At 44.0% G+C, this 288,358-nt stretch overlaps 1 protein-coding gene and 7 long non-coding RNA genes across 11 annotated transcripts; 2 read left to right on the top strand and 6 right to left on the bottom strand.

Moving 5' to 3' along the window:
* The first annotated feature begins 11,060 nt into the window (after positions 1–11,060).
* Positions 11,061–61,445, top strand: LOC137855484 (uncharacterized). Its single transcript, XR_011095754.1, has 3 exons — positions 11,061–11,800; positions 16,535–16,822; positions 59,761–61,445. It is a non-coding gene; the product is annotated as an uncharacterized lncRNA (long non-coding RNA).
* LOC137855485 (uncharacterized) lies at positions 28,947–33,824 on the bottom strand. Its single transcript, XR_011095755.1, has 2 exons — positions 32,748–33,824; positions 28,947–30,609 (listed from the first exon to the last, which is right to left on the bottom strand). It is a non-coding gene; the product is annotated as an uncharacterized lncRNA (long non-coding RNA).
* On the bottom strand, positions 36,012–54,131 carry LOC137855482 (uncharacterized). The gene is made up of 2 exons (XR_011095751.1): positions 51,869–54,131; positions 36,012–36,668 (listed from the first exon to the last, which is right to left on the bottom strand). It is a non-coding gene; the product is annotated as an uncharacterized lncRNA (long non-coding RNA).
* Positions 37,681–40,350, top strand: LOC137855483 (uncharacterized). 2 transcript variants are annotated; one of them, XR_011095753.1, is made up of 4 exons: positions 37,690–37,770; positions 38,233–38,411; positions 38,508–38,664; positions 40,082–40,350. It is a non-coding gene; the product is annotated as an uncharacterized lncRNA (long non-coding RNA). The 2 variants fall into 2 exon arrangements; XR_011095752.1 differs by lacking the exon at positions 38,233–38,411 and having other exon boundaries at positions 37,681–37,770.
* A 14,167-nt stretch (positions 61,446–75,612) lies between the features above and the next one.
* Positions 75,613–77,526, bottom strand: LOC137855481 (uncharacterized). Its single transcript, XR_011095750.1, has 3 exons — positions 77,164–77,526; positions 76,991–77,018; positions 75,613–76,583 (listed from the first exon to the last, which is right to left on the bottom strand). It is a non-coding gene; the product is annotated as an uncharacterized lncRNA (long non-coding RNA).
* Positions 77,527–93,093: 15,567 nt separating this feature from the next.
* On the bottom strand, positions 93,094–261,335 carry FGFRL1 (fibroblast growth factor receptor like 1). Of its 2 annotated transcripts, none has more exons than XM_068679639.1 (7): positions 260,800–261,335; positions 259,651–259,760; positions 183,239–183,511; positions 109,501–109,581; positions 103,969–104,253; positions 100,304–100,657; positions 93,094–97,326 (listed from the first exon to the last, which is right to left on the bottom strand). In XM_068679639.1, exons 2-7 carry the CDS (start codon positions 259,709–259,711, stop codon positions 96,917–96,919), a joined length of 1,464 nt encoding a protein of 487 aa, XP_068535740.1. In that variant the 5' UTR covers positions 259,712–259,760; positions 260,800–261,335; the 3' UTR covers positions 93,094–96,916. The 2 variants fall into 2 exon arrangements, with proteins under 2 accessions (XP_068535740.1, XP_068535739.1); XM_068679638.1 differs by lacking the exon at positions 260,800–261,335 and adding an exon at positions 259,898–260,226.
* LOC137855479 (uncharacterized) lies at positions 215,633–225,117 on the bottom strand. Its single transcript, XR_011095749.1, has 3 exons — positions 224,796–225,117; positions 224,145–224,309; positions 215,633–222,327 (listed from the first exon to the last, which is right to left on the bottom strand). It is a non-coding gene; the product is annotated as an uncharacterized lncRNA (long non-coding RNA).
* A 7,142-nt stretch (positions 261,336–268,477) lies between the features above and the next one.
* On the bottom strand, positions 268,478–273,564 carry LOC137855478 (uncharacterized). Of its 2 annotated transcripts, none has more exons than XR_011095748.1 (3): positions 272,716–273,564; positions 272,399–272,542; positions 268,478–272,088 (listed from the first exon to the last, which is right to left on the bottom strand). It is a non-coding gene; the product is annotated as an uncharacterized lncRNA (long non-coding RNA). The 2 variants fall into 2 exon arrangements; XR_011095747.1 differs by having other exon boundaries at positions 272,399–272,552; positions 272,716–273,561.
* Positions 273,565–288,358: the final 14,794 nt, after the last annotated feature.

Raw genomic sequence — 288,358 nt, 5'->3', positions numbered from 1 at the left:
CCAGACTAGAACTAGAAAGAATAGAAACAAAATTCCCTGTGTCATGCAAATCATGTCCATGTACAAGATGCAACAGAGGAACGGAGTGCAACATGAGCCTGAACTATCTCATTCTAGATAACAGGTTTTATGTACATATTATGGGGAAAAACTAATGAATAAGCACCGGTGAGACTTCATCTTATTTCAGCTCTTGAGAAAATAACTCCAAGACTCAAACTGAAGGGAAAGCAGACACCGGTAGTTCTGTTGCTCACGGTTACTTTAAGTAAGATTTGAAACAAATTAATATGTTTTTTTGCCTATTTGTGCTTCACTGAGTGCACTATCCACTGTTGCCAACAAACCTTTACAGTTTATCTGTTTGCTTGCTTTTTAAATGACAGCTTCAGAATAGACTGGGAAGTCTCTAAAAGCCAAAGGGCAGGGAAAACAGATTAAATCTCCATGTTATAAATCCATGAGATCTAGGTTGGAGGTCTGCATAGATTAATGTGGATGTGTTCCCCCCTTGGAAGCAGGAAACTAATAAGTACACCCTTGAGACCTTTCTCTCTGGAAAAAAAATGATACAATTTTAGTAAGCTAATTTATTAATAGTAAGTGCATATCCCACTGCTAAGGATCTCAAACATCTCTTTATCAAGTATGTTTCCACATCCAATGAAGGGAACCTTTGAGGTTTTTCCTTTTTGGAAGAATGGAAACATATGTATAAATATCTGAATAAAATATTGCCTTTCTAGACATGAAAAAAAAAAAAATCCCAACAAAACCCAAGTATGTCTTTGATAGTCGTGTTTACACAGAGCCTGAACACTAGTAGTTTTGTAAGAGAGATTTTCTTTTTCTGGACTTTTTCTGGCTTGCACATTTTCCCCTTTTATGAAGTGTGTTTCTTTTAGACATCCTGGCCTCGTAAAAGTGGCTTATTTAGAACAGACCTGGCCGTCTGGGACCACTTTTCTATAGGCTAAGCTTAACTTATTAAGTATTGTTGTCCAAAGACAAACAAAGAGGCTCCTAATGTGTTTTTGGCCTATTTGGTGTATTTCCTATTCTGTGAGCAATAAAGAGAGAGGGAGAGAGGAGGAAATAAAAATGGAATGAGTTGTCTGGAATTCTCCTGCTTTAAGATGAGCTAAGTTGAGTCTGTGGAGGCGTTCAGCTTCATTTGCCCACTGAGGGGGAAGAAAAGAAAGGGGAAGCAGCATATTTTCACGTGTCTGCCCAAAAACATCTTGCTTGTGTATACAGAAAGGGTGAGATTTCCACAGGTGCTGTGGCACATTTACCTTAAGAACTATTTCCCAGCATCCGGAGCAGTAATAGCTGTTTGAAAGAGAGTGCTGAAACCGGGATGTCACTCATCCTCTCAGCAACAAAACAAATTTCCTTCTTGGCTGCAGTAACGCTCGGAGGGCACAGAAAGGTAATTGCCACCGGAGCTTAAATTACGGTTACCTGGTATTTTTTTATTTTTATTTTTTAAAGGGAAAAGTCATTTCTCACTGCTACGTGTTGCTTTTGATCACCTTGTGCTCTCTACAAAATTAACTGCAGAGATTTCAGCCCAAATAGCCAAGAGAGCTCTGACGTGTGTTTTCTGGCAATATCTGGTGGCTGCTGCTAAGGCCACAAGCAGGGCTCAGGACCAATCACATCAGCTCACCTCATTCTCTCCATCTTTGCAAGGCAATATTTTATTGATCTTTCTCAATGAACAGACACTGTTTCAGACATTGTTATCATCTGGAAACACAGATATTGGTATTAGAAAGTATCCTGCATCTGATACAGGCTCTAGGAGAAGTTACTAGAGGTGACTCGATATGCACAGGTAATCTGCCTCTTGTGAAAATTTTCTTCTCTCCTGAAATAGTCAGAAGTCACTTAGCTAGGAACAGGAAGCTTTTACAGCTTTTTTGGATATTGTTGCTAAAAAAAAAGAGCCTGGGTATTTTTTTTTCAGTACACCTTCCAGCTTTTTCATCTCCTAACTTTATACTATGGACTACTGGTCTTAGAGGTGCTGAAGTCAATTACAATACACACTAGTGACATGTGGGACACTGCAGAAGTGTAAAGTCGTATATATTTACGAGGCTACCTGGGTTCAGGCACTGTGTAGTTACTCAAGTGTCAGAATCCTGTTCAGATCTGGTCTGAATTGTATTTCTGCCTGGATCTTATCTAGCTATCAGACATAAAACTCCTTCATTTTTGCTGAGACCTCTGTGCTTCTTGCTGCTCTCCCACATTCCCTGGGAGCATTTCCCAGCTGTTCAGAAACAAGGTACCACTTCCTGCTAAACTGACCTTGGTAAAAAATATCTTCTGAGAAAAATGAGCTGCTCAGCCCCAACGAGCCCCCTTGTCTGAATCTTTATTGCACTTAGGAAGTGGCAGGATTTTGGAAGGAAAGGGTCTTTTGCCGGTGTGTGGTTGCAGCTTAATGTGCTACGTCTGAAATAAAACACCGAGGGAAGATTTCTTTCCACTGTCTCATTGTGGAGGATGGGCATTTGAAAAAGCTAAAGACAATACTGAGATTAGGCTGCTGTTGTTTCAGCTCAGTGGCAGACGTTGAAGCTTTGGCTGGAAGCCCATCGACAGGACCAGATGTTTTAGTCTTGCGCTTCCTTTGCAATGGGAAATAATGAAAACTGAGCCCTGCAAATGAAACGGGACTTTGCTGATTTAATTTGTTTGTTGTGTCATTGTGATTCATATCATCGGAAAATCTCTCTTCCGTGGGTTGAGACCAGCACAGCAGAAGCTTGTAAGGGAGCTGTTAATGGGGTTTCACAGGGTGCTCTCCCATCTTATTTTCACTTCTCATGTGTCATCTTTAGTAGCTCCTACCTTGAGAGACCTGCAGGAATTCATCAATTTTCCAAAGGCAGGTGCTTTCTGAGAATGCATTTGTCATGCTGAGTGAGATATGACCCTTTCCCTTTTTACAAACCTGTCCACAGGAGCTCATGGAGAACTTGAATTCAAACTCAAGCACATTGCTGAGAGAAGCTGATCACCTTCCCAGAGTGCTGCCCCATGTCTGACATGGAGCATCACTGGGCACCTGGATCTTGCTTCACACATTTTAGCTCGGATTTATCCTACCTGGCTTTCCAGAGGCACCTTGTCCTTGCCTTGGGCGTCTTCTCTACACCATGCAGAGACACGTGCCTTCAGGAGTGATTCAAAACTTTTGAGGGGGTGATATTCTTTTGGAAGTGTCCATCTCCATGTTGGCTATGAAAGGGGGTGGGCAGCTTCTGAGCATCTCCATGAAGACAGTTCTCAACAAAATAGGGCTGATCCTTTTTTTTTTTTTTTCTTTTTTTTTTTTTTTCCCCCTGCATCTGGATGTAAATAGCTTGTTTTATTCTGCAGACTGTGCTCTAGTACACTGGGTATTTCCATAAAGTGACTAACAGACTTCTCAGTAGGATGAGAAGCTACAAGCAGTAGGCTTAATGTCTTTCTCTTCAAATGCTGACAAACATAAAGGTGCTAAAGGTAGTTGAAAATAGCGTTGGCTGTACAAAAATGTCAAAGTAAAATCCCCACATTTTCCCTCAGAAAAGCATTTATAGGTTGTTGTGACATACTGAGCATTGCTGAAATTAAACTTGGAAGGACCCATCATGACCACCTTGTTTGATATGTCTAAACTACTTTTTTTCCAGAGGCTTCAGCACTGGAATAGACCCACAGTGAGAGCATCAATGATGACACTTCCAGACCCTCCGTCCCATCAGCCTGAGGCAGTCTGTGACCCACAAAAGTCCTCTACAAACTCAGAAATTCATCACAAAGTTCTCATGCATCCTGGAGTAACAATGGCAAATGAAAGATTTGGGGCCATCATAAATAAATGAAAAGTAAGATAAAACAAACAAACAAACAAACAAAAACTGATGACACAGGACAAGAGAAAAAATTGTATTAAAACTTCATTTTTAGTGTCAGTCAAGGGAATTTCCTTTAAAAATCATCATTGGAAACAAGACATAATAATATATATATGGTTTTCTCACTGAGAAAGGCAACTTATCATTTCTTTCTTTCTTTCTTTCTTTCTTTCTTTCTTTCTTTCTTTCTTTCTTTCTTTCTTTCTGCTTTGTTTATTTTAATGACACATATGTAGTTTTACTTTTATTTCACTATGTGTTAAAAAAGTTTTAAATGAAGCATATTGCTTAGAAAGCCAAACCGTTATAGATTGTACTATCAGAACAGAATAAAAAAATGCAGCACTTCACTGTTAAACATAGTTGGAAACATGTATCTACTTAACAGAGTTGAATAATATCCTAAAAATATGCTTCAGAATATCCAAAATACTAAAATCTCAAAATAGAGGCAATAAAAGGTAACAGATTTGAAAGAGGGAAAAAGCTGAAAATGAAAACCAGAAATGAAAGTCTACAATAACAATATATGACTATCCACAAAGCCAAGCTCTGGCAAATATTAACCAGTTTGCTGTAGCAGGCTGCCACTTCTGATCCTAAGCTCGGTAGCTTAGACAAGTTATTGGAAGGTATGCTCCGATTAGGGTCTGTTTTATGGTAGATGTGAATAACAGGATTTTTAGCTCAGTTCCTGTAAAACTTCTGCTGACTTCAGTAGCCGCAGAGTTCAGAACAGAGGCTTCTGAAAATCCCACACAAAGGGTTTTGTGCCTGCGCCTCCTAGGTTACAACTGATATTTTGAAGCAGACAATGCTGAAAACAAACAGAATCAGAGAGGGTTTGGAGTTCCCCTGTTCTTCATGCGGCAGGGAAGCGAGTTCCATTAAATTACAGCAAATAGTCCTTAGGGTTAAAGAACACAGGATGCAAATTCTTCCATTAACTGTGTTAATGGAAGTGTATTATAAGAGTGTAAATGTGCATGATGATTATACTCCTCTTTCTGTTTGCTTGCTTTCCTAAACACTCATGCCTGCCTGGATTTTGCTTCTCAGAGATCCTGAATCTCTGTGAAGTCCCATTATGTCCAATGAGAAATACCACGGTTGAAGGGGTTTTTGCTCCAGGGTGTCAACACAAGGGCCCTTAGCTGGAAGCAATTTGTGGCCAACGGCATAATAAAAATAAATTAATAATAGATATCAGCACAGAGGGCGGTAAACAGCATCGTTCATTTCATGGGGCATTTGGGGAAAGCTGTGAAAGGAGGCTAGAGAGGAGAGACTGATTAATCAGCCTTGCTGTTGCATATTTTAAGGCAAGAAGTTATTGTTCCTCCTCTGCACTTTGATATGACTGAGCCACTAACTTCTACACACAGCCAAATGCTGTGTGTAGAATTGTTTGTATGAGGCCATCAGCATCTGACAGACACTTCAGGAGATGGGAACCCACCGTTTCCTTTGGCAATTTTTTTCCTCAAACTCTCCCACTCTGCTAGACAGTCATGCCATATTTCTCGTTAGGATGTCTTTAATTCAGTCTTTTTTGTGCTATTTTAAGAAATCTTTTGATATCTGATATATACCATCTTTGAAGAAACAGTATAGTCTTTTTGACACTGAAATCATATCTCCGCTTGATGTTTTTGAGCACTTTAGAAGAGCAAATGCCTGAAATTTCTCTGTAAGGCACATTTTTGCAGTTCTCCAACCATCAAGAACTGTTTGTAGCTCTGTGCTCTGAATTTCTGTGAATCTAATACTGAAAATGTGCCTAAAATGTGGCGGTATACCTCATATAATATTGCTCTTTTATATATACAGACACATACATGAACTAATCGAAAAATAGCAAACTAAGTCACAGCATGTGGTAAGGACATAAAGAAAAAAGGTACAGCTTTGTACCTATAAAAGCTTACAAATTAACTCTCTAGCCATAGAAGACATTTTTTCTTCCATCTAAATCTAGTAGAACTGGAAAAAAAGCATGGAACACTGTTCTTTGTTACAGAAATGAAAAAAAAAAAAAAGAAGATTGTCACATTCTTTTCCTTCAACAGTTTAGGTACGTTTATGACTTGCATCTTTCCACTCTTCTTCTCCCCAAGCAATTTATTTAAATGACATTTTGGCAGCTTGTGGTATAATCAAACGTTTTATTCAAATGTCTGACAAACAGTTGGGAGAAAATGTGCCATTGTTAAATATTTTGTATGCTAATGTTTTCCTGAAGAGCTGGGCACCTGCCTGCTGGAGTCCTCTGTGATTCCCAGGAGATGTGCACAAACACAGAAGTCAGACTGCTGATCAAGCAACATTTAAATAACAGAAATAAAATCCTCATTCTTTCTCATCACATTTCAAAGAAATAAAGAAGGCCATAAAACTGTCCTCATCACAGTATGCTAACCCCATGTGTGGGAACATTATGCTTCTTCTTACACTCAGTATGGGTTAGAACATTACTGAAAATTGCAAAGCCATTTACATCCTGTCTGGCAAACAAAATGCTGCATTTTTCTTCTTAATGTAATCTGAAACATTCCGAAACACAGACAAATATAATGGAAACACTGACAAGCCTTTACTCACAGTGTCACTGAGACATCACCAATGATTTAACTACAACTACAAGCTATTAAGAATGCTGCTTCTAATAATTTCTCATGGCATGGTATCTCTATAACACTACACATGGAGACAGACTGTCCTGTGTAAAATTTTATCCCTACTAAGTGCATGTCAAGATGAAAGGCATTTCTTCTGTGCACCACTGTAAGAGGGGTGTAAACTCCAAGGTTCTTCTGGGCAATCAGAGGAGCAGTGCGATTGAATGACTTTACCTCCATAAAAAGCTTTAATAAGGCAGATATTGGAATACTCTGTCTGTTTCTGGCATCTGAACTTTAGTAAAGAAGTTATCAGACAGGACAGAGGTCGGGGAAAAAAAAAAAAAGATTTCATTGCATCAAAATTTACTTCATGGCCAAATAAAATAATGTGTAATGAGAGATTTATGAAGCAAGTTCTTAGGAAGAAGTCTGAATAAAAAGGTCAAGAGATGACTCAGTTTCAGTCCATATGTAATAATAGAGAGAGAACACAGAGAAAGAACTGAGACCAATGGTCCCTCCATTCTTATGGACAGAGGCATAGTCAAATTGCAGCCAGACACATTTTTAGGGAAGAAAAATTAAACTAAGCCTAGATAAGGACAAGCCATGTTGTCACCATGGAGAGATTTCCCAGAATACTGCTACCTTAGAGGGGTTGCTCTGTGCTCTAGACACAGCCTATGTTTGCTCTGATGTATTGCACGTGAGGGAGAACACTTAGAGGGGACTAAGACCTCAGCCATCCTAAAAGTCCTCTTGTTGCCATTGGATATATTTATGTGGAATCAGGACCCATGCTTTCAACACTGACAACCAAATATCACGCACCAAATATAGTGCATATCCATCTTTTTCATGCCTATCAATTATGTAATTGAAATGAACACTTGCAGAAATATATTAGTTTTATAAATCTGATCCATGCTTCAGTCCACAGAAAAAGGCGCTGTCTGTTAGAGACTGCTTTATGAAAATGTGGACACGTGTGTGTAACTTGGCTGCAAGATCACTAAGGCGTTGATACAATAACCACTATAAATATTTGAAAGGTGTCAACATCAAGGTCTAGATTTTACCCACAGATGCCAGCACAATGTTTCCATTGATTAGCTGTTCTGTAATATAAGCCTGTGTATGGAAAACGTATATTAAAAGGAGTCTTATGTAGATCATGCCAGGATTTCACTTCCCCTGCTTTTGTTGTATCAGTCTGAGCTGACTAAACCCACTGGAAGCTTGCAGATGTTTTTATTGCAAGTTAGAATCAGGAGCTTATTGTAAAAAAGAAAAAATATTCTGGACTGAGAGATACTGAGAAAAGCATCATTATTTGGGTCTATGATTTCCTGGATAATATTCTCTTTTGATTACCAGGTCAGTAAGCAGCTTTAACAAACATAAAACTCATTCAGGCTGTTAGTGTTCCTCTTACGTGAATACTGAATTGGAGGTTATACTCTGCAGTGAGCTGCTTGCATTGTAGGTATGCTCAAAGCCCTTCTCAGAAGAACACTGATTAATTCATATTTTTGTTTTTATTCATGCATTTAAGCTTGGTTTGTTCTGACAGGCTGTGCACATTTGTAACACGCATATGTCCAAAAAGTCACCTGTCACATTTATGGCAGGAGTGGGAGCTGAGATCAGATCTTATGTGTCTGCAGTCTTATGTTCCAGCTCGATAAAGTAGTTGGCACGTGCTAGTTTTATGTTGGAAAAGAGTCCTGTTAACTTCTGTCCTGTTAGTCCTGTTAACTTCCTGAGGCTAATTCAGTGCATCTAATGCCATATCTAATCAAAATGGATCTTCATCTGTGTTGTTAATTACTCACACAACTCTTTAGCATTCATAAAAAATAAGAAAGCATTTTCCATGGAAAACAATTTACATGTGCATAATTAACTTAGCTTTTGTTATAAAAGATTTGGTCAGAGAAATTTGCATGAGATAAAACTTGGCTAAGATAGTTCTCAAAATGAACACATTTCTAAAAGGATGGTCAGTTACTTGCATATCAGAAGAAAATTATTAAAATATTACAAAAGAATTAAAACATTTGATTTGGAAAATTGGAAATGGAACCTACTGACTTTTTCTTTTGATATATTTTTTGTATTTTTTTAACTTGCATACAAGTGGCCTCTAAAAATTAAAATCAAATGATTTTATTTTAAAATTGAAATATTTTGGTGAACTAGAAAATCTGTATTTGTGATAATCTTAAAAAATTTGTGAGTTTGCTCTGATTTGTGCAGAAGCATGCCTAGCATTTCCAAGCTCCTCCAGAAAGCTGAAGTTCAGTGCTTTTGCTTCCATGCAGCTTTATTACAAAATAACTTAGCAAAGCCCAGAGAGAGGAACCAACACATTTTTCAGTTCAGTTTCTGCTTGAAATAAGCCATGGCTGAAGCTTTTCCAGGTCAATTCCACAAATGTTTAGAATAATGACTATGATTAAAAAAAGAAAAAAGTAAGAAAAAAAAGGCAAACCAGTTTTTGCTTTAAGCCCCCTCCCTAAAGAAAATCATTAAAAACACATTAATAATTTTACTGCTATCAGCCAACAATGATCTGCACCTAATGTTATGAAACTTTTTAGGCTGAACTAAGCCCATTCTGCTTCTTTAATTTTTTCAGCATCGAAATTACATCTTCAAAATGAAAATATAAAAGGGCTGGTTGCTTTGGTGGTTTTTGTTTGTTTGCTTGTTAGTTTTGGCTTTCCCTTTTGTCTTCTTTTACAGTAATTACAGTACCCACAGATTATACCCAACAGAATTAATGTCCTGGTTTTACATACACAGGAAGTATTCCATATAAGCATTTAATTAGGTTGCTAATAGTCAAAAGGTGGTTAATATTTACCCTGTAGATGACAAGCTTCCTTTGTTCCCGAGACCTTGATGTGAAAATCATTTTGATCCCATTGAAAATAACGGTAGTGATATTTTTTAATGGTATTGGCAGAGAGACAGAATACAGTAGGTGCCCTTTTATTGAGCCGTGTCTCACTGGTGAGTAACAGGGTTGCACGTAGCAAGGGACTGTGTTGGGCTTATCCTGGACAATGTCAAGTGCTGTAGGAACAGCTGAGGAACCCATGGGCTGTGATCGGTGCCTGTGGGTGGATGCAGAACAAGAACTGCACAGCTGCAAACCTAAAACTCCCTCAGATCAGTAGTAGGCTTTAATTTTACAGTCTCTTTTTTGAAATGTTATTTCTCCATTAGCAAGGAAACCCTTCCCTCTGCTAGCCTCCGTGTGATACCAGGTGGTACCACATGAAAGAAAACTCCTTGTAGGTCCCCAGTGGTCTCTGTGTTCTCAGATGCAGGACACAAACAGCTTTTGGCATTTTTATGTGTGCTGTGTGTCCTTGTAGGTTGCTGCCCATGGTAGTTCTTCACCTTCCCATAAAGAACAGAGCTTCCTGGGCATTGTGCACGTGTTGTAGGAGTGAGAGAGCATTACCATTAGGCACTTCTGCAGCACCTGCACCCAGCAGAGATTTCCTTCAAAACCTGTGAGCTCTCACACTAGTGGGGACCATGGTTCTGGTCCTACCATATCACCAGAGACTGTTGTACCCACACATCTGGGATGCCACACTCCTGGGGCTGTTTATTCACTGTGACCTTAGGAGCTGCAGAAGCTGTAGATCCTCTGAGATGTGTGAAGGGCTGGTGTTATGTTCTATACTCATATTTAGTCCAAAAGATGGTAGAAGACCTTTCCTACTCAGTAGAGCAATGAGAACAGTGCTCTAGTTGGAATAAAATAGATAAAAGGTGGAAACAGTGCAAATGGGGCACAAGTGGCAGGAGAGGATAATATGCATGACAAAATCTGTGACAAAAGGTGACTGGACTCAGTGAAGGACAAATTCCCTTACAAAATTAGGATTACCAGGTGGACATCTCTTTTACAACTGGCTGCAGGGGCAGAAATCTCTGATGGGTGTTGTCAGGGCAGTAATGCTGAGGTGATGCCACTTCCAACCATGGCTGAGTACAAACCTAAGTGTGGTACTATCATTCACATTTTTTAAGGACTTGAATGCACTAATTCCAGATTTCTTTCTAGATTTTCAAACTTTCTTTCTAAATCTCTGCATACCACAGCAGGTAACTGGAAATGATGCCACTCACAGCACAGAACATTTAGCATTCACTCTCTCTGCCCTGAGCACATCTGGTAGGCAACCAAGGTCTTATAAACAGAAATACTTTCGGAGCAGATTATTCACCTCTGTCCAAAAAGGAAAGATTAAATATGTACTTAAAATGCTATTTTTCTGATAGCATTTTTTTTTCTCAGCTTAAACTCCACAGCTAAAGGTGGTATATTCTTTTAATAAGCACAAGGACTGGGCAAACTTGTTCCAAGGAGTGATAAATCCTGGCAATAGTTATCATTCCAGGGAAGGAACCCAGACCTTGCTGTACTCCAAAGGAACAGAAATAGCAGAGACACTGGAAAATGGTGTAGGAGAAAATACTTATTGCTGCCTTGGGGGAGAGGGGAAGGTGGCCTCTTAAATCCCTTCCTACACTGTATTTCTGTGACTCATCCAGACCTGCCTTCAATGGGCTGTTGCACTACCACATTGTTAGTTTAACTTCTTTGTATCCTGAATAGCCAGTGGGTCGGTAAAAGAAGTTCTTTGTGCCTTTGGTGGGAGAGAATGGCACGAGGGTTGTTCTTGGATGAGGCCCAGGGTAAGTGTGGGGTGAGGAGGGAGTGAAAAAAAAAATCCCCAGAAAAGGGAAAAGAAAAGTGTCTGTTTCACAAAGCCTGACCTTCAGCAGAACTGCCGTTTCCTGAAGCTGCACAAAATGTACCAAGCAGCAGCATTCACAGGCCTGGCAAAGCTGGAAGGAGCCAGACATTGGCAGTGCCACAGAGCTGGCTTCTCCTCAGCAATCGCAGCATCCCTTGGTCCCAGGGGAAAGCTGATGGGCAGCCAAGCCAATGAGTACCTGATTTTGTCTTTACCTGATCCTGTAGAAGAGCAGCACAGGCTGAGCAGCAGTGCTTGGCTTGGCTTGAACTGGAAGGAGGAGCCACGTGCAATAAGCACTGCCTTTCACACGAGAATCTGAAATGGCAGCATTTCCAGCAGCTGTGTTTGCTTTGAAATGTACTGTAAACAGGCTAGCTAGTTGCTGAATAAATCTTACCCTATCTAAATACTACAGCTCCTGATGAGGTGGAAGAATGGCGAGCCCTTGGAGAGTTGTTTGGACTTTCCTTCTCTGGTAAGCTTTCTGTTCTTTGGTGCTTCATGGGTAAATGTGCTGCTGAAGAGAAAGAAATGGGTCAAATTGCTTGAAGTATAGAGAAGATCTGGGGTTATTCCAATAAGAACTGCCAAGTCAGATGGGGACCATCTTTCTGTAACGGCGTCCAAGTGGTAAATAGTCAGGGAGAAGCTTTATCAGTTCAGAATAAAATTATTCTCGCTGCCTCAAGGAACAATGCATTTATTTGGGTCAGTGATGACTCTGCTAATAATGGACAATGTTGGGAAGGAAAGGTGGGAGTGAATGGCTACATGCCATGTTCCAGCAGCCTTTCTTCTGTGCCAACAACAGACAATAGGGGATTTTTATCACCATCAGTTTTCATGGAAAACTTCAAGGAGTGTATTTTATACAAGATAGAAACAAGTCCTGAAATTTCATAGAAATTGAAAGATTCATGGCTGAAAGTGAACTTGGGTTATAATTACAGGAGAAACATTATCCCCAGAAAGACAATGGAGCTGGCAGCCATGGCATCTTGAGGGCTGTTAGGTTTTTCCTCTTACAGACACTGGGCACAGGAACATGCTAAAGCAAGAATCTGAGTGGAATATTATCAAAAAGATCTCTCCTTTCTTCCTCTGAATGCTTCACAAAAATGTGTTGCTTTTTTACATACAAACAAGAAAGTGAGAGAGGGATGCAGGCCTCACCTACCCGAGTGGTTGAAGGTGCTGAACAGTGAGGTCCCACCAGAATGTGTCCACATTCCAGATCTGACTCAGAAAGAAACAAAACAAAACAAAAAATCACCACACACAAATTCCCAATGACTTACAAGACAAAGCAAACAGAGAATAGCTCAGATGTCTTCCACGTTCTGTGTTTTTTCTTTTAGTGTGAATCCTACATTTTTCCATGGCTCAAAATAATGGTGAACATCTGCTTGGCTAAGATATCTGGGACACTGCAGAAAAGAGGGAAACATCTTGAGAGGCGTCATACTCTACATCAATCATGAGTGTAGCGTTGCTATGTTGTGCTTATTTAGTTTATGCCAAACTTCTCACCAAAATCCTCCAGAAATTGAATGGATACACCCAAAATGTGGGAAGCTTTCCCAGCTGCCGGGTCTTGGGCTGCACTAACTACATCCTCACTACGCATTAGGAAGAGACATGGGTGCACACTTGTCTGACCATCTGCCCTGGTTTCCAGATGAGGGTAATATGGATAATTAGGCAACCCAGCATGGCAAAATGCTGCAGAGCTCACCCTGCCTGCAGCTGAGACACAGCCAAACTCAGCACAGACAGAGACTAGTAAATTGTCTCTGGCACAGAAATGCTAATTGTTATGAGCACCAAAAAAAATTGGTGTATTTGTAAATAACATATGGGAATATGCCTGGTCCTTCCTCTGCTCCTTTCTCCAATAAAAATAAAAGAGAGTTCTCTCTTCAATTAAAGACTTAATGAGCTGTTTCCTGAGCAGGAAGACTGTATAGATGGATCTTTTGCCTCATGACTTCGGGAGATCTAGACAAAAGAAACTAGATGACAGCAAAATTTATTTTGCTGTTTGTTTTCGAAGTGCGTTGAATTGTTAGGATTACGTTAACGCAACAGTATTGGGCCATTCAGTCAGTTTTGTTGTCTTGGCTTTAGTCTGAACAGCTTTAGTCTTCTGCAGCTAATAAGTCATATGTCAAGTGGATGGTTTGGCCAAAGCTATTAATGGGTTGAAAAATGTACAAGAAGAAGTAGAGAAGGTGGTCAGTAGTGCACAGACAAGGGCATGCCAATGACACAGGGAAGATTTGAGTGTAGACCTTACTTTCTTCTTGACCATATAACTCTTGCTCTATTGCAACACAGGTTCAACAGAACAGAGAATCCATGATCTCTTTTTCTCTGTCAGCCAGGCTAGTCTGTATCTTGACAACTCTGGAGAAGAGCTAAGAATTTTGGTGAAAAAAATAAATTTCATAAAGTAAAACATAACCTCTGCCATGGGCGGACTGCTGAGTTTTTTTCTTAGAGATACTCATTTTAGTGCTTACCCAGAGTTGGTTGACTCCTAAGTCAGAAGAGATCACCCAGACTCAACTCATAGGGAGAGGAGTTCAAACACATGTGTATATATTTAACACCTCCTAAGGAACTGCTCTAGGCAGTTCCTTACTCTGTATGTCAGTCTTCTGGGTTTCTAAATGATCAGTGGTTGTATTCTGAATTGGTCTGTGAAGCCCCAGTGTTCATTAATGGGGTTTCCATTATCCACATTTGAGTTTCATAACCCTTTAGTCCACCTGATCTGTGCAAAGTGATGTGACAATATCTGGTCTCCTCGGGTACTCAGGCAGGGACTCTGAGCTGTGCTTTTGTCCCTGCAAAATGCACTATCTTTGCCTGAACACTGCATTATAGCTGATATATATATATATATATATATATATATACACACACACACACACATATATATACATGTATATATATATGTATATATTTTAGCCAGATAAGCCAGTCTGGAAACAAACAGCTCAGTATCCTTCATCCTGGCTAGGTCCCCCCACTACTCTACAATTTCACACTAAGGAGACCCAGTGCCAGGGGCTGGGCGAAGCAGATCAGTCTTTGCCCTGACTGCAGTTTCAGGCTGCTCCCACCATTTAGCCCTGCTGGCTGAGCAGCCAAATCATAAATCACATTTTGATGTGGCTTTCATCTCCAAAACACATCATAAACATTAATCTTAACATCCCTGTTAAGTACCAGTAGGTTCAATGGTCAAAATTTAATAACTTGCAGACATTGTATTATCCAAGACAGCAGTTTCCCACTGTGCAAATCTGAAAATAACCCAGCACATAGACAATGATTTACTGCATCAGTTTTACCTTTTGAGGCAGATCTTGACAAATGTCTTGGGACATGCATCAGTTTGGTGGCAGCATTCAGAATTCTGTCCCATGTCCAGAGTATTAAAACCAGGTACTCAGTTACATGAAAGCTGAACTGGTAAGAAAATAATAACCAAAAAAAAAAAAAAAAAAAAAAAGATACTTATTAACTATGTGGGTAGAATAGATTTTGTTCATGATTTAACTAGCAATAATAATAATAATAATAATAATAATAATAAATCCACTGATTTCATGCAGTTTAATACACAGAAAAGCAGTGACTTTTTCATGACTAAAGGAAAGCCATAACAGCAGAGGTCACTCTGGTTAAGTGTAGCTAAATGCCAGCGTTCAGGCTGGTTATCCAGTATGGTTGAAGTCTGATTTAAGGCAAATCAGGTCCATGTGCAGCAATGCTCTGTAATGGAGGAGAGACCAGATATTTCTCTGAAAACAAAATACATATACATTTTGATGCAACATGGAGAAGCCCATCCTGAACAAAAGCCCACAAAAAAAAAAAAAAAAAAAAAAAAAAAAAGGTGGGGTTCTAGCACTTGCTGGATTACAAACCATTAGCCAGCTGGATATTGTGCACATCAAGCTAGTCTGCTGCTCTGAAAATATGATTCTTTGATCCCAGTCCTAGCAATACTGTTGGGCCTCTGCTGTACAATGAGCTTGAGGTCAATAAAACATTTTTCAGTTGTGGTGGAAGCATTTAAGCTGGAATTTGTTAAATCGGGGCACAATTCCATGGGTAGAAATTGAACTCTACTTGTGACATTTTCTCTCTTATTGCACTTTAAAATATAAAACTGTGCAGGTTTTTACTTCCATTAAAAACAAATTGCCAGATTTAGCATTTTGTTACTTTGAAGTCCTTCTTTTATTCTGTCCCAAAGGGCTTTAACTTTCAGACATGGTTATCCTTAAAAATATATTTAAATGTTGGTTTTGAGACCTTACAAAGGATATGGCATTGGTGAAATTCCGGATGGAATGACTTTCTCAAGGGCAACAGTCAGGGAACAGCAAAATATCTCCACTTTTCTTCCACCCCCACATTTCCCTTCACTTTTCGGTGTATTTAATTGGTCTTTCTACCTCCTGTACTATGTTTAATGTTGAACTTTAATGTAAGCATTTCTTAGTATTAGTTTCTATTAAAACTTTTAACAGAGGATTCACTCATTCCCAGCAGCAACACCTGTGGCTGCTTCTTTGCAAACATAACCATAATTACTTTCAGAGCAATGTTCCTAAAAGATAGACAAGACAGACAAGCCTTTATGGATCAAAGTGTGATTTGCAGTGGATAAGAACAGTGAAATCACTGTGAGCCCCACAGGAATGTGAAAACTACTCTGCTATCTCTGGATGCTGGTTGATAGCTTTAGGGAGAAGGCTGTTGAGGAAGTCTCCTCAGAGCAGCCAGCAGACTTGTTATATCTTTACATCAGATGGAGAGCTGCAGCATTCTCCAATGTGGGAAAAGTGCACAGGGAGAAACAGGAGCAGAGAATCCAAGGGAACTCTACAGACCTTCCACCTTCTTGGTCAGTCACGGGAGAGGCCACAGACATGGCTGTCACTGCAGTAGCCCTGGAATCCATGTGAAAAACATTTATTACTCCAAGGAGATCCACACAGCAGTCTGCCATGTTGTGGCTCTTCCTTTCCCCCCTCCTTGAAAATATGAGGTCTCCAAATCATAGTCCAGCTCCTTCTATTTCTTTAGAAGACACAGGACCAAAGCTGAAGATGGTGCTGATCATCACCTTTCTTGTATTATTCTCCAACTTCAGAGAAGGGAATAATCCACTATTCTGTACTTCTTATAGGTTATCCTGGCCTAGCCCCAATGTTCTTGCTTCTCTTTGGAAGTGTGAATATTGACTGTCATGGAAATGGCCAACCGAAATGCAACTGGAATATATGCGCTGGTGAGCCAAGGCATGTCCTTCTGCATGGCCTGGAAAATCTCTAGCACCATTGATGACATGACCATAAAGCCAGTGAGAGGAGACAGGAACTGCCATGCACCTCTGGAGTATTTCACAATGATCAGCTCCAAGCAAAGCCCTCCCTTGCAGAGAACTAAGTGCCTGTGCCCATTGGAAGACAACCTGGTAGGAAACTTAAGTGAAAAATTCTTACCACCGCCTTGCTTTCCATTTGAGTTTTCCTGACAGCCCTTAAATCTTTGGGGGAAAGCTGTAAACTTTCTTTAGAATGATTTGTTCAGTGATGGTCAAACCTTAGTGTCTCTTTGCAGAGAGTTATCATCTTCTATGCAGTATTTCTAGGAAAAAAAATATATATAATCACTTCAACACAGGAGAAGAAACATTTATATATGGATATAATTTCTCTTTCTTTTAAGATGAAATAAAGTCATAGCGGTATAAAATTTAAAATTATTTTAAATTCCCTCAGGTAACATTTTAGAGGGGAATGACTTTGCCTGTTGCCAGTTCTCAGCTGTGAGATGTCTTTACTGACTTACAGTGTATTAACATATTTTTTGTTCTTTCAGAACTAAAATTTTCCATTAACTGAAACTAACCTCCAATTCAGAGAGCACGAGCTCTGCTGCTCCAGCTTGCTAAATCAAATTTATTTTGCAAACTCAAAAGTCATGTGTAATCTCCTCCTTTATCAAATTTTTCTTTCTCTTTTTCTCTCTCTCAATAAAGCCCTAACAGGCCCATACATATGGCAATAAACCCATACAGGCTTTGCATCATTTGACACGTACAAGGTGACACTTTTAGAACTGTCTCTTTTTCCTAAGAGGTCCTTCAAAGTCCAGACTGTTCTGAGACTTCATGTAAAGTTTACAGCAAAAGTAAATATGCCACTAAATATGCCATACCTGATAGGTCAATGATTTTGGGGGAGCAGAAAGGTCTTGCTCATGGTGTTTTCTCTTGCTTGAATTCTTGTTCTGAGATATCACAGACCCCAGGGGCCCCATTTGAACGTGAAGCTTCAAGTTTTGCAAACCCATTGTGATACTAAATATGGAAGAAGTGCTAGAGCAAGAGTCAGTTTAAAACTGTGCAGAAGTAATTTAGCAAAGAAGGCTAACATTATTCATACTGTACACTGTACAAAGACCCTTTATGGCCTTCATAGAAGGTGCAATGTCATTATTACCAATATTTTTCTTTTACTTGGGCATCTGCAATGCATCTCTTCTGTGTGCTGTAGACAGTACAAAGGTTTGCTGTGCTGCCAGTTTGCTCACGTCTTTCCTCTGCTGACAAACATCCAGTGCCTTTGGTCTTTTCGAATTGACCCACCACAACTGTGTAATGATTGGAATGAGATTTTCATGCTTAAATAAGGGTTTGAGACATTGAGCAATGTAAAAAATTAGAAGAGTAAGAGATCTGAATGCCACGGAGTGTACGAGAGGCTGAACGAAAGACAGAAGGTGGAGTGCAGATATTTGAGAGGTGAGAGTTCAAAAAAGCATCTGGGAAAGAGAACAAAACTTCAGAGTTTTCCACTCAAAATAGATGCTCAAGAAACTATATGGGACGTAGTAAGCAGGAAAGGATTCTTTGTTATAGAATTGTTTGATGTGGATGGAGTTGCACCTGAAGGCTTGGAAATAGTGGTCTCCCTGTTAAGTACCAGAAGCAGATAAACCCCTGGGAAAGCCAAAGGCTGTTGTACCAAAACAAAGGAGATCACCAGGAACAATCGATGCTCATTAATGGACATACTGTCATATCAGAACTACATTGCATGACAGGATATCTCCTGCATCTCTCTGAGGTCTGCTATGGTGACCAAAATGTTCTCAGTGTGACCAGCTACTGGTTCGAAAGAAGGCAGAGCTATGGCTCTGCTTTTACCAGGTCTATTTTGGGTGCCCTGCTCCGAATAATATTATAAATTATATAAAATAATACCATCTTGTTAGTCTTCCTTTCTGTCCATGCTGCATTCAATAACCATGCTTACTTAAATAGTTTGGTATGTAGATTGAGTAGATTTGTAGATTTGTTTGTTTGTTTTCTGAAAAATGCTCCCTAAACTTGTTATTAACACCCAGGATACATATTCACAGTAGTTTTTTTCACTGTCCAGGAAAAAGTTATATTAAACTGCCCTTTAAGAGTGAAAGAACTAGAGTGAGAGCACTTAAGAACAATTTTATTCAAGAAAATTGACTTTTGCATCTTGCCAAGGGTAATATGCGTGTGTTCAAAAAAAAAAGTTCAAATGAGTCTTCTTGACAGCAAAAGCAAATGCAGTTATTGTTATGAAGAATTGCACCAGGATTCAGCTGCAACAGTTTAGAGAAATGACAGTGAGTCAGTCTCAAGGAAACCAATTTGAATGAAGTTAGGGTTTTATAGAGCTACACACTGGTCCTTATCATTCAGGGTATTATAATCAGACAAGGAAATGACAAGCCCTTTCATGTTGATCTTATAAAAACTCTTGGGTAACAGTTGTGTTGGTTGGGTGACTATCCAAGGAACAGCAACAGTCAAGATTACTCCCCCTCTCTAAGTCATAATTGGTGCAGAAAAACTCCTGGCAACTCTATAAGGTATTTGTGGAAAAAAAAAAAAAAAAGAAAAAAAAAAAAAAGAAAAAGATGCCAACCCTAGCATAGTTTGTGTCTATTCTAGATGGTCTCAGCATGCTGAGGAATACAATCAAAATAGCTACCTTACAATACCACTGCTTGTCCCAAGCCTTTGACAAAAGTGTAACACAAATGTCCTAAGGAGTACTCAGGGAGGCCAGAAATCTCCTAGCAACCAGCAGGGCAAAAGCTCACTTGATCTTGATTTTCATACAGAATACAAAAGTGCTATCTCATGATCCTTCTGACTTTTTGTATTACTGCCAATCTTTTCGGTGAGAGAAATGAAGAAAATGGTAATGCTAATCTTTCATTGCTGAGTCCTCAGTTACCATTATTCACCATCCAGAATGAGTAATATTTTAGACTACTGACAACACTCCCCATCAAAAAGCATTAACTGGCTGTCAAGAAACTCCAAAACCTTCTGATTCACAATTGCCATCTCAGAAAGCATGAAGAAAAGGCTCTGATTTATTACCAACCTTAAATACTTTATAAATTAACACCTTATGGTACCTTGACACGGAGCACTTTATAAATATCTGAGTGAAAAGACAATAGGCAAATTCAGATGGTGTTTCCATTTATTTTTTCTTTGGTATTTTCACACCTTTTCAGTTTAGAAGCCACGGACTTCCTAACCTTCAGTTTATAAATGAAAAATACAGATATAGCAAAGTGCTGGATTTAACCTCTAAGTAAGCATGTGTTAATTTCAATTCCTGAGAGTGAGCTGCATTAAACTGTTCTTGACAGAATTTAATAGGAATTTTGGACATTGTACATTAATAAATAAGTACTACCTTTGTTATTTTAAGTTCAGTGGTTTTCCTTAGTTGAGAAAGCCTGGCTCTCTCACTTGATTTATATGATGCTAGTTAAAAAAAGGTAGTAATGATACGTGTGTTATTCATGTACTTGGAAGTCTCAAAGGATTCTAAATATATCTTGACATGTACACTCATAAATTGTGTCTAAGGTAGACATTTTGGCAAACTGGCTATGGAATTAATGTTCTTGAGACTTCCAAACACCATTGATCAAAAATACTTTCAAAATTCTCCAGAACTCTGAACTGATTTCTTTTGAACCTGCCTGTGTGGTCAGTGCACCATCTATCAAATTGTCTTCAGCTTAGAGACATGGTTCAGGAACTCAGACTGCATTTCGGTGCAAATTTCCCATCATGAAGGCTTGATTTCGTCATTTTTTGAAATGGAACAGTTAAGCATGAGTCTCTAATGAAGCAATATAAAGAGTGAAACATGAGTGATTACAGAGCTGTGTTCCAAATGCGCTTGTGTTTATGAGTTTCTCGGTGATGATCCCTTTACACTCAATCTAATGTGTGAAATGCAAAGGCTTCTGCAAACAGCATGTTTACCTTAAACAGTGAGCCACACATTTTCATTGGTGTGGATTTGGAAATATGCTCTTGAGAAAGCTTGGAGAGGCAGAATTGAACCAAGCACTGGGCTGAGAGCAGGATTCTGGTTTTGCTGACCTTTCTGTATATGGTCTTAACTCAGTCCTGTGAATCTTTTTCTACAAATCTCTAATTCCTGTTAATCTTATAGACTCTTTTGGGCACCAAGTGTAATTTTCCTTAGTCTGTGTAGTCTGTGTGGTGCTGGCAGCTGTAGCCTTCAGGTACAACTAATTCCAATAAATGTCACTGCATTCTGGTCTATACAGCTAGCCCAAGTGGGGTCCAGGAAGCTGATTTTCCTTAGGAGAAGCACATTTCAGTCAAGTATTTATTTTTCAGAAAGCATTATTCTGGATGCAGCAGTAATAAAACTGGAGTCTGCTCCCTTGCTTACAGTTCAGTTCCTTTCCAGACCAGTCCTCTCCCAGAATATCTCCTTGCCTTCTCTCCAGGTGTGTTGCAAAGGCTTTCTGTACCTACAGCCTTCAGTGCTTTCTGTGGCTGGGCATTTCCAGCCCTTGTAGACTGGTACTGCTGCTCCTGGCTGTTCATCTCAATACCACAGCACACTTCCACTGTAATTTAGAGATTTGATTATCTTTAATGGGGTTTGCTTTTTAATATTTTAATTTTTTCCTATGAGGCCATTGTAGCTCCCACTCATCTGGCCAAATCTCATTCAAACTTTGTTGTTGTTGTTGTTGTTGTTTTTGTTTGTTTGTTTCCCTTGCCTAATTACCTTTTCAACATGTGGGAACAGTCTTTCCATGTGTCTCTAAAAGATCTCTGTTGTTCCTGCAAAATCTGCTGTCTGGGCTAGACTCCGGGTCATTCATGGATTTAATTTTTTTCAAGTTGAAACGATTTTGGTCTCTGAAATGATAATCTCAGGTTCTGGTAGGAGAAGCCTGAAGTATCCTGTGACATATTTTTGGGTGATCCTACTGCATTCAGAGCCACCTTCCACACTTGATTCGGCCTGTTCTTCCTCATAGCTCTGCCGACACCAGGCAAAATACCTCTTCTAAAAGTTCTCTGTTTGAATGTGAGGGAAACTTCTTATAAAATAAAAATACCTTCTTCAGCAGAAATGAGCTTTTTTTTTTCTGTTTTGCTATGTAGAAGGTTCATATAAGATCCAGACTTCTGTGTTTCTTTTAAAGAACCACATATGAGAATTTATGAAGGGCATGAGTTTACACTGCACTGTGGAAAGTGCCCTGATATATTTTACTCTCTTTTTGGAGTGCTTTTCTATTCAAAGGAATGGAATATGCTGTTCCCAGTCCTTTTTGGGAGGTTTGATGCACGTAACCAGATGAACTGCTATTGAACCTTACTAATACACGATCAGATTGTTGGTATAGAGGCAAGTGTGGGATTTCCAGATTTACAAAATCTAATAAACCAGCAAAGCACTCTCAATTCAAAGTTTAAAAGGCTCAGGGGGCATCTCCACCATTAGTGTACCTGCGTTTCTGAATTTCTTTCAGGGAGCACACATGCTACTGCTTACAGCATGAGGACAGTGTTAATATACGAACAGAAAGGGCTTGGAGTAGAATTTGATTTACTGCAGGGTAAATAAATTTCCCGAGGAGAGCTTATTACTTTACCTGAAAGGAGCTCTTGGCAGTGCCAAGGTCTGTATAACATTTTCTCCACAATTTATATGTAAAGTCAAAGCCCTGTATAAGCCAAAAAATCCACAGAAAACTGCACGTCAGAAAGTGTTTGGAGAGCTGACTCTGCTCGAGAGCCTCCGTTTTCTTTCTGTAAGAGGAGATTTCTCCCTCCCACTGGGTTTCATAACAAGTATCTTTTTTAACTGACTCATGTTTCTTTGTGCTCAGTCTGTTATTGACAGCCCACTTGCTTTTTCATCAGAGAACAGCAGTGAAAAGAGCAAATTCTGCTCAAAGGTTTTTAAATACTCCATGTTATTATTTGGGTTTAAAGTAGAAGGCTGACAGTGGCAGGCTAAATCATCCAATACCTCCCAGATGGGACAAGCTCATTCCTGGGGTAAAATGCTGTCACTTCAAATTGCTGCAGGTCTTCTTCTGGTACATTTTCCCCTCGTTTGGGGGCATTTTCCACTTTTAAGACCAACACAATACAACAGATAGGGTGTCTTACATTTCTAAACAAGAACAGGAATCCTGTGAGGTTCCCCAGGATAAGGTTTCTGTGCTCCGTGCTGAACTGGTCACTGCTGCTTGTTCAACTCAGCTTCTTCCTCAGGTTTCGTTTTCCTCTGTCCAGCTTCTTGGGTAAAAGAGAAGACACTGAAGACACATGATGCTTTGTCTGGCCAGCTGGAAATATATAACAGTATTGGCCACGAAACAAAGAAATTTCATAACAATAACTTCTATCTGGTCCGTTTCCCAAATTTTGTGTTTTTGCCAACTTTCCTCCTCTCTCCTTCTCTCTCTCTCAAACAAATTGAGTTTCATTGTTTCCCTGTTAGCTCAGAAATGCCATGAGCCAAGTTAGAGTCCTCTTGCTTCAGACATGCCAGGGACAGAGCAGTCCATCATGGCTCAGAGACACCAGCTTCCAGCATCCTCACTACAGTGGGCCCTTCTTCTGCAGAGGGTCTGTTGACTGGAAAGCTGGAGCACCACAGCATCTTATTCCTTGCCTTGAGGCATCCTGGGCCTTTCTTATCTGATTTAAGAGGTATATCTGAGTTATGAGCTCGTTAGTCTTTTACGCCTCATAAGCCTTTCTGTGAATCCAAACTCATGTAAGCTGAGAGTCAGCTTGGGCTTTTTGCCTATTACTTAAGGTCATTTTCCCTCTCCCTTTCCATCCAGCTCTAACCTGTTGTCTGGCTAGTTCAGACCAGTGGCAGATCTCAAACAGATTTAGATGAGCAGTCTAAATAAACACACTGCCTTTACAGTGCTTGTGTTGTGTATGACATTCAAAGTGAGATGCTCAGGATAATCTATCTGAACTGGCACATAAAACCCCCAACGAGTCTTCTGGAATTTCAGATTAACTGAGATGCTTTCACAAAATCTTTACCTGACACATACCCTCTCTTCTATTTGATATTCCCAAATAGAAGCTGAAGGAGAAAGAACCACCAGTACTCTTTTAGTGGAAGTCTTTTGCCTACATCTGCTTTATTTTTCAAGCTTGTTTTTCTCCCCTCTCACCCCCCCCCCCCCCTTTTTTTTTCAGCTCTTTGAGTCCTTGTTTCAGTTGCATTGTATTAGTAAATTCCAGTTGAAAACAACGTCCCCTTTTTTATGGGAATATTTGTGATCCATCATATCCTATTGGTCATCATTATATTAATCCATTATAATGTGCAATCTGGAAATCCCTAAAAACCTGAAAACCTGAGAACCAGAATCTATGATCTATGACAGCAGAGAAGGGGAAGACATGTCACTTTACAGGGCTTCTTTTTTTTTTTTTTTTTTTTTTTACAGCTTTCTCTTAAATTTATAATATTGGATTTTGTTAAAAAAAAAAAAGTATACTGTGCTAGAGGAATTGTTAGAGGAATTCTTTTTCATGTCAGTCCAAACTTTATTTGCTCTAACAGGGCTTTTCAGTCTGCTCAGACACACTTCATGCTGCCCCCAAAGTCCTGGTCATGTTGCTGTCTTTTCTGGGAAGCTACAGAATTTTGACTTGGTTCCTTTTTAGAGAGCTCCAGTAATTGTATAGATCTTGTTTTAATTATTTTTTGGCATTTGCTGAGTTCTGTGAGTACCTTCATTATTTGTTCCAGTTTGATTACAGATATCAGCTCGGCCTTTCTCCCCTGGGATACTTGATTTCTCTGCTGATACTAGCATTTGCCTTCCCTGTAGCCAGAATTCTTGGTGTGCAAGATTGTTTTCACTGGAAGGAGAAATTGGCTACAGGTATTTCTTGAATGCAACCATTTTACTTATGGTCTCTTCACAGAGACCTGAAGCAATGAATCAGCAGTCAGAGTTCATGTGCACAATGCCATGTTTCTTCTCAAGTATTTCTGCCCCTTCTTGGTGTTTTTATTTTATAGGTGCTCTTCCTGTTGTTTTCTCCTTGCCACTGTTTCCTTCTGTCACTTGCATAGACATACAGGTCAAGTGAACCATGAGCAGTGTTTGCAATATGTGTTCAGTTCCCAGCAAAACACCAAAAACAACTTAATTCATAGATAAGCCATGCCATATAAATGAGTGATATGAACTTCTGTAGTTAAACAAAAGAGTAATTTTCTGCTCTCCCATTTATCTTGATTAAAGGCTGCAATCAGGTGCATTGACTTCAGATGGATTTGGAAATGCCCATGTACCAAAGACACTTCTCTTTGTAGCTGTGGATCTTGTAGTAGAAAAATAAGGTATCTGGGCTCTGTCCCAATAATTCATCCAGGCTTATTGGGTGGCTGATAATGCCTAATGCTTAATAAACCTAATTTTCCCATTCTGAGGTACTGAGATAGTGGTAATAAATTATTAGCTAGTCAAAAAGCTATATATATTTGTGTTTATGAAGCATATTCAGGCTTGTCATTATAATCAGTCTAGAATGGCAAAGCTTATTTAATTGATCAAAATGGTGACAGGCACATTTTATAGGTTATAAGCTCATATGCATCTTGCATCTGTTGTGTGGTTGTGTGTGTGTGTGTGTTGTTGTAGTTTGTTTGTTTGTTTTTGTTTTGTTTTGGTTTTGTTTGGTTTGGCTCCACCGAGCTTCTGGAAATCAGTTCTGCATTGTTTAATATGGAAGAACTATACCACAGAGTCAGATTTGATGGACTGACCTTTGCATGTCTTTCCCCCTCTGTAGTTAAAAGTTTTGCTCTGTTCTGGATGTGTAAATTAACTATGTAGTAGAGGAAGGTGTTAAAACAGTTTGTCTAGGCAATGAGTGAACAGCAGTGTCATTAAATGCACACTTGGAAGAATTTAGAAATTTGGAGTCATACCTTTGCATTAGTGAAAATGGTTGTGTTTGTGAGGTGAGGGCAAAACTAAGAACTAATTAATGGATACTTTTCTAATAGCAGGAGGAATTCTACTGAAGTTCCCACCCATATGATGACCTGAAGGTCTGGACGGCTGAATGTTCGTCCTTTGCACCCAGAGATTTTGCAGAAATGATGTATTGTGACTCCCCACCAGGTCAGTGCTTGCTCTAGTCCCCCAGCCAAGTCCTTGCTGCTGACCTGCTTGTCAGCATGCACACTGCCCTCTGGGCTGTGTCTCTGGGCTCGGCCCACCCTGGGCTGTGGCTGCAACAGCAACTCCCGGCTATGCCTGACTACTGGCCCCAAACAGGCCCTTTGTCACTACAGCAGATATTTTTTCTGCTTTGACCTGGCAGGCCTCCTCTTGATGAATCTCTTTTCTCGACTCTTGTTCTCTACTTGCTTGGTCTAAGCAGGCTATATTTGCTCAGCTTGTGAACAATGGAAGACAATGTTTTGACTCCAGCTCAGTGATGCTCTGGTTCCACATTTAATATCCTGCTTGAGACTCTAAACTCCCCTTCTTTCTCCAATGAACATTTTAGATCTCCTTCCATTTATTTTTTCTTCCATATTTTTGGCTTTATGTCTTTTCCCTGTGTCTGGGATGTTCTGTTCCACCAAACCATAAACCCTTTCTTTGCGCTCACATTTGTCTTTTCAAGACTAATTGCGGTCTTGCTTCTTCAAGACCGCAAGCACTCACTCACCCATCCATTCGGGAGATGGCTCTGAAACATCTTTCTTTCTCCTCCAGAATTTTCTTCAGAAGAAAACTGGCTCTGGTTTGACACCGACCTTTTTCCCCAGGGAAACATGTTTGAATTTCAATCCTTTTTTTTTTTTTTTTTTTTTTTTTTTTTTTCATTCAGTGACGTTTCTCGTGGTAATATGTCCCAAAACACAGACAAGTTTTTCTAATCTGCCTTCCCTAATTGTTCTCAGATATAAATTACGCATCTTAAAACTCACAAGTCATTAGTAATTGAAGGAACTTTTGGCATGTAAAAAATGGTGTTTAAATGCTGAGAGAAATCTGGCAGAACATTACTACCCTACCTTTCCAAGTGTTGCAAGATATTCTTGGCTTATTGCATATTATATAACAGAGCCTTTAAACATGGATTATCTTTAGAAAGAAAGTCAGTGATTATTGTCAAGCTTCAGTGATGTATTAGCTGAAGCTGATGAGATGCATTTGCGAAAGGAATCGACCAGAAGTGAGAAGTACCTAGCCTGATTTGGGAATAACAGTGTTCTTTAGGATAAGTAAATAGTACATGTGATCTCACATTTATTGTTCACTTGGAATTATTTTCTGACTTCAGAATAAACAGAAACTTTGTTTATGTTTTGGCTGTCTGCTTTTCACAGGGCTAACTGAGGACTTCTGCCTTTGCCTGTCAGTATAGCAAAGCAATTGGCCAAAACTGGGGCCATGGTAAGATAAAATATCTTCTGTTTTTGGTTGAGAGGCCTGCCATACAAGCAATTTCTGACTCATGGAGTCACTGTAACTCACAACTCACTCTTACTGGCATCAGGAGAAGACCTACATGAGTGGCAAGGTTAAAGGAGCAGACTTTTTATGCCGTGATTTGCTCTTGTATTTTAAATAGAGGCTACCTCTGAACTTCAGATTTTAGCCTCCAAAAAGAATAAATGAATGTGACTTGGATGAAAAGTCTCCTGCTCCCTGTGGGGATATTTGTGCACTGAACTCTGACTTGAAAAAAAAATCTTTTAAAACTAGGAATACTTCACTTAATTTCTTGTGTGACTTATCATTAGGTGTTTATGATTTTGGGGAGGTGTAAGTGAGCTTTGTGAATATATAATGATTTGATCTTTTGTGAATATTTAAGATACAGGTTAAATGTGAGTCCAGCCAAAAGTCCCATTTCTGCTGGTGAGTTTTTTTTTTTTTTTTTTACTTGCCTTAGCTTGCCAAGGAATGTGGTGGATTCTCTATTGCTTATAGTCTTTAAATCAGAATGAATGTCTTTCCGAGAAAGATGCCCTGAGTCAACCACAATTTATTGGAACTGATTTAGGAATTGCTGGGCAGCCTCCTCTGGGCTATGGTCTGCAGATGTCAGAGAAGGTGACTGCAAAGTTTCCATAAGATCTTAAAATCTACAAATATATGATCTTTGAAATACCAGGCTCTTAAAAACGTTTTGCTTTTTCATGAAGGAGGTTTTGAGATCTTTGATGTGCTAATGGTCAGAGTCAGCTGGCTAGATGATAAATCTCAGATGAAAGAACTAGATGGTGAGTTAAGACTTCTTTCTCACCTCTGCCTGGGAGCTATGGCACAACTTAGTAACATCCTTAATAAACAGTATGTGTTTATGGGATTGGGCACAAATTTAATTACAGCTCACTGGGAAGCTGTTTTCTTATTTTAGAGAAGACCTCTTCGTTTTTCAAAATGTCCTCATGCTTCATGAAGCTGAAATCATACTGGCCTTTCATACTTTCAGAGTTTAGAGTTCTGGGATTATAATGCCACGTCCTTGTTCTGGGTCAGACTGAGCAGAAGACTGGTCTTCTGTCTTCCAAATCTTGGTGAATGAGCATGGATTGCTCTCCAGAAAAAAATCTCATTCTGATTTTGAAATGAAACTATATCCTGCACCCTGAATCTTCCCTGGGTCAAAATGGTCAATGCTTTCTGGTGAAAATGTCACTTCTGACCATTTAGTATTTCTTGGCAAACACCTTGCTCCCCAAGTAATAAAATATTTTGTTGGAAACTATGTGAACAAGTCTATAAGCAACGATCATGAAAAAGGCTACACTCGGGTCATGCTGTGATGCGTTCAGAATCCCAAAAGCTTTGTGGGCCAGCAGAGATAATAAATCATAAGAGCTGTGAAGGCCAAGAAGAAAACACTACCCAGTGTAATACAAATTGTTTCTTGTCTTGTAAGTGTTTAGAAGTCTTTAATGGACATATTTACATACTTTTAAATCACAATCGTTCTGTCAGTGCTAGCACATACACAGAAAGAACAGAAAGAATAAAACTTTTTCTTCTCAAAATCAGATTTATCAAGTGTAAACAAATGTCTTTCCCAGTCTGTCTGAAGCCAGCAGTGCTAAATTTTAACTTTGCAGAAAGTATTTAACATAATGTGTGTAAATATTATGTTAAAGGTTTCATGTCCTGTTTTGAACAGTGGCAAAAAATTTCCTTTCAGCCTTTAGGTTTTCCACTAATTTCTTTCATATTAAATCGGAGCAGGCTAAAAAAACCTGCTGATCAGATCTTTACTGAGCTTTATTGTAATGTAGTTTAAGTGGATGCAGACGGTTGGTTTTTCCTTTTTTTTTTTTTTTTTTTTCACTTCATTTTTTTTTTCTCCATGTCTGAAATATTATACAGGAGACTGAAGTTCTTGTGGCATTAACATAAGAGTCTCAAAATGGGCCAGAAAATAAATATTGTAAAAAACATGTCATCCAAATCAAATATTGTATGAATAAGGGAAACTGGAGAGTTTACAATTGTGGTTCAAGGTTTTACATGCAAGGTACCTCAAAAGTTAGCTAAATACATTTCAGATGGATGTAAAATGTGGAGGAAAAGTGTTAAGTATATTCCATTGGTGAGATCTCAAGCCCGGTTCAGATAACAACCTTGGAGGTCAAGTTCTCAAGTGCTTACCGATGGGGTGATGGAAATAGGCTCAATTCCTGCTCTTGCTTCAACAACAGCATCCACTTGGCAAAAAGACAGAAGATCTGCTGTACCCTGACAAAGCAGGAGTCTTCCCCATGAGCACCTTTCTGATAACCTCCAACCAAAATCTTGGGGGTGCCTGAGGACTGTACTGTAGTAGATGGAGCCTTTGGTTTTCCTTACACTGGGCAAAAGCTTTGGCTACCAACTGTTGGTGCATGGTGCTTAACTATAATTGTCTTAATTATGCTAAATTGCACTGTGCAGTCCCTTAACAATTATGAGGGTTAGCAACAGTATTAAGTGACAAAAATGACATTAAGGTAATTGTAGCATTGTCTAGAAGAAGCATGAAAGTCAGTAAATACCAGAGTCAGGATTTTGACAGCTACGTGAACTTTGCACTGTGCTCTGCATCACCTGCATAAATGAATATAATGATAGAATTGTAAAAGGACGCGGTGAGGGCATGATGATGTAGAAAAAAAAAAGCAATATAAGTAGAACAGAGGGGGACAATCCCCTCCCTCATCCTGCCACGCTGCTTTTGATGCAGCCCAGGACATGGTTGGCTTTCTGGGCTGCAAGTGCACATTGCTGGCTCATGTTGAGCTTCTCGTTGACCAACACCCCCAGGTCCTTCTCCTCAGCGCTGCCTTCAATACATTCTCCACCCAGCCTGTATTTGTGCTTGGGATTCACTAAATAGTGAGGGCAAACAGTTTTAATCCAGTGGTTTACATCAAAGAGCTTTTGTTGGCTATCAACACATAACTGAAGGGTTTTCAGCTGTTTTTAGTATAACTGTGAAATCTTACAATTACTATCACAGAGCTCACTGAATTCAATAGTCCAGGACAGCTTTCATAAACAGATTATTTTCAGGGTGTAGTTCTGGTCAGCTCTTTGGCTTTATTTGTTTTGCCTGGAAGCCAGGTACACAGCACTTCAGAATGAACGTCTCAGAAATGAAAACCCAAGAAGAAATTTGCACAGAAATTCTCGGCTAAAATCTCACAAATTTTTGCAAGTGTCCAATCCTTGTCTCTGCTAAGATCTTCCTGCTGACTCAGGTACTGCAGGCTGTTTTTTTCTACCCATGTCCAAAGTAACAGAGCTGCCTATGATGGCTTCTCCATATAGGTGGGCTCTTTGTCTCAGGAAAGATGCAATTCCTCCTTCTTTACCAGAAAGATCAAACTGCAACAGTAACACCAATATGGTAAAGATGTAGATTCCTTACTTGATGCAGTATTTAATAGATAATTATATTATCTATTTAATTATATAATATATTGATTTATTCAATGGTTTAGTTTAAATTGAATATATTAATAGATAATAATAGATACTGCATTTGTGCAGCAAGCTATGGATGTGGCTGCTCTGCCATCGACTACTTTCCACAGCACTTTTCAAAACCTGCATTGTTTCAATGACTGTAACTGACAATAAAAGTGTAAAAACAGACGTAAGTATGAGCATTGAGGAGCTCAATATTTCAATCATATTGAAAGACACCAAACCAAGTGCCAGCTTTTATGCTCTACTTCATGAAGGCAAATTAAAAAAATAAAAAAAATAAAAATAAAATATAAAAAAAATAAAAAAGGCTGTACATAGATTATTTAAACAGTTGACCATCTTTGTCATGAAATAACATCATGAACGAACAGAAACTAGCTTCTTCTGATTGAGTTTTCATGTTAGGGTTCTTTATGGGGTTGCACAGGATCCTCTGCAGCTAGTAAGCTTATTATGGGTATTTTTTAAAAGATGGTTACGGGTTATGGGTATTAAATAGCACGGCCACATCAATGAATCCCATCTTAAATATTAGTGAAGCATTTATGCTTGTTGTTTTAAAGTGCTGCTAAAATCCAGAGCAAGGCCCTTAATCTTAGCTACTTTATTGACAGTCTCTGACAGTGAAACTGGCTTTGTAGAAGCTAGGATTAATCTATATTATCTCAAAGTAATCAGAACTGTGGAAAAGTATTTTTCCCATAACCATCTATGGAAAATCAATGCATTCCCCTGTTTGTATTCTGGGGTAAACTACAAATTAGTGCCCCAGGTATTTATAAAGATAGCTCAGTGTGTGGGATTTTCTGTTGAGTCCTCCTGAATTCTAGTTTGGCTTTCCTCTGGTGAAGTGTGAATGTATATCTCCAGGTAGGCAAACTGGACAGACCCTGCTCAGTCTAAAGAACTTAACACTCCTGAAAGGCTTAAGCCTAGGAAATTTATTTTCTAGGAATTAAAAAATTAATTCTAGGAATTAAAAAATTAATTCCTAGAACATTTTGGATTCCCTTCCAAACTCTAATTAGAATTTTTAATAGTGTGAGGGTTTCCAAGATGAACTGTACCCAGAAGAAGAGGTCTTTCATTTATCAGCTAAATGCCTGCTCTTTGAGCAGGAAAGAGGGCAAACCCTAGAAAAACAAAGAAATTCCGTTTAAGAGGTAGAAAGATATGGATTATTATTATTATTATTATTATTATTATTATTTTATTAAGAAGCCATGCCTACTTGCATTTGAAGTCATATCTTGTTGAATATATGGCCAAAGTTCAACACAACGAGTTTGAGTTTGGGTTCTTTTGGTAAATAAAAGCCTATATTCAACAGATGGACCTTCCTTTCATTTCAAATTCAAATCTAAATTCCCTGCAGTGTTTCAGGGTTGTGCGTTCAGGGTTATGGCCAATGAGCTGAAAAAGGAAGGAGTTGTATGCAAAGCTCTGGGGTCTGAGATTTTGTGTTGAGGATATTTCTGTCATTTAGAAATCCATCTGTTTATCCTCCCATATCAGACAAAAAACCTACAAAGATCTAGGAAATGTACAGAAAAAAGAATTCTCTGTTCGTATCTTTTTTTTTTTTTTTTTTTTTTTTTTTTTTTAAGAAAGTCTCCTGTCCTCCTGAGCTCATATTGAGTAGTGCTTCTGAAAACACTCAAATAAAACTTTATAGCGAAAGAATTGCTGTATCAGCCAAAATGATCTATAAAAAAGGTGAGGAATTTTCTAGTGAATAAAATATTGTACTGCAAATATTTGCTTTGCTTTAATCTGGCATTATTCCTGCTCTGAATCTATTGACAGTGTGGAGGGAACGGCAAGTTACCTTTTTGAGCTGTGTCATCTCTATTTCTGATCTAGTTTCTTTACAGAATGCAGCACAGCAGCAATGCCCTGAAAAGTGTCATTTGATACTTTGGTACAAGAGGAACAGTCCTTCAGCTCTGTTTCTTTGCAGAATACCTTTGCTGTGAGCACAGATCTCAGTAAGTGCAGCTCATTTCAAGCCAGACAACTCTCTTTGGACCCACCTTTTCTAATCTTTGACTCAGGCTTTGAGTGTTCATCACACATGTGAAAATTCTTGTCAATAGATAAATAAATAAAGAGAAAGAGAGAGAGAGAATTTTCTTGACGAAAAAGTCTTCTATAGTAAAGAACAAATTCCCATAGTACAGCATCAGTATAGCTGCGCAGGGCATATGGATTAAAAGCCTTGCCGAGGCCCCAAACAGGTCTACTTTTTGTATCCCCATGCCTCATACTGGCTACTGTTTTACAACTGTGGGTGTCTGCTGCAGACTGCAGATTGCTCTGGGCCTGTGACACCTTGGTAAGGATTGTGGTTAGCCTCAATACCTCAGCTACTGAGGTGCACTTTGCTTTTTCCTCTGGAAGACACTCTTGGCTAAGCTCTCTCTCCTGCCCTACCACTCTCAAAACTTAAAGGGCTCATAAATCATGTTATTTGTTTGCACGAGACACATACGTCCCCTGAGAGAATTAGCTGGATTCATAACTCACACCCATGTGGATCTGGTGTAATGTCTCTCTTCCTGGAAATTACTCCAGTTTACGCTGCTGCAATAAACCAGAGGTTGGCTATTGTGTTCTTCCCAATCGTCATTTTAATTCCAGCACATATTTTTATATGCTCTGCAGTAAAATTAGAGAAAGAAACATCTGGCATGCAAAATGATTACTGAATAGATGTTGCCCATTGGCCCTGATTTCACACTCAGGATATTTAAAACAAATGTTCTGGTGCTATTGAGGTCTTGACATGTTTGTGTTTAGCTGGTCGGGTCAGCTGAAATTGCCTGTGTTCACAGTGATCCCTGATGAGAGATGCTTTGAGTCACAGATTATTTGGACTATTCTCAGTATGGGGTACAACTCAAAGCTCCTTAGCAGCGTGACTCTCATAACAATGATATAACCCAACAGCAGGTCCCCTGACCCGCCAGCACGCCCGTCACTTGCAGGGAATTTGTGTAACTAAACAAAATATTTGTGAACTAGTGGGAAAACAGGAGTCACTCGTAATGAATCTGTCTTTATTTTAAGGACTGAAAGCACTCTGCAGCCTGTTCTGACTTCCTGATGTATCGTACCTGGGTCTTGTGTGGAAATGGACCACATCTCCAGAGATGCTGACAGTTTTCTTTTCTTCTTGTCCCCTCCTCAGCTGGAAATGAGCACATGCACAGTTTGATTTTTCACCTTTTGTTCCAACACTGAATTTTAAAGTGGCATGGGGCCTCTCTACTCAGATTTTAATTAAAGTGATGAGCTAGGCAGTAGGGTCCACAGAAGAGACTCACAGCCAGTGCAAATTGGCATTTCTGCCACATCAAGTCAGCAACATATAGTACAGGAAAATGGGAGGGAAAGGAAAAGTGATTGAGGATGTCTTTGTTTGAAGGCTGATATTCTACCAAAATACAAATGTAGGTGACTTCACCAGGAATAAGCATTTTCTGTTGTTGAACCCATTTCTCCTCCATCTCTTTTTCTTTTTCTTCCTCTTCCAGCAACAAACCTTCCCAGAAAATCCAGCTTCCCCAAGCAGGACTATTCTTTCCCCTATCCCAACACAGTATAGAAAGTCACTCTTCCCTCTTCCCCCCTCATAGACCCCTTTGCCCTTGTTAATAGAAATAGGAGTGGGCAGCTGGTATGTTCTGTAGAAAACACTTATCTTTTCCATGCATTCTTCACATGCTGTATGCAGCTTTGCCTCCATATAATCCAACTTCTTCACCTCTGCCCTTTGGAGACCACCAAACCCACTCCTAGAGTAGGCTGTATATACTAAATTCTGACTCACATTCTCACCTGACACCTTATTTTGCCTGCTTTTAATGTCCAGATGGGCCTGGATTTCTGGGTAAGAGTGAAAATTTAGGGTGGGCATTTTTTGACATTACTGGAATAATTTCCCCACTCATGGAAAACCAGGCCAGTTTTGGTAGGCTCATAGGAACCTCAACCCAGAAGAAATAGCACATTTGGCCTCAGCCAGTCAGGATCACTTTAGCGGATCCGTATTTCACCAGAATACTGAAATTTGGTCAAACTGGTCGTTGATTTTTAAGAAAATAGAAGGGAAGAACACTTTCAATCCTGTTGAAATGTGCTATTTTTAAAATACTGATATTTTGGTTTTGTTTTCATTTCAGAGAAACTGTCCATGGGGGTGTTTAAGGAAAGGTTGGATGTGGTGCTTAGGGACATGGGTGATAATGGTGGTTTTTTGCATCCAACCTTAATGATTCTATGATTCTATGAAACTTTTCTTTGGCATTTTAACATTGAGTTGCTTTTCTAACAAAATCAACATAAAATCAGATAATATCTGCTCTTGTGTGCTGAATTCTGAGGCTTGCAGGTTTAATCTTAAAAGAAAAGAAAAGATGCATCTAGATCAGTAGCAATCAGAATTTGTTTCAGCAGAAAGCTACACTATGCCAAAAAACTTAGGCAATATTCCTACCTTTTCCCATCATCCAGCTCTATCAGGGGAAAATGGGACTGCAGGGGGTTCAAATAACAAATTAGCATGGATTCATTATGAGCAATTTGACTTCTGAAATGAGATATTTCTGCACAAACAATAGATACAGCTTGAAACCCCTTCTTTCCCACAACTGTCAAACATGCTCGTTTTCATGGAGCCTGAGATAAAATTCAGTTTGACTTCTTGACAAAATCTTTTTGGTATCAAACCAACCAAATGTGGTGTAGATTCTACAAACTGATGATGTGCATGCAAATTCAAACCTGACTGTAAGCCATTGGCACAGTAGGTGAGGCTGCGTAAAACAGAACACATATATTCTGTCAAAGATCTCCAACTCTGTTTTCATTTTGTTTAAATATACTCACAGACCATTTGAATTTATCAAAAAGATGTACGCAAATACTTTTTTATGTCAGTCAGTATGTCAGTAAACTGATGTCAGTTTTTTCTTTCTCCCTGAATTTCTCTTCACCTCCCCTTTTATATCAAGATTTCAAAAGACTTCTTCAGTTTAAACATTTTTATTGAAAAATAAACAGTACTGAAGAAAATATGTTTTTTATGACAATTTGTTCATGTTAACAACTGTTGATGACCTCCGAGTAATCATTTCTAAGTGATCAGTTCTAAGTACAGCATCAAATAGTTTTTTCAGGCTGCACATGGGGAAAATAGACATAGTCAAATCAGTACGAGTGGAAAGTATGTATCTAATTCTTCTAATGCCATCACAGTAAAACCAGTCCTTAATAATAACATTACAGCAAGATAATTTTACTATTCTTTACAGCAGGGCATGAGAGTAAGGCACAGGAAAAGTTGATTGATTCTGAGAAATGTCTGGTTTCCTTACCAGACAAAAAGAAGTCGTTGTTACAGAAGTCCAAAAAGAAGAAGCTAGTTGTGTGTCATCCCATTAAGTCTGTCTGTATTAATGAGCAATTAAAGTGTAGTCACATGGATGCAAGCGAACACGATTATTAGGAGTGAAAATTTGCCATGCTCCAGAGGTTTTATTTCAATTCATAAAAGGAGCTGGTTGTTTAATTACGAACATACAGAGGATCAGAGTCAAAATCAGATTCACTATGCATTTTAATTCATGAATCAAGCTTTTGTTTTACCAAAGGAAAGAAAAGTTGTGATTTAATTAGTGACATGAGAGTTGGGCAACCCAATCTCATCAAGACTAATTGCTTTCCAGGAAATGCCGAGTGCCCTGCCCTGTCTCACGCAGCATCTTTTGGAAATGATCACTGTTTTGCAGGACTGAGCTCAGTGTTTAATACAACTGTTGCAAGAAGCTGTCACTGGCTGTGTCAGGGAGGACAAAATGGGGACAGGAGGCCACTGTTCATGACATGAGAGTGGTGACTGAGCCTCTCGATGATCCCTCTTGCTCACTGAAACCACAGTTTGCCTTCTCTACCTAATACAAAAAAGAACAAGATGGATTTTATTACAAAGGGAAATTACAGAGGATAACTCCAAACAAACAAGGAAGCTGAGCAGGAATAGGTGAGATCTGGAGAAGGTGGATGATTTCAGGAGTTAATATATCCACTTGGGAGCAGCCACAGAAGGAGGCGTGCAGGGCAACAGAGGGTGCCATTGTGCTAATCATGCAAGCACTGGTGAGGGTGGTTTTCCTCTGTAGGCTCCGAGATCTAGTAGATAAAACTGTCAGGTATATTTATTTATAAATCTCCAAGAAGTTGTGTTTGCGAGGCAGCATTGCCAATGCAAGCAGGAGGGCATTGTGCATGTTTTCTTGTATATATATCTATGTATAAATTAATACACATTTTTGAAGGGAGTGCTTAAATGCAGAAAAGCACACTTCCTAGGAGAACTGTAGTAAGTGACTTAAGCACACTTTCCTTCCTAGCTTCATTTGCAGTCCATCCACTGATCTGTTGATCTGGCAATCTGCATGCTCCCTGTTAAGTCTCTTCCCCACTCCCCAGTGCTTTGGCATTGGAATATTTCCCTACACATCTACTCTGGCTCGTGGTCCAGCAGATCAAAGCACTCAGTCACTGGCAGCATTTGTTTATAGTAAAAAATGCCATAGCTTCATATCCAGATTTAGCCCTCGCTTCTTAGTGCTGTAGAAAAGGGACATTTTTAGATACTCGATGCTCATTCCTAGCTCTCAAGTTATCAGAATTTAAAGTTGTAATGTTCTTATGAACCAAGAGGGCTATTTTTGGTCAGAGGGAAGGCCTGTGACAGACCAAACATATTAAAGCCCATTACTTTATTAGAAGGAGGGCAAAAAAAATAGTCCTAATTAAATATTTTTGAGCTCTCCTAAGCATTCCTAAAATAGCCATTTGTGTAAGGGAAGGGGCATAAGCAGAATGCATGACGAGGAGGAACAGTTTTCGAGGCACTCCTTTAGCTGCCTGCATTATTCATACCACTTGCTATGTGCCCAGCCCAAAGCCCGGCTGATAAAAACCTCTTGCCCCTTCTGCCTTACCCAGAGGTCACAGCCAGGCACTTGTGAACGCAGCAGAAGACACTCGGTGAGTAAAATCACTGATGCCCTTTAAATCACCCTAAAGCAGGCCGGGGTCTTAAAAGCTTAAGAGGAGAAGCTGAGCCATACAAATGTTGGTGTAAAAGCTCTGTTGTACAAACAGGAGCCACGTTCCTAAGATGCTGGCACCTTGGATTTCACTAAAAACAACACCCCCCTTGCAACTGCCGAATTATTTAGACTGTGAATTCTCAGGACGGGCAACCTTTATTTTGAGTCTTGTGCTTTACAAATCACTTACATGTGGTGAAGCGCTCATCCAGCCGGGCTCAGGGAAAGGTTTCTGCAGACTCAGGAGTCCTGCAGGCTCTAAATCCTCTCTCCCACCAGAGCACAGGCTGAGGTACATGTTGTGTTGTTAAAATGCAAATTTGAACACAAGTTTGGGTTTCTACCTGTGTCTGAAAGGTAACAAGGACTTAGATCCCATCACCTCTCTGTGGAATAGGAACACCAGCAGTGTCCTAAGTGGAGGACAATGTCATGTTAGGCACTCAGAGGTTGCAGCAATGAGAGCAGCTAAGCTTCTAACTAGCACTGGAGTTTTGTCACTGGAAGATTTTTCTGAGCAGAAACGTGTGCTTAGGAGACAAAGCTGTGTGCTATACAAGTTGTCCCTTCTATATGGTGAGTCTCATCATGGTGAAAAATCCCCCAGTGTTTCAGTGAAAAATGACATGAGTGCCAAAAAAATAGCTTTTTGTTTTGTTTTGTTTTGTACAGACTGATCTGAAAACATTGGATTCCCCTGAGTTTCACTTTGAAGGTGAAGAGGATCAGGCCTGCAACAAAAATCCCATGAACAGAGAAATAGAATTATTAAATGTGAGATGGTCCAACATATATGCAAGAAGGATCCCATAATGGCAGTAGTTTGGAGGTAGGCTTACAGCTGCTGCTAAAGTGGGTCCCAAAGAAGGCCAAAAAGCTTCCAAACTTGAAGACAGCATATGTAGTTTGAACACAAACTAGAAAAAATAACTTCCAAGCAAAGAAAACTCTGTGTGACTAAAGAAAACAAAAAAAAAAAAAAAAAAAGAAAAAAAAAAAAGAAATAGCCAGGTTTCCTCCTTCACTGCCCTTCTTCCTTGGGTCAGGTTGGGTTGCAGATAACCGGAGCCTTTTCTGAGCAGGGCCAGGTGCTGGCCGGTACCTCTGCTTCCTGGGAAGTTCTTTCCATCCCCTCTGAGCATTGGCTGTTTGCCATGTCTTACATCCCCTTGTCACAGCCCACAGCTCCCCACTCCTCCCCAGGTTTCGTATCCAGAGCACTTTCTGCTCCCACTGACCTGAAGTTTTTGCAGGGAAGCGTTGATTTTGCCCTCCCTCTCCAGCATCCCCCTCGTCCAATCTTTCTGAATGAACATAAGACATAGCTGAGAGCAATCAAATGAAAATAAATAAATAAATAAAATACCACCTGCCACAGGATGTTGTATTAGCAGCGTAGGATTTTCGGCAGAGCTTAGCGTATGGCCTGAAGGACGTGGTGAAACTCCCTTCATTACATAAGGAGCAGACCAACCCCTGTGTCAAACACCAGTATGTGTATATTTAAGATGAATTTTAGGCCCAAACCATGTACTCCTCCAGAACAGGCTCTAAGGGTTGGACAAATGAGAAAGGCTGAGAAACGTAACCTCCAGTGTGAAGGAATAACCACACTTTTTCTCCCGATCACCTTGTACAAAACTTGCCCTGGGGCAGGGAATCTGTGAATCCACCTACTGAAATTTGCAGGAGCTGTAGAGATCAGCCAGATTTTTCTTGGGAACAAAGGAAACTCCCGTGTTCAGACTTCAAAAGTTTGTGTCTCATGTTGCCAACCTCGCCTTTCCTGTCCCCTCCTCACCTGCCTTTGATACTCAGCCAGGTATTGTTTGGATGACTTATGTACCCACTGCTGTTTCTTTACCATCAAAATGCCATCAGCTACAATGGAACAGCTCTTATTTTACCCAAGTACATTGTGTGTGAAGACTGACAATTTCAGTCTTTTCTCCTTCCATAAATCCTGTGGGACTGATGCCCGTTGATGCTCCCTGCAATGCTGTGATAGCTCAGAGTCACTATGGTCTTTCTGAGCCAGCAGCAGGGTTTGTAAGTGCAAGAACGAAAGGTGGCATCTTCTGGGAGGTGCACACTTGAATGAGACCTGTCATGCTTTCTCCCTGCAGCTAGAAATTGGTTGAGGTCTGAATTTCTTTTTCTTTTTCTTTTTTTTTTTCTTCTTTTTTTCCTTTCTAAGTGTTTTTATTCTGCTTTCTCACAACTTGCTGTTTTTATTTCTGTCCTAGGACCAGATTAAACCTTTGAGTTTCTATCCTATGGAAAATTCTGACATTTCAGACCCTGTTTCCACTGTCAGGAAGAACTGAAAGAACATGTATAGAAATTCCAGTAAAAAATGCTATTGCCCATCACCTGAGCCATCCCCTTTTGAATATAGCTGAATGTTTTTTTTCTAGACTGTTTCTTTTTCCCCCTCTTCCTGTCATAATAGAGGAAAGATATATTTTAAGTTTCCTGTAATTTTTTTTGAAAAGTTAATCAAAATTGTCATGTCCCCATGGAAGATTTTTTGTTTGGACAAAACAGTGTTATTCTGACCAAAAAAAATACAGCCTTTAGCTAGAAGTTATAATCTAGCTCTAGTCTTTTCCTGCTATGATTTCTGCCAAGTTCATGAACTCTGAAACATGGAGGAGACCCACACACCTCTTCTAAAGGTCTTTTTGCCACAGTAAAACCTTTTGCCACAGAAATGTTTTGCTCTGAATGAGGCCAGTCATTGATTTGTGCAGCACTCTGACCTGGTAACAGAAGACTCCGTAGAGAGTCATTCCGAGTTAGAGGCTGGGAAACAGCTGGCTGTGGCCAAGATGCTCAGACTTCCTCACCTACAGGATTACACCTTCACTTGAAACTCTAGCACTTAATACTAGAGTTAGTCTTCTATGCCATGTTCACCCTGTGATCTGGAATATCACAAAAACTTAAACTAAATAGTGCATTACATCTGTGAGAAATGCTGTGCAATCAGAGATATTTCCCACTGCTATCATTCTATGCTTTTGCAAGGAGAGGCCTTTTTTTTTTTTTTTTTTTTCCTCCTCCCAGAGGTGCTCTTGCCCTTATAAGAATCTTTGGAGGAGAAGAGTAGTCATGAAAAATAAAGGCTATGGCATGAGACTATTGCACAGCACTTCCACACTTATAATTTATAATCTACTTGTAATAACATTAAAACATAATAATATTAAATGGCATGATGAACATCATGAAATAGCAAAACTGCAAACAAGCACTACTTATCTTTTTTACTGGCATACTACACCCTGGCACATAATCAGAAATACACCCAGAGCTTGATGCCACCCCCTACTAGCACAATGATTTGGCCTTATGACTACTAGAATTGAGAGGGGAACCTTAATCCTGACTAAAAGGCAGAAGATCCAGATAAACCTTCTAGGTAAACGGTTTGTGCTCATCTTTTCTAAGGAAGGGCTATTTAGGAAATCATCTATAAGCTACAATCACAAACATCCCCACGGACTTTGGTGGAAAAGGCCCCAAATGACCTTAACAGGCCAGGATCAGGCCTTAATATGTAAGGAAAAAGCCTCTCTTGGTTCTTCCTGTTTCAGGTGTGGGTCCTTGCCAGACACACATAGAAGATACATTTTAATAGTAATTCTCTTTAGATATCAAAACCTGCTTTACAAATTCCTGTAAAACACTTTTTAGCCAATGTACACCATCTCTTTATCTCTATCCAGATGTATTTATATGTACATGCACACATATATCTACATGTGGAATAGGCTCATACACTATCTGAACAAGGGTGGCTTTTGTTTTGGTCGGTGCCCAGCCCTAACACAGTAAGAGTTAACCACGCCGTTCAAAAATCATCTCTTCATCCAACTTTCTGGCCTACACCAATGCTACGTCACCTTCTGAGCTAGGCAGGATGGATGATCAGCCATATCATCGCCGTGCCAGGCCGCAAGGTACAAACCAGCTGCCTGAACAAGAGGTTGCCTGGGGCAGGGGGGTTATTGCTTGCTCTGTGGCATCTGTCAGCATCTTGCCACGAGCTTCCGTTCTATATTTATGAATAGGTACTGAGGCACAGCGCACGGGCATTATACATGATCTTCAGCATAAAAAAGGATCATGCCCTTATCAGTTTTCTATAGTAATTTTCTAAATGTCATTGCTCTTACCCAGGTCTCATTCTGCAGAGCCCTGGCATGCTGCTGTCTTGCTAAAGGCAGTCTGTCTTTCCCCTTGCACTCATGTGAGTGTTTGCTCTGTCATGAGATCTTCCGAACGTTGGATGGTTGATAGGCCAGTTAGCTGCCTGAGTAAATATTTTCACTTGCTCTTATTGAATGCTAAAGAAAACATTTCAACTGAAAATAGCTTGAGGTAAGTATCGTTGGTTTTAAATGAGTTTTATAATGCATTCTGCTCATGTTCCTACACTGACTTTTAAAGGGCACCATACAATATTGCAGAGAGATAACTTTTTCACCACTAGAAGTATTGCACTTTAGACATGTCTATTTTTGGAAGGTTATACTATTTTATTTTATTTTGAGTGTGTGTGTGTGTGTGTGTGTGTGGGTAAAACTAAGGGAAAATATTCTAGCTCAAAAACAGTGATACTGGCAGAGCAATTTGGCAGATTGTCTTAAATGATTGATTGCAGTTACTGTCTACTTTGCTGCAGTCTAAAGAGATTTTTTTTTGAAAAAAATATTTTAATAGACTCTACCAGATGCAGATTGAAGGAGAACATTTTGAAAAACAAACAGGAGTTTTAAAAATTAGTAACAAAAAGGTAAAATCCTAGTTTGGACTGAGATATTTTTGACATTATTTGATATAAGAACTCAACATGGATCTTTTTGAAATATGGTTTTTATTACCATTTGGATGGAGTACATTTCCTTTCCTTGATTCAATCATGCAAATATTCCACTTGCAGATAGCCCACACATTAGTACAGCTTCTTTCACACATTACTACATCATAATACAGTTGGCTGCACTTGCTTCAAACCGGTCCACTCTACCCATATGACCTGGCTTTATTATTTCTTGCTCCCATCTGTTTTAAGTTATCTTCCTTGGGCTACGTTTTTCTAAGAGATGCTCTTCAGCTATATGCACAAAGGCTGTTTCTGAGAGAAAAATGTGAACACCAGGGGACTTGTATGCTCTTACTCACATCTATGCAAGGTTCACTGATGTCAGTGGAGCTTACTGCTGTAGATTTTGGCTCTACAGAGTGTGCAAAACCCTGTTTTGTCTGCATAGCCTAAGTTTATATTTCAAAGCCCTAGAGGCCTGATTTGGAAATCCTTGATTCACATGAAAACTTCTGCTGGAGAGCAGCATCTTGCAAGAAGGCATCTTTCATTTTCACTTTCCTATTCACCTCTTTCCCTCCCTGTCTCTCCCAACCAGGTCAGTGAGTACCAACCACATCCTCCAGGCCATAGAAATTAAGCAAAAGCCCTTGCCCCAAGGCTCTGACAACAGGTTGAAAAGTCAAAGCCTAGAGAAGATTTCTACTGACTTCTCCAACCCTTTGTTGAGTCTCAGGATGGGCTGGGAAACCAGGAGAAGCAAACCTGTCCCGCAAGACCTTCTTGTACCATCCAGCTTCACTCACTAGGTGGTCAGACCTTCAAAGTCACTCCCTTGTTAGGAAGTCCATAATATTCTCCTTTCTTGTTCTCTCCTGAAACTCGATGTTCCCAACATAGGGATGCCATTTGACATTACTGATCCCTCCTAAACACCTGCTATCAAATGCATCAAATCTTTTCTTGTCAGCTTGCGTAATGCCCCAGGTCTTTGCAGCATCGAGCAAAACTGATACCACACAGCTGTTGTAGAGTCTTATTTTTTGTTTTGCGGACATGTCACTACCCCATACTTTTGCCCTTGAATTTATTTACATTGATCTTCACCTTCTACAAGTCAGGCTTAAAATGATATTGGCCAAAATCCAGGCAGAGTGGTCCAGAACACTGGGAGTGGAAATAATACAAAAACATGAATGCTGCCATGATTGCTACTGATCTCAAAGAAGAAGGACAAAGCCAGTATTTCTTTTCCTCAATAAGCCCAAAGTCCTTATATAATCAAAAGCTTTCATGTTTCTTTCTAAAGAAAATTTCAACGGTTAGTTTTCTTTAAGGTGATCACTGGTGTTTGAACTCACCGAAGAGAAGCCAAAGGGTTTAGTAATTCTTGTTAGTAGTTAGATGTACTGTACTTATGAAACCCCTTAGAAAAAAGGGATAGAAGGCAGGCAGTGGATCTTAAATAACGGATTCAGCATGAAGGATGGGATTTCTTTTTCAGAAGGCAAAAACTGTGACATTTGTGGGTGAAGTTATGCACCAAAATTTAAAAAGAAAACAACTTGGAGGGGAAAAAAATGAAAGTAAAAGCTCTGTATGCAATCGTTTTCATTTGTCAAGAGATCAGTAACAGCTTTTATCACAATCCTTTAAACATATTTTGACTCTTTTAAAAATCACATTAACAGTATAAAAGAAAGCAAACCTAGCATTACGCTATTGATTTTTAAATTAACCTTTTTCTGAATTGTTAAGTCTTCTTTTGACATTTTGTCTCTATCAGTGTGGGAGAACAGGAAGATGTGTGTGGATATTTCCACTGACTTTAACACAGAATATGGAAATAAATAAAAATAAAAATAAAAATAAATAAATATATCTTCTGATGAAAAATACTACAGCTGTATAGGAGGTATTTTTCTTATGCAGAAATTCCAGGAAGCATTTCCACAACATACAATTCAGATTATGGCAGCCCATGTAGAGCACTGCATATTCAGTGAAGATGAAATTATGTTGTAAAATAAAGAAAACTTCCTTAAACTTCCTTCCTAGAATTCCAGAAAGGATTTTTTTTAAGGAAAAAAAAAAAAAAGTAATATGACCTAGACATAAAAACATACATTAAGCACAGACATATAAAAATATCTAACCTATTCTTCAGTATCAAAGAGGACATTAATAATATGAATGAATGTTTCAAAGTATTTTGAAAAACAATGTTATATAATTACATTATATTTTATTATTGCAATCAAACAGTATTTCAGTATTACATTATTGAAAATAACAATTGAAAAAATATAAATATAACATTTTAATTGAATTATTATAATTATCTATTACCATTGCTAATTATAACATTTTACATAGATTTATTATATAACTGCATGCACTATAAATAATATTATTATATATTATATGTAGGAATAAACTTTTCAGTTTGCAATGCCAATTTTCTGGCAGTTAAGGTAAGACTATAATAATTCTGGTGTGTTTTAATTTCATTTCCTGCTTATTAAAAGTCATGGGAACATATAAGTATTCAATATCAAATTGATTCTACCTGTAATTTTGTAATTTTGTAATTCATCTCTCTAACCTTTAAATTAGAGCAAACTCACATTTTATAAGTATCCTGAAATTTAATTTTTATTTTTTTATTTTTTCCTTTCAAGGGAATAAAGTTAGTATACAAGTAAGGCACAAATCAGTTACTGCATTCAACAGCCAACACACAAACCTTTACTGGGCCTTTTTTTTAACATTGCCTCTTCCAAATATTGCTTTTATTATTTTATGTACAAATAAATATAAAAATAAAAATACACAATTCAACCCTCAGTGTGTCTTTAAGAATCCCACTTGAGAAGCTATGCCTTAATCTCATAGTAAAAAATAAAAGCAAATGTAAGTTGAAAAGAGATCTAGTTTGATCTGCAAAACTTCTCTGGAGCAAGGGGAGGAATTTTATTCACAGGAGCTAACATTGGAATTCTTAGTGTTTCTTTCAGATTTTGGTCCTGATGAGAAGAGGAATAGATTCCTCATGACCATTGAAATACAGTCTATCCACAACTAGGTATCAGAACAGTTTTTGTATTTTTTTGGGGCTGGCGAACAGTCTTTGCCTTCCACAATTCATAAAAAAATATTCTTCTGAAGTTTATAACAAAAAATAATGTGTCATCAGAATTTGCAAAAATGTGTTCAGATATTTGAGTTGTAATTCAAAATGAGAATCATCTGGTAGAAAAACAGTAATTTTAGTGCAATTAATATAATATGAGTAACCACTACCACAACTCTGTTATGCAAAAAAGTATGCAGGCTTTCTTTATGAAAAATAAAATTTTTAATACATTTTTAACTGTGACAGGTAATGTGGTATTTCTCAACAAAATGGAACTATGTCATTTCAATACTTACATCCCACTTCAGTTGAATTTGCTTTGAACCCAACAGTAGCATAGTAATGAGAAAACATTTCAAAAGCTTTAAAGCACGTGTTGGTCACTGTACAGAGCTCGTCCTTTTACAGCAAGAGTGACATCAGACAGAGGTGACTTTCACCTGTCTTTTTTTGCCAAGACTGTGTCATATGAACCAAAAAGAGGCCAATTGACAATGTGACTATATGTGTCTGAGGTTATTAATTCCAGGCACTGAGGTGACGAAGTGAGCAGCATGGTTACCTGTTTAAAGAGCAGTAAAATGGAAGAAACTTTAACTAGGAGCTTTAATAAAATGAAACGTGAATCTTGCCTGTCTTTAAACTATGAGGACATTTTATTATTTTATTTTATTTTATTTTATTTTATTTTATTTTATTTTATTTTATTTTATTTTATTTTATTTTATTTTATTTTAATTCAGGGCTGTTTGAATGTGACCAAAAGGAGCAGCAGGTCCCCATCCTATCCCAGGTGCAATGACCACCTGCAAACCTCTCTTAGTCTAGAAAGAGGTCCTGGCATCTTACACACCTGAGAAGTACCTTGGTAGAAAAAGCTGCAGATAAAGGAGGTGAATCCCATCCCAAAAGGTGAGAAAAGGCATGGGACAGAGCACCACACTGAAGGTGACACAGAGGGTCAGTGAAAATACACCACAGTCTCTGACCCTGGAGGGAGAATGAGCTGAATTAACTGTTCCACCAGTGAGATGGAGAGGTTGGACCTGAGAAGATGAGATTCCATGAGACAAGAATGGGCAGACCTGACTGTCCATCAGAAAAATACATGTGTATATATATATATAATTGATTTCTTGCAGAAATGAGTTTGGAAATGCACAGGCATACAGACATTGTGCCCAGGTTGAAAATGTTGATTTAAACTAAAAGAATTATCTCAGAACCGGGAACATGAAGTTGTCCAGCTGAATCATTTCTCAGAGCACAGCAGAATGGGCAGAGGTCTTAATAACATTTACTTCTTGCTGAAAGACACATTGGTTATTTGGTCCTGCTATTGCTGGATGAGTTTAAGGATCTTGTGGATCTTAAGGATCATAATACAGCCATGTGTTGACTCCAGCTGGGGTAGTTTGGGGACGCTGTGTGTATCGATTATGTTGTCCTCTATATTTTGCACAAGAAGATGTGCATGTCTAGGGAGGTCACAGCATCATAGAATGGTTTGAGTTGGAAGGGACCATAAAGATCTAGTTCCAAACCCCTGCCATGGGCAGGAAACCCCATGAAAACCATGATGCCAAAATCCCATTTTTTTTTTTTTATTTTATTTTTTTTCTTCATGGAAACAATAGAATCATTTAGGTTAGAGAAGACCCATAAAATCATCGTCCAACCATATGAATACGAATAACACCAGGATATCTCCACTATTTGAAGAAAATGGAACAGAAATTGTCAATGCACAAAAAAATGCCATTGAAATGAAGCAGCTTGGCACACCACCACTCTCAGCTAGACCATGGATTAAATTGCATAGGTATACAGAGCTCCAGCTCAGTATGTAAACTGTCCCATAACGCTGTACCCACCAGTGTCCTTTCCCTGTGCCAAAGACGCTTGCAAGGACTGAAGTTTGGCAGTTCTCCACCCCAAAATCACAGGGGACTGGGGGTGAAAGAAGAGCAGGAGTTGGCTACTGTCCTGGATGGAGAAAAAAGCTCCAGGATCTGAAGGAGCAGATTCGGTGGTGTTGCTCTTAAATGCAAAAGACAACAGGATCAGCAGGGGGGATGGTGAAGGCAACATGGAGCAATTATGTTCTGTGAGTTTTGCCCTGCAGAGCTTACCCAGGTGGACAGACTCATTAACAACAATTAACATCCCATATCCAGGCATAGCTTGTAAAAGTACAAGGGCAATCGCTGCCGCAAAGCTGAAGTAACATTTAAAGTCAGTCTTAGTGCACGTCCAAGCCAAACAAACCAGATCTGAGTTTCTGCAGATGCTCAGTAGTCTCGTGTGCTGTTTCTGGGCAACAGGGAGACCGCTACACAAACAGCCTTCCACCAGCTCCAGCGGGGCGAAACTGTGCTTTAGTCAAACCCTTGCTGAATGGTGCCTAATTGCATTCTAGCTCCCTGCTTATTTATGATTTTGCATTAGGTGACCCTCCTTTTCAGCGCAGCTTTGCATGGTGAACATCAAAGGGAGGGTCAGGAGTTACTGTAGATTTCTTATCTCGTAGCCAACACGATTTCCTAATCAGCACACATCTGCCTTGCATTTTGTGAATTTTAGCATGTTGAAATCATTGCAGCTCCAAAAAGCTTTTCTGGAGCCTGCTCGGTTGGTATACACTCAGTTTCGTGCCCTGGTCCTCCAAATGTTCAAGTACTTGAGTTACTTTGCACATCTGAACAGTCCCATTGACCCAGTGGGAATATCTGAGTGGGTAAGTGTCTGCAAGATCCAGACCCTACATCTGAAGTGAGGCTGAAAAGCATAAGCCGAAAGGTCAGAGAGAAGGAAGGACATGATAAAAACAGACTAAGCAGCGAACAACCTCAGGCTGTGAAATCAGGTGTTACTATTTAACTTCTCATAATAAAACAATAAGGAACTTCTTGTAGCACAGGTAAGATAACAAACTGAGAAATGACAGAAGGAAATACTAGTGTTTAAACAAGGCATGTCATTCTCCTGCGCAGCTCTCGATCACAAAAAGTAATTCATGCTGGAAATTAATCAAAAAATGCAACAAGGGAACTATTGTACTTCTTCCTAGCTGTGGAAGAATCAGACTTGCATAGGGTGATTATGCAAGGAAAAAGGTACAGCAGCAACCATGGGACAACTCCTCAGCACAGACTGGAAAACATTTCCAAATTGACTGACACTGATTTTAGACTCTGGCTAATATCTACCACAGATTAAAAATGAAAGATCGTTAAAATGATGGTTGGATGGGGGAGAACAGTGGCAGCTGGGAAAAAGTTTATACACCTTGGGCTGAAATGTATTTTGGGGCAGATAATTATGTTTTGATGTATTTGTACAGCACCCCTGCATCCTATTACCGAGAACTATTATTAACCCAGGAAAGTCTGGTTAAACAAATATCATTTTTTTTTGCAAATAATACCATTGGAGATCCCTGTGCTTAGGTGTACCACTGCTCATTCAGGGTTTAAACTAAGTTACTGGGATTAGAGACACAGCAAAAAAAGCCCTTCCATTAACCTAGGCAGCCCGATGTGAGACGTAAGCCTGACTTTCTCTTGATTGACTGGTCTCAGTTTTGGCATTGTGCCCCTATCTGAGTAAATGTGACTCACTAGTACACTAGTATTCTACAAAAAGACAGCTTTCTGGCTATGGGGTGATCAGCATTAACTAGTTGACCCATGGTAATCCTTTCCACTCACCCCCCATTACAGCAAGACACTAGGGATGAGATGTAAATGCTCTGAAGCAACACCCGCAGCAAACCCTGCACAAGTCCCCTATAACTCACACATCCCCAAACTGCAGCATGCTGAATTAAAATAAAATAATTAAAAAAAAAAAAAAACACTTTCTCCCTCACCCCCACACCAATCTGAGTGACTGCTGTAATAGCAGCACGGAGGGGTTAATGATGAATGTGCCTTTGGATGGAGTTGGAGGCTTTTTTGTGCCATCGCCGTGTGAGCGCTGTCGGGCTGGGGCTGGTGAATGCATCCAGAGCCACAGCTCCCGGCACATGCAGTGGAAGCAGAGCTAGATGGCAATGTGGAAAGCAGCAGCTTTTCAGTGGGAAAAATGCCTGTTAGTCCAAGCTGAAATGCTTTGCAACAGCTCTCAGATTTTAACTAACACCTGGGGAAGGGCTGGGGAATTTGGGGGGGCCCTCGGACAGCCCCACAGGGTTGGTGCTTGCTGATGGCACTTGCAATGTGAGGCTGCAAAATAGGACACAAAAAGCTACTTCAGAATCCAAAATATCCCCACAAATAAATGTTGTGCCTAAGCAAAAAGTAGCAAACTGAGCAAGAAACCCACCTCTCCTCTGACACCAGAGATTTACTGACACATTTAAGCATCATGGACAGAATGCAGTGAGTAAAATTATTATTTTTATTTTTATTTTTTTTCCCCAGAGGAGTCCTTGTCCACATGAATTCATGGCAGCACCAGGTTTAGGCAAAAAACTGCCAGTTTCTGTGCATTACCACAGATTTTCATAGACTTTGTCAACACGCCCAAATATTGGCAACTTATGTTATCCCTTCATGTATTTTTACTGTATGTTTTTCTTTTTAAACACCAGTATATTATTTCTGAAGGACATACTGTCACTGAACTATTTAAAAGCATAATGTACCCCCACATACACATTTCTCTCACATATTCCCACATTGTCTGAGATACTTCTTAGACTACTTAATCTTTCACTTAAACTCTCAATTACTTTATCAACACGCTATCTCAGACATGTCTGGGTGTCTGAAATGTAGCATTTTAAATTAGGACACCTGAGTGTTGTTTTTCTTTTTTTTTTTTTTTTCCCCTTTGAGCTCTCCCACTGCTTTCTGTAAGGTGCTGGGCAACTCACTGTAACTTTTTGTACCTCTTTTTCATCTGTTTTGTCTCAAATAATTTCCTTCTCAAAATGTTAGTGTGTGACTAAATTCATTAGCTTCCTTTTGGGTGATGAAATGTAAACTATTATCGCTTATTGAGCCTAGTAATCAAAGATAATTTGAATATAATGTGGCCTCAAAATTAATAGCCCTGAAACAAATAAGAATAACAGACTCTAAGGAAAATTACCAAAATAGGAGCACAGCAGGCTTTCTTTAAATGTGTCTTTAAAAATAAATTGCATATTAATAATCCTATTATTCAATGGGAAAAAAGAGTATCTTTCCATGTTTATGACATACTCTGGAAAAGTCACATTCTTTTTTAATATTACTTCTCACAAATCACTTCGCTTTAATGATGAGATACTGTAGACTTCATCTCACATTTAAATAAATATGTTTATTTCATCCTGGAGAGAGATATTATTTTAATGTTAAGATTATAATTTCTTACAAGCTTGTCATAAAACAACACGAGCTCTGGCAAATGGAAGTACATACCATCCCCCCTGGTATGTTTAAAAATTAAGTGTTTAAGTGGTTTTTTTTTTTCGTTTTTTTTTTTTTTTTTCTTCCAGCACTGAAAAATATTTATTTATTCTGACACAGGAGCAAAGGACAGCGATCAGGGACACTAAAGCTAACTACTGCCTGAAGTCATAAACATCTGGTGGCTATTTTAATTGCATTGTGAACTAACCACAAAATCCTCCACTAAAAGAATAGAAATATTTCCCCTGTGCACTATCGTATTTTAGAATTCCTCTCTTCTGAATCAATGTCAGACATGATTACAGCACAATGAAGCCTGTGTTTTCATGCCTGCATCTTCCTGAAAATGCTCTATAGCCTTATTGCAATTACAGTGTTACTCAAAGAACCGCGTACTCTCGGCAGGGAGGGTTCAGGTTGTTGCTGCAAACACGGACTGCGAGATAAACATCGTGCTTACTGCATGGATATTTTTTTTGTAAAGAAGGTAAATAGATTAGTATGTATACAAGATATTAGAAAGCACAATACTCACACAAGCGCTCAACTTCAAGTATATACAAATGCATATATACATGTATTTATACAGACATACAGCTATTCATACATATATATGCACATATACACATATAGGATGCATTTAGTAAGTAGTAATACAACCTACCTACATGTGAATAGAAATTGTTGTTAATAAAATACTTGCATGAGTTGTACAGGGACCTTCTAAATGTCTGTGCTTCCTGGGGAGACCAAATGACCTCTTTTTTACAGATACTAAGATCAAAGCTCTTGGTTTAGATACTCCAGCTGTCTCTCCCGTTGGCATTTGACATGCAACCCAGTCCATTTAAAATCAGGGGGCATGTAAACATTTTAACCCTTGGCAGCAGTATCTAAGAAAGATGCTAGCAATAAATGGTCATAACTGCCTGGGCCAAATCACATTTGGTGTCCTTCCTTTGAAGTCCATGCAGTCACTGTACCCTATGGTTTTGACAACAAGCCAAGTCCAAAAAAAGTAGGTAGGCTCCCGAAGCCGGCTGGACATGGATTTTGGGATCCGGAGTGGCTCCTTGCAGCTGAATGCTTGGTTGGCTCCCAGCTTGCCGCAGGCTTGTTGCCCAACCTTGGAAGGTCTTTGAATGCCCACAGCTCAGCTTCGATGCCAGTGACTCCATCACCCCGCCTCAACTGGCAATTTTTGGCCTAAGCACAGGGACACCATCATCCCTTGTGAGACCTTCTTTGGTGGGTGTGCACATGGGTCACACATGCTGACGGGATTAGACCTTGCATTTAATACAGTGACAGGTATTTTCTTTTTTCTTTCTTTATTTATTTTTCAATCGTTGCCACAGGAGGGTGCCATTTTTCTGCTTAAGTCCCAGTTGGCCAGGTGCCTTGCTCAGAACCAAGTCACGGGTTCAAATCCCTCTTGAGATCCCTCATGTCGCTGAAGGGCAGGAGATGATGGATGTGTGCCCACATGGGGCAATGCCCTTGTCCTTCCTACCAAAGTCAAGCCAGGTCCCTAAGGACAGTCAAGCAAGCACTGTCAAAATAAGCCTGAGGGTGAAAGTCCTCCTTCTGGAGAGGACTTCAGGTCCCCACTGGCAGGTTTATTTCTTTCACACTTTTGGAAGAGAGAGAACAATGGAAAACCAGCACCCTTCTCTCCTCCAGAAACTGAGTCTCTTACTCTTCAGTCTTTGAAGAAACCATGGTGAAGCAACAGAGTCCCATCCCATTTGACTCCTAAGCCTGGTGATCATGGTCTGCAGAAGGGACAAGCAGCATACCCAGATAAATATGTCCCATAGGCTTGTGTGTGGCCTAAATGCAGAGAGTCCAGGCACTTGACTTGAGCTTCCACTTCCATTTGGGGTCCATGTGCTTAAATACTTTGCCCTTAAAATGCCAAAGTGCCCCAAATGCCCCAGGGCACCTATGCACAAGCCATCTCTGGATGTGACACTGGTTATCAGAGGGGCAGAGCAGATACATGGCACAGCTGCCTCTTATGGGGCAATGTGCTCAACACCACTCGATGCATGTGTGGAAGAGGAGGGGGGCACTGCAAACCTGGGTGCATCCTTCCCAGAGACACCATCATTGTAAGGTGGGTGCTGCAAAGCCACCTCTGGTGCTGGTCACCTGGCTGTGGAGTGGGAAACCATGGACATGGCTGCGCTGGAGGGAGATGGTTCCTGGTGAGAGATGTGAGGACCCATTTCCTGCTCGGAGAACAGTTAAAAAGGGCAGAAACCTAGGAATTTCCCTTCTCCAACCAGGTATGAGCCCACAAAACAGTTTCAGGCTCTGCACTCCCTTTTCCTGCCACACTCAACTGGGTGCTTAGTGTCTGCAAAAGGCTGAGTTTCAGGCACATTCCCCTCCTTGCTCCTCCTGGACAGCCATTTTCCTCCAGGGCAGCCATTTTGTAGAGGATTTGTCTGCCCATGCCCAGACAGGGCACAGCTTCGTGCTATCTATGGGCAAATGTAGCTAAACACAGCCCATTTATGGAGTAATTCCTGAGTCCCAGACCCCTTAGGGCCAGCTCTTTGTACCCATGCTGCTGTCCTTCCTGATCTTGCCTTCAGTGGGTCCTCCACGGTGGGAGTCATGTGTGGCTCCTCATAGCATGCCCAGTGCCATTCGGGCTGTGCTGTTTCCTCCACTGTTAAACTTAAAGGTAATCCAAAATCTTGCTCAGAGATAGCTTAGTAATATTTAATATATATCAATTTCAATAAACTTACAACCCTTTGAGTGTTTAAAGGCAGTAGCAGGCACTATCAACTGCAAATAAAGTTTTTATTGGCATTGTAAGCACTGGAGAATGTATTAGCATTCAACATCTATTGTCAATAATTGTGCAAGTATTTTACACCAACAAAGATCTCAGTGAACATGATCTAGGGAAGTCATTGAAAGGGAAAATTATAAAATAATGCTAACTTCTGTTCCCCCCCCCCCCATTATTCTTATAGAACTGCACCTATTAATTTGTCTTGCTAAATGTGTCCCTTCTATATGTTCCCACTAACTCATAATTTACTGTCTTAATATTCTTTTAAAAGTTATGCTTGTAAAAAAAAATAAAAAAATATATATAAAATAATATGACTACACCATTTCAGAGTTCAAAAAATACACTTATGGTATGATTTGGTTGTTGTTAACTGACTGTAATTGTATCACTGCATTTATTTCCACTTTCAGATGATATTACAGAAAATTAGCATGCCAGGATTTCCTAATAGTGCGAACATTGGTGGAAATATTAAAACAAACCTTATCCTGACTTTCTGTAATTAATGCAGCGTTGTCCACAAAGGGCTGTAGTCAATAAATTCAAGAAATCAGCATAACTTCTGTGAAATTGGTGCTGCTCAAGAATTGCTACCTAACCAGAAAGACTGAAACCTGGATTCCAAGCGTACCAGTCCTGCACTTTGCTATCAATTGCTGATATGGATCACTGGTCACAGCTCTAATTGACTGATTACACAAAAGCACTTTGCAAAATCAAGACTAAGCCTCTGCAAAGTATGAGCTGCAGTTCCTAGTGACTGGCTCCAACAGAGCTTCAAAGTTTGCATAGAGCCACCAAAATTGAATTTGCTGACTTAAAAGCAAAACTTGGGGGATTTGCTCTGGACATTTACAGAGACTGAAGGAATAATGAATAGAACTGGAACAGCCAGATGAAACAGTGATTGCCAGGGTATAAATTGAGCAGCAGCAGTATTTAAAAATGTGTTTTGTGTCTGGCTTGAAGTGAAAAAAGGATTTAGATCAGAACTGATGTTAAGGTTGGAAGATCAGCTTTTGATTTGCCGATAGCAAAAGTTAGATGAATTTGGGGAAAATATGATAGCACAAACTAGCATGCCTCTGAAATATGATTTCACTGATGGGGCTGTGAGCTTGTTTTCCTTTTACCTATTTCAAAACTAATTAAATTAACTGGTACCGCGTCTACCTATTTACACTGTAATCTCAAATCTAATTCTGCACATGGCCTTGAGACATCTTTTTGTCTGTTGCCTTGAAAACAGGAAGAAAAGCAGAGACGGAGAAAGGAAAGCATAATCAAAATGCCTGGTAGTAACTAAAGATCTGAATATCAAACTGCTTCGTTGTCAGAATTATTTAGAAACAAGCCATCTCACTTGCAGTGAGCATTATGATCTCACGTGGCAAACAGTGGAATATCAGATCAGGAGAGCAGAATTTATGTAACAAATTAGTCAAATCAAACATAATAAGATTTTGTGTTCTCTTTCTGCAGCACCACATTATCCATTTCACAAAGTCTAGAGTATGTTTAAAAAGACCTTCACAATTTTCATGGACATTTCAGCAGCCCAAGAACAGAAGCCATTATAACAGTGCAACCTAATAAATTCTACCAAACTAGTGGGGTTTTCTTCTTCATTTGAAATTCAGAGAGGAGATAAATGAGTTAAAATAAGAAGGAGGAAAATTACCTTCCTGTAAATCTTTGCCAACTTCTAGTTTATAGAAAAAGACAAATGTAATTTGGGACAGCAGATTTGTATTAAAAAGTGACCCTTTACAACTGGAATGTCCATAATGGGTGGCAGTTGAAAGATCTGTTTTATAACCCTGTCACTTCTTTAACAGCCTCGCATGCAATAATTTCTGCATTCAATTTCCTGTACATGTGTACGACAGCTTGCCCAAGGGAATTGGGTTCCCCTTCAGTCCTCCTTCTTTTTCTGAGCATTTGTGATTTCTAGCTGCTGGAGGAGGAGGGAGAAAAAGGCCCATAAAAAACAACACTTACTGTATTTACAAAGCGGTGAAGAAGTTTGCATTCTTTGCTTCTAGTGAAATGGAAAAGGTCATGGCCTGATCCCAACAGGCTGAGCCACAGCTCTGCCCTCTGAAGGGCAGGCTCTTCTCGCCGGGACAGCCAAGCTGCCTCTCCTGGCAGCTGTCGGGTCGGGATGCAAAATGCAGAATTCCCCTTTCCACTTCCATCCCTTCGATTTGGCAAAGATGCCTGGGAAAGGGAAAGGGTTAATCCTAGCTTGCAGCTAGTGGAGATAGTCCTGAGCTGGCTATGACAAGGGGTGGTAAAGATGTCATCCGGTTTTAATATTAATCATCTTCACAGTAGTCCTGGGCTGTCATGGCATGGCATACACTGTTTAACTCACTATTTATTATTTGGCATGGGAAATCATAAGGAAATCCTTTACTTAACAATGAAAAGTGCTTTCAGCCCATTTGATAGCTGACACTTCCTTGTCTATTGTTGTTGGGTTTGATGCGGGAATGGCTGGAGGGAATTGGTAGTCCAGGCTATGCCCAGAGGACTGCCCAGACAACTGATTAATCTCCTCTGGCTGTGTAATTCATTTAGAGTAATAAAAATAAACCAGCTATTGAACTACATACGGAAATTTTACACGCTTGGTTATCTCTGCTAACTAATGCTCCAGGCTTTTAGGGCTGGCTTTGGGCAGATAAGGAGCCTCACTGCTTTCTGGAAAACCCATTTATGCCCAGCACTGGCATAAATGAGCATCAGCCTCACCATTGTCGGGGCTTTGAAGGGACGTGTCATGCAGCCCTCGTGGACCTGAGGTCATCTGTCTTGTGGTGCATGAGAGTACTCCCACCCCACCTCTGGCAGTCATTCCAGTTTGTGAACGTAGGTCATCTATATTTAAAGTATGCCCATGTATATAGCTCCATATCTATACTCATTACATCTATAATATTTACCAGCCTTGAGTGTTACACTGGTGCTAAGGCTTTGAACTAAGACCAGATCTGGTTTTGATTTTGTAGCAGACATCTTCCCTGTTTTTGGCATAGTGATGTGCTTCTTGAGCTGTTTAACACTCCTTTGCCATTTTGGTGGTGAGGAAGTTCTCTGGAAAACCTAAGTATTGCACTGCAAAGGACTCGCAGGTGTATTTGGAGCACAGATGGTGGTAATAGCTCCAGAAAATTAAATCTACTTTTTTATTTGTCAGTTTGTTTGCTTCGCTGTTTCTTTCAACAAACAGTAACCACATTAGAAATCATTTGGCCAGGTAATGCTGCTTGCTGCACCCAAATATAATAAGAAATGCAACAAAGCAGTCAAGATATTAATCAATTTTTCCAATTCCTTTAAAAACACCAAGTGATGTGGCAAAATAAACTCTCATCTGGATAATTTTTGTTGACACAGTAGCGCACATCGCCTAGAGAGGCTGCCACCTTTGATTTGTTTCATCCAGCAATGAGCTAAATGGGCCTTAGCTCTCTGGCGATATCATCAGCAAGAGCATTAGCATGGCTGCCGTGCCATTTATCTACTTTGCTTCATGACATGTCCTTCATCCTGCTGTCACAACTGATATTTCTGCAGCTGGAGACACTGAGTGTAGCAGCCCGGAGCAGGTACACCCACAGCAAGAAGGAGCTGGGAAGCAAAGGGTTGGACTGGGAAGCACGGCGGTAGACTCAGTGATTCTTGTGGATCCTTTCCAGCCTGGGATATATTGTGGTTCTGTAAAAGCACATCCTAAAAGGATAAAGAGGCTCCAGGCATTTCTGTGGGACCAGAGCACGAACCCAGCACGTCTGACAGCTGTAAAACCACATGAGACTCCTCTAGCTGGCTAATGCCCATTAGCTGCCTTCATTAGTACTCAAAGTCTTGGAACTCAGGGCATCATCCTCAACACTGCAAATCGTGTGTTTGACAACTGAAGCATGCAGATGTTATGGCCGCCTCCTGAGTGCCTGAAATGTCATTTTGCTTTGCCCACTGTGTGATACATGCATGGCACCAGGCACATCATGCACCCAGAGGGACTTGGGACAGGGAGAATGACTTTGTGTCCTTCTTGGTGGCATGGCATCCCACCTTGTGAGTTGTCACCATGGAACAGGGCAAGAACGACCTGGCTCTTGGTGGTGGTGGAAATGTTGCAAGAAGGAAGGGAGGAAGGGAGGGAGGGAGGGAGGGAGGAAAAGGAAGAAAGGAAAAGGAAGAAAGGAGAGATAAAAAAGAAATAAAGAAGGAAGGAAGGAAGGAAGGAAGGAAGGAAGGAAGGAAGGAAGGAAGGAAGGAAGGAAGGAAGGAAGGAAGGAAGGAAGGAAGGAAGGAAGGAAGGAAGGAAGGAAGGAAGGAAGGAGAGAAAGAAAGAAAGAGAAAGAAAGAGAGAGAGAAAGAAAGAAAGAGAAAGAAAGAAAGAAAGAAAGAAAGAAAGAAAGAAAGAAAGAAAGAAAGAAAGAAAGAAAGAAAGAAAGAAAGAAAGAAAGAAAGAAAGAAAGAAAAGAAAGAAAGAAAGAAAAGGAAATTAATATATATATATAAATCTGGAGCCTGAGATCTACAAATATATAGAGGACTCTGTGTCCTGTTTAGGAAATCAGCAGGGATTAAAATGCCTGAGTAAGTGACAGGCACTAAATACCTTTGTGCTCCTAGGTAAAGTTACTGATACAAGGGATTGCCAGCACACCTATTCTGGGAAATCATTTATTCGGTTATTCTGAATTGTTACATTTTATTTTGGTTCTGGATACACCAGAATGGATGGCCTGCCCTTACCACAATAAATTAAACACTAATGTGCTTTGGGAAATGATAGGGAGGGATGGTGGGGGCTTTAGCAGAGCTGAGTTTTCTTCATATTCATTCCCAAACTCCTTATATGTCTGCAGGCAAATCATCTTATTACCTTTAGTCTTTATTGCCTATGTGAAAAGTACAAAAAAAAAAAAAAATAATAATTCTTTCTCTGTAGTTCTGTGCTTTTCTACATTTTCTCTGTGCAAATACGGTGTGGCAATATTAACAGGACTCCAATATTAGATGGCGATTCTAACACCATTACAATAGTAACTGTAGCCAACTCACATTAAACCACCATATATTTGATGTAGCAGCGACAGTTTCAGTTGAATTAGGCTAGAGAGAAATTTATCCAAGAGTCTTTAGCAGTGGTTTAAACATGAATGCCCTTTTCATGTAAAGCGATAGTTGGGAGGATTAAGATTGGGAGGTTAATCTTTCCTGACGGCTAACTCATTGTTTTCTCACAATTCCAAAATTCTTTGGTAAGAGACATGGTCTGGACAGCTCACCATTAGCAATTTTGGAATGGAAAGTTAACCGCAAAACAGTCAGAGCTGGATATCTTGCAAAACTCCCTCAAATACTGATTTCCTTCTGAGTCTTTCTTCTAGAGATGCCAGATACATTCCTATCCATGTCCAACAACTCTGTTTTCTGAAAAAGGAACGCTTACGCATACACACATATCCGCGCAGAGACACACACACACACTCAAAAGAGACAACTTAAAATCCCTGCCAAAGAACACGTATGCTGGAAAATATATTGATTAAGTAACATGTTTTCTTATCATCGGCTACGAAAGCTTACCCTTTGTAAGATAGGGCACTGCTCATAGGAGAGGCTAACTTCAAAGTTAATGTTAATTAATTAGTTGGAAATCTTTAATGGTTTTCTGTTGTTTTCTCTCTCTCTTTTTTTTTTTTTTTTTTTTTTTTGAGATGGGACGTTATCCTGGCGGATATCTGGGACAGAAAGGAATCATGCTGGTCTACCACCCCAGGAGGAGCAAGGCTTTCTGTCAGACAGCTGGTGGAAAGGAACAAGGGAAGGTGCCATGAATAATTTTTCACTTAAACCCCAATGTCTGGAATTCAAAATGAGATTTCTCGGCGCTATTCTGATACATACCTGGTATAAATCCACTTCGAACTTCCAATTGAAAATGCAGTCCTAAAGTCCAGCTACATAACCAGCTAATGAAAGCTTTTGCTTCCGACAGACTTCTTCCTGGTCTGTCTGAAACAAGGCTGCGGTGTGGTGTCTGTTGGGCATGCTGTCGGTCTGCATTCCCTTTGGGGCACTTTTGTTATGGGCTCATCATTTGGTGGTGGCATGGCCACAGCCTCAGAGTGAACCTTCTTCGGCAGGGATTCAAGCATATTCCCAGGCAAGTGTAGACAGGTCTGGGTTTTTTAGGTACATCCTTCAAATATCAAGGGCCCAATGGCTTCAGGGCATCTTGTGCTCAGGGGCAACCCAGAACAGAGGATGGTGCTCACGCAATTAGTTCAAACCATACGCAGAATGCAGTTATGGACAGGATTTACAAAACAGCTTTGTATTAGGCCAAACCTGCTCCCATGGCGATATCTGAGTGGTACATGCACATAAACGGAGCAAAGCTAGGCCAGCGAAGAGCGTTTTGGGGAGCTGCCAGAGTACACAGTTGTGGGATGACATTTCTCAGTCACGCCCCGAATTCTTATATTCTCCCATCCTGGTAGAAGTGAAAGTCCTGTTACTTGGAAATTATTAGTTGTGCTTCCAGTTCTTAAACAATTACTAAAGAGAGCTGTCTCGGGTTATTTATGGCACAGCTGCAATCAGAAAAATGGCCATAAAAGTGCCATTGGGGATAACTGGTTCGGCCTCTCTTCATGAGCAGCTTTCTTCGCTCTATTTACAAACCAGGGGCGTTGTCAGCCTCACAAGCTCAAGCCAGGGAGATGAGATTTAAATGGGGTCATTTCTAGCTCAATAATCATTAGTAGTACTGAACTTTTTCAAGATAAAGTGTGCTCCATCTGGGTACTGATTTTTGTCAGTCGGACCAGAGCTTCCATCACATAAATTCTTTAAGGCCAACACTGCCAGCATTTATTTTTTTTAAAGTATCTTATGGAAAAAGGCCTCAGAGCCATATTATATCAGAATTAAATGTTATTTTTGAATTAATGTGTTCCTGAATCAGTTAAGCAATTTTGGCCAACCCCAAGCGTTACTGTCATTATTAAATAAATAAATAAATAACTTCAATTTACTGGCTAATTCATGCAGGACACCTTTAGATGAAGCAGTGACCAGATGTCCTCTGAGACTAGTGGAGAGAAAGAGAAAACACAGGAGAGAAAAATATCTGAATATTCAACTAGGAAATCCAGATTTGGAGGGGAAAGGATTCTGTGCCATACAATTTTGGTTATTGTGAGTTTGGGACTGAATAGTATCATTATTTTTTATAGTGCTATAAAACAAAAAACTCTTTTTAAGGAATCCAGTTCTAGCTGTCCCTTTTGGGTAATCAAGTCCAAGTGTGCTCTGTGCAGGATATAATTAGCTTGATGCACAAGCTAGTGAAGTAAATGGACTTTTAATGATGCTCACAGTGTGCAAAAGAAAAGTAGCCAATACAAAAAAAAAAAAAAAAAAAAAGGCATTAAAACTGGAAGTCAAATAAAATTTCTTCTTGCTAATGACTTTTTGGCTTGTTTTCTCATTTCACCTCTGGATGTTTTTTTCTTGCTTTTTTCCTCCCACTCCCTTTGGTTGAATTATTCTTCATAGTTTCCAGGGACACAAACCTGTTGCAGGCACATACTTCCCTGACTATCTGATCTTCCCACCCTATCACAAGCAGCATCTCCTATGTTTCTTCACCAGAAACGGCCTTGTGATTCCTTCTCATACCCATTGCCGTGCCCCCTGGGCTGGCTGGTGTGGATGCTCCTGCGCAGAGCAGTGTTCAGACTGAGTGATGGTCAAGAGATCTCCGATCTCTCTCCACTCACTGTGCAGGAAAGTTTTTTGATTTTCTGTCTTGCTTTTCTTTTGCACGTTGAAAGACTCCTCTGGATCCCCCTGCCTTCTACTTCTGACTCCTTCTTTTCACTAAAGAGCAAGGTCAGACCTGAACTTCAAGACCCCTTTGCTTAGGAGCTGTCATTTTCGGAGGAGCTTGTCTGGCTTGAAATGACTTTGGTTCTAATGTGCATTTAATTTTTAGAAAGCACAAGTCTCACGCTAACCACACACATCCAGTGGATGTTTATATTCAAAGGCCGCCCTTCTTCCACAATGTACAGAAAAAGGGAAATGAATCACAAAACACAACTTCTATGAGCTGGACAGACTGCAAGAGTCTCCCCATCTTGGATCAAAGGAACTTTTGGCTCTGAGTCCTGGATCCATCTGAACTGGTGGCAACCTTCCCACTGACTCCAGTGGCACTGAATTTGTCCCTTGGACGTTTATGTTGTTAAATGGAGCTAAAAGTTCCTGGGCAAGCCAGAAGAAGTGTCCCCACCAGCCCACAGGGTCATGGGGTCTGACTCTCACTTACTCAAACATGCAAAACAACACCATCAAAAGCTCATAAACAGCGGCTAAGGCTGGAGGTTAAAAGAAATATCTGCATGACTCACAGAAATCCAAAAGCAGTTGTGCAACTGCAAGCCCATTAAGGCATGAGTCAGCCTGGCATTTGGAGGGAAAATACATCCCATGGTGGACAGATACAGTGGGTAGATGGACCACATGGCCCACTGCCATCCTCAAGTGTTGCTATTTTAGGTCCCTTATAATGCATTATTTGCGAAAGTACCCCTTCTAACTGACTGTTGTGCTGTGAGGTGGGGTGTAACTTCCTACAGGTTGGGTTTCTGCCCCGGACCTCATTATTTGTCCTGTTTTGCTCTCAGTTTTCCATTTTCCTTTCCTATGACTCCACTCCCATTTTTCTTAATGCTGACCTTTCTGAGCTGCGTTGTCCTCCCTGATCACACCTCCTAAATCCCAATGTTTGCAGTTACTCCCTTGCTCGTAGTAGTAGAAAAGTACTTTGTTCGGGATCCTTCTGTCCCATTAAACAGAGGATTTATGGAACTCTGTTTAAGTGTGGCTTTCTTCTCACCCACTCCCAGACTCCAGGTCTTCTTCAGCTCTGTGTCAATATTGGTGCTTGGTTATTTGTATTATTAGTAGTAACTGGTCTGATATGTGCCTATATTTATGTGTTTGTTTGTTTATTTCCAGTTCAATCACTACTCCCACCTACCCAGTTTGATGAACATTTCCTTTGCTTACCTAAGTAACATCATTGTTAAATGCTCTTTTCCTTAATAACACTGAAGGAATATCAGTGTATTAAATGAGGCCACTGATGCTTTGAATGCAGTTTTTGGCTGGTCACCTTCTACTAACAGGTGAAGGCGGCATCCTATTACTTACCTAGTGCGGCAGCTGTAACCTCCCTGCAGGCTGTGACAACATCTACAGCAGTCAGCATCAGTATGTGGGAAAAGTACAATTTCGGCTCTAAAATTTTACACACTGTTGTTATGAACTGTGAAACTATGGCAGCTTTCCATCCAGAAACAGCTGGGCTTGTGTGTGGGTGAAGTAAGCGCTGTATTTTACATCTCTGCTTGTCTTATCTACCATAAGGTAAGGATTTCTGGAAAGTGGATCAGTTGTTGCATGTTGCTGTCCTCACAATAACAGTGTCTTAGAAAACCATGAAATTATCACAAGTATCCCATCATCCACTTGCTTGTAGATTTTCAAACGTAGCTTGGCATTTCTCCTTGGAAAATTTGAGTTCTGCTAGGTGAACGAGCCATTCGGTTGTTAAAATATTCCCTTTTTACAGAGCATGATTGAATGTGCCTTGGATGCCAATCAGCGTGAAGAGAAAGAACAGACAAAACCCTAGGAGTGTAAAGAAGCTCCTTAGCTGCCATCCCCTTCCCTGCTCCCCTTAGGCAGTCAGCCTGGTGGGGAGCTGGTTTTTGTCTCCTAGCAGAAGTACTTGGGCATATGTGGTGCAAGACTAGAGAGAAGCAGTTTCCATCAGAAGCAAGTTGCTTCTCACCTAAGAGCACAACTGAACTCAGCAGAGACAGAAATGAAAAATGAAAGGTTAATATTCTGGCTCCGAGGCCCTTCTGGCAGACTAGAGATTGTCTTTGGACGTGTCACGAAAAGCTTTCAAGACAGACCCCAGAGCCAAACATTTCTGAAGTGACTAGCAGTTTTGGGAAACTCGGCTGTGACGTGCCCAGCTTGAGAAAGAGGAATCTGAATGCTCACCTTGTGAGAAATCAGGCCCCTGTGCAGGGCTGGGAGGAGGTAACTCAAACCCCACATCCAGTAACTCCCCACATACAAAAGCATTGAGTGAATTCTTCTCAAAATTGCCTTGTTTCATCCCAGTGAGACATCCCTGCAAGGAGATTCTCATTTCAACACAAACGCTTTGACCACATCAGTGTTTGAGATTTTTGTTTGCATTTCTGTTACTGAGGTCTGATGCCTTCAGCAAAATTGCTTACCATGGAAAATCAGTAGTTTTGTCACTTATATTATTTACCCTGAGTTTTCTCATGGTGAGAGCTTAGATGTCCTCCTGCTGCTTCAGAAAGACCTGGTGGATCACAGCTAGGGGAGGACACAGTCTGCTTGAATTCAGGTTCATTGGGCAGATCTCAAAGTTGGCTCCACGTGGAAAAAACAATCCTCTTCTCCCCACAGGGCAAAGGAGTTGTCCATTGCAATCAGTGGGGTAAAAATAGCATAACTAGAGGAAAGCCTGTCCCAAAGAATCGGCCTTTTAAGGCTACGTTTTGATTTCATGTACACTAGCTCGGACCTGGAGTATGTTGGAGATAACAGCTCTGCAGCTTCAAATTTGTATTTAAATGTAAAAGCAGATCCTAGCAGTAGGGAAGACAAACTGATAAAGGCAATTATCAGCAAATTAAATGCATTGCAGTGAAGTTAAGTACTTAACTCAGCCAAGAATCCTCTGCTACCATAAGCTCTTCAAGGCTTGTCCAACTCATATATAGGGGTGAGAAAATGCAGCTAAAATATAGGGGACTGAACCTCAGATTTGAAAACAATATTCTTCCTCCAGCTCATCCTTCACTGTCTGCCCCTACCTGATGGAAGGCTAAGTGCCTACAGAAAGTGAAACACTTTGTTAGGGGTGCATCACACCAATGGCTTAAATGCTCACTGACCTTGCAAACAGCATGAACTCCTGAACTGATAGCCCAGCTTTCAGATGAGATGGTGGCAAGGTTCTCCACAAGTCCATGAGTCACTCAGCTGACCTCAAGAGGCCATAGCCCTACCTGTCCTTTCCAATGTATCTCAGCTCTGCCAGGACTTGGCAGGTTTGCTTATAGTTTCTGGCAGAAATTTAGGCACCTGCTGTGTCAGGTGGCAGCTGACATGAGTGCGGAGCACCTCAGCCGAGCCCGTGTGCTGAACTCAGGCACATAATCATCTGGCCACGTCCCCAAGCCCTTTCTGGAATTCAGTCCCTTCGTTTCCCTGAAATGCTGCTCTGAGTTCAGACTTGCAAAGAGACAGAGCTCAGGTTCAGATGATGACAAACCAGGGAGTTCCTGCTGCAGCACCTCTTCTCCAAGCACCTCGGTCCAGAGTTATCTGGCGTGCTGATGTGCAAGATGCACACCTCAGACTCTTTGTGATCTGCACAGCATTGCACAAGCTAATTATATCTGTTTCATGGAAGAGCAGCCCTTCCAGCAGCTCACCCAGACAGGGGTAGCTGCATTTGTCAGTTCAGGGGAAATTTTGATTATTGAGTCCATGTGGATGGACTGGGGCAATAGCGACCCAGCTGCTGCAGTAACCCACAGCTCCAGACTTTGGCTGCATCCCACTTCTACTACAGTCTCAACACTCAGCCTTCTCAGGCCTTTTTTCACCCCCAGACATTGGCAGCAGAGCAATGGAAAACAGAAAATGTTTAACATGTAGGAGTGTTTACTCTTGTCATGACACAATTTGGGATTTTCCATTAAAGCTTGAAAAACAAACCCTAAACATAATTTATTAGGAAAATAGTAGCTATGAGGTAAACTTATGTCAACGAATGCCAAGAGGTCAAACAGACGACACATGATATTTTGGTTGAATATTCTGTGTGTTACTAGAAGCAGTGCGAAAGCTGGCTCATGAAGTATTTGCTGGAGCGTTATGGTGGCTGGGGAATAGGGCAAGTCCAGAAAGTTCCTGACAGCAAAGCCTTATTCTGCTTTGCTGCGACAGAGCCTTTTTCTTCAAGCACTAAACCCAAGTGCTCCAGATGCCAAGGTTGGCACGTAGCAGGGGATGCCAGCATCCCTGTGGCCACAGTGCCCACGGGAGCCGGAGGATGCAGGGCAGGATAGTCAAAATACGTATCGACCTCAACAATCACAAACCTATATGATGCATCTCACCCATTTTTACAAGTTTAACCTCGTTTTTAACTCCATGTACTGTGAGTTTAAGAAGAGTTTTGCATGAGATGAAATTAATGATGAATATCACAAAATTACATCATGACTTTTTTTTGTCAGTGGCTGGAGACTAGGTAAATCCTACATTTTCAGAGCTCCTGCATTCTTGGGTTACAAACTGTCTACCAAAATGCTGACTTTATCCATCTTCAGGATGCCTTGGCACCATCTGAATAGAAATATTGAATACAACATCACAGGTAACAAAAAAATGTTCAACATATTCCAGTAACTCTGAAAAATTAGCATTTATTTTGTGTTGCTTTTCTGGATATTGTTTTGGTGAACTCTAATAACGCTATTTCCATGTGTGCACTTGTGGAAATTATTCACCCTGGTTTGCACTGCAGGACACAGAGTTTGCAGATGGTGAGTTATTCTGCTCTCAGAAAGGTAAAATTTACAGAGGTTGCAGGAGGAGAGTTAGAGGAAGTCAGCAGCCAAGCCAAGCAGGGCAGATTATAATAATCATTAGGACACCTCGAAGAAGTAATGACTTAAGCATTGCATAGATCTATTTTGCAGAGATGCAATACACTCCAAGATGTTTTTTCCTCTCAGAAAATAAGGCGAACACTCCCATAGACATGCTGTTCATACACTAAGGTTTGAAACCCAGTGATTCAGAGGAATTCACATACCACAACGAGGTGTGTTAGTTTTCATGGCTGGGATAACCACACTGTGGTGGGCATATCCCAGTAGGTCAATGGTACACTATGGTGTGGCCCCTTGGAAGATGCTGAGACATAATTCCAAGTTTTGCTGCATATTCCTCATATGAGCACCAAATCCACACAATTTTGGGGACTTAATTTGCAATGATGAAAAAAAATGAAAATAAGTAAGAGCAGAGAATGAGAAAGGTGGAAAAGACAAAATGTTTCAGATAATGGAAAATGCTTCTAGATGTGTCTTTGTGACCTTGGAGGGAGGGTAAAGCCACAAAGTATGTTCCCATGGGCAAAGCCATAGCCAGAAGACCGGGTGTCCAGACCATGGGCCATGTCGTGACAGCTGTCTGTGGGAAACGCTCCAATGTGACAGATAATCCCAACCGCTTTGATGTACCTCACACCCCATTGTGGGTAAGAACAAGAATTTGCCTACAATTGTTGAGATGAAATAAAGACATCCCCGAGCTCACTCTGTGGTGACTAGTTTGTGCAGCCATGCCCTAAATCTTAAATCATGAAGCTCAAATCGCTTTGAAAAATAGGAGTTTGGTTAATATACAGCTAATGCAACAATTTGTGATACTTAAAAATGCCCAGTAAGATTTCAAAACTGAATCCTTTTAGGATCACTGAATCTTTGAGGATCCAAACTCCAAAAGAATCCAAGTGTCCGAGCTGTAAAATTTAGGTCTGCTGAGCCCTTCAGCTATAACCCCAAAGTTTCTCCTAAATATTTTGACTTGTATTGGTCGCTACATTTCCTTTCTTGTCCCTGAAACACATCAGGGACAAACACATCAGGGACAAACAACACTCTCAGGGCGAGCTCCCACTCAGACCAGCTGGGGTGTAAAGGTACAGCCAGCTTCCCCTGATACACCAGTGACTGAAGAAAAACCTTTTACAAGAGGAGGAAAGAGGAGAAATCCTGGGTGTTGGTCATGTTTGACACGTACATAAGTTATAGAGATTGAGGTGTAAGGATGCTTTGGATGGGAAATTAGTAGAGATGCTTTAGCCACTGGGCATCACTGCCCGACGTTTCAGGAGGTAGCAAGATGGCAAACACAGAACTGTATTTAACCTTTTCTTGGGGTTAATTAAGGTGGCTCCCCATGTTTTGACTGGTTCACATCCTTTCTTAACTCATCTGAGAAGCACATAATCCACAGATCATAGATCCAGAGTCCTCTCTAACAGCTAACCCTCTAAGGCAGGTTCTTCAGTGTATGATCTTTTTCAATCAGTTTATAAATTATTTATTCTAGCTCTGAGCCTTTAAACTCTCTTAAAATGCAGTAATTAAACTCAGGGAAAAATCATACTTCTTCCTTGTAAAGAGCTGCATCCACAGCTCTGTTACACCAGAGCATCTTTCTTTGAGATATTAAGGGCTTGGATGAAGCATTCATCAGTAGTGGAATCTGAAACACAGACCTTAGGTACTTGCCAGAAATATTCAATTTTAAGTACAGGGCATTTAGAGCTTTAAAATGTAAATTTTGAACCACTAGATCTGATATGGGACAGTGTGGAGCCATAGGGCTGAGATGAATGGGATGACAGAATCTGATGCAGGGAGTGCAGAGCTTCTAGCAGAGCCCAAACCCTGTCTTGGGCACAGTGGTCAGAGCTGGCCAGTGTGTAGAGGCATTCCTAACACAATCCTAGAGTGGATCCCAACAACAAGACAAGTAGAGGTCAACGCACTTCCCTACCCTGCTGTTCTTTGATGCTAGCCCCCCCTCCATTCACCCACACAACCCCTTGATGTGAATGGGTCAAGACTCACTCTCCATATGGGGCAGTGAGTGCTATTTTTAATTTTTGAAAGTTAAACCAGCTCTGAAGCTGGATTAGTGATGGCAGATCCCCCTAAACTATAGGCACGTAAACTGAGGGTGGACAGCTGCTGCGACGTTCCTGGATGGGAATCTAACCCTTAAACACACTAGATGCACATACATGGCTTCTTGGCTGCCCCATTTATGCCCATCTGTTACGATGGCACAGTGCCTGCTTAGAAGTTGGTCAGATCTTTGCCCTTGGGTAATACACCAGGCAATGATGGATATATAAGGACACCCTGCAGACAGTGGCAAGAGATCTCTTCCCCAGGAAGCGCCTTCTCCTACTCTTGCCTGAACGATGCAGTTTGGTGCAGTGATGCCTCCGTGTGCTCCAGGCACACCTGTTTCATTACTGGTCCAGTAATAAGTAGGCAAGCTGAAGAAAAGAAAAGGAGCTTGTGGACTTCACGGAAAGTTCTGGCTGTCAACAATGAGCCAGGTTGTATTACAGAGCATTCCTGAAATACATGCAGTCACCAATGGGGACATCAACATGACAGTTCCACCCACTGCCACCATGCAAAATGGGCAACAGGACCAGGGGACAAATCATATTTCAAAGGACTGCATACATCTGAGTCCAAGATACCACTTGTACATTTGCCTCAAGAAGAGAGGGACGTAACTCTACCTGGTCTTCAGCAGAGTACATGATGCCCTTTCACAAGGGAGCATGACGATATTAATAACTATGTCAGGTGGAAAGCCAGTGACTTTCTGCTGTTCTTTTAAGAAATGTGCATCTCACTTTGCATCAAGTGGGGAAAATGTCCTTAAAGTCAATATTAAGAATTTTATGGGCTTCTTCTTTCCCCTCAACCCAATGATTTTGACTTGCAGAAGGAAAGACCTTGAGTCTGTAGGACAAGTAATGTTTGGTTTGATACAGAATAGGACCTGCAATGATCTGCCTTTGTATTTGCAATAACACTTAGAGAACTCAGATAAAATTGAAGCCCTAGTCACTCTTCAGGACAGCTTCTTTTCCTGGAATCATAAAATATAAGGTGGATGAAGGCAAAAGAGGAAAATATTATATTATATTATATTATATTATATTATATTATATTATATTATATTATATTATATTATATTATATTATATTATAGATAATATTATATATATTAACTACCAAGGATTTGATAAAATTACTTCTTTGTGTTCACATAGGAAATTTTTCAGAAACTCCCTTTAAATGCCTTGCTCACAGTTTATAAGCTAAGTCGTCCAAAGATAGAATTGCCTCAAGTGCCCTTGCAGCCGTGCAGGTTGGTGACAGTGCCTCTTTTGCTGTCCTTTTCACTAAATATTTTCCAAGGTTCTACTTTCAAGGTTCTACTTCAGGCTGATTTATTAAGACCAGCAAAAGCCTGAGGAAAACAAAACTGCTTTGATACCATCTTAGAAGCTGCTGTCAGGGGAAAGATCCCCCAAGATCTGGGATCCCAACTCAAGAGAGCAGAAGTGCACTTGATTCAGTGCATGGTACCAGTGAAGATGCAACAGTTCTTTCCCCTTTCTTTATTCTCCCTTTTTTTCTTTATAACTCTGCACCTATTTCTATACTGTCCACAAAGCAGTGTGAGCGCTGGTGCCCAAATAAGTGCTGAAGGTCAGTGTGCCAATGCAAGTGCACTCCCAGTCCACCACCTTGTGGACAGGCGGCTGGCAGCCCTTCAGAGACCATTCTCTCATGATGATATATGTGTCCCCAAGGGTAGGTCTCGGAAGGGTATCTGAACCTCTAGATCCCACTGAAATCCTATAGCCTCCTTGTCCCTTGGGCCTCCATATAAACTGGGAATAGCAGGAAATCTCTAGCTTAAGAGGGTGCTATAAGAGAGATACTAATGTAATTACAGCCGTTTACTCATTTCAGGTGGACAGATTTCATGTATTACCCGTGATGGCCCTTCTTATTGTCCAAACCAGCCTTCAGTATACATATGTTTTGCTGCAACACGCTGGCTCATATCCCATCTGTAACAGAGGGCCTTCCACTGACTGATACTTAGAGTGTGCTTTGCGACTTTCTGGTGAAACCTCTACATTCAGACCCCGGGTTAAGATAATGTTTTAACCAAAGAGAAAGTCCACACTTCTTGCACTACCAGCAGTGAGAAGCACTCGGTGTGAATGTCCATCTTTTTGGGAGTGACCTGGTGCTGGGTGCTGGCCCACTGATCTCGGAGTCTGGCCCAGCCCCAGCAGCCAGGAGTGGACAATGTATGCAGTTTCTGACCGTAAGCCATTCCTCTCACTCTAATTAAGTCTGACAAGCCCAGTTTCTACTTTCACATTGAGCTCACATGCTCCCATAAGAGAAAATTTTATTCCAGCTGCCATTGTATAATCAGAAGCATTATAATTTTTATTCTTTCTTGCCAGACGGTGTTTTTTTCTCTAATTGGATCCATAAGAATGCCCTTACTTCTGAGATGAGACAGACTTTTGCCAAGACTAGTATCTGCAGAGAGGAGTTAACCTCATTTATACCTTACCAAGTCATGTTTTTAATCCAGCCAAAGGATTTTATCACTATGTTACTTGGATGATTGATATGGAGTAGAAGCAACACAAATAACCTGGTAAGTCTAAGATCTTAGATCTTCCTTCAACCTTGTGTCTGCTGGCTGCATTTTTCATGATACCCACCCTCAGAGATGACCTACAAACACCAGTAGATGTGCACCTTGCTGGAGAAACAGCTAGAGACATGCATTTTGTACATAGTCTGACAGAATGAATGTTAAATTTTAGCTGGGGTTAGACCGGATACTTAGGTACCCAGAAAACCACCCCTAACATTGGCAAAACATGTTTTCAGTTGTTGAAATGCTGCCAGGTTGTTCACAATAGACTCATCCCAGCTCTTTGGTCTTCCAGTGTCCTTAGGCACAATAAATATTCATGCCGAGGACCCATCCTTGCCTGTGATAGCACCTCTCCATCTGCCTGGATCACTGTGAAACTCATATTGTGAGGTGAACTGTCTCGTTCACATTGCATGTCCAAACACCTGAAGGTCCAAGTGCCAATGCAAGTCATGTCCCTGGAGAATTCAGACACAGACAGCAGCCAAGCCAGGGCTGGAAGATCTCAGTTTTACACCCAGTTCCAATGGGATTTAGTTATGCATCCTATTCATTTTTTGTGGAGCAAGATCCAGAGCACAGATACTTCTTTTTTTCAAAAGTAAACGCCTCCTGCTCATTAAATTATATTTCTGTTGGCAACTGAGGGCCTTTGACCTCTGTGAGCAGCATGTTCTTTCCAGCAGTAAGTTTATATGTAGACTGGCCAGTTCATTACCACACAGAGGATCACTTCTTTGTTAAGAATAGACAGTGCCTGAGCATGGCTAAAAACGAAAGCAGAAAGGCAACTTGCCCTTTGCAGGCAGGAAGTCATGGAAGTGGGCTTCAGCTCTGAGTGAAATCACTGAGCTGCTGCTCCTGAAAATTGCGTGAACCAGAAAAGGCACGATACAAAGCTGCAATGTGATGCTGCCAGGTAAGTGCTGGGGCTGGAATCACTCCTGAACCAAAGCCTCACAGAAACAAAGTCTAAGGTCTGCTAAAGCTGTATGAATCCTTTTTAAAAAAATAAAATAAAATAATAATAATAATAAAAAAATACCAAAAAGTTTGGTAAAGCAAAGCTTGGTGAACTAGCATAGGTTTGAGAAACTCTATCTTATAGAACCCTTTAATGTAACTACCCCAAACCTTCAGGCAGGGTCTAGGAATGATGCAGAAGGAAAGAGGAGTAAGCACAGGGATATGTCCAGGATGTCTGCCTTACACAATACCTTCCAAAAGAAAGGCCAAGATTTCTAACTTCTTGGATGTACTCACCCAAAAACTTGCCAAAGCTTTTCATTCTCTGTGCTGCTAACAGGAATAAGGTAATGGTAACGGGAGGTGAAATTCAATTAGGTGGAACAAAAGGAACCTTTTATGGATTTTCCATCATAAATCCTTTACACTGATTTTTTTTTTTTGGGTGGGGGGAGATGGGGAGAAACATACTGTTTAAAGAAATGAGGCATAACATATAAACCAGTATTGGTGATTAAATAAACATAAATCAGTACTTAGTGAAAAGTTGGTGCAAATGCAATCACAGCACACTATGTCATTGTCCTTTTGCCAGGAAGACTGCTTAAAAATAATGGCTAAAAAACTACTCTTATTTAGGCATCATCTAGGCACGGATGCCAAATGGCATCTGGGATTTTAAATCACAGTCTGTATGTAATCCATTAAGTTCAGTGAATCTCAAGCCAGGGACCACTTCCATTCTTTAGACCCTCTGAACTTAAAATTTGTGCTGACTTACATCATACCTGTCCCAGTATGGTGAGGCATAAAGGCATAAATCTGGCATAAATCTGTGTATTTGTCCACTGATACTGAGAGGATTGATTTAGGTTCTACTTACAGCGGGAGGCCCAAGACAGCTGTGTAGCATAGCCAAAGGCAGTGTGGGATGTGTAGAGGCTTTGGGGCTGCTGGTATTAGACAGCTTTCTGCTCTCCCCTTCAATAGGCCCTTCATGGGATTAAGAAGATAAAACTATTAACTCCCAAATCCTACAATCCAGTTTTATGTTCCTCCAGAGGCAATTACTCTCCTCAAGAAATCTTTGTTAAAGTCACAGAATCCATGCCATCTTCTAGTGCCCTCATGGCCTTTGGGGCCAAGAGTTTCCAATCCACTAACAGTCAAAAAAATTGTTCACTACTCAGCACCTTTTGCACCACATGGTCTGCCCAGTCCCCTGGCACTGATCAGCCGTATGAACACTGGATCTGTTTCTTCAGATGATGGATCAGCCACAGCCATGGCTCTTAACAACTCTGCAGAAGTGGTGAGGGAGGTGGTAAAGGTAATGGAGGCATCAGCAATGGTGAAGGTGCCAGTGCCAGCTCCATCACCACTATCTGCTCCTCTGCAAGCCTTGAAGGGTCAGGTAGAACTAGAGCTACCAGTAATCCCTCAGTGTCATTGGCACCTATCAAAACATTCAACAGCTTCAGCAGGAAACAAGAAGACATTTGGAGCTCAGTGAGGAAAAGCCCTGGTGAGTTTTTAATAATTCAAACTGGATCGTTTGGTGGAGGCAAGTCTTAATGCCAGACACAGATCGCATGCATACATAATTCACCACTACATGGCACTTCAGGCCAGCAAGGACCATTCTGAGCAAGAGGAAATGGCTGGTGCTCTCAGCCCTCCAGCCACCCATGGCTGGTGGCTATAACATTATATATATATTACAATATATAACCATATAACAATATATATTTTTGCTATAACAACTTAAAATAGGGCATCCCAAAGCCAGAAGGACTCACTTCAGTTAACTCTGGTGTTCCATAAAAGATGCGTCTTGGATGGAAGCACCAAGGTGCATACTAGTCCTTGGATGTAATAGCATCAGATTTTCCCTCTTGAAGATCCATTTTGCTGGAGATAGCCCATAGTTCTTATCTGCTAACCTTCAGATCCAAGACCCAAGTCAAAAATCTCTGTGCTTGAAGTGGTACAAAACCTCCATAGAGTCACTGCTACTGGGCCTGTGAAGATGTCTACCATGAAGGCCAGTGCCTTGAGGATGCAGAGGAGGAAAAGCTCTCTATAATCTGCATGACAACCCCTATCTCCTTGAAGAGAAAAAAGAATAGGTCCCACACTGATTGTGTAGCTTCAATTTCTGTTCCCTGATATAACTAGTATCGCAAAGTCTGTCTTCTTGTAGGGTCAAAATCGCTTAGGCAGAGCAGTCTTTGTACATAGAAATAACGCTTGTGTTTTATTACAGAAAATCAAACCCATGGCCACCAAAAGAAGGGAACCACATATTTTGCCGGTCCCCTGGGAGCCCACACCAGCCCAGGCCTTGGATGGAGAGGATGTGGGCACACCAGTCGCCCATCATCAGGCAGCATTTACTGGTCCTGCCCACAGACACAGACATGTTGGTCACACATACGCAAGAACTCAGAGAATAGCCCATGTCAGAAGTATACAATTTAAAACCCAGACAGTTACATTCTTGGAAACATTCATCCCCAAGTCAAACCGAGAAAAAAAATATATATTCAAAATACCAACAATACCAACAATAGGCACATCACTCTCCTATAGCTCCAGGGTTGCAGCATGGCAAAACACAGAAGAAGGCATAGGAAGGGCAGGATCCACAACTGCAGCCCTAAAAGATACTCTGTGGGTAGCTTGAGGGTCCTTGGGTTGAAGCAGGAGAAGCTACACACCTGCAACCAGAATGGTCCTAAGCCACCAACACATCAGACAAAAAGCTGCAAGGCTGATTTTGTACAAGACACTGTCTTGCTCTGAGTGAAGTCAGTGCCAAGGCTTCTCCTTACTCTGGCTGGATTAAAGGTTCATGCAGACCTAAGTTCAGTCTTGCATCAGTGTGCCTACGGTGTTCAGTTGTCTACACAGGAGCACACCAATGTTGGTGCACTGGTAGCACAGTGAGCCCATAACATGGTTTTGTGTCTGTGCATTCATGTATTCACAGATTTTACATGTGTAAATAACATGTTTTTAAACATGATGATGGAAGCAAGTTATGCATCTTTAAGAAGGTAGGGACTTCCTATGGGGAAATGATATTTCTTCATCTTTGGGAAGTGTGAACAAAAGAGTGGTAGTTTTAATTAATGTTCTCTTTTTTTTTGCAAGGGTCATTATTTGCAATTTCAAGAATAGAGATCTTCAAAAACATCAGATTCAACCTGTTATTTAATCTGGCCTTTCTTTGAATCTCTCCTTTCTTTGTAGACATGTCCACTAGTCCTTAACCTGATTTATGTGATTGGTCAATTGTGAGTTAATGAAGGGGATAAAATGTTTTCTGGAATGCTGGGATAATCGACAAATAGCAATGACCAGTAACTGGACCACGGCCAAGACAGGAACTTAATCCCCTGAAGTCCAAGGGTATTGTGAAGTTGCACTGAAGTGGGAACTGAAAGAAACCAGTTACATCATTCCGTTTGTTTCCTTAGATTGGGACAAATGCACTCACTCCAGTAAGCGTATTTGAAGACTAATTATACAAGGAGAAAACAAGATAGGATGGAATTTCTCTACTTTGGGGCATATGTGATTTCAAGTGCGGTTTAAGGGTTTAATCCTCTTCTTTTCTAGCAATTTTTTACTGTTTGATGCAGTCAGTGTGTGTTATTTCTTCCAGAGGTCACACACTCTCGCCCCCTACCTCTGCTTTCCTTAATGATGTGGAGCAGCTCTCTAGCCCTCTGTCAAACATTTTGCCTGAATTCTCAGTGGCAACACAAGAGCTGAATGGTTCAGCTGCAAGGATTAAAGAGGTGGGTTTAAAATGTATGTATGTCCTTCAAGTGTAAAATTTAAATGAGAAAACAGAGACACTCTCTTGCTCTGCTTTGGGTTTCTTGTAAAGGTCAGAATTCATCACTGCTGGAGTCCCACTGGAGTTAAGCAGTTTTGTCAAGGAAGAACTTGGGGCTATTCAGTGTAGCCAAGGCTTCTCTGCCTGGATCCTTCTGGTTTCAAACACACACCTCAAGAGATGTGGTAGGAGATGACGGGGACAGAGGATTTTCAGGTTGCTGGTACACAATCATTGAATATAAAAATTAAAACTATTCACAGGAGGTCTTGGTCAATGCTCATGATTTCAGCATCTAGACAGGGACAGAAGTACAGCACCTGTGAGACTGCCAAGAAATGAGCTATCACACCTTTGGTGGAGGGAAAAAGGTGGGCTATGGGCAATACACCAGTGATAGGGAGAGGACTAGGGCATTCTTAAATATCCCCTCTGACTGTGGTAGGTACCACCAGCACCAAGATGTTTCCCAGCAGTAGAGGAATGACAACCTAATTTGCCTCATGCCTCCAATTTTGGTGAGCTAGGCTTGATTCCCAACGTGCTACATGATATATGCGAGTACAAAGAGGTTCACCAGCTCAGTCCTTGTCCTAAGGCTTTGCAACGTATCTCTCAGACAGGCATTTTTGGTGATACTGCAGGATGCCCTGTCCCCTAATCAACACATAGATTCTTAGTAATGTTTTATTCCTCACATACACATCTTCTTCCCAGATCTTAAACATTGCTGAAATGAAAGCAAAACAAAACAAAAAATCAAACAAACTGAAGTGCCAGAGCTTCTCTTCATGGACTTCCAATATAACACCCTCCCATGTATATTTGTGCTGCTTAGACTCACTCTTCCTTCAATTAGTGGTTAATCTTTTTACCATTTAAAGGATATTTTTCCACCAAGAGGCCCCAGAGAGACAATGTTGCACATGCAGGTGGACTGTGAATTCACCAGGGAGAGGGTTGAGGTTTATTTGCCTCATTTGCACCTCAGACAGTGGGGTCCTGATTTCACTGCTATGCCTAGTTTGTGTAATTGATGGGCAAATAATTGAGCAGCTTAAAATGGCTGAGAAGGCCCAGGAGAAGGTTCAAATGGAGCCTTTGCTTTTCTTACAAGAACTGTTGGGATCTGTAATGATGTGAGTTTTGAAGGGAGCAAAAGATGGTGTTTGCAGTAATGAGATTTCCAGGCCTAGAGGCCCACAGGGAATAATGAAGAAGAGAATGAAGTGAGACATGAAGAGTGAGGAGAGATTAATTAGTCACAAGAAACATCCTCTTGGTGCTCTGTACTAAGACAAAAAACTTTCTGATTCATGAGAACTGTGTTAATAGCCCACGGAGACTCACTAGACAGGCCAGAGCTGGGATCTCCACTAGAGAGTAGGCCCAGCTCTGGTGGGGTCCTGCTGCTCCTTGGCTGTTCAGACAGTGACCCGAATTCACAAACTCCCTCACTGCCTGGCCTCATCTCTGACAGAGTCACATTCCTCTCCCACCTCCACCTGGCTCCCCCACTTTATACCACTAGGCCTGCTCCATGCATTGCTTCTACAACTTCACCTCTTCATTAACATTTTAGCAAGCTAATTGGTGTCCTCCTGTGAACTGGCTGGGTAATGGTGTTGGCCAGGCAGCTGCATCTCTCTCGTGTACAGGAATTTGTTGATTAAAACAATTAGCTCATCCAGTTTGACCTTATCAGCTGAAGCTTCCTTTGCTGCTGATGAGCACCACATGTCAGTAGGCCTGGAGCTCTTCACAGCAACATGGAGATCATCAGCAAAACGAGGGGCTGGGTGAGCAGATGGGCTCTGGTGGTACAAATTCCTTCCTGCCAAGAGCTCAGGACAGAGATGTAGAGGGAAAAAAAGTAATCAGCAGCACAGGAAACATTGCTGGGTCCTGTTTATGACAAAATTCAACAATAAGTGGCTTTGGATGACAAGGTTGTTCCAGAGAAAGACTGAAAAGATGATGCTGGCATTGGGAAGTCTGGGAACTTAAGGGAGAAGAACCGATATTTAGCTATAATTTGCTTGTGGCAACCAACTAACCAGCCAAAAAAACTTACGAGACATTTCCACAGTAATTCTTATGAAGTTGTTTTCATGAGGTTCGTGTTTGGTGTAGTATGGGTATCTACCAATACATTGCATACATTCAGGAGAGCAGTGATTGCTCTGTTTCAGAGGTTTCAGATGAAGCTTTTGTTATTACTCACCTTTTCAACCCTGTGAACAAAAACAGATCTGATTAGGTTACAGCCCAAGGTGCTGAACCTCATCTCCACACCTGTCAAGCAAAGAAAAGACTTGGAGGAAAGGTCTAGAATGGCGTTATTATTCATTTCCCCCAGTCTTTAATTGCCATATTCAAGTGTGGATGTTAATTTGAACCGGGTTTAAGTCAGGATGACAACTTATTTTAAGGACAATGAAATACAGCAGTCCCTCGACTAGTATCCACAATAGGTCAGCTCAAGGCCTGATTCACCTCTCTCAGGTTTCTTAAAACCCTCCCATTTGAAACCTTCCTGCACAGTCCATTGCAGTGCTTACTTACCCAATGAGTTAGAATGCTTTCCTTGGTGTTCAGCAAGTCCAATTCTTTTATTTGACGATGATTTTTCACCTTTCTCTCCTGCAGTTTGAATCTTGTGTGTCTGGAGTACCCAATGTTTCTGCTGTAGTGCCTGGAGCTGGACAAAGCAGTCCACATGGCTTGGATATGCCTCTCTCAATTAAAACCATAAACTAGAACTGCCAAGTGCTGACTTCAGTACCATGTCTATTAATAGTGACTGTTATCAGGGAAATGGGAAGAATGGCAGACAGAGGGGGGAAAAACAGTATTGAATTAGACATTTATCTGAAAATATGCTTCAACTTAACCACAAAATATAGTCCGATAACCTACAGAGTTATGGTTATGTGGGTGATAAGCCTCCCCTTAATTTTTGCACAGGAAACTGTGTTTCAGATTAACTTTTCAGAAGGGATAACAGAAGTGATTTACTCCTGCAAGCACAAAACCCCATGCTGGTGTGTTTATGCATTGCCATGGGCAAAGCGCCTTCTAGGCACTGAAGATTGATCCCTTCTCCAAGCATTGTGCAAATCAAAGGCTGTTTTTGTTGCCTGCTGGAGTATAGCAGCTCTGATTATTAAATTTGTAACAAAATCTCAGGTAACATAAATATTTGGATACAACAATCCAGAGGGATTAAACAAATACAGAGCCAAACTCTTGCAGGATTTCCCGTGTTGTTATTCAACCTGCACATTTTAGAGATAGGAAAACCAAACTGTGCAGGGCTGTGAATGTTCCCAAAGACTAAATACCCATACATATGGGACTAGATTCACAGGAAGGATTTAAGGATCAGTATTAGACTCTGTTCCTAAATCCTAATTAGTCAATTCCTAAAGATGATAGTTCGCAGAACCCAGCACTCTGAGTAAGGCTCTGCCTTGTACCAGTCTCTCTATAAGAAAAAATAAAAGAAAAAAAATGCTGAGTGGCAGAAATTTCATGTGGGATTAACAACTGGAGATATTTTTCTTAAATCTAAGGACTAAGTCAGGCCAGCCATTCCTCTCCCTTCCCTCAGAAACTCTAGAGATGGGGTATCCTTTGCAGAGCTCTTCTGCCCCAAATATTATCCTACACATCTTTGACAGGAGAGACCCAGCGCTTCCTGCACTGGGAACTATCTGGGGACTATTTTATAAGTTGGGTCATTGGTCTTTTAAGTGTAAAGGGTTTTTATGCAGAAGGGATGGGGCTTTGCTGTTGTGGGGACAGTGCAAGGAGAGGGGACAGGCTTTCTGCAGTAGCCCGTGGGGCTCCGGCATGATTTTCCTTTCCATGGTCTGAAGAAAACCTAAAGGTCAGTTCAGAGTGGGAAGAGACAGCTTGATGTGGTGAGCCACTGGGCTTGTAAACAATGAACCCTATTTTGGATGGAACAGCTTCAGTTCCAGCTCTAGAAACATGCTAGCACCAGGGGACAACCCAAGTTATAATTGAATCTCTTTGTGTTATTGCTCCTTTGGCCTTCCTAAGCTGAGGCAAGCTACATTTGATTTCTTTGGCATCATCTAGCATGTGTACTGCCAGCATGTTGCCCTCAGTGCCTTATGTAAGCCCAACTGGCCACTTCAGTGACCTCTTGTTCCTTCTATACGTGGAACATATTTCGATGATTTTATAACTCCTTAAATAAGGTTTCTTTTATTCTCATCTGAATGCCCCATTAACTTGGTTTTGGGTCCTGTCCCAGTCTCCAGAATACCTGATGCTTTATAGTTTGTATATACCAGACTGCTTGCTGCTCCAGGCTGTGACAGAAGGTGTCTGGTTCATACAGTTCTCCCTTTAGATGTCAGATTGCTTAATCCATTTTCCCATCATCACTTTAAAAAATAAGTAAATGAACGCGGGAAAAAAAAGCACAAGCAGCTTTCCTTCTACATTCTCACTGCAAAAGCTGCCCGTTAACTCATTTGTATTTTCTTTTTGGCTAGCGAAAGCAAAAAGTTCCCCTTGCTGTTCAGTTCAGCTTGTCCAGCCCAGGTAAATGGACAGATTTTGCAACAAGAAAGCTCAGCATGGGTCGTTTCAGCACACATTTAAGGGGCTGATGAGTGAGGCACAGGACTATCGAGATGAGGATCTTTCAAGCAGAGCAGGAAACTGGCACAAGAAACGCCACATTTCCCAGAAACTGATTTGTCAGGAGGCAGCCTGCTTGCAGGAACACTGGAGAGGGAATAATCTCCAGATCTAACATTTAAAAAAATACTCTTCAATTTGCCATAATCTGCTCTCTCTCTCTTGTATTTTTTATTATTTTTTTCAGATGAATAATTTATTTTTATTCTAAAGCACCTTTGGTTTGAAATTTCAGTGCACTAAATGTTGCAAAAGTTTTTTGTTATCATTAGATATCAGAACTGGAACAAATTGCTCCCATATGCTTCAGATTAAAGATTTCACTTGAATCAATCTGAAATTGGAGGGGGGGAGCATGGTGTGTAGAGTTTTACTTGTTGTATTTATTACAGGAAGGGAAGAAAAGAAAAAGCCCTGAAACGTCTCACAGGATGGGGAATGAGTTTTCTACTCACTTGTGGAAGCCAACTCCTCCAGGCAGAACCGCTCTCACAACAGCCCAGCCCTGGTGAAGGTTTCTTACATCAACAGATGGAGAGAAAATGCTCCTGTCTCAAATACACACTGGCCATGGAGGGTATAATGAAAGATCGAGGCAGATTAGGCCAAAGGTGTCGATGCTTTCTCTCATTCTCAACTCAGCTTCCTCCTCTTCCTCAGTATTAACCTGTTTCATTGTACATCTCCCGCTTAGTATTAAGCGAGCAAGCTGTGCATTTGTATTAAATGATGGCAATTGACCCCAAACTTCCCCTGCTTTTTAAACTCTTGTGGTTGCTTTTGACTTCTCTGTCCCTCCCATTTATTCCTTGAACTTCACCCTTGAAAAGGCCTCTCAAATCCTGAAACAGCCCCTTGTGTCTCCCTTGCCTGCAGATTTTCCAGCTGAAGCATCCCAGACTACAGCGCACTGGCTATCTTTTCAAAAAGCCTTCCAGCAGGAAGCTTCAAGTGTTTCCCCCTGCTCTCCCTCCTCTTCTACTCACCCCATTTTTTTATTATTATTTTTTATTTTTCTTTACAGTTTGAACTCTGGGATGTATCATCTCTGCAGCCAGTAAATTATCCAGGATTTCAGTACATATGCATTCAGCAGCATGCGGGTTCCTATCAATTTATTTGCTGTGCTCTACAGCCTTTCTCCTCCACAGCAGTTGGGGAAAAAAACAGAGCTTTCAGCAGCAAAATAAATAAATAAATAAATTAACAGAAACAAGATGAGGATCCCCAGCTCCCTCACTGGTTTTCTTCTCCTGCAGTGACGGGAAATGCTGGTGGGAGCCCTGTGTATGGCAGAACCATGCTGCAAACAGTACTGGGGATGAGTGAACTGTGAAAGGTTTGGGAGCAGGTCAGAGAAGCCTCTGAAAATCTGGCTGGATTTATGAAGGTTATTATTATTATTATTTTTATATATATATATCATGTGGAAAGATCTCAGTGCCCCCCTGCACCGGTGGGAAGAGCTGGTGATGGGGTCATGGAAAGGCTGGGGAGGGGAATTGGCATGCTGCGTTTTGTGAAGTCTTCAGATGGGAGCTTCACCCAAGGCATCCCATTGGGGCTGCATTAGACAGAAATATGTTAGCTAACCTCAAATCACTAAATGTGGAGCCTAGATGGACCAGGATGTCGGGACACTGCTTGATTTGGAGGTTCCTCCTTCATGGGGCATGAGAGATGGCAACACAGGGCTGGTTTGGACCAGAAACAAAGGACAGTGTGGGATGGCGAGGACCACATACCTTAACATAATCTCCCAGGTAAGTGTAACACCAGAGTTTTCACAGGATGTCTCCATTTAGAAAGAAGAAAAGTAGGGAATTGTAATCAATCTATCCCTACATGGGATATCCCTACTGATGTTCTGAAGTTTAAAATAATAACCTGTAATCCCAAGTGAGGAAGAAATTACAGTAGGTGTGCTACTGCCTGAATGAAGGTATTTTCTTGCCAAAAAAAATGAGTGGTGAAGTAGATGTAAACTTTTTAAGAAATCCCCAGCAGATGCCCCATACGTTTTTGAGTGTTATTTAATTATCTGATGGGATCTGTATTGCTATGGGAACCTGATGAACTTGGAGAGGCACAGCAAAATGAGGCCCTTCCATTTGAGACTGCGATGTCTTTGGTACCAAGCACTTTGCAATGTATTGTAATTATTTAAATGCCGATATCATGCCAAGACATGACAAATCACGCTTTTCTCATATTAACAGAGAGGGCTGGAACATGTGAATATATGTACAGGAGTCTGTAATGAAACTGCCATTATGGGGCCCTTGTGTGCTTGCAACCTTATTTCATTGACTTAAGAATACTCACTTTTCTTAATGTTCGTTTAATGTGTTTATTTAAATATATTTAATAGCCTATGGAGTCCATTTCCATTTACTGTAGGAGTTTTTTAAAGTGTTTTATTGCCACTGCTGCAGAAGATAACCATGAAAAACATCAGTAATGATAACATATTGAAAGGGTCTGAGGAATGCGTGTTCAAGCTGCAAGAGGGCAACCTTCAGTTTTGTATAGAAAAGGAGTGAAGGAAGAAAACTGGGGGAAACATATTAAAATACAGCAACCAGCCAGGAAAGTTACAAATTACTCTATGTATCAAAAGGGAAAGAGTGAAGAAAACCAGCTGCTTTTTTTCTTTTTCTTTTTCTTTTTCTTTTTCTTTTTCTTTTTCTTTTTCTTTTTCTTTTTCTTTTTCTTTTTCTTTTTCTTTTTCTTTTTCTTTTTCTTTTCCTTTTCCTTTTCCTTTTCCTTTTCCTTTTCCTTTTCCTTTTCCTTTTCCTTTTTCTCCCCAGTATGGGAGCAATAGATATCTAGTTTTGGAGAAAAAAATAAAAATAATAGAAGATATTGCTCTCTTCAATGCTTGTTCACCATTTGACCTCAGTGCTATTGCATTCCTGCCTGTAAAACATCCCAGCCTCATGGAGAAGACTGGAGAGCTCTCAAGAAACCCTATGACCTGGTGGTTAGGACACTTGTTGGTATGAAGGAAAGGAAGGTTTGGTGCCCCGTGGTCTCAGCAAGAGCCTCCCTCTTCCTAGAGGAATACAGTAGCATGCTAGCAGCTGCCACTACCAAAAGTAAAAGAAGGCAGCAGCTGTCCTGGCCACACTCCTGGGAGCCTTGGGTGGCCGTGGTGTGGCTGGCTGGCTGAGGCTGCGACCGAGCTGAGGTGGGAGATCACCCCCTGGGTTTACCATCACGGGCTCCTCTGGTCATTCTGAGGACTGAAGATAAGCACCTAGGGAAATTTCAGGGTAGGATGCTGCAAGTCCCACAGTTACTGCACATTTCTTGGTTAGTATACAAGAAAATGCTTGCGTGATGGCCTAGGGGAATGGAGGCATCAGAGGAGGCTAAAAGCCTTGAAGCAGAGGCACCGAGAAATTGAGAATCCGCCCGTAAATTGCAGGAATGGCAAGGAGATTTTGCACTCACTCCTGCTGTATTTCAGTAGTGCAGGCCCTGCTATTCCCGCTGGAGAGGCTGTACATTAGAAAAGCGGGTTCTGGTGGAAAGGGACACAGTGATCTCTTCGGAAGGATCCCAGCTGCCTTTCCCTGTTCAGTGTCACTCATACGGCCAGGCCCGGGGAGCCAGTGCTCATGCATGTAAAATCACTCTTTTTAATTTTCTGTTTCTGTAACATGACCTATTACTATACTACATCTTCATGAGGCAGAGCTGTCTGGAGAACATCTGTTGCAGTCCCAGCTGTTCGGGTACTTCCTCTGTCTGGTGTTTCAGCCCCGATCTGTGCAGATCACTGGCAGTATCACATCCCCCAGTTCCTCCTACAAAGCCTGTTTTCTCTGTTCTCACAAGGAGAGTTGTGGGGAAGAGCCTCTGTATGGTTAAATATGGGCTGGATGCTTTATTCTCACCAAATCAGCACCAGTAAGGTCACTGTGGATTGACTCATACCAGACAGACAGTAAAAACCATCCCAGTGTTTATTCCCTTTGGAGCCTGTATAATTAAAGCTGCCCACCTGCTCCTGAATTTTGCTGTCATTTTTTGATGCTATGGGCAATGTGATACTCAGTTATTATCATAAACTATGTTAAGCTCTACCCACTACGGGGTTTATGACAACAGTCCCTGAGAAAACTGTAATCCTCTGTGCTCAAGTATATCTCCTTGTTATAATGCTTATGATTCTTGGCTTGAGATGATGGCAGATGATGGGCCATGAAAGACTTCCAAATATGGGTCCTGGTAAGTTGCTCTTTCCTTCGTTTGGCTACATTTAATTAAGCCATTTTCAGCCAATCTCTCCAAGGCTTTCAGCACAGCCATCACTCCTGTGCTGGGATGCATGGCTGAGATGTGATAGCCTGCCCCAGGGCACTAGTGCCCCTCTTCTCTCCAAAGCCATCCTGCACACATCTTCGAAGGGTTTGGTTGAATTAGGGTGGCTGCAAGCTTGGAGTTTCCATCCAAACAGCCCTTATATGCTGCTTCACCCCAGACTCTGGAAGCAAACCACTCAACTCCTTGCCCTGCCCTGCCTACAACTCTTGGTTTCATCCCCACACAATCACAAGCATCATCATGCTGAGCTGAGGGTGCCAAGTAAATCAGGACAGTTTGGGACAACTTCCAGGGCTTTGGCAGGAAACTGTGCAGGGGCAGGGGTGTACAGAGCATATCTCCCACATATTGAGTGGGAACATCACACAAAAGGGTGACAATTCATCCATGTGCATTTCAAAAGGTAGCACTGCTTAGATTTTGAGAGAAGGGTTGTAGGGAAGAGTGCTACAGGCTGTGGATCCCATGCAGACACATAGAGTTTGGGTATTTTTGCTATCTGATGTTTCCTCCTGGAAAAATGGGCATTTTTGACTATTCCTCCTTATGCACTGAACAAGCACTGTCAGGGAAGACCAAAATGTGTCTGCAAAGCTCAACACTGAAGCTGCTACATTAAAAAAAAAAAAAAAAATCTAGTTTCTGAGCTCCAAATACTGTTTATACTCCAAATACTTACAGTATTACAAATACAACCATGGAACAGCTAAATGTTTGACAGTCTTGGAAACAATAAAACAGATTTCCATATCATCCAACTCTGGTGACACAAATATGAAAGCAACAACCATAAGAAGCTCACTGAAACTTTGTGACTGAAAACAGCAGAAATATGTTCTGTCCCTGCAAACCTTCTTCTCTGAGTGTTTCTCAGAGAAGTGTTTCTTCTTCCGGAAAATTAAAAAGACATAAAGAACAAATCCTTATAATATTTATAATAAAATTTTAAAGATAGTACAAACTGAAGATTTTGGAAATTGAACTTCTTGGTGAACATTTTGTTTTGTTTTTATTTTATTTTATTTTATTTTATTTTATTTTATTTTATTTTATTTTATTTATTATTTTATTTTATTCTGAATAACGAAACATCCAAAATTTAGTATCACACGGTTACAAAGCATTCATATCTGACACATTTTTCACTGAACTTCTGCCTCCTGCTACGATCTCAACAATGAAAAACGATCAAGATTAACAATTCAAACATGTTTCCTAGACAGTCTGGTCATCCATAATTGTTGGAAGCAGCCATTTCTCTTCGTTGCCAAAATATTGTCTATCATTTGTTGCCTGATACTCCTGGAGGGACTTATCAGTGTTTATTAAACAATTTAAATCTGCTTCATAAAGTTTCCATTTAATGCTAGTTGAAATGTGAATTATTTATCATGTTGTTTTTTTTTTTTTTTCTTTTTTTTTATTCTTTTTTTAGCTTTATGAAGGACAACACATGGGCTTTGATAAAAACAAAACTTTTGACTGCTGGAAGTGCATGAGCTGGAAACACACGTAACTAACTTTCTGTAGCAGCTGCAGGACAAAGGTTCAACATTGATACTTCTTGCAGGCCTCCTCCAGGATGGTGCAAAACAGTTTCCCCTCATATTTCTTTTGCACATGTTTATCCAGAAAAAAAAAAAAAAAAAAAAAAAAAAAAAAAAAAGTAATTTTTCAGTGCCGATGACAGCAGTTGTCAGAAAGCTGTTAACTTTGTAAGATAAATGAATTATTCTCCCCAAAAGTCCAGCATACAAATTCCCGGTGACTTCTATGAGGCCAAGTTCAACCCAAACCACTCTGATGGCTTCACCTGGTGGCTAGGAGGAACAGTTCCACTTTTCATCCATGGCTTTTAGACCATGTTTTGGGAAAAATAAGGATAAATCAGGGTGCTGCATGGAATAACAAACTAGCTGTACCTTCTGTTGAGTGAGAACTGAGCTCAGCACTGGTATACAGCCACTCTACTATATTCACTCTGTCACCAGCTCAGATTTCGGAACTAGTTCATCTTGGTCTTGCTTTGCTTGAAACTCTGAGAGACAGCAGATGCCCTGTGATTTCCCTGTGTCAAAGAAGCACTAATGAGATAATGAGAAATGGCTTTGGACAGACATTAATTTGGAAATTTTGTGTGAATCTAAGTCCAAAGCTCTGCTCTTACTGCTTAAATAAACTCTTTGTTTCTCTGTACTTCAATGTCACTTCTGCATGGAGAGTGGTTATTGCTGTGATTCACGGGGATGTAGTGAAAACAAGTAGGCAGTGGTGGCCAGAGCATAGGTACTCTGGAAATGATGAGGTGTAAACCATGGTATCTTCTAAAATTACTGAACAAGCAGGATTTCCTTGATTTTAGCTTCCATTCTGACCTTTTTTTGTCCATGCAATTTTCTGCCTTCTTGTTTTGTAGGTGCCTGTTCCAGCCAAGATGGCAAATCAGTTTAAATGCTGCAGGGACTGGCGCTTTAAATGCTAACCACAGAGCCGTGTTTGCACAGAGGCCCCTGCATCACTGTCAAGGAACCAAAAAGCAAGTGCAAACAGAGTTGTGCTGACTTTATGGCCCCTTACAAATCTTTTCTGGCATATGGGAGTATTACGTCTTAACACACCAAAACGAGAGAGAAACGTTTTATCACTTCTCTCTGCTATCGTCCCGGACCTGTCCTCACACGCAGCCTCTATTGTGCACGCACATTTGGAAGAGGCTTTCAGATAAACATCAAAATGCGTCTCTTCTGATGTCAAGCAGGAGAGCTCTTTGCTCTCATTGAACCATGACAGAGGGCAGCTTATGTTCCTGGCAGCGCGGGGCCGGGGCCGGCACACTGCGGCAGGAGCAGTGCGATGAAAGCTGGGGCTTGTACCAGCAGGCAATCCCACCCAGCAGCCTCTCCCCATGGATTCCCTCCTTTTGTTTCCTATTCATGGGCAGGAAAGGTTTGGGAGAACACCAGCCTCCCAGGCTCTGAGACTGAGTAGCATAAAGAAAGTCACAATTATTTGCTAAAGTCTCTACCAGACTAGGGAAATTTTAATGTATATGGGCCCTTTACCAATCTGCAGTGTATTTCTGTCATTTTCCAACTCTCTGTTTTGTACCAAAACCCAGATTCATCCTTTTGTTTCATGGTACCTGGATAACAAATCTAGCTCAGCTCGTTGTCTTCAGTGGAACAGTAATCATCTTTGGGGGTCTTAATCTCCACCCAAAAGCCAAACCAACGTTGGGAAGTGCCAGTTTTTCTGCCTTATTTAAGGAAACTCATGATTAATCTGTCTCTAACTTCACTATCCCATTTAAGTGGGATGAACCCAGGCCTGAAAACACATCCTTACTCCACTTTGAGATCCAGGCAAAGCAAGAACATGACCTGGTGCTTAGGGACAGGTTTTAGTGGGTGACATTGATAGTAGGGTGATGGTTGGACCAGATGATCTTGAAGTTCTTTTCCAACCTTAATTATTCTTTGATTCCACATTTCATATTAAAGGAGTTCACCAGTGTAGTGCTGTAAAGAAATGCCCTGTTATATGGGAACCGAGCTGTGGTTTGTCCTGGGTCTGTGGGCAGGTGAAGGTGACAGCACGCAACAGCAACGCTGCCACTCTTATTTTAATCATAGTCTTTCATTTCATCTGCTTCTTTTATTTTACTTGTCCCTCTTTATCATTCACAACTCCTCTTTTCACATTCACCTCCTGTCTTAAGCAGGATGAGTCAAAACATTAATATTGAAATAACACAGCCTTAAATACTTACTGAGTACTATTTAGGATCCCAGCTCCCACTGGTTTCAGGATCTGGGCCTCCATCCTTATCTCTCTGATTAAATTATTAGCTTTAAAATCCTTCACCATTTTCAACCTGATAATAAAGCACAGGAAAACACGGCTGCAAGATTCATGAATATTTATTTTTTCAACAGCAAAGGAGCAAGTTTACCTAACAGCTTTGCTAACTGATTGTCTGCAGAACAAGGAAGTTATGGCCATGTTAACGCAAGCAGTAGTAGTTTATTGTTTTAGTAGACACTTCTTTTTCCTTCCCTTTGAATAAACACACCGTAGGGTCTGGGAGGACGTGTGCCAAGAGCATTACTGAGAGCAGCAACAGCCGAACAAAGCGCGGCAAAAGCACAATCCTAATCATAACAGAGCAAGCAAGTATTGTTACAAATGTTCCCTTTAGTATGGAAATGAGCCAGGGGTAATAAAAACACCATAAAAATGTCAAAATGACTGATCACCATGAAGCACTGGCCTTTTTATAACCAAAACTTGTAATGAACTTTAAAAAATGCCTGTGTTACGAGAAATGCCATTTTTACTTAACTTTATTGTTCGACTTATCCTCACTTCGCTGCGCAGTTAAATGACTGCAGAAGAGAACAACTTCAGAAGGCCATCAGTAAAGATCTGATTGAGATTAAATGGCATTCAAGCATGATGGTGGACTCTGGATGGAAACAAACTGTTAACCAGGGCATTAACATTAGCACTGCTACTGCCTCTTTATGAGAATATGGGGCGTATTTAGGTACTAATTGTTTGAACAGCAGCAATAAAACATAATGTTTAATGACATACAAATGAAGAGCTGTGTAACTCATGTAATTCCATCAGAAAATGCTCAGAAACAGCAGCTTGACTCTTTAATTACTCAGATCAAAGAAAAAAAAGGCATTTTGAAGTCAGCTCTAAAGTGTTATTTATTACTCCTCTCACCAAAGCATAGATTGGCTTGGATAGAAATAGAACTGCAGACTGGATTTGGTTAACTAAAATGGAAAAATGAAAGAATATTCATTACTTTGCTGATGTCCATGTATATTGTGGAATACATTAAATCCTAATTATAACAGACTGACAGAAGTGAAAAAAAGGAAGAAGAAGTGTAAAAGTTAAGTTACAAATTACTTACTTACAAAAGTAAGGAACAAATAGAGGTCATCGTGCCATGTATTGCTCTCATTGATCAGAAGCTGGTGAGCACACACAAAGCTGTCTGGACTAAATAAAATCGTAAAGTGGACATTCTCTTTCCTCCAGACTCTGCACAAATATATGTATGCCACTTAATAGTCAATGCACCAGTAGTATTTTAAAAATTAAAAATGGTTTAATTCTCAACTACAATAACCCTCTTTTTTGTTTGTTTGTTTATTGTTTATTGGCATTTATAATAAACTTTTTTAACCTACAAAACTTAGCCCAAGAAACACTTTTCTGGTAAGACAGGGTAAACAGAAAGTCTGAAATACCTACAGATCCCTAATTAGTGGCATTTTCTCCCAGGTCCCCAGTGCTGAATCAACCTGGCCAACAGCCCGGGCGCATCCCAGCACATTTGGTTGGCAGACCCTAGCTGTTGTCAAGCTTGTACCTTCCTGACTCATTCACGTAGGTGCCCTTTTTGTGGCCTGGCATGCATTGAGACCAGGTGTGCGTAGGGGACCTGCAGGGTTCACTATGGCCAAACCCCACGACCCAAGGAGTGAGCCCACACGTATCCAAAAGAGCACCAGGACAGCACTGTGTCCACACCAGGGAGAGAGCAGAGCAGGATCCTGCTCCCTCACATGCACGGCATATAAGGGATTGAAGACACTTAAACCACCAACAAGTTTAAGCAAGTCAGCAGGCCATTAACCACATGTGTTTACATTTATATGCACATGTAAATCCTTCATGACACTAACTGCAGCAAATCCAGCAAGATTTTCCAGAACGCTGATAGCGTGGAGGAGTGGGATGTGTGTTACACACAGGGCTCTGCTGCTGTTTACACAAGGGGTTATTTGCAGACACAGTAAACGTTGATGCACAACTCCGTTTTATATAAATAACACCATTACTTCAGTAATAAGCCAGAAAATGCTGAGACGGCACACTCGGAGCCCAGAAGCAAGCAGAGCTGTAAGGAGCAGAGCTGGGTGTGCAGCCCAGGCCCACGTGCCAGGCAGTGCTGTCAGGCCTGCACTGCACACGTGTGGTTACTGCTCTCACCAGCCCCTGCCCGGCCTGGAGCAGGGACCCAAACTTTCATCTCCTTGCTTCAGCCCAGCTACGTGTCTTCAGGGTCAGAAGGGACCGCTGGATGAGCCCATGTGGCCCAGATGTATCCCTTCGGCCTAATGATGTTCCCAATGCCTTGTCACCTGACAGAAGCACCCACAAAGCACCCCGCTTTGATTTGGTGCTTATGAGAGGTGCAGTCTCTATCCCTTCCCTTGATAGCTCCTTCCAAAATGTGTGCATTTCCCATTTAAATGTGCCTGGCTTCTTGCTCTGGCCATTAACTCCTGTCACGTCTTTCTCTGCCAATAGGCCCGCCAAAACAATGATGTAAGTTTTACAATGTCTCCATGCCTCTAATTGATTTCCCAATGGATGCTGTGGTGTTTTTATTTATTTATTTATTTTCAACTGGCATCTGCAAGAGCTGGAATGGGTGTTCTGTGTGGAATAATCACTGACCTCGGGGCGTTTGGAGGCCTGGGCACACAATGCACTCCATATTGGCAGAGGTGATACCTAGACAGCAAAGCCATGAAAAATTCCCCATCAGCCTTTGACCATCTCCCAGTTTATGCCCACTGCTACGTCTCCCAGGGGCTTTATTCCATTATTTCAAACCTCTGAAGAGTTTCAGACAGTCACATAAGTGGAGCTGACAGAGAAATATTTCCTCTTTCCCAGCATGTGTGTACCATTTCCTCACACGGCGGTTTGGGTCCAAGGTCCAGGTCAGGCCAAGATGAAGCTTGGGTGAGGGCCAGCTGAACTTTAAAGTGTTACAGCTTGGACATTTGCTGCCTCTGAGAGAGTAGTGAGGCACCCACACATTCACCCCAAATGGCTGAAAGTGCTGTGCTTCATCCTGAAATCCCTGCTCTGCCCTGGACACTGCATTTCTGCCACCAAGTCCAGCAACCCTAAATTTTCATCTTCATAATTGCAGTTTGGCTCTCGTTGCATCTATGGCGTTTGGCTATGGAGGTGAAGAGATCAAAAATAGTCTTTATTCACTAAAAAACTAGAAAACTTTTCCAAACCACTCTAAAAAGTTTCCTCTGGATTCATAGCACCTACACAAATCATCAGATCAAGTCATGGTGCAAAAATAGTTCTGCAGTATTGTGTGCTTCATCATGCCAGCATATATTCCTCCTGTGCACACACACGCACGTGCACACACTCACACACAGACATGCCACCACCCCTTCCCTCAAAAAATGTTAAATTTATACAGCGCTATCACCTAGGAGCATACTTTTTTCTAGCTTTTATTGCACAGCACAGCCATACGAATGCTGTGCCATCCCATCTGTTTTTGATGTCTTCAGTTACTGTATTTGCCACTGTTTGAAAATCACATCACTTTTTATTTGTAAATGTCTGATAAAGGTTTTCAGTTTAAAAGGGCTAACAGTACAGGGATTGTCCATACAAAGTTTAAAAATGCCACACACAAACCGACATGTAAGGCCATGTTTGATCTGTAATGCAAATAAAGTAAACAGAGATGGAGAGCTTTAAGCCTAAAATTCCTTTGATCTTTAAAGCCCCATGGCTTTAAAAGTACAACTGCCTTCTGTATCACAGCCTGGCATGTACATCTATATGCCTATACGTATACAAGTACCTATGCATAAAATAAAAAACTGTGTTCAAAATAGGATCAGTAGTTAATAGCAAGACTATGGTTTTCTGTAAATGCCCTGTGTTCATGAGCAAAGATGAATTCAAATCTTGTCCCACTGATGAAAAAAAAAAAAAATCAGACATGAACAGGACCTGGCAGAATTTATTTAGGCTAAGGAAGACTTTGCAATACATGCAAGGCACAATCAAGCCCTAAAAAGAAATGGCATGCAGTAGGCATGGGACAGAGTAACTCGTAAGAGCACTTATGGGTGTTCCTTAGAGGCGAAATAATTCCTTGAAACACAAAACCCACCCAGGCCCAGCAAGCCAGCGCAAGACCCAGACAATATATACAATACATGTGCAAATCGAGACCTCTATAGCATCTCACCCCAGAGCTGCCTTCTGAGTGCAGTGGCTTTGCTGCAGCTGTGTTCAGACCTTGCATTGTCCATGCTGGGGGCTTACTGATAGGTTCCCTCTCTGTTAACGTTGCTAGAGATTTGTGTTTAAAGGCTGGAGCTTTTACGGGCAGGAGGAAGCCTTTCACTTTTTCCACCTGAGCCATCTGGCAATATGTGAAGTGTTGATTTCATGATACAACACTACTGAGTGCCAGGAGTACAGGGGTAGAAGGCACCAGTGGAGAGCGTAATGCTCAGTGTGGAAGACTGTGCCATGTGGGAAATGCAGGATTGTTTCTTTTAGCCCACTCACTCTCTCTCTGAGGGTCAGTGATATAGCTGCCATTTGAAAAAAGGGTCATAAGACCATCTCTTAGGGTTTGCATTGAGCTGAACCATATAAAAACAATTATGCACCTCCTCCTTTGAAGCTGGTATCAGTACTGCTATCACAGCATGAACCACGTGTCCCCTGGTTGCAGCACAGATACAGATAGCTGAGAAAGGACCATGGGCTTCCAGGTGAATCCTGTCATCTGCCAGGCTCTGAACACTGCTGAGATGTGTGGTAGTTTGGTGCCTACCACAGTGCAAGAAGTAGCTTCCCATAGGCATGAGTTATGAGATGTAGCCCTTAATCTCTCATGGGAATAGCCACGTGTTGCCTTCTTAAAATAAGGTGACACAATTAGTGTATAGAGGCTTTTTGGCTTTTTCCATGAAGTTACTCCATAAAATATAGCCATTAAGAACACTGCCTACATCATGCCTTATATCCAAGCGGAGCCCTCAGTGCTCATATTTAAGCCTCCCTGAGGCTGCAGGGATGTATGCAGAGATACCCAGGATCTGAACTTAACTGTTAGAGGCTTCTAAAATTTGTGTTAACAAAGTTTAACTGAACCCTCCTGCTTCCACTATATATACACATATGTATATATATATATATAGATAGAAGTTGTGTAGTTATAATCTCTACAGAAAAACCATCTTGCTATCAGTGGGCAGGGACAGGGCCACTGACCTGGGTGGCTAAGGCAAAAAGGGGATTTTTTGGAGCAGCGTGTGTTGGTGAAGGAAAACGGGAGCGTTTGTGCTTTGCTGAATGAGGGCCCCATCTCACAGTGCTACGGCTGAGCAAACAGGGAGCTGTTTGGTTTGCTGATGATCCAAACAAACCGGCAGAAAAATCACTGCAGGTCAACCCAGAGCAAATAATTTTGGAAACATTCAGAGAAAAAGAAAAGCCTAAAGCACTGTTTTGTTTCAGGTTAAATGAAGTGTTTCACTTTAAACTGGAGCAGCTGGTTTGCTGAAGATTTCTCTTTTGCAGAACAGGCCTGAGAAGGAAGTAATTTCAAACTTAAAAATTGGCACGTTCCCCGTGAAACGACAATTGAACAGCAAACAGTTGCTGTGATACTGAACCTGCCTTGTCTAAGGAAAATCATGGCCACTACAGGGTTAGCTGCCTCTCTCCACTTGCAGCAGAAAGGTTTGCATCTTCCTTCTTGAGGGAAGCAGCTGCCCGCGCGCTCCCCTTGCTGCACCCAGCTCACCCTTGCTGGTTCCTCTAGCCTAACAGCAGCATTTACAAATGAAGGGTTTCACCCCCGTGGCATGTATTCCCTTCCCAGGGACCCTGAGGCTGAAGCTCATTTTACAGGCTCACAAATTACGATGTTTGATTTACAAAATTTTCTTTTGAAAAGAAAAACCCCTGCAGGTTTGTGGTTAAAAAAAAAAAAAAAAAACACAAATGTAACCTCTCCCCCTCCCCCCAACATGCCCTGCCCCAAAACCAAAAAAAAAAAAAATCATTTTTTTAAAAAAGCATTGTGAAACAGATTTCCCTGTGAGCAGAGATCTTTGCTACTGGAGATGACAAGGGGTCCATGGGAAGTGATATGGGCACTGCACACCCTCACAATTAGAATATAAAGATGGAAAATACAAATTTTTAATGGAAATGGTGGCACTGGCAGTACCTGAGGTGACACTAGGAGGGTACATGTAGCTGGTGTGAGTAAGCATACAGATAGATGACCTCCAAGTTAGGAGAAATATGGTTGGTTACATGCTACATTGAGTGTTTTCTGAGCATGGCATCTATAGAACCTGAAAAAAAAATCTTTATTTTCTTTGATCAAAAATATGTATAGAAATGCCTGTTTTGAGGAAAATATCATACATTTTTTTTTCTTGTTTAACAAAATAAATTAAATATACATGACTTTGTTTAAACTCTATATAGAATTACAAAGGTTTTATATTTGTAATTGGATTCATTTCCAGTCCATATAGGTATTTAATACGGTCCTTATTTACTCTCTTTTCTTTCTGTTTTTACTGTAGTTTGAACTGAAATGTAGGTGTATCATTTCCAGACTGTTATCTGTGGGGAGGGGGCAACCACACACAACCTAGGTGAATATTTCTCAAATGCAATTTTTCCTACAAGATTATTATTTCATTCTCTTTTTTTTTCTTTCTCCTTTTTCTAATGTTTATATGTATTTTGCATTGATGTAGAAAATCCAGTAGCTTGTCACTGTAAGCCATCAGAGAAGGACAGTGTGTTTTGCTTTCTTCGCCATCAGCAGTTCAATTATTATTATTATTAATTATTATTATTTCTTAAATATAAATATAAAGGTGTTCTGTACAATGTTCCTCTTTCTTTCCTTCCTTCCTTTCTTCCTTCCTTCCTTTTTCCTGGCAGTGGCACTGAGTCCTAGGACCGGGGCAGTGAGGTTTGCTCGGCAGAACCCTCCATGAGAAATGTGACTTGCAGAAATCAAACCAAGCAGCTCAGTTAGCATTGCAGACGAAACACTGCGCTTGAGAAACATTCAACATTTCACGTTGTGAACAGAAATTAGCTTTTCCAGACTCTCGTGTTATTTTTTTTCCCCTGGAAGAGGTGAATTGGTCATGTCTCCTCATGCTTTGGCACTAAACCTCAGGTACTTTAGCGCTTGAGTCACTCGGATGGAAAAGGCTTTCCCTTGTGCTCCTGAGTGGGACAGGTCTGGGGGCTTCCCACCAAAACAAGTGATGTGCAGCAGCCAGGGGAACGGGGCTGCCCACCTGGAAAAGCACCATGGTAGCCTTTTCTTGCTCCTTTTAGCTACACGAGGAAGGAGGTGGTGGTTCACATCCCTGCATCCTGTCTTACTTGCCGCCACCTTGAGTAAAAAATCCAGGAAGGCTCCACTGCTGGAGATGGCTGCCTAGCTGCTGAGATTTGGAGTTCCTTCATTATTCCTTGGCTACATCCTGATTGCAATAATAAAAAAAAAAATCTCTTTTCTCTCTCTGTCTTTCTCTATTATATATATATTTATATAGATAGATATAGATATATACACATATATATATACACACATACACACACGCATATACAATTATATATATATGTATATATATATTTAAAATTATATATATAATCTTTTCTGTCTGCTTTGCCTATTGCTGGCAGTGTGAGCTGACTCAGAGCAGTCTCTTCTGAGGTACCAGGGGGAAAAGCCCAAACGAGCTACTGTACACGGCCACCCTCTTAGCACTGGTACTGAATGTGCTGGTGCTGATGGACTTTGCCTTCCACGTGTGAGTGAGTGTGGGTGTGGATGTCCGTGTAAATCTTTGGGTACATTTTAGATGCCATGGCTGGGGCGAGTGCAGGCCCTTGGGACAGTAAATGCTGCTGCTGGGCGACGTATTCCTCGTAGTTTATGGAGGAGATGCAGTCTTTGTCAGGGACCTGGGAGACGCAGATCCTGTCCCGGGGCTGCGGCCGGTGCACGGGGGCAGCAGCTGGTGGGGAGCAGGGTTTCTTCTTGGTCTGGCAAAGCCACAGGAGGATTGTCCCGAAGATGAAGACAGCTCCGGCGGGGATGCCGATGATCACGGGCCAGGGAAGGCTGCTGGCCGAGGAGGGGGGCACAGGTGCACTTGGAGGCTTGGGATCTGGACATCGTGGCAGGGAAGAGACAGAAAGAGTTAATTAAATGCAGGCAAAACAAATTCGTAACAGATGTCACACTTGGGCTGGCTTTTGTACAGGCTGTCTGGCAACCCTGCCAGACCAAGTAACAAGGGAGAAATCAAGCCAGCACATGAAGTTTGGTAACTGTTTTGCTTTTCAGTGCTCCTGGAAGGACAAGCAACTCATTTTCTCTGGTTTAGGGGTCAGAAAGGGGGCCTTTGGGGGATTTTTCAACTTTCTTATCCAAGTTTTAATGGATGCACTAGAGCCAGCCCAAGAATTTCCTAACACCTTCACTCTGCGAGGGAGTGGGCTTCAGTGCCCAGCCTGGAGGACACAGCACAGCACATGTCAGCAATTCCTCCATGTCAGCAGCCCAGGAAGCACAACCAGGTTTCTCAGAGCCACAGCACATTGCCCACTCGTCTTTACCAGGCGTAGCTGTGTCTGAGTGGACTTTAGACACTCTCTAGTACCCTTGTCTAGTGCTACTGGAGCTACTCAGCATGCTCTGACAGGGTGAATGTGGTGATTTGGAGGAGCTGTATTGAGTTTTTGCTGTGGCTGGGAGAAAGGTTGAAAAACACAGGTGAGCTGGTGTCCTCTCCTTGGTGTCCAAGCAATGGGGAGCTGAAATTTCATATGATATTAAAGCACGTGTCCAACTCTCAATCCCAAATGGGCTCCACCTCCCCCAGTTTCTTTAGAGCTGCCCCTGGCTCTCCAAGAACAGAAAACTCATTTAACAGAGCAGATAAGATGCTTCAGAAAGTATCCTTCACACCTTCCTTCTCCCTGCTCACTGTGCTGTTGGCAGCCTGTACATCCCTCAGTAGCCACTCCTGTTCCTCAGCCTGATTTATAGGCTCCAAATAGTCCTAGGGTAGGATCCTAGCTATCAAAGTCCCTGTGTAGATAGCTACCAGCTGGTGTTTCCAAAAGGCCTGAAAAATACCTAGTTGCAGAGTTCAGCTTGCAGGATAGCACTCAGAAACACTGAGGCTATCCAAACAGCCCAGCACGTTGTTTTCAAGCATATATATCATTTAACTTTCAAGCCAGACTTCTTTAAGACCCTAATGTCTTTTTCTCTCTTTGACAAATAATCCTATGGGTAGTTTGAAATGTTAAATATATACGTTCTGGTCTCTGAAGTCAGGAGGATGTATACTGCTGACCTCCAGAGACAAACTTTCACCCATCAACACTGGAAATGACAAAACAGTTTAGGCTGGGAAGGGACTCTGGAGGTCATCTGGTTCAGCCCCTTGTTCAAAGGAAGACAGGATCAGGGAACTGCCCCATCAGCTGACCACAAAAACAACAGTCTTCATGCTGGTTGGCAAAAATCCTCTGCTGGGCTGACACAAAAGTGTTTTGATATTCATGCATGCTGTTTTTCTGAGCTGTCTGTGTCAAATCTGATCGATTTACAAGCAAAATGGTGTTTTTCTAACTCATGGCCTTGCAACCACATCTTTCCTTCAGAGGGCAAGCTGGGTTCTCCTTTTTCGTCACTGCCAATAACAACAGGCCTTCGGGCACTGGTTCTGGTACGAGGCCTCATTGTAGTCGTACTTAAATCAATGGAAAGTCTCCCACTGATTTCATGGGAGCTGGATCGGACTTTCATAGTTTGGAAACTCCCAGAGGCTTTGAGTTATATCCCACCCATGCAGCATTGTCCTTCAGTAAAAAAAAAAAAAAAGAAAAAAGAAAAAAGCTGAAGCTTTCTAGCTGGAGTTTAGTCCTAAATCTAAGTGATACAGAAGAAGAGGCTAAGGAGCAGTCAGACTTTCCTTTTACTTGGCAACCTGCTGCTGGTGTCTAAATTCATGTTGTTGACTCTTGACCGCGACCGAGACACGGAGTGTGCCAATCAGAGAGCAGAAGTAGCCATGCTGCCTTAGTTATAAGAGTCAACAGCATTTTCCCCACCACCTACACAGAAAGCCCGTTTCATCAGCTTAGGAGAGTTAATGGTGTCTCACCAATATCTTGACCAGAGACACCCCATTAGATCTGACAGCAAAAATGTTCTGATATTGGCTCCAGCTCCTGCACTGTCTTAGCTGTGCTGGCCTTGCATGGGTGACGAAAAGGGAGGAAAAAGCAGAAAGATGGATTTTTGTTATAAAGCTGGTGGTTCTAAAGCTAGAGTCACATGTCCAAATGAGGCAGAAGGAGATGCCCTTTTCAATGAAAAATATTTATCAGGGCAGAGTTGCACGCTCAGGAAGCAAAGGAGTAAATGATAAAGTGAGAATGGTGTGTCTGAAACACACACAATACAGCCTCATTTGGACACAGCCACCAGCTCTGGGGCCTGGGGGGGAGCAGGAAGCAGCTGTGAGTTTGGTACAATGGTCCTCAGGAGATCATTGGGTAAGAATTTAACTAATCGATCATTCTCTCTTTCACACTCATTCTTTTCCTTTCCTTGTGACCGGGACCCTTTTTATTCTTCTCTCACTTTATGGTCCCACATTATTGTTTTCTTTTACCAGTAAACCAGTACAAATAAGAGCTAGAGAAAGGAGAAATGTCAGGGAATGGGGCTGCAAACAGTGCTGCTATTCCATTCCCCTCTCACCTCCTGCACCCCGTCGATGAAGCCTGCAACTGCAGTATGATTTCCTGGCACCTGTTTCATGCAGGAGCACATCCTTCATTTTATTTTAATTTCATTTTATTTGCTGGAATCATTGTACCCAAGGGAGGGAGAAATGGGACCATCAGCAAGAGAGATTCAGCAGGGGCAGATTTAAATCAGTGCTAATTTAGTCCCTGATTTTAGCTAATTTAGTCCCCCAGTTTGCTAATTCTTTCTAAACCTGGACTAGCCTCCATCAGCACAGCATCACAGAAGCCCACGGAGCATAATGGGCACCAGCAGTTGGGAATAATGCCATAACACAGGCTATTGGTTCAGACTAGGGAAATAAAAGTATAACTCACCTGGCAGAACTGTGAGGAAAGCGCTGCGAAAACTGTAGCCCATGGTGTTTGCCCCTAAGCAAATGTACATCCCCGCGTCCTCCTCCTTGGCTCGAGTAATCATCAGTTTGTTCAGGTAGGAACCGTCGGGACGGGACCAGACCTCCCCGGTGGGCAGCACAACAAATTTCTGTCCCCCAACATCGATGGTGGAGTTGTACTTGCTCTCTGTGCCGTACTCCACCCTCTTCAGCCACTGGATGACGGGTTTGACATCGCTGCGGACTTTGCACTGGAAGGATGTGGTCCCGCCGTAGTCCACCGTGGTGTTGACGGGGTGCGTCCCTGTCAGGATGGGCTTGGACCTCGTCCTCTCTGCACAGAAAAACACAGGGAGATCCATGGGAAAAGGTGCTTGCCAGTCTGATTAACACAGGTCAGACTATGGAGACACCTGGACCTTCTGCTCCTTGGTAAGAGGTGCAGGTCCAACTCCAACCGCTGAATTTCCCCAGCCCCTTGTTGTACTCTGCAGCTATGAGATGACAAAAGGGGCCACCCATCCTTGTACTCCCATTAATCCATGTCTCAGGAACCACATCCCAGAATAATGATGCACCTTGATAGGGCATTAAAAAGGCTGCAGAGGTCTTTCTCGAGTCTTGACCAGAGAAAGATAAATTGCCTGAAACAAGCCAAAAAGGTCAAAACTGATTTCAGGATCAAATCTGAGTGATACTGCAAGTCTGAATGTGAGGTCAAGAGGTGCTGGGCACAGCCCGGAGCCCAGGAGGTTCCCTCTGAGCACCAGGCAGCCCTGCTGGGCTGGCCGGGGATGGAGCCTGGCAGGGGCTGCCCAGAGCCTGGGGGGCTCCTTTAGCATCTTCAGATGCTTCTGGAGATCTCCAGAAGCTGCCTGGACGTGGGGCTGGGCACCCTGCTCTGGGCCCTGCTGCAGCAGAGGGGTGGGACAGGATGACCTCCAGATTCCTGCCAACCTCAGCCATTCTGTGGTTCTGTGTCTTTTATCAGTGTATCTGGTAGGGTGTAATTTACAGGTGCATTCAACAGAACCTTGTGCATTCCATGTGTAAGGAAGAAATTCTTTATTCAGAGGGTGGTGAGGCACTGGAACAGGCTGCCCAGAGAAGCTGTGGATGCCCGAGAGGTGTCCAAGGCCAGGCTGGATGGGGCTTTGGGCAACCTGGTCTGGTGGGAGGTGTCCCTGCCCATGGCAGAGGGGTGGAATTAGATGGGCTTTACAGTCCCTTCCAATTCAAACCATTCTATGATTTCTCAGACACAACCTCAGTTTTTTAATTTAGATTATTTACAAGTATGTGGCTACCCCAGTTTGGGTAAGCCATGTTCCTTCTCCTTTTGGTCTTTCCAAATATCCCCTAAAGATGAAAAAAAATGGATGGGGAAAGGGCCCTTCCTTCACACACTGTCTAGTGACAGTGAGAGCTGTGGATATTGTCACGTCTGTGCTTTTGGAGTCTCTCAGGAGCTGTCTGTCACCTTTCCCACTAGGCCTGGCAGATGCCCATGGGGATCAAACTGTCCTGGAAGTCATCCGATGCCATGTCATCCTCACCTACCTGCTTTTATTACTCCTTTCTTCAGCCTAATGGTCCATGTACTCATTGTGGAGTAACTTATTTGTGGAGCAATAGGCCAGAGTCATTTCTTTTCTAGACAATAATAAAATCTTCCATTTCTCACACAAATTTTGCCTCAGGTCTCAGTTGATGAAGGAAACAAGATGGTAGGAAAGGAAATCAGATGCAAGGGTTCACAAGACCATGCTTTCCAGCATGACTGTAAGTCTTAGGTTGTGTCAACTCCACATAAATCCAAAAGAAAAATGTATCCCTCATCCTGAGGAATGTTAGGATTTGTTTTAGTGCTAGCATCAGAGAAATCAGTCAGTTTCCAGACAAGGAGGTACTGCAAACCTCTGTCCTAGGCACAGAGAGGAATTATGGTATCACGGTGGGTGGTAACTGCTGGCAATCATCAACCACTTTTGACGGCAAACGCTGTTGGACTGAGCATGTAACACAACAGCTCCCACCAGCACAGACAAGAGGAAGGAACAATGGGCCTTCTTTCAAAAACTCAGGGTACTGTCAACAGTGAGGGCTCTAAAGATGAGCTTGGGGGAAACAAAAAATACCACCATGGTCTCTATGGGCTGTGCCTAGGGACTACAAGCAGGAATCACAGCTGGGGAGACAGACTCTGATAAGTGGGACAGGCTTAGGAGTGGAGGCTTAAGGAGGAAAAAAAAAAAGGAAGTGGAGTAAAACCTGAAATGCTCCACAGAATGATGTTAAAAATAGAAAGATGTCTGAAAACTGCTTAATGCCCTTATCTGCCTGACTCTGGTTCCAGCTTTGGTTACTGTTTTCACTCCTAGCCAGCAAAAGCTAATGAAAACAAAGGTTACATACATCTTTAAGTTGATAAAAACCAAGATAAACAAGGACACAGAAAGGGGTTTGTTCCTGGTGCTGTCTGGTTTTGATGAAGTGAAAATGCCACAGCTGCCATTAGGATGGGGCTTGATTCATTTCCCTGTCTCTGCTCCTGGTTTTAGTGTAAACACATGTTTTTACTGTCTCCACACAGCTGCATCTTTATCAAATCCAGATGTCCAGCAGGTTTGTGCCTTCAGAGCCCAACAGAGCTCCCCACATGTGCTTTTAATTCCTGTTATTCTAGAGAAGGGACTTATCAGAGAGCAGATCTTTACCTTTAAGAATAGTCTTTCACCCTGGGATAAACTTTCTCATGCTAAAACTCATGCACAGACAGACAAACAACATGCTTTCCATGTGGCTGGAAATAGCCCTCCACGCTCCTGCTGGAGGATTAATGAGGGATATTTAATCTTCCCCCACTCAGCTCATCTTCTCCTTTTTCTTGAGCTGGCTGTTCCATAATCATTTCGATGGTAACTTATGATGATGTCACAGACAAAGCATGGTGATTTAAGAGTAAGAGTTCTTCTCTGGAAGACTTAGGTAGGCTTTGAGTATAATTATCTTCAGTAATAATTGGAGGAACAGGAAATTGGGGACCAAAAATCAGAATAGCTAGACAGTAAGAAGAGCAATTTACTCTACCTCACCACAAAGCAGGGTAATCCTCCAGAGCTTATCTTCTAAGGACTGAATCTAAAGATACATACAGGACTCTAGTGGGATTTTAAACTCTTTTTAATATCTCATTTGAACCCACCTGAACTATCAGATGTCTAAATGCTTTTAAAAACCTGGCCCTAAAGCCTTGTTTGGTTAATCGATCTAGTCATAAGATTTCTGCTAATTCTCTTCAGAGACTTTTCTAATGAAGTGGGCCTCTTATTACAGATATCTAGCCTAATTTTTCAGTTGATCAGTTTCACCCTACTACCCCTCTCAAAAAGTAGTCTGGGCCATCCTAAATGTTTCTACCTTTCTCTGTGGCCCTCTGTGAAGGGCCTTCTCAGTAAGTTCTCATTTTGTCCCTTATTCTAGAGCTTCAAAAAAGTTTTCACTGTTGATTTCTGCTGATACTTCTAATGCATCCCCATGTCTACATTCAGCTGTCAGCACTGCATCCTTGCAACCACACTCTTTATTCAGCCAGCCCCTTTCCAAAATCTCCCTCCCCACCTTTGCACCCCAGGCTGCACTTACGGATTACTTCAACTTTGTATGTTGCGTTGATTTCTCCAACTTTGTTAAACACTCGGCAGGTGTATTTCCCACTGTCCTCTGGCTTCAGGTTCTTCAGGTTCAGCGTCCACTTCTTCTTCTTGTTCTCCCCAATCTCCTGGGGCGTGAGGGGCTTATTGTCCTTCAGCCACGTGATGTCAGGCCGTGGGTTCCCGCTGGCCACGCACTTCAGGCGGATGGAGCTGCCGACAGGACGGGCGATCACTCTCCGTCTCATCTTGGCAGGCTGCGTGAACCTGGGCTGGGCTGCAAAAGGCAAGGACAATTGATTGTGGTGAGAAAAGGACATATAAAGGAGAATACTTCTATCAGGTGCTATGCCAAATTGCTTGAGAAGCACTTGGCAGCACCACACATGCCAGCATGTCACCATACCTCATATTCTATCTCAAACCAAGTTACGTAGCACCCTTCAGTCAGATGCAGTTGTATGTCTAGTGGACTGCAAGGAGCACCACGTTAGCCTTTTGCACAGTACAACCCTGGAATTCCTCCGTTTCCATAAGGCAACTGAGTGAGTCACATCTCACAAAATAATACCAAAATCACGCTAGTGCAGCTGAAGGCAAAACGCAGCCCCATAATCACATTGTAATTGTTACCATATTCCATGCCACAAATGCAAGCCCTTAGCCAAGACCAAAGGAAAAAACTCAGATTCCTGTTGGGCTGACCATTGTCTCAATCTTTTGCTTGTCACTTGAAGCTTCGTTTTCTGAAGATGTGTTTTGCTTCTTAGTTCTCACTGGCTTTAATGGAACTTCTACTCAACATGTAACAAAGTCTTAGAAGTGAGCCAGACTTTTACACTTTGATCTGAACTAAAATGTATGAGATTCACTCAACATTAATTTTTAAAGCATTCATGTTGAAAGGCACAAAGAAATAAGTAAACAAATGGAAAGATCCAATAAAACAAAACTTGAGTTTGTGATTAGAAGACACCCCCATGCCTGTCCATCCCCAAAACTGAGAAGCTGAAGCAATAGTTGCTGGTGGAGAAAACCACAGGTTAAGATAAAGTTACCTTCATTTAGTAAGGAAAACACCAATATTTCTAGCAGCAGTGGCAAGAACACTAGAAAATTGTGAGGTCCCCATTTGGCAATATCTAAAAAAACAAGTCAAAAGTTTTACTCCCAACTGCACCTAACTTTAATTCAGATTATGTAAAAATTCCAGGGAGAAAAGAGATGACATCTTTACACCCTGGTAGTGTTAGTAATATTGGAGAAGATCTTCCTATAAAGTTATGAGTTGGTCTAACTAATCAATAGAAAGAAAATATTCTTTACAAAAGGTTTTAAGACAGTTAAAACAATAGTATATGATTAGTTGCAAGGCAAAAGCTTCTCTAATAGTATCATGGAAAGAACAATTCAAAAGAATTTACAAATTTCCTAAAGTTACCTTAGTTATGCAATGTCAGTACAGGGGCACTTCTAACCACAGTCTCCTGCTGAGATTAACACCTCTTCTGAGTGCCACCTGGCACTCTCCCTCTGCTTCCAAAATACTCCTGCCTGATTCACCTCTCTTCTTTCTTATTTTGACAAAGCCAGTCTCTCCCAAGTCCATTTGGCAGCTCTATAACACGTTTCTCTCACTGTTTTTGTATCCTGCTTTTGCTTACTATAATCTTTCTTTTCAGCCCCAGAGGGTGGTGACCCTGCATTTTCCTACTCCCTGGTAAATCCTCCCAAATCCTTTGCTTGTGAAATTAAAAAATAGCTGACAACTGGCCTGCTCTGTGCCATATTGGTTTGGATTATGCCCATCAGCCACTGATATTCACCTACAGCAATTGCAGATCCACAGCCTCAGTCGCACGTGACACACCAAAACAAGCTGGAAGGTATCAGGGAAGTTTGCTACAGGACAGGACAGCAGGACTCCCTATTACAGAGCCAGACCTGCTGACCAAGGCCAAGCCAGGAGCTTCGGGATGTGCATTATGGTGGAGTTTTGCTTGATTGAAAGAGGCTGTTCTGCAGTTTCCCCCCTCCACACACCAGAGAATTGCAGCCGTTGCCTCTGAGGTCTGTGAATGTAACCCCTGGTGGTCTCACCCCGCTGCAGCCTTGACCCACGTCCCTCCCTCTTGGAAGAAGACACCCTTTGGCATACCCCTCTCCCCGAGTCCCTTTCTGTAGGAGAAGCCATCTGCCTCCACAGCCTTCTCTTGCCCCCTTTGGCTGTCGTTTTGGGTCCCAGCCATTTCATGTTATTTCAAACTCTTGCTCAGAAATGCTTTGCTCTCCGTGCAGAGGCTTTCATGTGTAATCTAATGAACTGGAGCAACTCCGGCACTGCGAATCCTTGCCATGACAGCTGAGCAGCAAGTGTGACATACTGACCCACTCCACAGCTCGCCGGGCCTACACGCCTGGGTATTCCCTTGAGGATCTGCTGCAGGAGGAGGCCCCTGCCCAGCAAAAACAATCACCCTCCCAGAGAGACGATTAACCCCATCAGGGCTGCACATTATGAGCATTGAGACGCTGATGTTTAAGTCCGAGCCGAGGGAGATGTGTTGATAGGGGCTGTCAGTGGAGAAATGAAGTCAATGTCTGCAAGGCGCAAAGGAGGGGTTAGGAACCAGCCAGGAAATGGATCTAAATGGTTATTCTGTAATATCGCAATAATTTACTCTGAGACCAGGGACTGCAGCCCAGGTAGATCCCTGCAGGATAGGATTCCTGGCCTGGGATTAACATACGAAAGAGCTGGTTGAAATAGGACAGTCCTTTATATTGTCTGTGTGGAGCAGAGTCAAGGGAGTGACTCTTAAGATGAGGCCTTCCCTTATCTCTTCCCTGCTTCCACAGCAATATTTCAGAAGGACATGGTCTCCCTGCTCAGTAATAGCACTCCAAAACAGAAACTCTATCTTCTAAAGCAGGCCTGTAACTTTTTTCTTTTTTTTTTTTTTCTCACACTGTCACTCCCACAAATCTGAAGCTTTGCATTCACTTCTCATGCAATGTTGCCCAGATGCACACCAAGCTGCAGGTAAAGCTAAACTCCTTGGGCTCTTTCTGTCTTTCTTCTTCTGTTTAGAGAAGGTTAAGCGATTATGTGTTCTCAAAAGCTACTCCAGGCTGCATGCAATACGCTGAAACCAGATCCCATTTAAACAGTCCTGAATGTTTCCGTGACAAAAGCTGAATTGGACAAGTTTAAAAAGGCCAGTTAACAAAAAAGGAGAACGAGACACACGCACATATACAAGAGAAAAAGAGACCCAGCAAGCACAAAGGAGAAAGAGGGAGAAGCAGCACTGTGAGGGAGACAGAAAAAGTCTCCTTTGAGTTGGTGCTAGTAAATGTCTGTCCCCAAATCTGTACCATTTACAGAAGTTTTGCTTGTTGGAGTGCCAGAGAAGGCCATTACAAAGTGCCTCTGTGTTATTTATACTTTGGTTTCTTGTTCTCCTCCACATCACTTGGCATTTGCTTCATAAACATGAACTGCACATTTGTACAGTATAAATTATGCCACACGCAAGAGCAAGGGAAAACACAAGTGGATGGGGACAAAGACACAGTGTTGTGTACGGGTTTCTTGCTGAAATCTGTTTACCATGAAGGTTCAAGCTAATGAGAACGAAATGAAGCAGAAGGTTGTCAGCACAAAGACCTGTGAAGGAGGTTAGTGGTCTCCTCTCTCCCTAGATGACACCTTGAGGTGCATGGATTAGTCCTAGAGGCTCCTGTCAGATATTGCTCATACAAAGCAAAAAAACAATTTAAGTGGTTAACTAAAATATGTAGTCTGCTGTGATCTGCCATGATTACCACCACATAGAGATGGTCAATACCACTTCAGGCTTTCATAATACTTACACACAAAAAAACCACATGGTATTATTAAGTACTGAAATACTTTCTAAACTTTTGAATAAGAGCTTGATCTTTCATAGAATGGGTGTATCTAACTTTCCCTGCTCTTGTGGGGAAGGTCCTTTCCCTGGTAATTTCATTCCATGATGGTAGCTAGAAAGCAGAGTGGGACTATCACCATGCTTCTCCTCTCCCACTTCTCTAGGGTCCAGGACTCTGCAAACACAAACTGCTCTGTCACCCATTCTCTTCCTGAGACCCCGAGACACACACTGAACGCCCTTAAGACAGCACTGTAAAAACCTGGGCCAAGACAGCACAGGGACAACACAATCTACTATGAGGACATGCTTGCCTATGAATTTTAGTAATAAATACATCTTTTATTGCAATGTCGTTGTGGTATTGATCTGTCATCCACCAGCTCTCCTAGCTGCACATCTATCATGACTTTCAGTATCTATTCCTATCTCCACCAGGGTAATGAAGGATAGAGAGATGGCAACTTTTCTTGTGGGCTAATGAATCCCTTCTGATGGCCTCATGATTAGGAGTTTACCTGAGTCATCCTTTCTCTAGCTCTAAAATGTTATTATCCTTTTCCAGAATGAGCGGAGGTTACCTTCCTCTCTCAGAGCATACTCAGGCTCAGATGAATCTGTAATTCAAGGCTATTATGGCACTGCCTCCTTTAGCTTTGGACTGGACTACACTGCACTACACTACACTGCACACCATGTCCTTTGTTTGCCAACTCCTAAAGGAAACTGGCCTCGGTTCAAGTGGTGGGGACTCATCTGGTGACAGCTTGACAGGTTCCACCCTTACCATTGCTATGAGGTTACTCACTTGCCACGAACGTGGGAGAAAGCTGTCTCTGTGTTATAAAATTCAAAGGAGGGATGAACTGCGGGAGCAAAATGGAAATGCTGTACTTCATCCCTTGGGGTCATAAACTCACATCATGCTCCTGTCAGTAATGGCCAAAAGCTGTTTGGCATCAGTCTGACAACTTATTGTCCTTAAAGGAGTGCTTGGGCCAAACTTTGGATCTGTGAGTCTTGCAGTGATTCACAGCCTGTTCCAAGAGAGATTTTAGCAGTTCCCCAAAGCTCCGCAACAGCATCAAAATCCTATGTTTGAACAGTCTGGGATTTAGAGAAGTTCATGCAGGTGTCTAAAAGAGAGGGTAGTTTTCAAAAATACTCAGCTTTGGCCTAATGCTAATTCTGATGAAGTGAAGTCAGACCTCCCATTTGCCCTCAGTGGGAGCGGTGTTATGCTGGCACTGAAGACTTTTGGAAATACTGCTGTAAAAGTCAATATACCTTTTACAGAGAGTCTATGAAAGCTGTAATAGCTGCACATGCGAAGGAAAGTCACTGCCCAGAAAAACAAATTCAAAGAAGAACCATGCTGGGGTATAAGGCAGGGGGCTCTAGAGCAGATGATGGGCTGTATTTCGCCGAAGGACGCTTGGATGGGATCCATTCACACCAACATTCAGCTGAGACTCTGTTTATTATTTGAGCATCTGTAAGGAGAACTCATTCCAATTGCTCTGCCTTTTCCTTTCCTTCTGTGACTGAGAAATGTGCTGGGTGAACAGCACTGAAGCAGGAACCAAGGTAAAATATTCACTGCTCCTTACCCCATTGCTTCCCAGAGTGATCTTCATATTCTCCATTCGAACCTTCAGGTACCTGGCTGTTCTTTCCTGAGCTGGTGTCATCTGCAAAGGAAATGAAAACGATGTTAGGAAGGTCTCCAGCAATGCAGCAGTGTGCTAACAGGAGTTTGTATTTCCTCTTGGAGGCACCACGCAGCTGAAAGGCACTCAACATACATTTGGCATTCACGTCCTGGCACTTACAGCATGGCCAGTTTAATGAACAATTTAGTTGCTGCTTTACGAGCTTTTCGGCAGGCTACCAAAGCAATGGGAGATTAATCAATGTTTCCATTAATAGCTGACAAAAGCCTCTTTGTTTATGTTTACAGGTTGCTGTTCCCTAGGAGGAGCTGATCTGTTGTACCTTCTATGCAAATAATGGCATAAATCAAAATTACAGCTAATTAAACCTGGGAGGTGGGGAAGACTTATAAGATCAGTCACACAGAGCACAAGGCAAGGAATTAGGGCCACTAATTTGCCTTTCAGCTTCCCCACAAAATCAGGAGAGCAAGCAGGTCTGCTGGGGGTCAAATAAGCCCTCAAGGGACACTGAATGGCATGGCAAAGCAATATAGAGTAGAAAAGCTTTTTTTTTTTCTTTTAATTAAGGCCACCCATCCACCTTTACCAATGACACATTGCTCTGTCTCTAATCACTCCAGTTATCTATACCGCAATCATGGAGCAGCATCAAAGTTTCCACGCTGTGCCCTATACCACTAGCAGAAGTAGACATTACCAAATGGTAGACATCGCCAAAAGATAGACATCAGCCCCTCCTCCAGCAGCCTCCGCCTCCGATTTCTGCTGTGCTTTGACCACCTAAAAGGTCTCCACAAGGGCTGAGGGAACCAGAGACTGCCCTGAGCCTCCTTCTGCAACCCAGGGGGTGCTAGTGCTGGTGGCCTCACACCTCCACAGCACCAGAACGAGGACGAAAGGCTTTTTCCTCCTCCAAAACAGCCCTGCTTTTATAGCACAAGTGCTCGGCTCTCCTAGCAATGCCACACACCAGGAGGGAAGCCCACCAGAGGGACACCCAGCAGCTATGGGTGATGTTACAGCAAAACAAGGCCCTACCAAGGCTGCTCCTGCGCTCCGCAGGCCGCAGTGGGCAGCCCCACAGGGAGGTGAAGTTCTTCATCAAGTGCTACTCAGCTCCTGAAGTGCATCGAAGTGCCTGAAGTGTGTGAGATGAAGCCAGGCCTAAACTCATATTTCAGCCCTGTGAGAGCAGCTTGATTTTCAGAGAGGGGTCAGGTGAAGGCAGGGAACAGGTCTACCTCAGTAAGGAACTATGAGGTAAAACCCACCATGACAAGCAAAAATACCTGAACTAAGTAATGAATCCTTCCAATACTCAGCTTCTAAAACCAATAAGAAAAAAGGTCTTGAGCAAATGAGAGGAACAAGCCCCATTTTTGTGTGTGTGTGTGTGCAAAATGTGCAAATAGTAGAGCTGCTCTTTTCATTTGCTTTAGACGATGGGTTGTGCTTAAACAGAGTTTAGTGTGTAAAATTCTGCACAGGCTTTGTGAGAGAAGACCATGGATTTAACCCCATCCTCACCCCAGTTTCCACTACTTTGGAAAATCATCCCGTCCCTTCAACGTGGGGCATTTTGTGCCGCCACATGCTCAAGTCTCGTTTGCTGCTGTCTCTTAAGCAGAGAGGCTGCAATGCCATCTGGGTTTGTCCCCCCTCACCCCTGGCAGATTTTTTTCTCTTCTTGCAGCGACTTCGGCACAGTTCCCCCGGAGGTATGTGCAGCTGTCATTTCGAGGGGGAAAGCAAGCTTTCAGGGCAGCAGCATGCCGTGCCCTTGCTCCGGCAGCTCCCTCCAGCCGACCAGCCCTTCCCACCTCCCTCGCCCTGTGTCTGTCACTGGAAGCCCGGAGGATTTCCCAGGCCAGTTCCCAGCCCGAGTCTCAGGGCAGCAGGGTGAAACGCAGCCAGGCTCAGCACACAGCACCTCCTGCACAGCGCCGCGAGGGCAAATGCACCGTGCAGGCTGCGCCGGGGCTGGCCTGCAGCCCGACTGACGGAGGAGGCTCGTAACCCACGTGCTGTGTTCTGCAAATATAATTTTACAGCCTTGGCAAACCAAATGGAGGGAATACAAATATACACATTATATATGATGGCTTGCATATGACAGATCGTCTCCTTTAAGTCAAAATACTGAGCTGATTATCTTCTGGTGCTTGTACAACTTTTCACTTAAGTATCGGTAGGGCTACAAACGAAATCCTGGTTGCCCTCTGACAGAGAACTTAGCAAATCCCTCAGCACAATTAGAAAAATGCGTCGGGTAATGGAGAAGAAAGGAAAACTGTGGTTGGAGACGTAAGATTCCTGCCCATTGTTAAGCTGCTGAATATCTTAAAAGCGGCTAAGATGTTTAAGTGGCAATGTTCTGTCAATTATATCTTAATCCTACCCAGGGTGATGTACAAAGGGCGGTGTAGCCTCCCTTGCCTCCTGCCTCATGTTACAGTATGTCAGCCCATGTGCGCTCCTCCTGCCTGTACACAGGGACCGACTGGCATCCCCAACACCTCTTGACACACTGCCAAGCTTTTGATGTGAGTAAAATTGCTCTGATTCTTTTTGATCCTTTGAAGATGCCTCTTTGGTTGTTATCCTGCCAAATCCCAAACCTGCGGAGTAACCTACCAAACCCAGTGAAAATCATTTTGGAGGAAGAGATCAGGATAGCTAATGCCACCATGCTGAGCCTATGAAATAAATAATTTGGCAGCGGAGCAAGATTTAAATAAGTAACTGCATGCATTTAGGCATGTTGTTTTAGATCCACTGGAACCAGTTTCATGTTTGTTAGGAATGCGGTAACGTTAACAACAAAACACAGCAGAAGTCTCGGGGAGGGGTGGTGGAAATGTTGCAAACATGGAAACTTGTGTTGAGCAAAACTACTGCTTCCCATACCCGGAGGTGTGCACTGGGTGAGGGGATGCTGCAGACATCTCCGTTTCAGCTGCAAGATGCAGTTAGCTGGGCTCCTACCTTGAGAAAAGAAATCCAGAAACTGGATGCAACTCAGCAGAGCTCACCTGGAAGAGGATTCCCTGGAGCACAGGAATCTCAGGCCAAGTTTAAAAGTGTGAGCGAGCCAGGAGAATAGCCAGTAATATAACAATAAAGCATTAACGTGGGATGGGAGCAACCCAGGGTCAAGTCCCTCTTCGGCTGCATTCAGAGGGATTTGAACCTCCTCCCTTGCACCTTGGGTGAGCATTTTAAGTTCTGAAGTGCAGTAACAGAGAGCCAAAAAAAGAGCTTATTATTATATAAAATGGAACAGCACAGCAAGAGATAGGTATCCCAGGAACACCCCCAGGATGAAGAGGCCTGTTTCATTCAGATTATCACCAAAATTTGACTTTCACCTGCTACAACCACATTGAAAGTTATACTGTGGCTGCATGGGAAGCATCTGCCAAAATTTTATAGAAGTTCAGAGGTGTCTGGTCCGGCCCTAACCTGAAGCCTGAAGCAAGCTCTGAATTATACCAATGAGGAAGAGCAACAAGGTCTGAAAGATCTAGTTAATACCACCTGATCTGAAGGCCTGCTGCTTGTATTTCACCCCAGCCTTTGCAAATGCAACTGGCCTGGCAATATTCTTCTTAGACAGAGGGTGCACCTGAGAAAAAGAGCCACATTCAGATATGTATGACTGGCATATAAAACGATGGGTTTGTAGCAGAAATCACAGGAGTCTTAGCTATATTCAAAAATGACCTAATAAGCCGATTGCTTACTCATTCTCTTGTCACCTCCCTCTGAAGCAGCCGGGTCAGGGTGATAAGTACATACAAAAAAAATCAGCCTGCAGCCAAAGGGCAGCAGGGACCAGCTACGCAGCACTGCCAGCTTTGCTGCCAGCAAATTACCGCAAGAGGCAGTGCTAAGGAGGATGAGCTGCTGAAGTTTCCTACGAGCTCCCTTTTCTGTGACCTATATTGGAAGGTCATCCTGTACTGGACTTCTTGGACACTATCACAAGCTTAGGAGAGCAGCCAGTTGGAAGACGAAGTGGAAAACCTGCCTTGAAAAATAATCACTGACTAATTTTATGTCACGAGTATCTGGGGGTAGGAAAACACACTCTGTGTACATGATTTAGGTGTCCTCGCCTCACTACTTGGTTCCATGGTGTTACAAAGCACACTGGTTGGTCAAGAAACCTGAAGTGGAAGACTCCCATATGATGTCAGGTGATATATTCGGGGACAAGGGACAAACCTATGTAACCCCTTTCACCTCCGTATACCTCACTGGCCATATGAGATGGGGTCAGGATGGATCCAGAGGCACCAGCTGTTTGTTCAGGAATGCCACCCTGGTGGTGTGACCTGCAGAGAGGTGGTCGCTGCCCCTCTTTTGCTTCGGGATCTTGTTCCAAGCTGGCTCCTACGCTGAGATCCCGCACGTCAGATGTTGATGAAGGCTTGGGAAGTGTGGGGTGGGGTGGTATGGGGAGTCATGGGCTTGTTTTTGCCCGAGACCTGGCACGTCTGAGCATACGAGGCCCTGATTATCAGTGCTGATGTCATGGGCCAAATTGCCCTTTCACACCCCAGAAAGCATGACGGTCCACACATATTGCCTGCTGTGTGTCCTGTTGGTCAGCTCCTTGTCCCAAAGCAGGCTGGGTTTCTCCAGAAAGAGATTTCAGTCTGTAACTCCATCACCTAACAAAGGGGATCTGAAGGGACAAAGAGCGCCATATAAGCGGGGTATAGTTTCTGTTTATTACCATAGCAGAACCATTCCATTCCCTATTAAAAGTTAAAACAAATGGAAAATTCTGCATAACAGTCCGACTCTGAGAGAAACTGATGGGAAATATTCACAGACTGTTACCGAGCCAGGATCAAATTTTATTTACCCACAGACTTTCTGTGGAGGCTTCGTGTTTTAACCAAACGGGCATGACTTGTTTTCAGGCCAACACCAGGTTCTTAGAAGCCATCCCCAAGTCAAAACAACGTCCCAATTTACGAAGCAAAAAAATCTAACCATAATGTTTCTCTATGATTCACAAAGTTGCTTTAATTTGTTATAATGCAAGGCCAGTCCCTGCTCTGACTTGATGGGACCAGCTTTGGAGCCTTTGATGTCAGAGGCCTTGAAAGCCCCATTTCACAGATGAGCCAGCTTTGCATAAATAAACAAAGTGACCTCTGAACTGGAGCCTGAGACCTGAGCACACTTCAAAGCACTGGGGGAGGCGATGGGGGGGCAGCGGGGAATGAAGCGATCAGCATGCATCATTAAGGCAGCCCCCCGCTCCACGCTGCCGCCGAACAAGGGGTGTAAATAAAAGGAGGGAGGCAAGCGAGGAGGGAGTGAAATGAGGGGGAAAGTGATGTAATCCAGTCAGGCTTGAACAATTATAATGAGGCCTTCTCCCATGGATGAATGAAAGGGACCTCTCTGAACTCCAGCTTTAAGAGCCAACTCTCGCGCTTCCCCAGATGCATCATGTCTGCACATCATATTTGCACCCCGGTGTCCTTTGCTGCTGCAGAGGTCCAGTGAGTGGCAAATTTGAAGTTCCTTGGCAGACGTGGGTCTTGGGCCTTCCCATGAGCTAAATCAGAATTTGTTCTGCTGACCTTCACCATAAAACTGAGGGGTGGAGATAGGCCAGTAGGTGTTTGGACTTGTTTTCCTGTAGCCCTGAGGGTGCAGCAGGCAGAAGACAAACTTACAAGAAAGTACGTACAGTCTGAAAAAGTCAGCCTCTACAGTTTATCTCAGATAAATTCAGGATTTCCTGTAATAATAATGTAATAAAAGGGAAGCACAAGGGAAAAATCATTCTGTACTTGTTTTAGCGGCTCTTCTGCTATCCCAACTTGTTCTGTTGATGCCCAGATGAATGGTCCAGGAGGTATGTATGTAGACAGGCGGTAACAACTTTATCACAGGGTTTGTGGGGATTAAGGCACTTGCTTTCCCCAGATCTCCTTAATGCGGATTAACGCTCCAGGTTTCACTTAGAATTTCAGCGGGTATTAACCCCCAGCGGCCAGGGAAATGCATCCCAACCTACTGGCTAGCGTATGATTTCCATCTGAAAGCTACCTCTGTCAGCTGCCAGGATTTTACTGCTAGTCTTGTTAGCCTTGTGATATCTGGGGGGGTTCTGAAGGACCTTGATCCAGGCATGTGCTTGAGAATCTCTCTCTCTCTTTATTTTTGTGTTATTGAATAACAGTTCTTATCATTTGTGACTGTAAAGAAGAACTCTACACAAACATACCCTAAAGACTTGGAGGAATGGGAACAAAACACTGATTTTTGAGATCTTATGATATTTTCAGCCCGTTTCATGGTTTTCTGAGGCCTGGATTACGGCTTTAGGACTCTTGGGACTGTAATCCATAGATCAATTCAAGGCTGATTTGAAATCATGAAAAAGATGCAAAGTTTGTATCTTGAGTAATTCTGAATTTCCTCCTATCACTGAGGTATAATTTAGCAAGCCTTCTCTCTGAACCCTCCTTTATGCCAAAGTCAGATGGGAAAAGTCTCCACTGAATCCATCCCACTAATACAAACCTGGTATAAATCTTAGATGTCATTCTGGATGTTTTTCATAGTTCCTCCAGCAACCCTTGATCTCTTGCTTGCCACTCCTTAACCTGCCTGCTATATTAACACTGCTATCCACTGTATTAACAATGCTGATGCCATGGAAAGGCAGAAAATGTGCTTAGAATTTATTTGGAAGGGCACAGTGAAAGCAAATGGATCAGGAATATTTAGATGGATGAAAAAAAAAATCTCCTGGAGAAAACCCCTTTCCTTGGGCCTTGCCAAACAAAACCCCTCAAGATGAAAAAGAAGAAATCCACTCAGAGGAACACATAGCCAAGGAACACTCTAGTTGTGTTGGTTTTTATTTTAAACCTAAAAGGTTACTGGCAGAGAATTTGGCTCTGTAGTGGGCACTGAAGACTTTACTCCTATTGCCTTTGGTGCCAGTTGGACCAGAAATAACCAGAACTATTGATACTAGAATTTCCTGAATATTTATACATAGACAGTTTGTGTTAGTGGCTTTTTTGGTATTTTCAGCTCTGGCTATTTTCATGAGAATTTCCATGTAAAAAATGTTACGGATTTTACTTCAGCCCCAGTACTGGGAGTCTTTCTATAAGCCTGATGCTTTGCAAATGAAACCTTGTCAGCCCACTTGCCTCATGAAACACAGGAGGAGCACCACAAGCACAACAGTCATGGTCAGTGAATGAAGAAACCCAACTTCTGTCGTTTTGGTCCCATATTTTTAGGTTAAAATAATAAGGGATGGGCCCATCACCCTTCAGTTGTAGATGACAAAGTTCTACATTTTTGTTTATTACTGCATCCCACATCTCAATGCACAGGTGAACAAATATTGGGAGCAAGTACTTTAAGACCAAAGAAGACATAACTCCCTTCTGCAGAATAAAAGGGTGGACTTGGGGTAGCATAGACATATCAGAGCCAATTTATTTTATGGGTTGACACCAATATAGCTCCAAGAGAACAGTGGTGTGCTGTTCTGCTTCTCTGGACAGTTTTAGCAGCCCATAGAGAATCCAGCACTGCTGTGCAAAAGCTGCTATCAGCACCTGAGCTAACTCTTTTACCACCAATTCCTTTTTCACACAGCAATCCTCTGCTGGGAGTGCGATGTAGACACACTCCTAGTCTGTAATGTCACAGACCACTAAAGAATGCTGTGGTTTATAGCCTATGCTTGGTTAAAAAACTTTGATTTGGAAAAGGATCACATATTTCCTTAGAGAAGTAAGGTGGAGTGATGGAACTTCAGAAAACTGGGCTATTTAAGGCATATATAAAGGGATTAATACACAAATAACAAGATATAGAATGAGACTGTTTAAATTTCAATGTATGTGAGCTTCTCAAGAGGGGCATCTGTTAGACTATATCACCTAGGAGAAGCAGAGGTTGTATTACCCTCAATCTTTGGAACATTTCAAATCATAATAGTCTACCTATGGCTGAGAGATTTTGCAAATCCATTTGCCAAAGTTGGCTCATCTGGGTCCCAAAGCAAATGGTAGCAACTTCTCCACTGTTTCTGTGATTATGGTATAACTGTATGACCAAGACTGAAAATGCTCAACAGAAAAGGATGATCATGAATAAGAAGTCCTTGAACACATCCTCCTCTCTTCCACCCCAGAAAAACAAACAAACAAACAAACAAAAAAAAACAACAACAAACCAAAACCGAACCCTCCCTAGTGGCTATATTTATACAGTGGAACTTTGGAGATCTTCCAAGCTCTTGACTCCATGAAGATGAGACCTGGGTGAGATCTGGGCATACCGTGCTCATATTTCTCCTCTTCTCTGTCCCCACATCTCCTCTGGATCTGGGTCAGGTCTGCACCTCCTTTACAGCTAGTTCTCCCCCTTCTTCCCCAGCCACTTCCCATAAAGCTGTGGAGGGAGAAGCCTTCCTGAAGTTTGGGTTCTTCCCTTGCTCTTTGTGGTCCATCGTTACCCGTGGAGCTCACAAAGTCATCAGAGACACATTCTCAGCCCTGGAACATCTGCACGTAGGGATGCTTCATCTACTGCTGTAACCACAAAAAGAACCACAAGGAGAGATGGCTGGAGCTGTTCGCTGAACCACTGCAATTCCCCGACCTACCATTATCACAATTACATTACAAAGGCAATCACAGGCCTTCCGCCACGCCGACTCCTCCAGACCTCCCGCCTGCATCCAGGTCTCCATTCCACAGGAGGCAAGAAAACAATTCTTCCTTCTCTGTTGTTGTTGTTGAGGTTACTTTTTTTATCAGCAGGCTACATCACACACAGACAGCAGTCCCCAGAGCTCTGCACCACAGGCACCAGTCTGCGGTTACACTCCCCATCTACTGCTGGTGAGGATGAAAAGGCAAAGAAATCAGAGAACAAGACAAGTGGTTAGGCTTCTGCCTTGTCCCCAGCATTTTTGGGGCATGAAATAGTAGCACCGAAGACAGCAATTACCAATCTGCTCTTCCAGCCCTTGAACAAACTGAGAATATCTTCCAGTATTTTTTAATTGTTTAATTGCACCATGTATCAAGGATTTCTTAGAAACAGGTTCCCGTTATATCAGACATCGCTCACACACAGCATGAAAGACAGTTCCTGTTTAGAGAGTTTTCTGTCTTTTAGAGAGTTTTCTGTCTGGATGGTGCAGGAATGGAGTGAATGCCCCATGTATTGAGGTTCCTCAAGAAACATCTTTTTCAGCATCTACCCATTTTGGCCTGCAAGGCAAATGACAGAGGTCTCTCATCCCTTTATAGAGTTGAGAAGCAAAGTCTCATTTACAACACCAATCAACCTAATATCTGCATTTATAACAATTTTATTGAAATTATTTATTGTAATAAATCATTTCTTACTTATACAATATTAATAGAAATTGGGTAGTGTCATATGATTTACATTGCTACCTACAGCTTTTAAATAGTCCCTACTTTAGAAACCTAACTCTAGTGCCCAAGTTAGGAGAAAGAATGAGAAGAAGGTCAGGTTGACATCTACCTCTCCTCCCTGACTGCAAAGGGATGACAGAGGGGGCCTCAGCCATGCACAGAGGGTGCCAAAAGCGAGGTGGTATGAACGCTCCACCCAAGAACATAGGCCAAAATTCCACCTTCAACAATCCTAAATTGCTTAGGGCTGGGGGAGGGAGGCATGCCATTGAAAGGACTAATGGAAGGTTAATGATAAGAAGAAGATTACAGCAGAGCCGAGGATAAACTGATAAGACCTGGCGCTCAGCTTTCTATTTTAACCACTATGCAGCTGCTGTTCCTCACATAAAGTTATATCTCTATCACCCCCCTTCCAAGTAGCACTGATCGATGTCCATTATTTCCTTCATTCAGATGTGTAGGAACATCACTGATATGTGTTCAATCTCCCTGAACTTTCATGTAGTCAAAATAGCCAGCTGAAAGAAATTTCCAGAGGGGTCAGAAGGAAAGAGGAGTCAGACATGTCAGTGATTGAGTACCAGAAGTATTTTTGGATGGCATTCATAATCAAACAAAAATAATCAATTGTACAATCCTGACCCTTCCAAACACTGAGTTAATTCCTTAGTGTGGAATTACTCAATCCATCACGATGAACTGGGAATTGCAATACTGGATGTTACAGATAGGAATGTGGATCCAGCTGTTTCTTCAACACCATTACGAAAATTATTTAAACATTCCTTATGGGCTTGCATATTTCACAGTCTTCTGGTAGAAAGGGAAAAATATCTCTCATGGAAGGAGATTAAACATCCTATGCAGCATGGCAATTATCAAATGAAGCTAAGCCTCAGAGAGAACTGCTGGATAACATCTTTAATGGGAAAAGTGAGTCCCCTGTCAGTCTGCTTGAGGCAGAAACTCACACCTCATTGAGATCCATCAGCAGTGTACTATGTTTTAACTTTGATTTCAATAATCGTGCCTGTATAAGGTAAAAGTGCTATGAAATCAATGAAGGATGACAGTTTTCAATCAGACTTTAAAGAACATATAGACATTGGAGTGTCTAAGATGTAAGTTTGATTCATTTAAGGCAGAAAATGGTGTTAAGGAATCCTTTGTGTCAGATTTCAGAAGTAAAGAGAACTCCAATTTCAGAAAACAGTCCACATGTGTAATAAGCAGGATTTCAAAAATCAATTTCATTGCAACCATCAGCAACCAGAAACCTATGACAATATACTCAAATATCCTGATAAATGAACTCTATAAAGGACAGGTAAACTAGTAAGATAGAAAACACAGAAAAGGCATTCAAAGGGAAGAGAGGAAAAACAAATTTCCATTAACTTTGTTGTTGTTGTTCAACTTAGATTTATCTTTGATTAGCAAACTGACGTGTAGCAGTGGAATAGCAATACGGCAGCGGTGTAACCTCTGCTTTTCACACAAACTCTCTCAACACTGTACTTCACAGCATGATGAAAATCTAAAGGTAAAAAAGTGTGATTTTTGGTCTGATCATGAAAGATACAATGTAGACAGATATTTGACATTCTCCCCATACAGTGTCAAATCCATAATTTTATCAGCGGAGTGCCATACACCTTCTACATAACGTTCAACGAATGCTCCATACATCTCTGGGTCATTGTCTGACTAAGAATAGCAAGTAGCAAAATGTGACCACTTTCACAATTCTGTCCAAGAACAACTCCGGACAAGTGGCAATTTTGCTGGCTCCCAAAACAAACGGAATACTTGGCACCTTACCTAACGTGAGGATTACAGTATATTACACTGGATAATACGGGCCTGTGTCTCGCCAAAATTAAACTTAACCTAATTACAAGGAGTAAATTATAGCTTTCCATGTGGGGTAAAACACAAATTGTAAAAATGGTTGCTCCACAATTAACTATATATTTGCAATGCTGTCATTACAAATTTCTAAAACATACTTCAAAACAATGACTAGTGTAGTACAGTCATTCCTGTGGGATGGAATTAAATTCCTTTGTGTTTCTGTGTGCTTTTTTGTTGTTAGTTTTTGGGTTTTTTTGAATCCCTGTCCAAGCACAGGACCAGCAGTGTATGAGAATGATGACCAGAGCGGGACCAGAAAGAACCAGAGACAACAGCTATGTAACAAAACAAGTGAAAGGCGAGATTTTTTCAGTTGATTTTTTCAGATTCAAGGCTTTTGGGTGCTCAGCTGCAGAGTTGCTGCATATTTTGGAGAGTGAGGGTGCAGCTTTCCCCAGCAGTCAGAACTCAATACAGAGACACAACACACCCCTTGTTAGCACACTTCATGCCTTGGACCTATTTAAGGGCCTTACTGAGATAAAGAAAAAGCGCCAGAGAATCTGCATTGGCAAATCTATTTTGCAGGAGGGTGACAAGGACACGAAGACCATACAAACACATTGAGAAGACAGACTAGGTCTGCAATCTGAACCCAGTGGTTATGAATGAACCGAAGCTGGCTAGCACCTAACCAGAGTTAGCTGTCACCTATGACCTTGCCTTGACGATCCACAAACAACTTTTTTCCAAGAAGTATTTCACCACCTTTGATATTTAGAAGCTAAAGCAGGTGCAGTTTATTAGCTTTCTACGTGAGTTACCCCATAAGGACTGATCCTGGAGGGCAGTGGAAGCCACAGTATGCACCGAGGGTGCAAATGGGAACGTTTAAGCCCTCCATTCAAAATACAAATAATATATCTCAGCATTAGCTGTGGGGAAAATATTTATTTTTTCAGTATTAAACAACGCTTTCTCCAAAACCTCTAAATACTTACTTTTATGAGCGCTGCTTTTACACACCTTATTTTTCACTGCAATAATGTATACTGTTATTAACATACTCATATGAATATTACATAGTGAATGTGTCCCACACGCTGCTGGCTATTTTAAACAACAGATGTGAGAGGGATTTAAATGCCAATTTTAAAACTGTGCAGTTGATTAAAATCCTGTGAGCCATTCATAGATTGCCAGATATTCTATTTACATGTATTTCTCCTATGTAAAATACTTCAGGGAATACTCTAGACCCTGGCATATGGTATAGAATGATGATAACCGATGTTGGAGATGCCACACAGACAACAGGCAATATTATCCGGTTACATCTGTGTGTAAAATGCTTTGAGATTTTTTGATGGAAGGAGTTACGAATGTGTAAGGCTGAGATGCTACATTTATGTCCCTCTAAATCATGCTCAGAGATAACAAGCAGCTAAAGCCCCATCAATACAAAAACAAGCACTTTTACAAATGCGTTTCATTGCATCCATGTGCTGTTATTCTCTAGGGCAATTATGACTTGCGGGTGAACCTTGAAAGATTGCAGAGGATCAGCTTAAAAGGAGGACTACAATGCCAAAAAGCATCGAAGCCTTGGAAATGGAAACCTTGTGAGAATAGCCTGCGTGAAGTCAGATTGCAGTGCACTCAGGGCTTACTCTTCACTTCTTCTAGCACCAGGGAAACCCCCATTCATGCCACAAATCTGACTGACTCCAACTTCTGCATCTGCAGCCTCACAAATCCCACGGGCCCGAAACTCCCACGCTCTACAGCACAGGCCCTGCCTGACAGATTACATGCAAATGTTACAAATACATCATAGATTATCGCGGAGGAATGTTCGCAGCGCTGCATTCGGGAGAAAAGGTTCAGCAAGATCCCTTGGTGAAGTCCCCGTGGTTATACACCCCAAATGAGGAGCTCCATCATGTGAAAACATTCCTAATCATTCCTTCTGTTTTCATTAATAATATTCAATTTCCTACTTCTGGGGTGCCTTTTTGCTTTAACAAGCATAGTTTTTTTTGTGTCTCGTCTTCTGGAAAGACTGTGCCACTGTAGCCCATTATTGCTACTTACACTGAAGTCGTTTAAACGACCCAGGCAGCTACATCCAAAATCAGCAATTGGCAAGCCATAATCTCATACCAACAAGATTAACGTGACACCTGAGATGTGTTTTCTTTCGAGACGTAGGAGTCTGAATGGCTGAACGTGTCAGAAACTCATGAAAAAAACAGTCACTCTGCTTCAGAAATGTATATGCAGTTGATTCTGTAGTGCTCGTAAGTGACCTTCGGCAATTTTTTTCTTGACAAACAGCCAACTAAAATTAAGTCAAATTGTAATAGGCCAATCATTTGAAATCACAGAAAGAAAAAAAAAAAGTTGCTTTTTTACTGTTTGAAATACCTCATTCTGGCCCAGAAATAATTAGGGGCGGATAAATTATCTGGTCTGCGATTTTCTCTGGCATATTATTTTACTCATGCCTTTCTTCTTCCTCTGCAGGGGGTGCTTGTGGTCATATTGTTCTTTTATTTATGACTCACAGCCTTTTCAGTGGCAGCACGCACACCAAAGCGCAGGCACAGAGCGGGAATGCAAATTCCTGGCGAAGTAACCAAGAAGAGAAAAATGTCCCAGACCATGCCAAATCTTTACAAGAACAGCAGTTAAACAGAAAACTATACCCTTCAAAAACAAAACCTGGGAAACAACAGCGCTTAATTAGAATGTCATGATTTGTATATTTATAAGGTTTAAATATAAGACCTGGTTCCCTATTGAGGTCTAATTGGTTCTTTTGAAATTCCCCTATAAACCAGTGCTCATTTTATCCAGCCAATGCATTCCCCTATTTATTTTGCTTGATGGTGACTTGCTTCCACTTTGAATTGGTCGCTCCCAGGACCGCTCTCTGGCTCAGCTTTCAAGCTGATTTCTCTGACAAGCTGGCAGCAATAAAATAATTCATTCCAGAGGCTGAGAGAATCACCCACAGCATATACTGTGAGTATCGTCTGGCAGCAGTACAGAGGCCGACGCAATGGGAAGCCTGGGGTAAACCCTGCCCTGGGACACATGAATGCTGTGGGGAGGAGGAAAGGCTGCCGTGATTTGACCAAGAATAAAGGCAGCATCATGGCACTGGGATGGGAGGAACGCAGGAGAGGGGATCCTCCAAAGGAGACTCGCTGAAAGAAGCAACCAGAGAGAGGAATGTATGGAATAAAAATGTGTTTTCCAAGAGAAGAAGCGAGCCCTTGTGATGAACCAATGGTGTGGGAAGCGCTGCAGTGTGGTAGTTCAGCCTCTGGTTTGTAAATCCACAACTGTTTCTGGAGGAGGACAAACCAAGCTGCAGTAGCCATGCTTTCAATATAGGTTTGTCTGTACTTCTGATGGAAATGCCGGGGATCCACAAACTGAGAAGAAGCAGAAAAAAATCCTTGCGATAAACATGATGTAGGAAGTCTTATAACTAAGAAACCCTGAAAAAGATGAGACAGAGCTCCACTCCTGTTCAGAAAGAAAGACGAACTCCTCGCAACCAAATGGGAGTACGGGTTTTTGGACCGCATCTGTGGCTGGGGTTTCTATAAGAAATAAAAGGCTTAAGTTACTGCATCTCTCTGCTGAAGTCACTGGATCTCGGAGCGCTCAAGACGATCAGGACTTTCCCGTACCAGCATGATGTGTAACGAACTGGCCCAATATCTCACTGCACAATCACCAGCCTGTTGCAAGGAAACCTGATTACATATCCCCATGTACTTTCCAAACCAACCACATCTGGGTAGAGATTAGTCACTGTTTTTACAGCAAACTCCTGCACTCAGATCTGCTGTCTGATGCATTTCCGAAGGCTACAGACCTCACTATCCATATACCCTGAAACTAGCATTAGTGACAGCCCCGGCAGACTCCCATGCAGGGAGAGGCAAGCCGGGGTGATTTGGCAGGGCCCCGTTGAGATAACACAGCAGGGAAGCAAGGAACACAAGCTCAGCAGGGCTTAGCTGTGCTGGCTTTGCTCTTGGAGCACTCAAAAATTATACAGTTGGAAAATGGTATCAGCTTCCACATGAATCTTCCTTAATTTGACTTCTGGCTGGTGTAACCATAATTTCTCTCCATTTCAAACTGGAAGAACCCTCTTCTGCAAGACTTATGCACAGAGTGAGCTGGCCGTCCTGCATCACCCAGTGTGTTCAGCTCAGCTAGTAGATTTCCACTGACACCACTGAAACCTGCCCGTCGTCATCCCAGCCCGATGTGCAGGCAGCCCAGTCAAGGCCACCTGCAGTCAGAAGGACTCTCTGGAGAAGCTTTCTAGAAGGGGATGCACCAGGTCATCCTTGAACGTGAGCCAGCAGTGTGCCCAGGTGGCCAAGAAGGCCAATGGCATCCTTATATCAGAAATAGCACGTCCCACAGGACCAGGGAGGTGCTCGTCTCCCTGTACTCTGCTCTGGTGAGGCCGCACCCCAGTGCTGTGCTCAGCTTTGGGCCCCTCAGTACCAGAAGGACATCGAGGCCCTGGAGCATATCCAGAGCAGGGCTACGGAGCTGGTGAAGGGCCTGGGACACAAGTCCTGTTAGGAACAGCTGTGGGAACTGCGGTTTAGTCTGGAGAAGAGGAGGCTCAAGGCAGACCTTATTGCTCTCTGCAACTGACTGAAAGGAGGTTGCAGGGAGCTGGGGGTCGGCCTCTGCTCACAGGTAACCAGTGATAGGACTGAGGGAATGGCCTCAAGTTGTGCCAGGGGAGGTTCAGGTTGGAAATGAGGAGACATTTCTGTCAGAAAGAGCAGTCAGGTGTTGGGACGGGTTGCCCAGGGAGGTGGTGGCGTCACTGTCCCTGGGGGTGTTCAAGGCAAGGTTGGGCCTGGTGCTTGGGGACATGGTTTGGTGGTGACAGTGGTGGTCGGGGGGTGGTTGGACCAGGTGGTCTTGAAGGTCTCGTCCAACCTTAATGATTCTATGATTCACAAGCGAGAAGCAGACACTGCCAGGACACCAGAGATGCAAAACAGGCTTCGTAACATGGCATTCATTCGCAAAGCCCCAAACTGAAAACTTTTCATTACATTGCCAGGGTGAGGTTGGCAGAATTTCGGGTTAAGTTTTAAATGAAGCAGAAAATTGCTTCTATTTTATTTCTCTGCGTTACTCAAGTGACTAGATATTCCAAATGAAAACTGCATTGGAAACTTCCCAGAAACCGATGTGTGGCATTAATTTTGTATAAAGCAGAGCAGAAGGCAGAACGCTATCTCCTTTCTATGGCATAAGTGGTTAGTTGGTGCCCAGCAGTCTTAAGAAGATTAAATATCACCTTAATTTCAGAAGCTTTGTGCTCTGGCTATAAAACTGCTACAACTGCAATAATAATACATCTGCTTGTAAAACTCCAATGTTTGGTTTGGATTAACACCACTGCTACTTTATTCCACAGGGAGAGAAGTGCAGTGGGTCTTAAGTGTTATCTTCTCCAGACAAGAGGGGTTAATTATGCATTATTCATTGCAGTTGTGGTTTTGCCTGTTCAATGGACAAATGAAAAAAATGTTTTCTGCTTTATAAACAATGGGTTAATCTTATCAGGAAAAAAAAAATTAAGAAATTCTAAAAGCAGATCATTTCTCTCCATTCGCCTTTAAAAAAAGCATAACAGAGTGAGAAAGGACTTTTTTGCTACTGATTTAAAAAAATAAAAGTTAAAAATCTGATTTGGAGACAATAAAGCACACCCACCTCCAAGGTAAACACACCATATGATCTTTGTGCAGGAGCCATCTCTCAGAGGAGACTTTCAGGGAGCTGTTAGCTCAAAAGCATGGAAACCCCTTCCCATTTTCCTTCCTCACTCTTGAAAAGGAAAAGTGGTGCAGACATCAAGCTCCATGGCTCCATGCTCCAGGCTCTCCTCCACCGCCGGGGTCACCTTCCCTGCCGATGGCCCCGGACCTCATCTGTGAAACCAGGACCAAGGGGTTCCCACCAACTGGGAGTAACATGAGGATAAATGCGGGCAGTTTGTGAGCCTCTCTTGTAGGAGCACAGACGCAGATAGACAGGCATGTTGTTTTAGTCAGTGTGTATAACTCACTTAAATTTACCATGCAGTTTCAACTTGCAATCCCATATTTCCTGTTCTAATCTCATATACAATGTGGGTTTTGTACTGTTAAATGGCTTCTCTGTGGTTGCTGCACAGCAATGGGCAAATTGATTCCTATAGGAAAGGCCAGGCTCTGCTTTCAGATGCAGACGCCATTTCTACTGGTCTGAAATGGGAGTTGCTGGTGTGTTTGAGAGCTGTTATTAATCACAGAAGCGTTACCCAACCGTCTACAACCAGTTGCACAATAGGTTCCCACTACAAGGAGCTAGTAATAACTAAGAGCAATGTTGGGATGCTTTCAGAGGAAAGGCTAAATGCAAGCTCTTTTAACAATTTGTACAGCATAACAACAACCTTATACAACCACAGGCCTGATCAAAGTGCACTAAAGCCAATTAAAATGTTTCATTGGTTTCAAAGAATAATGGAGAGAGGACTTTAATGCTTAGGGATAGACGTGAAGAACGCTGAAAGACCCGAGAACCTGAAACTGTTCTCTAATGGCTTCTCCCTGAAGGGCTTAAGTGTTCTCCATCATGTAAGAAGGGATTACATGAACAAGGTCGAAACAATGCCATGGGAGAGGGGGTGGCGGTGGAGGAATACAATAATAATTAAAAAAAAAATAGTGAATAGCACAAACTGTAGAAGGTCTCAGTAAAAGGAACAATACAAATTACTTAGGAATAAAGGCCTGGATAAAATTACCACCTTCACCCTTCAAAGTTTCTGCCTGAAACCAAATCTAAATCACACCTAAACTGTGCGGGGGTATTGCTGAATGAGAGGATGCAATACCTGGTTAGCAGCAGCAATGCAGAGAGATGCAAAACCATCTGTTCAGTTACAAGTTGCCTTAGGACAACATATGTTATGTAGGTTATTTGTGTGAGTTCTTTGATATCTGATTTGATCTACTTCTTGTTGTTTTTGTTTGTTATTTATTTATATATATATATTTTTTGTGTGCTTAACCAGTAGTAATCCTTATGATAAAACCTGATCTGTATTCACAGTCAGTGGCCCCAGTTATTAAAACTTTTGCTTTAAAAGGGAACTATTTTTTCAAAAAACATTATTCCTTGTCTGCGCACAGCAGATAAGCAGACATCGGTTTGTGCTTCTGCAGGGATAAGCTTCCAATATCCCTGACCAAGTCAGACAGGACATGAGTGAATTCCCACATGCTTCTAGGAGAGGGAATACCCCACACATGGGAAACTCTACCTGGCCCTACATGGTTTTTGCTGTTCTTAGGGTTTCTTAAAACAAGTTACTCATCTTTGCCACTGCCAAAAAGCCTATTTGGCAACAAATGACTCCTGACGGAATGGTGGACATTGTGAAGACACCCCAGCATGGGAGATTTATGGGATAAAAAGGGAGATGACCCTGCAATAGAGGCAAAGAGGTGAAGTTCCAGTGGGAACAGATCAAATGGTGTTTGATTGGAACTGGGCAGGCATCACAAATATGTTGAAACCCTTTAGTTTGCAAGATAAACTTTCTCAGAAAGGTGAGGATATACTTGTTTAGATGGCCTTGTTCTGTGCAAGAAGAAGGAATGGATAACAAGTATAAAATTTTCCACCTTCCCCATTTCCCTAAGGTGAAAGATAAGTCGAAGGCTTGCCTTTTCCATCATAATCACTGCATTTTGCTGTGGGTCTTGGCTGCTGGAGTTTTTAATCATGTATCCTCAAGATCTGAGAGCAGGAACTGTTTATTAAAATGGCAGCAGCTATAAGTGAACACAGTTGACAAGCACAGCCCAGGAGGCAGGGGAAAGCTGGCTTTTATGTCATACATTACTGCTTTTGAACAAGGAAAACATAACTGGCAATAAATTACAATGAAAAGAAACAAGCTGATCAAATACGCAGCACTGAAAAAATTGTTGTTAAAGGAAACCGATTTAACCAGCCGCAGGTAGTGCATAATGACACATTTGAGCTTTGCCCTGTGAAAAGTAAAGGAGATGCTCTTGGAAAATGAGCTAAATGCCTCATAACTTACAGAACATAAAAACAGAGACACCTGTAGTGCAAAGGCACAGCTGAGAACATTTTCAGTCTTATTAATACCAGGGGAAAAAAAAAAAAAAAAAAAGAAAAGAAAAGAAAAAAAGGCTTCTTTTTCTTATGTTTTAACTGTTGCATATTCAGCATGGGAAGCAGATATCTCCCATCTTTGCTCCAGCCTGGCCAAGCAGGGCAGTCCAGAGCCAAGGAGGTGCTCAGAGGAAAGTGGAGCATCAGTGAGAAATCAGCTATGGATCAAGAAGCCCCACAGGCTTGCCTTAAATCCACGGGGATAATCTAGCAGGTCTAAAGACTCTGATTCATGGCTTAGGCAAGGTAAGATTAGACAGGGCTGACAGAAGCCAAAAACTAGCAGAAGAAAGCAAAAGGAACCAAAAGCCAGGGCAGCTACTCTGGAGGAGAGGCTGTTGTATTGGCTGACTGCAAAAACTGTCCCTTTCTCCAGAAATTGCTTGCAAAAAACCCTCTAACATTGTAGAATGAATTGTTCTCCACTACTGCAGAATATATTGGCACTGTGAAGTTCAAGGCAACCCTTCCCCCAGCAACCCTTTCCTATTACTAATTTCTCACCTTTCAAGAAGTCCTGCCCAGACCCAGATAACCCAGGGGTCTGGGAAAACTCAAGTTTACCTAAAAATGGGGCAGGTCGGACATGACTGCTTGTATCAGACTCGGAGCACAAACAGCAATTATCTGCAGCTGCCTGCCTTTAAAGCACCTATTGCCGTTTTCCTCCCCAGAGCTATGCGCGTGGTGGGCTTCATCCGCACAAGTGTCTAATAGCCACAGCATGCAGCGGGCTGCGGGAGAAAAACGGAAGGATTATGCTACAAATGGCTCTGTAGCCTTCAAAAGCCTTCACTATGTTAATAGCTTTTAAAGTGCCATTTCGGAGCACCTGGGCCAGCTGCTCGCAGCTCCACTTCCATCTAAGCCCCTCGCTGCCCATCTCCCAACCCCACGGGCCAAGGTGAGGAGGGCTTGTGGCTGCCTACTCAGTGCTAAAATTTATTGGTTAGGCAAGAGGAGAGAGGACACAGGATTCTCCTTCGGTTTCTTGTGCACATTCTCCTCTACAGCTGCTGAACGTAACTTTAGCAAACATCAAGGAGAACAGGAGGCTTTACTGAATTAAAATATTTAACATACTGGCTAGTCATCGTTCCCTTTGAAACCAATACCCATCTGGGATTTGACTTCACGAAGACTGCGACAGTCTTTCCATACCATGTCCCAAAAAAGTTCAGAAGGGAAGCACATTGTTGTATACTTTATGTGGGCCCACAGAAAGATTGGGCTGGAGCGCCTATGCACACAAAAGCTTTTTATCTCTGGGGACCTAACCTTTGATAACTGTCATTGCAAGCATTTTATTTCGCTCACTTAAGTAGCGCTATCAATAACTGCCTCTTGCTCTAAAGACAAACGTGCTCTGCTTTTCCAAGCAAAGGAAAACAAATTAAAGACTCAAAAAACCCATCAGTTGTTCACTTCAGCAATTTGATCACTATCTTTTTTTTTTTTTTTTTTTTTTTGGCCAGAAGACCCTTCAGGCCAGATAATAGTCGCTCACTGCCTGCAACGCTGCACTTCGGTCCACAGCATGTGTATTTTTTGAGAGCTTCAGTGAAATATGAGCGAGAGGCACAGATTAGAATCTGGCCTGGAATTATGGTTTGAACTCTGCAAAAGCGGATACAGCAGGTCAAATTCTCCTCTCAGTTACACCAGAGTAGCATTCCAGCAAAGAACAGAAAATCCATGTTTTTAGCCCTCATTTTTTTTAGCTTATTTACACAACCCAGAATGATGGGGGGGCTTTTAGAAGGATTAAAATCATTTGTACGAAATCCGTGGCAAGCTTCGTGTATGCAGCTCACTTGCGCATCAGCTGAATGCTTGACTGCAGGATAAAAAAGTGTCATTTGGGAGAAGGTAGAGAGGTCTTACTGCTTGCAACAGGTCTCGCTGGCAATTCCTGGAGTCTGGCTGAGTCTAGAGGATGCGCGTTAAAGCATCTCTCCAGTGATTTTACCCAAATACTCCAGATTCCTGGGTTACTCTGATTGTACGATAAGACACGCAGACCTTCACACCACCATGGCTAGACGGATGCTGCTCCTCACGATACCCGGTCTAATCGCATCTGTCATCACTCCATTACACTGAAGACAGCGGCGGAGGCATATCCAGAAAACAGCAAGAAGAATTTGACATTTACCATTAAATGGGCAGAAGGGACATTAAGCACAGCAGTAAAGAATAAAGGACAAAGGTATCCTGTGCAATGCAACCCGGGGAGCACTGGTGGGGGAGAAATGTGTGGCATTTGTGATGTGCTCGGAATAAAAGCAGCACGGGGAGCCCCAGACGTGTGCATACGGGTGGGTGCGACGGTGCGAGCGGGAACGGGAACGGGGCATGTACACCGCTGGTGCTATTGCACTGGAATTACACAGGAGACAGCATTTGCTGGCCCTGCTCCTCTGCTTGCTTACGGTGGAGAAACATCAGGGATGAATTTCATCCTGTGATTCTAAGCAGCTGGCCAAAACAATAAAACTGCAATCTGTAAGCGTGCTCAGACTTTCTTTTTCCAAAGGTAATAACTTCCCCTTACGTACACACATGCACATTGTTCAGAAATATTAGCCATTTCTCCTCCGCTCCAGCTCTGGTAAGTCAGGTAATTGAAGCTTCAAAGGAGAATCACGGTTTAATGGAGCTGTGCTTGCCAAAGAAGACAAAGGACTTTCATTAGATTTTTTCCAGCTTATTTACATGACTTATCATTTTATAAATTCAACTTCCTTCCAAAGTTGATAATGAGGTGCCTTGAAAAAAAGAAGGAAAGAAAGAAAGAAATGGAATGGTTTATTTTGTCGCAAGACAAGTGATTAGTTTTGTGATAGAGTATGTCTGGTGTAAAGTTCAAAAACAATGGAAGCAATAGTCTTTAGGCAAAACACATAACTGCTCCTGATAACAGTCTACCAGGAAAAATGGCATTTTTTCAGAATTCTGCATAATAGCATTGACAAATACCTTCCAGGAGCATCTGTCATGGTTAATTTCTGCTCTAAGATCTAAAACCAGGGGTGGCTTTTCGATTAGATGTTATTCATAACTTTTTTGCATTTAATTTCTTTTGCCTGAATAGAGAACAGACATTTCCGAGACAGGAAAATAGCTATTAACATACTAGATTAAAATGTTTCCATGCATTTCAGCCCTTGTCATTCTTATTTGGTCACAAATATATCCAATTTCTCCACTGTGGAGTCTTCGTAAAATCACAGGCTGATAATTTCCTAAACTGGCCTCTGAAGTGTGGCGATGAGCTTTGTGGATATCAAGATTAAAAGGATATCAAGGAAAAACTGAAAGAGAGCAATTGAGTGATTTGGAATAATGATGGAAGCTACTCACTAGGTAAAAAGTGATAAAAACAAAAAAATGGGCAGGGTGATTTGAATTGATTCAGTGACTGGGATGCACAGAGGAGACTCTCCCAAAAAAATAGAAGGGGACAGATGATCAGAAAAGGGGTGGAGCAAAGCATCCCACTCTGGAGGGAGTCAGGTTCATCCCTTTAACTACACCTTTATGGTTTGCATAAAACTCTAAGAAATAAGGACTCGCCTAGGGCACCTGACAAACAAATTTTTAGGGCCTGCCCATGTGGATTTATCCCAAATAGCTATCTCACTTCAACCAGGTTTTAGCTGATCTAAATTCCCTTGACAAGCACACAGTTTTGCCCCCAAGAATCCCGTTTCTCGATTTTTTTTCAGTATATACATCACCAAATTAAATGCTCATATGTTCGAGTTCACTCGAAAAAAAATTTCCATGTCATGAAATGAAAACAGCATTAAAGCAAAACTATGTGTGCAGTAATTAAACAAAAATAAAAAGTGCCAGCATACTCAAGTAGACAACCTAAAAATAGTTTCCAAGGAGATTCTCAAGATTTCTGAAGCTAAAAGCTGTCATAATAACAGCATGTTGCAATAGCAAATATTGCTGTAAAAAGTTCTGAACCTTGTGTGTGTGAACTAAAAGAAACTAAAGCAAGAATTTTTACAAGTCGCTTGACTCAATATTATGGTACATTAACCTTGATTTTTATTGCCGCTCAGCATTTTTGCTTTTGGACCAGACCAAAACCCAGAAATACCACTGAACACACAAATGGGGGTGGGGAAGAGAGAAACGGGAGGATCTAGCTTTGTAATCACTGCAAAAAAATGCAGCATGAGTTCTGTGCTAAAACCCGAGTGGGCTGTCATTTTATCTAACTGATTAGCTTCATCCGTAATTAAAAAGCAACTTTTCTCCCTGCGGGCTATGAATCAAAATCTGTGTCTGCAAACTGTGCGGGAGGGACGGCCGGGGATGGGACACGGGCTCAGGTCCAGGGCTCAGCTCAGCCCCGCTTCATCACGACGAGGCTCCAGGAGGAGAGTAACTTGCCAAAAGAGCCATTTAACTGACCACCTCTAATTCACTGCAATACCACGTGTCTGCAAAACCCGCTTGCTAAAAATAAAAGGGGTAGCTGCTCTGCTTCTGCCCTGATGGGAAAGGCAGATGTTGCCTCTCCCCACCACAGTTTTATCCTGTTTACCCGCCCCCCTCCTGCTCCATGGCTCATCCTGCGGTAAGGTGCTGGAAGGCAGAGCTGCTGATTGCCAGGACAAACCTCGTGCTGGTGTTTACAGTGCCTCGTACCAGCAGCCTTTGCTTGGAAAAGAGATTGGAAAATGTCAAGAAGCGCACTCCAGCCATGCCAGTGGGAACCCATGAGAGCTCTGAATTAACCTTGGCCAAAAAGGAAGTGGAAAGGGAAACAGAGAAAACAAGTGAAGATAGCATTCCCGATAATGTGCTCGCTTTATGTGCCTAAACCCTGTCTGCAGATAGAAACAGGCGACTCGGCTGCTAAACAAATGCTTGAGCCAAGAATTTGGCACCTACGTTTCTAACCACAGGCCACGGTGAAGCAAATCTTCTTCGCTGCCCTTTGCAGACTGGAAAAGGTCATTTCCCCAAAAAACAGAGCTCCAGGGTGTTGGGACAGGCCAGGAGACCCCAGAAGCACAGGGAGCATGACAGCAGCAGCTCACCTCAATCTCTCTGTAGGGCAACCAAGCCCTTCTGCAGCCTTCCAGGTGTGATTAAAAGCTGCTTGTGTTGGACACAACAAAATGCCGGTGGTGCGGCCAACCTAGCTTTTCCGAGCTTCCTCTCATCTCTCATCAGGGCCTCACGATCTCATGATTATCCCAGACTCGTCCCATTTCGTAGGTTCAAGCTCTGCCAGCACAGCGCGGATGCCCTTTCCCACCTGGTGTTTGCATCCCTCCCTGATTCAACACACCTTCACAATGGCCATGCCTGCAAACCAAATGTCAGCGCGTTACCGTGGGACTTTTGCAAAACAAATATTTGAGCTGTGATTTCTCCTCGTAACAAAGAGCTCCCGCACTGAGCGGCGAATGCTGTTCTTCTACGCCACGTAAAATTGTGAAAAAAAAAAAAAAACAGGCAGACGCGTTTCGGAGGAGCCAAACAGATTAGGGCAAACGAGCTGGCAGCCAAAACTGAGAGGAAACACCGTAAAAAAAAAAAAAAAAAAAAAAGAGCCCAGATTTCTTTAGTCAATCTGACATGCGAGTTGTTCAGCTGTGGCTCATCTCTAGTGGAAATGCAGCATAAGCTGAGTATTTCAGTGATGTGGTGAATGCAGTTAGCACAGAAATGCAAGCCCTGAGGAACACATGGCTGGTTTTACAGGAGGTACAACACAGACTCCTCTCAAACAGGCTCCCTCGTCACCAGCCCACCTCCATCCGTCCCGATATTTTTTAAAAAAGCCTAAAGCTTCGAATGTTCAGCCATATATCCCTTAATTCATAGGGGTGTGCACACCGGTGTGCCTTTACTGACCAGGAAATGAAAAGAGGGTATGAACACACATGTGAAAATAAGTGAGGGTTGTAACTTGATGATTTTATTTTTTGCTTCTAATGGGAGATATTTTTTATATTCCTCGATTGTTGCCCTTTCATTAAGCTAAATGATTCGGATGCCTTTGTATATGCAGGCTGGCATGGGGAGGCAGTGAGACCGGACCTCCAGGCCCACCAAAACTCCCACTGCTCCAGGGGAAATAACTCTGAGAGCATCTGTGCTTGGAGCTGGCTCCAGAATAATTATTTTGCTGTAATCCCCTGACAATACCCTTATTCCCAAGCTCTCTTTCCAGATGAGGAATGAGCGGTGAGCTCAGGCCCCTGGAAAGCGAGGCCTGCACTCCAGAATTGGTGCCTAACAGTGAATTTAGGCCACAAAAAAAAACCTTTCCAGAATCTCCAAGTGTTTGTACGAGCAAAGCAAACCAGGCTCCCCGGACAGGTCTCTCTCTGTGCCAGTTAAACCTGCATTAATTCTGCATTCAGCCGCAGTCCCCGAGAAGAACAAGAACTATTTTGGTTGCCAGAGGAATGTTCCATAGGAACAGCAGGAGGCGAGCCCCAGAGCCCTGAGCCTGCTGGCCGGGCTGGCCGATGCTCAAGAGAGGTTCCCGTTCAGGATGGAGGGAGTTTTACCTGCACACTAACTTGGTCCGAGGCAAACATTGATACTTGAAAAAAAATTAAAAATAAATAAATAAAAATAAAGCCTCCCTGCCTCCAGAGAAGGAGCATTTGGGAAGGGAGGGAAGTTCAAAAGCGCCTAGCGAAGGGAAACATTTCTATGGAGAAACTCCTCCTTGAGGGCAAATTAGTAGTGGAAAAAAGAAAAAAAAAAAAAAAAATCAAAGCTCTGGAGGGTTTTATGCAACAGTAGCCAAAACCCTGAAAGAAAACATTGTTAAAGGTTTGTATTTTCTCTTTTCTTTGGGGGACTGTTTCTTCTGGAGTGGCCTACATTCTCAGGCCTGAATGCTCCCAAATTAATTGCCTGGCGTCCCCTTCCCTCCCCCCAGCCCCTTTTCTTTCACTCCCTTCAGCTTAGCCCCAACCCAGAGAAGTCCTCGCGGGGCAATAATGAGCTGGCAGGATGATAAAGAGAGGCTGGGCTGGAGGGGGAGCGAAAGCCCGCTAATAAGGACAGGATCCCCTACTTACGCCGTGCCCCACCGCGGGGAAGCCATTAAAGACCCGCAGAATGGAAGAGAAAAGGAAGAAAGTTCTTAGGGGGAGACCTCCCCTCCCGGCCCTCTCCAGCACTCGTTGAGAACAGAGCCCTCGACATGGCTAATCCCCCCGCCACTTAATGAACTACAAGCTTCCCTTTCACTCGGACAAAAGTTTCTTTCCTTTCTCGGGCCTAATCGCAGGCAAATGGTCCCCCCACCACGATGCCTGTTAAAAACCCATTCCCTTTTTTGAGGCGGCGAGGCAGGAGGAATGCCACTGGCAAGAATAGGTACCCTTGAAGCCAGCTCCTTCTGCGCTTCTGGGAGATAAGTGGGAGATGACATTGGAGCTATAATGGAAAAAATATTTTCACAAGGCAGCATCTGTTGTTTCAGTGGATGCAGCCCCATTTTTGTTCCAGAATGCTTCTGTGCATCTGTCTATATCTTTTCTGTCAGTGAAACAATTACCTCCCGCCCTCCCTCTCTCCCCTGCTCGCACACATATATTATTGGTAGGAATGTTGTATGGCTGCACAATAAAGCTGCCACAGCCTGGGCCGAGTTTCGTACAGACAGCAACTTGCTGCAAGAGATATTTATCAGTTTGATTCGGAATGAAATACAAGGCATGACTTTTACAGTTTCTCCATAACGCTTCACAATGTGTGGGATGAGCTCAAATATTGCCAGTTAGATACAGAAAAATAAAGGTATGCTATCTAATTGGGTATAAAAAAAAATCAGCATACAAATTTGATTTAGGTACATTATTTCAGGATAATAAAGAGGCAAAGCATTCGCAGTTCTCACTTCTGCTCAGCGACAACGAAAACAGGCTGGTTATCCCCGTGCTTAACATCTGAAGTATGGTATCAACGTTTTGTCTTGGATGACTTTTTAGATGAGCATCTAAGCTGGTTTCCCCAGGTTTGTAAAATACATCAGTATCAGACCTGGGAATGCACCAGGTCTTCTGAGCCTCCCCCTGGAGCTATGTCTTCTGTCTCGCACTCATGTTTGACAAAAAGATGTATGGACTTGAAAGGAAGTAGGCAATGTTTGATCATCTAATCTGAACTCCCATCTGGTCAGTGCTCCTGTATTTGGCAAAAACATTTTCCAGGAAGGCTTCCAGAAATAAGCTGAAGACATCAAAAGGTGGAAAATCCATCCTTTCCCTTGGTAGTTCATCCTGAGGGTTTTTCACCTCCACTGCCTGGCTAGTTTCTAACTTGCTTTTGTCCAGACTCACCTTTTAGGTCTCTTATCACCTTATGACTTTCTTTTGCTAAATTAAGACCTGTTTGAAATCCTGTACCTTGCTTCCATAAAGTACTTGTACACTGCAATTAAGTCACCTCTTAATCTTCTCGTTGATAAGGTTTACAGCTGGAGTTATTTAAGTGTCTTCCTTTAAGGCCCTACCTTTCTCCTGTTGATATTTTTGCAGTTTTTCATGGTAAGTCAATGTGCTTTTTAATGCATGGGTGGTTTGGATTGTGTGCAGCATCTTGCTGTCTCACCAGTGCTGCTCACATGGCAAAATGACTTCCTACTCCTTACAAAAACAACAGGCCTTTTGCACTAATTTTCTGTGTCTGGACTGAAAGAGAAAGCAGACTTCAACTTGTTTGCAAGAACAGATTTAGTGATTGGATTTGACTGGAAGAGAAGGGAGAAGGAACCCTCCCCCCCCCCAATCTATCCCAGGACAGAGCCTTTGGACACAGGCTTCTCTCATGCTCCCATTATAAAGAAATGCTGGAGTTTGAGTCCAGACTGGGAGCATGTCTCCATCATGTCTCCATCGACTTCATATCCAGTCACTTTATATTTTGAAAGGGGAGAGAAAAATCTGTCTATGGATTAAACGAGCAGCTGTTGAGCAATTAAGACCAAATGCTCACAACAACAACAAAAAAATCCATCAATGAGCAGGTCCAATAAGACCCAAAGCGTGTCTCTGGGGCATCACACACACAAAGTTTCCTCTCCTATTACAAATTGTCACAGCAATAGTAAATGCTGTTTCCAAATGGGTCCCTGTGTAGATGCTCAAGAGTTCTGGGTATGTCACAGGAGCCTACAAAGCCTGCCTGGTTAATGAAAGACGCATTTTTCCCTGCAGGACTCCCAGCAGCTCTTGCTCCTGTTCTGCTTTCCTGCCACAATATTTCTGCCTGCACTCTGGATGTTCAATCCAACAAATGCCAAGGCCATGGAGGAGATGACAAGCAGCAACACCAGCGTGATGGAAGCTGTGCAGAGTGACCTAACACTGCTGTGTGCTGTGCAGGAGACAGAAGCTGAAATCTGCTGGTGAGAATAGCAGCTCTGTGGCTTTGAGCCCACCTTGAGCAACCGCATTTATCTAAAACAAGGGTGATGACACACATTTGGACCACCGAGGCTTTAAACAGAACCAGTAGCAGCTACACAGAATCAGGAAAATGCATTTTTGACAGGAGAGGTCTCTTCTAAAGGCCATTTCCCACTACTACACCACTGAATTATGGCTCTCCAGGGAGAGGCTCTCCACGCTGAAGTGGCATGGCCCCCCCGATATCAGAGTCACTCCGGGCTTTTGCAAAAGCAGCACGGAGCTTATCATCACCGACTTACAGCAGGGTTCACACCGCAGCCTAAGTGAATCTTTGCCAATGCCTGTAAAGCACCTAGGACGTGAGAAGTGACAAGTATTAGTACTTTCAACCAAGCATTTCTGACTCTCCGGAGCAGGCTCAGTTTCAAAGGGCTGGATTCAGTTCTTATTTCTCTCAAGATTGTCTGTCCATCAGTATTTGCAGGGTCAAGCATGGGAGGAGGGGACTTCTACCCAGCAAATCAAGCAGCTACAAAACAAAAGGAATCCCATTCAATTATTCCCAGCAAGCGGATTAAGCAATGAAAGCGACATACGAGTCCTTTGTGTGGTATTTTTGCAATTATGTTCATTTTTCCTACATTACTAATATGCTACTAGAAACCAGACACCATGACCAATAATGCAAAAACAAGACAAAAGAATGGAGCCAAGATGGAGAAGAAACAGAGTGGAAAATGCAAACCAGTAAACTATTCCTCTTAGCAAATGCTAAGCATCAGCGAGGGCACACTATAGCCGGGCTCCAGGCTCACGCAGCGGTGAACTGGGAGCAAAGCAGCAGATGGCGGTGCAGCAGATCACAAAGTGACACCAACTGCCTGTCTGGAGAGCTTTGCTTGGGGTTACAGACTTGAAAGTAGAGCAAAAACCCATAGCAAGAGGCATCAAAATGTAGGGATCCTTGAAAGAGGAAGGGCCCGGGCTCGACGGAGATTTAATCTGTCCTTTGGGCTCTACCCTGGCAGTGTCGGGGAAAGCAGACAGCAAGGTTTTGTGAATGTGTTACTAGAAAAAGTAACTGGATCGTGTTACTGTTGTGAATCGGTGCAGCTGCACTGGCACAAGCAGATCCCAGCCCAAACGTGCTCGCTGAGATTCCATCTTCAGAGACCAGGCAAGAACTGGTGAGGGCAATCAGCTTGTGGTGTGTTCACAAAAAAAGTGAGGGAAAACAACAAATACAACAAACATGGTCTTTATATGTCCTAGAAGAATACACTAGAAACACGCTGCTGGGTGATTTTTTAAGACCACTTACATACTCCAACCAAGGAGGGCTGGAGCAGCTCTGCAGGTCTTGTAGTTTTTCTTTGCCCTTTCACAGAGCCTGATGTCAGTGTGCTGAGCTCTCCACATCACTCTCTTGGTTTCTGGACAAGGGGATTGAACGCACTAAGATGTCTAGTTCAGAAGGTGGGAGAGTTTCAAGCACACCAAAGTGCTTATACAGCGCTCCCTTCAGTGAAGACTAGTTATTATTTCTTCTTTACCTATCTATCCCCACTGTCATCCATGGGTAATGGCACACTTCAGCACTTCTTTAGTGTGGAATAAGTGTGTCCAACAAACTATTTCATTCAGAGTTCACTTTTGAACCATAGATTCACATTCCCTCTCCCATTCTACAGAAGAACCCACTCTCAGCAAACTGCATTCACTGACGATGATTACAACTTCTGCTTTCATGTGCTTAGGATCACTTTGAAGGACGGATGATCAGGCATCTCTCGAGATGAGAAATGCAGCTGGATAGATTGCAGGGCTTTGTTTGCTACCTTCACACCACCTAATGTTATTAACAAGTTGGGGAATTTGGAACAGCCAACTACATAAATGTCACAGAGCTTGGTTTAAGCAAGCTGAATGCTTCCTTGATTCACAAGGTCATCCTCATACTAAATGTTTCTTAACTAAATCTTTGATAACTAGCAGCAGCTCCTGGTGTATCAGTGCATCTCTAACCACGAGATGACAAACACCACACCTAAGCATGAACCAAAGAGGGCAAAGGAGCTGACTTCAAACTTTACCACATATAGCCTTCCCCGTATGTATGGCCAGAGATATTTTCCAGAGCAGAAGTTAGATGAAAGCTTGGGAGGAGATCTACCATAGCAGGATGGGCAAATGTGCCTGTATGCATATATTTATCACTGCGGTTCTCCCAGCCACTCAAAGTGCCTTCTGCAGAGGGATACAGTTTCTTTACTGGGTGATGTCCAAGCATCAACTTCTGTCGTTGGCTTTAACTCATGAAACATTCTGACAATAAACTGCAGCGAGCCGCATACCACATCCCTCGTTCCGAACCCGTGTGTGTTTGCACACACATTTTTGAAAGCACATTTTCCTTGATGAGCCTGTAACTCGACTCATTGGGTTAGAGCAGTGTGCGGTAAACGGGATGGGAGAGCCCTTCACGGTATCATTCACATGGCCAAAGATCTGAAGCAAATCTACTAAACGCATTATGTTATTCCAGATATTTAGCTGTGGAAACAAGATCAGGACCTGGCTTATGATCACAAGAAGAATGTCCCTTATGACCTTTGTCTTTCAAGAGTGAGGGGAAAAAACTGCCACTTGAACACATATAAGGTTTACAGATATAGATTTCAACATGGACCAAAGAGGACCTAATGAGTGGGGCAAATGTTCAATCAAAGCAAAAAAGTATTCTACGGCAGGTCAGATCTGGAGCTCCAGTTGTCGGTCCCACCAAATGTTGGTGTCTTTCTATTCCAGCATCCTCCAATCAAAGCAACACAGGACTTCCATTCTCTCTTGGGAACACAAAGCTCCAAGTAGCCTTCCAGTTTTACTGTAAAGTATCTACATGCGTATACTTTATGATTGCACCCACGCCTCAGCATGAACCCACTCAGCTTATGGGAATGTGTCTTTGTAATAAACTATTTTTAAAAAGGAGTGAAAAAGGGAATGTCTTCCCATAAATGCTGCCCTGAACTCTTGAAGGAAACACAGTCCCAACGGAGGTAGCTGTCCCTGTCGCAGAGGGAGACTGTAAGGAGGAGAAGTAAAGGTTGGATGTGGTGCTTAGGGACATGATTTAGTGGGTAACATTGGTAGTAAGGGGATGTTGGGACCAGATGATCTTGGAGGGCTTTTCCAATCTTAGTGATTCTGTGATTCTAAGTACCAGCTTAGCTCATCACTAACTCTCTAAAGCCAGGTTTGCTATGAACAAAACCATTTCCCCTTATCCCAGGTGCTCAGAAAGCTAGCATTTTCACATTGTGTTTCTCAAACAAAGTAGATTTTCCAGGGAAATAAGCAAAGCACACAGGCTGCCCTGCTAGGGTTTTTTCTGAGGAGACCGGGAACATGAGCAGCATGATGTGCCATCGCTCACTGCCCCATGTGAGAGGGTCAGATCCTGCTGGCCATGCCACTGGCACACACCAGGAGCCCTGGGAAGGGAGCAGTCAGGGTTTATAGTCACCTCCAGGAGGAACAAGCCCTGGTTAGACTGGCCAAGGCAAACGCTGGCCTGCCCTCCCACCTACCGCAAAGGTCAGCGCCGGAGGGGCCAAGCCAAGGGCTGGCTGTCATGTGCTGAACCCCTGCCATTCCCCAGCGCAGACGAGGCTCTGCTTTTCCGATACGCAGCCACGTCCAGGCCTGGCAGCCACTCCTTTTGTTGGTGATGCCAGGACTTTCGCCTTGGCTTGGCTTCTCCCATTTGGATGGGAGTCACTTCTGGCGGCAGACAGGCCGACGCCTGACGAGGGCTGCCCTGCAGGCAGGATGCGACCCCTCGGCGTTGACCAAGGCCTCCTTTTTCCCTCGCCTTGGGCAAGCCCATGGTGCACAGAGCTGCTGAACCTGGCCCTTGCTGCTCAGCAGATGGAGGCATAAACTGTGGTTGCTCCATCCGCTGCAGAGAGCTCAAGTCTATAAAACAGCAGAGCTGGCAAAGTTTCTCTTAAAGCCAGTGCTGTTTGTAATGAAGGCAAAAGAAATCTGTTAAACTAAAACCCCAATTTATAATGGGCTTTTTACATCAAAAGGGAATTTAGTGGCTTTGTTGCTTTCATAGCAATAATAAAAAAAAGAATCTCTTCTCGGGAGACACAAATTAAATATTTGTCTTCTTTCCTGGCAGAAAGGGTGAGGTTTCTCTCATCTGCTGCACAAGTCATTTGTGCGCGCTCCCCTCGTGTAACACTACCCCTGGCTGCCATCAAAGCAGTGTGTGGGTAGAGTTTAATCGCTGCCCCTACTTGCTCTGCCTTAGCAGACAGGTCTTCCTTCGGAGATGGATTTTACCGTCAAATCCCTCTTTTCAATGCCACACCCACCGCACAAGATCACAAAGAAAAGGGATTGTTTGAACACAAAACCACAACTGTTTGATCACAGCAGAGCTATCACGTATAGATACTGCAGATTCTTTCAAATCTCCAGGTATTTATGTAAGAAATAGTTAATCACTGTTCCACGTCTTAAAGACATATTATACCCTCTTCCCTAAAGTTGAATTAAACCTAGCAAATGAAAATGGCACTTATATATGTAATATTTAAAAACATGTTTCTATTCCCTTTTCTACGCACTAGAGTTCTGCCTAAGATTAACCCAAGCCAAAAGCCAGGATCTAAATATCAGGTTGTGAAAATATGTGGATCCATCAGAATTAAGGCCAGCCTCAAGCAAGATAACATGAAGATACCCTGAAGCAAAAGAATTAAGGACGCCTTCTCCATTTGAACCAGACACAAATTCTAGCAGAGTCCTTCTTTCAGGTTGAACAGTTTTCTATAACACCAGCATCTATTATTTCTAATGCAAACACTATGCAAATCTATAAGATTATTGTACCAAAAAAAAAAAAAAAAAAAAAAAAAGGAACAATCTAGGATGAAAACATGCAAAATAACTTGAAATAAGTAAGCTCATAGCTATAGCCCAGTGACCCAATAAAGATGTATCTTAGAAGTTTGCTAGAACAACTAACACAGAGAGAGCTCTTGAGACAACTTCGAGCATGGAACAAACTGAAGAGCACAGAAAAATGCAGAATTTCAGCTTTATGGAAAATTTTGACATTTCAACATTTGTTTTATTTCCTGTGTCTGTATAAATTTTTCACACCTTTCAATATGTGTCCAGTGGACAAAATGTCAAGCTGATTCATTTTCATGTTGTCCGATCAAAACAAAACATTCTAATATTCTCATAAATTAAACAACCAATTGAGATGCATTGAAACAACCTGAAATGCTACATTTTCTCCTATTTTGCCATAATTCTCTTACTTTTGCGTATTGACTTATGGGAGCTGTAGTCCTTGGCCATACCTCATTTTCTATTAGGTGTGCAGAACGATTCTTGGGATGGATCAAACAAGTTTGGACAAGAGATACATGTATTATATTACTAAAATAGCTCATGGGAAAGACTGGAGTATAGGAGTGAGAAGGTGCTTGCTGCATTAATAGAAGTAACTTAATACCAAATTGACTCAAAATAAAGTAAGTAGAGTCAGATTCAATAAAACAAAATATTTTAATTTGAATCATACATGCTCAAATAAAACTTCTTTGAGATTTTCCCAACAGAAGAACTGATATTTTTGGCATAATCAGATGTTTTCTGAATTAATGCTTTTTTAATTTTATGGAAATTCCACTTTCCATTAGAAAATGTCTCAGGGAAAAAGCTCCCAAACAGCTCTCAGAAACTTTGTGGGGCAGCAATACCGTTCTGTTCATTGCACGCTAGCTAGTACAATAGGCTCCCAGTTTGTGACAGTGCTCTTGTCTTCCTTTGTTACCAAAACCTTTAAATCCTACAAGAAATACCCTCCCATTGCCTTGTTTCATAACAGCTGTTTTGGTTTCCCGTGGCATATTTCTTTCATCTCCAAGACATAAGTCAATTTGACATTCATGAAGTTTCTTGTATTGCCATATAAAGAACTTGTCCTTGGATCAGGAAAGGCACTGGCAAGGTTTCCAAACCCTGGCAAAACTCTTCTGAGTGTGGTTTAAATGCCAAATTTGCTTTGAAAACACCCAGAAGAGAAGCCTCACACTGATTTCTTGCACTTCACCCACACACCACCAAATAGGTCTCCTGTGGCTGACAACCCACAGGTGGGCACGTTTCATAGTAGTCTTCATTCTCATGGCAGACACCTACTCCTCCAGGCAAGAGAAGTTATTTTCTGGGCCTGGGGGAAAGTATTTGACAGTAACTGATCAGGACGAATGGCTGCTGTGTGCCTCTCCGAGCCAGTAAAACATGGGAATGCACCATCCAGAACTCGTACTACCGCAGCTCAAAGCACATTAGGAAAACAGCCTGATCAATAAATCCTCAATGAAAGCACTATCGCATTGCCGTGTTATCACGTGAGTGGAAACAACAAATGTGTCACTCCGGCAATTGTTTGATGTGAAACCATGTGGAACGCCTCATTTGGAGGGCGGCCCGGTCGGCCTCTCTGAAACCGATCCCCCTCACGCCATGTTCGTGAACGCCAGAGCGTGAAACCCAACCTCGCATCTGCGCTGTTGCAGTCTCGTTTTGTGCCCGCTACGTGTCAGCGTCTGTTTTTATTTTCTGGCACCTTGAGCAAGTGTTAGTGACTCTAAATAATAAGTGACATACAGGCACTTTGCTGGGAACAAGCACCTGGACTGGAGCACGGCATTCATTAAACCCCGACGCGTTCGCCCACCACGCTCTTTTCAGTACTTTTCTTTCTCTCCTGTGCCACATGATTACTCATGTGCCTACTGGCGATGTGAGAAATGGAAAATATAGCATGCCCCACTGGCCTAACCACTGGATCATGATTCCAGCAAAACTCTCCTCCTCTACGGTCCCTTTTATCCTTGTTGCACAGCACACTTAATAACACCACAGGCACACCTTGGTTGGTTTCCTCATTATGGAAGATTAGGCACTTACATGTATTTTTCTTTGCTGTGTTAAAACCAGGGATGCCATCCAGAGGTGCAGCCAAACTGAAATAGTAATTATGTTTTGTTTTAGAGGGGGAACCAATTCTCAGATGTAACGGCAGCTCTACAGCTTTGTAACTTGCAAAAAGTGATGAGTGTTTGATGCACATCTTCCATGAAGTTGAGCTTGAAGGTACAGAACAGAGTGTGCACCACGATGGTTTTGAGGTTTGTTAGTTCTCTCCTATCTTGTGAAACAACTCTTCACTTACCAGCACACTATGACTAGGGAAGGAAAGCAGAATGGATACTAGTTCCTCATTTTACCAACTTAAGGAGGTGAATTAACATGGAAATTTGTAGTCCTGTAGAAAATGGCACAAACGTGCCTTCTGGGCTTGACTGCTCTAGCCTATGGCATCCTCAGCTTCTAGTGCAAGACAGACAAACTAAAGGTCAAACTCTTCCTGAAGGAAGAACCCGACTTGGCTTTCACATTTAGCTTCAGACCCCACTTCCTGTATCTGATGAGTCGGTAGAAAAAGATGGAAGAAGATGCGTGTTGAGTAACTTGTGGGTGAGCAGGAAGTTGCCAACAGCCATCATCCCCTAAAGATTTGCTGAATGAAGCATCCAATATTCTCCAAAGATGAATGTGTGTCTGCAAAGGTATAGGGAGTAAAATTGCTGTGCCATACTGCACTGGGTAATGCAGGATAACCTAAACATTTCCAGACCATGTGAAGAAGAAAGAGAGATTTATAATTGTAACTTTTACCTACAACAAATCCAACCCAACGAGCTCAGTCTAGGACAATCATGAGGCTTTTTCACAGAGTATCTGCTTTCCTTGGCAGACCATCCATTTCCCTTAGCAAAGACAATGACTAAGCCTCTAGCCATAATGTGCTGATTTTCTTTTTCTGTTGTTGCTTCTTGTTTGTTTGTTTGTTTTAAAAGCTTTCCAGGGATTATTTGGAGTATTTATTCAAGTAAATGGAATATTTAGTTTATTCCCCATGCAGCAAGTAAATTTCCCATTGGTCAAAAACTGTCCTGGCTAAAATGGTGTGTGAAACTAATACTAAAACGTTAAGAAAAAGCATTTACATATACACATGTATATATATATATAAATATATATATGTTCTCTGAAAAACAGGGAGAAGATTGATGACAAAGAATGTTATTAGTCTTTAAAAAACACAGCCTGCAATAAAACTCAAGCTGAAAGAGTGAAATGCCAGGGACTCATAGAGCCAAAACCAATAAAGCAGCATTTAAAAATCCATTTCCAGTTAGGATAAGCCTCTTTGTGGATGGGGAAGGAAAAACCATCAGTGGTAGAACAGACAGAAGAAAAAGAAGCTTGTGGAGATTGTATATGCTGAGAAAAGAGATGGCTGTTGGAGCATAAACTACACCCTCCACTGAATAGGTAACCATTCATCAAAGTGCAGGTCAATGCATCCAAACGCAGAGATTTCAGCATGACCAGCTCAACTTGAACTCTCAGGCAAAATCTGTGATGAAAAAAAGCTAATGCATTATTTGGATGTAAGAGGAATATTATATAGAAGTGGATAGGTACCATGCCTGTATGCATAATAGTATATGATGAGATAGCATTCTGGGTCGACTCAATGCCATAGCTCAAAAACTAAATGGAAATAATAGAAAAAAGAAGGTACAAAAGTGGGCTCAAAGTAATTAAGACACCAGGAGAAAACATTTGTAGGTGTTAAGGTCCTCAACACATCCTAATAGTTAGAAAGATACTACTACATAAGCAACACATAAAAGTAGGGCCTCTACAATCTTAATGAATGAGGGAAATGTAAGCCCGTGGGTGGGGCTGGAAGTCAGCAAGTGGCAAAGGAGAATTAGCCACGGTATAATTTTTTATGTTTAATTTGACAGCATCTTCAAACCCTTGAATAAACAACTTTCCAACCCTTTCCTTGGAGCATCCCTACTTTGCCACCACTATTTCCCTACCTGTAGCTAAAATTTCTCCTTTCCATTTTCAAAGCTGTGAATTCTTGGGCTCCTTTAACACATTCTTCTTCACTGCTTTTAGCCTTAAAAACAGTAGTTCCAGGTCTTTTTTCTTCTTATCATAACATCCACTTGTTGGCTACAGAATACTGTGAGTCAGGATGGCAGTTTGATTAATGCTTCTTCTATTGCCATTGCGAAAAGCATCTTCATAAACCATGTTCACTGCTACCAGCAACCACTGCTGTCAGACTAGGTGAACCTAGCCACAAGAGTTCAGAACCCTAACAGTCCAAGCAGTTTGCTATTTTCTATGCAAAGCAGCCATAAAGCTGACTGCCAGCTGTTTTGAGCTCCTACATGAATAAAACATCTACTTCCTAATATTGGTTTTGTGCCAATAGAGAATACCTGGATTCCAATAACCACCTTGTATGGAGGCACAGCATCAATTTCCAGCCTTCTCAGTACTTCACTTCAGTATGTTTCCAGCACCTGAACTACAAAACCCCCAGAAAATTTTTCATAGTTTCCTAATCCTGTCATTTGTCATCAACTTTAATTTTGGCAGGTAGCAAAGTTTCACCCTGCTTTATAAAAAAAAATAAATAATCCAAATATGTCACAATTTTCCAAACATAAGGAACTGATGTAACATAGGTAGCAATTGTGATGACATTTGGGATTATCCTATAATCCAGTTTCAATTTGCCAGCTGGAGAGTGGAGAAAAAGTGGTCTGAAACCTGTGAAGACATTTGTTTTTGGAGACTTAGCAGGTAAATAAAAGGCAGCGTAGGCCAATGACAGCAAACATGTTGTACAATGTGTGGTATGCTGGACCCAGATCTTTATACGTGTCCTTTGTGTGCTTACTCTCATATAAACAGTTACAGCAAAACAGAAATATGTGCTGTCTGTGCAAGATGGACCGGAATTCTGTCCTTGCTCACGCTTGATCTGTTCACACAGAAGTCAGCAGGATCAGCCAAAGGAAGAGGAGTTCTCAAGACAGAAGGTATTTAACAACAATAACAGAAAAAAAAAAATTAAAAAAAAAAAATAATCTGATCGCAAAAGAAGAAAGGTCATGCAGAACAGAGTATGCATCTTTATATTCCTTGTATTGTATGTGACTATTTGTATTGTGTGTGACTAGCTCTTGTCCACTAACTTAATCAGGAAGACATATTTTAGAGAGTGACAAGTAAGAATGAATACAGTCAGTCTTGTTTTCACCGCAGGACACAGAGCTGGGGTTTGGATGTCTTTTTGAAACATTCATTTGCCAAGCAGCATGGGAGCCTGAGGGCAGAAGGCTTCAAAAAAGAAAAAAAAATACATATATATCCCCGAAGTCATCTAAAATATAGGGCTACACTGTCAGTTAATGTAAATGAATGTAACTTCACTAACGAGACGGAGTGTCTAGAGTATAAACCAGAGGAGGATCTGTCCATGACAAACTGAGATTGTGCCCTTGGTCACATCTGATGTACTCACAAAAATATGCATGCCTTCTGGGGCAAATTTTGCTATCTGCTCAAGTTTGTTTGGGGAGTATGTGCAGCTATTTCTGCTGGGAGACCCAGGAGGGGCAGAGGGAGAGCTCTGGCATAGAAAGCACTACATCATTAGGCATCTCGATGAGAAAATCCCATCCGCTGTTTCACAGAAGACAATTAACCCCCTCCAGAGCTCTTCTGGTCCAGACGATCAATCCAGGGCCCCGTATTCACCATTCTTACAGCAAAACTGATAGAGCTGTTCTTCTCCAAACGCTGCGTTGGCACAGAATAGGAGTAAGTTTGCTGAAATAACCATCACAGCCCACTTACCACGCAGCTGAGCTGCCTGCGAGGGGAATGCGGTTAGAATTAAGAGAGAATTTATCTGTCACGAGTGGCAATGTGCCCCGGTTCCAAGCAAATTCCTCGTCATTTACGCGTGCAGCTCTGTGAGGTTTTAACCTTAGCGGAGTCGCTGGTAAGTCAATAGTAACAGAAGGGGTGGGGGGAGGATGATTTATTTTTCCTTCTTGCTGCTGCAGAGCAACTGCATATTTTCCTTGTCAACAGCTGTGGTTCATATACACTGCAGAGATAGGCGGAAAGGAGGAAAAAAAAATACCACCCCAATAAACAAGATGTAGGACTCCGAGGAATTGTTATTACATGCTGAGCATGCCAATATAATGCTCCTCAGTCTCCTCTCTAGGTCACCAGAGATTCCGGCGTCCTTTGTCCAAAACAGTTGCTCTTTCCCTGGAGGCTGTGCAAGCCCTCGTCTTTCTGCCAAACCCCAGCGGAGGTTTTAACCAGGGCAGGGGACTTGTTCAAGTCCCCCTCGTGCACCTATCTGAAGTGCCTCTGCTCTTCACACCGAATTACCACAAGCCTGTCGACCCTCTTTGTATCCTTCTTTCCATGCTTCTCTTCTGCTGCCTTGCACGTGACTGCTCGTGCCTGTAATCCCTTCCCAGTCCCACTTCTCTAATGCCTTCAGCACGCTCCTGCTGGGAGGCTTCACTGATGCTAGAGCCCATAGGGACAACTAATCTTGACACTGGCAGGCAGTGATGCTCCTGCACGCTTTTTACCTTCTCCTTACACAGCATTTTGCTTATGGTTTACCACCCTGGATGCTCCAAGAGGATGAACCATGTTCTCTTTTAGCAGAAAGGCTCACGGCCAAAGACAGCAGAGCTGCTCTGGCTGTCCCAGCCACGTCTCTGTCACGGTGAGTAATAATTCAGCCTGCCCCAGCAGCAAATTAAACATGGGGATCTAAATTCCTGCAAATGGGATAGCTCAGGAATGCCCAGTTTTGGTTAGCACAGCCCAGCTGATGAGGGGTAGCTCATTAAAGAGCTACCAGCATAATTCATCAAAAGCCTGGGGTTTTGGGTTGCTTGAATTCAGCTTTTACAGCACTAGCACCTTACTGGCATGGAAAGGCACGTGCACTCAGACTCAGCCCCCTGCTTCAGCTTTTTCCTGGCTACGACAGCAAGTATCGTCAGCTGTCCATGAACACAAAACACAAGTGTTGACCTGAACCTTCACCCACCATCTGAGTCGAACTAAAAATGTATTCCAAGGGGGAGGAAGTCCTTACCTTACTCTAAAAACTGTCCTGAAGTGCTTTGGTGCTTTCCACAGAAGCCAATGTCACAGGTTCGTGACAGATGCTGTTTGTTGTAATGTTGATTAACGTTTCTGTTAGTCATACAGAATATGTTAATCATATGTTAAACTCAGGTCCCCACTGTATGCAGCAGCCTCTCAAAAAGCGTTCAGCCTCCTGAAACACCAAGTCATTTTTCCAGGTTTACATGCAAAAAAACTTGCAAAAATATTCCCAGGGAGACTGTGACAACTGTAACGGGGCCACACAGGCCACCACCTGAATGGCCTACGGCCAAATGCACCTACTGCAATGCAAAAATGTCCACCTACATTCAACAAGGATTCCTTATTAATGGCTGAAGTTGGGAAGGAGGAGAAATTTAGGTTAATTATTTAGATCTCCAATGAAATCCAAGTAAACCTATTTAGTGATGGAGTTTTGAGCTTAATTTTGTCCATGGAGGAGCTCTGCAGAAATTGAAGTCAGTAGAAAGAACATGGTATTTCATTGTTTTCATCAAAAAATGAGTGTACATTTTTAGGGGAAAAATAATACTGTATCTGAGCTTCTCACAGGAATCACGGTATCCAAGTTTCTCAGTTTGAGATCTCATTTCATGCATGTAATACCGGCTGCATAAATGGCTCTTGGAGAAAATCGTGTTACAAATACAAACGTATCAGGAACAGATGCGGTCCTGCAGCAAACCATCTGTTCTCAGGTAGAAAAGGAAGCGCACAGAGCACCCATGACAATTTTAATGCTCATTTTCAGAAATATATATAAAATAGAAAACCATCAGTGATAGTCACAGAGGTGCTGCAGCCAGGCTGAAACCTGACTGCGAACTGAGCGCTGTGGAGAAGCGAGCTGGCATTTCCACAAGGCAGGTTGGATAAGCACTGACTGACACTCGACTCCTTCCAAATCACCTTCAGGAGGTGCACAAAACCAACAGCTCTCTGCACCCACTTGCCTTCCACTCCCGCTCCCTGGAGAAGCACACTGCATCCTCCCAGGGCCGGAGTCGGATACTGGCAGCCGCACGGAGGAGAACAACAAAGCACAAAGCATCTCGCTCTCAGGGGCAAGGCACTGAGCTATGCCTACGTGTCTGGAGACAGCTCCTTTCCTGCCTGGCTTTCACAATGCCAACTTCTCCTCTGTCGTGCAGCACACCTTACACCGGGAACCCAGGATCTGCTTTCATTCACAAAGATCACCCACGCAGCCCACCCGGCGTGTGCCTGGGAGGAAATCTTTCACTCGGTGGGTTTTGTGAGGGCTATCTTCCAGTTTGCCCAGCAAATAAATGGCCTGATCCAAAGGGCATTCAAGCCAGCAGAAAGGCTCTTAATTTCCATAGGCTCTGGCTCCTCTGGACAGCAAGGAACTGTAGCCTTCATAATAAAACTCTGGGCCAAAAATAGGGTTGAGCATATGACACGATTCTCACCCCAAGCCCGCTCTCATCACCCACCTGCTTCTACAGGTCACGGCTTTGTAGCCACAGGATGATGTTTACCCCCTGGTCCTGTTGACACGGGTCAGAGTTCAAGGAAGCCCAGTAAATCATGAGGCTAAATAGGGCAGGGCCAGAGCTGGGCAGAGAGGAGAGGGGAGGTAATGAGAGCAGCACCTCTTTGAAGAGGAACAAATGTGAATGTTTACAGTCCCCCTGGTGCATTCTCCCTCTGCTGAAAACATGTTCAGGCGCTGGGTGGATAATCTGCCTTCTGAGAAGCTGTGCTGAATGGCAAGAATCCCTATTCACTCAACAACATCTTAGTTGATGCTTTAGTTTACCCTGTAAAAATCCTAGTAGCATGGAAGGCAGCCAATGCATTAGTCCTGTATTTCTGCATGCATTGTACCAAAGAGTCCACAGACTGAGTTTTGTATCCTCAGAAGGCTGGTGAAATCAGACGTGGTGCCAGCAGAGTGGGATTCTGCTGAAAAGGAGCAAAAACCAAGAAAAAAAAAAAAAAAGCCAACCATCAAACAAGACAGAGCATGTTTCTGCACCAAACCAGTTAACAATTTAACAATCTTGCACAAATCTTCGTCATTTATCATTAATCTGAAGGCAACTTCTTTTTGCCCAGCAGAGTATGTGTGACCCAGCTCCTCAGTACTACAACATTTCTGGGTTTCGTGTGCTGTCCAGAAGATCTCAGAGATATTCCTGCTGCTCACGATTACTGCCAAAGGCATAAGCTCTCCACTCCGTCACTCGCTGATTTCCTCTGCCTCATTAAGGCTCCAGGAGTGTCTAATGAGAGAATTTAATTAAAAGTGAGCACAAGCTGATTATGAGGCCTCATGATCCTTGTGATCATCTGTTTGCTGATCAGTAAATGGTAAACGCTAGGGACCGAGGGGGAAAGCACAGGACAAAATGACTGGAGGAACACTCAGAAGGGAGAGTTAACATCCAGGTGTGGGACATTGGCTCAGCAAAACCAAATCCATGCCAAGGTCCATGGAGCAAGAGAGGACATTGTGTTAGATATGCTTGACCTTTCTTCCTTCTTAAAACAGTTTCAGAAACATCTGAAAAGCATTTGCAGGATGGGACAGTCCTGTGAACGGGGACAGGCTTCTAGAGGGAAGTGTGATCTGTCTGCCGTGCTCCATCCACTTAGCAAACATAATCCAGGCTGTCTTCAGCACAGCCTCTTCACTGATGCCTCATCTATGCTGGAAACATTATACTTGCACAGCTTTATTGCCAGCCCCTCCCTTGCTCGAACAGACACAGCAGATAATAATACGGACAAAACCCTGCTATTGCTAGTAAAACTGATGTACTCCAGCTGAGCAGCTGGTCCGAGGCTTCATTTTCTCTGCAAGAAAGTCCCAGCAGAGATTCCCACAAAGAAAGGGAATGCCAGGTAAAGGGAACATTCATTTGGCTTCCCGGATGCAGCCTTGGCTGATACCATTTTTATTACAAGGCTGTTTCAGTGAAAAACAGGATATTTACCATGCGGACAGCCAGCCTCCCATTTCTGTAGCTTAGAGTGAAATCTCCAGTTTGACTTCAGCCCTTTTGATCCACAAATGTTGCTCCTGATCAAGGGTCTTCATAAATTGCAAAGGCGGACACTGCATTTTGCAGCAGTGGCCTAACTATGGTCACACAGCTCCCAGCCCACAGAAGCCAAAGGGCTCCTCTCCGGGGGCAACCACAGAAAAGCCTGTGGGATCACACTGGCCTGGTACACTTGATGTTGTAAAAGTCAAAAGAGATCACCAAAAACTCTATAGTGACTGCCTACCTAACACATAGCACGATATATTGCCTATAATCTTCACTAAAAACCCCAAAGTCTTTAGTTACACAAAATTTCCAATTTTCAAGCAGCTACGTTGAACACAACAGTGAAGGCCCATCCACTGGATCGTTTTCCAGGCCCTGTTGAAGAAGAGGGTTAATTGCCATATCCTTGGCTGCAAGCAAACCGCAACAAATAAATCTTGAGAGGTTCCTGCCAACCCCTGCTGAAGAAAAAAAATTGCTGGCTTCCAGTCTGGCAAGGAATTGCCTTGCCATGTGAGAAAGACACAGGAGACAGACACTGAAACCACTGCACTTGCTGGCTCAAAAATAAGACAAAGGGCCTCCATTTTGTTGGGACAGTCTACTCAACTGGACAATAAAGCAGGATAATATGAATTATTCTGTGGTAGTAAGAATGTTTTTTAATTTTTCCTCAATTACTTTTCCGTTGCCTGTGAATTTTAACAATGTAGGATCACAGTCATTGCAATGACAACTATTTTTATTATTTAATCCACAGAATTATAGAATCACGGAATGGTTTGGGTTGGAAGGGACCTTAAAGATCATCTAATTTCAGTCCCCCTGCCATGGGCAGGGACACCTCCCAGCAGCCCAGGTTGCCCAAAGCCCCATCCAGCCTGGCCTTGAGCACCTCCAGGGATGGGGCACCCACAGCTCCTCTGGGCAGCCTGTTCAGTGCCCCACAATAGCCGCCACAGCTCCACAGCTACCACTCAGGCTGCCCACTCAGGTCCAGCATCTGGCCACATTGCACTCCCCATAAAAAGCAGACATAAAATACGGGTGAAACTCACAGGCCAGGAGAACATGGACAAGGTGACACGGATACGCAAACTAACCTTACATCAGGTCTGTACTCTTTGAATCATTGTTATTATTTTCTTGTTAGGTAACGAAACGTGAGATTCAATGGTATCAGCCATCCTTCCCGGCGCCTGCCCAGCCACACAAGTGATAAGCAACAAAGCCCACGGTGCTGCTTTTAACAGGGGAACATGCACAAATCCCTCCTCTGGCTACCTGGCACAATACACTTCAGTCTTATCAGCACCGGAGAAAAGCATCGTGTTAGCAAAATATATTTGTTAGCACAATGTTCAACACCATTTTGTCCTTGTGAACAATGACCATCACTTTTAAAAACACATTAAGCGATCTCAGATATTTCGCAGAAACCCAACTTGGTTACCTGCTAATACCTTTAACTGTGTCTTGGCCCAAGCCCTCTGGGAAGATGAAGTCAAGGACAAGCTTATCTCCCTATCCACAAAGGACTGAACTATCTTTAGTTTTATATATAGATATATTTTAAGAGTTGCTTGTGATATTTACTTGCAGAATTCTCTGATTCCTTGCATTCTGAGCTGCTGCAGGTATTTTTGACTACCCTCAGTTGAGCATCCAGCATCCAGTGCTCCCCTCTCTGCAGAGGATGCAGTCCACCAGCTGCAGCATTTCAGACAACTTTCCTAACACCATCCCATGATGCAACGTCTCCTGCTCAGAAATTACTCAGAAATTCCCCACTTACAAAAACAGGACACAGGAAGAGGATTTTTAGGACACCCAGGACAGGCTGGCATAACCACAGCTCTGCCAAATGTATGTGCCCCTCCGTGGACATGGTAATGCTCTTGCACGGTGAAGTGATGCAACCTGCCATGTTCCAAATAAGCACCAGCTGCAATTTTCTCCATATTTTGCAAATTACACGTGGCTCTCAAGAGCTTGGCAAATTGTCAACGCAGCCCCTAGTCTGGTGCAATTTAAGTGTCCACAGTCCAAATGGTATAAAAGGAAACAGTTACAGAAAGTCTGAAATAAAGGATGATGTTGGGCTGATTGCTTTCTAAACATTTCTTAAAATCCTGGGGGTGCCTCCTGTAGACATCTACTTTCAGGCAAAACTTTAAAGGCCTGCCATCACTTTCCAGAGAAGCTAGCTTAAAAGCTATATTTAGAAGATCTTGTCAAACAAAGTTTCCTTTAAATCAGGCTGCTTAGTCCTACCCAGAAAAGGATGTCATTTTATACTCGTTTGCTTAACTTTTAGCTATTTCCACACATATACATTTTTGAAAAGAGAGAGATGACTGGGCTACCTCCTAAACTTAAATGAAACCGTCATTAAAAGCTTGCAGAGAAAATGCCAGCTTTGTGCTTCATAAAAACCAACGTAGTATTTTCCTGGCACCATGCAAATGACTGATTCAATGGTTGTTATCTTTGCAAAATACTCAAATTAAGAAATTCTTTGTTGGCTGGCAATTACCGAAAACTTTTGGGCAGAACCCAGCTTATGTGATTTGAGCACTGCTTAGCATCTCTCATGAGAAAGGCTTAGGATGTGTTTTCTTCTTCTGCAGGAATGCAATGAAGTAAAACCTGAAAGTATGAGGAAAGAAACAAGTGAACAGAGCAGCTAAGTTACGACTAGCTTCAAGCGTCTTCAACCATCAAACTTTAATGGGATGTCTTGGGGATGAATTAGATAATCTATTTCTGTAAGTCTTCTCCAGCTCTTACATCTATGACTCATCCCTCTTTGGGGCAAAATGTAAAGCCAGTGCGCTGATCATTCATCATCATTAAAAATCTCATTGTATTTTTGAAAAAAGTTGTTTGTTCTGGGCAAAAATCAAATTTGCGTAACTACTGTATACCCAGTTACCTAAAAAGCTCCCTTCAGCTTCAGTCAGAGTGGCATTATTCTATAGTATCTTCTTAACAAAGACAAAAGCCTTTGTTCTTTACTTTTGTCAAGGTTGTGTAGCCACTTGCACTTATCCAACATAGAGGCAGAGCACTGTTCTGATGGCCCATTTCGAAGGACAGCATGTAAGACCCCATCTGAGGAAAAAAATCCTCAGTGACAGTACAGCAAAAATACAGATACTGATAATTTCGTAGTATAATTTTGTAGCACAAAGTCCAGTACAGATTGCAAGCTCAAAAGCTCCTCAAAAAAAAAAAAAAAGCAAATCTTTAGAGAACAGAAGTCCTACTTTATGTATTGTAACAATGCTATAAATGCTGTATAATTCTAACACCGAACTGATTTATGGCACCTCCAGTATATTGAGACATTCTTAAGAGACCCCTCTGGGTCATTAATTTAACAACTAAAATGTGGTAACCCCCATGCCTGTAAAATAAATTTGGACAAGAAATACATATATGTGTGTATATGTATATAAACTAAAGTGGAAAGCATTGACCATAGGCAGGGTTTAGGTTAGATCGTAGAGCTTTCTGGGTTGTTAAGAGATTGAATCATCCACATTTGAGCCAGTATGTGTGTGTGGAAGCACCTTGGTCCCAGGTCTTCTCTTCACACTGGAACATTATAGCCTGGTTTAATTTTTTTTATAAGCGTGGCTAACACAATACCTACCATATGTGTTGGGTAAGTTTCTTGTCGTACCAACAGGTCTTATAGCTGTAAGTAGGACCTAACCCAACAGTTACTGTTCTCTGTCATGTATCTGAGCTGTCAACAGTAGAAAAACAAAGCCAAATCAAAAGGCATTACTGAATTCATTATAGTGTGTCCACCTCAAACTAGCAGGATGAAATCCAACATGAAAATATTTAAGTCCCATACCAGTAACCCAGAAAAACTCTCCATGCAGAGAAATAATGTCTATTAATAAGTTTTGGAGAAGGACAGACCTCTGATTCTGGCTCTGGGACTTGTAGCACAGGGGCTCAGTTTCCAGTTCCTGTACAAACTTCCTTTGGGAACTGGGACAAGGGCTGTCACTCATCATTTGTCTGTGTAATTGACTTTGCCTGTAAGATCATAGGGGTGAGATACATTTCTTACAACATGTTAGAAAAATGCCCAGCACAACGTGGCTTTGCTTTCCATTTGCACTTCTGAAAAATATCATATAAATACGAAATAACTCCAATCTATTGAAAACTGCTTGGGATAAAGAACTAAAAAATAGCCTGAGGGGGATGGGGGACAAAATAATAGTAATAATAGTAATAATAAAAAAAATGCTTCTTGCAAAATATGATGCAAAACAGGAATGGAAAGAATGGTGTCCAAACAAAGACCTGTCCTGGGGTGGACAAGACAGAGCTCATAGCTGGGTATGGGCAGTAGCCTCCCAGGATCTGGAAAACGGGTGTTGCTGCCTCAATATTCAGGACGGCGGGATGGGAGCAGCACTGAATCCCTGCTGTGCTGCTCATCTGTTCCCATATCTGCCTTCAGTTGCTCTGGGATGCTGCTGTGGGCTCTGGCAGCAGCTCTTGCCACAGTAGAGCACCTTGATGCAGCAAACACATCTTCCAGCCTCAGAAAAAGTCTATTGCAGCACTTGTCTCATCACCTAGGGGACAATTTACCTGGTGGTGTCCCCCTTGCTACTAGCCACCATCGGAGTGGCAAGAAAGAACATGGAGAAGACACGGCATAGTGCCTGTTCTCCCACGGTAGGAATTTTGGATCCTGGAACATACATGCAGGATTTTCCCTCAGACAGAAAGCAGAAGGATTTATAATCTGAGGAATGAAATTCAGCCTTGGCACAGTCCCAAGCAAGCGGACAACTCAGACTAGACTGAAGCCCCAGGGACTGCAAGGCAGCATCCTGCTTTTTGGCAACACGCTAGATTTTGGCTGTCCCAACATCACACTGCAAGTTAAAGATCCGTAAAGTCTCCACTTTATAAACCTCTATCCCATGCTATATAAAAATGTACATGGCAGAGAGAGGTAAGTGGAGTGGGAAGGGGGAGAACTAAGGAAATCAAACGCTGTGTGCCCAATGGACGTAAACACTCAATATTGACCTCAATTTGAAACTTTTTTCCTTTTCAGTCCTATCAAATCACCTTCCCAATCATATGCACTCACTCTTTGTCCCCAGGGACATGAGCACAGTTAGCAAAACATCTGCTTGAGGAAAAGCAAAGCGGTGCTGGTGTGACATGAGCTGCTGAAGAAGCACCTGACTGGGATGTGTTACCGAAGGGATGAGTTCAAAAATCATGAATATCTCTCCTTCTGTCTTTTGATTCAGCCACTCTGTGCTAACCTTTTGGCTCACCAGAACCCACTTTTCACTTTAATTCCTAAAATAAGGTAATTACGATAAAAACCTGAGCTCAGCTGCCTTTGTCTCAGCCTGAGATCTGCCCCTTGAAGTGAAAGCACTACTTTCTCAGCTTCTATTAAATGATTTTTGCAGAGGAAATTGTTTTAGCAGGAGCTACGCAAATGCTGAATCTTTTGCAAGCTGTGAAGATCCACAGGAACTGAAGAGCTTTTCTCCCATGACTGTTGCATTGTTTTGCACAAGGAAGGACGAACAAGAGGTCAAAAGCAACGCAGGAACAGGAGCCTTTGGCCAACTTTGCCTACTGAGGTCTAGGAAGTCCCATGAGGAATTTGCTCTGCATTGCACAGAACAATGTGGTCCAAAACTCCTGCCCCACCTCCTCAACAGTGGCACAGGGGCTGTACAGCATGCAAAAACTGCCTTAAACTATTCCATCCTGTGCTCTGGCTAAAGCATTAAACCAGGTTTCCTTCCATTCCTTAAAGCTCATTGAAAAAAAGAGCCCCGAGCTCTCTGCAAAGACAATATCCAGAAGTGGGTCTTTGACTTCTCTCACATCCAGGACAGGCAGACGCAAAATAAGCTACCGCGTCTCCAGGATTACACAGAGAAATTACAAGGAAAATGCTCAAAAACAGTCTTTTGTAATTTCAGAGTGACTCACCACTAAAAACGATCTGAGGCCTTATTTGAAAACTTAGTAAAGAACGGCAGAGGATTGCTGTCGGAGTGCTATTGAATAACAGGGGGAAACAATTCCAGATGTAACGGGGATGGAAAGGAAGAGGGTGCCTCACGCTCCTTCGCAGTTGCATCTTCAGAGGACTCTTCTGCTCCAGCTGAGATTTCCCCCTCTGTGTCCCAACAGCGGAGGTCTGCAGTGCCTGACACACTGCAAAGACGAAGCCCACAACAAATAATAGGGCTTTTGTTTCAAACCGGCTCCAATTCCCATGGTTTCGTTTGAGATCCCTCTCCCCCTTTACAGATTCTATGTTTTGCTGAGTTTTCCTTATATTTAAGTGTCAGCCAGCGAAGAATTGGCAGCAATTGTGGGACAATTGCTTCTCCTCATCTCCCTCTTGAAGGAAAAAAAAATAAAAAAGGAATTTAAACAGACAGCTTGAATGAAGCAGTGAGGCTTAAACTGTAACTGCACATTTTCAGGGAGCGTGAAGCTGTTAAGTGGAAGGCTTGGGGAAACGGAGAGGCAGCACACCTCAGTATCTAGGTTCACCATGCCACTTGAAGCAGGATTTACGGGCTGAGCCATATTGCAGGGCTCTTAGTGACTCCTGCAGTCAGACAGCAGCAGCATGAGTTTGCCCATAGGTGTGCAGGAAGGGGTGGTGGACCCAGGAGACCTGGGATTTTGGAGACCCAGGATTTTGGAGACCCAAATGCATCCTGAGTGGGGCTGCTAACTCCTAACAGAGCTCGCAGCCTGCTGATGGCTCCTCAATGTCAAACTATAAAACGTGAAGAAAACTGTGAAGCCTTGGAGTGAGCCGGGCAGGGAGCTCTGTTTTCTTCCTGGCATGGTCCACCAAGGAAGGAAAAATTCCCTTTCCACTGCCTTTCTACGCAGACCTAGGCGAGCTGCCACAGAGACAAGCACAAACAAAGCACAGATAAATTGTCTTTAATGAACAAAAGGTGGTCCAAGACATGCATTTGCTGCTGGCTCTTTCAGGAACTGGGGTTTGCTACAAGTGGACTCAAACAGCAAACGATTTTTCTCTTTTATTTGAGACCAGAAAATGGGTACTGCTCTCGGGAAGTTTCTAATGCAGTCCTGAGTGCCACAAAACTGCAGCTCTTCCTAATCCCAAATCCCGAGGACTCCTGAGATAGCCAGGAGGCTGGGGAAAAACTGATGCAGGAACTTTTCCTACCTTAAACTTTATGGGCATGAACTTGGATCCCTCCTAGCCTCTCACACACGGGTCCCTGGGACCAACAGCCTGTCTTATTCACCTTCCTATTCCTTTCCATCTTCCCTAATGCCATTACACCTGGTGAAACCCCATGAGTCCCGGGAAATGGCTTTGCCATTGCTCTGCATGAATCCACTGGCTGTGCGCAGGAACGAGAGCTCAGCCCGGAGACATAAACCCAAATATACAGCCGTGGACGGTATGCTGAAAACCAACCCGGCACAGAGAGCTGCTTTTATGGGCAGGATTTGTTTTTCCAAATGGGATTTATTTAAAGGAAAATTGAATGGTTATAAAGAGCTCGCTCTAACAATAACACAGAAAATGAATCCAGTGTTTGCTGCCGGCTCTGCTCCACGGTACGATCCAGACGGAGAAAACTCCTCCAGCGGGGCCTGGCAGCAAGCAGCCGGCCCTGCAGAGCCTCGTGGGGATGTGCCTGGGTGCAGCTGGGACTCGCTGGTGCCTGAAGCTAAGGCAGGAATTTCACTGCGTGGGGTTTGCAGTGCCCACGTGAGGAAGGGAGGATGGGAGCAGCCCCATTTCGATAACCCGTATCACCTGCGTAGCCAGCTCTCAGAGACAAAGAGGGTTTCTCCTTCCAGGAGGTTGTTGGTGCTCTCATTCCCCATTTCACCATCTCCATCGGCAGGGCAGGGGCCCCTTCAGTGCAAACATCGTTTATATTCCCTTGCTGCCCCTGCCAGCTGTATAAACTGCCTCCGTAAGCCTTGCTTCAATTTTACTGGCATCTGGGCACTAACCTATGGGTACCGTGGAAGTATGCATCAATAAAAACCTGAAACTTTAGGTTTCTTCATTAACTGTCCTGCCCCACTGAGCTCCTTAAAGCACTTGGGGCCTTCACACTGTACAACTGACCTTCTCTGTCTGCTTTTCCGAGTGCAGCACAAAGTGTTGCAGCATCCCGTGTCCTGTTTGCCTCTCCAGTGTGTGTCCCAACAGGCTGATACACCCAAACACCTAATTGCAGTTTATCTGACCATCTGAAGAATGGAAACACAAATAATTAGCTGTGAGCATTAATATTTCCATTGCTATTTACTTCAGATCCACTAAATCTACTTCAGAGATTTCTCTTCTTCTACTAATTAGAGAGACCATTAGATGTCATTAATCTGGGGCACATCAAAGATCTTTCTTCCCCAATTAGGCAACGGGCTTCACTTTGTCCTGCCCAGGACACCGAGCCGTGCCCTGTGGCACAGATGTTTTCAAGTCACAGAGCTGAGCGGGTGGGGGGACAGTTTTTACAGCTCTTACTGGAAACCTATTAAGGTCACGGTGTTGAGAAAGAGCACAGTATGGCCTTCATATTTGAAGCTTTGGAAATATCAACCCCAGATTTATAAGATTATTTATTCTGGAAGCTGGCTAGCAGGCAGTTGCCAGGGTAGAGGGAACCAAGGGACCAGCTGGCCTATTAATCCTGACATATTCCCTTGCCCACAGTCTGCCCATAGCTTTCCAGCCTGCTCCATAGTTAGCAGATAATCCATTACACCAAGAAGTCCCGATGAAACCCCCCAGGCTCTGCTTTTAATCCAAATTAGCTCCCACCTCCTCATCCCACTGCTTTAAAGTTATCCTAAAGGATCTCACATTTCAACAGCAGTTCCAAAGGTACCTCAAAAGTAGATTTCTCCTGTATAAATTAGCCATGCTGACATCCCAAGCTCCATCTTGTCATCAAAAAGATGCTTACCTGATTCCTTCTTGGGTTGTTCGAGGATTAATTCACTCAAAATTGTACACCACCTTGAACAGGTGAGCCACTTGTGCAAGGGCTAAGTTTTAGTAGGGTTTAGGAAGCGACAGGGAAAATAAAGTGGGGTGTGTGAATTACACAACATAAACTGCTAAGAAATTTGCTAAGAAATCCAGCGTTACCCAGCGCTAAGGAAACCCTGTCAAATAGCTGCCAGTGTTAAAAAAGAGGAATTTCCCTTATTTAACCTTTTGAGGAACAAGAGGTTAACAGAAAAGGTAAATTGTAAATCTTACCAGTTTAGAAAGTGGGGACTTTTCAACAGCATTTTCAAGAAAATCTACTCCCAGAATGTTCCCGGAATTAAAATGGAAAACCTGACACCTTTAACAATTTCCTGCCACTGTATAACTGTCAGCATTGCATGGATTTTATCAAGCCAAAAGTTAGGAAACCTTTGCATTCACATGGTTTTGGGCTGTTTTTACAGTTTTCTTTCCTCTTCAACCTTAAGATTCCTGGCCGAGGAGTCCTGGGAAAGGCAGCCTCGTGTTGCCTTTCCACTGATTCTTCTTTATCCTCATGAAACACTACGAAACACCAAAAGGGATCTGAAGAGGAGAGGTGTGGATGACTCCTGTGATCCAAAGTAGCTCAGATCTGGTGCCCTTCATGTCAGGGCAGAAGGCACAACTTCTACATTGCTGCTGAAGGAGCAAACAACATCGATGTGGCTTCTGCTTGCCATACAACTGAATCCAGATGCTGTAACCAAAATCTGAGCCCCATGGGGATGAACACTCTGGGATTACACGAGTGGCATATGCAAGACCCAGGTAGGAGAGCAATACCCAGTGGCATCTGGTAGCTAAATGCCAGAACCAGGAATAAAATCCAGTTTTCCCAACTCCTTGCATTGTAGCCAGTCTGTTGTGGCACCTGCCTCTGCGGTGAAGTAGGAATTTGGCTTGGCAACCTGGGCCGAGCGTAATTCAGGCAGGGAGGACTGCGGTGAAATTATGGTCTTGCTCGTTTCATACCACACATGGATGGACACAGCTTTTATTATCTTATCAACCTGGATAAACTTTTTTAGAAATCATAACTTGTCTCTTGGTATCTCACTCATATGCAATGGGAAGTCAACTTAGCATCAACAAGATCACCATGAACATTTACAGAATCACAGAATCACAGAATTTCTAGGTTGGAAGAGACCTCAAAGTCATCGAGTCCAACCTCTGACCTAAAAGATAAGAGTCACCAGAATGGAAAAATTTAGTCACCAGAATGGAAAAAGGTCTGAAATTTTACTGCTTCACCCTGTTTATTAGACAAAAAGTGCTGGCTTCCTTCTTCAGAGCCGTTCTAGAGCAGAGCAGCCCATTTTAATCACTGTGCGGGCATTCACACACCCACATCTCACTCAGAGGTGCCCCGTTCAAATGTTTAAACACAACATTATAAACACAACCCCAAAAGCACCCAAGAAACAAGTGCATCACTAGAAGAGCAGAAGAGCTGCAGGAAAGGAGCCTACGTGGGAAGATGCAACTACAGCTGCAGAAAACGCTTCTACGGTGCTGATAATTATTTTAAAGCCATCCTCGCCAAAATATGTATTTTTTTTTTATTTTTTTTTTAACAGAAGGAGCATTCGAGCCAGGAGAAGGCATTCGGTTCAGCTGTCCGCTCCCAGCCCTGCGAAACCACAGGGCGCTCTCTGTGCTCCCACCTCCGCCGCGCCGGGGAATGACATCAGCTCTGCTCGGGGCCGGCGGGCCAACACAAATAACTCTTACTGACCAAGAGCGCTATTGCAAGGAATATTTTTGGAACCGTGCTCCGCATTCCTCCGAGTCCCCCGCTTCCTAGTCCAAACATATCATGGCCTAAAAATTCCTCGCATTTTCTATGCAGTGTTTCCTTTGGGCTCGCACAATGGGGCAGTTCTTCTGCTCAGCAGCGCTAGTGTTCGGGAAAGGGAAGGGGGAAAAAAAAAAAAAAGAAGGCTGAAGCACCAAATAGCCCTACAGGCAACCGCAGGGGCTGCGGTGTTATTTTTAGGTCAGAAAAATGATGCAGGAGGCAACGCAGTTACCTCAGATTTACCTTCCAGTGGCCTTTGCTGAACAAAGGGCTAAAGAAGTTGGTTGTTGCATCCACGTGGCGGTAACGGGGGCTCACCTATGCTTGTGGCAAGGACCCAGCTGGTAAATCCATGGGTTTGGGCATGGAGCGAGGAGGAAAGGAGGATGCGGCATCTCCCTCTGAGAGGTAACACAGCCTGAAGCCTCCTCTCCTCTGTGCTCGGCTGCCAGAGGGGCACAGCAACAGAGGCAGATTTGTGGTTGTGTGAAGGTTGTGCACCAGCAGCTATCTTGTTCCCAAAAGAGCACCAGCTCTCCTGACAGCACCCCCAGTGACACTGCACTGATCCCCTCCACCACCACGTCTTACACCATGTCATTCTGGGCACTTCCTTCCTAACAAACAAACCATTTTGGCAAAATGTGTTCACCTAAAAACACTCCAGCCTAAGTCAAGCAATGAACAGAGCCCTTATTCCTTCTTCACTGTGCATTTCTACCATTTTTTTTCTTCCTCCATTGGAATAAAACTGGTTTCCCAAGGATCAAGGTCAAAGTCACGGCTGACCTTGCAAGGAGAATCTGTGTGCACCGAAATGGTAACTCCATTCCCTGCCTGCTCCATCCCTGGCACAACTATTTACCCATTCTTGTTGCGAATTTCTGTGTCAACAGCGACAGAGGCTAGTAGACAATATGTGCTTTACTGGCCAATACCTTGTTTCTTTTTTTAGCTGCCCAGATAAGAAAAACAATACAGAGAGGAAAGTAATAGCGGACATAAAGAGGCCACTTACACCACTGATGTTCTGCACAAGGCTTAGAAACTCCCATTACCTTTTTGTGCCTCCTCCAGTCCTTGATCAACTTTATCTGTTTAGACTGTGAAGTCTGAGACTCGTTTTCTGCTGTTTCCCACTCCCGGTTGGGCTTTGAAGCAAAACTTTATTAGAATTTATAATGTTTTTAAAGGTGTCTGGATTCACTGCACATCTACAAACAAACCAGTCGCCACAAAACTGTTTTCAAACAGAGGGAGAGCAAACAATGTTCGCTCTTTGGGGTGTTGTGATCGAGGGACGAGGAATGGGCTGGGGAAATCAGTATTTAGGTGGAACTAATTAGTAACGATGAAAAGCTAAATGACAAACGTAACCCACAGCCCCCTGGTGGGATGTTCTAAAATGGCTGTCCGCGTCTGAAATGTTTCAAGGACGTTCATTATCTGCTGGGTTGAGCGCTCTCGCAGCTCAGATAAATCGGCATTTTGAGCCACGGCATTCAGCCTGGTGCCCTGCGGAAAAACTCCCCAGTTCGTAACATCCAGCGATACAGAAGCACACAAAACACGATATCTTTTACTAGGCTAATAAAAATCAGAACGTATACTGTATAAGTTTTATAGACCACAAAGGTCTATCTTCCGTAGGAGGAAATTGGTACTTCAGTCTACTGTTGGCGTCGTAACAGAGAAAAAATATTTATCATCTGCTTTGGAAAACCTACTGGATAAAAGTCACCAGCAAAGCAAAATAACGTATCTGTAAGCTTAACGTATCTGTAAGCTTACCTGAATCCTTCCTCTCTGTGGAGCTTTTCCATGGTATGGTTTCAACTTCCTGATTAATGCACACGCAGCCACAAGGGGAAAAAGGCCAACAAGCAGGAAAATACTTCTGCCTCTTTGAGTCTACCCCAAGCAGGCAACTCTATAGGATCAGAAAGCAAAGCCCCAGGGCCACAGGGGCCTCACTTGCAGCTACTGGGCATTGCTGGGATGCACCACGCACAGGGTCGCCGGCTCCCTCCTGCACTGAGGGGGCTTTCAGAGGGGAAAGTCCTGCCGAGTGAGATATTCCCATGTCACTGAGAGCTCTAGTAGATCAAGCACAGCCCTCATGGCTGTGTTGCTCCTTGCTGAACCAAGAATGGGAGAGTGGAAACCCAAATGTCTCTTGAAAGCCACCTGGGTTCCTCTGCTGGGAACTACAGAAGAGAGCCCAGGAGAGGCGAGCTGGAGACCCTAGGAGGCACTAAAGGAGATTTTGGAGATCACCTCAGGGCTGGGAGGATCCCTGCGTCTGCAATAAGTTTATGTCTCAATACAGTTCCTGTGTGGAGCAGAAAATGACTGCTTCCAAGATGTTTCTGCAAAATCCACGTCTGCACGCTTGAGGGCAAAGCTGGACGTCCCAGGTGAAATCAGACACTTCAATAAATGCTCTGGAGTTTCAGAAAGTTCCCAAAGACCCCAAACCTCATCCAGTTCCTACGAGATCAGAAGCAAGAATGATGTCCTGTGCACAGACCTAAGCAAATGCATTTTAGTGTACCTTAATGGAAAGCGCCTCTAAAAGCAGTTATGGCTTCCCATGAAGGAGAACATTTTCCCCTTGGGTGTTTGGGTGTAGAGTGCCTATCTACATGCAAACACCTCTCCTCACCTTCCTTTCAATGATCTGGAACTGAGCAGCTTCAGAGAGGAGGCATGATGGTTGTACAAATAAAACCACCCAGGGACCACGTGCTGGCACAGAGGCCAAGTGGCACAGTTCAGCTCATATCCACAGATTTAACTTCACATCATTCCTGAAAACAGACCAGTATGCCTCTTAGAAACAGTTCCTGGCCCCAATATTTCTAATATTACAGAGAAGGTGACCTGAAAAGCCACTCAGGAGGCTGCAATCTACCATCACGTTTTTGCTCCTCCAGTGACCAAGGAGGACAGAGACTACAAGGCAATGCAAGCAGGAGTAAAAGCCAAAAGGTTGTTTTTACTTCCCCATGATGACGGTTAGGCTGGATTGCACAAAGCAATCTGATTCTTGCCAGGGTAAGCAAAGTGTTCTTGGCCCCAAAAAAAAACATCCCCCAGGGCTTTCTGTCTCACCCACCATGGACATGCATGGCACTGACCACTCTCCTCTCCAGCCAAGCCTGTTGCAAGGGAAGATGGACGGGTGTTCACTCCAACTGGCTTCCACCTACAGAACTTCGGACTTAGTCCCAAAAACATCAGCTGTTGTTCTCTGCTTCTAACGAATGAACAAACAGAATCCTTCCCTGGATTTGGAGAAGGGAGTGAGACTGCAGTAACCCTGGCAGGTTTGAGGGAAATGGGAAAAAAAAGAGAGAAACTCTATTGAGATAAATTTCCTCAATAGTATACCAAAGCCAGGGGTCTTTTACAGGCTGTATATAGACAGTACTTTTAGGTGGTTGGGTTATGTGCATTCCTTCTGGAGACCCCAAAATGTCTGCCTCAAGGATAGAAGCTGTGAGGCTTTACAAATGTTCAGTCTTGAAAAAATATTAGCAAAGATTCAGTCTTATTCATTAAAAACTTCTCCAAAGGGTACAGGTAACTGGAAGAAATTATACCAACACACAAACAACGGAGTTATGAAGTACAGACAGTGCTCTGACCCTCTTCACCTTTCTGAATTTTTCTTTCTAACCCTATTAATACTCCAAAGAAAGCCCAGGCAGCCCACCTGTGAATGAAAGCCTTTCCTCCCACATCCATTGCTGATAGCTCATTTCAGTGTTCCCTACTTCCACAGATAATTTCTTGGATCTCCAGCAAGGAGAGGTCTCCTAAACCTCAGGAACACCACATAAAGATCTATCAGCACAATAGCTAAGCTAATAGGAAAATCTCCAAAAGTGCTGTCTGCCCAACTCGTCTCCCGCTGGAGTCAGTAGGGCTTAATTACAGAACTCAGCCTCCTCCAACAGCAAGTTGAAGCCTGGTGCAAACACGACACTCCCTGAAAGTTACCTCTATTACTGGGGGTTAAGCACTGCTTAAGCCTTGAAAAGTTCCCCTTAACTGGCACAGGTGAGTCACAGAAACATCTCAGATGCCAGCCAGTGTGGACCCTACATGATCGCCAAGGGCTCCTTATGGTGCTTTGCACCCAAAAAGAGGTTTGTACCCAAAATCAGAAGAACAGAGCTCTCTGTGCCTCGGTCTCAGCCTCCATGGCAATCGTATCCTCATGGTTGTGGATGCCTTCAGTAGAGTTTCACCCTCTCTTACAGCAGTTTCTGGACAGTTAACCCAAAATGCACTGATAGTGTTCAGTTCATGAAAATTTGGTCTAGGATGTTGGAGAGATCTGTGAGCACGGCCTAGTTGCTCATAAATGTGCACGGATGGATGGCTGCCATCTGAACAGAGACTACAGATCCAGACATCACTTTTAATGCAGTGACATGGAAAACTCTAGCTTAGAAAACAGCAAAATTTGTGCTACAGGCACAGTTGTGAAGCTTGACCTTTCCAAAAACCCAGGGAATATGTGGTGGAAGAAATGGGTATGTACGTACACATGTATGTAGAGATAGGCACATATATACCAGGTATACCAGCACGTATCTTGCTCCTCTGTTGGGTGGGATCTGGGAGCTAAAAATGGGCCACAGAAGGGAGGGGAAGGATTGAGAGGAGAACAGTAAATATACAAAAATAAATAAGTATTCTAACACTGTTCAAGCTGAAATGTTAATTCCCCAGCTCTTCTAGGTTGTGTAAATTTTGTTTTAAATCTCCAAGGGAAATTCGCCTGCCTACTCTGCAGTATTCAGTCCAAGGCAGTTGTTCATTAGCTCAGGGGGAGCAAGACAACCCTTCCGAGGGCACATTCACGGGGTCCAAAGATGAGGTTCTGCTACCAGCCGCTAAGCCATCCTGCCCTGTCTTCATAGAGAGGGAGCCTCATGACCAGCTTAGCACAGATTAGTGAGATGAGGATCCCATCCCGACAGTCTAGTGGAAAAAACAGTGTGTGTCTTCAGCCCAGCTCTAGTCCTCGTTTCGGTGCTAAAAGATGGAACAAATAGATCTGGCTCATGACTTTGACATTTGCTCTGGTATCATCATCAGCTCTATCTGATAGGATGACACTACTTAGACTGTGGTAGCCAGAGGAAATCCAATGCTAAGGAAATGGACATTCATTTAATGTTTATCTAGGATCTGCTCCACCAATGAATTCCAGATGTTGGCTTTAATTGTCGCATTCTGGTATGTTTAAGCAGCAGGAGTTCGTAAGGCCGATTTGTAAATCAATCTGGCAGCCTCATACTGAATCCCATCTCTGCCAGCTTTTCTAAGTAAGATGCTCTTAAAACATTAAGTACTTAACGTGTCTGCAATACAAAAGGAAGGAAAGATTTTTACGAAATCCCTCCCCTGATGTTCTTCTCCTTTCGCTCCTTCTCCCCTTCATTTCCTCCCTGTGGGACTGCAACACAAGCTACTCCCCTTGGATGAGTGCAATGAATTTTAGCAGTCCTAAAGCTGAAGAGGGTGACTCCCTGCAACAGGGTATGAGGGTGCCTCCCTGCAGCATGGGCTGAGCACCCTGCTCCTGACTCACATGCATTCTTTCCGTGTAATTCCACTGATTTCCCACCACGACCAACGGCAACTGCATGCATGGACTACATCCAGTGATAGGGCTCCTGATATCTGAGCTCAGAGTTCTCTTAAAGCAGAAAAAAAAAAAAAGAAAAAAAGAAGAAAAAAAAAAAAAGATTACTGTAATCTTGGAACTGTCTCAGGCCCCACCTTCCTTGTTCCTATTAATTTGTATTTAGCTGTTACAGAGGTCACAGCTCATATCCAGAGGTGGTACAGAAATGCCTTTCACATTCTGAATCCCAAAGCATTGTCCAAGCTCTGAGTTAGGCACTGGCAAGCCTTGCAGTGGTTTTGTGCTCACTGTGAGTTCACCCAACAGCAGAATGCATTGCGCTGGTGTTAGAGGGATTACTTATTGCGACAGCTAGGTTACTGGTCAGGCTTTGCTTACAAGAGAGCAAACTGTCTTTAAAAACAGCTTCAGCTTAAGTACTATTTCCCTAATGGTCAGGGCAGCCACTATAGTTTCTCAAAATTGCTTTAGAAATCCATTCTCTCAATCTCCTTTTAAAATGCCCATTCCTGAGAAGCACCTCAGCATTCAACACACGTGAACCCGACTTACATTTTCCCAAGGAATGTGTGCTCAGTACACACATTTTTCAAAAGGTGTCACTGGATGGGTAGGTAGGATTTCAAAACCTTTCAGCACTGGCAATACTCATCCCAAGGAAGTTCATGGGAATACTTCAAAAGGCATTGACTCAGCCTCGGCTGAGTAATTTTGAAAACCTCCCCTTTATCTTCCAGCTTTGCTGGCCCCAGAGATAAATTGCTTTAAGTTCAGTTAAACATCCTCCTTTAAAAGTACAGGCTTCTAAATGGGGTCCTTCTCTCTTAAGAGCACAAAACCCATTTCACTCGTGGCCTGAGTCATGCCACACTTGAAGAGACGTTTGCTTTACACACTGAGCAGGGACCAAAGCATCAGCAAAGAACCGGCTGTATCATCTCAGCTTACCAGTGGTTTGCACTTGAGGCTGGAGGAGAAATCCCACTTCCCTGCAATCCCAAATGGGCAGGATGCAGTGAGCAGGCTTGGAAATACCTTCTACATCCATAGGACCATGTCTAAGCAAGGCACAAAAGCAGCGCCACCCCCAAAAAGTTAAATCACTGCTGGTGTGAAAAAAAAAGCTGGTAAGGGGCTCCAGAGAGGTGGCTGTCGGTAAGACAAGCAATAAAATACTGCAAAAACAGGCTGCAGCAAAACATAACAGGAAAAATGTGCAGACAACCTGTTGGGTTTTATTCCCTATGTCTGAAACCATTTCTGCGGTCCGTAGCACATGAGCAAAGACAAACAGATTTGGCCCCAAACACAGAGGAGTGCTTTCTCCAAATACCAGATGGAAAGGATCCAGTGAATGTTTTAATCAATTTGCCCTTCAGGACATGCCACCGTGACCTTGTAGGAGCAGGGACGCTTTCACAGGACCAGCAATATTCCCTCCCTCGCTGCAGATGCTGAAGGATGGCAAAAACGTTACTGGTGAGCAGCCGGGTGTGCAGCCTGTCCTCATGCAAAATGTGGCACTCGAGCACAAGAAGAGCCAAAAATTCCTGAGAAGAGCTAAGACAGGTCAAACAAACAAATAGCAATAACCACACAGAAAGCGTAACCTTGGTGTTTGAGGTTTAACAGTTTAATTTATAGCTGAATGTGTCCGTGACCCAGGTTTTGCCTAGAACAAGGGTAAAACGTATCCAAATCATTCCTGGCAGAGGGACAAGAGATGCACTCGGGTGCAGAGGGTACTGAGGGTGTCAGGTGGTCAAATTCCTTTCTGATGCAATTCCACTGATCTACCCCAAAAAAACCACTGCCCTTTGGTCTGTTTATCATGGCAAGGTTTCAAGGACCCATCACAAAATTATCTGTAATTTCTCTGTAATTACCCAAGGATGGAGCGCCCAGGGAACAACCTCTGTTTTCTGAAGGTCGCAGAGACACGTTTTGAAAATGGGCACGATTACAGCTTCTCAGACACCTCCCTGCACACTCCCAAAACCATCCCAGAGGCAAAGGGCTTGTGGAGTCCCCACAGATGATGCCAAAAGATCCACTAATGTGTGTGGGAGACGGCTCAGATCTCAGGAGCATATGGCTCACATCGGCACCGGAGCAGCACACCCAGCACCTCGCTGCAGTTTCAAGCCAGAGGCACAGATCAGCTCCTCACAATTCACCCTCAATAAATAGTATTCACTTCCCACAAGTGGAGGCTGCTGCATCTTCCAAACCTCCTTGAAGGAAAGGGATTAAGGAAACCACACTCAAACCAAAGCGGCTCAGAGACCCTGGCTGGAACAAGCTGCTCTGCGCTGAATTTCCCCAACTTTCTCTTGGGTTGGAGCATTTCTCCTGCCAAAGCACACATGAAGGCTACCAGGAGAAGCTGAAGTGGGCTCGCAGTTGTCAGGAGACACTGCAAACACAGCACAAACACTGGGCTTCTCCTCTGCCACAAGATTCCTGGGATTGCTCTGGAGAGAGGAGCAGGCAGGTCTGGGAATCCCACCCGTGTCTGCAGTGGGTCCAGCTCTCTTCCCAAAATCCCTGCCAGCAAATGAGGAGGACTGCCACCAGCTCTTCTCTCTCCTGCCAGCTGCATGTTCAATACAGGTGAGATGGAGACCCTTGGTTACTTCAGCAGACAGGTCATTATAATTTATTCTAGCTGGAAAAAAAAAATCATTATGCCAATCCATATGGCTTCTCTTTAAGAGGCGAAACACCTAATACGGGACTTAAGAAAACTCAACTGAGAATCTGGTGGTGGTGTTTTTTTCCAAATCAAAATGATTTTGTGATGGAGGATTCAATCCCAAATGTTTCAAAGGCCTGTGTTGCCAGTCAAGCAGAAAACTAAATCAACTCAACAGCTGTAGTGACTTGACAACATTTTTCAGGGAAACAATGAACTGGAAGTAAAACAAAAATGGTAATAAAAGTCCTATTTGGACTCCTATTTTGGAGTCCAAAAGTCATTTGGATTGTGTGATGAACTCAGATTTAATGACTTGGTTGGCATAAAGAGATCAGAAGACCATTCAAATTCTGCATTTCTTGCCCTATAAGCTTTGTAGTGTGTCTGTAAGAAAACTGGATACATAAGCAGGAACACGTGTATGTGTATCAGCATGAATGGAAAGAAGAAAAAAAGAAAGACATCAGCTGCCTTTGTCGTACTGGATCATTGCAATGCAGAATAAAGCTATTTGCTTCCTTTTAATTTACATGAAACATTTTCTGTACAGGGCTGTTTATAATTTAGCTCGTGATTAAACAAGAGCATTGTTCTTACTGCTTGTCTCCCTATTGTTCTGCCACTTGCTGTAATTTAAAGCAACGCAAGAGAAATCACAGACAGATGCATTGTGCAGAGGACAGATGTGTTGACCCACAGGGTGCTTTAACAGCTAAGCTTGTAAGAACAATGTTCATGTTCTTCGCTTTTTCTGAACTTGAAAAGAAAGTTCTCTTTACAACACTAATTTGAGAGCTGCAAAATACATTATGAGAGTAGAAAGTGAAGGGATAAATTCTCTGGTATCTGATTTCTTTCACTGCTTGGAGGGGCTTTACTTCTCCCCTCTTTTCCTTGGCTTCAGTGAGAGCAGCAGGTTCCACCTTGTCAGCGAGACCAGAGTAAAACTGACATTTTATGAGTGGAACCAGTCCAAGACTGGTGGCTTATGCTCTTAACATCCTGACATCTCAACCTCCGAGAGCAGCAGCGGCGCTGCTTCCAGTGGCTGCAGAACACCTTAAAAAGCAGCACAAACTGACAATGAAAATAAACTACGGTTGCTGCACTGCTGGAGTCTGGCAGCCCTTAACAAATAAAGCGGCGTCTGGGTGTTAAAATACATAAATCTGTCATCATTACCAGGCTAAGGGGTCGTCATCCTATTCACAAAATAAAAGAACTGTGCATAATCAGTAGGGCAGGGAGTTCAGAACAAAGTACGCCTTTTACAAACTCTCAACTGCTGATAGATGGATGTTTGCAAGGGACTTAATGTCTTTAACAGGGTACATTCAAGAAGGAGTGTAGGTTTCAGAACTCCTGGGATTAGTGTTTTTTTTTTTCTCTTCTTTTCCATATTTATTGCCAGAAGTGTATAATGTAAACACGTGGGTCTTCTAACTGTGAAACCCACGTTATTATAAAGTACGAAGAATTAAAGCATTCTAGCACAATGATATTATTCATCAAGCACAACATAGAATATGTTCTCTCACCAAAAAAAAAAAAAAAAAAAGGATTTAAAAATAGGTTTATACACAAACTGCCAGAAGGTTTTCTTTTCTTTTTCTTCATCTTTTTCTTCATGTAGATGCCAAAGACAGCACAGGAAAGGTAGAGAACCAGATCCTACAGGAATGTAAAAATACACCTCCTCTACAGGCATACATTTTAGCAGGCAAAGTATCTACATGTATAGATCAAGAAGCAGCATGTGAGCGATCAATGGTGTGTGTGTGCACGCATTTACACATAAAGAGGGAGTCTCCAAAATCAACAGTCAAGTCACACCTTATAAACTTGCCCAACTTCTGCTGTTCCCTCTATAATAAATATTACGCACTGTGCCTTAATTTACAAGCGTGCTTTTGGTACATTTCTCTGTTAACTGATATTAAACGACTGAAATTCAGCTACAAAACATTATCCATGGTATTTACTGGGCAAACTGAGGACAGCAGAGCTGTATGACACCCCACGAGCAAATGGGCCACAGCGCTCTTTGGCAGGGACCTCCTGGAGACGCTGTGCCCAAAAACCTCGACCAGCTTCAGAGGTCCACTGTGCTCAGTGTGGCCATGTGAAATCCAGCCTGGGGCAAGAAGAAGGAGAACAGGTGCCAAGGAAACACTGGCAAGAAAATGGAAGGAGAGTTATAGAAAATTTAACACAAAGATCCTGCTGCTGGGGTTTGATGGTCATCTGGTATGGTAGGTGAGATGGCGGGTATCTCAGAACTGTTGATGACCACTCTGTCTGTCAAGCCTGTAATTAGCCTGATTGCCTCTCATTGCTTGGGGCACCCCTAATTAATTAAAAGACCCTTAACTAAAGATCTGCAGTCACAGCAGACTTTGGCAGGTAATTTAGACCACCTTTTGCAGGCCTGCTCTCTACACACATTCACATCACCTCCTCAGACCTGAGACTGCTGTGGCTTTTGGACCAGCAGATGTGGACAGATTAGCAACCGTGCACATCACCATTGCTCTGGCAACACGGGCTGAAATTCTGCCCATTAGCTCTATGGAAAATTATAACAAAGACAGTTCTGATTAATAAAATCAGAGGCAGAAGCTGTTTTCAGCCTCAGACTTACTGACCAAAAAAACCCAACACATATGCCACAACCTCGTTGGGATCAGAGGCGGATTCTATTAATATCATTTAACAGAAGGAAGCCATAAACTGCTCAGATCAAACATACTTTTTTTATGTCAGCCCGCCTGCCATTGTGTATTGCTTTCGTTCCCAAACAATATTTGTGTGGCAAGCAGAGCTGCAGCTTGATACTTGCAGGGGTGTAGCAGCAGCTACACACTCCAAAGCATCTGCAAAGGACTGTGGGCTAACTGCATCCATATGTCCTGCACGCCTCAGATTTACACTGCCTGCAGCTCTGGTCTGCCACAGTCTACCACAGGATGGAGTATGGGGGGAAATTATATATACATACATATATGTATGAATTTCATGCTTACATTCGTGGAAAAAAATCTTTTCATTTCCTTTAAATTGTGAACAGGTGTTGTCACCTTCTTAACTCGACTTCTATGTTACAGCTTCACGAAGGGAAAAAGAAATCTACCCGAAACAGCGAGGCTTTTGTTAGCCAGAACATGATGTATTGATAAGCGTACTGTAAAGTTTGTTATAAAATCAAATGAAACTAATAAAACCCAACAAAGATCTTGTAAAATCTGTGGACATTATACTGCATTAGCGCTGAGCTACGTTATAGATCTGGACATGGAAGAAACAAGACAGCTGCCCGGTTCTGATGTTTTTCAGCCTTTCACACCCGTTCACTGAGAGCTGTCGGTTAAAACTCTTGATGATACGTTTTTGATCGGTCATTTCCAGAATGATAACAGCTAACACTGGCATTCACATCATCACCTCTTTCTGGAGAAAGATTTTTCAAGAACAAGTTATTACGGGCTGCAGTGACCTCAATCTAAGTGTAGAACTCATCAAAATGACTAAAATTAATGAAAATGTTTATTTTTCCAGCCATCCAGAAATAGTCATCCTTTAATTTTAGTTTTTCTCTCTCCTCCTTTCCTCTCCCAGGACAGTGGACACTTTCCAGGACTAAACGTGCTGCACATTGGGACAGGGAGCTTGTTAAACTCTAAGTGGGATTCCCCAAACGAGGAGGAAATGAAGCACCACTGAAATTCAGGGGATGGGAACACCTAAGTGCTTTTAGATTACTTTTAATATCCAGAGCTGTGTGCTTGTGCTGTCCCCGCACAACACCAGGCTCGGTCAGGGTGTGTGTCTTCACGCCTCAGCTAATAAACACTCGGAAGGAAGAGCCCTCGCTTGGGTGAGACAACCATTAGTCAACGATGAGTCACTTCCACTGGAAAAGGAGCTTCACTTCCAACCAAAAACTTTTTAGCTACAAATTTGCACCGAAACATGAAAATACTCATGTTTTACGTGCCGAACATTTCATACTTCTCTAGTCAATGGGTCACTCAGCACCACAACCTGCATCTGCACCGCGTGGGCCTGCTATGCCCCCACACCGCGCTCTGGCCAGAAGGCCTCGTGCAGTCACTGTGACTGGTAGGCCTCAAGTAGTAAATTAAGGCTCCCCTTTTCTCCTCGGCTCCCAAAGGCCAAAAACAATCTGAGCTTTAATTAGCAACATAACCATTACTAAGCATCAGCGACTATGGCCAGATCCTCATCTGGTGTTAATCAGGCTGCGTATGCACAGGAGGCCACCAACGTAGATCCAGCTGCCGGATTGGGGCCTTAACAAATTAAACATGAGAACTTTGTTACTGTTTATTGTCACAAGGAATTCTTCATTTCCATATAACAACTGACTAATCATCATTAGTCATGATTATATGCCCTGTGATTGTGTTAACGGTCCCACGCTGGATGGGCTGCCTTTCGCACTTGGTGCTAAGGTAAATGTGCTAAAGCAGGATTGCTCGCTCCATACCATGCTTAGCTCAAACCACCTTGTTCTCAAATGCAAATACTGCACTTTTTTTTTTTTTTTTAAGTGTTGACTCATTTCAGTTTTTGCTTAGCATTAGCAGTCCCTCGGTGCACACATTGCTGACTCAATGTTGATTCACATCTTCTTGCTGAGCACATTTCTCTCTGGTCCCCGGAGTTTATTAAGACGCCAAAATCCAAACATAAATGAATTTGTCATGCTTTTCCAAGATGGCTGGTGGCACCTGACTCTAGGCTACAAATGTTTTCTCAGCTTTTGCAGTATAAATGAATTCTGAGACACGGATTGATGACTTCATTGGAGAGCTGTAATGCAAACCATATTTTACTGTACTTGACTTTTTTTTCACTCAGTATTTTCTACTACTATGAGCAGGAAAAAAAAGCACATTAGAATAAATATTCCTTCAGACATTGCCATGAGTTTTTTCAGGATACTTACGCTGACTGTTAAGAGAAAGGTTATTTTAATGCAAATTTTTCACACATGCCGGTTATCCAAGAGAGCTGTCTCTGGACAAGTTGTAAAAAGCATAAAACAGCAGCTGGCTCAGCAGGAAAAAGCTACTTTAAAGATAAATCTTCTGATGTCAGGAAAGATTCTCACGGTAATCAACTGCAGCAGACAGACAGCAGACATTTAAGAATAAATTTGATTTGTTTGAAAACAAGATGTAGTTCAATTTCTGAACAACCCATGTGAGTGTGGTTCAGGACAAGCTGCTCTGCCTCCTGCTCTATGCATCAGGATTTTACTGATGGCTTGGCCACTCAGAGGGCCAGGCAGCAGAAAGGGAGGTATGAACTGAATGGTGATGGATTTTTCCCCCAAATCTTCCTCCAAATAAACCCAGAAAAGAGAAAAAGCAAATGTGACAGTCAGAGATACAGGACAGAAAGAAAAACACTGGAGCAGCTGTTCCTTGAACTTAAGTGTTGATCTTCTGGGATGGTGTGCTGAGATGATCTCAAGCAGTCTACAAACATCAAGTGAAGCAAGAAACCTACAGAGCAGAGACAATCCCAACTCTGCTCTTGCTACTGCTTCCTATTTCCTTTGCTACAGAAGGTAATAAGAAACATGCATGCAGATGCAAAAATAAATAAAGTCTGATCTTTCATCACTTGGTTTAGCAGTTGATGCAAGATGAAGTATTTACTGGTAGCACCTGTAGCAATAGCCCTGTGTGTTGCAACGCTGGCACACCTCGCACGATTTCACCCAGAACATTTCTGCAAGTGAAAAACCTTCTGTGTTGTGTATTAATGAAAGAGGTTATTATGCCACAGCATAAATATTTGCTAATAGTCCTTCCTACAGCTGTTCATCGACAAATTTCCCTTCAGAAAATGGCCAGACTTCTGGAACAAGTGATACTGTTATTGCAGAAAGGGATTGTGGTGGAGGTTATCCAGCACTTCCTTGGTTTGGGTAATTTATAAGTTTCACCTACTTGGTTTAAGACTCCCCAGGGAGGTCCTGGTAGCTGCAGCATGCAATGTCTCCATCTGCCTCCAGCACCCACATGTCTGGGCTACAGCACTGATGGAGGGAAAGCCACCTGAGATGGCTGGCAGAGCATGGGACCCAGCAGATGACACACACATGGCATTGGGACAAAACATGCCCCATTCAGTACACAAGGTGGACAGTTTTCAAATAACGAGACATTCAACACTGTGCTTCTTCCTTAGGCTTCCCTTTATAGCATACTGCAAAGGAACTTGTATTGTGCAGTAAAGAAATTGCATGTTTCAACCAAGCATCTAAAAACAAAATAAAGCTACTTTTCACACCTGGAGATTACAAACCAGCTCTTCTGAATTGATTTAGCTGGAAGAAAACAAAAACGAAAACAAAACAAAAAAAAGCCTCCCTTCAGTGGACAATCAAAGGCAAGATTTCATGGGCATCATTGTACAAGCAACTTTTTGGGGGAGGTACAACACATTTCTTTTGATGAGCCTGCAGATAATTCTCTGCAATAAGGAACTATTGTACTTAATAACCGTAATGCAGATTTAATACTGATTAAAGAGGAGTTCCTTTTCCAGCATCTGTAAATCTGTCTGCAGTTTAATTGGCATCCCGAATTTTGTGGTAAGCCACAAAAACTATTAAGGCTGGCTAGGAGAGGAAATTGTAGTTTTGACTTATATTGGTTATCTGCTTTTACTGGCTTACATTTCATGCAGGGGTGTATTGGAGCAGGATTCCTTGGATCTTTGGGATCTGGGTCCTGCTGTCTGAGAGGATGGAGAAAAAAGCAGTGCAGAAATCAATTGGTACCATCTGGGTTGGCAAAACCTTTGTCTGAGAAGGAAGATCAAAACCCCAAAATAAGAAAGGACTCCCTTCCAACAGAGCAGCAGGAAGATACTGAATTAGGAAGAAAAGACTTTACGAAGAGTTGTGGAGGAGGAATAGGGTGAGACTTAAGAAGCTTAGTCTCAACTCCGAGCCACAGCTCATATTTTCTGTGGTCTTGGATTAATCACTCGATCTCTCTTTGCCTTAGTTACCATCTGTAAAATCCCAGTAATCCGTCTCATCCACACTTGCAGACTGAACGTCCTCCAGCCAAACAACATGTAGGTATGTCTACCAGATGGGTAAAGGCCGACCCAAGTTTGCTCTGCTCATGCGCTGAGCTGGCTGGCTGGAAGCAAGATTTGGCACGGAAGCCACAAAGAGGCATTAGAAGAGGCTTAAACCCAAATTATTACATCTCACAGAGACCAGACGTAGACAGGGGAGCTCCCCTCTGCCACATCTGCTGGCACTCATTGATATTGGTGGATCCACTGACCTATATATGTTTTTTTTTATGTTTCAGATTTTTGTTGTCTCTCTGTAGTACTTTAATAGAATATAAAGGCTAATATGAGTTTAGATTAATAGGAGTTATACAGCACTGAATGCAGGCAGAGAGGTTCAATGCTGCTGAATTTTAGTCTCTGCTCTCTGTAGGGCCTTGGTTAAACCTTCACCATATCCTGCTACAGTTTACATATAATATAAGGGTGATAGTTCCTCATTTGCCAGTGGTGTGGCAGAGCTCAGTTCACAGCATGTAGCCTAACTACAAAACCTTTCAATAAGCTACTGTATGGATAACAGATATTACTGCTTAAACTCCCAGAATGTTCTCATGCCAAACTAGATTTTATTTTTTCAAGTCCCGGTGTTTAATGAATCATCTGATTCTACTCTGGATTTAATATCTTAACCACCTTGCCGGAGTCTGACACCTGCGTGGTTTATACTTGTTAGGTGTCGGCAGTAAAGCAGAATAAGAGGGCTTTTTCTCCTTTGAAGGAGTGGGAGAATGAGAGGCCATATGGTTCAAAAGGCTACTGTGCCTAATGAAGTTTGTGCTTTCCGGAGCACAAAAAAAACAGTTCCATCAATTTGATCTTCATCCTCAAAACCGACATGCGGTTGGTTTTAAAACACTGCCTCCTTCTCAAAAACCAACAAAGGACCCTTCTTGACCGAAAGCATTTTCACCAAGACAAACGCGAGCATCTGGTCAATGCATTAAATGCTTGGACCCTTTGAAAGAATAAAGTCGGCCATACCTTGTGTTTACTTGCAGACCTTGGAAAGAAAGACACTAGGGGAACATTTGTTTTCAGGGGAAATTCTTCTAATGAAAAGAAATCGTTTTGAAACATTACGCGAACACATCTGTACCAGTGGAGACAAGGGACAGAAGTAATCCATCAAAAATGCTGCAAGCAACAACAACCACACTGCGAGACAAGGCAGCAAGGTGCAAAAAGGGTAAGAAATAATGTCTTTAGCCAGCATTACAATAAGGACGCGTGGAGACGAACGATAACTCAGCCCATACGTCTGCCACACATTTAGTTTAAAGTTAGCCTTTTCTTGGCAGTTGGTGATCGATATTTATTTGCATAGGGCTCAATCTCACACCCACAGAGGCTGGTGGGAGCTTACCATTTCCTTCCATAGCTTCCTGATGAGGCTCCAAATAACCAGTGTTTGTGCTCAGGGCTTTTCAGTGCCAAATATAATGAACGCTATTGTTCTTGACACAATTTAATTTGATAATCCAATTTCCCTGAGCAACTGAACTGCAGTTTTTGCCTCAGTCTTTCCTGAATGCTAGTCAGCTTTTACCCTGCGCCTCCCTGCTTTGCCCTCTCATTTGTTTCTATCGTGCTCCCAAGAACAGTCAGGGCCTTTTTTGACTCACAGATGCTGCGATGCCACTTTGCCTTGGAGTAACAAGAGCTAGTTTGGATCCTGAGCCTAACAGAAGACACAGGATGACGGGATGACGTGGATTAAGGACCCTGGCTACCTCTGTGTAGAGCAAAAGTTTAAGCATGGCTGAAACAGCTCCTGTAGCATTCCCTTCTCCACACCAAACAGTCTAGAAGCCATGCCCAAAGGGAGTCTGCACAGACATCAGTTTTCATAGACTATTTCCACTTCACCATTTCTGCACAGCGGAGGAAAGAAGGAAGGATGAACACGGGAAGGAAGGAAGTGTATGAGGAAAACCACACCACAAATCGCATGTAAGCTACAAGCTGGCTTTGGCGGCTTTATATCACTGATGCTCCAGGAGCTGTAAAGCAAGAGGGCTCCCTCACCTAGGCATCTCTCTCCTGATAAGACATTTACGTTCTGGTCTCTCTCTCATACTGGCTCTGCAGCAAAGTGCATTCTCCAAGAATCACCCTGTTATCGGGTGATAATCCTCCATCAAGCAGTGCCAAGTGTTTGCTACATGCTCTGAGTCCACAGCAGCCCTCCTACTGTGAAGGGGAAGAAGAAGTAGAAAAAAAAAAAAAAAAAACAGGCCAAGTGCCAACCAGCAGGCAGCTGGATGCAGCCCTAAACTGCGTCCTCACTTTTACTCTGTGAGCAGAAATGGGACTTTGTTGGTCAGATCCTGGGGTGCTGACTGGACAATAGCATGAGCAATATACCTGACTTCCCCTCTCTTTGTACCCTTTCCCTTTGCTCCAGCATCCTCCAGCAAGTCAAATTTCATCCTGCCCATTCCCAAGTTTTTCCCCTCACACAGACAAAGAGCAACGAACACATTTCTATGGCAGCCACAGCAGAGGAATCGCCGATTATACAGAGGAGTTTCTTTGCAGGACTTTAGGAATGCTCAGCTCAACAGGTCACCCCAAAATCCCATCACCAGGCAAAGGAAGTCCTTGGAGGCCAGTCAAAAGCACAACTGGAGAACCCAGTCACCAAGCTGGCATCCAAAACTTAATCTTGTCTTCATCAAGTGGTTTTCTCAGCAGCTGAGCATCCCTGAGTAACCTACCGGCTCTGAACCTTGTTTCAACCTAAATATTACTGTTCCTGAAGATACCATGTTTTGCAAAAGCTCAGTACATGCTGAGCTGTACCAGCTGTACCTTTTTTTTTATGGGTACCTTAACATTTGTTTTGAGAACTATCCTGTTCCAACGGCAAACATAAAGATCAGCGTGACCTCTCCTTATCACACAGCCTTTCCTGTGTGGAATTCACTGTGATCTGGACCCCAGTGGCTATTGCATCATTTCTGTTTATTTGTAACCTTTGGCACCGCGCAATCTTATCTGCCTGCAGCCGGCTGCAGCCGAAGATGTGCAGCACCACCGCCAGCTCTGGCAGTCCTCAAATGCTAGAAAGGGCCAGCTAAGAGGGGAGGTCAGTAAATGATTAGCAGAGCAAACCTGCAGCCCTCTCCTCCCTCTGGAGCAGGTGAGGCTGGGCGTTCCTCCAGCCCTACTCACCGATCACGATGAGGGTGTAGTTCACATTGGTGCTGCCGAAGCCATTCGTGGCTTTGCAAATGTAGGTTCCCGCGTCCTCGCTCTCCACCTCCTTGATTTTCAGCCCCTGCTGAAGGATTCGGAACCTCGTCCAGCCGCTGTGGATCGTGCGCCCGTCCTTCATCCACATGGTGAGAGGTGGAGGGTCGCCCTCCACCGGGCACAGGAGCTTGATGGTCCTCCCTAGCCTCACGGACTGGCGGTGGATCACTTTATCGGCAATCCTTGGGGGGCCTAAGAAAGAGCAGAGAGCAGAAGAGTCGTTAGTGTTTTTGCTAATGATATGGCATTGATTTAAAGAGCAGTCATCAGTCAAGCCACTGCACATTGGCTGCTGCACAGAGATACCAGGGTAACAGGTGGCAGGGACTGTTGCAGGTTGTAGAAACAGGGACACAGGTTGTAGGAGATTTTTGGTGCTTCCCACAAATCTCTTACAAAGCCAAAAATGCAGGTGATTACAGAGGGATACATCAACAGAGATACTGGTTTTTGTGAGACCTGGGGCTACAGCTTTCCCATCGTCAGCAGCTCACGCTAATCCACAGCTCTCACCCACCAGCCTGGTTCTGATCCTCCTGTCCTTTCCCAAAACACCCACGTTTTCCTACAGTAAGAAGGAATCCTGTATACAAACTGTATTGGGTAAAAAAACTGGAGTGATTTTAAACTTAACACCAATCCTAAAGGCAAAAGTTGTAACAGTGCAGGTACTTAAAACAAAACACTGCCTCCCCCAATCAAAAAAAAAAAAAGAAAAAAAAAAAGAAAAAAAAAAAAGAAAAAGTTATAATCCTTTCATGTAGTATGTACAGTAATTCCCTTTAATAGTCACCAGATGGGCTCTATCTGAGACCTGTAAGCCTGCAGTTGTCAGACATAAAGTGTTCGTTGGGTAACGCTTCACCGAAGGGCACAGCATAGCTGCTAGCATTGCTTATAGTCCAAATGAGGATATTTTGATAAATTGCCTCGGCAGCCCTGCTGACTCAGCCTGACAGCCGAATGTTTGCTCTTTGCAAAAGGTGATCATTTCATGCAAAACAGAGCGTCCCTGGAATACCACAGAGCGAACCCGCTGTTTGCCATGCGGTAACAGGACACACTTGGACACGCCAACACACACACACACAAAAATAAAAAAGTGATAAAAACAGCAGGAATGGTCCCGTAGCTGAATTCAACCTGAAAATGTCCTCCCAAGGCTCCAAAAAGTTGAAGCAGAGTCTCTTCTTCCTGCATCTGCATTTTCCTTAATCAGTCCATTGCACAAGTTCCCCACTCGGACTGCAATAGCAGTGCTTTTCCCAGAACACCCTCTTAATGGGTGTGATAATAAGGGCCCTGCTCTTGCATAAGGACAAAATGTTTTGCTAAGGATTGCTGATGCTAAGTTGCACCCAAACCCACAAGATGTTTGTGGGATTTGAAACCGCTCCTTCGTGTTTTATTTCTATTTCTAGCATTTTGCAGGACAGGACCCACACGGAATATTCTACAAAGCTCATATTTGCGCTTATGACTAATTCCCATTATTTCAGTGTCCGCCTGAATTTTCTCCAGTGTGACTAAGGCAGCACGTACGGTCCAGCTCACAGATGACTGCAGAGCTGCTGTCGCAGTTGCTCGTGTTGAATAGCACCCATGGATTTCGCAGCTTTGCTGGTGAGCAAAAGTGCTGCTCAAGCCGAGGAAAGAGTCATGAACTAGCTCGAAACCCATTCATTAGTTTAACTAAGAGGCTGATTGAGGCAACAGGGCTTAGTTTAGACACACACACATTCTAGTGAGCTGCTGAAGTCCCAACATGGGGATCTCGAGAGCAATTCTGAAAAAGTCAGTCCCAAGGAAAGATCACACCCATTCCAGCACACCTTCTGCTGGCACCCATGGGGCACAGTCTCAGAGGTGGTGGTGCCCTCCCATACTCCAAGGGAACTGGCACAACACCAAGAGAAACCCTGCCCAGCCAGGGCTTTCTAAGCATGGGAAATCATGCTCCTGATACCAGTGTAGTGTGGGAGATCTCCAAACAGCTCTGTGGATGGAGGAGATAATCCCGAAATCCTTTGAATGCTGATCTGACACAAGCCCTGCTGCCGAATCTTTTAAAGAGGAGATCCACTCATCAGGAGGGATTGTGTCTGCTGGCTTTGATGAACCGGAGTTCAGTGATGCTGGATGAGGATTCAGCCCAAATGCTGCTACATTTCCTCACCTGGTGCAGCATCTTACTCAATGTAAAGCAGCCGAAGTGTCCAAACAAGTCCAAGCTTTGCTGAAATTATGTGTCGTGCCCTGGAAAGGTCCTTTCTGACTTAGAGCCCTACCAAAGCAAGTCACGCCTTATGAGCAGCTTCCTTACAATCTACTTGCAAGCCAGGATACTGCCCTGTGCACATTCAAACTGCAAAAGCAGACCTATAATTAGTGCCACGGAAAAATGCTTGGTGCAGGGCGAGCAGGGACAGCGTGGAGAGAGCGCCCTCCTCCCAGCCCGGGACCTTGCCGCAGCTCCTTGAAAACCCCTTTCCTTCCGACATTCAGGTTGACTCCTGCTGAATTTTGAGACCTGGAGGAATCGGATAGTTTCCCAGTCACGTCATGAGCCCCGTTGGGGCAGGCTGCACAAGCGGCTCTCCCCATGGCACCGGAGTCGCCTCTGGATCTGTCACATGGTTGGGTCAGCGATAAGCTTGGTCCTCCTAAATGCCATTTTCCTTTGATTGACCTTTCATTCTGAGGAATTGCTGGATCGCTCTCTGTCACAGGATCTACTCGCAGACCTCCATGACATTTAGGAAAGGGTGCGTTTCTCAGAGCCTTTCTGCCTCAAAAGACAAACGCCTGCGGGGTCCTCCGCAGCCCCTTCCCCCTTCGCTAGCCCCTCCGGTGCCTTGCTCAGGATGAAGAATAAAAAATTCTCCACACATTTTTTCCTGCTGGGAACTTTTCAGAATTTTCTGTGCTTTCCAATACGGTGCAAGCCCAGGACATAGATGCTAAAACCTCACTTCTGCTCACCGGTGCTGTAAATATTCCTATTTTATTACCCATTATCTCTGTATCAGTAACTTTCCATGTCAGCACTACCCTCTGTCTGCAATCAATGCCTTCGCACGTGCCAGAGGCTTCAGGGCCCCTGGCAAGCCCACGATAGCCAGACCTCCTGGAGGTGGTTCCAGCAGAATCAAATGTTGATACCATCACGGCTCTCTGTCTCTCTTTCTAATGCACAGGCATCTCCTGGGTCCTATTTCACTACATATCTCTGCAGCCCTGCCTTGGGACTGCACCAGGGACGGATGAAAGCTTTTCAAGTCAAGACACCCTCTGGCACACCTCGCCGCTCCGTGCTGGCAGTATTTCGAGGGAAAGGGAAGTGTATTTTGCAGAAAGGCTCCTCTGCAGCACCCCCTGTGCTGTATGACATCCCGTGGAAATCCCTCAGCATGCAGGCAGAAAAGTTTGCCCCCTCTGAGTCTGTGCATTACACTGCCCGGATCCTCCTTGAACCTAATTTCTGGGGTTGCTCTCCGGCAGCTCCACCTTCTGCTAAATGAAGTGGGTCAAAAGATGTAGCAGGAAGATGCTGAGCACCGCACCACGGGCCCTGAAGGGAGCTCCCCACCCGGCAGAGCTGCCCCATGACATGCCAGGGGGTTGCCAATAGCTGCCAGCTCTCCCGTGGCATTGATTTGGGGACGTCCCTCGGAGGCTGCCTCGTGCGGGGCTGGGACACACGTGTGCTCACAGCTGAGCGCGGTGGCATGGCAGCGGAGCCCAGGGAGCAGCTCGGGGCCTTCCAGGCTGGATGCATTTCTACAGCTGCTCTGAGAGGCCAAGTCCTAGGAAAGCACCTGCTGCTTCACCTACAGCTGCCAGCGAGGTAAAAACTGGCTGAGCCCCGGGTGCTGCCAACTTCCCATCCCTTGTTGCTGCTGGTTTCTGCCCCGCACTCAAAAGCTGACTTACAAGGAGGAGGCAATTACCCCTCAGGCAGCCAGGGTCACAGTTTCAGCCATCCTAGACCCCAGATTTGGATTGTACAGAAGCAGAAGTGTATTTTGGGATTGATCCCCTATCGCTACATGCTGTAGTGCTGGTTCCACCTTGTTTGTGGGTTGTGCATTAGGGCACAACAAGGGTTGGATAGCAACGTTGTAAGGGGGGACTGTTTCAAAACCTGAAAGCATGTTGTTAAACCATATTATGAAAATCTGCAATGCAGACATCTACCAACACAGATTTTTAATGCCAATATATACCATTTTTCCAGTTCAGTCGCTCTATCCTCATTCTAGCTATTTGGGGGATCCAATTGCCATGTCCCAAGGCCCATGGGTGAAGGCACAGCACTGGGTCCCTTCAAGACAGAGCGGAGGAGAGCAGTGCTTGTGGGTCCTGGTTGGAAAACCTGGGAAAAGAGTTCCTACTCCATACCCCCCTCACTTCTTAGCCACTGGGCAGTGCTTTTTGAAAAATTTGCTCGTGTAAGCGCTCAGAATCTGCTACCTCTGATGCTCCTGGAGACAGAGAGAACGTCAGGCAGCATTTTGCCATGGGATATGGGAGAAGAGGCCACAACCAAGCCCCCAGGTAGGTATTTCACTAAAATCGCGGGTACAGATTTTTGTAGATTTTTATAGTCGGCAGGGAGAGAAAACAACCCCCGTTTCTTGTTCCTTGCAATTTTCCATTATGCAGAGGCAGCTTGCTATGGCTCCAGGGCGCCGCTGAGAAACACCCTCTAAGCCAAGCCCCACTGGAGAGGGCGAGCTGACTTCAGAGCCTGCGAGAACAGAGGAGCTAGTGCAATAAATTAAGCCCTACCTCGACACGAACCCAGCGGGGGCTGGTTTCCTTCAGTCCCCCTTGTCCTCAGCCCAGCAGTTCGGCAGAATCATTTCTTAATATTTTGGCTGAGGGGGAAGGGTGGGGTTTGACATCCGTGGATGTGACTTGGGAAGAAGTGACAGGAATGCAGCTGCCTCCCCCCACGCCTGGTTGTTATTCTTTCTCCAAATACAACCTAAATATAACTTTGCCCCATACCATTCAAATCATTTTAGTTACTAGAAGGGATCATGCCTGGAGTTCCAAGGGCCAGGGTGCAATCAGGCTTAAAATATAATTTAAACAATCCAGATCCTACATTTTCCACCAAGTTGTTTTCCTGCTTTTAGTTTCCCCATCTGCAAATGCATATAACTACACCCAGAAAGAAACCAACAACCCCAGCCAGATGCCAAGTTTTCTGTTCAGGATCATATAAGCTCAGTCAAACATTAACGAGGAAATGCTGTGATCACCTCATTTGTTTTAAATATTTCTGCTCATATACATGCAGACAAGTGTGCAGATTTATTTGCCTCATTTACGAATACAAGCAACTGGAATCTCCATTCTGTTCCATTATATAAAAGACAGATCCTACACCTGTCTTACTGAACAGCTGGGCAATTTTCAATTTATATCCTGCGATTCTGCTAGCCACTATCCTATACCATGGAAAAGCCCCACTTGCTGCTCTGCTGCTGACGCTGCTGTCCAAGCATTCCTGCTCTTCCTCCCCCCAGTGCCTTGGAGGGGTTGGTGGTTCCCACTTCTCAGCAAAAGGGGCTACGTAAAACCCCAAAGAGCCTCTCTGCTTTAGCATGTAGCTATTTCCGGGAAGCAGCAAAAACAATTTCTAGAAGTGTATTTAAAACACAACGGTGGAATAGACCGGAGCTTCCTGTCCACATTTCTCACAGTCAAAAACACACACACATGTAATTATATTTTCCTGGACTGCATCGCAAAGTTCATGCACTCGTTCGACTCATACATGCAGTAAACATGATTTATAGCTCTGTGTGAAAAGCCTCTAGATATATGGTGTTTTGATAGTGACTCGAACCTCGCGCTATAATTTAGTAACACCTAGCAGTGAAAGCTAAATGATTTCCCACTCCACATTCCTAACTTTCCATGAACCCCTTTTACTGCTAACCTGGGGAGGAGATACTGCTCCTACAATTGTTTGGACTTAGCCTTGTTACTCCTCGAACTAAACTGCACACGGGCTTCAAGCTTCACATATGGTGAACACACCAGCACTGACCCATGTCCTATGAGACCATTTGCCATGATACAGTTCAAAGTGAACTTTATTAACACATTAAACATAATTACAAAGAGGAAATTCCAAGGAAGGTCAACCAGCCCGGACAGTTTCTTGGAATGGAAAGTAATTTATAATATCCACATACTGTATTGTAAAGTTTATAAAGAAGTCAAATAAGTTTTAAGGGCCCCATGGGTTATGTATATTTTATTATTTAATACCAAACACATTCACTTTCCATGAAGATAAGATTTCTTTTGAAGTGCTGTGTTAGCAAATTAGCGAAGTCATTTACCATGAAGCACCCAAACAACCCACCAATGCACGCAAGGAATTGACATCAGGGACCGTGGTACCACAGACAACGCGTGTCCTACGCAGAGGATAGAGCAAAACACTGAAATCTTTCATTATGACAGTGAGATGAAGGGGTTGGACCACGGCTGCTAAGCAAAGCACTCATTTGGTGTGAGCCCGATCTCTTACATCAGCGCTTGATGCAACATTTGGCCTCCGCTGCACTCATCACTGTCAAAGCCGATCCCCCAAAGCCCTTAGTGCAAGAGTGGCTCGCACCAAAGTCGATTTCTGTCACCTCTCCCACGCTTCAGAATTAGCATGGATGGTCGGAAAGGACCATCTAGGAGCCAAGTTTTAAGCTTGCTTCCTGAGTTGGTTAATTTGGGGAATCCACTGCCAGAAAGCTGGGCTGGACAACTCTGCTCCAAGCAGGATTTTAACCCATTCGACAGCAATTCTACCACCTCTGCAAGAACAGCACGAGGATTGTACACTCTTACCCTCTTTGCACATCATTATTACCTTTATTCACATTGTCATCCAAGTTGTAAGCTGGGCCGAGGCCTCACTACACCCTGGGGGCTGGACAAACACCTACCAAAAAGCAAGTCCCAGGGGAAAGGTTTACACGCAACCATGGCAAGAGTTTTAATTAACATGAGTAGGTGTTCCTCAAAGGCGTGTGTTGGCTTTCTGCACACACTGGGAAGCCAGGACCCAGAGAGTAGAACTGATAAAAATGTTTTTTGACAGAGATAAAAGGATGAATGCTTTGCCTGTGTATACCAATAACTATTGCAATAAGCAGTTCAAAGGAACGGTGAATCCCAACACCTTTTCGTATTTTCAAAACAAAACCGTCTGCGTTTCCAAAAGGCATGCGGTAGCCAAGGAAAGGGGGTCAGCGTAGGGTAACTGGGCCACATGCTTTGGTATGTGACATAAAGAGATCAGATTAGATGAGCTAATGGGTCCCTCTTGGCTTGAAAACATAGGCGCCCACAGACAAAAACAATGCTTATCAAAAACAATCAGGAGATTAAAGAAAAAAAACAACAGCATCTCTGCAGAACAAAGGCTCTTAGAGAGGAACACAAAAACACCACAAGTATTTGCTGACCGGCCCTGATGAATGGTCAGGCTCAGCTTTGGGAATAGAGGACTGCTCCCAAGAGCGAGGTCTAAGCTTGGGCTGCACGGCTGAGCCCAGCAACATGATGGAGAAAACAGCTTTGCAGATCCATTTTATGGCAAGTAAAGTGGCATATTTGCTCTTTCCTCCCTACCTCTGTGGCAGGAGCTGCTTTCCTGGAGAAATGGATGTTTATTGATAGCACAAGAACTGCTTGCCATATTTTTACATCAGTAATAACTGGCCCCTTGGGTGAAGGCTGCCAGTAAATTTCCTCCTCTAGATGGTCCAAAAATAAGAAAAAATAGAATATTTGGGAACATGTTCCATTTAATTAAGTGCCCTGCATACACATTTCACTGAGATTTAATAAAATAGTTATTGTATGTTAAACAATTGGCACTTGATTATTGCATAGATTTATTATAGTTCAACAACAGTAGATGAGATACGTATCTCTTACATGGGTTTTAAATCCTTTGAGCATATGTTTTCAATAATCAGTTGGTATTTATTTAACATGAAATTACCATCTTATTAAATTAAATGTGCACGGGTGACATTCAATTTCAAGTGTTGCTGAATATTTTTTCAGCAGCAAAAAATAGTAACCTTATCCCTTAGGTTTTGAGGTAGCAAATGCAGAGGAGAGTTAGGATTACTTCAAATTACTTTTGAAGAAACAGACTTCACATGTTAGAAGTTTTCTCTTCTAGCGTGGAAGAAAAGATATTATTTATAGTTTCTTAAGTGCTGCCAGTGGGCTTAGCCTGGGCCAAAAGAAAGGACTAATATTTTTACTCGGAGGCTGAAATTGTATTGACGGTGCACTCCAGGTATGCAGTACGGTGAATAACCAGAAAACTTTCTGTGAAAGTATGACAGGCTGTGTCAGTGCTCATACCCCCACAATTTATTTCTTTCATTCCCACTCAAGAAGGCAAGCCCATCTGAATAGTGACATTTTTAATTTGCCTTTTCTGAAAAAAAAATAATAATAATAATAAAAAATAATCATTAAACATGTTTTTAAGTTTCTGAAATGAAAAGGCTTTTTTTAGCCTCCTGTTTCCAGGCAGGACAACCCCCCTGATGCTGGAAGTAAGGCAGACGTCCTCTGGGCTGAGTGAGGCAGTAGGATCCTGAACCCAGGTGAAAATCCTACCCAATAGCCCCAACCTGCTCTCCCCAAACCGAACCCAGACCCCCAGAGCCTCCACCACAAAGTGCTGCCAGCACAAGGCGTTTGTTTGCTTCCCATACTCTCTGGGAAACAATCCAGTCAGGCAGCCCTGAATTAGCTTCTGGGGTTAATCTACCCCAAATTCAACATAAATGCTATTGCACTCCTCCCTTCCAACTGCTTCCAACCATGCAAATCCTGCTTCACGAGCCCAGTGCGTTTCCCAGCCAAATCGCCTACCATCTCCAAGACTTTCAGCAAAACAAACCAGACACTCTGCAAAGCTCAGTTTAATTCACATATTTTGTAACAAAACTCCCCTTCAAGCCACCAGTTGCAATCGTGCTCCAAAACCCAGGGCTTCAAAGAAAGTCATTTACTACGGATCCTACAAAACAATCTGTTCCCTTTTTTTTTTGTCCCGTTCTTTGTCCTCTTGCTGTCACACAGCACCCATATTCACCTATCCTTTTTATTTGAATGGCTCCTCAAAAATAGGATGCCCAGGCTCACGTTTGCTGACACAGATTCCCCTTGAGCTTTGGTAGTCAATATTTAACCCAGGCTAAGCACAGAGCAAGGTTTAATAAGTAATTAGCCATTTCCCTTATAGACAGATGTTTGTGTGAGAGCCTTACAAGCAGGAAATTGTAAGTGTCATTGTTTATGTCTGCAGGGAAACAGAAACCACGATGGTTGACTCCGTGCCATATTCGGGAATGATGTAAGCAACAATCTGCAAATAGCAGGTTTGTCTTCCTGCTAGTCCGCAGTGGCGAGTCCTTGGCCATGCACTGACACAGGGGCCTTATTCATTTGTATCCCAAAATTTGTTTTTCCTTAAAATATTCTTTAAAATCTTAAAAAAAAAAATAATCTCAAAGGGATGAAATTGAAGAAAAAATGATACTCCTCCACCCAGTGCTGGTACCCATCAGCCATTCCCGATAGCCATGGTGGAAAAGACAAAATAAAGACTCTGATTTTTTAAAAAATAATAATAATAAATAAAAAGGTCTTGAGCACTCACTGTGAATAGGAAACGGTGCCAAAATATCCACAAGCCGCTTGCTGTTGGGAAATCAGTGGCAGTGCCCTACATGGTGAGGCTGCTCTCAGCCCGCAGTTTGCTCTGTCCTCATCAGTGGGGGCTTCTAAGTTTGGCCACCACAAAATCGCGGTAACAACTGTTTGTTGGTGACCACAAAGAGATAAACACCATGGTATTTAAAAACTGAAGATATTTTTGGAGGCTTTTCTAAAACAGAAAGCACTTCTAGCTCAATGGCTGCAGAGCAGACAGGATGGGAGTGCGTTGCAGAAAAAGTTTTCTGTTATAAACTGAATTTCTTGTCAAGAACCAAGATTTTGCCCAGATTTGTCTTTTAATATTTGCTTTTTCAGCTTGATAAAACATTTGCTTTTGAGTTTTGGTGAATTGCAATGAAACATATATGAACATAAGTCTGAATTTTGAAAGTGTACTGATTAGTGATCTTTTTTCAGTGGATTACTGTATCACTAAAATAGGAAAAGTTTTGATTTGGGACAAGAATAAATGAATTAAAATAAATTAAAAATAGAAAGGGTGGAAATATATATAAATACATATATATAAACTTGTCTTACTCGAAAAGAAAACTGAGAAAACCCTCACCTTGCTCCAGAAGAAAAAAGCAAACCAAAGCTGGCATTCCACCATCTTCTAAGACAACACCAATTTGAAATTCTGCCTTTAACCATTCATAGTTCCTCTCCAGATTGTACCCTCCTCATGAGGGCCTACCTTACTGTGCCTACATCCGCATTTTATTTTGGAACAGGAGCGTGTGTTAAAGTGAACTTTTCCATCATTCCCACCAAGTATACCTTGGCTCATGTCACAGAGCAGTTTTGAAGCACACAGACTGAACTTCTTTCATATGAAATTAAAATGCAAGATGTTCATACAGCCATGTAGTCCATAGGACCAGTCCGGGGCTACTTTGAAGTGACACAGCCCCCTGAAAATGGGATGTCAGGTGCTGAGCACCAGATGCTTTGCTTTACTGATCCCATCTTAACAATTCTCAGCATTTGCTAATGCAGACAGCAGCATTTGCTAGCTGGTAAAACAAGGATTCCTGGTAAAACAAAAGCAGAAGCTGTGTTCTTGGGTTTCCATTAATGAGAGCTCAGTCTACATGAACAGACTGGAGCTAATCCAGGATAAACTCCCTAAACGCCTGGAGTGTGAACATCACCTCCTCAGCACCAAATATTTCATTTTCAAGATCTGCTCCTGCTGTGCCATTCTGCGAGCTAACTTAGTCGTGCCTGTACATCTCTTCCAGGAGGGGAAAAGACTTAAATGGAATCTAAAAAGAAAGTGTTCACGTAGGTTGATTCAGTGCAAACATACCTTTAAACTCAAGAGATGCCAAGTGTCTCACATATGAAAACAAGGAGTCCATCAATGAATTCTTATAGCATTCACATCTGGTTCCTGCTCCAGACACTAAGACACACTCTAGCTGATGCAAAACCTTGGTACCCGCAGGAGCAAGGACTTCGTAACACATGAAGCCTTCATGCCTATCGGATACTGTATTGTCAGGTCTCATCTCCATACCCAAAAAAAGCAGGTAACCCTTTCTTCAAATGGATTGATGCCAGTTTGGTGCCACAGCAGTGCTAAAACAGATGACAACACCTGCCCAAGTCCAGGCACAAGCAATCCCCTTGCTGTTAAAACTCAGTTTATCTCAGCACAGCCATGGTTTGTGCCTAGGAGTGGCAGGTGCTTTTCTGGACAGCTGCAGGGCTGTTCAGCTTCAGACGAAATCAGTGCATTTCACCTGGTGTGTCTGAAACTCTGCCACACCTTGGCACTCAAAAGCTGCTTCACATCATTGGGACAAAGGTGCTTTTCCTACACACCAGCGTGGCACATCACCGGATGAGCAGCATTACCAAAACAGCACCTAACAGTGGGTAATTCTGTAGTAGGTATTCTGCCTAAATTGAAATGCTAAAACTAAAAATTAGGAATCCAATCCCATTAAAATTCCCCATGCTACCCGCAGGATTTGGAAATAGATTTCTTTTGCAGAACACCCCATACAGCTAACCTATTATCTCTATAAATCTGCATGAGTAGAAAGATGCTGCTAATTATTATCTGCTATCCAATTAAGTGCCAATGCCGTGTTATTAGCTCAGCCCATGTCTGTCAGTGCTTTCCTCAGGCTGCCCCAACGTCAGCAGCTCCTGCGCGTGCAGGAGTTTTGCCGACATCGATTGCTCTGCAATGCAAATTACACGTAGAGCTGGCGGGCTGCGCGCTGGCACGTAACGCCGCATCCATCAGGTAGATAGAGCTGCGCTGGAATATCAATCAGCGAGTGCTCCAATTACCTCACAGTCTGGTAATGTCGGGTCCCCGCTGCCCTCCTGCAAGCGTGCGCAGGGGAGAAGCCTGGAGAGGCTAGGAGCTATCTGGGAAAAGCTGTGCATGGAGAAATAAGTCTCAGAGCTGCACGATCCCCCTTCGTGCCCGTGTGTGTGCCGACACGCACATCGCATCGGCTGTCAGCAGGAATTGCCACAGTCCTTCCCAGCTGATGCACATCAGAGCAAAGTCCCCATTCAGGGGAAGATTTCTGACTCTCTCTGTTCACAGAAACACAAGTTTTGGCTGTTCCAACGACTTGGATTTGCTCTTGAGGGAGGCCACCTGGGAAATCCCTGCTGTGCTGTGTGCTGGCACCCCTACGTGAGGAGTCAGGGGGTCAAAGCCCAAGGTCAGACAAAACAGGACCCCTTGCCCTACCTGGAGGAATCAGCACTTTCCTAAACAGTTGCGAATCTTCTCATCTGCATTGCATGTAAATTTCAATCCCTTCCCAGTGGCTGTGCCATGGTAATCTCCAATCTGATTACGGCGAAACCCCGTTGGAAAACTCGATGATAAAAGACGGATATCTGTAAAATCGATTTGCTGTATTGAACAGTGCCGCACAACCGTTCAGATCAAAGAACCTCAAGCAAATACCGACAAATAAAGGGTTGTGTAAAATGTTTTTTATCTCATAATGGGTTTGACTATCTGACAAAAGACAAAATTCCCTTTTGAAGGGAGAACCAGGGCTCTGTTTTATGGACTAAGGAAGAACAGGCAGCATAAAGCAGTTCGTCATCTAAGGCTATGCCATAAAGTGAGAGGGCAGAATAGGCTCACAGCTTACCTGCAGGACCTCAGACTGAGCCAGTGGTCTCAGCTTTTCCTCCAGAAGGCACAGCAGGAGCAATGCAAGCAAGGAGTGGTTCGCTGACATATTTGGCATTTGGTATTTATCGTGATAAGAAGCAATAATCATTCATAGGGCTGAGCAAAATGCCCCAACTTTTGGTACCGAGCTCTGGGCTGAAATGGGCCAAGCAACAGAGGTGGCAGCTCTGGCCCACCGGGAACAGCCTGAGCTCCGTGATTGCTAAGTGCGGTGGTTCTTAGCTTTAAAAACAGTGGGAAATTGATAACACTTATAAAAATAACATATTTTGGCATGATCTCACTCTCATATCATTTTTCTGCAGTGAGTAGAAAGGAAGCCAAAGCCTCCTTCATGTAACCCACCAAAAGACAGAGAGAAATATTAAATGAAATGTGAGCAGAGGCCAAACTAACTCCTGTGTTTCATCCATTGAGGGGAATTTGCCAGCATTTATAATTTTATTTTTTAAATCTCGTGTGATATTAGGTCCTTGTTTCTTACTGCCTCTTTTCTGAGAGCATAATTACGAAGGAGAATCTCCTGTTTATTTGAATGTGAAAGGAAATTTGTGACCTTTGTGATTGTGGAGAATCACTAAATGCTCTAAAAACAGGAAGGAAACAAATAAAATCCAATTTGTTGCAACATTCAGGATATTTAAGCCCCAGTACTGGTTTTCTGGGGTCTGACCCAGGAGTGTTGAACACGCAGGATTAGTAACGTGAGTGTTTCCCACGGATGCATCCCATGCAATTTATTTAAGCATCTTTATGACACGCATAAAAATAAATTCACTGGTTATGGGATCCAATAGCTGTAGGACCTAATATAGCTTATGCTCCACTCAATATAGATGAAATTATAAGCAGGTGCCTCTCCTAGGGAAACTGGTGTGCTACAGCCAACAGGAAGCTGGCCCATGTCCCCAGATGTTTGCCATTATGGGAAAGCGGGGAGAAAGAGGGACGTTAGGGTCAATAAAACCATGTTGCAGCACCTACAATCCAAGAGGGACTCCAGTAGCTCAGTTCTGCCATTGATAAAAGTTTTACAAGACCTCTGCTCCAAACAGCCTTGAAATCAAAGGTCTATTTACTTAGCCTTTGCTTGCCGGGCTTTAGGATAGTGAAGGGAAGATCAAAGCAGAGGCCTCATTTAACACGTCCAAGTACACAACCAGCAAGTCTGTTTATGTTGGATTCCTACACGCTGAGTGTGCCGCTGTCTGTCAACGCTTCAGGCTCATTTTCGGCAATATTGGGTGAGGGGGGAAATATTCAGAAGCGCCCCACAGATTTTGGTCCTGCTGAAACAGAAGTGGAAGTCAGAACAGGGACTTTCACTGTGACTGCTGAGGTCAAAAACGAGCTCCTTGAAGGAAAAAAGAAGTAAACCTATGGTCTCTGCTATACCACTAAAATGCGTCTACAGTCTGCATGAAGAACTGTAACATTTCCATTTATTTATTCTCTTGTTTTTTACTGGTGGATTTTGGAAGGAATCTCCTTCCAGAAGAGAAGATCTCCTTCTCACTGTCATATCAACAGGACCGACCCTTAAAAACGGAGACAAGTAGGAGGAAAGGCAGGCTAATGGTTAAGATACTACCTTCAGTCTTTGAACCATCAGATCTCTGGGGTCACACAGGGCACTGAAGTGTCTGCAATTACACACAGGGACATCTCCCACCCCTGAGGTGATGTGAGGATAACCACCAGATTGCAGACACCTTGTAATGACGGGGGTGAAGACGGATACCTAGATGGAAACACGGGTTTCTGTCAAAATCTCGCCAAAGAGTCTTCGCAGCCTGGCAGGGGTGTGTTTTCCCTACCAGGCCACCACAGCCTGCTTTTCTCTACCTTATTGCACTGCCTCTGGTAAAAACCCTCATCTACACTCCCAAACTGCTCCTTCCCCCACCTCCTGGCTCTGATATCCAAGCCCTTCATACACTTGTAGACAGTTATTGTCCCCTCAGGTGTCACTTAGCCAAGCTATACACATATTTACAAGCAGCTCTTTTAATCTTCTCCCATAAATCAGTCCCTCCAGTTGTCTGATCAGATCATCCGGGCCTGTCTCTCTCTGTCCGGACGAAAACCTGCCTGTCTCCCTGACATCTCATGGATGTCGAGCTGTCAGCTCAAGCTCAGAGCTCTTAATCTTCCTCCCCCTCCCCACCTCCTTCCTTAATTGCTGCAGACGCCGCTCCTGTCCTGGCTGTTGCTCAGGCCCATGGCCTGGCTGTTGGCTTTCCCTTGGCTCTCCCTCTGGCTGTCTGCATCCCAGACCATGTGCCATGGTGGTTTTGTACCTCACTGATAAGCCCCAGCCTTGGATCTCCATCTGCTCGCTCAGTTTGCATCCAGGCTCCTGTCACATTTCATCAGGACTCCTCTGCTCCAGCCTTGATGAAGGACACTTGTCTCATCTGTACTCGTGTTTTCTAGGTACTGCTCTGGCTACACAGAGTCACAGCATCACAGAACTGTAGGGCTTGGAAGGGACCTCCAGGGATCATCAGGTCCAACCCTCCTGCCAAAGCAGGTTCCCTAGAGCAGGCTGCCCAGGCAGGCATCCAGACGGGCCCTGAATATCTCCAGAGAAGGAGACCCCACAACCTCCCTGGGCAGCCTGTCCCAGCGCTCCGTCACCCTCACCGTGAAGAAGTTCTTTCTCATGTTGGTGTGGAACTGCCTGGGCTCCATTTTGTGGCCATTGCCCCTTGTCCTGTCCCCACAAACCACCGAAAAGAGGTTGGCCAAATCCCTCTGTCTCCCACACTTCAGGTATTTGTAAACATTGATAGGATCCCCTCTCAGGCTTCTCTTCTCAAGGCTGAAGAAATGCAGGTCTCTCAGCTTCTCCTCACAGGGGAGATGCCCCAGGCCCCGTAGAAGCTGGGCCTGACACCTTCTGTTTTTTGTGTCTCCTCCTTGTGCTTTGCACCTCTCCATCCTCCTGCCATCATCCTTCACCTCGTACCCCCAGGCGGCTCTTCGGGCACGGCCTGTGTTCAGCCGACCCAGCGGGACAAGGCCCTGAGCACAGCAGTGACACACATAAATCACGCTAATCACCACAAGTTCACTAGCACCTCTCCGCTGATTATCCTCGTTTCTGCATCCACAGCATTAAAGTATAATTGCGTTTTAACAAGCTTCATTAGCACATCGCCTGAGTCAAGCTTAACACAGCCCAAGCACCCAAGGAAACCTCACGGTGCTTCTCTTCTGCTCAATATAATTTTCAAGGCTTCTGTAACCTGATTTGTTAGGAATAACCTCAGGGCTGCAAAGCTTTTCTTCTGCTATCCAGCAATTAAGGAATAATTTGTCACGGAGCAAGTCAAGCTGCGGGGCAGGAAAGCCCTGTGCAATACAATGAGGCTGTGTAAACCATAGCCCTCGGTGCAGGGGCGAAGCAAGCATCCCTCCCCTCCTCCTTCGTTAGCCAGGAGCCTGTGCTCAGCAGCAGCCCCTGTAAAAGCTGCCATCTCCCAAGTAATTCAGCTCCTCAGCTGTAGGCAGAGAAATGCCTGGATGCATCCTGCCAGAGTGCACTAGCTGTGGCTCTGCCCCTCGTGCACGTTTTTGGACGCTGAGCAGAAAGGTAAAGATAAAGATGCCAAACTGTAACATTGGCATGTGCTTTATGGTGGAATAGGATTGAAAAATTAATTGCAAAGCTTTTTTGGGGAACTTTTATGAAGCTCCAAAGGATAACTGAAAACCCATCATTTTTATTTATTTATTTTTTGGAAGCTATGCTACGAGAAAGGTTACTTTCTTAAAAATAAGAATGAATAAGCAAAGCTAGGTGATGAGTTCGCAACACTCCAGATGCTTTGGACTGCCTGAATTTGCATACACTGCTATCCACAGCACCAGATGCCCCTGGCGTGTGGCATAGCACCGCAGGATCAGGATGTGCTCCTGGGCAGTGACTCCCAAGCAGGGACATGCTGCAAACAACCCATCAGCTGATGGTTCAGCAATGGTTTGTGTAGCCACAGGCAGATACACACACATACAATCTCATATTAGAAAGGAGGAAGAATAGACAGCTCTTATTTCTGCAGAGCTCAGCGAGTATTCCTGTCTGGCTAAACCTCTGCTAGCTTTAAAGTCGTTTAAAACTTTCTCCAGTTAAGTCAGTGACATAAAAGTCAAACACTTTCCCAAGCATTCCTGGAAAGATGCTTCCTGTTTCGTTGAGGGAGAGAGGGTATTTTTAAATAAAAACCGATCTGACTGCGCTCGCTGTGTACTAAGCCCAGTCACAAAACCAGAAGTGGTTTTGCAGATGGAGGTTGTTACCTGATTTTTTTTTCCTTAACATCCACAGTAGCCAGATTAAGGAACTGCTAGCAAAATTCAGTCACTGTTTCCAAAACCGTAAGTAGGAACAGTATGGCAGTAATAGAAAGCTATAGGGTATCAGCTGCTAAGGGGCCCCAAACAGCTGTCTGTGAAAGCAGAAAACACGGGGTTAACAGCTCCCAGCTCTTTTATATTTTCCCTTTAGCACTTGCAGACAACTGAGGGCTGGCATGGAGATCATTGATCACTGTTGGAAATTCTGTGAGAAAGAGACAGTCTGATCCTGTGAAGTGTGGGTAATTCTCAATTGCCATTAATTTAAAGGGAGATCAAAGACGTCCAGCATTTTGTAGGATATTCTAAATTTCTGGACAGGTAGGCTCGCAACTCCCTACAAAAAAGGGTTCTCCTCCAGCAAACCCCTCTCATGTCTCTATTCATCCACACTTTGTAATTTTTCAGCTTACGCACATAAAGAAGAAGAAAAAAAAAGCTGATGTTACAATAGTACGTTCAGGAATATGTACTTCTCTCATCCTACTACCATTATTTTAACTTTCAGAGGTAGAGGAAAAACTTCACCCATCCCCACCTTCCTCCCCCTTAACCAGACAAATAAGGCATTCAGCTCGTCTGAATTTAAATTTTTATTGGAGCTGATCCAGCAACCAGAGCACATTGCTAGAAGCCAAGGTCCCGCTTCCTTCAATACACCTCCTTCTTTCTGACTCCCTGCTTTTGTGCTGCTTTGGTAATCTCAATCTGTGGTCAGGGACAGGATAAAATTTCAGCTATTTCCCCCCTATAACTGCACAGAACAGGGCTTGCTCTTAAATCAAAAGGTACCCTAAACCTCTGGTTAAGTACTTAACTATAGGCAAATCTTTGAAATCATCATGGGCTTTTTTTTTTTTTTCTTAGATATAGCTCTGAAAACCACAAAAGTAAACCAAGTTCTCAAGAATATCAAAGGTATTCAGAGGAAACTGGGGGGGAAAAGGGGCACATGGCATGGTTCCACAGTGCTTTTTTGCCCTCATCCTCTGAAATAGATGGCAATACCAGTCCTCATCGAGAATGTGAAATTTCCTCCCTTATCCTCTAGGGCACGAGAAAATATTGCTAACTTTTCTGGAAGTGTTAGGAGCAGAGAGCAACAGGAGTCCAAGCAGAAGTCACATTTCTGTCATTGCCTTGGTAAATGACCTCTACCTTTCTGCACAGGGTGGTGTGGGCTCCCACATATATTCTACAAATGTTTTTATTTTCCTCTCTCTCTGTTTTTCCTTCTTTTTTTTTTTCCCTCCATTCCCTCTCCTCTACACAAACAGTAATTCAAGAACCACGAGCAACCCATTGCTTGGCTTCAGGTCTCTCGCATGGGCTAAAGTTACCTCCAATTCTCCAGCACGGTTTGGGAAATTTATTTATATTCTGTGTTCTGGAGATAGACCTCGTGTCTTGCCAAGGGCTCGCATGGGTCTTACAAAAGGAACACTGACAAATATTTATGGAACCTAAAGTGAAACTCAAGACACTGTTAAAATAAAGTTTGCCTTAGTTTTTTTTTTTATTTTCCTGAAGAATTGACCTGGCTTTCTTGGCAGAAAGACTAATCCACATGCTATTGGTATCTTAACAGCTCATAAGAACCACATGCTTCAAATAAAGCCATTACTATCAGACACGCTGAGTGGTTCAATTAAACAAATATGAAAATAGATGCTTCATCCCGCTTTAACTAAGTGGGATCACTTCCCTCCTGAATCCCGACTGACAATGGAAATGATACAGTATTTACCGAGCGGTTTTTTATCCCAGGGGATCCTGGAGGATTATGTGGACCCCGCTCCACACACTTCCAAGATGCTGCCCCTGCCAGGGAGGAACCCACGAGCTGCCTCGCAGCCCCGAGTGACGGTACACGGCAGCTTGGACGGAGGAGCAGAAAGGAATTTCACTCTCAGCTGAAACTATAGAAGGGAATTTAGGCGGGCGGAATGGAGTTTGTTTAGACTGGAGCGCATCCAGCACAGAGGAGGTATAGCGCTCCAGTGGTTTATATGTAAAAGTCAAGGCAAAACTGTAAAATGTTCTGACTTAAACTATCCAAAAACCAGAATTTAGAGAAGAAAATGGCATACCACTGAAGATGAACAGTTTCATTCTGCATCTGTGCATAGGAAACTCTCCAGAAGATGCTCTTGCGTGCTATTCCCTTCAGGAATACAACGATCAGTGCTAACAACACTTTGCACAGCTGCCCGTGAACGTGAGGATGACACAGGATGCTCGGTGAATTAAAGGCTTCAAAATGCTTTGACCTGTCATCGCACACAACTCACAGAGAAGAAAATGTGTCTACCTACATCAAACACAGGACCACAGCGACTACTGCCAGGATCCCTGCTGGCATCTCTGCCCCATTTCACATTAGTGGTGCAACAAATATAACGCAGACCATGGTGCAGAGACAGAACGACTTGCCCAAGGCTCTCCTGTGAGTTTGGATCCCCAGCGCTCTACCTGTGACAACCCGAAGATGTTACCTTCACTCCAGGACATGTTCCCTCCCCGTGAGAGCTCTCCCATGCATGAGGAGCTCAGCAAGCCCTGGGGTTTTCAAGTATTTTGCTAATTGGTGGCCAAGAAAGTGGCAGCGAGAGGCTTCTGTGGAGGAAGGAAAAGGAAACCGCTGATTTGTGGAGTAGCATCGTGGCAGATAATGGTGAGGCAGGGAAAATCCATCATTTTAATGTGTTAGGGGCACAGCGACATGACACGAAGTCATGAGGGGATGCACCAAATATCACCTGCAACACCAGGGGTTGCAGCAAGGACTCTGGCTATCTCAGCACAAAGAGTTCAGCATGTGGCTGTGCTTACCTAGACATGTACAAAAGACCTCTCAATGCGCATTCAATTGTTGTGTTTGGTTTTTTTCTCCCACAAGTTTTACATCTGCTCTCCTCTTAAAACAGCAGTGGTGTTTCTTCCGATTCCCAGCGACCCATCTCTGGAGAGAGCCAGTCCTGTCAGCATTGCAGCAAACATCCCCCCAGTGCATAAGTGTGGAAAGAAACACAACGGTGCAGCAAAAGCTTTCTATCTGGCCCAAAACCAGAGTTGGCAAAAGCCTCTCTGCAGAACAATTAACCAAAAACACCGATCCTGTAATGCTTCTTTCTCTTTTTTTTTTTTTTTTCAGTCCATTTAGCCTAAGTAGAACAATCAAGCCTCTTCTGGCAGGATATTACATTTTCAATATGTAACCACTTAAAGGAAGAGGACAGATATTGCAGAATTGTGTCCCAGGAGGAGAAATTATACAAGTGAAAGGGATTTCTTGGGAGTGACTGTTTTAAAACAATATGAATCTGCTTTTTTTTTCCTTCTTTTTCTTGCAGGACTGGAGGACAAACCTTTCTTTCACTAGGAAGCAGTTGTTCACACACCTAATCCTCTGTGATGTCAATGAAACCCCTCAGGCAGATAATCACCTACCAGCAGGAGGAAGAGGCTGACACTCCAGGTACAGCCCTGCTTTTGCCTCGGAGGCAAAGGGAATGGGAAAGAGCGAAAGGAGAACACGAAGCCTTCAGAGATGAGCAAAAAGGAAGAAGCTGTGTAAGGTAGAAAACTTTCAGTAGCTCTAAAATATGCCAAGAGCTAATCCCATTTTCCTATTTATATGTATTTTAGGGAGGGTTCAGTAGTCACAGAACTCACACTGCTGACAGCAGGGAAGGAAACGTGTCCACACAGAGACTGTGCATCTCCCTGCTGTGCCAGGGCAAACTGTCCTCTGATGGGGCGTAAGGGGGGTTCAGCTTAGTTTGGGGACTCACGGCTGCTGCTGACACACCTTTGGTGTTACTGCTCAAGCACGGTGACCCATGTGGCAAAGCACCACTGCACAGCCTGGCTGAGCACTCCTGCTAATCCCCCCGCTAAGCCCCCCAAGCACTGTGAGCCTGACAAGCTGCTGCTGCCCTGAAAATAAGGGTAACTTGCTGGGAATGGAGGGGAGGGGGAAAGGGCAAGGGAAAAGGGTGCATTTAGTATCGCAGCAAATGACCAAAGACATTAAAAACTTTAAAATCTATTTTTCTAAATCAAAAAGAAAGCTTTTGGGGTAAAATTTAGCTGCTTATAGTTAGTTCTTCTGTATATATATATATATATATATATACACACATGAACTGCACACATAAAGCACATACACTTATACACACACAACCTACATGTGAAAACACATGCATTTTATCAGACAGCTCCTGAAGATCAGGACACAACATCATCCACATACACAAAATACATGCACGTGTATTGATATGTATTTGATGAAGTGGAATTGGGATTGCATTGCATGAATGAGACATACGATGCTGCTCCACAGCCACGGGGTTTTTGTGTGTTGAAATGCACGGCTGTGATGCCACATGCAGAGCCTACAAACTGCAGCAGCACGACATCTTCCCACACTCAGAGAATTATTATGGTCTTGTCCGCACTGCAAAAACTGGCCCCATACTTAAAAAAAAAAGAAAGTGCTGTTCAGCCAGTAGCAGCATCAGCAGTGCTCTAATGCAAGACTGTACTCAGCTGTTTTTCCATAGTGGATCATATAACTCTGCTTAGAGCGGGATTAGAAAACACACTGGGAAAAACTCCCACACCCTGCCACCACCCCTCCTAACAATGGGCTAATCGCCGCGGTCGCAAGGGGGAAATGGCTTTCCAGGCCCTGGAGATTTCTCTGCAATTTCAAAAGGAAATTTTTTCTCCAAAAAGGGGTAACAAATAATGATGAAAAGTAAGAACCTCAGGGTTTTCTCAAAATACTAATTTAAGAACATGTTCCTATCTGATCAAATGTTATGTAGCAGAGGTTTGGGAGTGTTTCATTTCAGTCCTGGCAGTTTCTATTTGTTTTTAACCTTTCAGTAAACAGATTTGGTAAATTTGGCTTTTTGGTAAAAAGTAACCTAAATCACAGATCAAAACCAAACTATTTCAAATCAGAAAATGACGCTTTTCATCTGAAGAAAATGAACTGCAATCACAACCTCCCTGGGTGAGAGCCCATTTTATTCCTACCATTCTTCATTCGTACAACAATTAGTCCATCCTGATCCAAGACTAAGTCCCCCAGGCACAGTTGTGAAACAGATTATAATAGCAGTGGGGCTGTTGGTTGTTGGATTTTTTATTTTTTTCAATGGACCTGATGAGTGACTGAAATCAAACTTTTCCTCAAAGTTTCAGTTATGATAAACCAGCGCTTTTCACCCCAAAAAATGTTATCTCCAAAAATTCTCAGTGGTGATACAGGACCACACTGAATTTCGCAGCAGCTCATGGGTGTTAGGTTGTTCCAAGGTGCTTCTGCAGCTGTATATAGGCACAGCCCACAGCTACTCTTCTTAAACACAGACTGCATAAGATTGCATGCACACTAGTCTTTCAAACAACAAAAAGAAAGTAATTCCTTCCCCTACATGGCAATGCCATTGAAAGATGAAATGAATTGAATTCTTTCAGGCGCAGGGGCAATGAGCCATAGCACAGAGCAGCACAGTAGCTCCCCATGTCAGCAAGCACGGAGGAAACACAGGGAGACCTCGTGCCAGATGCACCTTATCGCTTCACTCACACACAGCGACAGACAAACACATCGGGAATGGCACCCCTTCCCTCTGGTATGCTCCTATCTCTCAATTCCCTGCCAGGGGAAGCGAAAAGCTTGCAAAGTGACCTGCAGGCTGTGAGCATCTGGGAGGCTGCGCTGTGCAGCGAGCTATCTGGCATGGCCTTCAAGATCTTCCATTCCTCTGCACAAATTACTCCGGTCATTCAGATAAAAGCAGAGGGAAATGAAGAAGCACTTGTGTCTGGAATTCCCTGAATTTCATTACCAACCACCAAGGGCTTACCCAGGGCCAAGCTGTGTGGTTACGAGCACAGCCACGCTTTCATTTCAGGCTGATAAAGGTCCATTCATTGCCACCAGTGAGCCTTGAGGGGTGCGATACGAGTGCAAGGAGGAGCAAGAACACGGCCCCCACGGTGACACTGGATTGAACTACAAATGGGGTGGCTGCCACAGCATCCCTGCTCTGATGTGCGCTGCCACGGTACTTCTGCTGCTCTTAGAGTCCTTAACCTATGTCAACTGCCTTCTGAGCCATCCGCTTCAAGACCTGATAGTGACAGACTTGTAATTCGGTTTGGGAAGGCGTGAGACCCAACGCCTGCCCTGCCTTACCATCCCCCTGCCACAACCATCCACTTCCCTGCTGCTGGGTTATGTCAGCCCAAAAGCTTCCCTGGGGAGAAAAGTAACAGCTGGTTCTCTCCAAATCATCTCACTCAATTAAACAAAAAATTGCAGTCTGTGTTTGCGCACTTTTATTGTTGACAAGGCACAAGGAGGGTGAGAAGCAACCTCACCCTCCCTCTGCTGTGCTGACTCTGTGGGATTCCTGGCAAAAGTCATCCAAACAAGAAGGTGCCACTTGTAGCCCAGCATTTCTCCAAGGAAAACCAGGCTTATAACTGTTAGCGTCTATACAAAACTCTCCAAGATGCCGATTGTGCTCTTTTCATCCCAAGTTTCATTATATTTAGTGTGTTTTCATCAAGTCCCAGTTTCTGGAGTCATGGGTTAACACAAAAGGATGAGCTTCAGGGAATTTTTTAGCTGTTGTGGTGATGAGCTTGTGGAAATCTTGACAGTTTGAACCCTCAGCCAGAAAACAAGTAATGAGCATCCAAATAGTAATTTTAAAAGACCTTACAATGCCCTCGTGAGTGCTGAAGACTGAGTCATGGTTCTGGGAAGTGCAACATTACATCTTTATCATCTGCTGCAGGACTTAACCAGGATGAAATCAGAGGTTTTCAGTAACAATTCTGCACTTCTGTCTCTTCAGTGAAGGGGGTGGTAGCAGAATATGCCTGCCTGTTAAACTGGCATTAAATTAATAGAATTACAAGTGCTTAACAGCTTTCAAGGATCAGGGCCAGGCAACACATTTGGGTGTTTAAGCATTGATTTAAGCATCTGTCATCAAACATGTGCATTTGAATGCTTAGGACCTGACTTCTTAGTGTTATTTCTTCCCAATAAAGTAGATCGAAATCTAAATCTCTACCTCGCTGCAGCATCACGAGGTTATTCTGATGCCTGTCAAGGAACCTGAAACTGAATGAGACGTGAAATATTCGTGTGATAACGTAGTCAGTAGGGAAAGCTCTGGAAGGAAAATTTGTGCTGGGGATAGGCCCCAGTAATGGAAGCAGGGCAGGGGAGGCCTGGTGGATGTTTCTCAGCAATTCCTAGGCAGACCCATGGGTCCTGCATTCTGGGATGACCCCAAAAACAATTTCCCAGTGGCCACAAAGCAAAACATGATATGTGCCTAGGAACATGGCAGGGGTTTACCTTGCTCTCAGCCTTTTCACACAGCGTATCCGCAGAGCCCAGGCTCTGGCAGCCCCAAGAAATGGGCACACCTCTGCCATTCTCCAGAAAAGTGAGCCCAGCGGCCCCCAGGCCCATCAGCTTTTATCCAGGACCTTACACATTTTGTTACACCCCTGTAACACTGCGCCACACAAAAGCTCCCTTCTCTTGGAACAGAGCCCTCGACTCTGCACACACTCAGCCTGGTCCTGCCGCGGCCCCCTACACAGAACTTCCCCTATACTTTGTTATTTATTAACAAAGAGCCATATATTTTCTCCTAAATATGCTGCTCCTTCACACAGACCACGGGGCTGTTCAGCTGCTTGCCAAGCAGACCTCTCAAACACACGGCGTTAAAGCTAAAAGGGCCCTTGTGATTGTGCAGTGTTGTGAGGAGAAATGTTTCTTCCCTGTTATACCTTGTACCCCTGGGTACAGCTGTGGTCCGAGGGCCACAAAGCGGCTTTGCTGCCACTACCCCAACATGTGGGGAGCAGGTATGTTTCTCAGAGGACAATCTGGTGGCCTGGATGTGGCAGGGGACAGCTCGCCCCTCTCATTCAATGGCCATGACAGGACAGGGTGCTCGGCCTGGGCCCATCGCGTTGGTCCTGGGATCCTGCAGAAGACAACGCGCTCTGCTCTGCTGCCCCAGCTCTCGGGTGTGAAACCACTGCAGAAGTGCCACAGGGCCTGGTGCTAAAAGATGAAGGGACTCCTGCTCCTCGGCCAGCCAGCCAGCGACTTCCATTCCCCTGCTCTTACTGCGGTACATGCATATGCAGCTGCTCTTAAGGTATCAACAGCCATGGCGAGGCTCAAAGCTGCCAGACTCACACTACAGCAGCCTGGTGAAAACCCAAAAGGAACAGTTTTCTAAAAGGTTTGCTACCTCTACACAATTCAAGTTCCATGCCTGACAGATATAATGCTGAAATTACCACGTGAGGCTCTGTGAAGCCCGTTGTGCAAGAGGTCGCGTGGGATTCCAGCGCAGCAATTTTCCAGCTGCCTGTGTTTCAGTCAGAAGATGCCAACTTGAAGAAAAGTGCAAATTCAGGGTGAAAGTATATCAAAATTGCATCTCTAAAAAACTTTTTAGGTCCAGGATGGAAAATTATGTTTCCCAGAAGAGCAGCAGCCTAGATAACAAAAATCTCAGTTCAAGCCCTGTTATAAATCAGTGAGAACAGAACTTTCACATTTTCTCACAGCTCTGGTGCATGCACAGATTCCCCTCTATAACCTTTCTCTCTCTGGCCTGAGGAATACTGACTTTGTAATAATTAAGAGATTCAAGAAGCAAAGCAGAGACACCTTGAACAGGCTGGGTTGGCACATACTTCTGTCTCTTTTGGGCATTTTCCTTGCACAAATACCACCTACATACAAAACACAGTGGAAAACCCAAAAACCCTGTTTATAATAAGAGAATCCAAATGATCCCTTTTGCTTTTTACATCCAGGAAATATGTTTCTGGCTTCCAAAATGCTTTGACATAAAACAGCATAAATAAAGCAAAGCACATTAAAACTCATTCCAGGTTGATTTTTATTGATTGATTGATTGATTGATCGATTTTCCTGAAGAGTCAACATGAAGAGAAATGAGGTTGTTCAGGCCTGTGGTTTAAGCCAATGGTTGCCTGTAAAAAGCCATACTCACTCTTCCCTGCTCCCAAGTAGTTTTTATTGAGCAATTGGAAGATGTTATTTTCAAAGCCGGGACTCAAGTTGGTTAATCGTTGATTAATCGTTACACCTCTTTTCTTTCAACGAAAAACAGCTAAAGGTTTGCAGGAAGGAGCCTCAGGGCCGCAACAGATGTCATGAGCCACTTCCTACAAATTAGAAAAGGAAAGTAACCCCCTCAGGTTAATTACGGGGAGAGGCCACACACGGAGCCGCGTAACGAGCCTGTGGGACAGAGAGAAGGCAACTGCTTCATATTGGATTTCAAGAGACAGAGCATGAAATCTCTCATGCTGACTACAGGCTTTTACGCTGCAAGAGCAATGCCTCCTCCTCTGGGGAGGCTACAGGCCGTCCCGAGGGGCTGGTAGAAGAACAAGGAAGGCTATGAGTACCCTCTGAGGATGGCTCTAAGTGCAGCCGTCTCCCCAGTGGATGGCCACGGCAGCTTTACACCTGCCTGGCTATTTACACAGGTGCAAGGTAGTTGGAAAGCCACGGCCTGAGGACTGAAGGAAAAAAGACAGGGCCTTGGCTGACCTGGATGTTGTTGTTTTCCCGGTGGGATGAATAGGCCAAAGTCCTTTCATCTTTCTCTGCCTCATTTCCCCATCTGTCTAATGGAGATGGTGCTATTCATCTTTTTTTTTTTTTTTTTTTTAAATAAAGTGGTTAGATTTTCACTAAGGGAAATCGGTCCTAGATAGCATCACCACCAGACCTCTGGTTAGAAGTTCTGACTTCTTTCCCTCTCCTCCCTTTCTTTCCCATCACCCCTTCCCCAGCAGGTTGGTCCAGCCTTGGCTGCAGGCCCATGTATCATCAAACTCTTTCCTTAGGGGTCTTTAAAAGACACAAATGCTCACTTACAGAAAATTGGTGTAGCTAAGCCATTGCAACTCAGCTATGAACCTTAGCTGAAGAATCAGCCCCACGTTTCCTTCATCGTACACATACATCCATGGTCAGGTTAGCACGACCTGACAACAAACCCAGCAACAGAGAAAATAACAACCCAGAGCGAGCCAGCCAGCGGGCCCACAAGATTTATCTTGGTGAGGGGGAAATAGCTTCGTGTGTACTTAAAATATGATTTGCAGGGGTTAAGCGACAATGGATCCACAAACAAGGAGAATCCTGGCAAAAGCCAGGGTAGAGCTTCACCCTAAAGTCATCACTGACAGCAGAGAAGGGCTCTGTGGGATCTATGCCACGTAGCACAGGCACAGCTGAACTCCTACTGCCAGGATGGCCACGCGTAGCTCATCCCGAAGAAGTAGGGATAAGTAACTGCACGTTTTAGTGGTCTCGCACAGTGGCCAGGAGGAATGGAAAAGGCCAAAAGGCAATTTTCAGTCCAAAAGGAATAGTTGGGTGACATTCTATCTTGTGGGGAGAAAAAAAAAAAAGAAAAAAGAAAAAAGAAAAAAAAAAAAGTTAAACATTCTGGGGTTGCTCCAATGCATAATTTTTTTTTTTTTTAATTTTTGCAGAACAGTATTTTATTTATTTTTTAAATCTCAAAAAAAGCAACTGGAGATAGATCTGCCAGCCTTTGGAGAGCCACAATCACAGCCTCCTCCTGTAACATCTTCTCAGCTGTGTACACACCGCTTCTAACACTCTGGGCACTTCTGGTGACATTGCACTCAGAGAGAGGCCAAGCATCTATTTACTAGCAGAAAGGTCTGAATTGCTTCAAACTTGTCATATGGCATGAGTGGTGCAAAATAACACAGCTCCCTTGCCGACACAAGCACCAAGCAGTGCTTGTGGCAGTGGACTTTCATCAACACCTATCGCTTTCAGTTTTATAGGAGGATATTCACAGATACACTAAAAGTGAGTAGCTGTCAAAAATACCTAATGAATATTAAATGCCTTTCATTTTTATTACACTCATAGACAAACAAGCAATCTCCAGACTTGAACTGCCAATTTTCATCTCATCTAACTTTCCACATCTTCCAAAAAAAAGGTTCACCAAATCAACAGATTAGAGGCCAAGTAAAGCTGGTTTTCTTGACCAGGGTTAGTTGAGATGTTTCTGAGATAATTTGCCTGCTTCCCAGGCACCTTCTCAATACTTAGAGGCACCCGTTTGTCATCACTGATGGCTCATCCTTGCAAGATGGAGTGACCCAACCTACATGGCAGGAGTGCTCACACCTGTGAACTTGACGTGCATCTACTGAGGAGAAGAAAGCCTGTGGCCTCCATATGTCCAGCTGAGCACCAAGACTGCTCAAAAATTACAGGGAGACACGTTGCTGAGCTCTGATTGCCCTGTCCCAATGATGCAGGATAGGACCAAGCTGAGCTACAAGAACATGACATGGTAGGTCTTCATAAAAACATCCCTACAGCTGGGCTACATGAGTGGGTTCGGTTTCTTGTGGCAGATAAGAAGGGCACACACAGTCCACCTAGGGATTTATCAGTGTCCTCTTCAGTGCAAAGGGACAGCAAGGCAGCCTGGCAAACTGAAAGAGTGCAAGTCTTGTTCATACATATACCCAATTTTCTTGGGTTCAAAGGATTTCTCTAACATTTCAACAAATAACAGGATTGGAGGCTTTTAGGAAGCTCCCACAGGCTCGTAAGTGGAGTCCAGCCCTCAGTGCACTCAGTAAGTTAAAAAAAAAAATCCAACTTAAACACAGCTATCGTGATTTGCACCAGCTGAGGATCTCTCACCCAGACTGTAAGGGGAACACGCCCAGGCTGCCTGCCAGCACCCTTGGCTTGGCTGCCGTAGGAGCGACGGGCAGGTATGCGTGACCACTCACCATCAGATTTCTCCACAATGACAAGCTTTGAAGTCAGAGCACTTTGCTCTCCTTGCCCGAACCGTTTTCGCTCGAAACAATCACTATTTAAACGGGAACCTCGCTAAAGTCATTTCAGATTTCTTTCCAACTCCTCTGTCAGTGATGAAATGTAGTTAAATCACAAAAACAGAGAGACCTGCCTGCTCCATGGCTCCTATTCAGCGCAGGCTGGATATCCCAACCGCCCCCACTATTTGTCAGCACTGCAAGAGAAGACACCAGCTGAAAACCTAGAAAGAGTAGGACTGAGCAAATGCCTCTTTTTGCTGAAAATCTCGTTAAGCTGCTCACTGCGAAACCCGCTAAAAAGCTCCTCGTAGCCAGCGGGGCTGCTGGAGGCTAAAAACGTGATTTGTGGCCCTCGTCCTGCCCATTCAGAGCAAAAGATAACACCTGCGGGAAGCAGGCGAAAGGTTAAAACCTGGTACCTCTGTGTTTTCCTAAGTGCCGAGCTTGGCACCAGAACAGAGGCTGGGAACAATAGCAGGAGCACTGCGCGTGTTTTCTTTTCCCTTAAAGTAACATTTTTGCTGCAGTGTCATCTTTCTGCTCAGCCAAGCAGGCGCTCTGGGTCAAATCAGCTGCGTGAGCCGTCAGCAGATTTTTCTGGCCCTTTCAAAAGATCTTCAGGCATTGTATTAAGAAGCCAAATCGGTGAAAAAACAGGGGGGGGAAAAAAAAAATCGCAGACTGCCCACACGTTTTACCGGTCAGGCGCTCGCATGACTGTGAAATAATCAGCATTCTTTTGGTGAAATGTAGCAGCTTTAAGCCAGCAGTCTGGCTTCAGTCTCTGGAAAACAGTGCGCTTTCTCGAAAAAGCTAAAACCAGGGTATTACAGCCTGACAGCTTCAAAATTCCTCAGACCTCCCTTAGGAATCGCTCACAAAAGAGCAGGCTGTTCCCCAGGGCTGGGTGTCAGGGTAACAGCCCCTCTGATGGAAAACCCTAAGGGAAGGCATACTTCCATTTATACAATCTTTTATGCTCCAGCTAAATGGCTTGTTTATAATTGTTGGGTTTAGGTGAGAAGAGGCTTCACCTCTCCTCTCAGCTCCTATAATGCAGCAGTGAGGGATTTGGGGCCTGGTGGGTCACTTCCCGAATGGAGGAGGGAGAAGCATAATTTCCTCGAGTTTTCCACGTTTTCACATGCAGGCGAGCATCCTCCAGCAGACGTGGACACCAACAGCATGGGCACAGTCCCACTTTCCCAGCCTTTACCTCAAACTGGACCCATTTCTACTCACACACCAGCAGAGCAGAGAGAGAAGAGCCACTGAACAAAATTCACCACTTTGCTGAGGCTGACATAAAAGAAACAACATTAAAACCAAAAGCAACAACAACAAAAACACCCTTTTAATACAGAATTTCTTCACAGGCTGTTCCTATCCCAAGCAAAAGGAACTGCAGAGTTCCACATGGGACTTTTAACAGCTACCACGAGTCTCTGTGGTTAGGGTGAGAATCATCAGGTTGTTAAAACCGAAGATGACAGAAGTTAAATTGCTCGTAATTGTGCCTAACAGAACTGTTTGGGCTAAGGTTTCGCATGCTTGGGACATGTAATTACATTTTTACGGGGAACTGTAATTTTATGAGAAAAATGTTAGGAGAGCTTCTGATTAGAAATTGTATCATGTGGCATATGCATGCAGATGCTGAATTAAATCAGAAGAGGATGTTTTCTTCGATTCTTTGTTTTGCAACTTTAATAATTTAATGTCATTTTATCTATATACATTTAATAAGTGGATAAATTAACGCTGATTCCTAGTAGTTGTGAAGAAGAGGAGCTGAGCTAGTCATTGCTATGCTTTAAATAACAGGTGATGGCCCGAATTCCTGTTTGTATAGTAGCAAAACGGTGGCCTTCAAGCTCACGCCTTCCCTGCTGACTCTTCTCATGTTAACTTCTTCTCATGTTAACTTCCTCCCCTTTGCACTGCACTGCAAGAAAGAGCAAATCGTTTCCAAAACGAGACAGAAGCCTGAAATGCAAATCAGAGGAGGAAGCAGCCAGAAAGGGGTCTGCATACAGATTCGGGAGGTTATCGGGTCTTTTACCTGACCGGTAATCAATCCCGGTGCCTGATCAGCTTCAGGGGATGGACCCAAGAGGAGCACAAAGGCTCTTTATTCCCTCTGCTCACGTTGTGACTCGGCTATAAAGCCTAACCTGCTGGGAAGGGCAAGGTGGAGCTGGACATAGGGCCTATCAGGTAACGTTAATGTTCAGCCAAGATACGGACCTTGTGTTTGAACGAGACAGACAGACTTTGAAGAACATAATCTGAGTTGCCAATAATGGCTGGAGTGAAAGAACCTTGCTCTGGTTACCTTATAGGATGGGCTGGTAAAGCACAAACGGATTCTTATCAAGATGCTGGGTTTGTGTTTTTTTTTTTAAAAATCACTGATTCACATGGTAATCGCTGAGAGTACAAAACGCGAGGTCTTCAAAGGGAGGAAACATGAGGAGAGTATAGATTTACCCAGTTCATGTTAGGTTTGCACGCTTTTGTACTGTGTGTCTGCTTTTTTTTATACATATAAACCCTCCTGTACTCGATGGGACTAATCCTACCCACGTCTTTTCAGCTTCCCTCCAATTCCAGTTGGACGCAGGCTCGCCAGCAGCGGTGAAAAGCAGCAGCTCTCCTGGGGTGCTGTGTTTCTCCGATTGACCTTAGCTCTGTTTACCCTTGCTACAAAAGTTTAGGCCAACATCTGCTAAATAAACTGGAGTGCTGGGTCGATGCGGACAGGGAGGGGGAGTTAAAAACAAATGGGATTGTTCTGAAACAAGAGTAGCTAGAGGAGCTCTAGGGAGATTGTGGTGGGTCAGAAAATGGACCCCATTCCCACTGAAATCTATAGAAAGCCTCTGGCATCTCCCATCCAGTTTTGAAGTTGGCAGAATATACCTGACTAAAGGTAGTGTTACCAATTCAGATTGAACCATTCTCCAAAATCTTCAGCCAGGTCATTCTGCTGTTTCTTCTGTTTCCTTTTCATTTATAGCACACTGAAAACACTCAGACTTCACCCATGCATGCAGCAGTGGTTTAGCTCATACAGCATGTTTAATGGGGACAGCAGCTTATGTTTAGGACAGCAGCATCTGTCTGCCCTACCAGCTGAATTCCAGTTAAACAACCAGCTGCAAGCATGGGGGCTGGAGGGGTGCTTCTGAAGCCGACAGTGAGTTCACTGCAATGCACCGGGGAAAGCCAGAAACACCAAATGGGATGGCACATGCTTCTTCTGCCTCCAGACATCCAGCTGTAAGTCTTGGTAGGGTGTTAGTCCTGTAAGGATGATGCTCCTTAACAGCGATCCCAGCCTCATTTCGGAGTCTCCAGCATAGACAACATGTACCAGAAATCCTGCACTTATCTTTGGTTTTCAGAGGATGCTTCAGCTGTGTGGGTTGAAGTATGGCTTTGTTTTAGCAGCTATGCTCACACTAGGAAACCACTGACTGCATCACATACCATCATACACCAGTAAAGCAGTCCTTAAATAACCGTATGTTCAGTATTCAGCATATGCCTTTAAAGCATCAGGATTAGCATCCCTTAAAAAAGAAGAACAGGGTAACATGAGAGCAGATATTCCCATTATCAACATATCTACATATTTTTTAATCCCAACCAGCACGTGCCCCTGGTGTTATCTCATGGCAGTATGTTCCAGAGCTTATCTAGAATAACTTTTGCTTTTCATCACCTTCAAAGTTCCCTGAATATTTCCTTGTTTGTCTGTCAGGCTGCCTTTTGGCATACTGGACAGCTCTGTTCATGCTCAAGAATCTGAAAAAGGGACAGAGCCCAGCTGATTCAAAGAGACTGTCTAGAAAAAAAGACAAATGAGGCCTTCCTTGATAGCAAGCCGCCTGATACTCTTTCATACAAAGCAATACTGAGACTGGCACCGTGTCATCTGAGGTGAGCATAAGCCCATGTGTACAATCTCAGTAGTCTATAGGGCTTTGGGGCAAACACTAAAACCTGAACCAATCAAAAGTAGGTAAGTAGCCAAAAAAAATCATTAAAAACCAAGGTTGATTAATCAAAGATGCCAACTAACTGGGAATCTGCCTTCGATATGAAAATGGATTTTCTAGACACAAAAAGGTGATGCTGGAACAAGGCTCCGTTGTCTCCTGCCAACCCCACTGAGAAATGGAAACAAAGCAGAACTCATCTCCTCCGAAAGCATCTCGCTGAGCCATGCTGAAACTATCAATGAGCAGGAGGAGACGGGCAGGTAATAGCAAAGATGGAAGGGATTCCTCTCAGGTCAGGCAGCTTTGAGATTTAAATGGTAATTTGTTAAATCCAAGAACAGTAACCATACGTGTCGTGTATGTATCAATCCCACCTTGGGATATTTAAGGGTTAAGCAGTCCTTACAAAGCATTTTCTTTGCTGACGGTAAAGAGTTAGAAATATATTACTAATAAAATCAATAGCAATTACAAAAGAAACTCTAACAGTATCCATCACGGTGGGAACCCCCTGGATTCTGTTTGTAGTGAAAAGCAGCAAAATAGTAACCTAAGCCTGCTCGGTTCACCTTTAAAAGAAGAAAATTAGGAGAAGCAGGGAGTTGAAATCTGTGTCACTTGATAGCTCCTGGCAAACTCTTCTTGGCTTTATGGTTATGCTTCTAAATCCTCTCAATTTAATGGCATAGGTTTCCCTATTTTTAGATCGCAACTTAAGGCAGCTTTACTTTTTTTCCCCGCGTTACTTTTTAACCAGACCCTGGTCATTAAACTTTGCAGCACAGGAGCAAGAGCGTCCTTTCAAAAAGAAAAAAAAAAGCATTGATGCACAAATAACTGCATGGCTGGAGAAAGGATATCGCTCCCAGGGGCTGACAGACCTCTTAAGTTTCCACTTCACTGGCCCACGAGGCTGGTCTGGTGCTGGGACTCCCGAGCCCCCAGAGGTGCCAGGGTGCTTGGTGGCTGGCGGAGAAGCTGCCTTGGCACAAGTCCCCCATCGAGGGCAGGTCACCAGCAGGTCTGCATCGAGCTCCATACCGCCTCGGTTGGATTATAATCAAATAATCCTCAGTTTAGCGTAATAATCAGGGTGAGGATTGCACCCTGCTGCTTCCTCCCTGCCCGGCTACAGTTGGGCTGGGGGGAGCTTTGCATCGGGAGGGCACTCCGTCCTCCAGATTGTTTTGAAACAACAAGAAAAAAGCTTATCGTAATCCTCCTGGCAATTAGAGCCCTGGCTGGCTGTAAAGTGTAATGCATTTATCAAAACCTCCTTTGAAGGCGCTGAGGGAAGTGAATTTGAAGCTGTCGGGGACTACAGGAGTAAGAGAGCTCAGCTGCTGCCGGGGAGCCTGAACTGGGGCGAGGGGGCAGAGGGAGGAGGGAGAATTTCCTTGTCTGGGACGTGCACATTTTCCATCAGGCTGTTTGTACAAGGATAAATAAAACGTTATCTTGCTGAGTGTATCTTTCGAAAGCTCGGCAGATTACAGCTGGCATGCTTCGGGGGCTCTTCCTGCAAGGTTCGCCAAAATGTTAGCCACCCTGGAGCCATAAATCATCCCAAACCAGGCTGCTTCTCCCCTCCTCCCCATCAATGTGAGAAAAACCCAAGCCATTTAAATTTAAAAAGAGAGAGAGAGGGGAAAAGTTGCCACTTCTGTGGAACATCAGGAGGACGAAACTGGCGGCTTTTGCTTTTTTTTTTTTTTTTTTTACAACATGCATCAGCTGTGTTTTCCTGGAGGTGTTTCATACACAGCAGCATGGTGAAGGGGATCATCCCCCCCTTGCCACACAACGAGGCCCTGGTCCAACAGCATCAGGTGAGATTACAAGGGTGCAGTCTTGTAAAAAACATCTAAAGAAGTAGTCCTACAGACCTCTGGACATTGCTTTCCCTCTCCCTCTCAGCTGCAGGTCATTTCTTTAGAGGGCAGGGGAAAGAACACGGCTCATGATGCTTGCCCTCCCCTCTTCTGCTTAAATTGAGCAACCTGCAGGGAGCAGGACCCCTGCATCTCCTCCCTGCACGGGGTGGGATTTCTCTTTGCCCGTTGCAGAGGCACAGTCCCACTCCCCCTCCCAAGGCAGCTTCTCTCCTCCACCGAATTTTCTTAATCCAACACCACTGAACATCGCCTTGCGTATTTTTTTTAAATCATTCCCAAATCCTTTTCGGGATTCCTGCTGAGATCCCAGGCTGGGTTCTGCCCTGGAGTAGCTCGGTGCAGTTACGTAGCTGGGCTGATGATTTCCATCTACTAGAGGTCTCCCCCCCCATCCAGCTTCACTCCCTGTGCTCACTTGTGCACAAACCTTGCCTAAAAACCTCCTGGTGAAACCTCGCAGTGCATCCTCCCCTGCACGGGGTTATCCTTGGGATTTAAGGAATGCAGGCATTACATTGCTATGAAAAGGGGCACTGTACTGCATTTACACAGGGAGGTAGCGGGGATGAGAGCCAGGGTGTAGTAGCCTTACATCTGTGACAATGTTACAGGGGTGACAACAGCAAAAAACTTTGATCAGTCCCGGAGTACAAACGCAGGTTTATATTCTTGCCATCTGGCAGAGTATCATGTTAAGAGCCGTGCAGACAACAGTGGCTGCTGCTACCCAGTGTACTATATACCAATAAAAGCTGAATGGCTCTACAATAAAGCAGACTTTTGAAATAGCTGTGAAAAGAAAATCTAGGCCACTAAGTGCTGTTAGAAACAATGTCCTTATATTTTTTTTCCCCTTCCCCGGCTATTCTCCTCTGTCTTGCTACTGCTCTTGGGATTCCTCTTCCCTCCCTTTTCCCAGCCCCAGTGGCTGCCCAGAAAGCTATCAAGTGAAATGCTGAATCTAAACTAAAGGGTGAGTTCCTTTAACAAGCATTAAATCACCGTCAGAAGGGGCAGACGGGCAGCTGCCTTCACAGCTGAGACCAATCCCCCTCTATAAATGGTGACGTGCAGCATCCCCATGAATGGGGGAGTAAATGCAGCCTCCGCTTCCCTGCCTTTGCTTCCCCTACTCAGTGCAAAGGGATAAGAGTCCCAGGGGGTGATCCAGAGACCCACGGATAAAATCCTGGGCTAGTATAACCAGTATAATTTTCCATTTCTCCAGAACTTCTCCAGCATGAGGATCTCCAGTCACCCTCTGAATCCATGCCCATAGCAGCTATAAACTCCCAAATGTGCTCAAACCACCACCGCTCAGTGGGTGTCAGTCTCAAATGTAGAAATTTTAGCTCAAATTCACGTTCTACCCTGCTCTTCCACACAATATGAGCACATTTGCTCTGACACATGCAGTAGTGCATTACGCAGGGTTATTTGGGCATCCCACTGATGAGATTCAGAAGGAGGGATGAACCCTCATTTCACTCATGAGTTCACCATAGCTCGAAGATATTTCCAAAGCTAGAAGCAAAGTCTTCACGCTGGTGAAAACACCATTGCCAACGGCACATCATCTGAGGGTCCCCAAGAAATCCCTTCCCTCTTTTTGGAATAGGTATTTCCCATTAAAAGGATTAAGAACACTAGCCAGCAGCTAGATGGAAGAAAAATATAGCCTGGGAGTTAGATCTCATTGTTACTACCTTTTCCTATCAGGAAACACAAATGGTCTCAGAAGGGAAGCAATGGAAGCCCTTGTTCGAAACAACTGACCAGGTTGCTGGACTAGACAGCCCTGACCTGGCAGGAAGACCCAACAGCCCTATTCTTCCTCTTTGGCATCTGTGATCCTACAATTGCTCATCCATCGCAACAAATCCTTCAGCTCCTCTGTCAGATTTCATTTTTTTTTTATGGGCTTAATTCTCAAAGGAACTCATTGCCCTGCATTCAGGCCGGCTTTTCATCTTCAGTCGCAACTCTGAGCTTTCCAAACCCGCTCAGTGCCCGGGAGGCTATCTTCGGAAAGCCCCAGATGAGGTGGCATTACTTTGCCAAGACTCTGAAGTACTATGGATATATTTGATGGATGCCCGACTCTTCAACAGGAGGAAATGTCTGCATGATGTTCTTATGGATGTTCACACTCTCAAAAGAGCTAGATACTATTTTCCCAAAGTAACTTGACCCATTTAAAGAACTTGTCCGGGAAAGCCAGTTGAGTATCTCTGACATCTGCATTACCACAGACACTCTGGTATTAACCATCCCCTTTATCTCACTATATTTCTGTTGATAGCTGAACTATGCAGTGCAGTGGTTCTGGCATCCCAGCAATGGCTAGTTATCAGGAGCAGGAAAGCACGAGGTCTGGGAACTCACTGAAAACATTCAGAGGCGATACGTGAGGGACTGGGAGAGATTAGGCAGAGTTTGCTGGGGCTCCAGGAATTCCTGTAATTCAGGAGTTACATGGTGAGATTTTCTTTTTTTGTGTGGGACAGCAGTGAGCAGGAAGATGGAGTTTTTATTTCTCTTTAAAGTTATTTTCCCAAAGCCTTCATATATATATAGCTTCTGCTTTTTCTCCTGTTGCAACCAGCTGGGGTACCCAGGGCAAGTCTTCAGAGTAACAACACTCGTGTCAACTGGAGAGGCTCACCTGGGCTCTCAGTTCACCAGGAACTAGATTTTGGTGTCTGACTGACGGCATCCACAGCTGCCACCCTAGCAATTCACCACTTAGGGCGAATTAGCATGAGCTAATTAGTTTCAGGCAGAGAACACTCAAAAAAATCCAAGTGTGTAAGATCAGCCATCCTAGGTTTTATTTAACTTTTTTTTTTTTTTAAATCTGCTGCTGAAACAGATCCCAGAAAGATGATGTAAGACACCTAAACCAGGCAGATGCTGGAGATACACAGTCAAGTGTTCAAACTCACTAAAATGCTTAAAGATGTGACTTCAACCCTGAAAGTTTCTGATGTAACAGGCATCTAAGATGTCGAGGTTTCACGGACTATGCTAATTATCCTAATAGCTCATCTTTTCCCACATGCTTCCATACCTAGGTTCTTGGTTTGCCCGGGGAAACAACCAAGGCAACACCAAAGGGATCCAGCAGAAAACAGATGTGCCAACAACGAGGTCTTGCAAGAGCTGTGGCTACGATCATTTACGGGCTCCTGCCCGGTCATAGGGCAGCTGTGAAAACAAGGCTGCTGGGAAAGCACCAAGTGAAGCCGGGGTGGAAATGCCGACGCAACCCCGAAGCCCCAGCAGCCAGTCTCAGACACAGACGCTACACTGGGAGCTTTCTCGCACTGTTGTTGTTTTTCCCCGAAATAGCCTGTTAGATACAGACAGCCAGCGATTAGCTAAGTGCCATCTCCCCTGATAGGCGTTTGCCCATTATCTGCTCCTGACACCTAATATCTAATTGCACTGAAACGTCCCAGCAGGACAGCCTGTTCTAAGAAGGACTGAATAGACTGACTGTGGGAAGGGGAAAAAAAAATAATAAAGAGCTTGCTGGCACATCCAAGAAATGAAAAGGCTGCACTCCAGCAGGGTTAGGATGTCAGCATGGAGATTTCAACAGCAAGAGTGCAAAAGGTTGGTTCTAGGAAAGGTTGGCTACCTCTCAGAAGCACATCCAGGTCCAAGCTATTGGGTCTGGTAAGGTTTCCTGCCTGCAAAAATAGTCGTGCGCTCTCTGATGATGAGGCCTGGGCTCTTCTCTCCTTCCTTTCTGTTTATAACACATCACTCCAAGGACGCCAGTGAGATCAGAGGCTCTCTGTGCCTCGGAGACAGCCCCTGCATTGCCATGCTTAAAATCTGCACGGAGTAAACAACAGGGGAGAGGAAGTGTTATCAATCTCAAGGGGGTTATTATTGCTGTCTCGGTTTGGGGGGGAGGGGTTCATTATTTTTTTTAAACATGATAATTTCACTGATCCTATTTACCAAGCAACCTGATCAGCACAGCTAGCAGGGCAACACAGCATGGCACAGGAACAGGTGACTGAAAAAAAATGCCTGAAGTGCACAGAGCAACACAGGGAACCTTTGTCAAAGCCCAACTTCCCCACGCTTCATCATGGAAGCATGAGATCCACGTGTCTGTCTTCCATCTGCAACCTCGTGAACTATATAAATACTATGTAATAGTGATTTGAACCTGGAGCTTCACATCCCATCCAGCAACCTGAACTCAAGATGAGGAAGACCACATTGTCTTGCTCTTCCTCTTGCTTCTCCCTTTGGATCTCCCTGATTAAGTTTAAGGAAAACTTATACCTCTTCCCAAGTATATGGGTTTCAACACAAGTGCAAAAAACAATTTCAGGAAAGCTTCATTTCCCAAATACGTTCCCATCAACTCTAACAATGACTTAACTTTCTCTGTGTATACACAACAGAAGTCCAGCTGCAACGTGTGTTGTGTAAACCTGGTACAGTTCTGCTGAAGTCAGCAGATGTGGTCCAGATTTGCACTGCTTTCTTGGAATGAGAAATTTTGCTTTCTATTTATAACATACTTCCTTGCTAAAGAAATAGCCTTATAACGGAATTCATTTTTTTCAGTAAATGCTTTAGAAAAAGAAACAAAAAAGTCCATCAATTACCAAAAAAACTTCCTATGCAAGAGCAAAGATAGCATGTAGGCCAAGTTTTGCTGTTACACTGACACAAAGCTGGAGTCGTCCTGATCTTGTCATTAACATGACTGCATATTCACTCTAATTTAAACAGACAGCAGAAGTATGTTCTCATGCAAGTAATACATAAGTCTGCCAGGAATCGGTGAGACTTTAGCTCAATTCAACAGTTAAGCATACCAACAGACAAGTATTGATGATAAATAAAGATAATGAATGAGAAACTTGTGCTTAGCAGCCTAAGCAATTAATAACTAGAGAAAGACAGGCAGACAGACATATGAAATCTGTCAGCACATGGAAAGGATCCATTAATTGCTTTGCATGCAACTTGTTAAAGTGGACCACTTTTTTCATGTTGTTTTTCAGAAAGGCAAACTTGTCAGGACATTCATAATGATGGTGCTAAGGCACAGCAGAAGCTCCCTCCTGAGCAGGGCAAGCCGTATCCACCAGGCATGTCTCAGGTGGGAACCAGGGCACCAACAGCACTGCCAATATTCGGGTTTTCCTCCCATTAGGCAGGTGACTTTCCTGTTGACTTAACTCCCTTTTCTTTAATGTCTCCAGAGTAGATCTTTCCAACATAAGTCCCATTCATTTTTAATCTCTCCCTCTATTTAACTTGTCAAGGCTCTAACAAATGAGGAGAGCACTCTTGGCTGAAGGTTTTCCTCTGATCTGCTTGGTCCAAATAGGTACACAGAAGCAGCTATACACTTTAAATGACACAGCTCATGTCTCAGAGGACATGAGACTTCAGCCAGCAGTGGGGCTTAGAGGCACCCAAGGGGAACACCAGACCTACCACCGTATCCCCTTATGTTGAAATAAACAGATATGCTCCAGCACCCACCTTAACCTTGTTTGCATGTCCCAGGTAACCCTCAGGATGGGTAAAAAACAAGTGAGGGAACTTCCAGAAGGTGAAAGTGAGTGAAATGAATTAAAATCCATTTCAAGGACTGCAGGAGGCTGGCATGCAGTGCTTACCATGATCTACTCAAGGTCTGGAAAGGACCATTTTAGGCAATCATTCCACCTTATTTTTCAGGACCAGGGACTAACCCCACTTCCATGAGCCCAGGGGTGCTTCTTTGAGGCCTCCCAGAGTAGTGCAGCTTCTGCTGGAGTGATGGGGCAACTACAGCAAACACCCTTTAAATGAAAGTGTAGGACACCTGACAAGCCAAATAGGCTGCAAGCACTGGAAAAGAAGGCTTTAACATCTATCTTTCAGAAATCCTGCTTTCATTTGACATCCCATTTGCCCTGAAAGCCTCGCTTTCGTCATCACTCACGGACCTGGTGCCAGCTCATGTTGTCACCAAGACCTTCCCTCATCTCCCTCTTGTCACACATCACCCTTAACTGTAAGCACTGGCCCTCCAAATGGACACCAGGCCTGTGGGCCACCTCAGGAGCTCCCTGCTGCCATACCTTACCCATCATGTTGTGCCATACCCGCCACCTCACGTCCTACCCACCATGTCGCGCCTCACCCACCAACCCACCCAACCTCATGGCGGCCATTACAGCATGCCCAAACCTCAGCAGAAAGGCTGAAACACAGACTCTTCTCTGCCAATTTTCTCCCCCCACCTCCATGCCAGAAGGCATTTATCTGGAAAAAAAAAAAGTCACCTTTAAAGACAAAACACAGGCAGGGGCTATTCACAACACCTGGGCAATGGGAAGAGGAAGGCTGCAGTCCCGGCAGCCTTTCTGTCCATGCGCTATCTCAAACTCGGCTCCCTCAGTCCCCACGCAAGCATGGCTTCCCTCTTGACTTGCTATTTAAAAACTCTCCCAAGACTGGGATGCAGCAGTTTCAGATTAACAGGCCAGGGCTGTGAGCAGGAGGGTGGTGTCTCTCCTCAGCTCTGTCATCATCTGCAGCTGAGCACCAGGCTCCCCCACGGCAGAGCTGCCAGGGCCTCCATGTTGGACTGGCCCATTTATTTACTTGTATCTTTGTCGTATTTTTTTGATTTAAGGAGGACCATTTCCAAAAACAGGTTAGAAACTTTGATTCTTAGGGAGAGAAGGTTCAGTCACGGGTATACGTTATACAAATTTTAGGTTTTATTGCATTTACACATCCACTGTGAGCTCACTTTACCAGAATAGCTCTTTATCTGCAGACACGGCTTGCTGACCTGGGCTGAACACGGAGCCCACATCGAGGCAGACAGCGCTACACCATGATTATTTGGCATTTTGTTTTGAGTAGGATTTCAGAAATTTCAAAATCCAGCTCGACATCAAGCGGCAACAAAACGCAAAGTGTGAAAATTGTCTTAAAAGTAAACCGGTATTTTCAAGAGGATTGTTTGGGTCTGTAGATCAGCAAAGCCCACACTACTCGGTGAGACACTTTCATTTTAATGGGATGGGACTGCTTTTTCTGATGGAAAACAGTTTCTTTCCCAGATTTTTTTTTCTATATATATCAGAGCTAATGTAATACATGGAAAAGAGAGAGTGCATTTTTTCATTTTGCAGCAATCATTTACAGTGATGCAAAACGGGCTGAAGTGCTGTCATGCTAGCACAGTAGGGTTTTACATCACAAACATCATGGCAGCTTCCCAAGGTCCCGGTCAGGTCAGAGCCCTGATCGAACGAGGTGTGGGGCAAATGAGAGAGCACATCCGAACGGAGCAATAGGGCAGAAAGCAGGAGGATGAACAGGGCTATGAAACAAATTGCAGCAGGCGGACTGCAGAGGCAGAAATACAGCCCCCACAGGCAGCACACACCTCCTCTCCTGCAACTTTGTACAACCCTAAGTGGTCAGACACTTGAAAATCAGACTCACTGTACAGGGGAATTTGGCTTTGGGGCACACTGGTCCAGACATACATGCCGGGGGCCTCCTCTTTACAGCTCACAGCTGCTGTCTTGCTTCTGTGGCAAACAGACCAAACAGCTCTATTGAAAGATGGTGACATCATTTAATACCTTGGCTTGTTTTAGTGCACCTGGCCAAGAAACATTGCAGATATTTTCTGTTGATTCGGGATGTAGGAGAAGAATCCAGCTCTCTCAGGATTTAGCTGTACCGCAGGAGGAGAAGCCTGGGGAGACTGCGGTGGGATAGAGGAAAAGAAATATCCAGCGAGAGGAAGAAAAATAAGCAATTGCAAGAGGATTGACAGTAGAGGAGCCTCAGTGATAAAACCCAGGCGCAAAACACAAACATCCAGAAGCAACTCAAAAAAGAAAAAGAGAAAAAAAGCAAACAAACACAGGAACATGGACAGACATTTATGTCATCCTTGCGCAAGCACAAGGGAGCTCTATGCAGATGGGGTAACCACTAAAGGCTGTAGCCATCTGAAGGGCTGAAGTGACAATTTCTGAAGCCAATAGATGGGAAGAGCTTTAATTACAGCAGGCACAATCTCTCAGCGTTTTGTAGGACCAGCTTTGCATTTCATAAGGTCATGCTGCACCCTACAAGCCATGGGGTGTCACACTCCTTTCAACGTGCCCAGCGATGACAGCACAGCGATGAGATGCCATCACCTCTCAGGTAATGCTATTTACCTGATTTACCTAATGCTTGGTGAGTCTTCAGTGCACAATATTTTGTCGCCACCCTTTTTAAACCCCATCAGGCAGCAACTCATCCACACCATCCTCAAAGAGCAGTTGAGCATCTACACACCTGGCATCCTCCACGTCCCACCAGCACTTACACAGTAGCACAAGGACCACGAGTGAGCAGATGCCTCCCCTCTGATGGCTTGACCATGGCCTGGCAGAGGGCTTGCAAGTGCCTGGTTTGGAGGGCAGCAGTGGGGCCGTCCTCTCCAAGCAGCGCAGCCATGTGCTCATGAGTTTACAGGCGACCATTTCGGCTCTCTAATTGCTGAAAGCAGTTTTTTAGGGGCCGACGTTAAAAAGGAACCACATGATTACAGAGGGCTTGCGGACAGCCACAGGCAGGCCCACCAGAGCTGAAACTGTGGGCTCCCTGAACAGTAGACGGAAATTCCTCGGGAACCTCAAGCCCATTACCAGGCGCTGACTCCTTTGTGTCCCTTCAGATTCAGATGAAGAGAACAGGCATTAAATCCAGAGCAGATCTGTGGTTTAGGACTCCAGTTAACAAGGGAGGCTTTGCCTTGCTTATTTTTACATTCCAGTCGTACATAAACGAAGAATATAATCTGCTTTTGAGGATTTAAAATGTGTGACTCTTGCTGTCACTGTTAAGGTGCTTAGCCAGTGCCATCAGCCTCTGTTCACTGGGTCTGACGTGCTAAGCCATTTTTTTGTTGTTTGTGTTTTTTTTTTCTTTTTTTCCCTGATGATTTAGAAATGGAGGGAGCACTACAGAAGGGAAAATTGAGGTTGCTTTTGAAGAATTGCTTACTATTAGGGAAGGGAAGGAAATGTTTCTGGTTCAGATTAACTGGGGTGGATTATGACAGAGGAGACCTTTCTCTACGAGCCCTTGCATTTCATCAGCACATGAATGCTTTCCTGGTGCACTGTCCAGCCCAGTTCTGACCATTAAAGCAATGGCATTTTCAGCACTGTTTCCCTCGAGAGGCTGCCCCATAAGCTCAAATGTCTGGAGCTATTTACACTGTCTATCTTTACCCTCCTATGTAGCTAGTGGACAGAGTAGACACAACTCAGAGTCCTCAGTTAGACACCTAAATTAGGTGCCTACAGTTAGTTGATACCCCCACTTTATCACGCACTCCCTTTCGCGTCATTTTTGGACTGTCAGACTGGTGCTAACAAACCTGAGCACCCACAAAATTAAGCGTCTCTCTTTTTAGGATTATATTACCCCAGGAACAAACTGGTGGCTACAGCTCAGCTGGCTGTTGGCAGTCGGTTTGGGCAGATTACAAAAGGTTCATCTACTTTGTTGTGCTTTCATGCACGTTAAGAGAAACTACAGATGAAATGCTGGACCAGCCTCCTGCACTCCACCACCTGTCCAGAGAGGCAGTTCCTTGCACCCAGGGTTGGATTTGCCGTGAGAAGGGGAGGAGGAGAGGAAAGCCTCTCTCTGAATGTATATGGCACCTGTCCAAGTGGTCAGCTTGCCTCGGGCAGTCTTGGCACACTGGATTTGGGCTGCGAAACGCTGTGCTGCGACCTGTCTGTGGAAGGAACAGCCACCGTAAAAGACAGAGGGGGGAGGTCCGGGTTTCCTGCAAAACGTAACCAGCAGGAATTAAAATGTAAGAGAAACACCCTCCGGGGGGCTTCACAGAAGCTATAAACCCAAGCAACTGTTTTGCCAGGTGTTACGGTGCAGCGCCTGCTGTTAACGGGGCTCTCTGCTGGCACCTCGCCTGTCTCATCCTCCCAGTGCCCTGAGCCCACCGGGTGGGCAATGCTGAGCGGGGCCAGGCGGGGAAGTTATTAGCCAGAGATGCTCGGCAAAGGCTGAACCCGCGACGGGCTTTGAGCGACTGAATGAAGTGCTGTCATTTCCCAGCTGGGAGCGGGAAAGAGCACGGCGCCGCTTCCTGACGCTGTTATTTTATTTTGCAGCAGCTTCCCCTTCCCGCTGTCTGAATGTCACAGATTACTTCACCGCTGTGCGAGGCTTGGGGCGGGGGGAGCAGAGGGGGAAGAGAAAAGTCTGGCCAGAGCTTCCCGAGCTGCTGGCATCCCCGATGCCCCAGCTGCCGCACAGAAAGCACAGGCTGGAAGGGACGGGTGGCAAATTCACTTTTTTGGGGAAGCAGGAGCCAGGCACAGGTTGTTAACCCACCCACCGAGGTCTGCAGACACCCGAGGATCCTGCTCATGCTCCCATCTCTTTAACCCCTGTGCACTGCGGCTCGCGATGTCACGCTGGCTCAGGAAATATAAGCCCCGGGGCTGCTTTTCGGAGCCTGTCAGCAGCGCTCTTTTGTCAAGCAGAGGCCTTCCTGTCAAGTGATACAAAGTGCTCGCTCTCCTTTGCCCCTTGGGAGCTGCACATGCTTCCTCCCGCAGCAGCCCCAGCCTTTGTCAGCCCAAGGGAACCGGGCAGCTGGCAGGACGCCCGCGTGTCTGGCAGGAGAGTGCGCTCCGTGGCCCCGCACATTGCCCCCGAGCGCGTGCAAGGGGCCTGGGAAGGGGAGGCAGAGAGGAATTTGGGGGACCAGGGTGGAGAATGGACTAGGTCAGCGGTCGGGATGAATGGCAAGGATATGAACGTTGCTTCAGAGCAAGGCAGCTGGGCTAATGGTGCTCAGAGCTGCTCAGAGCTGGTGCCCCTGCGCTAGGGCCTGACCTATGGCTGCTGGGAGCCCGCACACCGAAATGGAAAAGGCAGCAGCAAGGACTCCATCCAAAGGCGTTATATGCTGATTTCTCGCCCTCTCCAACCCATCTGGCTTCAAACTAGAGGCCATGAGAGAAACGAAGGGTCTACTTGATCAAGTCAGAACAAGTGCTGCAGCCACGTGATTTCGTATAGCCTAATCTACAGAAAGCTCCTTCCCGCAGCGGGAGGAAGCTGTCTGACTGAAGCACTCGGAGAACTAACACAAATAACTAAGAATAAGAAACAAAAGACCCGTGGCATGATTTCATAATGATGCTACAGTTACAGCAGCAAGAACATCAAGTTCTCCAGTGCATGGGAGAAGCCCCTTTCACCAGAACATCCTTGTCTTTGTTTCTCTCTGTCACTGCACTTGGCCAAAGCCCTGTTTTCAGGAGCTGGCTCCGTATCTGTAAATCTACACACTTAGATTTGTATCTTCAAGGTTGTTCACACAAAATTAACTAGAATAAATTCAGTTCTTCCCCTGTATCAATAACCTGTACCTTCATTCTGAGTGAAGGGCCATGGGTGGGAGAGCAGACAGCAGCAGTTTGAGCTGGGGTGACCCTAACACCACCCTCCAACCCTGCCACATTTACTGGATATTAACTCTATTTTTCTTGCTGCTTAATTTACTGAAAGCTCTTACCTGTGCCTTGGACACATAAAGAAGGGACATGGATGCCAAACTCCTCTGTTGAGCATTGAGACCTACCCACTGGAAGGCGTAATACAGAGCTTATCACCCATTCATTTCAGCAGGGCTGTTCCCTCAATAAGGTAGCACACAGTGTGAGCATGGTCAATGCGCCCACGTAATTTCGAACACAAGCCAAGAAGCCAGGTACCATCTATTTTTTCTCACCCCAAAGTGCCAAATGACACTTTTACATTCAAAGTTTTGGCACAAAGATGCGTGCTGCAATGCCTGCACGCAAGTTCAGAGGGTAAGCTGAGGTTGCTAAAATCATCCTTTGTATTAAAACAAAAAGAAGATGCAAAAGAAGAATTCTACACAGGTTTGTTCACTCTGAAAGAGATGCAAAGTGCTTTCTTCACAACGCAAACACTGGAAGGATAATAAAATGGCAGAGATTGGGGCAGCATGGTGTTTCATGGCAACAGTGTCTTGTTTGCTCGTTCCCTACATAATTGTCATATCAGAAACATTTTGTAAAAGTTTTGTGTCAGAAGTGATTAAATTTACTGCATTTTCAACTTTTAAGTGTATGAGAACACACTGAGATCACAGCATAAAAAGCAAAAAGTCAGGCTTGAGGACAAAATTAGTTTCTGAAGAAAGGCTCCTCCTCTGATTGCAAGGAAGGTCCTGAATCAGATTCTTCTCCAAATGGTCTTTCCTTTTACTTCAACAGTTGAAAAGATGATTAATATTAATAGACAAAACCATTAGAAGATCCCATGGCTCACGTGCATCACAGCACCAAGGCAAGAGGACCACAACAGTAGCCTTGAGCTCTCCTTCTTTTGCACAAAACTTCTAGCCATCTATTCGGGAGGCTCTACAGGAAAGTCAGTACAAGTCCTACCTGTATCAACCTCTTGGTGAGTTTTATCATACTGGGCACAGAGTGACGGATCCATTAACATACCAGTGCTTTGCAGAGAAAGGCTGAACTTCCAGCCCATTTTTAACACATCTAGCTTCATCCCGCATCAACGAGAGACAAACACAAGAGGAAAAAAGTGAAGGTTGAAAGTACCAGTGTTAAACATGCAATGACACTGCCAGCACTGGGCTGAAGAACAGCAAACATTTGGTAGTGCCCACCACCGCTTTGCAGTAATTGAGGCGAGGAGGTAATCACCATCACATGGCCCCATGGCTTCAAGAAGCATTTAAGCAGACAGGTTGCATTAAACCCCATGTCAACATGCAGCCTCCGGCTTAGATGTTGGGATTGAACGCGTGTAACTCTCCACTAATCTCTGGGGTGACAGGGAAAACACTATCCCCACATCCCTCGAGGCACAAAGAAAATCTTCTAGTTCTCACTTCTTCTTTTCCACCCCTCTTAAAGTGATGGCATTCCTCACCAGCTGTAATCAGCATGCACGCTCTCCCAAAGTGCCATTTAATACCCTCGCACAAAACTGCAGCGTGACTCCCTTTGGGTTCTTGTGTGCAGTAATTGCAAGACACAGCAGCCCTGGTCTGCCGGGCTCCAAGAGGCTTTCTGCAAGGACACCGACTCAATCCCCCCTTTCCACGGACTCACAGCTACACGTCTGAGAGATGGACAGCATTTCTCTCTGTTGCATCCACCCCCACCTCCACTTAATTTCATGCTTGGGCTGTGACTGCACTAACAGGGCATATCTAGTTTCTCCCTCGTATGCTGATTAAACCGACATGGTGCTTTGCACAGTCTTTCACGGACTCCTTATCTCAGTAACAAGAGGGAGGAAAAAGCACAAGGACAACTCTGAGCAAAGCAACACCGTCTCCCTTTCTGGCACTGGCAGAAGTCTCGCTGGGAAATGGTGTGCAGGCTGTCAGGAAGCTGGGAGAGAAAAGCTACGACAGCTCAGGAGCTCGTTAGGGAAGGACAGTACCGGGAAATTCTGGAGATCTATTTAACAACAATGTTTTGCAAACTTTTCTCTCTATTTTTCAACCGTATAGCTTTGAGGAGTTGGGTAGAAACAAGAGGCTTGGTGAGGCTCTGCACAAAGGTATTCAGAAGTGGTCTTTGCTTCTGAGAGCTCAGCAAAATATGCTCGAGACTGGGCATTGTGCTGCCTTGCCAAACCTCGTGTTCAAGAAAATCAGGGTCATGGCTGCAGAAGCAGGGCACTAAAGCCACAGCTGAATTCTGCTACTTTACATCAGTCCAAAACTCATTAGATCAGTTTTAACAGAATGATTGTTCCTAATACTGCATGTTTTTGTCTGCCAGGCTTTGGGGTTGTTGAATTTATCAAGCCTATGGGCCTTTTCTAGAGAAACCTTTTTTTGTCCTGTGACTAAAAAATAAAAAAAAAATACTCTAAAAATGAATTGGGGATTTTCATGTAGTTCTCTTTTTTTTTTTTTTTTTTTGAAATGGCCATAAAAGAAGGAAATCCTCTATGGCTCGCAAGAAGTAGAAAGGGAACAGCCTCCACACCAGGATGTATCAGTGGCAGCACCATTGGTAGATGTAGGGATGAGAGACAGCTCTCCCGACTTAAAGGCCTTGAGACAGCCTAAACATAGGATGTCTGGGGCAGTCCCAGGTCATCCATATGGGGCTGGCCATTAGGACACTGAACCTGTGAGATGCCCATATTCTTCTAGAGTAACAGGGCCTTCAGTAAGAGCCCCTGCGTACTACATATCTGTGTTTGGGAAACCAAATCAATCGGTGCTTAGATTCCTATGCTGCAGCTACCTACAACCAAACAATTCCCCTTCAGCTCCCTGTAACACAAGCACAGAGGGGCTCTGTTCATCTCGTGGTAAAGCGGACACTTCAAGCAGGTCTCCTAGCACACAACCCACCACTCGTTCTCCACAGACCCCATTTGACAGGCTCCTCAGATGGCAGTACAGCCATGAGTGCAGGGACTGTAAAATAAGGATGGCTGAAAATCAAAGTTTTAAATCAATCCCAAGATCCCAAGTTCCAAGAGACCTCTAGGAAATGCAAAGACATTAACTTGCCTTTCTCTCCTGCCTGCTTCTTGCAATTTAGCCAGGTACAAAACTGCTTTGGTACCATAACACAGACATTTCACTCCTGATGGGCTTGTGAAGCACTCACTGCTCCTTTCAGCTCACACTAAAACCACCTGACACCTTTACAAGTTCCTTGGTTTCTGAGAGGAGCCAGTCCAGCATCTCTAGAGCGGAATATCAGAGCACAATACAAGGATAAAATGCAGACTGTTTCCAACTCACAGGTTAGAGCCCTTGCTTTAGAGAACCTCCAAACCCATCACAAACATATTTGCTGCCTCCAAATCCCCTTTCCACAACCCTTGCAAAGATGGCAGCAGCTAGGAGTGGAGTGAGGGGAGCTGCTTTCAGGAGCTGATTGATTACCTGTGATACACCTCATTGATACAAAGAGACGGGCTCAGGCCTCGGCTTTCCCGGCACTTCATTTGCTTGTCACACAAAATTAAGTTTGAGACAGGCTTGTTCTACTCACATATAACTACAGTTTACATGTGTGCAGCCTATTTCAGGAGGAAATACCTTTGTTCGACTTGTTGGTCTTTTTTTATTATTATTTTTTGATGGGACCAGAGAATTGCAGCTGATAGCACTATTGAATGGAACTAGGCCAGGTGGGTTATCGTTCCAGATAGCCAGTCTGCTGGAAAGTGCTTTTACACACACACACATACACACACAAACTGTTTGGCTGGGCTGGTTAAAACACTGCAACACTTATTGCTCCTTGAGGCTTATGAGTTCACTTCTAGGCTCCAGGCCAGCTTGGAAATCACATAACCCACACGAGCAGCAAGGTTGTAAGGAGATGTTTGTCAAGAAAAAAGATAGTTCCTGAGTGCTGTTCCCTGCAGGACATATCTCAGCAACCCTGAAACCAAGATAGTAACTAATCAACACTTCAGGGACTATCCTTGGCGAGGTCAGCCAAGAAATGACTGCCCACCACCATGACTGAGAGGGTTACCATGCTGGGGAGAAAGGAGAAAGCTCCTTCTAGGCCTGCCTCTTTTCTGCAGAGAAGTAAAGAAATTTTGAGTCATCGCTCCAGCACTTATGTCAAGTGAAAGGGCCAAAGAGACATAAAAAGGCTGTAAGTTATTTTAGGAAAGACAGCTTATTATGGGTAGGTGCCTTCCAAGGACCTCCCTGCAAACATGGGTACAAGGGGCAGGAGAAGGATGCCAAGTAGTCAGAGCACAGCATGCTCAATACACATGGAATAACAGTGCATGACACTACATGGCCCTGAGGACATCTCATTTACAGATATGCCTCTGAAAAAGACTGCAAACAACTATGGGTCTCTTTCACCCACATAAGACAGGCAGCCAGCAAGGTGGAGAAATGCCTTTAAAAGTTTAGCATCTTTCCATATAACAAGGTCCTTTCTGCAAATCCTGGCAGGGGTAGTCATGCTGGCCTTTCTCAAACCCATCCCAGGTTTCACATACCCTGACCATTGTCTTTTGTTTTAATTTTTGCTGTTTAGAGGTAGCTCGTTATTTGGGGAGAGCAAGGGGTTATGTTTTTTTTCCAATTAAATTGTGGCAGTGGTGTGCAGAGAAGCACAGCACTTCCCCTCTCTCTCTCACCGGGTAAGCTGCAGCACAAAAGCTTGGGGCTGATCTCACATCCTCTTCAACAATTAGAAGTCAAGGCCAGCAGCACAGCCAAAACTTGACACGCTCTTTAGAGAACAAAGGTCACAGGATTGAAGTCTTCACTCGCCACTTTGGCTAAAGCAGCATGAAACATCCTCTTCAAAACCTAAGGCAGTTGAATCTTTATCAGGTGATGATGGCTTTTTGGAGAATAAAGACGACTGACCTCCGTGCCTTCCCTCCTACTGTTCCACACGAAACCTTCAAGCCACATAATTAGGACAAATCATTTTCCAATAAGTGTTCCTGCCCCATGATGGCCTCATCAGACACCAGGTCCAGAGATGGCGCTCCTGATGGCCGTGATAGCAGCTCGGCCAACTCTGGCTATGATGGCTGAAGCAAGCCAGAAGCCAGACTGGCACAGGCGAAGGTTGGTCCTGGCTCCCTGAAGAGCAACGTGGGCTGGGGTGGTCATTGCAGACCTACAGATGTGACCTCCACACAGCTGTAGGCCACCACAGCCTGGCCGGGGGACAGTGGGCTGGAGAGGACAACAGCTGGGCAGGAAATGAGCCAAAGAAATGCTACATTAGAAACCCCTGCGCTCCCAATGCTTTTGCATAAGTCGCATTTTTGGAAGATTAAACAAAACAAAAAGTCATTACATGGTTAATTAATTAATTTCACAGCCACGCTCATAAAGCTGACAGAAGTCCTAAGTGCAGCCGCAGGCAGGCCGTGTCCAAGCCTGACAGCACCAACACCCTCCCAAGAAATGAGGCTTCCCTAAGTAATCTGGTTTTGGCTAATTTAAAATTAATCCTCAGAGCATACTGCTTGGTCAGCCCAGGAGTCTCCCTCCCGAAAGCGTCCCAAAATCAGACACGTGGCACAGAAGTCAGACGTCTTCTTGTGCATCACACCAGGCTAGGCCTAACACCAAGTGAGGCCTTGGAGACCCTTCCTTCCTTTTGCCCTTTCCGAATGCTCCCTGCTCTGTCCAGCACGCTGAAATCCTTATCTGAGAGCCCTCCCAATTCAAAGGTAGCCTCCAACTTCTGGAAACTTTGTGTGAGTGGCAAACAAGGCCTAACATGGTCCCAACTCCCCCTTTTCTGCTCAAGGGAGGAATGACCTGTGAGGAGAACCTACAATAGCAAGGTGAAATTACCTTGGGGTTCAAAGGATTTGCCTTACTCCCTCCTTCCCACAGCCTTGGACAGATGCTGGAAGTGAAGTACAAAAACTGACTGCATTTCCCCCCTTTGTTGGTTTGTTTCCAGCATAGCTCATCCCAGCACAAAGCCTTCCAAACATCTTCCCAGCAGTCAGGGAAAACCCTCACAAAAAGAGTAAGTTTCAGGAGCTGTTTCCTCCCACCCATTGGAAGAGAAAGTGACGTTTTCCTATAATTATCCCAACAAAAATAGAAAGCACAAAGCACCATGCACAAAGCACACCTCCCATTTCCACTAAGAACTCCAAGACCTAAACCAGAGCTTTTCCAAACTTGGGCTCAGATCGCAAAGACCAAACAACCCCTACCACCACCACCACCAGGAGGGCACTTGGATTCATCTGTGAACCCAGAGAGAGAGATCTAAGCCTAAAGCAGGCATAGTTTGTGCTCTGCTCAAATACATTTCTAGTTTGTGACATCTGTGAGTATAGGAACTCTCATGACAGGAGCCAGAGGACAGGAGAGCAGAAAAAGGGTACAAGGAACTCCAACTCCAAACAAAGCTAAAGCAAAAATCAAACTGACACCTTCCTCTCCTCAGAATGTGATCACTCCCTAGGTATTGATGTGGTAAGAAGGAAGATTCAGGCTGTTAATCCAGCAGAAACGTTTCGTTGCATTAGTTTTCATTTATATTATGAGCCCTATTGGCCCAGTGCAGCCAAAGGAGCATAAGAAGGCAGCCGGCAGCCAGGAGCGGGAAAAGATGTGGAGAGAAAAGGGCCTCCAGAAAGAAACTCACTCGAAAATATGATTTTTATATGAAACAGCTTCTGCTGACAAATAGTTCTTTGTCCCAGTGCAAAGAGCACACTTCAGGCAAGAGCTGCTAAGGAAGAATTTCCCTTATGTGACTCCCTGCTCAATAGAGCAGGGAAGCTGTGCTTCTGTGCTGCAGAAGCTAGTACTGCCTCCATGTGCCCTACCTGGTCAAAGACAAAACAGGTCTTGAAATAAAAAAGTATTCCATTTCACATATTGATCTGTTCTCCTTTTGCTGAGCCAAAGTCAAAATCTTCATCCAGTACCACTGAAGCCAGTGGAGCTGTGCTGCTGCGGCCCACGCAGAACCACTCTGCACCTTGGCCTCCATTGTTAACTGAGGCCCAGAAAGCAACACCTTTCATAAAACACAAGGCAGCTTTGATCAGGTTATTGTAATTGTTACCTTAAATACTAGCATGTGATTCTGTTGAAAGGGGAAGGGAAAGCGAAAGGAAAGGGAAAGGGAAAGGGAAAGGGCAAAGGAAACAGGAACAGGAACAGGAACAGGAACAGGAACAGGAACAGGAACAGAAAAAGAAAAAGAAAAAGAAAAAGAAAAAGAAAAAGAAAAAGAAAAAGAAAAAGAAAAAGAAAAAGAAAAAGAAAAAGAAAAAGAAAAAGAAAAAGAAAAAGAAGAAGAAGAAGAAGAAGAAGAAGAAGAAAAAAAAAAAAGAAGAAGAAAAAGAAAAAGAAAAGTGAGGGGGAATCCCTATTTTTTTTTCCAGTTTTCTCCCATGGGATGCTGAAGAAATTCTAACAGATGGATGGATAGAGTAGAATAAATTGTATTTGATCTCTGGAATGAATTCACTTAATAGTCCCATTATCTTCTGTTGAAGATTATCCCTAGAAATCCAGGATCCAGGTTTATCAGAAATTAATTACCTATATTAAAAAAAAAAAATAATCCCACCTCTTCTAAAAAACTAGTGATTAAAAATATAAAATTGATAAAGAAGTCATAATGGATGAACACACACATGCAATCACTCTGCTACTTACTAACCACAGCCCCTAATAAGAGATAATGGAAGCTGCTTTCAAATGAAACGTCTAAATGGGTCTAGAGCTTGTTTTCTCCAAACTCAGCCAGGCATTACTGCTGCCACAGCCACTTTCAATCAAGCTTTTACTGCAAAGCAAAACAAAGGAAGAAGTTAAATCCATGGGAGATTTCCAATGAATACTTAAAAATCTTTTCATGGGACAGAGTGAGGGAACTCTGTACCAGCAATGACCTCAGAAATCTGGTGAGTTCACTACATTGCAGACTGTTCCCTCTCTCCGCTAGATTTTAATTAGCTAATTCAAGGCTTTGTATGGAGGAGGAAAGAGTACTGCTTAAGCAGCAGAAAGTTCAGCTAAATTTGCTGTGTGCTTGGAATTTAATACATGAATACCAGGATCCTTTAGGGAATTGTTATTTTACACAGTTAAAGGTAGACATGTGGACACTTGAAGCTTTTCAAAGGAACACGTACACAGAGTGCCCATATATGCAGCCACAGCAGCTGTTCTTTTATCAAGTATACATTTGGATTCGTGTGCCATGCGTACACCTTTTGACGTGATGGGGATGCATGCAAGGGGAGAGGTGCCACTGCGTCGTACGTACGTGTGCATGCTTGTTGTGTAGACACACAACACACACCAGAGGCATTTTCTCTGTCTGCCTGTTTTCCTTCCATAAGCTCTTTTCATTCGTCTGAGGAACAAAGCCAGTGGTTGAAAGATTCGGCGAAAGTGCCTTGTTATGCAGAAGAAAGAGATACTTTAACTCAGCTGTCAATAAGTTTTGCCCATTTACATGTGTGCGGAACACTTTGAATAAATTACGTTTCCAGGATTTAGCTCCACGGCACCAGCCTAACAAAAGCAGACTTACAGCCCTGGGTGAGGGGAGGGGGAGTGGGGGAAATGCATTTTGCACGAGATAAAATCCCTTCCAGGACCACAAGGGAAAAATGAGTTGGTGTTTTAACTTGAAGAGCGTGGCTTTTCCATCACTTTCAGTTTATTTTCAGACACATTTTCTGCTTTAAAAAGGTGGGCTTGCTTGTGGAGAGTCCCATGTATGGTCTCTGTGGAGGTGGAGATCGGATGATTATGCCTGTTTAATTACAGACTCAGAAACAGTAAAAATGGTGGTGGAACCATGGGATGCAACTGATGTCCCGTCGAGATTTGCCCCTTGGGGTGCAGATACACGAGGCTAATAGCTCAGGCAGGTTCCCCACGAAAACGGCATCTGAAAATATTCCCCACTGGCAGTCCCTGCAGTGCTTCATTGTCAGCAGGTTCAGATGGCCAGCCAAAAAGAGTGAAACACAACACAATTCCTTCCTCCTTGAAGGCAGTGAATCCAAACACAAATTCCTGACCTCTCTGATACGAAAACAAATACGCTGAAGGTGATAGAAAAGGGAACCACTAACATCCCAGCTTCATGTTTAGTATCAATGGAAATGTGCAGAACCTTTCTTCACTGCTTGAAACAGATGAGTGACTCATTCCCTTTGCAGCAGCCACCTTCACAGCTGCTGCTAGCATAAGAAGCAACACAAAAAAATCCATCTCAATTAAGTGAGGTCTCTGCCCCCAGCATCCACCAGCGAGAGGGACTTGACAAATGATATGGGAAAACTTTTGGAAATTTTCTCAACATCCAACACAGCCTCTCTACAATTACCCCCCCCCTAAGCCAGGCAAAACCACTGGCAGGAGTGTGCCGATTGCAATGCTCTTAATCTTATCTGCAGAAGAGGATCCAGGGCATCAGCTTCACTGATGGGTCCAGGAAGATGAGCTGTAATCAAGCATTTCTCCTCATGAATAACAGACAAGGAATGTCTTTGCTTGGCCAGCAGTAGCCTACAAAAATTAACAAAACATTGTAAAATCCCCCTTGGAAGCAGGGAAGAGCTAGCAGAGGATGCAATTGCTGTCTTATCTCCTTCAGTACAGACGCTGATGAAGCAAGGCTGACACACAGGCAGCCTATTCCTCAAGCTGGCCTAACCAAATCTATGAGGTCAAATGCAGACATCGTGTATGCATAGACCAGGTCTGCCATGCTGGATTGCCATAATGGAGTTCTCTGCCCCTTAAAATGTGTTTTTCTATTAAGAGAGCTGCAGTAGTTAATGATTTTCTTAAAGCTTCAGCTGCTACAGCATTGAAGCAATGTGAAAGTTGCAATCAAAATAAATATATATATATAAAAAAAAATCTGAACGTGTAGCAGAAATAGTCAAAGAACCACAAACCACTTCAGGTACAAATCCAAGACTAAGCAGCCCCGGTGTGGGGACTTGACCCATCACTCCGGAAGGCACCAAGTGGGCCGTGTTGACTTTTTACTAGAAGATACCCCTGAAAAAGAAAAGCAAATGTTTGCAAATTCATTTTCATGCCAGCTGGGCCTGGTGATTCCCAAGCAAACCCCATGTTCCAGCACGGTTAGCAGACAGTAGTGCACTTGCCAGGAATAATTGCTAATATTGGGATGGCTGTTCCTAAGTAAGTAAAAGCACTTTCAAGTGTGTGCGTGCATGCACATTTGCCATGGCACTTCTCAGAGATCTGACAACACGTAGCAAAGGGTCAACAGTTCTCTCTGGAAGGCTGTGTTGATATCTGCTGCCAGATAATGCACCCTGCAGTCAAAGAGACTTGCTTATTTTCTAGGCTTGTTATCAGTTGTTATTGTAAGTAAGCAGTACTATGTCAAATGCCCCTTCGTTTTGACCTTACCATGGGCAGGACCCACTAAGATCTCCTGGAATGTGCAATAATCATTAATACTGTCTCCTTGGCAGCGCTCATAAATCATACAGCTCAACATCTTTTAACAAAGCAATAAAACTTTGCCAAAGACACACCAATAAACTGCACACACAAGAACTCTTCCAGCCCCAGCCTCTTCCTTCACATTCCAAAAACGCAGACCAGCAGTGATGGCATTGGCTCTCGCCCTCTAATCCCCAAATCCCCAATTACACCGAGGGAGCTGAAGATAACACAGATTTAGGACCTGGAAGGAGGCTTCTTCCAGAGGCAGAAGAAAGGTGTTAAATCAACAATCCCGGGTAATGGATTCATTTACCATGACGCTTCTCCATGTGCAGACAGACAGAGAGCATAATGTCTGTGAACCTCTGGCCTCCTGCGTAAGCCCCTGAGAGAGGGGTTTGGTGGTACCTGAGCCTTACGAAAAGAGATGAATTTCATGCCAGAAGGAAAAACGTTGCCTGTGTAAGGAAATGGGCTCGTGTTATTAATACTTCTAACACTCACTGCAGTCTGAGGGTGAATTTATGGTTTATTGGTTTTAAATTAGCTTTTCCCCTTCCACTCCAAAGAAGCCATTCCTGATTTCCACCATCACTTGCTCAGAAAGAGACCTTGTCAAGGCTGCTTCACCTCCAGCTTCAGACATACGCGGTGGAGGCACCTGAAGGCTGCTTTGTCTCCCTTTATAACCACTGAGGAGGAAAAGGTGCTTTCAGGGCGTGATACATCTCTTCCTAATGCAGGTAAATAAATTGGACTACACAAACCCTACTCGTGCCCCCACTGATGGCAATGGGGACCAGGAGTTCCCCCAACATTAAGGAAAGTGACTTACATGAATATTAGGGGCAAGGAATGATAATTGTTTGGCTCAAAATTAAAAAAACCTCGGTGTGGACATGCTTGTGAATTACCCAGAGGCTTTAATTATGAGCACTGCATGCAGATAGATGAGCAGTAACCACATAGAGCACCACCATCAACTACCTCAGGCACCTGAGTATGTCCAGGACTCAGCTCTCAGATTCACCTAAATTTAGGTGTCTAACTCCCACTGCAGTCAGCAGGGTCTACGCTCAGTGCCTTACAAACACCTCCATGGACTACAAGCAATCCACTCCATCACAGCAGGGCAGCAAATAACTCACAGACCTGCAGATGTGGGGGGATCAGTCCTACCCGAGCAGGAGCACAGGGAGAATGCCAAGTATATGTCAAACCTGCACCCTTGGGTTCACTGGGGCTGTGCTGGTGTCCCCACAGGCTACTGGCCTCTCGAGACAGGAGCCAGCGCAGGCAGCAGTTCCCAGAAACACTTTTTCCTGCTGACTAAATCCTCAGCCCAAACCTTTCCCTTTTGCTCCGAGTCTTTGAAAACACTAGCAAAACCTTTCCCGTTAATCTTTCTTCATCTTGCTAAAACAACACAGACTGTCTGTCTCCAGGGAAGGCTGTCACAGGATATGGGGGAGGAATCTATCATTTGTAATGCACGGAAATATAACTTACATATATCAAAGGCATTTTCTGTAAAAACAAATACGCAGCAGAGATTGGGAGGCCAAACCCCCATTGCCTTCAAGCTACCGTGCTTAGCAATCGTGTGAGCAACAGCCTGAGCAAACCCAATTAACTTGATTTGTAGATTGCACAGATTAGCAATTGTGTTCCAATCGCAAATCCCACGAGGAGCCCCTTTGCTTATATTTCTGTACAGCTCCTCATTCATTACGCTAATACTTAAGGGCACCTATCTAAATCCCTTAAATTTACGTCCTGCCAGGTGCGCATCCAACAGTGCTTTCTGACCAAGAACTCTGGAAAACTCTGCAAATTTTAATCCTGAAAAATCTCCAGTATCTGCAGCAGGTATGTAAGCAGAAACCTTGACTTACGGCTGAACTGAGGCACCGAGAGGCTCAATTTAGATGTGAAGGCAGAAAGTTTGCAACAGAACTGAACTGTCTGGAGAAGATTTCTGCTGGGCTCCACACTTCAGCCAGCAGCCTCACCAGGGCTCCAGCACCCTCCAACAGGCCTGATCCAAATTTAACACCCCATGTCCGCTCAGATCCAAAAGTGAGCTCCTTGGCATGGTAACAGCCCAAACAAGGGGCATAGAAAAAATAATATTTACTCTGAAAAGTGAAAAGTGCAGCAGGATCCATTCCTGGTGTAGAAATTATTCCTTCAGCTCTACGAACAGTGATTTCTCACTTAAAAATTTCCCGATGTAGAACACATTAAATTTTGCATGAGATTCTGGTAATAATTGTTTAAAACCAGAGATGCCTCCCCAAAATGAAGAGTTTTGTGAAGCTGGAAAAAAAAACACAGTGGCGACAGAGGGGTAGAGCAAACCTTTATTTTTTTTTGTACTACATCAACTAAAGAAACATGTTCTGCTCGTTAAAATAAAAAATAAAAATAAAAAAGCAAGATGTCTGATGAATAGCTCTACTGATATTGACTGCATTTCTATATTTCTAAAAACATGAGCACTTCATAAATACACTGAAATATTCTGTCATCGCCAGACAGAATGTGCCAGTTTTCTATAAATATAGACATCTGGCGGTGGTTTCTTCTACTGTTATGCATTTCTGGTGTGAAGAACACTACTTTGTGAGCAAACGCATGTTTGAAATTAATTTCATATGCGACAGGTTACATTAAAGAGCTGGAGAGATTTGCTGGGCAGAAGCGCAGAACAAAAACACTGTGTTCCCACACTGCTCTGACCCTTTGCATGAGGTTGCCTGCACGATACTATAGGCATAAAGCCTGGCCCTCCAAGCACTGCTGTGATGCTTAACGAAGGCATGCCCGCAAATTGCACTGAAACTTGAAAACGGGACTTGTTTGGCATCGTAACTCCAACCGCGGTGAAACACCACTGAGAAAAACAACGTATATTAAATATCAGCCAATAACAGCATGTTTTGTGCAAACCACCCGAGAGCTCCCAACAGGCCGTGCCATTAATTATTCAGGGATTTTTTTCTTCTTTTTTTTTTTTTTTGGTGGGATTTCCAGCCAGATCTCTGTCCTCATGTGCCACATGATGAAACCATCCGCAAAGTTGCATCAGGCAGCGGGCAAGCTGGGGACGCTGCGGGATCACAGCACAGAGATGAGGATGAGGGGACACCCTATGTCACTAAAGGATTGCTCAGGCCAAAACCAGGTCATTACCATCAACAGGTAAATCAATTTTGGCTGGAAGAGTTTCCTTTCTGCTTAACATAAGCCAAATATAAACATTCTCTTGCAGGTTAACAAAAGCCAGCAGCCCAAGCAGGGACAATGCTTTGGGAAAAGGGGAGCCGGAGCAGGGGGAAAACTAAAAAGCCAATCAATCACAAGCTACAGTTCCTACACCGTGACACATCTTTGCCAGAGACTGGGCAAAGGGTGACTCTGTGCTGCTTCTCAACCCCTTTAAACGCTGGCTGAGGGGAATATTTCCAGCTGGGATGATCACAAGAGCAAAGGCCAAGGCCTTCCTCAGCACCCACCTGCCCTGCTCCCTTCAGTAAACACTGCTAATTCACCAGCTCCATTAGCACTCCTTTTTTTCCTTTCCTTCTTGTTTCCTTCTTTTTTTTTTTAAACTCCAAAAACACCCTAAAAGCACTTTGGGACTAAACACAAAGAGAAAGGAAGGGGGAACCCACCAAACCCAAAGTCTCCAGACAGTTCTCAGCGTGCGTCGAATACTTGCTAAGAAATCCAAATAAAGTCAAACCCAAGAAGCCTCAATGGCTTGCGTTATCTTGCAGGCTGGCTGCTGCCTTATCAGCTCTGACAGAAACCGGCATTTAAGAAAAATTCAGTAGCCTTTGGGTGGAAGCCGGTTCCTAAGAAAACACGCAACCGAATTGCTGGAAGTCGGCTGAAGAGGAGAGGGGGAGCGGGTAAGGGACGGCCTGAAAGCCTCCCTCATCGTCTCGCCATTCTCCGTCAGGAAACACGTTGCATAATTTGTAGTTATTTTTTCATAATTCACTCCTCACGCTTCACACCCACTGCGCAGGCCAAGAGCTACAAGGGCAAACAATGACTCAAGATGCTGCTTGCTCGCATTTCGCCGGGGTCGGGAGAGATGGAGCCCGTGCAAACCCCCTCACCTCTCAGCACCGGGTTTCAAAGATCTACCAAGGGCATCAGAACTGGAGAAAAACAGATGACAAACTCCACAATGGTGTTAGCTATCACTGTCCTGCTGGGGAAGGAATAGGATTTTCCCCAACCTTCGCTTGTAAGATACTCATTATAGGATAAACTAAAGGATTGTGTTTTTTCTCTGCCCGCTGAGCCACCCCAAGCAGAGGTCCTGCTTGCTTACACATGTAACTAACCACATATGGATTTTGGCAGCCACCCCACATAGGAGCTGGGCTTTCCCTCAGAGGGGTGTGAGGGTCCTGCTCTTTAAAAAGTTATAAAATAGTTATAAAACACCTTTGTGTGACGTTAATTGACGGGCAGAACGAACTAGGAAGACACGAGCTGTTTCAAGGCCAAGGGCTGCTTTTCAGCCTCTCATTTGTAATGTGACAGAGGGAACAGCTGGGGGGAGGTTGTCTGCCTGTTGTCAACCCTGGAGGGAAGGACAGACAGACGGACGCTCCCCAGGGAGCTGCCCTGCCATTATAAACGCCTCCGGTACAGGGTGAGCAGCTTTCTACCTCTGACCTGAACTTTTCCCCCCTGGAGAGCTCTCACAAATCTTCCTCAACAGCTAGCAAAAACTGAAGTGACACATCTGGGCCCCCAAAATGGTCTTTTGGTTGGTTGGTTGGTTGGATTTTTTTTTGCTTGTTTCTTTTTTTTCCATCCGCTCTTTTCCAAGATAGCCCTGTGGGGAAGGTAGAGAGATGTAGTAACGGGAACTGCAACTGTGGAGGGTGCCCACGTGGCCGTGCTGATGCCCTCATCAACAGCAGCTTGGGGGTATGGCCTGCCCCTGGCACCCAAAAATCATAAAGCAGGCTCCAAAATAACAGGATTGGTTTAGAGAAGTCATGCAAAATTTGCTTTTTCTTATTTCCCTCCTGGCATAGAATCCTGTACGTACACACAACTCATATTTTCTATCCATCCTCCAGAACCTAGTAGAACTAAAACCTTGCAGGTTAGTTTTACCTTTTTTTTTTCTCCTGAACATGAAAGTTGAGCTTCTTGCCCAATTTCCATGATTCTAGAAAAAATATTATAATAGAAAAGAAATAAACAGTGTCAGTCATCCCAAAATAATTGTTACCACTTCAACCTATGCTTAGGTCCTCCGTATTTCAAATAAGCATCACACTGTGTGAAGTGTCCTCTGCAAGCGTTTCTCTGAATACAATGGATTTTCAGGCGCTTACAAGTAAGTATGTGCTTAAACACTCGGTTTAAATGGTGTCTGAGATCAAAAACTTCTGTAGTTAACTTCTGTGGTTACAAAAGTGCATTGAAAGACTTGTTTTTGTACTTCCCCTTGCGTGTCTCCAGTATCATGCTACATGAGTTGCAGTGGATTCAAACCAGGATGAATTCAAATAGATGTGTCATACATTATTTTCCTTGTTTTATTTGACTTTAATTACTTCTTAACAGCACTGCTGTTTGAAAATCTTTCTCAATTGAGGGTGTTGGTTATGCCTAGGGCTGCTTGGCCCTTTTCCACCAAAATGCCCTTTCAACAACCACCACAGTCTTTCCAAGCAAAATGAAATCTTTTGGAAGAACCTCTCTTTTTGTGTGTGTGAAAACTTGTCTCTCAGCTCTTTCCCCCTCCCCCTGATTTTAGGCTGGCATTTCTTCACATTGCTCTGGGAGGGAACAGAAACCCCTGGTGGGCTCCAGCAGGACACGGAGCAACGCTTGGGAGCAAGTAGACTTTGTTAACGCACCTCAAAACACCTTGCTGCTATACTTGAATAATCTTGGAATTAATCTTTTTTTTTTTTTTCCCGTCCTTTCGAGGACTCTCACTACAGTTTCCATCAAAAATAAACACAGTAAGATGTCCAACTTTATTAAAAGTCAATGAAGTTTTTACCCGGCAGGGAGGGGAAGACTGGAACTGTGATTCCTGGAGCCAAACCATGCTGGGCGTGCAGTGCACGCTCTTCAGTGCATGCACAAGCTACACCTTTGCACCTGTTTCACCCTGGGAACATGCCCTGGTTTTGGACACCAAGTAGACGTTGTGTGGTCTGTATTGTAGGAGCAGTGAGAAATCCTTATCTGGGCAGCGTCTGCTTTGCGCGGAGCACTGTAGACAAATACAGGATCTCAACTTTCTCAGGTTTACAAGGGTAAAATAAAACCGACTATTTTATCAGCTGACTAGTGGGTCTGGATTTTGGAGGATCAGAATCAAGCATAAAGCCTCTACACAGAAAACTTATAATAACCAGTGGTTAAGATTGTGGCCATGTGATGGTTGTTGTGGGTTTGACAGCCCTTAACACAACACCAGGGCTTTGGTGTACAATTCAGTCTTCCAGGCACTAACCCCCCAATACTAAAAAAATTGCACCACCTATGAAAACAAGTTTGTTTTATGCTGCATCTGTTGCATAAACCAAAGCCTTCATTTGTTTGCTGGCACGCATTCCAAGAGCAATATAAAACATTTTAGATATTGCACTACTCCTCCTGCCATAATATCTCTGTCCTGTAGCAAAATACCCTCCGATACATGCCACAGAAAGAAGGCTCTGCTTTCGTTTTAAGGCTGGGATACTTATAGCAGAAAGCCCTTTTAATTGCTTTGGTGTGTTTTGCATCTTCCTTATATACGTTATTGGCTTTATTGTTGGTGGTGGTTTCCTTTTTTTTTTTTTTTTCCATTTAACATAGTGCATGCATTAGTCTTGCAGAGGTATAAGGGAAAGCACCTGTAAGTACACAAACAAAAAGATCCCCATCAAGAGGCTATTAAAATTCATTCAGGCTTGCTCCTCTCTGCTGTTACTTCAATTAGTGTCTCACAACCAACCTGTTCCCTTTCAGTTCTGCATTGCACATTTTTTCATTTAACGACTGTCTCACAGGAAGCTCTACGCTGTTTTCCTTCTGGAGAACGAAACCCCAAAGATGTATTTCCAACCTCCTGGCTCAGTGTTTCCCAGATATTTTGAATCAGGGACTGCAGCCAAGATTCACATTTTTCCAGAGATCACTGCACAACCTCACACTCACAGCAGAAAGCCACGACAGTGACACACACATGGACTAACTCCGGAAAAGTTTCTATTGCCCTCGTCCTGTCAGTCCATGAGCTACCACTGTGCTCCATGGGCTAGCACAGAACCAGCACTCCTGCCTCCTGCACTGTCCAAGAAGATCTGGCAGATTTTAAAGGATATTAATTTAAAAATAAAAATAAAAAAAAAATCAGTGCTGTCTTGGGATAATTATAATTTAGTACTGACTTCTGATCTTCCTGAACAGACCCAAATTTCGTCTTCCAACCCAGAGCATCTCCAGCAGCCTTCACGTGGGCACTGTGCCATGCATTAGGTCCTTCCCTCTCTTTATACTGAAAAATAAATAAATGAATGAATAAATAAATAAAAAGAGTAATTGGCAAGTAAAAGCCACAGCTCCTCTGGGGTGCAGGGTCAAGCTCATTGTATTAGATGTGTGTCAATTATCCATGGCCAGAATTCACCTGCTGAGCCTCACAGGCCAATGTAAATGCCCCTCCTTCTGAAAAAACCCTAAAAGCATTGTTAACACAGCCCTGCAGCTTTACCTTTTTAGCCTACTGGCTCGGTTCCCTTGAAAAAATGTTTTTGCCTGCAGGGATTATTTTGCGCAAGTTGTTTTCTCCACCTTATTTTCCGCAGCCGCTTGAGGCTGTGTCAGTAGGCAGAGGTCTGCAAAGGGATAAAGCCAAGGTTGCAGGGGGGATTGTGGCTTCTCATAGACCCATGCCACACTTGGATCAAGGGGAATTCGGTCAGCAGCAGCCCTGCTTGCTTCCCATCTTTGCTGCAGGCCGTGGTCCTGTGGCAAAGCCTCCCAACGGCGGGCAATCCCGCAGGAGGGCCAGGAAACACCGGCAGCATGAATTTGCTATTTCCCAGCTCCCCAGATGGCCCTTCTACATCTGAAGCCAAAAGTCTGTAGAGGACAGAGGAAGGAAGAAATCCCATTCCCTGAGAGAGCACTCTAGATGTCCTGATGTAGAGCCCAAAAGCTGGAATTTCCCAGTGCAAAAGGCCCAGAGATGAGCTACCCCCCAGCTGAGCTGAACCAAGAGCAGAAGTCAATGGGGGATTATTACTGCCCACCCAGAATGACCCAAACCACTTCAGAGATGAGCTATTTCAGAGATATAAAATGCACTTTTTCCAGTGTGATCCACTGAGGCAATTTAATTCACTACACTCTTCCCTGCCTTGGCTCCTGCCAGGACAGGCTGCCCAAAACACCTGACAGCAAGGCCAGAAGAGCTCTCACGCTGGCACAACGGAGGTCCAAGGCCGGGAACAGAGCAGTCCAAGGACAGGATGGTAGTGGAGCCAACTTTAATCATCTTCAGCTGCCATGATTTCACACCTGAGAAGCATTTACTGCCAGAATCCAAGCAGCTGTGACTGGGCAGAGGAAGGGCTTCCTATTTGTGCCACTCATGACCCAACTCAGCAGGACAGCAATCAAATGCTTGACCTTTCCCAAAATCACATGAAGCAAATGCTCCACATGACATAGTTCCAGCATTATCTACCCAGCACAGGTGCATGATTGCAATTAGAAGTGATCAGTTGTACAAAACAGCACCTCCCAACCCAACTCAACCCATCCACGATCAATCGGAGGCTCATTTACCATCTTTATATCCAAACTCCCCAGCACCATGCCAGCTCAGGAAGCACCCCTTGAATAATTCCCCTTGAAATCACAGAATCATCTGGGTTGGAAAAGACCTTGAAGATCAAGTCCAACCATCAACTGAATTTACCAATTCTCACCAGTAAATCACGTCCCTTGGTGCCACGTCTGCACATCTCTTAAACACCTCCAGGGATGGGGACTCCCCCACTTCCCTGGGCAGCCCATTTCAACACTTGACCACACTCTCTGTACAGAAATTTTTCCTAATATCCAATATAAAACTCCACTGGTGTAACCTGAGACCATTTCCTTACATCCTATCACTTGTGACCCAAGAAAAGAGCCTGACACCCTCCCCGCTGCAGCCTCCTTCCAGGTAGTTATTGAGAGCGGCGAGGTCTCCCTTCAGCCTTCTCTTTCCCAGACTAAACAAACCTCACGGCCATTACTTGGAAATTAGATTGGAAACCACAACACCTCTGCACGCTGGTAGATCATAAACTTGGCACTTGGTTTGTCCCGAGACCATTTTTCACCCCCACCCCTAAATCAACTTCCGCCGAGAACAATGCTGCCGGTTTGTGTCTACAACAGATTTATTTATTCCCCCTTTCCAGCAGCTCGCTCTGCCTGTGCCTTCGAGGGGCAGTAGCTACTTTAGGCGAAGGGTTCCTTCTGGTTCCTGGGAATAAAAGGCTGCCCTCCATAATCAGGGCATTGTTCTCCCTAAATGGACCCAGACTCTGTAAACACGCTGCTCTGCGCGGCGCTGGGAGGGCGACCGCGTGTGTGTGTGTACGTACACGCGGGGAATGTGTCTTGTTCTAAAACCAGTAAATTATGTTAATTCATTTCCTCTGCCCAAACAGGGCTAATAAACTCAGGGAAAGGAGGAGGAAAAAGTAAACAGGAGTCGATTACAAAAAGGTGAGGGGGAGAGGTAACCCAATAACTCCACCAAATGTCTCCTTTGGGAAAGGACACTGAATTCGCAGCTCGGATGTGCTCCACGCAGCCCTCCCTCGGTCCCGGTGGAGGTGTAAAAGCGACTGTAACACTTTCTTTCTTTTTTGATAAGGTTTCAGGGTCAGCATGTTTTCTGAGTTCAATCTTGGCAGCAGGGAATTGGGCCCCCAGAGGTGCCCTGATCCACGGCGAGCACGTCCCCGGGGGCTTTGCTCCGCATGTGATGTGTGTGCTCCGGTGGCTGAGGCCAATAGGAATCGTCAGAGCTTATTTGTAATTTTCTAACAGGAAAATAATTTCGCTAAGCAAACGACCATGCTTTGACTCAAAACCCTGATTAACACAGTTTGAAAACAGGGCAGCATACTGTTCTGGGAATTAACTTGCTTGACCCCAAGTCTATAATGGCACTCAAATAATCTGTGAGTCAGACGAAGTTGAAAAACTCTTGGAAGACCACACTGAAAGAATTTACTGGATTTATTGGATTTTCTAGGATAAAAGAAAAATAAGCCTGAAACTCCACTTAGCTAGTCTGTAGTCTGCAGAGAGACAAGTTTTTTCTCCCAACAATATCTAGAAGAGGAACAACGCCTATGCTGAGCACTGGGTCTCAATCTCCCCCGGAAACAATCAATAAATTGTAATAAGTATAAAAACATACAGTTTTGTTTTTTTTTTTTTGAAGAGTGCCTTGCTGTGTTCTTCATTGGGTTTAGTGGTAAAACATGGAAAAAGCAGACAGATTCCCACCTCTATGGACCTGCAATCCTCATGCCAATAGGAATACTGATCAGCAGAGTACTCACACCACAAGCTGCTGCCTGAAATCCTCCAAATCCCCTGGTCTACCCCAACTTGAGCAGGCAAGGAATCAGAACAAAACAAGCAGGCCATGCTCTGGTCCAGACCACTGCCCCATGCCTACCTCATGGTTTCTGCAGCCCCTGAGCACTTGCCTCTAACTTCTACCACTTCTTTGTGTCTCTTTTGTATCACAGAAACAATAGATGGGTGCTGAGAACAGTGGCAAACGTTTCCAGATAACAAATCCGGCAATTAGAAATCAACTGTCCAAAGCTTGTTCCCCTGCATATGCAAATGCCCCCATAATAGGTTTACAACTCCTTGTCAATCAGACCTGTCAAGGAAAAGTAAACACCTGTCAGGGGCCGTGATTAAGTTGAAAGCTCCACTTTCATGAGGCCTGAACGAAATTAACCCCACCAACACTGCATTTCTGATTGGTTGCGAACAGCAGGAGGAGGAATGATACCCATCAGCTCTGATCCCTTAATCTAGTTTTATATTAACTCCTGCAGATCACGATGAACCTCGCCTTGGCTTAGTGCCCCACCACCCAGATCTGACACACAACCTGGTCTGACAAGGCCCCAGTGCCTGTTCTCTGGTAGGATTATAAATTTTAATCTTACTCACAGCAACTCAGCCACAACTCACTGAACCTAAAGGGACTGTCGCCTTTACAAATCAGAACGATATCTGACCTCAAATGCCAAAATATGAGCAGAGAGACTGATCTCCATACGCTGGTGGAGCTGGCAACTGTCCTTTCAGCTTCCCACTTTAAACTGCCCTAAAATACATTAAGTACCTCCAAATATCACTTCTTCAGCTAAACAAGCACTGTGACTGCCACCAGGATGTTGTGTTAATCTAGAGAATGTGGAATATTTTGGTTCAACCAGGAGAAGAGGATGGCTCAGAGCATCCCCTCTCACAAAGGTATCCAAACTTTGAAGGACTTTTATATACCAATTTTACCTCAACCAGTCAATGCCAGACAAGCATTCTTTCTTCCACAAAGTCTGCAGTATCCCCGGAGAGATATCCCACAACGTCCAGAGGTCTGTCCTGTTACTCATTAACCTTTCCATCCTTGACATGCAGTTCATACACCTGTAACTTGTCTGATGCTTGTCACTGCTTAACCAGTGTTAACAGATTGGGTTAGCTGAGAACAAAAATAGCTCCCTCAGTTACTCAAACTCACACAGATCTACTGGTTGAGAAGAAAAAGGAGAAAAAGAAAACAGTTCACAGTGCCCCAGGGTCTGTAGCAGCCCAACGCCAGGAGTTTGGCTTGTTTAGCTCTGGCAGGCTGGTGGGGCTGAGTCCCTTCTCCCTCCTTTGGAGTTCATTTGGCCTCACCTCATCCAATTCTGTCTTTAAAAAGGGAGATTTAAATCCATAAAAGGCAACAGTAAAATATTGGCAACTATAATGAAAGACCTCCCCTTACAACAGGATGCTGCTGCTCCAAGTCACGTGGCAGTCAAAAATCAATTAAGCATCACACCGTAATGTCAGGGAGGTATTTGGGAGGCCACGGATTAAGAGGAAAATAGGGCAGATTTGAAAGAGCTCCATCGCACCATCCTGCGCAGAGCAAGCATGCAGCCTACTGGAGACCCTCTTCCAAGGCTTGGCTTCACTGGGACTCGAGCAGCAGCATCCTAATCCAGGGTAAATTTTCTCCAAGAAGCTGGCTAATGCTTAGATTTCCCCCCATGACCTCCAGGTTTTTTGTCCAGAACCTGGTGTCCCGGAGACAGAACTATGACATCCACAGCTGCCACAGGGAGTCAGCACAAAGCCAATACCAAACTCCTACAATCATCAGTTCCTCAGGTATATGCGAGCAAACCCAGCACAGAGAACATGAACTAATTTGCACAACAGGCAATTCCTTAAAAATCTGCATTTCTGCATTTATCTGCTCTTCTTTTGCTTTTATTTAACACACACAAATACTGACAGCTCCTAAAATACCCACCAGAGTCTATACAACCCAAGTGGCATGTAGGTTATGCCACTTCTTGCATTACTCACTTCTCAGTCACTTGACAGGATGGCCAAGATTGTGCAAACCTTTCATGAAATAAATTCACCAGACATGAGGAGAAGTGATTTTGGGTCCTGCCAAACCTAGAAGCCACCATTGTCACTGGGGAGAGGCTGAGAATAGAGGTGTAGCAGTCCTGAGAAACATTAACCTTCTCTGGGAAGCCTCTGTTCTCAATTTACATTTTTCTTCCCTTAGCGAAGTTCAAAATTAAGTTTGAACACTTAATGGAAGAAGTAGCCTGGAGTTATTGGCTGAAATTCTTCCTGAAAATTGGAGTGGTTGGGACGAAATAAAAACGTTAGGTTATTCGCGGCACTGCTGGATACCGCGTTTCTCCTGCGATACAATGGGGAGACTGTGTAATCAGGGCAACCAACCAAGCTCCAAGCAGCCCATGTTTATTTGACTCAGAAGGAAGAAAAAAAGTTTAAAAAAAAAAAAGAGAGATGTGAATGGATTCAGCGGCAGACGGCATATATTAACTTGTTAAATAACACTTGGGCCAGTCCACACCCAGCAGCCCTGCCTGCAGAATGGCAACCGTCCTTTGGGGATAACCCCCCCTGGGCTGACCTGAAGGTACAGCAATGAATTTCCAAGTTGCATTCAGCCCCAGCCGCTCCAGTTGCCAGCCAGAGCCTGCAGCAGGCAAAATCAACGTGTTTCTGGAATAAAAAAATCCAGCCCGGGCTGTACCGTTGAGCAGGCAAATGGCAGGATCCAAAATATCATACTTGGCCCACGGCTCCTCTTCTGGCATACTTCAGGGATCAGTCCAGTGGTTGACATCACAAATCATCTGTGCAAGTCATCCTTAAGAGATGGATCCAAAGCCCATGGGACTAAGGAGGAGTCACGGCACTAATGCTCACAGGCTTCGAGTCAGGTCCTAACCTGTTGAACCTGGCATGGGCTGCATCTGCTTATCTCATACAACGTTGGGACGATGGGATCAGACTGCTCGAGCTGACTTTTGCAAGCTTATTTATTTTATTTTAGTACCGCAGCTGCTGCGAACAAGCACCAGGCTCAATAGTCTTGCAGCAGGCAGTGGGTCTTGCAACTTCTGCATTCACCCTGGCTCTACTCTTAAAAAATCCCCAATATGAATAAGAGTGTTCATAAAAAACCCTGGTGCAAAGTATTAGGACAGGTTGACACAGCTAAATACATACCGAGGCACGTTTTTATACAGAAAGGTCCACAGGATGGCTGATTGCGGAGAACAAGAAAAGGAATAGAAATCCAAATTAAATGTCCAAAACAAGAACAAATGCATTTCAGCTTGAGCAGCCCACCAGAAAACACAGGAAGAGGGCAGATGAAAGACAAACTCTTTGAAACAAGACAAAATGAGCAGGTTAATGAAAGAAAAGGGAGAAAGGAGCATTTCCACTGACTCCTATAATGCGGGATACAGTTGCACGGACCCTTTGAACAGCGTGATTTTACAAGTCACTGCAGACACAAGAAGGAGTTTCAGGGGAGAAAAAAAAAAAAAAACAAAAACAGAAAGCTGCACTGATTCTACTCCCACTGAATAAATAAATCTATGGCTACAGGGTTTTGTTGTTCTGTTTTTTAATTTCAAGCTAGGCAAAAGAAGACTTCTGCATTATTATTTTCACACTTCAGTGGAATTTTGTTTCTTTTTAAATCTCTTCCAGTAACTAATCCAAAACGCACAGCCAGGCAGTGACCATCTCTATTGCATTCACCCCATTCTGCACCCACATGTATCGGCATCGCTCCCGGACCATGGCACTGCGAGACGGCCGCTCGGAAAGCGATTACCAGACAGTGCGTCGGGAAAGGTTGGCTCCATCTACCAAAAAATGGGTTTCTACTTGCTAGCAAGTCTCACTTCTATTTTTATTTATTTTTTGAATGACATTTTTTCCTGAAAGAACCATTTCCCCATCATCGCCTCATGGCATCTGAAAGTTTCTGCCGTGGATAAAAGTCGGCGTTGGGAGCTCAGCCTGTGTTGCGTACGAGTTCATCACAGAAAAGGCGTGTTTTAATTTGCTGTTTGCGTCTTTTAACGAAGGTCAAAGAAGCGTATGTACTTTGACAGCGTTATAAAAACTTCAAAGAAAATCTAAATGCATTTAGCAATTTGCCGAGTTCCGTAATATTCCTAATAAAAATAAATAAATAAAATCAACCCGAAGTTTCCAGTATGACGCACGCTGCATTTTATGTTTAAACTCAGATGCAATTTAAAGAGACCAACAGTCTCAGAAGAAGGGAGGAACCGGGGCTTAAAAAGAAACAAACAAGCAACTAACCAGGATTGTCATATATCATCATGTGGACGCTGGGTAAAAGTCATGATGACAGCTTATTTGTGAGCGAGTTACCTAACAGCACAATCCAAAAAAAAGAAAAGGCACCAAATTTAACCAGGAGATCCGCAGTGACTTACATAAAATTTGAATCAGACTATAGATGTGAATGTGCTTCTCTTTCACAAGCGAGAAATTACTTAATCGTTATACCTGATAGCACCCACTGAACAGGAATAAAGGAGCTTTTAAACAGAAGCCAACAGTCATCTCTTTTATATTATCGTTACCTTACCCACATTAACTACCGGTCACTTTTATAAACCACAAAGTTACAGAAGGGAAAATATGAAGAGGAATTGAGAGCTCATCTCCCAAGAAATAATAATAATAAATAAAAGCGCAACTACCACAAACTTTCTAGCACCCTATTCCCTTTTCTCCAATACTTTGGCAAGCAAAAATGTCCCGCAGCACTATTTCTGTCCCAAATTGTTGAATTTTGAGGCAGCTCATACAAGAAATTCCCCACAAAGCTGGCACCAACCAGGCTTGCAAACCAAGCGGCGCGTAGAAAAGTGCGAGAGCAGAAAGTAATTAAGGTCCTGCTCTTCCTCTCCCTACGCAATGCACCGAAAATGAAATCAACCTCCAATCTAATTAGTTTTCAGCAGAATATCAGTTTACTCTCTACCGGGAGGGTTGTCGCTGCTCTTACCAAAAACTCCCAAACATACCACACGAAGTCTTGCTTAAGCCACAGGCCCAAGCCCGGCACGTCCCAGCATTACCGTGTATGGTAACCGAAGCGAATACGATGGCAACTTGACAGATTTGGAACAAATACTGCGTTGCGTGTCACCGAGATAACACAAGCAGGAAAATATCAGATTGTATTACCTGTATCCGACCGGAGGTGTGGACTGGTCGGAGCTACATTGCTGCAGGACGCAGTCATGAAAGGTTAGTGACCCAAGATGGCATTCGTCCCCGCGGAGAGGGGCCAAGGCAGGACGCTGAGGACTTTTGTGCCCCGTATAGGGCTGTCCAGAGAGAAGAGGAATGGAGTGACACGAGGGACGAGCCACCGGACCTGCATCATTGTCCCAGGTTGAGGGCTGACGCTACCCGCAGCGGCTGGCAGGAGAGCCCGAAGCTGCCGCCCGGCGCCCGGCTGCCAGCCAGAAGGTATATTCCCCCTCAGAGAGCCACAGCACGCAGGTTTTGGCCTCAAAGAGTGGATTTTGTGCCCGTATAAGCTCTCGTGTTCACCCACAAGGGAAAGAGGGAGGTTGGATGTTTACCAAAATAGCCCCCGAGGAACGCTAATTTGGTACAGGCTCCCTCCAGGAGATCCTTAGCCTGGATTAAGAGTGGTCACTGGGGAATTTATTCCAGATTAACTATTCTGGAAGGGTTAGTCCAGTGTATTTGCAGGTGTAGACGAGCCCCTAGCCAAAGTCTTTAAATTTCAGCCCCTGAAAATGTAGGTTCAGACTTTGCCAGAGCTACCGCGTCCTTCATCCTTGCAGGCAGAGCAAGTTCTGCACCTGCACCTCTGAAATCAGCCCTGCTCTCTGCTCTGCGTAGATACTTCGAATATTTTGCCACTTTCTTAACAGTTTATCTTGGTTTCCTAAGAAATACCCCTTCCTGCATTGCTTTGTACCCCAGCAATGGGATGCACTGGGTCACAGGTGTACAAGAAAGGACAGTGCCAGTAGGCACCGCTCCGAACCTGGAGGAAAGTGGTGGCGTTGGCCCAATCAGGCTCCAATGCGGGGCCCTTCGCCTTACAAGGCATCCCCTAAATAAAGATATAAAAATACTACAACGTAACATTTAATGAAAGATTGCAGCTGAGCACTCAACTGTCAGGAAATAGCAAGGCTGGAGCGCGTGGGCAACTTAACTCTGCCCCCTTGTGCAAATGCACTTCGGTACAGCCCTTCCCCGACACCAGCCGTCTCCAAACAAATGTCCTAATTCCAGCAAAAGCACATTTTGCCTAATAAAAGTAAAAGAGAAGGGCCAATGCTTTCACACTGAGCCTTCTCAGACACCTTCCTGGCTCGACTGCGAGCCAGCACCTATTTAGCTCAACGACACAGCTCAGGAGATGTTGGCACACTTCGGCCACACACACACAATTTGCAATCGGGATAGAGATATTAAACGCTCTTTGGCCAAAACAAAGAGCTCTTCTTCCTCCAGGGAAAAACCTTATGACCTCAGGCTGAGATGTGACCAGAAGACCGTCCACAAAACCCAAAACAGGTAGCGTGTACACATCTCCAGCAGCAAACCCACAGCATGATACGTCCGGAAAAAATCCACAGGCATGTTAACAACCAGGAACTTTTTTTTATTTTTATTTTTTTACGAGAATCTGAATTTATCCCAATGTAAACACCTAATAATCAGTGACACTCAGCAGCCCAAAATAAGGCTGCAGTGTGCCAGAGAGTGTCCCACCTCTGCTCACGTACGAGTTTGATCTTTCATCTATGTCCACCGCTACCAAAAATACTCTCGATATTAAAGAGGCACGCAGCAGGACTTTAACATTAGGGTTGTGTCTTTCTTTTTATCACAATTACACCTTTTTCTTTCTCTTCCTCTCGGTATTGGCAAGTGAGTGAATGACAGTTTTCAAGGGTTTGGCCCTGGCTTTTAAACTCTATTTCATTTTAAATAACCAGGACCATCTCTCCATCCACTTGCAGGATGGATTTTTACAGCTCTGAAAAGAGAGAGTTCAGTTAACCCAATCACTAATGTGATCCTGTTAAAGTTACCTTAAAAAACCCTTTATATAGGAAAAACAATGATGTTCTGCAATTAACGCTGTTAATTTTCTGGCGCTTCATCACAGAACAGCAGCCCACAGTCAATCACATTGCATTTTCCAGAGGCAATAAAAGAATACGAGCAAGACAAGTGCAAACAACATTTAAACAGGGGCTGCCAGGAAAGCAGCCGACACTCCGCTCAGAGCAGAGACAAAAATCTTTTTGTCTTCTCCTGCCCACTTCAGATTTTTTCCGGAACTCCACCAACTTCTCAGGTCTATTGCAACAACCTACATCCATGAGGTCCTCTTAATTCACACACCGTTGCCTACAACTTAAACTGAGTCTCCATTGTAAACCTGGCCTGGAATTCGGGCTCGCAGGAGTTTATGCCTATATACTGTTTTCTTTTTCATTCAGCTTCCAGCCGAATCATTTTATAGTGCTTCTGCCTCCATAAAATATTTGCTTGGGAGCCAATGCCAAGATGGAAAAAAAAGCAACGCACTAACCAAGCCTTGGGTTTTTAGAGTAACGCTGCTCCCCCTCTCACTCCCTGCTTTTATTTTTGGCAAGTTGCAGCCCCAAACGAAGGGCAAGTTTAAATCTTTTAATTCGCAGCCCCGTGGCGCTGCGTGATTTAAAGGTCTTTCAACGATCCAGGCAACCCCGATACTCTTGGGAATTGCAGCTGGAGCGATCTGCATCCTAAAGCCATACACCCATTCTGCTGGAACAATGCAGCCTCTCCTTTGTGACCAGAGCCGGGCTGGCTGGGAGCGTGGTTTCTCATTCAGGCTTTCCAGGGACAGCACCCACCAAGGGACGGGGCAGGAGAAAGCAGAAGAAAACCCAACACTCCCCCTGCCCCGACCCTGGAGCTTGGGTTAAAGCACCTTCCTGCAAAGAAATGTCTTTTTCGCCCACACCGCTCCCAGGTCAATGCATTTTGCTGTGCCGCTGGTGGGGTAACCTGTTTATTGAAACCTGATCGACTGCTGGAGCCCCAGCCTTAAAATATGCTCTCGCTGTTGGGAACTGTCATTTGTCTGTCACCGAGGAGGTTAATGGACGTGTTTGTTTAGTTTGCTAGTGGGAATATACAGGGCAGAGGCTGGCGGGATTACAGGAGGGGAGAGGTATTTCTGATCCACGGAGGAATGCGGTTGCTTTTCTTTAAAATCGTCCGTGTACTTCTTATAGGTGCACGAGAAAAGCCCCTGCGAGTCCACCTGTGCTTGCGAGACCTCCTACAAACCCCGTGCTCCATCCACAGCCCCGAACCCCGCAGGTACGGAGACCTGCACGTGGGCAGAGGACGAGCCCCGGTGGCAGCGACACCGACGGGGGTCCCCACGGTTCCCTTACCTCTGGCCGAGTCCGAAAACGCAATTATCCCCGCAAACAGGAGCGCGAGCTGCAAGTCCATGGTGAATGCCAGACCCCTCCGGGTCGTGCGGGATACCGTCCTCTCAGACCTGGAGGCAGGGGAAGGAAAGCGAAATAATTACGTGTTGGGAGGGGGAAACAAACCAACAGCCCGCGACTTCGCAGACTTTTAAAGCCTGTTGCAGAGGCGCGAGGGCAGGAGCAGCGAATGAAACAGCGGCCGTACTTGTAATTCATTCCTCAGCGGTCGGCGAGCAAAACTTTGCCCTCCTCTCTGCTCCAGCCCGATATAAATCAAGAACCCACCGCGGCCAGCACGCTGCTCTAAGCTCACAGTTAGGGCATAACTCGCTGATATCCCGCATGGAGCCAGTCCGGAAGGCAAACAAAATGCTAGCGAGTGGCCATAAAACACGATTCCAGGTTGCCAGTTTGCGGAGGAGCCCGGGTGGAGGGGAGGAGGAACCCTTCCTCACCCACCGGCACCCAGCAAACTTCGTGCGGCCGCCTCGGAGCTCTCAGCCCTGCTCCGTGCACCCCACAACTTCTCCCACCAGCTCTCCTCGTCCCTCTCCTCCTTTTTCTCTTCCCCCCCAAAAAGCCAAGCCAAGCCCCGCTGCTTTCCCTGCCCGCCAGAGGTGCGTCCCACAGCAAAACCGCATTAAATTATCCGGATTCTTGAAGATGCCTTCGCGGCCAGACGCGCAAGCGGGGTAGCTCAGGTTTAGGGTAATTACCCCCTCCCAGTGTCCCCCCCTTAATCAAACTCTCACTCTCTAAACACTGCCTGAATTCCTCCCCCTTGTAAAGCCCCCGCTGGGAACACCCCGTGCCCCCAGGGGACACGCAACCCGCTCAGCATCCACCAAAGCTCCCTCGCCACCAGGTTTGGGGTCACCGTGGCACACGGGGGGGGCACACACACACAAATACACACCCCAAGAAAGGGGCTCCCCCTTTTTCCAGGGGGAGGGGGGCTCAGCTTTAAGCCTTCCCCCAGCCGGGATTTACTACGGGGACGCGGCGGGGGATCGCGGGATGGGGTGGGGGCGATGGCACCAGGTGTGACATGGGTTGTAAGTGGGTTGGGGGGTCCGGGTGTGTGGGGGGGGACAATTAAGGACTTACCTCGGCTGCCTGCGGGGCTCTAGCACCGAGCAATGCCGCCCATCCCCGTCGCTTCATGCTCTCCGCGGCCACGGCGCCCGGCGGGGCGCTCCGCCGCCGGCTTCTACCTCATCTCCAAACCCCCCCCCGGCCCCAAAACCGCAGGGGCTGCCTTCGGGGGGGGGGGGAAAGGGGGAGAAGAAGAGGGTGTCCCCGGTCCCACAGAGCTGGAGGGGGGCTCCTCCGAAATCCCCGCAGCCCCCCCGGGGGGGGTTTGCCAGCGGGGAGCCACCGGCGAGGAGCGAAGGGGAAAGGGGAGGTGGGGTGGGAAGGAAAGGGGGTGATGGAGAAAGGGGGGGTCGTAACGCTGCTTGCTTCCCTTGGGGGGGGGGCTGCGAGTGGGGAGGGGGGCAGCGGGACCTGCCAGGGATGCCCGGGGATGCCGTCCCGCGGCCCTCCGAGCCGGAATCCCGTTTAAAGAGCCGGGAGGGGGAAAGGGTTTGAGGGAGGGGGGAGGAAGAGGAGGAGGAGAGAAGGAGAAGGAGGAGGAGGAGGGTGGTTAGGGGCCGTGGGGGGGGGGGGGGGGGGAGGTGGCGGAGAGCAAGGAGCCGGGCTCGGGAGCAACTTTCCCTGCAGGGCTTTGTGGCGGTGGGGGCCGAGCCGCCGCGGAGGGCGGTGCGGGGCCGCCCCGCTCCAAACTTCGCACCAATCCCGGGCAGCCCCCGCCCTCCCCGCCGAGCCGCCGCTCCCCTTAACCCTTTTGCGGCGGATGGGCCCCCCCCGGACCCCCTCCGACCCCCCCCGGGTCCCCTCATACCCCCCCTCGTACCCCCCGCTATACCTCCCACCATCCTTTCTCCCCCGCCGCACAACCCCCCCCTTTCACCGCGCACCCCACAAAGTGCCCCCCCTTAGCCCCACAAAAACGCCTTCCCCTTAGGAAACCCCCCTGGGGACAAGGTGAGCCCCCCCACAGCCCCCTCGGGGTTTGGGGACACGGGGACGAGGACACGGCATGTCCCAGGGGGGTGACATCCCCAGGGTGGTGGGGGACATCCCACCCTGGCAGCACGCGTGCAGCCCCCCTGGGAATGAACCGAAGCTAAACTTGAAGCAATCCGGCTCGAAAATGAAACTGCTGGGGAGTCTTCTCCTTGGGTTAGCCACGGAAATTATTTATTTTTTACTTTCATACGGCTCAGCTGATGCGTCCCCGCTCATAATCGCTCTCCGCACGGGATAAAACTCAACCCGGCAGAGCTACCAAAGAGACTAAACAAATGCCAAGAGGGAAAAAAAAAAAAAAAAAAAAAAAAAAAAGCTGCCTGAATAGCTCCAGTATGTGGAGAGAAACATTGCTGATGTCTTTTATTGGTTCTCCTATTTGATAAGCACTTATTTCTCTTATTTGATAAGCTCCAGCGTGAAGGCCTCCATGAAAATTAAGGGGTCGCAATGCTCAGTACTGGGGAGAACCCCGACACCCAGGCCAAGAAGCAGCTTCCACGTCCACTTTATCTATTTTGTGAGGATTATGAAAGCACACCCTCTGTTATGATTGTTGCTGAATGCTTTTACTCAGCAATTCCTGAGGACATGAAATCTGGCTACAACATATCCAAGTGAAAAACATTTAAGACTAAACATATAAACCCCCCACATCCAGAAACAAACAAAGCAGCTGACAATATCTTTTCTATATACATATATATTCTACATATTTTTATCATCATTTTTATTATTAAAGTCCATTAATTTGAGAAATCCCAGATGGGCTACTCCTCCTATCAGGCAATAACTTCAGCCTTGTTGACTTCAAAGATGGTGTTGACTGAGTCAAACCTTCAGGACCCGACCTACGTGACTGCATTCATGCCATGGACCCTGATAAAGTTGCTTCAAGCTGCACCAGAGTGAGAGCTACATCTCAAGGAATGATGTGTAAAACATTTATTCGTGGTGTTTCCTAGTAATTTCACCACAAAGGAGTCAAGGTTTTTGTCCCAAGGACACCGCCATCTAATATATGGTCCCAAAACTGTTTACACAACCTTCTGTTCCCATGCAGAGTGAAACCCAAAGCAGCCTCAGTTTGGGCTCAGAGGATAAATAACCTCTGATGGGCTCTGTTCCTTCCATGCTTGCTTCTTTACTGAAAAATCTCACGTGTGCCTTTGTGGGCTCCAGCACCTCCCAGTCTGTAGGTGTTTCTCCTCCCAGTGCATCGATAAAAGCAGCAAAATGCCTCCTGCAGTCTTGCCCCGCTGGGAAGTTCTGGGCGATGGAGCATTACAGAGGCAGCCCACAAGATTTTCTAAAGCATCCAGGTGCCTAAACGCCTTCAGCTTTCCCTTAGGCCTCTGTCTTCGGGCACCCTGAAACTTTCCAATAATTTGACTCCATGTGATATTGTAAAAGGATTGAGCAGAGAGGCAGGGAATGGAGCCCATAGCTTCCAAACCCCACGCTAATATAAGCAGAGAACCACCCCTCCTGACTCCCAAATGTCTGCACAGTCTTTACATTTTTGCTCAGGACTTTGGGAGCCCCCAAAAGGCAGCCTGAAACCAGGCCATAGACTTCATCCATCTTGTTCACCGTACAGCAGCGCGGAAAGAAATGTAAAACATTGATACAACAAAAATAATTAATATTCCTGCAGCAGCTCCTAGTTTATCAGAAACAAAATCTCATGCTGTTTTCCCAACACTTCTACCTAAATAAGGAAACATGCCGAGCCGTGTTTTTCTGGGCTGGCTGTAATTTGCAGGATGATTGAGTAGTCTGCAAGTCAACAGCCCCGGTTTGCTCCTGCACCCCACAGTCCTGAGACAAGGCTGTGGGAAAACAGCTTTCTGGAGCTGGCAAACAAACCCAAATGCTAAGCAACCAAGAACGTGTCTCCACGTGGCCTGAGAAGTAGCCTAACAGCCCATTTGTATCCCGGTTGTCCCCAAAGCCCCTTTTGAAGAGCATGGCTTTCCAAATTTCACCTCGCTGTGATGGTCTGGTGAACGTGCATCCCCATAACGACTTCCCTCATCTCTCCAAAAACACAGCTCGGCCTTTTTCCAGCTTTCTTACCTCTTTTCTCCTAGGAGCTGCTCACCTCCATCATCACAGAGCTCCATTTTTTTTTGGAGCTCTGTGATATTTCCCCCATTCTCTCCCTTCTATCTTAGCAGTTTCGCCTCTTCTTTTCCCTTACAAATAATCTGGGAGACCCTCCGGGCTGCAATTCCTCACCTGCTGTTCCTGGATCCCTTCACACTGCAGGACAGGTCGATGAAATGGGCCGGGGCCACCGACACCACCGGGGCTGGCACTGATGCCTTGCTGGAGCACGAGGCCCCGTGGCACGGGTCCATGGGGCAGCCGGGCACAGCTGACGAGCACGTGAAGGTGAGGGAAGGGCACGGCCGGGGTTAGGCACATTCCCCGTTCACGCAGCCCTCCTCGGGTTACGTGTGGGAATAGCCACACGGGGCCATGCCCCGAGAGCAGCCCAGCTTTGAGGATGGTGGAAAAGGTGAGTAATGGGGTTAGCGGGGTGGATTTCCCCCATGGATCGCTTCCAATGGGACATTCGGCGTGTGATATGGCAGCAGCTCTGGAAACATCCCAGCTGGGCGGGCAAGGAGCACAATGCACCCGTTTCCATCTGCACGGAGGAACAAGGTACCACCTCATGCAGGTAAAGGACTTCACAGCCATGTAGCCACTTTAACCAGGAGATTGTGGAGATCACCCCAAAATGATGATCCTTCTACTTGGCAGCTCAGATGGGACCCTTCAGGCCCCAGGCACTCGGATGGGTTTTGTCAGAGCCACTGTGCTGACACACTCAGGTCTGTAGATAAAGCTGAAAAGGTGTTTTGTGAAGAAATCAGTGTTTTATGAGAGCCATCACCGTCTGCCCTACCTGTGGTGAATTAGGTGTAGCTGAAATGTAGGTAATATCCAGAGAGGGGGTATGCACAGATGGAAGGATGGACAGGATATGATATGGCCCTGAAATCTGTATTTTTCCCTTAATAGAAAATGCCACTCTCCACATACACACTTATTTCCTTAAAGTATCCTTTATTCTAAGCAGTATTTCAAAGAAACTAAATGGCCCATCATATCAATAAAATTCATGGTTATACATGAGACATGAATGCCATGCTCAGGCAGAGAAGAAAAGATGATGAAATGAGGGCTCAAGGTCCCGTTACCAAATGCTGGGTCCTGCACAGGATGCTTGGAGGACCCACGGACCCAGTGCCCTCACATCAAGGCTTCCAAGGATTTTTGGAGGTGTGGGGATTGCTTTGCTCCTGTGGTATGGATGGATTGCCAGGCTCCAGGCAGCATGGTGGAAAGTCACGGACATCTGAGCAGGCACATGGGGAGGGGAAAGCATTTCTCTGGGGTGCTTTGAAGGAGCCCGGTGCAGTAAAAATATTTCATTAGCCCACCTCCTTCTGCCCCCTTGGTGTTTTTCACCCTCTGAGATGGGTTTTGAAGTGTATGACTGCCATTGTTACCTCTGACACAAATTGAAGGACAGAGAAGGGCCACCCAGCACCTTACTTTGGGTCTCCAAGAGAGTTTGTAGCTTCAGGGTGAACAAAAGATATTACCTCCCCCGACAAAATGTGCTCGCCTTCCTGCTAATGTCTGCACCACCACCATTCCCACAGCAGGAAAACCACATCCAACGGGCTCTGTGCCCCAGTTCCCCGCTCCCAGAAGGTGCCCAGACATTCAGATGGGGAATCTGGTATTAAAAGCTCAGGGCAGATCACGTTGCCATTCTTCTGAAAGAGCTCTGCTCCTTCTGCTTTCTTCCAATGGATCTCATTCTTCTTTCTCACATCCTTTTGCATCACCTTAAGCAATTTATTTTATGCTCGGTACTTTTTCAACTCTTAAACGTTTCCTTATTCAGCATTTGGTAGAACTACAAGTAGTTAAAGTTTCCAAATGTTCTCCATAAACACATCCTTCCTCAGGCCCCTTATCCTTTATATCACTCAGCACGGGTTTCTTGGAGTCAGCCTGACACTGATGTATGAAGGATTTGATTTTGCTTTCCTTTTACATCTGGTTAATACAAGAGTAATCCCACTGGAGCCATTGGAGTTGTTGTAAGTGAGAAAAAAAAAAACTGATCAAGCCAACAGGCTCATCTGTGCAGCAACTACGCCATCCAGGTAGTCTGAGCTGAAGGCTCTGAATATACATCACCAGATATCTCATCTGAGAAGGTGAGCACAGTTTTGAAGGCCTAAATCTCCTCTCACTGCTCCTTCACATCCTCCTCCTGTGCGAGAACTCTGTCTACGTGCATCGATGCTGGGTTCGGGTCCTCCAGATGTAGCAAACATGAAAGGGGAGGTGCAAAAAATAAGCAGAAATAAATTTTACAGAAGCCCAAGATGAACAGACAGAGAGAAAAACAGAAATGTCAAGTATTAATTGCTGCACAGACGTGAGGAATGTTAAGGGAAACTGTTTGGGGATTTATGTTCAATAAAAAAAAAAAAAAAAAAGACAGCTTCCCAAACTATTTCCTTTCAAATCTCTCAGCGTTTTCCATAAATTCCATGTGCATGTGTGGCACTCTCTGATAACATACAAATCTGAACGCATAAACTGTTTTGAAATGTTTGTACAATTTCATCCAAAAATATGACTGCATGTTTGTGCTTTAATTGTCAGCAATAGGATATTAGGCAACAGCCACATGCATCGTGTCAGGGGCACTGGGTGAGGTTAGGTGGTACGAGCTCAGCCTGCCCCTTTCTGGCCATGTCTCCGCAATGGGGAGAAACCCCAAATTATTGGGAAAAATAACCTGTAGTGAAGTGGGCTGCAAGTGACAGCACACTCAGTGGCAGGAGTGTGCAGAGAAATCCACTAAAATCAGTAAAGATATTTCAGGTTCATACAGGTGTAACTGGGATCAGAAACCTGATGATTTCCAGGACAGACATTGTATTTTTTTGCCACTCTTTGCAAAAAATAAAATAAAGCCTTAGCGGAGGGATGGACACTGTGCTTCAATCAGTGTTGTTTGAAATGTCTTTCATTTATTAACATTCTTGCTGAAGCTGAACATTAGTTCCACTTTATCAGGAATATAATGCAGCTGCATTTTCTGGACGGGAGCACCACCAGAAATATGTTAACTATATAGTCAACAGCTATGCCTTGTTTACTCTTATGCGTAAAGCCATACGGAAACAATCCTCCCAGGAAATCTTTATTTTTTCTCTCTCTCCTTTTATGTATGTAAATAAAAATAACAGGAGAGGCTGGCCTGGGATGCTGGCTGAGGGTCGGATGGCAGGAGCTTGCTTTTGCTCAGGGTTTGTTGAGAAACTCTCTGATTCCCCCAGGGGCAGACTGGGCTGCTCTGGTACAGCAGAGGTTTTGCAGGGAAGGTGCATCAGTCCCCATTCATCCCTCGGTGCCTTCACCCTAGGATATTCCTCCTGAAGACCCAGCAAACACACTGTGATGGCTCAGCCCTGGTGTTCCCTCCTGGGGGATCTGCTGGCTCAGAGATGGGTCCCCATGGGCACAGGGCTTGGGGACCACAACGAGGAGGGCAGCTCCAGAATGGGTTTCCATGAGCTCACGGGGGAACTCTTGGACCTTCAGCTGCTCAGATGTTCACCTTGTCTTGGTGCTGTGCTCATTGCTTCGTCCAGCAGCGCTGGGGTGGAGAGCCACAGGTGGAGATTCACAGGAGGACAAATCCTGATGGACCCGGGGAGCGCTGCCCGCTTGCCCACAGCCTGAAGGAGACAGCTGCAAAATCCACAGCAGCGTGACAAGCTGCAGGCAACAAGGCAGAGCCTCCATCCTACCCTCCCCAAGCACAGGCAGGGTTAAATATTAACCCCAGGGCTGGGAGACAACCCCTTCAGCCCCCACCGCCATCCCCACGTAAAGGGAAGAGCAGAGAGCACACTAAGGAGCCCTGGAAATATGTAAGGAGCTGCCAGGATCTGCTGCCAAACACTTTTATCTTTAGACAAAGATAAATCTGTTGCTTACTTAACCCAGCCTTTACGAAACTTGCAGCTCTGGGTTTCCAAAATAACAGGAGCAGAGTGGAGCTGGCTGGTGTCCTGGTGAGCAGCAGATGCACACAGGGCAGCGAGAAGGTGACAACGGGTCTCACCAGAGAAATGGCTGGAGAGTAAATCATTTGTCAGGGAAATAAATAAGGATATAACCTCCACGGGCTGCAGAACTTACCTGCTCTTGTCCCTGCAAAGTGCAGGTGTCTGTATTCTTAAGAGAGCAATTAGGATGTATGGTTAATAATAAAGAACAAAAAAGCTGCTGCTTGCAGCGTGCAATCCCAAAAGAGCAGAAATGTGCCATGAGTGTGTACCAGGGTGGCCCCAAGGTCATGAGGAAGATGACAGCGATGCTCACCAAACTGCCACCGTTTTATTATCACCAAATAAAAGATGCTCCCCATTTTTTATTTTATTTGAAACAGGCTTTTATTCACAGTGTGCACTATGGTGGGGTCCAACAGAGAAATGAATGGCACCCGTGGGGTTTTGGTGTCAAACTGCAAGGTGAGGGTGTGAGTTTGGGACCTGCCTTGTCCCTCATTTTCAGGTTAATCACTTGTTTTTTTTGGGGGGGAGTGTTTTTTTTGGGGGGGAATGTTGTTGTTTTTTTTTTGGGGGGGGGGGAGTGATGCTGCAAAAACATTGCAAGTATGGATTGGTAACAGCAGCTCCCTATTTAGCTATAAAACTCACCATTCACAGTAAATTCCCTTTTTTATTCTTAATGCTAGAGTTATTATCTGGCAAGAATATAGCCCCTTCCTCTGCCACCCGTGACCCAGGCTGAACCTGTTTGCCCGTGTTATTGTGCTGGTGTAATTCAGTGGAAAAGAGATTGGATTAAACAGGCAGCTCCGGAGGAGTAAATAAAAGGAACATGCTTTAAAGAGTAAATAGACAAGCCTGGGTAGAATAGAATAACTCCTGGCGGTGCTAAATCAAAGGGAAAATAATGCCCTCACTAAAATCTGAACCGGGTTTGTGAGGAAGGGCAGCCCACAAAACTGGACGATCCGTGCATGTGCAGACCCCTTCCAAAGAGAAGTGCGGGGACAGCCGGGTTAGCTCCCGGTAATTCCTCAGCGAGTCCAGCCCAAATCTGTTTTAGCAGCAGAAATCCTTTTTTTCTCCTCACTGCCAGCCCTGCAGTTCAGCCTGGGCTGGCGGGTCGAGTCCTCGGCTTCACCTCCCTTTCGCCTTTGATGCTGCTCCAGCGAAGTCGAGAGCGTGTCTGAAGGCAGCAGTGGGATTTCGCTAGCACGGGGGATCCTAAAGGAGCAGCCAGCAGCTCTCCCTGGCCAGCAGCACCACGTCCCGGGGCAGGAGAGGGCTGGGAAGGTCTGACGCTTTCTGGCAGCCTCAGCACGCGGATCCCCGCTTTGGGAATGCTTCCCCGATGGCATCAGTCAGCCCAGCTGTAAAGGCAATTGATCCGTCTTGCTCCACAGGCGCTTTTACCCCTAGCAAAAAGCTGTGATGTGGAACTCACAGCGATCCCGTCCCAGTCTCGGGTGCTCTGCACCCATCCAGAGAAGGGAGGCACTTGCCTCTCAAAAACCACAGTGAGAAAAAAAGCTTTTGGCAAGCCCAGGGGCTGATCCCAGTTCTGTCCGTACCTGTGTAACCCAAGCAGGGCCCCAGTCTGTCTCCATCCTTCTGCTGCGTTGGCCTGCAGAGCTAATAGGGGAAAAAAATTAATACCAACTCTCAACCGAATATATGAGCAGCAAACCTCTGGGTGGGGTAAAGCGTATGTGGAGTCACTTTTCGGAGCTGGCATCCTCCTTTTCACACAATGGCATTAGGTAAAGCACACTGTGAATGACTCTGGGACATTTGTTTCCCATCAGCTGCAGAGGAAATCCCCTGCGCTTGCAAGGTGAGAGTCCTTCCCATGGGAAAGCAGGACGGTAAGTCTGGAAGCTGAAAACCAAGTTCTCTGCCTCATTTCTGCAGAGATTCTCGTGTCAGAGCTGAAAAGATGAATTGTGGCAATGTGTAAGAGAGCTCAGCTTGCCCGTTGGGGATGCATTACCTCTCCTCTGCTAGCAAGGGGATGGGAATCATCATTTCAGTCAAAAACAGAAATACAAGTGTACAAAGACTAAATATAAAAGGTTTTATATGAACATTTTCCTAACCATAATCCAAATGTCTTCTCCGTAAATCACTTGCTAATAAGGAAAGGATACGAACATGTGAACATTTTGGGATCCTGGATTCAATGAGATGCACAGATCACAGACACAACCATCCCTACTTCAGCCTAGCACATGATGCGAATAAATGGAGAGCAGAAACTATACATATTGTAAAGTTATACAGTGCAAAAGAATTCTTCAAGGAATACCACATCCTGAGTCTTACACAAGGAAATCCAGACCAGGCATTGTGGAAAAAATTAATACATTTCAGTGTCAGGCAGAATTATGAGGCTGATCAAGCTGAATAATCCAAGGTGCATAATCTCCGGGGTATTTTCCTACAAAGTGGAGTAAGTGTGAGCCTGTCACGCAATCCAGCACCAAGGAGCAGGACTTGGCTTACAGACACAGAAGTCACCTGCAAGAAAAGTTCTCTGGGGCTTCGCTTCAGAAGAGAGACAAAAGCAAAAAGAGAATGAAAAAACGCAGCTCGGCTCTTCCAAGTCACCGACCACGATGCCTGGTGGGGAGATCCATGCTGGTTAGTGCACTGGGTGTGCAGCTCTCTGAATCCCCATGCAAAGCCACGGGAGCACCCTGCTTTCACCAGCCTTCAGCCCCTCAAAGGCAACCAGTCCCAGAGTCTCTCTGTGTTTACTTCTGGGCAAGATTTTGTCCCAAAGCACGTTTTCCTGGCAAAGACGCAGGTCATGCTCATGTTGATGCCATTCCCAAGATACACAACAAACTGTGCCTTCTGAGCAGTGCTCCAGGAGGGACTTGGAGGTGGGCTGTGAGGGATTTGAGTGCAGGAAGGAGGTCTGCATGGCTTGAAACCCGGGAGGGCAGGAAACAGGAGCATCCTCCTGCTGAAACACAAAACTTGGGCCATGAAAAATGACTTGTCAAGGGAATGTGGAACAGGAGGGCATTTGAGCTTGTGTCTGTGGGTAGAAAATAAGAAGATCCTTCTTCCTTAATCAGAAAAACTTGGTTGCTAGCATCTATGTCCTTGTATAATTACTTTGATTAAACAGATTCATGCTTTACTGAAGACAGAACCCAGGAAGACTCATATGGCATGGATGAAGACATCTTAATTATTAGTACTTACTTTTGCACAGCTTTCAGAAATGTGCTGGGGCTAAATGGTTAAAACATGTTTTTTGGATCTAAGTTAAGCTTTCGCGTCACCCAAAAGTGACACAAAACTTAAAGTAGAGGAGAGGTTATATTATAACATTTCTGACAGGTCCATTTGAAGACGCAGTGGCACTATGTTATATTAATGAACTCCAACAGCATGGTCCTCCAACAAGCCTGGGAAGTCCTTTGTTCTTAGGCTAAGCCTTTTGCCATCTAATAAGGGCTTTTTGAACTTTTCTCTTGATCTTCTTCACCTGGGGTTGAGAATGTGAAAATTGACCTTGTCTGTTTTCATCCATCTGACGTTGGCACTCAGAGAAAATGAAACCTTCCTATATCCAACCCAGGGCAGGCTGATTTGCTTCTTCTGTCTTTTTATTTCCTTCTGGAAGCAGAATTAAAAATGTAAAACCACATTTAGTATGGGTACAACCCTGCGAGAAAGAGAATGCAGGTTCTAAAACAAGGTGCTCTGGTACTCCCATCCCCTCGAGGTTCCCTTGGTGCCAGCCTCTACATTGATATTGTGGACTTAATCAGAAGCCAAGGCCCCACTGCACTGTGCAGGAAGGCACATCATGGAGAAGAGTTTTCAGGCATTATTCTGTAGGAATCCATCCAGGGCACAGCTGAGTCTCACACTGGTTTCCTAATGGGAATAACTGGGATCACTGGAGACTTGTGCATCAAAACAGTGAACCATGGTCTCGGAGCAATTGAACACCGTGGTGTTACAGCCCTGACAAAACTGGAAGCCACGTTGCTTCAGAGTTAAACACAAACTTGAATGCTGGCATGGCTCAGATGTTTCTAGGAATAAACCACATACTTCAGAAGTTCAGTTCTGTTTTTCCAATCAACAGAGAACTAAATGTTTTCAATGTTCTTGAAACGATTTAAAGTGTGCAAAAAGCACCCAAATCCTTACTCAGGGAAAGCTAGTAAAAAAAAAAAAAAAAAAAAAAAAAAAAAAAAAAAAAAAACACAAGGAAATTGAGGTGTTTGGAAATGCAAGCTGAAACACCACTGTGTAAAGTTGTGATGTCCCCAGCCTTACATGCGTACAGCTAGGGTCATTTTTGGGTGCATCAGGAAACCCTTATAGCCAATACCCCCCCTCATCAGTTCTTAGACTTGTGTAAGAAGCTGTTGTCATGTAGATATATAAGGTTGTCATATAGATATATAGTAGGCTGGTCACTCGTGCATCTCTAAGCATGTTAGTACCACTCATAAATTAAATCTCACAGTCTCCTGCTTCACTGATCTCTGAGCACCTCCTTTTCATGGAGAAGCAAGATGCAAGGACCACTTCAGTCACTTGGCTGAGCTTTCTTGGTCAACTGCAGCTCTGGAGCTCAGATTCCCGGTGCTTCCAAATTAATCCTAGTACTTTTGGACACTTCTCATTAGAAAAAAAAAAATAATAATAATAATAAAAAGAGCACTGTAAGGTGTAAGAACAAGCCTGCCTGCAACACACTCCTGCAGGAGACATCTCCCAGCCCCAGAGCACCATATCTGAAGGGCTTTCACCGGAGCAGAATTTGCCACCAAGGACATACCCAGCACAGAGCGTGTGTAAGCCAGATGTCAGCCCTTGTCCTCTCGCTGCCAGTTCAGATGTCAATCACGTTCAGGCTCCTGATTTATAGCAGGCCATGCCACCACTCCTGTGAGCTGGAAGTGAGAATGCCTGCGTGAAGCCCCGGATGCCACCTCCGAGTGCGGGACGCATGGTGTGAAAGTGCCTCTTAACAATGCCGTCCCTGTAGGTGTAGGGCAAGCGGCTGACACCACCGCCCCCTAACAAGGGGACTTTGCACGAAGAGTAAATGTGAAGCACGTGAGCTAAGGCTGGCAAAACGCTGGTCAGGGATGAGCTGCAGACAGGGAATTTGGCTCAGAGTCCAAGCTTTTCCGAAGGTCAGGAGCACTTGAGCCTGTTGGAGACAGAAGCTCTCACAAAGTCACTGTGGGACATGTCTACTGTGGGTTTCTACTGCTTACATGAGCACATTCCCCTCCCAACAACCTCATCTTCCTCTTCCCCTCCCATGAACAACCCCACTGTCCTCACACGTTCTCATTGCCTCGCTTTAGTTGATATCAAGTCTAGGAAAGCTCTGCAGGTGCTACTCAGCTTTGCACTTGTAGCCCCACACCCCCATCAATCTGCAGAATAAAACCACTGTCCTTTTCCTTGCTTTTTGGCATTTTGTTTTGTTGTGTTTCATTTGCTGCTTCATTCCTCCTTTCTGCTTCTCCCTTCCATCCTACTTCCAAGCCTCTGCTTAGGAGGATCCCCTCTAAACCCACATGAAAAGGAATTGATAGCTTCATCCCAGTTTGTTCTGAGGATAATCTAGGAGACTACATGTTCATACAGGCTATAGGAACTGTTTTTTGCTAATCAGTTTGCCCCAGAATTAGTAGGTAAAAGAGAAAGGGAGAGATAAACTCTGCCAAGTCTTAATTGTGGGTGAGTAACAGACGTGTGGTTTAGCCCTCTGCAGCTGAACCCTCTGGGTGATGCAGAGACATCCAGCTGAGCTCCATCAGAGGCAGCGTGACACCACCTTGCTTCTTACATCTGATGCTGATCTGGTCAGCACACAGCTATTTGATTTCCAGGGCAAGGTCAAAAGCTTTTGTCAGGATCCGTGCACTTATAAGTCCTCTGAGACCCAGAAATGCTAGGGAAGATAAGGAAAGATGGGTAAGAAGCTCTGCAAACAGTTTCCCAGACCTTCTGGGAGGGCTGATCATCACCCCAGACTGCAGGCATGTCTCCATTGTGTTCCAGTGCATCCCGTAACCTCCTCACTTTCTGTCAATATCCAACTCTTCCCTCCCCACACTTTCCCAGATAATGGAAGCATGATTATACGCTGAATATGCCAAAATCTACTTTTGTTTCTTCTTTTCTTATCCACGTCTCCCTCTTAGCTGGTAAGTGCTGCACAACCTCTGTTTTGCCATGTATAGCAGTAGTGTGTGAATAATAAATAACAATGATATGCTTTCAGCTGGAAAATAAACCCCATATGTGTCCTCAAGTCTCTCTTTTCTCTTGAAGAATTCGTGCAGACATTGGTTCCAGAGACAGTTATAATCCTGTTTACTTGTCAATGCTTGGAGTGAGCATGTAATTACAGTTCCACTATAAGATACTTAACATGTAATTCAATGGCAAAGAGCTACCACGTTATTATAGTCTTCTAAGGTTGGATTTATGCCCTGAAACCTAAATTAGTCCCAACAATTTCTGTTCAGAGGAGGATAATTTAATGCAATCATTATCAAGTACACCAAAGAGCAAATTTCACCGAGGCAAGGGACAACACAAGCAAGTAATTATTTTTATATTTTTTTTTATTTTTTAGCTCTCTTTGCCAACACGGCTTTCCTGGACTTGTATTTTCTAGATAGGCAAAGGGTTTGTTTTGGAATAAGGTGCAAAAGGGAAATAAAAACTACCAGTGACAATTAAAGAAACTGTAGGAAATAGTTCTGTCTTTGGAGATGGACACAAGACCTCGGGGCACACCCCTTAAGGTGATGGGCAGCGGCATAATTCTGATATCAGTGCAGAGCTAAGAGTTAAAGAAAGTGATAGAGTGTGTGGCCTTACTCACTTCTTCACCCCCAGTGTTTCTAGGACCTGTTGTTAAGCTGCTGCCTGTCATACCACCATCATCCACAACATTAATTGGGCCCTGCCTTAAAATAATCCATCCTCAGCACCACAATGCTTAGCACTCCTACGGGCCTGTTCATACAAGACTTTCAGAGGGCTTAACAAGTCCCGACTGTTTAAGCAACACAATGTGCCCAAGAATTTGGTCGGGGGCACTCCAGGGGTAACCGTTTGCCACAGCAAAGCTATGTGCTTGCCTATGACCACAGTGAAGGCTGCTGGAGGAGCGGAGAAAGAAATCTGGCTCCTGGCTGCATTCATTTTCTTTCTGCCCGATAATTTATTTGGTTATGAGTCTCAGTTTCCTGTATGGAAAGGGAGCGTTGGTCTTTCAGTATTCCCCAGGGCATGGTGACACCAACCATGGGACACAGCACACAGGCTGTGAATATCCCACAGCCACAGAGATGCCTGGGGCTTCCTTTGCATCTCTTGGCAAGGTTCCCCTGCCTGAGCCATCCCCTGACACCTCTTGCTCCTGACTTTAAGGTACCAACAAAGCACGGGCACTTTTCTTACAACACGTAGCATCCACAGCTGGTGCTGGGAGTCCAGAGGAATCCCTCGAATGTGGGCAGAAAGTCCCCAAAGCTCAGAGGAAGGAAAGCAGAGGAATGCAAGCATGGGGAGCACCTGGGGCTCCAGCGCTGCCAGCAAGCCCAGGTGTGCACGGCACAGGCGGGGGGACCGCGGCCGTGAGCCGGCGATGACAGCTCGGGGTCCCTAATACATTAGTTCCTGGGGTCTCGCTTGCATCTGTTGGAGGGTTGGAGATCTGCCGGGGGCCGGAGGGATAATTAGGCAGGTGGGCTGCTGGCTGTCCAGCACGCCTGCCAAATCCAGGCCTGCTGGAAGTGGGTGTAACCCTATGGAAATCATATATGCGATATCCTCACCCATGCACACACATAAACAGATGGGGGAGAGAGGAAAGGCACACGCACGCCCGGGCCTGGATGCATTTTAGAAGCACAAAAAGACCCCAGGAAGACAGAAGCACGATCTGCAACACACCAGTGTTCACCCAAGGGTCACCATACACCCCTTGGGAAATCTCTGAGCATTTGGTATTCCTCTTAGCAACTCTCAGCTCTTACATTTAGGGAGAGCTCTCTGATGGGATTGGAAAGAATAGCCAGGTTCATACAACGGTTACATTGTGCCATCTTCTGGTTAAAGGCTGTGGATTCCCTCTCTCCGAGTCCTGCTTCACTCCAGCACAGAAGGAAAGCCTTTCTTTATGCCTTCGAGAAACGAGACCCAGCGATGCCCCAGCAGCTTGGCTGTCCTGGTGGAACAGCATTACCTGCAGAGATGAGCTGCAATCACAAGGCGGTGTTTGCAAGGACCACAGGGATGTAGGAGCTGCCAAACAGAGCCCTGGTCTGCCAAATCTGCTGCTCCAGCCTCCAGGAGATGTGATGCCTCCAGGAGACGTGATACCTCTCCAGCCCAACATTGAGGTGCCCCAACATCCATCTGAGAGCCGTGCAGCTGTGAACCACCTGCAGGTGAGGAAAGTGAAGAAGAAAGTGGGCTCGGCGGGGTCCACAGAGACAAAACACGTTCGTCTCTCTGCTGAGGAGGATCATAAATATCTATAAATGCATGAGGACACATGTTGAGAACAGCTGCCAATTACTCATCTGGATCATGAATATGGGGAACTGGATGTTCCCAACCCACCCTTACACTGAAAAAAAATAAAAAATAAAGAAAAAAAAAGAAGATACACAACTGCAAGGGGATGTGTGATCTTGGAAAGAGCTGATCATGAGGAAATCACTGGTCTGAATGTGCAGGCCCAGACTTGATGAAAAAAAAAAATAATAATAACAAAGCTGACAAATCTTTTGTCTTCCAGCAGCACGCTTTACAATGTATGTTTATTTTAAACCTCACCTGCACCATTGTAGCTCCCTTGATTTTGACAGCAACATCCCTCCAGCTGCCAGGAGCACTTCTCACGAGTAGGTGTTCAAAAGGAGCTAATTGTGCACAAATTAGGCAGACAAATTAGGGACAACGACTTCACTAAATACTGGCTAAACAAATACAGCTTCGGGGAAGATCCATGCTCCAGGTTGTCATCAGCAGTGCTAGTGTGAGCTAGATGAATTAGGTGCAGAGCACTCCCCACCAAAAAGCTGGTGTGTAATGATGTTTCTGCAGGAAATGGTAGGAAAGGATGAAATCACCTCCTGTTCCAGGGAAGGGAAAATAGCCGCTGCACTTCAGACACTGCAGAGCATGGGACCTGACAGCCTGGTGGCTGCAAGCATTTGCTGTCCCAGTAATATTTAATTATTGGGCTTGTAATGAGCTCTGCAGAAGTGTTTAGTCTCAAAATGCCTTTTGCTTGTGCTCTGAAATGTCAAGGAAATCAGGATCGCTATGAAAGCAGCCTGATGCTGCACGCAGGTATCAGCCAGCTGCTGTCTTGTTCTCAGCTTAACTCAAGCAGGGGAGAAGCAGAGACAGCAAGTTACACAAGACTTGGATAATATCAGCTTATTCTGACAACTTCATAACCTGCACAGACCTCCTAACGCACTGGGTATCTCCTTGCACACGTCTGTCATCAGGAGGAGATACGGGAACACGTCCAGGTTTTGAAGTCCCTCGGCAGGTCTGCACCCTCATGGCTCTGGCAGATGAGAAATCGGGCGGTGTTTGATGTCCCTGTGAATTACATGGGCAGTGGGAAACGCTTACTGAGAGATTACATCGGGGTCACCAACCGCAGAAAAAAGGGTTTGGACCTGAACTTTGAGACTCAGTGTGTTGAACTGAGAACTGGAGCATATAAGATGTCTGAAGGCGAGGCGTAAGCTCTGCTAGCATCTGACCACTGCTGTTATCTCGTCATCTTCCGAGAATGAGCAAGTCCCGCCCTGCATTTACATCACACGTTAATAATAAAGCATGAAGTGCTTTTCCTGCCTGCAGTCCTCCTTCTCAGCTTCCAAATGCTGCACCATTTTTCTTTTGGTTGTTTCCGTGCCTACATTTTTTAGCTAGAATGGGCCAAGCCTGATTAAAATATTCCATGTGGGGTCTTTCAGGGCTGCGGGGTTGTTCTGAGAGCAGCAATCTAAACTTGCATTTATCTCATTATTTATTGTAACTCTCAAATCTTCTTTAAACTCTTTCTCTTTTTTTTTTTTTTTTTTTTTTTTCTCATATCTGCTTCCAGGATGCTGTTCGCTCATCCCTGCTGTAGCTTTCCTCCCTTCCAGCCAGCAGCAGGCTCTTGACACGAGCATCACCGACAGCACCCACAGCCCACAAATCTCCCTGTTGTCCTCCGGGACCATGGGAAGGAGCAGGTCCCCAGATGACCGGGCCTGGCCTGGCCTTGAAGGCTTGAAATTAGAGTCACCTCCACTACTGACCTCCTTGGCACCCTGCTGTGCCCTGGGGAGCTCACCAATAGCAATACCCTGGCTTCTGGATAATATATAGTCTGTGCAAGTGTATTTTTAACCACTCAGTATTTTTATCCAGTTTCTAGCGCAGCACAATATCACATACCCTGATGGGTCCCAAACACATTGTGGCTGTGCTAGATTCACTGCACCCATGAAATCAGGACAGCAGTTATATACTTGCTTGGCATGATCTATTTTTAATATGTTGATGTTTTTTGCTTGCTATTGGACACTTTTCTGCCAAATGTTGTTACACAAACTCCTTCCATGCACTGTGAGGTCTGGACACTTCTCCAGAATAGACAACAGTCTAATAACACAGGAGGTGCCAAGACCTGATTTCATGATCATCCTAAAGAAAGGTTTCATCACCAGATGCTTCAGACCCAGAGATTTATCGACTTAATTTTCACTGTCAGTTTTGCTGTGATTTTTTTTATCACTAGATGCCTGATCCAGCGGCTCTCGTGTTGTCAGATTCCCATTGAGGGCAGAGGGAATTTGTGCCGATCAAGGGCTAGAGGACATGGCCCTGGCTTTTCTCAGCTCCCCTGGGTGCGTTTTGTCTGTTGATTTGTGTGAGAAACAGTTAGTTTGCCTTGGTGGAGAAACAAAAACACCCAAGTGAGAAAAGAAAAAAGAGGGGGACTGAAGACACAATGGTCATGCCGTTATTGAAATGTGCTTCTCGCTTCAGAAACAACAGTCTGGGCTCGAATGAAGTGATAAGTGGGGACATGGATTAAGCCAAAATAAACCTCCTTATCTTAAAAAAAATTCAGCTTCCTAAAGCCAACCTGGAGCTGATCTGTGTGAACAACAAGAGAAAGTGCAAGAAAGCTGAGATATTTCTTAAAATAATATTACTGTAGGACCCAGCAAAAAGTAAACGCTGCTCGTGGGACAAAAGTAATTTACAGCCAGCACTGACATGATGCCCATGGGAGGTCAGATGGAGAGCAGAGCTCTGACCTTTCTGTGTCCTGCGCGTTTAATTTACAAACACAGACAACGATCCTGTGGAGAGATACCTTGGCTGGACATCAAACACCCAGTGGTGCACATTGTCTGTGGACTTCCCTTGCAAAGCAACGGGACTCCTCCCAGCACGTTTAAGTTAGAGGTCTTCGGTTAAAAACCATGTATCGAACAGATTTCTCCAGCTCCCATGGGGCAAAAAAAGATGATGCCCCCTGTGTGGTGCTGGGCAAGGTCAAAGAGGTTTTGTTTTCAGGTCTTTGCCCTGCAAGAGACTTCCTGGGCAGCTTTCCCCACCATATTTACCTTCTTTTAATGCCATCCCTTGAGGTTGGATTGATCAGAGGAAAGAACAGGGAAGGAAGGGATGTCACATCATGAACCTCTGGGACTTCTGCATGTAGGAAGCCATCGGTTGCCACCATGGGCAGCCACCCTTCAGCCAGCCTGACTTTCCTTCCTCAGGTTAGCAACAAACTGGCCCATTCCAGGGGTTTTGCCTCATAAATACATTGTAAATCAAAATATCCACCCAGCAGCTCACATGGGGCTCCAAAGCACTTCTAAGTACCACTGTCACACAGCCAGGGAAGGGCCATGCCAGAGGTAGGCCTCTCCACCGTCCTCATACCAGGTTTTTGGTGGTGTCAGCTCCAAGAGAAAGAAGCTGTAGGTACACCATGAAGGAAACATCAGGCTGTTGAGTAAGGAGACGTTATTATCCACATGGCACTGCCAGAGGACAAATTGACATCTCCATGTGATGCACACAGGGTTAGGGATGTGCCCAAACAGCTGAGGGCCCAATGCAGTCCCTCAGGAACAGAGTCCATCACCAAGCTCAGAAAAAGAAAAGGCCATGACTTTAGGAAGTATTTCACAGAGGGAGGAGAATGTCCTCTCCTGGGACACTGCTTCCAGCAGGGAAGAGGAGAAATGGCTCTTCAGACATGCTGCCCTGTCTGGGCACCTTCTGGAACCGGGCCTAACACTGTTATCCCCTAGTACCACCAATGCCCAACTGGTGGGGGTGCTGGAAAAGGTGCAGCCCCACCATAACATCATCCATGAAGGGAAGGCGCTAACGAAGCAGGGCATCCACTGGGACAGGCTGTTTCTCCTTTCCTAACTTGCCGAGAGTCTCTCAACACCGTTTCAATCATATGACACACGCGGCAGCAATGCGGCCTGAATTGTTACTCCTCGGGGTCTGCCTGCCAAGAAAACTGGGGAATGACTCACGTTGTGGAGCTCAGAGCCAGGGGAGGGCAGGACCAGGAGGTGACTAATGATGAGAGAGCACAGCAGCTTCCTTCCAAGAGAGGATGATGCAGAGAAAGGGCCCTGCAGCACATCAGGATGGCAGAGAAAAAGCAATAGGTGCATGAAAAGCAGAGAAATGTGTCTCTGTCTGAAGGGAGAGGTGGCAGATTTGCCCTTTCCGCAAAGAGGCAAGTGACACACAACTAATCTGCCACGGACTGGGCAACTCAGAGGATATGGACAAATCAAAGCTGAACCAGATCACTAGAAACTAGATGAGGACAGTTTGCTAGCAACCTGAAATAGAGTTAGAGGTTTGTGATGGGTTTCTTCCTAAATCATGAGATATGCTCAGTAAAGACCATAAAGAAAAGAGCCAAAGACAGCCCTTCCTCAGACAGAGGAGGAGAAACTGTGTCCTGGTGGAGATTCACTCTTGTCCACACAGTATCTGTGTTTGAGAAACCCAGTTCTACCCCAGATGCACCCAATGAAACATTTAGGGAGCAGGCTACACAAGGGGGGGAATGCATCCCCTTTGGTTCCCCAAAGATTTGCTTTACATCTATGCCTTTAACCACAACAAACAACCTGTTTACAGAGCCCAAGTGTCCTCTCTTTTGCACTTCTTGCTGCTTAACAAACCACATGGAAAAAAGCTGTACCTCTGTTCCCATCCCCTCCCGGAAGGACGGAGTCAAGCAAGGAGGAATAGAAAACCTAAAAAAAAAAATGCTGGCTGCCTGATAAATCTCTGCTCTTCTGCTTTCTTGCATCTTTGTCCACCCAGGTCCTGCTCTGCTGTATGCACTGGAGTCCTCTGGCCCAGGCTGGGCATCTTGCAGAGACAGTGGCACCTCCATGGCCAGGAAGGACCATGTGAGCTCTAGGGAAAACGGACGAGTGCTGGAGAAAGAGTATGCAAAGAGGCAGTTTTGCCTTGAAACTAAAATAGAAAATGCGCCTCTGCTTAAGTGACACTCGACACCGACGAAAGGAGCTTGGAGTGAGAAAATAAAATACCTCCCAACCCGCTGCCAGCACCAAGAGCGTCCAGTGTCTAAAATGGAGCCACAGGGCACAGGGTCAGGCTGCAAGTCAGGAGAAGCAAGAGGGACAGATGGCCCTGGCACGGTGGCTTTGGGAACAAGCAGGGGCTGAGTGTGATGTCGGGGCAGCCTGAGCTCTGGGGCAGCCCTGTCTGGGTGCAGGGCTGAGGCTGGCTCCTGACCTAACCACGGTACAGACAGGTTTGCATTTGGCAAGGGGGGATTACTGCTCCATAGGGTCAGGACTGGCTGCTTATACAATGTCTGGACCCAGGCCCTGATTAGAAATTATCACAGATGGAGCAAGACAGGGGCAAGGGCGGAGAAGCGAGTGATGGATTAACCCGTTTTGAGTCACACACTCCTATTAGAGCGGATTGCTTTCTGCTCTGATGCTGAGTTATGCCAACAGGCACTGCTGAGACAGGGCCCAGGCAAGATTTATTTATCTTGAATCCCTTTAAACATTTCAACACCCTGTGCCTGTGCACCCAGCGAGCCTGTGAAACCACATGCCTTGCAGTTCCTATCCGCTCCCCGCTCTTACCTCCTGCTCGTTTCACTCCCTCTGTGCTGCAAGCCAGATTGCTCGTCAAAATTAAAGAATAAGCCATGGGAGGCACGCACTCAGATTCCCCCTCTGCCCATCTGGTAGGGCTCTGATCCTGCTTGAGGCACACGGGACATCTCACAAACACATAATCAGCCCTAAAAGACCCCATGGCCTCTTTTTTTCTTGAAGGTCCAAGGCAATGTGGATGCTGGAGAGCAACATCAGCATGGGTTGCTCCTTTGAAATGGTGTTAACTTTGGAATGCCTCGTGCTGCACACAGAGGGAGGCTCTGCGTGTCTTGGGAGGAGCTCCTACATCTGCAATCCATCACCTGCAGGCCCAGCCAAGGTGCTGAGGTGAGACAGCCCTTCTGTTAACTTCTCCATCCTGATGACTAATGAAACATGGTGGAGACGGTTTATAGTAGAGCCCTGAATGGCACAGGAACTCCAACGCCTTTATTTCCATCCAACACCATTATTTGGAGGATGCACTGAAACCATCGGGGCTCGCTATGGGAACATGGGGCTGTTGGTCAACCATAAATGGCTCCACCAGCTTCAGGAGATCTGCAACAGTGGAAAAGGACAGTAATTTATCTTGCAGAAGAAACAGCCAAAGAACACAAATTTGCTCTATTCTTGCACTACTGGATGCATTTTTTCTTGCTTCAGCCTGTTCAACCTAAGTTGGAAGCCTTGCAGCTCAGCTTTCCCTTCCACACTGCCCTGTAGTCAAAATGCATCTCCCCCTGCCTCCAAAAATGTGACATTCATCAAGGAAAGATATCCTTGGCAACACAAGCGGAGGTTTCAGGCTCCTTCCTCCCAGGCATCCTCAGAAACTTCCCTGCACGTCCTTGCCTTCCCATCTGGTGAATGCTGTGCTTCACTACTACACTGTTTCCACCATCACGATATTTAGCACCATTTAGAACAATTTCATCCAAAGATCTCAAAGTACTTTACAAGGTTTAGTTAATTAAGCCACTGAAGTATTATTACGTCTCTCTTATGGAACAGAAAGCCAAGCAGAGAAGTTAAATGATTTGCCAAACGTAATATGAGTCAGTAGCTAAGTTGGGAAAAGAACCCAGGAGCCCTGACTCTTAACCCATGGCTGTAAACCATTTTTCTCTATAAAAAAGAAATGAAGCAAGCAGAAGGGTGGCGGTACAGCTATTCCTTTTCTTTAGGCTGCCTTATAATTAGGGCAGAAAGGAGAACACCGCTTCCTAATCTTAGATCTTGCTACATTTGTTTCAAGGTTTTGTGTAAAAGTTTGGGAGGACTTTCTGCCTTTTGAAATTCCTGTATCAAGGTTGTGTTTAAAGAAGGCATTGTGCTAGCATGAGTTATGGGCTCGCTGTAGAAATGAGCTGTGTTATCTAGGAAGTCAGAGCAGATGATCCAAACACCGCTTGAAAACAGCCTGACAAATCTATGACATCTTCCTGCAAACTGCAAACATTAAAACAACCAGAACAAGATACTCTTTGTTCTATCACCAAAAAGCCAAAAAGGGACCATTAAGATGATTCCTCTTGCAGAAAAGGACTCCTCTTCCCCCAGCCCAGCCCAGGATCTGTGCATGGAACCTCTCCAAGCCTGAAGATAAATAAAGCGATAGCAAGGGCATTTCCACAAGGAGGCCAAGGAATTTGAAAGAGGAAGGAGAAACTGGGACCCCAATGAGCCATTTCCCTGTATCCTGCTGTCCGTATGTTGTATAAATTATGGGGGGAAAAAAAGGTGTGTGTAACTGAAAGCTGCCCCTAGGCACCAATAATTTGTCCGACCTGCGCTTAGACAACCAACCCGCTCCGCTCTAACTAGCCTTGGCAGCCTCACACGGGTCATATTTTTACGTGGATGAACTGTTCTTCAACAATTTCCCCCAGTGTGCTAGCAGCACAAACAGGCTTTTTGTACACGAGCGGGTACGTGTGGCTTCTCTGGGCAGTTATTTCTTTTCTGACACACGTGGCTCACATGGCCATTTGCAAAGGAAAATTGCCCAGCCCCCTGGCTCTTTCCTCATCACAGAGCTGCTGCACTTTTATGGGGTGGGGATGGGGCACAGAGCTTTGCTTAGGTTTGGGCTCGCCTCTTTTAGGAGGTAAGAGCATCACCTTTTTCTTCCAGTTTTCCAAGTCTATTCTTATATTTTCCTACCATTTGCCTGGGGAGTTGTGTTTTACTACTCAAGAAACTTGCTTTTGGTCATAGTGACAGCCAGAATTTACGGATGCAAAATTCCCATTGCTTTCCAGGGTAATTCTGAGGCTGTTAGACATCCAGGAGAAATCACAGCAGAGAAGGGGAGAGAGCTGGGAGAGCTGTGCTGTCACCTCCCTAAACCCAGCGCTCTCATACTAGGAGAGCTTGCTTGCCATGGCCAAAGCCTTGTAGTCCCTTTGGGTCTGCAGGACTCAAGATTCAGTACGAAAAGCATTAAAGCAAGCAGGTGACAAGGGCACTGTTAGAAACACGTAGATATATATGTGTACACTCACAAATATAAATACATTTGGCTTTTCTGGGAAAGGATTCATAGCATGCACCAGAAGCTGCCTGACCCCAGGGCACAGCGCGGGATTTAGGTCCTTGTTGGAATTTGCCCTTGCTCCTTATTTAATGCCGGCTGGATTGTGCCTACATGAACCAAACACATCCACTGGTTTCCCTCAGACGTTTCGATGATGGATTGCTGGCATCACTTGTTTTCTTTTGAAGGCAATTCATTTATCAGAAACAATTACTCAACTGATAAGCTCCGTGTGTTCAGCTGTTCGTGGCTATACAGCAGCGACAGGCCAATAAATATGAGCTGCAATTAGCCTGATTAATGATTTCAGATCACTAAACTGCAACTATGTCGGAGATAAGACTCTAATAAGCTTTTCTGACGAATCTGGCAAGTTTGGTGGCAACGGTGACACTACCTCCTTTGTCAGGGCCCCAAGCCCAGACACAACCTCTGCGATTAAGCCAGTCCTGCTCTTTGGGACCCCTGAAGAGCTCAGCAGGTGTTTGGTGGGCGGCGTGCAGCGATGGGCAATCCCCTTCCATCTGTTGCACAGCAAAGCACGAAGGAAATTGTTTCCAAATGCCCCTTCACTAAGAAGTTCGCTTCCCCCTCAGCCTCCTGTTGTGCTCCTCAGGGCTGCTGACCCTCACCTCGACTGCCATCCTTCAGCAAATCCTGATGGTGACCCAGCTGCGGGCCTCTCTTGGAGCATGGAGACGTGAGCCAAGGGAGAAGAAGATGTAAGAACCCAAACATTGCGTGCAGACCTATTAGCAGTGGAAAGAGAGTTTGGGGAGGACCATGTTTGATTTAACATGTTGGCAGGAGCTAACATATCGCTGCAGTGAGACTTGTGGAGCACAGGGCTGTGAGCACTGATAACAATCCCTGCAGCTGGGATGACTTTTGTGTTTCATTCATTTTCTGGCTGTAAAGAACGTGAATGTGAATGCACATGCGCATATACGTGAGCCTACGCGTGCCTACATGCTCCCTGATAAAGGAATCAACGTCACTACTTCTGTGCCACAAGCCCGGACCAGTAAGGGCTGTGCTTGTGGAGCAACAGTTGCAAAGTTACCAGCCTTGCCAAGACCCAAGCATGGGCTTGAATGGGCCATGAAATGAGCTGGGATTCACTACACTGCATCCAGCACACTTTGTGCAGGTCCCGTCCCACCTCCTGCTCCCACCAACAAGGCTGGAGAAAAAAAAACTTCTGGGTACTGCAGACCTCCAGAGATTTGATTTTGTGATCTGGGGAACAATGATTTTGTAATTTTTGCTTTAGAGGGAGAAATTCAGACTGTGGGAAATAAAAATACACCTTTTCCACACCTTAGCATGCTTCTAGGTTCCCAGGGTATCCATGCACTAGCATCACACCAGAAAAGACATTCTTGTGACAATCTAGGAAATTTTGTAATCGATTGATAGGCATATATAGAGAAGTGCAGACCACCACTATCTGACATTGCAGCTATAACATGGGCACTTGCCTTAGCCAGGTCACTTTGGGTCTGTAAGTGGGGCATCCTTGCCCCAGTCAAGGGAGAAAAACAGGACATTTGCTGCTAGCAGGAATCTGATAGTTTCTGGGCTCAAGGTGATGCCATGCACAGGGGCACAGCTGCTTTCCCAGCCCTTTCTCATGTTTAGGTGCTATCACCTCAGCTCTCTCTTCCCAAGGCAAGAGTCTCAGATCTCCTTCCAAGGAAGAAATGATGGGAGAAAGTGTCCACCTTGATAAAGATGCAGCATTCACTTGTGCAGTGTGAGATGTTGGGTTGAGTTCTTGCATCTACACAGGGCGACCCAGAACAGAGCCAACACAGCTGCATTTCACCTCCACATCCTGAAGATGAGTCTCACACAGCTTGGGCACGGTATGGCCACAAGGAGCAGGGAGGAGAGCCATGGAGCACACTGCAGGAGGAGGAGTAGGTCTTGTTTGCCCCACTCACAGGGTCCTTCATGCATTTCACATTACGCTTTAGAGGAAAATGCACTGCAGCCGTTAATTTTATGCCTCTCTCATTGCTCAAGTTGGCCCTGAGAACCCATTGAAAACATGGTGTAAACATTTGGAAATCAATATAGTTCCCTGGGAGGTTTCTTCACAAATGACAGGTAACAGGTATGTTTTATTAGCTTAATTGTGATTGCTCTCCCTCATACCAGCAACAGAGTACTTATTTATCAGCCACAGCCAAAGATTGAACTGCTTACCCAGATGTCCCTAGGGGCTTATTAAAAGAAAAAGAAAAACAAACAAAAGAAAACAATCCACCTCAAATTGTAGGCATGCAGGGCTGTGTACTCAGACCTGCATGTGCTCATTTTGCAAATGAGCGTCAGGCCAGGAAGGCTGTAACAAACCCCTCTGGAGGAGCCTTCCGCCTGGGAGCCATCCACTCAGCCCCTGGTCTATAGGACTGAGAAAGGACAAGAGGGAAGGGGAGCAGGGAGGAGGAATTGCTGGTCCTGAGATGTGATACAGACTGCATGGTCTTGTCAGCAAGGAGCAGCCAGTGTATTTCAAAGATCTCTGATCTTTGTTTTAGAGAGAAGAGCTGCTTTGATGTGATTTTTGTATTCTTTGGCTGCTTCATTACATCATGAGTGGGAAGTCCCTTGGAAACCTCACCTGTAACTTTGGGAAGAGTTCAGGTGACATCTCATGGTTGCTCAGAACTCTTGGTGTGCATTGCTGGAACTTTACAACCTTTACTAAATCTAAACTGGAGATCAATTGTCCTTCAGAAAGAACATGCTGATGTGATTAAACTGTAGGATTGCCATGAAAATGTCCCAGAACAGAGACATGAGAAATCCTGGAAAGTTCTGATGCTCATAAAGCCTTAAATCTGCCATTTCAGCCCCTTCTCAAGACAGCACGTCTATTGATTCCAGAATTTTCCAGGTTGTCCTGAGAACGTTTTGGGGGGGGTCATGTATTACACTAATTCTCTAAGAACACAGAAGCATACTAAGAGGTGGAAAAAATATATTTATTTTTTCTTTCTGTAAGAGAAAATAAAAAAGTGTATGTCTGGCTCCAGGTTCCCATGGATTCTTAAGCCTTGGAATTAATTTGCTAAAAATTCACATTCTGCTCCTACAGAAGACGTTCAGCAAACCACTTGGAGCAGGTTGAATCTTAAAAGGAGCTGCCAACAGAAAACAAGGTGAGGACCATAAATAGTTTCAGATCCCACAGAAAATCTGCTAGTCGTATACTGTGGTAAATGGAGGCAAAATCTTAAACTGCTACTATATGAAAGGGGAAAATAGCAAAGGAACCCTAGTTACATAAAAGGTTAAATAAAAATCTCTTGTAAGTATTAAGAAAGGGAAGGATGGACAGACTGAGGCCAATGTTACCATGACATACATTTAACAGGGTCCTGCACCAGTGACACCAGGGGAATTATTTCTATTTTATACTGGGACAAAGGTGTTCAGAATCTGGCCAAGAGGTGAATGAAGATGAATTAATGCACGGGGTGTATATGGCCAAAGTCTGAGCTTGGATGCACCAAAGAAATTTCCATCTGAACAACATTGTTCTCCCTGGAGCTACAATGGCTTGAGGCCTAGAAGGCCAAAGGTGGACTTTCAGCTGCCCAGTAAAAAGATCCAAAGCAGCAAGAAGCTGGATCAAGGGGCAGGATGGAATGAAAAGAGAAGGAAGACTTTGCTGA

This window comes from Anas acuta, chromosome 4 (genome assembly GCF_963932015.1).
Source record: "Anas acuta chromosome 4, bAnaAcu1.1, whole genome shotgun sequence".
NCBI lineage: Eukaryota > Metazoa > Chordata > Aves > Anseriformes > Anatidae > Anas > Anas acuta.
This window is presented reverse-complemented; position numbering and strand designations above follow the sequence as displayed.

Coding starts and splice junctions, on each gene's coding strand:
- FGFRL1 (XM_068679638.1), bottom strand. Junction 183,512..259,650: donor GTTTTCGGACTCGGCCAGAG/GTAAGGGAACCG, acceptor GCTCTTTCTTAG/GCCCCCCAAGGATTGCCGAT. Junction 97,327..100,303: donor TTTCCTCACAGTTCTGCCAG/GTGAGTTATACT, acceptor CACGATGTCCAG/ATCCCAAGCCTCCAAGTGCA.